Source organism: Oncorhynchus mykiss, chromosome 3 (genome assembly GCF_057628025.1).
Source record: "Oncorhynchus mykiss isolate SJ-2025 chromosome 3, ASM5762802v1, whole genome shotgun sequence".
Lineage (NCBI taxonomy): Eukaryota > Metazoa > Chordata > Actinopteri > Salmoniformes > Salmonidae > Oncorhynchus > Oncorhynchus mykiss.
This window is the reverse complement of record NC_143024.1, coordinates 90788001-91076358: the sequence shown is the minus strand read 5'-3', so window position 1 is coordinate 91076358 and position 288358 is coordinate 90788001. Positions and strand designations below refer to the sequence as shown.

General features: G+C 45.0%; 1 long non-coding RNA gene across 2 annotated transcripts; it reads right to left on the bottom strand.

Annotated features, from left to right (window-relative positions):
- Nucleotides 1-114244: 114244 nt before the first annotated feature.
- LOC149984723 (uncharacterized) lies at nucleotides 114245-273935 on the bottom strand. Of its 2 annotated transcripts, XR_016494884.1 has the most exons (4): nucleotides 273291-273935; nucleotides 272861-272922; nucleotides 129384-129443; nucleotides 114245-115010 (listed from the first exon to the last, which is right to left on the bottom strand). It is a non-coding gene; the product is annotated as an uncharacterized LOC149984723 (long non-coding RNA). The 2 variants fall into 2 exon arrangements; XR_016494885.1 differs by lacking the exon at nucleotides 129384-129443.
- Nucleotides 273936-288358: the final 14423 nt, after the last annotated feature.

Here is a 288358-nt window from a genome sequence, read left to right as displayed (position 1 = left end):
GAGAGACAGAGACAGAGAGACAGACACAGAGAGACAGAGAGACAGACACAGGGAGACAGAGAGACAGACACAGGGAGACAGAGAGACATACACAGGGAGACAGAGAGACAGAGACAGAGAGACAGACACAGGGAGACAGAGAGACAGACACAGAGAGACAGAGAGACAGACACAGAGAGACAGACACAGAGAGACAGAGAGACAGAGAGACAGACACAGAAAGACAGACACAGAGAAACAGAGACAGACAGACACATAGAGACAGAGATACAGAGACAAACAGACAGAGATACAGAGAGACAGACACAGAGAGACAGAGAGACAGAGAGAAAGAGAGACAGAGAGACATAGACAGAGATACAGAGAGACAGACACAGAGAGACAGACAAAGATAGACAGAGAGACAGAGACAGAGACAGACAAAGAGAGACAGAGACAGACAGACACAGAGATACAGAGACAAAGAGACAGAGATACAGAGAGAGAGACACAGAGAGACAGACACAGAGAGACAGACACAGAGAGACAGATGCAGAGAGACAGAGACAGAGAGACAGAGAGAACGAGAGACAGAGAGACATAGACAGAGACACAGAGAGACAGAGAGACAGAGAGACAGAGAGACAGAGAGACATACACAGAGAGACAGACACAGAGAGACAGAGAGACATAGACAGAGACACAGAGAGACAGACACAGAGCGACAGACACAGAGAGACAGACGCAGAGAGACTGAGACAGAGAGACAGAGAGACAGAGAAACAGACACAGAGAGACAGACACAGAGAGACAGACACAGAGAGACAGACACAGAGAGACAGAGACAGAGAGACAGAGAGAACGAGAGACAGAGAGACAGAGACAGAGAGACAGACACAGAGAGACAGAGAGACAGAGAGACAGAGAGACAGAGAGAAAGAGAGACATACACAGAGAGACAGACACAGAGAGACAGACACAGAGAGACAGAGAGACAGAGAAACAGAGAGACAGAGAGACAGACACAGAGCGACAGAGAGACAGAGACAGAGAGACAGACACAGAGAGACAGAGAGACAGACACAGGGAGACAGAGAGACAGACACAGGGAGACAGAGAGACATACACAGGGAGACAGAGAGACAGAGACAGAGAGACAGACACAGGGAGACAGAGAGACAGACACAGAGAGACAGAGAGACAGACACAGAGAGACAGACACAGAGAGACAGAGAGACAGAGAGACAGACACAGAAAGACAGACACAGAGAAACAGAGACAGACAGACACATAGAGACAGAGATACAGAGACAAACAGACAGAGATACAGAGAGACAGACACAGAGAGACAGAGAGACAGAGAGAAAGAGAGACAGAGAGACATAGACAGAGATACAGAGAGACAGACACAGAGAGACAGACAAAGATAGACAGAGAGACAGAGACAGAGACAGACAAAGAGAGACAGAGACAGACAGACACAGAGATACGAGACAAAGAGACAGAGATACAGAGAGACAGACACAGAGAGACGGACACAGAGAGACAGACACAGAAAGACAGACACAGAGAAACAGAGACAGACAGACACAGAGATACAGAGACAAAGAGACAGAGATACAGAGAGACAGACACAGAGAGACAGACACAGAGAGACAGACACAGAGAGACAGAGAGACAGAGAGACAGAGAGACAGAGACAGAGAGACAGGCACAGAGAGACAGAGATACAGACACAGAGAGACAGAGACAGAGAGACAGAGAGACAGAGACAGAGAGACAGAGAGAAAGAGAGACAGAGAGACATAGACAGAGAGACAGAGACAGAGACAGAGAGACAGACACAGAGAGACAGAGAGATAGAGAGACAGAGAGACACAGAGACAGAGAGACAGAGACAGAGAGACAGACACAGAGAAACAGAGAGACAGAGACAGAGAGACAGACACAGAGAGACATAGAGACAGAGACAGAGAGACAGACACAGCGAGACAGAGAGACAGAGAGACAGAGAGACAGAGAGAAAGGCAGTGAGGAAATGTGAATCTAATAAATGTGAATGAAGCCTCCATGCACCTCCCAGTAAACCTTCTCCAGATATTGATGTGTATGGGTCCTGTAGGGGTCCTGTATGGGTCCTGTAGGGGTCCTGTATGGGTCCTGTAGGGGTCCTGTATGGGTCCTGTATGGGTCCTGTAGGGGTCCTGTATGGGTCCTGTAGGGGTCGTGTAGGGGTCCTGTATGGGTCCTGTAGGGGTCCTGTATGGGTCCTGTAGGGGTCCTGTATGGGTCCTGTATGGGTCCTGTATGGGTCCTGTATGGGTCCTGTAGGCGTCCTGTATGGGTCCTCTATAGATCCTGTAAGGGTCCTCTATAGATCCTGTATGGGTCCTCTATAGATCCTGTATGGGTCCTCTATAGATCCTGTATGGGTCCTGTATGGATCCTGTATGTGTCACATATGGATCCTGTATGGGTCCTGTATGGGTCCTGTATGGATCCTGTATGGGTCCTGTATGGGTCACATATGGATCCTGTATGGATCCTGTATGGGTCCTGTGTGGATCACATATGGATCCTGTATGGGTCCTGTATGGATCACATATGGATCCTGAAGGTCCCCTCTGCTCCGTTGGTCATGTAGGGTGGACCCCAGGGCGGTTGAAGGTCCCCTCCTCTCCATTGGTCCAGAGGGTGGACCCCAGGATGGTTGAAGGTCCCCTCCACTCCATTGGTCCCGTAGGGTGGACCCCAGGATGGTTGAAGGTCCCCTCCACTCCATTGGTCCCAAAGGGTGGACCCCAGGGCGGTTGAAGGTCCCCTCCACTCCATTGGTCCCAAAGGGTGGACCCCAGGGCGGTTGAAGGTCCCCTCCACTCCATTGGTCCCAAAGGGTGGACCCCAGGACGGTTGAAGGTCCCCTCCACTCCATTGGTCCCAAAGGGTGGACCCCAGGATGGTTGAAGGTCCCCTCCACTCCATTGGTCCCAAAGGGTGGACCCCAGGACGGTTGAAGGTCCCCTCCACTCCATTGGTCCCAAAGGGTGGACCCCAGGATGGTTGAAGGTCCCCTCCACTCCATTGGTCCCAAAGGGTGGACCCCAGGACGGTTGAAGGTCCCCTCCACTCCATTGGTCCCAAAGGGTGGACCCCAGGACGGTTGAAGGTCCCCTCCACTCCATTGGTCCCAAAGGGTGGACCCCAGGGCGGTTGAAGGTCCCCTCCACTCCATTGGTCCCAAAGGGTGGACCCCAGGATGGTTGAAGGTCCCCTCCACTCCATTGGTCCCAAAGGGTGGACCCCAGGACGGTTGAAGGTCCCCTCCACTCCATTGGTCCCAAAGGGTGGACCCCAGGACGGTTGAAGGACCCCAGGACGGTTGAAGGTCCCCTCCGCTCCGTTGGTCACGTAGGGTGGACCCACTGTTGATTCACTGTGTTGACCAGGGGTGGATCAGTGGGGCACAGAGACACCTCGGCTTGGCTCGGCTCAAGACAAGGAATTCAGTTTGATCAAACTCAGCTTGGCAGTCAATCTCTGCTGTTTGAGATATAGATATGTTACTATCGAGCCTCTCTGACACGTCTTTGTCTTCCAGGGTTAAAAAAAGGCTTCTAAAGTTTGTAGTTTAGACATTTCAGACTTCATTTGTCCTTTTTTGAAAAAAAGTATCAACCGCTAAGAAAAACAATGTCTGTTTATTTTAATCCACAAAGTAACTCACATTTCCTGTTGAATTATTTTCCTGCTGTAGGAGACAAATGAACATCATCCATCTGGACCCACTATTGACATGTTGTTAATTTTACGTTCAGATTATTTTCACTGTTGAGGAGATTCACAAGGAAACATTTCATTGCATCCGTTTACGTTGTATCCTGTGCACCGTGTCAAATTACAACTTTCGAGATTCGAGAAATCTTTTCCACATCTTCGTTAGTTATCTGTTGAGCTGTAGTCGTCCACTGCTCTATGTTCACAGTGTGATTCGTTGTTACACCCTGATATACAGTAGGCCTACTAAACGCCGGAGTAGATTCCACTGCTTCCTGCTTCCTCACACTCACAGTTCAGTTTCCGTTGAAGGGAGAGAATGCTGTTCGATGCTCCCAGAGCATCAGAAATTAATCTCTGACTTCTCTGTTTCTCTGAGTTACACAGGCTCTGCAAACAAACAATGCGGCTATGTGGACAGCGTGTAAATAGGATTCAGCAAACAAACTAATCACATAAGCAAACAGGAACATTCTGATTGAAACACTGACATATTGCAATAGAATACACACACGCGAGCACACACACGCGCACACACACACAGGCATACAGGACACACACACACACACACACACACACACACACACACACACACACACACACACACACACACGCATACAGGACCCACGCACACACGCACACACACACATGCAGGACCCACACACACACACACACACACACACACACACACACACACACACACATACAGGACCCACACACACACACACGCATACAGGACCCATGCACACACGCACACACACACATGCAGGACCCACACACACACACACATACAGGACCCACACACACGCATACAGGACCCCCACACACACACACACCCACCCACAGAGTGATATTAGTGTTCCAACAAAGAGGACAGATGCCTATGAGAAAGGTCATGTATAATGTAGCTGTGGAAACTCTGCAGTCTCATTGAATTAACCAAAACCCCATATGATCGGTGCCCAGCTATCACCTGCATGTCTAAAAATGTCACCTACACCCAACATTGGTGGCTAGCACTCTCTCTCCTACATCCATCAGACATCTCTCTCTCTCCTATGTCCATCAGACATCTCTCTCTCTCTCCTATGTCCATCAGACATCGCTCTCTCTCTCCTATGTCCATCAGACATCTCTCTCTCTCTCTTATGTCCATCAGACATCTCTCTCTTCATAGTTCATCAGACATCTCTCTCTCCTATGTCCATCAGACAACTCTCTCTCCTATGTCCATCAGACGTCTCTCTCTCCTATGTCCATCAGACATCTCTCTCTCTCTCCTATGTCCATCAGACATCTCCCCCTCTCTCCTATGTCCATCAGACATCTCTCTCTCTCTCTCCTATGTCCGTCAGACATCTCTCTCAATTCAATTCAATTCAAGGGCTTTATTGGCATGGGAAACATGTGTTAACATTGCCAAAGCAAGTGAGGTAGACAACATACAAAGTGAAAATATAAAGTGAAAAACAACAAAAATTAACAGTAAACATTACACATACAGAGGTTTCAAAACAGTAAAGACATTACAAATGTCATATTATATATATATACAGTGTTTTAACAATGTACAAATGGTTAAAGGACACAAGATAAAATAAATAAGCATAAATATGGGTTGTATTTACAATGGTGTGTGTTCTTCACTGGTTGCCCTTTTCTCGTGGCAACAGGTCACAAATCTTGCTGCTGTGATGGCACACTGTGGAATTTCACCCAGTAGATATGGGAGTTTTTCAAATTTGGATTTGTTTTCGAATTCTTTGTGGATCTGTGTAATCTGAGGGAAATATGTCTCTCTAATATGGTCATACATTGGGCAGGAGGTTAGGAAGTGCAGCTCAGTTTCCACCTCATTTTGTGGGCAGTGAGCACATAGCCTGTCTTCTCTTGAGAGCCATGTCTGCCTACGGCGGCCTTTCTCAATAGCAAGGCTATGCTCACTGAGTCTGTACATAGTCAAAGCTTTCCTTAATTTTGGGTCAGTCACAGTGGTCAGGTATTCTGCCGCTGTGTACTCTCTGTTTAGGGCCAAATAGCATTCTAGTTTGCTCTGTTTTTTTGTTAATTCTTTCCAATGTGTCAAGTAATTATCGTTTTGTTTTCTCATGATTTGGTTGGGTCTAATTGTGCTGTTGTCCTGGGGCTCTGTAGGGTGTGTTTGTGTTTGTGAACAGAGCCCCAGGACCAGCTTGCTTAGGGGACTCTTCTCCAGGTTCGTCTCTCTGTAGGTGATGGCTTTGTTATGGAAGGTTTGTGAATCACTTCCTTTTAGGTGGTTGTAGAATTTAACGGCTCTTTTCTGGATTTTGATAATTAGTGGGTATCGGCCTAATTCTGCTCTGCATGCATTATTTGGTGTTCTACTTTGTACACGGAGGATATTTTTGCAGAATTCTGCGTGCAGAGTCTCAATTTGGTGTTTGTCCCATTTTCTCTCTCTCTCCTATATCCATCAGACATCTCTCTCTCTCTCCTATATCCATCAGACATCTCTCTCTCTCTCCTATGTCCATCAGACATTCTCTCTCTCCTATGTCCGTCAGACATCTCTCTCTCTCTCCTATATCCATCAGGCATATCTCTCTCTCCTATATCCATCAGACATCTCTCTCTCTCTCTTATGTCCATCAGACATCTCTCTCTTCATAGTTCATCAGACATCTCTCTCTCCTATGTCCATCAGACATCTCTCTCTCTCCTATGTCCATCAGACATCTCTCTCTCTCCTATGTCCATCAGACATCTCTCTCACTCTCCTATGTTCATCAGATATCTCTCTCTCTCCAATGTTCATCAGACTTCTCTCTCTCTCTCTCTCATATGTCCATCAGACATCTCTCTCTTCGTTGTCCGTCAGACATCTCTCTCTCTCTCCTATGTTCATCAGACTTCTCTCTCTGTCTCTCTCATATGTCCATCAGACATCTCTCTCTTCGTTGTCCGTCAGACATCTCTCTCTCTCTCTCCTATGTCCATCAGACATCTCTCTCTTCGTTGTCCGTCAGACATCTCTCTCTCTCTCCTATGTTCATCAGACTTCTCTCTCTGTCTCTCTCATATGTCCATCAGACATCTCTCTCTTCGTTGTCCGTCAGACATCTCTCTCTCTCTCTCCTATGTTCATCAGACTTCTCTCTCTCTCTCTCCTATGTCCATCAGACATCTCTCTCTTCATTGTCCAGCAGACATCTCTCTCACTCTCCTATGTTCATCAGACATCTCTCTCTCTCTCCTATGTCCATCAGACATCTCTCTCTCTCTCTCATATGTCCATCAGATATCTCTCTCTCTCTCTCCTATGTCCATCAGACATCTCCCCCTCTCTCCTATGTCCATCAGACATCTCTCTCTCTCTCTCCTATATCCATCAGACATCTCTCTCTCTCCTATATCCATCAGACATCTCTCTCTCTCTCCTATGTCCATCAGACATCTCTCTCTCTCCTATGTCCGTCAGACATCTCTCTCTCTCTCCTATATCCATCAGGCATATCTCTCTCTCCTATATCCATCAGACATCTCTCTCTCTCTCTTATGTCCATCAGACATCTCTCTCTTCATAGTTCATCAGACATCTCTCTCTACTATGTCCATCAGACATCTCTCTCTCTCCTATGTCCATCAGACATCTCTCTCTCTCTCCTATGTCCATCAGACATCTCTCTCACTCTCCTATGTCCATCAGACATCTCTCTCACTCTCCTATGTCCATCAGACATCTCTCTCTCTCCCATGTCCATCAGACATCTCTCTCTCTCTCCTATGTCCATCAGACATCTCTCTCACTCTCCTATGTCCATCAGACATCTCTCTCACTCTCCTATGTCCATCAGACATCTCTCTCTCGCTCCCATGTCCATCAGACATCGCTCTCTCTCTCCTATGTCCATCAGACATCTCTCTCTCTCCCATGTCCATCAGACATCTCTCTCTCTCCTATGTCCATCAGACATCTCTCTCTCCTATGTCCATCAGACGTCTCTCTCTCTCCTATGTTCATCAGACATCTCTCTCTCTCCTATGTTCATCAGACATCTCTCTCTCTCCTATGTCCATCAGACATCTCTCTCTTCATAGTCCGTCAGACATCTCTCTCTCTCCTATGTCCATCAGTCATCTCTCTCTCTCCTATATCCATCAGACATCTCTCTCTTCATAGTCCATCAGACATCTCTCTCTTCATTGGCCGTCAGGATGAGCCTGGTTGATCTGCCAGGGTTAACAGTTCATCATCATGACCACTACATTCCCCCCTGATCCCAGTTCTCATTCGTGACCACTACATTCCCTCCTGATCGCTGTTTACCAAAACCAACTCACATTCCCAACTGGGCATAGAACCAAAACCAACTCACATTCCCAACTGGGAATAGAACCAAAAACAACTCACATACCCAACTGGGCATAGAACCACAACCAACTCACATTCCCAACTGGGCATAGAACCAAAACCATCTCACATACCCAACTGGGCATAGAACCAAAACCAACTCACATTCCCAACTGGGCATAGAACCAACACCAACTCACATACCCAACTGGGCATAGAACCAAAACCAACTCACATTCCAAATTGGGCATAGAACCAAAACCCACTCACGTTCCCAACTGGGCATAGAACCAAAACCAACTCACATTCCCAACTGGGCATAGAACCAAAGCCCACTTCTAACTGTTTCCGTCTGCAAGGGAGGAGAACTTTCTCCTTGTTGTTGTTCCTATGGCCTTCTTTTCTCTTCAGCTCTCAGTCTGTCAACAAGTCCTGCTATGTGTCTGGAGTATGAAATCATCTGAGGCACCTCCTGGCGTCTAACCTATCTTCCTAGGCCGGTCCTTTGAGTGTTGCCCAGCCGTGGTCTGTATTGTTCAGAGGTGATATTTCCTTGTCTAGCCAGGAAGTTGGCATGTCTGTCCAGGACTCATTATCTTTAGAGCTCTGACAGGACTGACGGGGACCACAGACACCTCTAGCAGACCATTAGCACATAAGACACACACCTGAACACACACACGCACGCACACGCATGCACACACACGCACACACACGCACGCACACACACACACACACACACACACACACACACACACACACACACACACACACACACACACACACACACACACACACACACACACACACACACACACACACACACACACACACACACACACACACACACACACACACACACACCCGCACAGACGGAGAGAGAGACATATTTATGCACCTCACACCTCACACCTTCTGCATTCTTCCAGTCAGGAGAGAACAGACAGGCCTGGCACTTGACCTTTTGCACCGTACAGCTCTGACCCCACAGGCTCCGTCTCCCCTGCTATGCTGTGTGTGTGATAGAGAGAGAGAGAGAGAGAGAGAGAGAGAGAGAGAGAGAGAGAGAGAGAGAGAAGGAGAGAGAGAGAGAGAGAGAGAGAAGGAGAAGGAGAGAGAGAGAGAGAGAGAGAGAGAGAGAGAGAGAGAGAGAGAAGGAGAGAGAGAGAGAGAGAGAGAGAGAGAGAGAGAGAGAGAGAGAGAGAGAGAAGGAGAAGGAGAAGGAGAGAGAGAGAGAGAGAGAGAGAGCAAGAGAGAGAGAGAGAGAGAAAAAGAAAACAGGAACAAATAGATGTGTGTCCAATAACAAGACCCACAGTCAAAAGTAGAAACATTAAAAAATCAAATCGAACTGTATTTGTCACATGCGCCGAATACAACAAGGGTAGACCTTACCGTGAAATGCTTATTTACAAGTACTTAACCAACAGTGTAGACCTTACCGTGAAATGCTTATTTACAAGTACTTAACCAACAGTGTAGACCTTACCGTGAAATGCTTATTTACAAGTACTTAACCAACAGTGCAGTTCAAGAGGAATAACATATTTACCAAACAGACTAAAATAAAAAGCAATAATAAAAGTAACACAATTAGAATAACAATAACGAGGCTATATACAGGGTATTACGGTACAGAGTCAATGTGGAGGCTATATACAGGGAGCAACGGTACAGAGTCAGTGTGGAGGCTATATACAGGGGGGTACCGGTACAGAGTCAATGTGGAGGTTATATACAGGGAGCAACGGTACAGAGTCAATGTGGAGGCTATATACAGGGGGGTACCGGTACAGAGTCAATGTGGAGGCTATATACAGGGAGCAACGGTACAGAGTCAATGTGGAGGCTATATACAGGGAGTACCGGTACAGAGTCAATGTGGAGGCTATATACAGGGAGCAACGGTACAGAGTCAATGTGGAGGTTATATACAGGGGGGTACCGGTACAGAGTCAATGTGGAGGCTATATACAGGGGGGTACCGGTACAGAGTCAATGTGGAGGTTATATACAGGGAGCAACGGTACAGAGTCAATGTGGAGGCTATATACAGGGGGGTACCGGTACAGAGTCAATGTGGAGGCTATATACAGGGAGCAACGGTACAGAGTCAATGTGGAGGCTATATACAGGGAGTACCGGTACATAGTCAGTGTAGAGGCTATATACAGGGGGGTACCGGTACAGAGTCAATGTGGAGGCTATATACAGGGGGGTACCGGTACAGAGTCAATGTGGAGGCTATATACAGGGAGCACCGGTACAGAGTCAATGTGGAGGCTATATACAGGGAGTACCAGTACAGAGTCAATGTGGAGGCTATATACAGGGTGTTACGGTACAGAGTCAATGTGGAGGCTATATACAGGGGGTACCGGTACATAGTCAGTGTAGAGGCTATATACAGGGAGCAACGGTACAGAGTCAATGTGGAGGCTATATACAGGGAGCACCGGTACAGAGTCAATGTGGAGGCTATATACAGGGTGTTACGGTACAGAGTCAATGTGGAGGCTATATACAGGGTGTTACGGTACAGAGTCAATGTGGAGGCTATATACAGGGGGTAACGGTACAGAGTCAATGTGGAGGCTATATACAGGGGGTACCGGTACATAGTCAGTGTAGAGGCTATATACAGGGGGGTACCGGTACAGAGTCAATGTGGAGGCTATATACAGGGGGGTACCGGTACAGAGTCAATGTGGAGGCTATATACAGGGGGTACCGGTACAGAGTCAATGTGGAGGCTATATACAGGGGGGTACCGGTACAGAGTCAATGTGGAGGCTATATACAGGGGGGTACCGGTACATAGTCAATGTGGAGGCTATATACAGGGGGGTACCGGTACAGAGTCAATGTGGAGGCTATATACAGGGGGTACCAGTACAGAGTCAATGTGGAGGCTATATACAGGGAGCACCGGTACAGAGTCAGATTACAGGTTAGTTGAGGTAATGTGAACATGTAGGTGAGGATGAAGTGACATGAGACAAGAGCATAGATAATAAACAAACAACGAGTAGCAGCAGTAAGCAGTGTACAAGAGGGGTGGTGTCAATGTAAATTGTCCCATGGCGATTTTTAGGAATTGTTCAGCAGTCTAATGGCTTGGGGGTTGCAGCTGTTGAGGAGCCTAAGTACACACCCCTGAGGGGCTCCAGAGTTAAGGATCAGCGTGGGAGACATGTTGTTGCCTACGCTTACCTGGGGGCGGCCCGTTAGGAAGTCCAGGTTCCAGTTGCAGAGGGAGGTGTTTAGTCCCAGAGTCCATAGCTTAGTGATTAGCTTTCTTGGGCACTATCGTGTTGAACGCTGAGGTGTAGCCGATGAACAGCATTCTCACAAAGGTGTTCCTTTTGTCCAGGTGGGAAAGGGCAGTGTGGCGTGCGATTGAGATTGTGTCATCTGTGGATATGTTGTGGCTGGTATGCAAACTGGAGTGGGTCTATGGTGTCCCGGAGGACTGCTGCTCATGTGAGCCATGACCAACCTTTCAAAGCACTTCATGGCGACCAACGTGAGTGCCACGGGGTGGTAATCATTTAGATAGGTTACCTTTGCTTCCTCGGGCACAGGGACTATGCTGGTCTGCTTGAAACATGTAGGTATTACAGACTCGGTTAGGGAGAGGTTGAAAATGTCAGTGAAGACACTTGACAGTTGGTCCGCGCATGCTTTTGAGTACACGTCCTGGTAAGGCCCAGCGGCTTTGTGAATGTTGACCTGTTTAAAGGTTTTGTTCACATCAGCACCTGAGAGCGTTATCACACAGTCAGCCAGAACAGCTGGTGCTCTCTTGCATGCTTCAGTGTTGCTTTCCTTGAAGTGAGTTTAAAAGGCATTTAGCTCATCGTGAGGCTCGCATCGCTGGGCAGCTCGCGTGTGGCCACATCCAACAAGCTTCAGTGCCGGTGTATATAGATAGGATTCAATCTTAATCGTGTGACGCTTTGGTTTTTGATGGTTCGTCTGAGGGCATAGCGTGATTTCTTACAGGCGTCAGGATTGGTCTCCCGCTCCTTGAAAGCGGCAGAACTAGCTTTTAGCTCAATGCGGATGTTGCTGTAATCCATGGCTTCTGGTTGGGATATGTACGTACAGTCACTGTGGGGACACTAATTTGTGAAGCCGATGAATAAAAAAAAAAACACGTAATTTTTAACCCAGCCACAACAGACACATTTCTTCTCCTTTCTAGAATCCATTACATACAGTACTTCAATACTATCAGGCAATCTATATAATCCACTTTGTTAGATGTGTTTAGTGTCCGTGGAAATATCTCGTCCCTATAGCACTCTGTTTTTCTCTGATTAGAAGACATCTGCCATTGACGGGGAAAAGCAGACATTGATTTAAACCAAGAATGCAGCACCCACATGTTTTAATGTTGCTTTATTCTTCCAACGGACCCCTGAAAAGCACGACACAAAGGAGGGAACAGTAGTTTACCAGAACCTCGATAAACCAATCAGTGAGCTGGAGTCCATAGAGCTTCAGGAGCTTTTTCCCTAGTGTATGGCGTGCCTACTAACCTTTAGCAGAGACGGGGAAGAAAGAGAGGGAAAATGAAGGACAAAGGAACAGGAAGTGTTCCCTGGTGTTTTTTTTCCCCCACACAGTATAATTACACATCCCTGACTATTCCTCTGGAATGATGATAGCCGTGCTCATGTGTAGCGGTGAAAGTAGCAGAGTGGCCAAGGAAACACAGCCACACGGATGGCATTACAGCTACGTAGCGATAAAGTGGCCTCGCCTCTTTGTGTGCGTGCATGCATGTGTGTGTGTGTGTGTGCGTGCGTGTGTGCGTGCGTGCACGTTTGCATGTGTGCGTTAGGGCATGCCTACAGTAAGTGCGTGTGTGAGTTGGAGTGTGTGTTAGTTTGTGTGTGTGTGTGTGTGTGTGTGTGTGTGAGAGGTTAGCCTGTCATTTGTGAGGACCACAACAACATCAGTGATGGGACATTCTTGTTATATTGAGACAGTATATGTTTGTGTTTGTGAAGTGTCCGAGAGATGGAGATCGCACCATTACTCGCACCATTAGTCTGTATAAGTGGGGTTCTGTGTGTGTACATGTCCTGCAATACATGTGTGCATTGACTATAACCAGCAGCTAATGGGGATCCATTATAAATAAATACCATGACGTGTACCTCAGAAACCCCACAGGTGCAGCAGTCTGAGCCCGAATCAGTCTTACATTCAAAAGGTGAGACAAGAAGCTTAACCAGACCAATAATCTCCAGATATTCGTGATGAGAGATTTTTTTTAAATAATACCTTCTCTCATTAAGATCCTTTTCGCCATATCCTGAAACAACCCGGTCGTGTCTGAAAGGCACAATTACCTTGGTGACGTCTTACCATGGCGACAAGCCTTGCCATCTCTTATTAGGAGAAGCTGAAATTGATTGTATGATTGGATCAAAACAAATGTAATTGTATTGATCACATGCTTCGCAAACAACAGGTGTAGACTAGACAGTGAAATGCTTACTTACAGGTCCTTCCCAACAATGCAGAGAGAAAGAAAATAGAGAAATAATGGAAAAGTAATAACACATAAACCTCGAATCCCTTTTTTTTTTAAATTTTCGCTAAAATTACATACACAAATCTAACTTCCTGTAGCTCAGGCCCTGAAGCAGCGATTTGCATATTCATGGTAACATTTTAATTTTGTGGGAATGTAAAAGGAATGTAGGAGAATATAACATAACACGCTCTGGTAAAAGATAATGCAATAAAATGCAAATTAATTACTCAAAAAATCATACAATGTGATTTTCAAGATTTTTGTTTTAGATTCCGTCTCTCACAGTTGAAATGTACCTATGATAAAAATTACAGACCTCTAGACATGCTTTGTAAGTAGGACAAACTGCGAAAATCGGCAGTGTATCAAGTACTTGTTCTCCGCTGTATTTATGTTTACATTCAACCCGATAAACCGACATTAAATGAGAATTTCAATAAGCATTGTTCTAAGGCTGGCCATGCTTTCCACCTTGCTACCCCAACCCCGGTCAACAGCCCTGCACCCCCCACAGCAACCCGCCCAAGCCCCCAATTTCTCCTTCACCCAAATCCAGATAGCTGATGTTCTGAAAGAGCTGCAATATCTGGATCCCTACAAATCAGCCAGACTAGACAATCTGGACCCTCTCTTTCAAAAATTATATGCTGAAATTGTTGCAACCCCTATTACTAGCCTGTTCAACCTCTCTTTCGAATCGGCTGAGATTCCCAAAGATTGGAAAGCAGCCGAGGTCATCCCCCTCTTCAAAGGGGGAGACACTCTAGACCCAAACTGCTACAGACCTATATCTATCCTACCCTGCCTATCTAAGGTCTTCGAAAGCCAAGATAACAAACAGATTACCGACCATTTTGAATCCCACCGTACCTTCTCCACTATGCAATCTGGTTTCAGAGCTGGTCATGGGTGCACCTCAGCCACGCTCAAGGTCCTAAACAATATCATAACTGTCATCGATAAGAGACAATACTGTGCAGTCGTATTCATCGACTCTGTCACCACATTCTTATCGGCAGACTCAAAAGCCTTGGTTTCTCAAATGATTTCCTTGCCTGGTTCACCACCTACTTCTCTGATAGAGTTCAGTGTGTCAAATCGGAGGTCCTGTTGTCCAGACTGGCAGTCTCTATGGGGGTGCCACAGGGTTCAATTCTCGGGCCGACTCTCTGTATATATCAACTATGTCGCTCTTGATGCTGGTGATTCTCTGATCCATCTCTACGCAGACGACACCATTCTGTATACTTCTGGCCCATCTTTGGACACTGTGTTAACTAAACTCCAGACGAGCTTCAATGCCATACAACTCTCCTTCCGTGGCCACCAACTGCTCTTAAATGCAAGTAAAATGAAATGCATGCTCTTCAACCGATCGCTGCCTTCACCTGCCCGCCCGTCAGCATCACGACTCTGGACGGTTCTAACTTAGAATATGTGGACAACAACAAATACCTAGGAGTCTGTTTAGACTGTAAACTGTAAACTCTCCTTCCAGACTCACATTAAGCATCTCCAATCCAAAATGAAATCTAGAATTGTCTTCCTGTTTCACAGCAAAGCATCCTTCACTCATTCTGCCAAACATACCCCCGTAAAAAGTATTGACTGTATGTTTGTTTTACTCCATGTGTAACTCTGTGTTGTTGTATGTGTCAAACTGCATTGCTTTATCTTGGCCAGGTCGCAGTTGTAAATGGTAACTTGTTCTCAACTTGCCTTCCTGGTTAAATAAAGGTGAAATAAATAAATAAATATGTGTGTGTATTCGGTAATTGTTGAAGAACTGTTAGATTACTTGTTAGATAATACTGCACTGTTGAAACTAGAAGCACACGCATTTCGCTAAACTCGCATTAACATCTGCCAATACAATTTGATTTGATATGATATGAATTGAGGTAGTTATATGCATATAACTAGGAATAAAGTGACTAGGCAACAGGATAGATAATAAACAGTAGCAGCAGAGTGTGTAAGAAGTCACTAAAAGTTAGTGTTTTAGGGGTCAATGCAGATAGTCCGGGTAGCTATTTAACCAACTATTTATAGTATGGCTTGGAGATCGAAGCTGTTCAGCTGTTCGAAGCTGTTGGTTGCAGAATGTATGCATTGGTACCTTTTAACATGTCGTAGAAGAGAGAACAGTCTATGACATTCGTGGCTGGATTCTTTGATCATTTTAGGGCCTTCCTCTGACACTGCCTGGTACAGATGTCCTGGATGGCAGGAGCGCCTTGCTAGCAGTTGTGATAAAAACAGTCAAGAGGCAGCTGCAGAACATTTTCAAGATCAGAGGGCCAATGCCAAATCTTTTCAGCCCCCTGAGTGAGAAGAGACGTTGTCGTGACCTCTTCCCAACTATGTTGGTGTGTTTGTGGACCATGATAGATCCATAGTGACTTGGACACCGAGGAACTTGAAGCTCTCAACACACTCCACTGTAGCCCCATCTATGTGATTGGGGGCGTGCTTGGCCCTCCGTTTCCTGTAGTCCACGATCAGTTCTTTTGCCTTGCAGAAGTTGAGGGAGAGGTTGTTGTCCTGGCAACACACTGCCAGGTCATAGTGAAATCGAGGGATCAGGCGAAGCTTCACGCTGCAAGCTGTTTTCTGACACTCGGTCTCCGGGGTTCTTTGGAACAGTTGTTGGACCGTCTTAACGCTTTATGGGCATAGGTCTGGACTTGGTTCTGAATCATGCATTTTGTCCCAATGGAGGAGGGTTGCATTCCGGGTTCTGTCTGGCACGGTTTCAGCCGGGGCACTCAGTGCCTTCTTTGCTTGTGCCTGTGGTTATTGGGTCTGATGCCGTCTATGATGGCTGTTGTGCCTGTGGTTATTGGGTCTGATGCCGTCTATGATGGCTGTTGTGCCTGTGGTTATTGGGTCTGATGCCGTCTATGATGGCTGTTGTGCCTGTGGTTATTGGGTCTGATGCCATCTATGATGGCTATAATGCGCATTGTTGCCTGTTCTCCTCAATAAAGTATCTGCATACTAAGGTTGGGAATTGATTATTTGCCACATTAGTGGCCTTGGGTTCAGCTTCTACTCCGGTGGTTCACCTTGGAGAGGGTTGTTTTCTAGTGGCCCAGAGATCATCTGCCTGTTAGCCAAGGACCCATTGGACAGCTCCGTGTCTTTGGGATGTGTTGTCTCAGGCACAAAGGTAGGTTTGGCACGAACGGCCACAGATATCAAATTGATGGCTAGGGTTTTACCCTCGAACGTGATTACGACATAGAGTTGGTTCAAGCAACCTCCATGAGAATGGTGTATATGTATAAGTGGTGCAAGTTTGAGGGTTGGTGTCAAGTTAAAGAAGTTTGAGGGTTGGTGTCAGGTTAAATGAGTTTGAGGGTTGGTGTCAGGTTAAATGAGTTTGAGGGTTGATGTCAGGTTAAACGAGTTTGAGGGTTGGTGTCAGGTTAAATGAGTTTGAGGGTTGGTGTCAGGTTAAATGAGTTTGAGGGCTGTTGTCAAGTTAATGAAGTTACTAATTTTCAGAACTTTTTGGTGGACATTAAGGTTATGCCTTTATCCTACAGGTCTCTAGCTTCTGAGATGTTCCCTGTCTCACCTCCTCCGTTTTCTTCCACTGAACAGAGGTTGTTGTTCCACTGAACAGAGGTTGTTGTTCCACTGAACAGAGGTTGTTGTTCCACTGAACAGAGGTCGTTGTTCCACTGAACAGAGGTCGTTGTTCCGCTGAACAGAGGTCGTTGTTCCACTGAACAGAGGTCGTTGTTCCACTGAACAGAGGTCGTTGTTCCACTGAACAGAGGTCGTTGTTCCACTGAACAGAAGTTGTTGTTCCACTGAACAGAAGTTGAAAGACCAGTGTTCTGTTGTTTTGGACTTGCTTTTCCCTGTACGAGTTCTGACATTTCAGGCGCACAAGGTAACTACTGTTTTTGGAACCATGGGGTCTATGGACTTGAGCTGCAGTGGCAGTGTGGATAGCCAAGCTGCTGCCAATTTGGAGCAGGTTCTGGTTCCCTATATGGGGCTCTGACAGTAAAGGCTTCTCAGGTAAGTATTAGTGAAAAAGGTGGCTTATGTCACCCCTATTTGGAGCCTGTAGAACATGTGTGTGCCTGGGCTGCTATGCACCTCCTAGTTTGGTACCCTCTGAGCCAGCTTGGGGTGTGATTGTATGTCCCCATAGTATGTTAAACCAAGTGACCGACTACTGTTCCCTGAAGGAGGGAAGGAGGTATAACATATATTGACCCTGCAACGTCAGGTTGATTGGGCTAGCTAAAGAGAGTTATTGAGGTGAGGACATGAATACGAGCGAATGTGTATTCTGCATTTATTGTCCTTTTGGGCATGTTTTTTGTTTTGTTCAGGTGAATAGTTTTGTTCAGCTCTTAATTGTAATCAGAGCACTGATATAAATACTACGCATGCCAGTCTCTCTTGGCTAAGAGTTGAGGAGAGACTGACAGCATCACTTCTTCTTTTTATAGGAAACATTCATGTGTTGTGTGTTAATTTACTCACAGCTCTGACACACACACTTATTCCATCAGACATGCCACCAGGGGTCTTTTCACATTCCCAAATCCAGAACAATTTCAAGAAAACGTACAGTATTATATAGAGCCCTTATTTCATGGAACTTCCTTCTTTTAGACCATTAGACATTTTAGAGCAGATAAACCCAGCCATTTTTACATTAGCTAATCTGACCAGTTAATAAAACTCAGCTCTCTCTGTCTGAATTCACTCAGGGAAAATGGCCGTTCATAGAAAAAGGGGGAGAAGAGCAGACGAGAGCAGAGAAACACAACAGAGTGACGATGATATCTACAGTATTGGGTGCAGAAACATCGGACTCTCTGCTAGGCCCACCGAGAGAGAGAGAGAGAGAGAGAGAGAGAGAGAGAGAGAGAGAGAGAGAGAGAGAGAGAGAGAGAGAGAGTGTGATAAAAGAGACAATTAACAAACAATAGGAGAGAGAGACCTCAAGGTTATTTGGCTTGCGTTCCACCTGCTGTCCACTTTAGATTTCCATAACCAATGATGGTTCCACTCTCTTAATTAGGGCACCATTAGTTACACAGTAATTATCTGTGCTATCTATTGCTGCATCACTAATGGTGAGGATGAAGCAGTAGATGGAATGTTTACTGTCCTGTTGTGTGTTTGAGTGTTATCATTCCTTATATATGTGTGTGTGTGTGTGTGTGTGTGTGTGTTATCATTCCTTATATATATATATGTGTGTGTGTGTGTGTTATCATTCCTTATATATGTGTGTGTGTGTGTGTGTGTGTTATCATTCCTTATATATGTGTGTGTGTGTATGTTTTGTCTACCTGCCTTTTGTCCCTTTCCACAGGGTGCACTTAGGAAAGAGTGTACTGTACTATGGATCCATATCTGCTGGCTGTCAGCAGGGGGGTGAGATCGAAGCGATCCCCCTTCTAAGACCTCTATGCTGGGAGGGTCTCTCAACTCAAGTCCCCTGTCTGAGACCAGAGTGAATGGCCTAAGACTGCATGAGCTCTGGCTTATCTTTCATCTTCCCTGAACACCTGAGCAACTAAAACATATATATTATACTGCAGCCGTTAGCCCAATGCTGAATTTAAGAGAGAGAGAGAGAGAGAAAAAAAAGAGAGAATATAGGGAAGATAAATAAATGCCACTCTTAAATAATAAAACCCCTTTTTCATTTTGCAAATGAAAATGCTACGCCTGGTGATTATCTGTGTCTCTCTCTCTCTGTGTGGCTTGGGGATTTGTCATGGGCCATGGGGGTATGTTGTCATTTGAGTGAGGCTGAGGTTGAGGGAAAGGCTGAGGTTGAGGGAAAGGCGGAGGTTGAGGGAGAGGTTGAGGCTGAGGCTGTAAGTGAGTCTGTGAGAGAGGTGGAGGTAGAGGCTGATGCTGTGAGCGAGGCTGAGGTAGAGGCTGACACTGAGGGAGATGCTGAGGGAGAGGCTAAGACTGTGAGCGAGGCTGTGAGCGAGGCTGTGAGCGAATCAGAGGGAGAGGCTGAGGGAGAGGCTGAGGAGAGGCTGAGGGAGAGATTGAGGCTGAGGGAGAGGCAGAGGCTGATGTTATGAGCGAGCTGGTGAGTGAGGCTGAGGGAGAGGCTGACACTGTGAGAGATGCTGAGGGAGAAGCTGAGACTGCGAGGCTGTGAGCTGTGAGCGAGTCACAGGGAGAGGCTGAGGTTGAGGGAGAAGCTGATGGGAGAGGCTGAGGCTGTGAGCGAGGTGTATGGAGAGGCTGAGGCTGTGAGCGAGGCTGTGGGGGAGGCTGAGGGAGAGACTGAGGCTGTGAGCAAGGCTGAGGGAAAGGCTGAGGTTGAGGACGAGAGATGTCATGCTGGAAAGTCATGCTGCCGCTGTGGTAATGTGTTTGACACAATTAACCACTGCATTTGGCAGACGACTAAAAACATTAGACCCTTAATACAATCCAACGGGAAAACGGGCCTCTCCATGTGATTTCAGGATCCGTGTGATTTACTGTACGTCTTTCCCGAGGAGACAAACAACACATTTTTACTAACTTTGCTAAAAAAATAAAAATAAAAAAAACATAGCATATGCCATGGTTGAAAGATCCTGGGCCAAAACACAATTAACACGTCTGTTTTAGCATAGCCGGGCCTAGCATTGATTAGCTGTAATCAAAGTGAAACAAACAGCAGTTCTCCCAGAGGAGACAGCCAGCCAAGCTTAGGAACGTTACTCAGAGGGTTTCATGCTGCCGGCATTTTAGTTTGTTTGATGATGATAGGTCTCGTTTGTTTAATGGTGGGGAAAAAAATGTTGTCAACGTCTACACGCACTCTGGAAATGATAAACAATAGAATTCTACACGATACAGGCCCATATGGACCTTCAATTTACTTTAGGCCCTTGTTGAAGACAGCTGTTTTGTTCTAACTAGCATCAGGGCAACATATTCAACGATGTGAGTCAGAGGTTTACTGTGAAGTCATTCCATACGATTCATCCCATTGGTTTTGTCACATGTCAATCACTTCCTATGTGTTAACTTGATATTTTATTAGGATTCTCATTGGCTGTTGTGAAAGCAGCAGCTACTCTTCCTGGGCTCCACACAATACATGAAACATGACATAATAGATAACATTAATGAACAAGAACAGCTCCAGGACAGAACTACATGAATGTAAAAAAAAATGGCACATATAGCTGTACATATTGATAAATACACACAAACTGTCAAGGTCCAATAGGGGAGAGGCGTTGTGCCGTGAGCTGTTTTAAAAATAAAAAAAATGTTGCTGTTCTTTTCAGCAATATGAGATGGAAGGGAGTTCCATGCAGTAACGGCTCTACATAATATTGTACGCTTTCTTTAGTTTGTTCTTGTATTTGTTAATATAACATACATTCAAAACAATTCACAATCCTACACTATCTATAGCCTGATGTACATCAGTCATTTCTCCCTGTGAACACAGCAGTTAAACATCACGTAGAGTCCAGTCAGTGTTCTGATTTGAGATGAGTGGTTGTCAAGACAACTGTTTCTAAATGCTTACAGCCGTTAAAACTAGATACCGTATCGATAACTCGGTCTTAATGCTGACTCCATCATTTTACCATTATCTCATACGGGTGCCATGATTACATTCCAGTCAATGCCTAGTAGCCTAGTAGTTAGAGAGATGGGCCAGTAACCAGCAGGTAGCCTAGTGGTTAAAGAGATGGGCCAGTAACCAGCAGGGTAGCCTAGTGGTTAGAGAGATGGGCCAGTAACCAGCAGGTAGCCTAGTGGTTAAAGAGATGGGCCAGTAACCAACAGGGTAGCCTAGTGGTTAGAGAGATGGGCCAGTAACCAGCAGGTAGCCTAGTGGTTAAAGAGATGGGCCAGTAACCAGCAGGGTAGCCTAGTGGTTAGAGAGATGGGCCAGTAACCAGCAGGTAGCCTAGTGGTTAAAGAGATGGGCCAGTAACCAGCAGGTAGCCTAGTGGTTAGAGCGTTGGGCCAGTGACCAGCAGGTAGCCTAGTGGTTTGAGCGTTGGGCCAGTAACCAGCAGGTAGCCTATTGGTTAGAGCATTGGGCCAGTAACCAGCAGGTAGCCTAGTGGTTAGAGAGATGGGCTAGTAACCAGCAGGTAGCCTAGTGGTTAGAGCGTTGGGCCAGTAACCAGCAGGTAGCCTAGTGGTTAGAGTGTTGGGCCAGTAACCAGCAGGTAGCCTAGTGGTTAGAGAGATGGGCCAGTAACCAGCAGGTAGCCTAGTGGTTAGAGAGATGGGCCAGTAACCAGCAGGTAGGCAAGTGGTTAGAGTGATGGGCCAGTAACCAGCCAGTAGCCTAGTGGTTAGAGCTTTGGACTAGTAACCAGCAGGTAGCCTAGTGGTTAGAGCGTTGGGCCAGTAACCAGCATGTAGCCTAGTGGTTAGAGCTTTGGACTAGTGACCAGTAGGTAGCCTAGTGTTTAGAGTGTTGGTCCAGTAACCAGCAGGTAGCCTAGTGGTTGGAGCGTTGGACTAGTGACCAGCAGGTAGCCTAGTGGTTAGAGCGTTGGACTAGTGACCAGCAGGTAGCCTAGTGGTTAGAGTGTTGGGCCAGTAACCAGCAGGTAGCCTAGTGGTTAGAGCGTTGGACTAGTGACCAGCAGGTAGCCTAGTGGTTAGAGCGTTGGACTAGTGACCAGCAGGTAGCCTAGTGGTTAGAGTGTTGGGCCAGTAACCAGCAGGTAGCCTACTGGTTAGAGCGTTGGACTAGTGACCAGCAGGTAGCCTAGTGGTTAGAGCGTTGGACTAGTGACCAGCAGGTAGCCTAGTGGTTAGAGTGTTGGGCCAGTAACCAGCAGGTAGCCTAGTGGTTAGAGCGTTGCACAAGTGACCAGCAGGTAGCCTAGTGGTTAGAGCGATGTGCCACTATTTTTTTATTTGATTTATTTCACCTTTTTTTTAATTAACCAGGTAGGCAAGTTGAGAACAAGCTCTCATTTACAATTGCGACCTGGCCAAGATAAAGCAAAGCAGTTCGAAACATACAACAACACAGAGTTACACATGGAGTAAAACAAACATACAGTCAAAAATACAGTAGAAAAATAAGTATATATACAATGTGAGCAAGTGAGGTGAGATAAGGGAGGTAAAGGCAAAAAAATGCCATGGTGGCGAAGTAAATACAATATAGCATGTAAAACACTGGAATGGTAGATTTGCAGTGGAAGAATACACAAAGTAGAGATAGAAATAATGGGGTGCAAAGGAGCAAAATAAATAAATAAATACAGTAGGGGAAGAGGTAGTTGTTGGGGTTAAATTATAGATGGGCTATGTACAGGTGCAGTAATCTGTGAGCTGCTCTGACAGCTGGTGCTTAAAGCTAGTGAGAGATAAGTGTTTCTAGTTTCAGAGATTTTTGTAGTTTGTTCCAGTCATTGGCAGCAGAGAACTGGAACGAAAGGCAGACAAAGTAGGAATTGGCTTTGGGGGTGACCAGAGAGATATACAGTGCCTTGCAAAAGTATTCGGCCCCCTTGAACTTTGCGACCTTTTGCCACATTTCAGGCTTCAAACATAAAGATATAAAACTGTATTTTTTTGTGAAGAATCAACAACAAGTGGGACACAATCATGAAGTGGAATGACATTTATTGGATATTTCAAACTTTTTTAACAAATCAAAAACTGAAAAATTGGGCGTGCAAAATGATTCATCCCCTTTACTTTCAGTGCAGCAAACTCTCTCCAGAAGTTCAGTGAGGATCTCTGAATGATCCAATGTTCACCTAAATGACTAATGATGATAAATACAATCCACCTGTGTAATCAAGTCTCCGTATAAATGCACCTGCACTGTGATAGTCTCAGAGGTCCGTCAAAAGCGCAGAGAGCATCATGAAGAACAAGGAACACACCAGGCATACTTTCGCAAGGCACTGTACCTGCTGGAGCGCGTGCTACAGGTGGGTGCTGCTATGGTGACCAGCGAGCTGAGATAATGTGGGACTTTACCTAGCAGCGTCTTGTAGATGACCTGGAGCCAGTTGGTTTGGCGACGAGTAAGAAGCGAGGGCCAGCCAACGAGAGCGTACCGGTCGCAGTGGTGGGTTGTATATGGGGCTTTGGTGACAAAACGGATGGCACTGTGATAGACTGCATCCAATTTATTGAGTAGGGTATTGGAGGCTATTTTGTAAATGACATCGCTGAACTCAAGGATTGGTAGGATGGTCAGTTTTACAAGGGTATGTTTGGTTGCATGAGTGAAGGATGCTTTGTTGCGAAATAGGAAGCCAATTCTAGATTTAACTTTGGATTGGAGATGTTTGATGTGAGTCTGGAAGGAGAGTTTACAGTCTAACCAGACACCTAGGCATTTGTAGTTGTCCACATATTCTAAATTAGAGCTGTCAAGAGTAGTGATGTTGGACAGGCGGGCAGGTGCAGGCAGCGATCGGTTGAAGAGCATGCATTTAGTTTTACTTGTATTCAAGAGCAATTGGAGGCCACTCAAGGACAGTTGTATGGCATTGAAGCTCGCCTGGAGGGTTGTTAACACAGTGTCCAAGGATTGGCCAGAAGTATACAGAATGGTGTCGTCTGTGTAGAGGTGGATCAGAGACTCACCAGCAGCAAGAGCGGCATCATTGATGTACACAGAGAAGAGAGTCGGTCCAATAATTGAACCCTGTGGCACCCCAATAGAGACTACCAGAGGCCCGGACAACAGAACCTCCGATTTGACACACTGAACTCTATCAGAGAAGTAGTTGGTGAACCAGGCGAGGCAATCATTTGAGAAACAAACAAAGGCTCCATTGTAAACTAAAACAATGATAACTAACCTAAACAACAGTATACAAGGCATATTGACATTGGAGAGAGACATACAGCGAGGCACAGTTGTTGATTTGGAGAGCTAGCTAGGCAACAACGGGTGAGACAACAATAGCTAATCAGCTAAAACAACAACAACAGGTAAAATGGCGATGACTGGGTAGAGAGGGTCGGTTAACTACACACAGAGCCTGAGTTCCCAGCAGATAAACAAGAAATAAACAGAATGGAGTACAGTGATTAATGGACAGTCCAGCAGGCATCAGCTATGTAGCCAAGTGATCATATGGTCCGGGAGGTAGCAATAGAATGAACAGGGAAGCCGCTGAGTAGTCGCTACTACGCTAGCACAAGGGCGATACAGTGTGTAAAATTTGTAGCCCAGGGCTAGTAGAAGAGTCTGTTCCAACGTCCGACTGAGGCCAGTTGAAGGCACAGCAGATGGAGTATTTGTCGGCAGACCTGTCGTGGTGGTGCGGCGGGTCGCCATGTTGACAAAGGATCGAAGCCAGATGGCGAAAGAGGTATTGTAGTTGTAGTAATTTAGTCTGCTAGCCGGGAGATGCACCTGGTTTATGGCAGGTGGGCAGGGACGTTCGCCACTGTAGCCACTCGGTAGCAGCGGTGATCCGGTGGCAAGGTCCAGAGCTTACGGCAAGGATCCGGTGGAGTAGTGGGTTCTAGCCGTGTTTGGGTGGTGTCCGGGTGAACAACTGAGTAGGCCAGGAGGTGGGCCTCGGGGATAGCTTCGGTAATAGGTAACTCGGTGGGTGCTAGCTAGCTGTGAAGATCAGGAGTAATGGTCCAGGGATTACGGCAGGAATCCGGAGTTGTAGTGGAGAGACAGTCCGATACTGGTAGGCTGGTGAGTATTATCCAGGCCAAAAAAAAAGGGCTGGTATCTTTGCAGAACGTAAAGGCCGCTAGCAGTGGCTAACAATGACTAAATAGCTTGTAGCTAATTAGCTGATTAGCTTCTGATGTCTAGGTGGTTCTTGCGATAAGGTCTAAAAATTAAAAAATAATAGCGGTTCTGTATCACATTGGGTGAGGCAGGTTGCCTTAAGGTATGGAATTATAATGGAAAAGAGATTGAAAATAACATTTGAATATATACAAAAAGACGAAAAAATACAAAACGAGAGGACGAACAAAACACGTCTGCACTGCTACGCCATCTTGGATCACTAGATCGAATGCCCGAGCTGAAAAGGAAAATAATCTGTTGGCAGTTAACTCACTGCTCCCCGATAGGCCTTCATTGTAATTAAGAATTTTGCTCTTAAACTGATCTGCCTAGTTAAATAAAGGTGAAACAAAATGGAAAAAATAACTAGAGTGAGAAACAGTGAATGTGAAATGTATCCATATTCAAAGAATATAACTACCTTCAGAGGAGAGAAGAACGTTGCGAGTGTGTTCTCCATTTGTCAGCTCTTTTTATAGTATTTAAACTGAACAAAAGTATAACATATAGCATGTACATTGTTGGTTCCATGTTTCATGTGCTGAAATTAAAGATCCCTGAACTTCTATACACAAATGTTCTCCTAATCCATCCACCTGACAGGTGTGGGATATCAAGAAACTGATTCAACATTAGCATTCAACATTAGCACCTTGTGCTGGGGGAAAGCCAATCTAAAATCTGCCGTGTTGTCACTCCACACAATACCACAGACAGATGTCTCAAGTTTTGAGGAAGTGTGCAATTAGCATGCTGACTACAGGAACGTTCACCAGAGCTGTTGCCAGATAATCGAATGTTAATTTCTCAACCATAACCCGCCTCCAACATTGTCTTAGAAAATTTGGCAATACAGCCTCACAACCACAGACCAAGTGTGCGGCATTGTGTGGGTGAGCGGTTTGCTGATGTCAACGTTGTGAACAGAGTGCCCCATGGTGGACGTGGGGTTATGGTATGGGCAGGCATAAACTACGGACAACAAACACAATTGTATTTTATTGATGACAATTTAAATGCTCAGAGATACAATGAAGAGGTCCTGAGGCCCATTGTCGTGCCATTCATCTGCCGTCACCTCATGTTTCAGCATGCCCCATGTTGCAAGGACCTGTACACAATTCCTGGAAGCTGAAAATGTCCCAGTTCTTCCATGGACAACATACTCACCAGACATGTCACCCATTGAGCATGTTTGGGATGCTCTGGGTTTATGTTTTTACGGCAACATGTTCCAGTTCCCGCCAATATCCAGCAACTTCACAGAGACATTGAAGAGGAGTGGGACAACATTCCACAGACCACAGCCTGATTAACTGATTCATTTTTGTTCAGTATAGTATCCTTGACAACTATTGTAGGAATTATAAGTAACGGACATTGACTGTCATAACTACCGATCTGACAAATGATCAGAGATAATTGATCAGAGATCGATGATCAGAGATCATTGTCTGTGGCCTCAAGCTTGAGGTTATAGTGGGATTGTGTGCTGTCATGGTAACTTCTCTACTGTCTGTTATTAAGAGTTGAACAGTGTGTTGCCATGGTAACTTATCTGCTGTTTGTTATTATGAGTTGATCAGCGTTTTGTGTTCACTGCTCTGTCTCTCATGGTATTGGGAACCTCCCTCCCTCTCTCTGTCTCTCCCTCCCTCTCTCTCCCTCTCTCTCTTTCTCCCTCTTTCTGTCTCTCTCTCCCTCTCTCTGTCTCTCATGGTATTGGGAACCTCCCTCCCTCTTGAACCGTCTCTCTCTCTCTCTCTCTCTCTCTCTCTCTCTCTCTCCTCTCTCTCTCTCTCTCTCTCTCTCTCTCTCCTCTCTCTCTCTCTCTCTCTCTCTCTCTCTCTCTCTCTCTCTCTCTCTCCCTCTCTCTCTCTCTCTCTCCCTCTCTCTCTCTCTCTCTCTCTCTCTCTCCCCCTCTCTCGCCCTCTCTCTCTCTCTCCCTCCCTCTCTCTCTCTCTCTCTCTCTCTCCCTCCCTCCCAGAGATGTCCAAAGGGGCACTTTTTAAGGCTAAGGTTTTTTTAAGTCTGTCTCGCTGGCTGTGTGGATTGGATAGCCTACAGCGCTTGGTGATTAGGCTACAGCCATGTTGGTGCTGACGTGGCCGTGCGAGATACTAGCCGTGTCCTCTATCTCCCAGATCTCTCTTCCTCACGACCAGAGAAGGGCTCCATCTACTCACATTTTTATCTCTTTTGAATGTTTTCATGTCCCAGCATTTTGGAAAGAGTTACAGGAGTAAAACTATAAAACCATAAGCAATAAAACTTGATGACAGGCACAACCAGGGAGACAGGGGGAAAATAAACAGGAGAAAGAGAAGATTAACATGCTTGACACAGCAAAATGGCTTTTTAATTAAGGTTCCTGTTATCAGATAAATGTACAAGGGACGTGGTAAATTAAATGAGTTTCAGCAACAATAAAAAAATACATTTTCCTCTCCCAAATTCACAAGCTCAGTACTTATAGCAGTGTTATGGTTGAACATGTCACCCAGAGTGAATGAAAATGGTGGTAGAGAGATTAACAAGGAGCTGTGTGTGTGTGTGTGTGTGTGTGTGTGTGTGTGTGTGTGTGTGTGTGTGTGTGTGTGTGTGTGTGTGTGTGTGTGTGTGTGTGAAATGTGCCTTTGCATATGTTCTGTATATGTTAAAGAGGTGGTTTGGTAAACTATGTAGCAGTAAAAGCCTTCACAATGTGTCAGAAACTCACTCAAACAGACACAACATGTTAACTGCCCTGACCTGGTAGTCCTCTCTCCATATAGGTAGTCTGGGCCAAACCTCTCCGTAGAGGTAGTCTGGTTCAAACCTCTCCATAGAGGTAGACTGGGTCAAACCTCTCCATAGAGGTAGACTGGGCCAAACCTCTCCCTATAGGTAGTCTGGGCCAAACCTCTCCCTGTAGGTAGTCTGGGCCAAACCTCTCCATAGAGGTAGTCTGGGCCAAACCTCTCCCTATAGGTAGTCTGGGCCAAACCTCTCCATAGAGGTAGTCTGGGCCAAACCTCTCCATAGAGGTAGTCTGGGCCAAACCTCTCCATAGAGGTAGTCTGGGCCAAACCTCTCCCTATAGGTAGTCTGGGCCAAACCTCTCCATATAGGTAGTCTGGGCCAAACCTCTCCCTATAGGTAGTCTGGGCCAAACCTCTCCATAGAGGTAGTCTGGGCCAAACCTCTCCCTATAGGTAGTCTGGGCCAAACCTCTCCATATAGGTAGTCTGGGCCAAACCTCTCCATAGAGGTAGTCTGGGCCAAACCTCTCCCTATAGGTAGTCTGGGCCAAACCTCTCCATATAGGTAGTCTGGGCCAAACCTCTCCATAGAGGTAGTCTGGGCCAAATCTCTCCCTATAGGTAGTCTGGGCCAAATCTCTCCCTATAGGTAGTCTGGGCCAAATCTATCCCTATAGGTAGTCTGGGCCAAACCTCTCCATATAGGTAGTCTGGGCCAAACCTCTCCATATAGGTTGGCTGGGCCATACCTCTCCATATTGGACCATAATCAGGACTGGGCCAGACCACCATACCTCTCATATAGGACCATAATCAGGACTGGGCCAGACCACCATACCTCTCCATATAGGACCATCATCAGGACGGTGCCAGACCATCATACCTCTCCATATAGGACCATAATCAGGACTGGGCCAGACCGTCAACGCCAGTTAGGCTAGTGTTTTATACAGGCCATATGAGACCACTGACACCATAGCCACTGAAAATACAGAAATATATTACACTGTCAATGTGTCTGCTTCAATTACGATCCCATATGTCTATATATTCTATGATCTCTCTCTCTCTCCTCTCTCTTCTCCCTTTCTCTCTCGCTCCTCTCTCTCTCTCTCTCTTTCTACCTTTCTCTCTCTCTCTCCTCTCTCTTTATCTCTCTGTCTCTTCTCTCTTTCTCTCTCTCTCTCGCTCTCTCTTTCTCTCTCTCTATCCCCTCACTCTCGCTCTCTTCTCTCTCTCCATTCTCTCTCTCTTTCATTCTCTCTTTATCTATCTATTGTATTCTCTCTTTCTCTCTCACTCCTCTCTCTCTCTCTCTCTGTATCCCTTTCTCTCTCTCTCTCCTCTCTCTTTATCTCTCTGTCTCTTCTGTCTTTCTCTCTCTCTCTTTCTCTCTCTCTATCCCTTCACTCTCGCTCTCTTCTCTATCTCTCTTTCAAACTCTCTTTATCTCTCTATTGTATTCTCTCTTTCTCTCTCTCTCTTTCTCTCTCTCTCTCTTTCTCTCCTCTCTTTCTCTGTCTCTATCTTTCTCTGTCTCTCTCTCTCTCTTTCTCTTCTCTCTGTTTATCTGTCTCTCTGTCTCTCTCTCTCTCTCTCTAACTCTCTTTCTCTTCTCTCTCTTTCTCTCTCTTTCTCTCTCTTTCTCTGTCTCTCTCTGTCGCTCTCTCTCTCTGTCTCTCTCTTTCTCTTCTCTCTCTGTCTCTCTCTTTGTCTCTTTCTCTCTCTGTCTCTCTCTCTCTCTCTGTCTCTCTCTGTCTGTATCTCTGTCTCTTTCTCTTCTCTGTCTCTCTCTCTGTCTCTCTCTCTCTGTCTCTCTCTCTCTCACTGTCTCTCTTTGTCTCTCTCTCTCTCTCTCCTCTCTCTCTGTCTCTCTCTGTCTCTCTCTCTATGTCTCTCTCTCTCTTTCTCTTCTCTGTTTCTCTCTCTCTGTCTCTCTCTCTCTGTCTCTCTCTTTCTCTCACTGTCTCTCTCTTTGTCTCTCTCTCTCTCTCTCTCCTCTCCCTCTGTCTCTCTCTGTCTCTCTCTCTATGTCACTCTCTCTCTGACTCTCTCTCTCTCTCGCTCTCTCTCTCACTCCTTTGAGCCTTCTCTCTTTTATTTTCACTTTCTAATTCTCCTTCTTGGAGGTGAGTGCTCTGGTTCAAGTGCTACATTGCGGTATGTTTGAGCTCCATTCGAACCACACAACGTTCTAAGTAAGAGATGTTCCTCTCTCCTGGGAGGCTGTAATGTTTCAGATAAAGGCCTTAGACGACAGAGACTGGGGAAGATACATGAAGTATAGAAGTTGGTAGATTACCGAAGACCAATCCTTTTGCTGTGAATGTGGAGACACACCTGTGCCCTTGCTAGGTACTCCAGTGTTTGGATGAAAGAAAACAAAAGATAGATATATATATATATATTTTTTTTACCTTTATTTAACTAGGCAAGTCAGTTAAGAATAAATTATTATTTACAAGTACGGCCAAACAACAAATTCTTATTTTCAATGACGGCCTAGGAACAGAGGGTTAATTGCCTTGTTCAGGGGCAGAACGACAGATTTGTACCTTGTCAACTCAGAGATTCGACCTTGCAACCTTTCGGTTACTAGTTCAACGCTCTAACCACAGGTAACCACGGCTACCTGCCGTATAACACTATGTGAATGTGAACATGCTGCTTTTTATTGCGTGGCTGCTAGACCAATCCAGGTGGAGATGAGGTGCCAGATGGGTGTATATCTCATGATCAGCTAGTCCAACATCTCATTGCAAAATCATGGGCATTAATATGGAGTTTGTCCCCACTTTGCTGCTATAACAGCCTCCACTCTTCTGGGAATGCTTTCAACCAGTTGCTGGAACTTTGCTGCAGGGGACTTGCTTTCATTCAGCCACAAAAGTATTATTGAGGTTTGGCACTAAAGTCTGACAATTAGGTCTGGCTCACAGTGCAAATTCATCCCTAATGTGTTCGTTGGGGTTGAGGTCAGGGCTCTGAGCAGGCCAGTCAAGTTCTTCCACACCAATCTCTACAAACCGTTTATGTATGGACCTTGCTTTGGGGGGGAGGGGGGGGGGGGGATTTATACACCTCTCAGCAACGGGTGTGGCTGAAATAGCCAAATCCACTCATTTGAAGGGGTGTCCACATACGTTTGTATATATAGTGTATTATCCAAAGATCAGTGTATTTCATTATATAGGACTGAGAGAGAGAGAGAGAGTTTGTTTACTTTTTTTTTTTTAAATCACTTTTGTTTTTTGTCCATTTCACTTGCTTTGACAGTGTAAATATAGGTTTCCCATGCCAATAAACACCTTTGAATTGAATTGAGAGAGACAGCTGAGGGGTATAGGATTTTCAGGAAATGAAACCAGTGTGTTGATGAGAGTAATCAGCAGGTAGGAAGGGGCTGTCACACTATTCCTCCTCTCTACTCCTCCTCTCTTCATCTCCATTTATCCTCCTCATTTGTTGCCACACACAGTAGAGAACACTCCTACAGGCACAGGGACACTGTCCTTTCTCCCTCTATCATTACACCCCCCCTGTCCCCCTGTCCCCCTGTCCCCCGTCCCCCCCGGTCTCTCTCTGTTATACAGACCACCACACAGGCTCTTTCTCTCACCCAGTCCTGTCAGCTGTGTGACTGTAGATGAAGGGCCCCAGTCCTGGTGAGAGTGAATAGCCAGAGTGTGTGAGCACCTTCAGCAAACAACCACATAACTATCCCAGAACCACTACGCAACTATCACAAGACACCTACACAACTATCACAAGACACCTACACAACTATCACAAGACACCTACACAACTATCGTAAGACACCTACACAACTATCACAAAACACCTACACAACTATCACAAAACACCTACACAACTATCACAAAACCACCATACACCATCTTACACCCACCACACAACCTTCACACTGTCCTAACCTGAAACTGGAATCACAGTGGGGGAGAGATGAATGTAAACAAAGGAGGAATGAGAAGAGGAGATGTGAAGCGGAGATGTGAAGGGGAGATGCGAAGGGGAGATGTGAAGTGGAGATGTGAAGAGGAGATGTGAAGGTGATATGTGAAGTGAAGATGTGAATATGTGAAGAGGAGATGTGAGGTGAAGATGTGAAGTGGAGATGTGAAGAGAAGATGTGAAGGGGATATGTGAAGTGGAGATGTGAAGAGGAGATGTGAAGTGAAGATGAGATGTGAAGGGGAGATGTGAAGGGGAGATGTGAAGAGGAGATGTGAAGGGGAGATTTGAAGTGAAGATGAGATGTGAAGGGGAGATGTGAAGGGGGGATGTGAAGGGGAGATGTGAAGAGGAGATGTGAAGGGGAGATGTGAAGGGGGGATGTGAAGTGGAGATGTGAAGAGGAGATGTGAAGAGGAGATGTGAAGGTGATATGTGAAGTGGAGATGTGAAGATGTGAAGAGGAGATTTGAGGTGAAGATGTGAAGTGGAGATGTGAAGAGAAGATGTGAAGGGTATATGTGAAGTGGAGATGTGAAGTGGAGATGTGAAGTGAAGATGAGATGTGAAGGGGAGATGTGAAGAGGAGATGTGAAGAGGAGATGTGAAGAGGAGATGTGAAGTGGAGATGTGAAGAGGAGATGTGAAGTGGAGATGTGAAGAGAAGATGTGAAGGGGATATGTGAAGTGGAGATGTGAAGAGGAGATGTGAAGTGGAGATGTGAAGAGGATATGTGAAGTGGAGATGTGAAGAGGATATGTGAGAGGTTTCAGGGGATATAAAATAGGAGGAAGAGGAGGAGAGAAAAAGATGAGGACAGAAATAAAATATATATGCGAGTAAATGAGAATAGGGAGGGACTAGCATGTGAAGGGAGAGGAGAGTGGGGAGGGACTAGGAGGTGAAGGGAGAGGAGAGTGGGGAGGGACTAGGAGGTGAAGGGAGAGGAGAGTGGGGAGGGACTAGGAGGTGAAGGGAGAGGAGAGTGGGGAGGGACTAGGAGGTGAAGGGAGAGGAGAGTGGGGAGGGACTAGGAGGTGAAGGGAGAGGAGAGGAGAGTGGGGAGGGAGGGAGGGACTAGGAGCTGAATGGATGGGGGGTGGGGAGGGACTAGGAGCTGAAGGGAGAGGAGAGTGGGGAGGGACTAGGAGGTGAAGGGAGAGGAGACTGGGGAGGGACTAGGAACTGAAGGGAGAGGTGAGTGGGGAGGGACCAGGAGGTGAAGGGAGATGAGAGTGGGGAGGGACTAGGAGGTGAAGTGAGAGGAGAGTGGGGAGGGAGGGACTAGGAGGTGAAAGGAATGGAGAGTAGAGTGGGGAGGGACTATGAGGTGAAGGGAGATGAGAGTGGGGAGGACTAGGAGGTGAAGGGAGAGGAGAGTAGAGTGGGGAGGGACTAGGAGGTGAAGGGAGAGGAGAGTGGGGAGGGAGGGACAAGGAGGTGAAGGGAGAGGAGAGTAGAGTGGGGAGGGACTAGGAGGTGAAGGGAGAGGAGAGTGGGGAGGGAGGGACTAGGAGGTGAAGGGAGATGAGAGTGGGAGGGAGGGACAAGGAGGTGAAGGGAGAGGAGAGTGGGGAGGAATTAGAAGGTGAATGGAGAGGAGAGTGGGGAGGGAGGGACTAGGAGGTGAAGGGAGAGGAGAGTGGGGAGGGAGGGACTAGGAGGTGAAGGGAGAGGAGAGTGGGGAGGGAAGGACTAGGAGGTGAAGGGAGAGGAGAGTGGGGAGGGAGAGAAGAGTGGGGAGGGAGGGACTAGGAGGTGAAGGGAGAGTGGGGAGGGACTAGGAGGTGAAGGGAGAGGAGAGTGGGGAGGGACTAGGAGGTGAAGGGAGAGGAGAGTGGGGAGGGACTAGGAAGTGAAGGGAGAGGAGAGTGGGGAGGGACTAGGAGGTGAAGGGAGAGGAGAGTTGGAGGGAGGGACTAGGAGGTGAAGGGAGAGGAGAGGAGAGTGGGGAGGCAGGGACAAGGAGGTGAAGGGAGAGGAGAGTAGAGTGGGGAGGGAGGGACTAGGAGGTGAAGGGAGAGGAGAGTGGGGAGGGAGTAGGAGGTGAAGGGAAAGCAGATCAGGAAGGGAGTGACTAGGAGCTGAAGGGAGAGGAGAGGTGAAAACTAGAGGAGTCTTAGATGAAAAATGTTTTACTGAAGTAAATATCCCGGGGCGCTTGGGTAATGACAAGCAATGTTTTATTGGAGATGTTATTCAGTGGTGGGAAGTCGTGCGTTAATAAAGGTCTCCTGTCTCTCTGGGCTCAATAAGTCTCCTCTTGTCCACCTGGAAAGATGTGTGACAAACACACAGACAGGAAGCACCTAGAGGCTGGTTGGAGGACCTAAAGGAGGATGGAACGGAGACAAACACACAGACAGGAAGCACCTCGAGGCTGGTTGGAGGACCTAAAGGAGGATGGAACGGAGACAAACACACAGACAGGAAGCACCTCGAGGCTGGTTGGAGGACCTAAAGGAGGATGGAATGGAGACAAACACACAGACAGGAAGCATCTCGAGGCTGGTTGGAGGACCTAAAGGAGGATGGAACGGAGACAAACACACAGACAGGAAGCATCTAGAGGCTGGTTGGAGGACCTAAAGGAGGATGGAACGGAGACAAACACACAGACAGGAAGCACCTAGAGGCTGGTTGGAGGACCTAAAGGAGGATGGAACGGAGACAAACACACAGACAGGAAGCACCTAGAGGCTGGTTGGAGGACCTAAAGGAGGATGGAACGGAGACAAACACACAGACAGGAAGCATCTAGAGGCTGGTTGGAGGACCTAAAGGAGGATGGAACGGAGACAAACACACAGACAGGAAGCACCTAGAGGCTGGTTGGAGGACCTAAAGGAGGATGGAACGGAGACAAACACACAGACAGGAAGCACCTAGAGGCTGGTTGGAGGACCTAGAGGAGGATGGAACGGAGACAAACACACAGACAGGAAGCACCTAGAGGCTGGTTGGAGGACCTAAAGGAGGATGGAACGGAGACAAACACACAGACAGGAAGCACCTAGAGGCTGGTTGGAGGACCTAAAGGAGGATGGAACGGAGACAAACACACAGACAGGAAGCACTTAGAGGCTGGTTGGAGGACCTAAAGGAGGATGGAACGGAGACAAACACACAGACAGGAAGAACCTAGAGGCTGGTTGGAGGACCTAAAGGAGGATGGAACGGAGACAAACACACAGACAGGAAGCACCTAGAGGCTGGTTGGAGGACCTAAAGGAGGATGGAACGGAGACAAACACACAGACAGGAAGCACCTAGAGGCTGGTTGGAGGACCTAAAGGAGGATGGTACGGAGACAAACACACAGACAGGAAGCACCTAGAGGCTGGTTGGAGGACCTAAAGGAGGATGGAACGGAGACAAACACACAGACAGGAAGCACCTAGAGGCTGGTTGGAGGACCTAAAGGAGGATGGAACGGAGACAAACACACAGACAGGAAGCACCTAGAGGCTGGTTGGAGGACCTAAAGGAGGATGGAACGGAGACAAACACACAGACAGGAAGCACCTAGAGGCTGGTTGGAGGACATAAAGGAGGATGGAACGGAGACAAACACACAGACAGGAAGCACCTAGAGGCTGGTTGGAGGACCTAAAGGAGGATGGATTGGAAGAAATGGAACGGAGACAAACACACAGACAGGAAGCACCTAGAGGCTGGTTGGAGGACCTAAAGGAGGATGGAATGGAGACAAACACACAGACAGGAAGCACCTAGAGGCTGGTTGGAGGACCTAAAGGAGGATGGAATGGAGACAAACACACAGACAGGAAGCACCTAGAGGCTGGTTGGAGGACCTAAAGGAGGATGGAACGGAGACAAACACACAGACAGGAAGCACCTAGAGGCTGGTTGGAGGACCTAAAGGAGGATGGAACGGAGACAAACACACAGACAGGAAGCACCTAGAGGCTGGTTGGAGGACCTAAAGGAGGATGGAATGGAGACAAACACACAGACAGGAAGCACCTAGAGGCTGGTTGGAGGACCTAAAGGAGGATGGAATGGAGACAAACACACAGACAGGAAGCACCTAGAGGCTGGTTGGAGGACCTAAAGGAGGATGGAACGGAGACAAACACACAGACAGGAAGCACCTAGAGGCTGGTTGGAGGACCTAAAGGAGGATGGAATGGAGACAAACACACAGACAGGAAGCACCTAGAGGCTGGTTGGAGGACCTAAAGGAGGATGGAATGGAGACAAACACACAGACAGGAAGCACCTAGAGGCTGGTTGGAGGACCTAAAGGAGGATGGAACGGAGACAAACACACAGACAGGAAGCACCTAGAGGCTGGTTGGAGGACCTAAAGGAGGATGGAACGGAGACAAACACACAGACAGGAAGCACCTAGAGGCTGGTTGGAGGACCTAAAGGAGGATGGAATGGAGACAAACACACAGACAGGAAGCACCTAGAGGCTGGTTGGAGGACCTAAAGGAGGATGGAACGGAGACAAACACACAGACAGGAAGCACCTAGAGGCTGGTTGGAGGACCTAAAGGAGGATGGATTGGAACATATGTCTTTCCGGGTTTGACTCCATTCCAGCCACTACAATGAACCCATCCTCCTATAGATCCTCCCACCAGCCACCACTGGTACACACACCTTTACCGGTTTGTTCTTGTAGACTTCTCTAATTTCTGTCTCTCGTCAGTTTCTTATTCAACCGGAAAAAAATGTTATCCCCCCCTCTCATCTCTCCACCCTCCATCCCTCCCTCCCTAACCCTCCAGTATTCCTGGCTTCCCTCCAATATTCCTGGCCTCCCTCCAGTATTCCTGGCTTCCCTCCAGTATTCCTGGCTTCCCTCCAATATTCCTGGCTTCCCTCCAGTATTCCTGGCTTCCCTCCAATATTCCTGGCTTCCCTCCAGTATTCCTGGCTTCCCTCCAGTATTCCTGGCTTCCCTCCAGTATTCCCGGCCTCCCTCCAGTATTCCTGGCTTCCCTCCAATATTCCTGGCCTCCCTCCAGTATTCCTGGCTTCCCTCCAGTATTCCTGGCTTCCCTCCAGTATTCCTGGCTCCCTCCAGTATTCCTGGCTCCCTCCAGTATTCCCGGCCTCCCTCCAGTATTCCTGGCCTCCCTCCAGTATTCCCGGCCTCCCTCCAATATTCCTGGCTTCCCTCCAGTATTCCCGGCCTCCCTCCAGTATTCCTGGCCTCCCTCCAGTATTCCCGGCCTCCCTCCAGTATTCCTGGCTTCCCTCCAGTATTCCTGGCCTCCCTCCAGTATTCCTGCCCCCCCTCCAGTATTCCTACCCCCCCTCCAGTATTCCTGGCCACTCTCCAGTATTCCTGGCCTCCCTCCAGTATTCCTGGCCTCCCTCCAGTATTCCCGGGCCTCCCTCCAGTATTCCTGGCCTCCCTCCAGTATTCCTGGCTCAAATTTAGATGACCGCTGGCGCTCTTAGCCAAACAAACCCTACTAGGGCATATAATGGCCCCATTACTCCACTGTTCCACATGAGAAGGTGTCGTTAACAGTTCACCAGACAAGACGTCTGTTTTAAATTTTCCCCCTGTGTATTTATGATCTGCAAAGACAAGAGAGGTCCCAACGCATCTGAGAGCCTGTAGGCTTTATACAGAGGCTGAGTCTACCAGGTGCTGTGAGTGGAGTGGCATGGAGTCTGATATAGCTGGGTGTCACCTTGCTTACAGAGTTTATGACCGCCACTTTGCGTGCCACAAATCAAGTGGGGTCGGCGGCGACCATGAAAGAGATGAGTGTATTGTCCTGATCACATTTATTTACGTTCCCTTCTTCCCTCTCGCCGCCATGTGTATCGTAAAATAATGTACAGTATAGGATTACATACAGTACATACACATATACACACATTACTTATAAACGTACACACATTACTTATACACATGCACACATTACTTAGAAATATACATGCATTACTAATAAATATACACACATTACTAATAAATATACACACATTACTAATAAATATACACACATTACTAATAAATATACACACATTACTAATAAATATACACACATTACTTAGAAACATACACACATTACTTAGAAATATACCCACGTTACTAATAAATATACACACATTACTTATAAACATACACACATTAGTTATACACCTACAAACATTACTGATACACATACACACATTACTTATAAATATACACAGAACTATGATCCAATACAATGTAAACTGTTGTAGAATTATGATAACATTGCAGTATGTTTGGATTATGAGATCAGTGGGTTACTGAACAGAAGTTGTCTGAGGTTCTCATGGAGTCTGTCCTCTCTCTCTAACATGAACACACACACACTCACGCACACACGAATACACACACAAACGCACACAAACACACACACACAGATAAACACACATATGTTAACTCTACTGATCAGTGATTTACCGAGTCAGAGACACAAAGGCACAGGTGTCCTGCCCCAGGCCTTTTCTCCCTTGTCCTCCCAACCAGAGAGAGAGGGATGAGAGGAGGGATAGAGTGAGAGAGATGAAAGGAGGGAGAGAGAGATGAGAGGAGGGAGAGAGAGAGATGAGAGAGAGAGAGATGAGAGGAGGGAGAGAGAGATGAAAGGAGGGAGAGCGATGAGAGGAGGGAGAGAAAGATGAGAGGAGGGAGAGAAAGAGAGATGAGAGGAGGGAGAGAGAGAGAGAGATGAGAGGAGGGAGAGAGAGAGATGAGAGGAGGTAGAGAGATGAAAGGAGGGAGAGAGATGAGAGAGTGAGAGGGATGAGAGGAGAAAGAGATGAAAGGAGGAAGAGAGATGTGAGAGAGGGATGAGAGGAGGGAGTGAGAGAGAGATGAGAGGAGGGAGAGAGAGAGAGGGATGAGAGGAGGGAGAGAGAATTAACCCTCTAACGTGTGAAAACATAATGGAATTCAAACTCCGTGTGAACGAGGGCTTTACAAAGTGAACTCAGGTTCAGCAACAGCTGGACAATTGTTGGCATACTTACACACACAAACATGCATGCACGTACACACACACACACAGGGGTGAGTGTTTGCGCCACGGGTTTGTTTTTCTACAGGCGTTCTGCCGTTTGGATTGTAATTAGGAGTAGAGGTTTCTCCTCCGTGTGGTACGTTATTTCCCTGTGTGACTTCGGTGGGTGTGTTTCCCCATCCGTTGTTGTTGCGTTGCGACTTTCAATAAACGATTGTGCTACTGGGACTTCCTTGCTCTCCTGATTCTGCCCCCTGCACCTTCCTCTTCTTAGGAGGCACCTAACATTCAGTGATTTCACTAGCAGTGGTTACTGACGTCACCATAGACACATGGGCTTTGTTTACCGCCAGTGGCAGGTCATTGGTTGGAGTAATCTCTCACCGTAGAGGCTGTCACCATCCTATGGTAATGAGCAGCGTTAGCTCCGAGTCTTGGGTTTTCGTCACTGGTTATGCTGACCTATCAGGATGGGGCCATGGCAGTGCTTACACTGTTTCGCTTTGACAGATGATAAACATGTGAAAATATTGGAAGGGTGTGTGTGTGTGTGGGGGGGGGGGGGTGTTGTTGTTGGGGATTATGATGAGGAGGAAGAGGAAGAGAAGGAGGAGGAAGACGAAGGGGGGGGAAGATGAAGAGGAGACGGGGGGGAGAGAGGGAAAGTTGGTGGAAAAACTGAGGCGATAGAACAACTAGGACAGCTACCATTAGAAGGTTGAGAAACCATTAATAATTAATAAACGCTAGGCCATCAGATACAACGTTAAAGTTTCATTAGAATAACATTGTTCACTATGACATCATCTCCCTCAGCCATGTGTGTTTTATGAATCATTAACTTTTTTAGCAAGCATCCTCTCTCTCTCTCTCTCTCTATCTCTCTCTCTGTCACTCTGTCTCTTTCTCTCTCTCTCTCTCTCTCTCTCTCTCTCTCTCTCATGTGTTCATGTAAAGAATACATTTAGTGGGCAGGCTGATTGCTAGTGGAATATTTGTAAGGGTTGTGGTGGTGCCAATTTCTCCTCTTTCGACTCCTTCGACAAGGTTTGTAGTTCCGAATCAGCCTCCGTTTATTACGAATGATCAAACCCGTTAAGATCTGAGTCATTTGGTGAATTTGTTAGCAGTTTTCGTATACTGTCGACAGGTTTTCAGGCAGACTCCGTTAAGAATGTTGTTTCATTCCGGAGTGTTCATGTTCCTGAACAACAATGAGCAACAGTTAAGATGGTGGTGTAGATGAGGCTGGGTCTAGTCATGCTATAGATGGTGGTGTAGATGAGGCTGGGTCTAGTCAGGTTATAGATGGTGGTGTTGATGAGGCTGGGTCTAGTCAGGCTATAGATGGTGGTGTTAATGAGGCTGGGTCAATTTCGGCTATATATGGTGGTGTAGATGAGGCTGGGTCTAGTCATGTTCTGGTTGGTGGTGTAGATGAGATGAGGCTGGGTCTAGTCATGTTCTGGTTGGTGGTGTAGATGAGGCTGGGTATAGTCATGTTGTGGATGGTTCCGTGGGTGAGGCTGGGTCTAGTCATGTTCTGGATGGTGGTGTAGATGAGTCTGGGTATAGTAATGTTGTGGATGGTTCCGTGGATGAGGCTGGGTCTAGTCATTTTCTGGATGGTGGTGTAGATGGGTCTGGGTCTAGTCAGGTAGTGATAGTGGATGAGGAGAGTATAGTGGGGAAGTGGAAGAGACTAGGGGTGAAGGAGGAGGGTTTCAAGCGGAAAAGGATAGAGGAAGGGGAGAGGAAGGGAGGTGGGAGTGGAGAGGCCCCAACTAGGGAGAAAGGGCAGGTGGTCAGAATGGGAGATGGAGATGAGGAGGAGGAAGGTGAGTCTGGGGAAGAGGAGGCTGAGGAGGCTTTCTTTTCAGACTCCTCCTCAATGGGTCCAGAGCTGACAGCCAGTCAGGCAGAGGGGTCAAAGTACACGATGAGGGAACCGTCAAGCTTCCTGAATGAGACTGAAGGGAAAAAGAAGGTTATTCCTGAAGATTTTTTTTTGCGATCCGGGAAAGTTATTAGGATCAGTACAACACGATCAGTACAATGAGGGACCAGGTGTCCTCTCACCCAGGAAACGTTTTATTTTGAAGAAGTGGCTCACAACAGCAAGGGTTGATTAGATTTATCTGTTTTTTTTTCTGACACTTGGGCTTTTTTGAGCTTTGCTATTGGTCTCTTTCTTTGCGAGCTTTTTTCCCACCCCTTGTGGAGACTCCCCGGGTAGGATTGCCTAATATAAATGGCGTCAGAGATGCGGGAGTTGGGTGAATATGTAAAACAAACAACAACAAAAAAGTACAGGTGTTTTTTTTCTGCAGATGCAGAAAGTGATGTGGTGAATGAAGTCGATTGGGGGCTGTGGTGGAAAGGGGCGAGTGTGCTGAGCCATTAAACTAATGTAAGTGGTGGCAGTCCTTTTTGCACCAGGTCTCTTTTCGCATCTGTTCCGGCCCGTAGAAATTAGCTCCTCGAAGGAGTTGTTAGGGGTAAGCTGCTTGTTGTAAAATCAGAAATGAACAACATGGGGATTTGACCTAATAAATGTGTATGTGCCTAACACAGGGTGAGAGAGGGGGCTTCTGTTCGGTGGTTTTATTACATGAACTCTCACTGGAAGCACCCGTGGAGACGCTGATGGTTGGCAGGGACTGTAACTGTACAATGGATTTTTACTTAAAGACAGAAATGGGGAGGAACCTCATTAACCTTTCTGATCTCCCCATCCCGGATCCGGGATCGTGAATACAGACTCAAGCTCATTACCATAACGCAACGTTAACCAGTTAGAGCTCTAGGGGCGCTATTTCATTTTTGGATAAAAAACGTTCCCGTTTTAAGCGCGATATTTTGTCACGAAAAGATGCTCGACTATGCATATTCTTGACAGTTTTGGAAAGAAAACACTCTGAAGTTTCAGAATCTGCAAAGATTTTGTCTGTAAGTGCCAGAACTCATTCTACAGGCGAAACCAAGATGATGCATCACCCAGGAATTAGCAGAATTTCTGAAGCTCTGTTTTCCATTCTCTCCTTATATGGCTGTGATTGCGCAACGAATGAGCCTACACTTTCTGTCGTTCGCCCAAGGTCTTAGCAGCATTGTGACGTATTTGTAGGCATATCATTGGAAGATTGACCATAAGAGACTACATTTTCCAAGTGTCCGCCTGGTGTCCTGCGTCGAATTCGGTGCGCAATTGCCAGCTGCTTCTACTTTACCATTTGATTCAGGGGAGAAAGCATGTGTCCAAGAACGATGTATCAATGAAGAGATATGTGAAAAACACCTTGATGATTGATTCTAAACAACGTTTGCCATGTTTTCAGTCGATATTATGGAGTTAATTTGGAAAAAAGTTTGCGTTTTGAGGACTGAATTTATGGATTTTTTTTGGTAGCCAAATGTGATGTATAAAACGGAGCTATTTCTAATACACAAGGAATCTTTTTGGAAAAACTGAGCATCTGCTATCTAACTGAGAGTATCCTCATTGAAAACATCAGAAGTTCTTCAAAGGTAAATGATTTTATTTGAAGGCTTTTATGTTTTTGTTAATGTTGCGTGCTGGATGCTAACGCTAATGCTAACGCTAAATGCTAACGCGAAATGCTAACTCTAGCTAGCTACTTTTACACAAATTATTGTTTTCCTATGGTTGAGAAGCATATTTTGAAAATCTGAGATGACAGTGTTGTTTACAAAAGGCTAAGCTTGAGAGATGGCATATTTATTTCATTTCATTTGCGATTTTCATGAATAGTTAACGTTGTGTTATGCTAATGAGCTTGCTGATAGATTTACACAATCCTGGATACAGGGGTTTTTTCATAGCTAAACGTGACGCAGAAAACGGAGCGATTTGTCCTAAACAAATAATCTTTCAGGAAAAACTGAACATTTGCTATCTGAGTCTCCTCATTGAAAACATCTGAAGTTCTTCAAAGGTAAATTATTTTTTTGAATGCTTTTCTGTTTTTTTGTGTAAATGTTGCCAGCTGAATACTAATGCTAAATGCTACGTTAGCCATCAATACTGTTACACAAATGCTTGTTTTGCAATGGTTGAGAAGCATATTTTGAAAATCTGAGATGACAGTGTTGTTAACAAAAGGCTAAGCTTGAGAGCTAGCATATTTATTTCATTTCATTTGCGATTTTCATGAATAGTTAACGTTGCGTTATGGTAATGAGAATATGCATAGTCGAGCATCTTTTCGTGACAAAATATCGCGCTTAAAACGGGAACGTTTTTTATCCAAAAATGAAATAGCGCCCCTAGAGATCTAACAGGTTAAGGCTCAGTGGGAGTGTTAAGGGACGTCATTAATCCGTTTGACCTAGTGGATGTTTGGAGAAGTAGACATCCCAACACAAGACAGTATACATGGGTGAAGGTCTTTGGACTATAGGGAGTGCAGCCCGACCCCAGGAATCAGAGCAATAGGCAGTTGGGCCCTACCATTCTCCTGGTTCGTTTTTTCGGATCACCACATAACCATGCATATGCTGTCTATTTCAACAGGAACTCGATAGCATCCTATTGGAAGTTTAATGTAAAGCTCCTACAATATGCCAGCTTTTGCTCAGGCTTCCAGACTTTTTGGGAAAGGTGACGGCAGTCAAAAGAGCAGTATGAGTCTCTAAGTCAATGGTAGGATGTGGGAAAGGTCCAGATTCTGATTTTCTGTCAACAGTATAAAGCTCTGTCATCCTCAGAGGCTAGGAGAGTAATAGGGGTACTAGAGCGTAGTATTAGTGAGATGGAGGTAGAGATGGTGGGGCAAGGCTATGTAGGCCTCCAGACTAATTTAGCTGAATTATGTAGGGACCTGGACAGTTTTTTCCAGGTTAAAGCAAAGGGAGCTTTATGCTCCCAGCTCCTTCTTCTTTGGTTGGGAAAGACAGAGCAGTGAAGCCAAGGGTATGCATTGTCTACGGCTGTCTGATAGGAGGGTGACCTCTGTAGTGGGGGAGATGCGGCTGTCTGATGGGCAGGTGACCTCTGTGGTGGGGGAGATGCGGCTGTCTGATGGGCGGGTGACCTCTGTGGTGGGGGAGATGAGGTTGTCTGATGGGCGGGTGACCTCTGTGGTGGAGGAGATGCGGGAGCGGACTGTGGAGTTTTATACTGAGTTGTACAGGACATAACTGTGTGATCCTATGTGTGCTCAGGTTTGCGGAACTCCCTGAGCTCTCTCTGGCACAGAGGGATGAAATTGACATTCCTCTGTTGTCCCATGCATTGGCAGAGGCCATTACCCAGATGTCCCCTGGCCATGCACCAGGGGTCGATGGACTCCCAGTGGAGTTTCATAACAATTTCTGGGGAATAATTGGACTGGACTTCCTTTGCGTTTTGCGTGAGTGCGTATGGAGTAGGAGAGTTGCTGATGAGCTGTCGTCGGGCAGTTCTGATTTTCCTTGCCAAGAAAGGGGATTTGTGTGAACTTAAGAACTGAAGGCATGTGGTATTGCTCTGTGAGTACTCAATATTTGCCAAGGTCCTCACTAACAGACTGAAGTCCCATCTGGACTCTATAGTACACAAGGACCAGACATATTGTGTACCGGGATCCTCAATCATGGGCAACCTGTTCTTAATCAGGGACATGTTTGACTTGTCAAGAGTTTCTAATGTGAACTTTGGACTGGTCTCTTTTGACTAAGAAAAGGTTTTGATAGAGTGGACCATGAGTGTCTGTTTAAAGTGATGTCTGTGTTTGGGTTCGGGGAAAGGTTTTTTGTGCGAAGATGTTGTATGCTGGAGCGTCATGTATGGTCAAGGTGGGAGGGGAGCTCAGTAGGCCAGTCTGGATGAGATGGGGCATTAGACAAGGATGACCTCTAGTGGGGCAGTTATCTACACTAGCCATTGAGCCTTTTTTGGGCCTACTTGGCAGGAGACAGCGGGGAGTGTGCTGGACAGGTTCGGGTGTGTTGACAGGTATAGCAGTGTCAGCGTATGCAGATGACGTCTCTGTGATGGTCAGGGATAGGATGGACATGCAGGCACTAGAGACTGGTCTGAAGGTGTACGAGGGAGCTCGACAGCTAAGGGGAACTGGGGCAAGAGCAAAGCTCTGTTATGTGGGGCATGAAGAGATAGACCCCCCCCCCCCCTCTGCTTCCAGGGGGTTAGCAGTGGGGTTGTTAAGGGCTTCACATTCTGGGGGTGTACCTGGGCTTGGACAGGTGGGTCTGGAAGTACTGGGAGGGGCTGTCAAAGGCAGTGTTGTCAAGACTGGCCAAGTGCAGGTGGCTCCTGTTCCAAGTGTCAACAATAAACAACATCCTGGTGGAATTTTCCCTGTGGAGGGAGGAGAACAGGGCCTGGCAGATAGGAGAGCAGGACGGCCAACGGTGTTTCCACCACTGTAGGTGACGGCAGAGACTGGGGACTGGCAAGGGGGTCTGGAGGACTTGTTAGATTTGAACACTCCGAGCCTGGGGGAGTTTTGAGCGGGTGAGAGATAAAGCCCTCTACAACATCTGCATTAAGGTAAGGAACATTGGGAGCCTAACAGGAGTGAAGGCACATCAGTGGCAGGGGGAATGTGTAGAGGAGAGTATTGTGGGTTTTAGATGGAGGGGGCTCTACAAACCCCCAGTACCAAAAAGGTCAGGGGACCTCCAGTGGAGGGTTCTACATGGAGCCCTGGCCACTAACAGCTGGTTGGCACAGGTTGAACAGGGAGTCAGACAGGGGTGTCCTTCTGTGTTATGAGAGAAACTGTGATTCATATGTTTTCTGTGTGCTCCAGGTTAATTCCATAAATGTCTCTTTTGGAATGTCTGTGTGAGAGGTTGGTGGTGGGGTTTCCTGTCGGGATGTTTATAATCGGACACAGGAATTTGAATAAGGAAAAGGCCAAATAAACTACCAGTCAAAAGTTTAAGAACACCTACTCATTCAAGAGTTTTTCTCTATTTCTTTGTACTATTTTCTACATTGCAGAATAATAGTGAAGACATCAAAACTGTGTTGTTGAATTTTATGTTTGGCTAACAAGGAGGAACAGGGTGGAGGGAGGGGTGGTAATGTTTTAATGGAAATAATTGAGGATGTATCAATAATTAAAGACAAGTCTTTCACTCACTCACTCTGTCTGTCTGTCTGTCTGTCTGTCTGTCTGTCTGTCTGTCTGTCTGTCTGTCTGTCTGTCTGTCTGTCTGTCTGTCTGTCTCACACTCTCACTCTCACACTCTCACACTTTCTCTCTCTCTCTCTCTCTCTCTCTCTCACACTCTCTCTCTCTCTCTCTCTCTCTCACCACCTGTCTCTTTCTTTCCCTCTCTCGCTCTGTCTCTCTCTCTCCCTCTCCACCTCTCTCCAGCTCTGCCTCTCCCTCTCCACCTGTGTCTCTCTCCTCTTTCTCACATAGCATGTGAGATGCAATATCACCACACATCTGTTTCTATGCTGGATTTCCAGCACTGCGTACGGTGCTTCAGAATTCCACATCATATTGATTTTTAGAATCGACCAAAAGTAAATGCATCCAGCTTTGTAGGAAATGACAGACATGGCTGTCCCACGGCTGTTTTCTGATTTATTTATCCCTTCTCGCTGCTGTGATATACCACACTTACACTAACATACTGTATATAAACACACACAACCACCCTCTCGCCCTCCACAGTCACTCACACTAAATAATCTAACCATAGAATCAAATTGGAAGTAATTTGACCAAACCTTTGGTGCTCACCCACCTCAGAAAACACTGATCCTTTCCCAATAAAGAGTCAAATACACCCTCGAATAATTCTGTGACCCTGGTCATCGATTACTGACCGCTAACAGGCTGCGCAGTGTTTGTCTTATTAAAGCCACTACTAACAGGCGCTTTATCCACAGTATTGATTCATCCACAAATCATTTCTAAACGCTGCTGCTTGATGTGGCTGAAATATCCTCTCTTAATCAAAGCGGTAATTACGACCCAGCCATATCCCCTCACAGGGAGAGAGAGAGAGAGAGATGTGTAATGTTTACTGTTAATTTTTATTGTTTATTTCACTTTTGTATATTATCTACCTCACTTGCTTTGGCAATGTTAACACATGTTTCCCATGCCCTTGAATTGAATTGAATTGAATTGAATTGAGAGAGAGAGAGAGAGAGAGAGAGAGAGAGGTGACTCGGCCTCAGTTCACGACTTGCCGACCAGAGGGCGGCGGACCAGGGAAATAAATCATTAGAAAAAGGGAGAGTGTAAAAACGGATGATGGACGAGGGGGGAAAAGGAGTACTAATTTGACCGTCTGTTTACACCTCTCCAGCAATGCAGGGTCCTGCTGGGCCAAGGGTGTCGGGTTCTGATTACAGCCGTGTTCCAGCTCTGACTCTCTAACTCGTAACACCTGGCAATCCCTCCCTCCCTCCACTCTGACCACCACAAACACCCTGCTGGGTTCACAGGCAGGCAGAAGGGAAGAGAGGAGAGGACAGAGGGAGGAGGGGAAAGAGGGAGGAGGGGACAGAGGGAGGAGAGGACAGAGGGACAGGACAGAGGGAGGAGAGGACAGAGGGAGGAGGGGAAAGAGGGAGACGTAGAGATAATTAGAGATGTCTCAGGTGGTGAATTTAGTTGTTTTGCATTCCTTGACACATCCAACCCTTGATAGGCCACGCACAGATACACCGATACACCGCTCATTAAATATTACACACACAGATAGACACAACAACAACACTGAACCACAAACCATCCCTTCAACCACACAATGAGACACTCCGCAAAACGTTATAGAAATACCAATATGTAGTCATTAACTTAAAATCATGAAGTTATGATAGCAGATTAGTTACCTAGTTTGCTAACACCAGGCTACAACTCAGATTTGCATGTTAATTTGTATCTTAAACAAGTGTATTCTGTATAATCTAGGGCAGAAGTAAATAATGGATGCAACTATGGTGGTAGCTACCTCATATCCGAGTCTGAATATTACAGTATAGTAGGAGCGACCAACCATCACCGGCCTGAATCTAATGCAAAGTGGCGTTTCAGTCATAATTCGAATTAAGGTTTCCACTATTTACCACAGCCACAAAGTAAAATTGTCCTTATCGTAAAAATTCATGAAAACAAAACCTTTTATTTTTGGTCTCATTTTAAGGTTAGGCTTAGGCTTAAGTTTAGCAGTGTGGTTAGGGTTAAGGTTAGGTTTTAAATCACATTTTAAGAAGATTAATTGTAGAATCAGGCAGGGTGATTTACATTGTGATTGTGGAATCTAGTGACTACCTAGAATTAGCGTGACATGATTTACTGCCCTGATGACACAGACGGCTTCATTAACAAGGTATAAAAAAAAATACCCGGTTTGATGAACTAGTAGGTTAATTACCCAGCCAAGCAGATTCAATTAGTATAGTCATGTTGCATTTGAAGTACATGAATAAAAGCTTTGTCCTTTATAACAAAATGCAGTTTACCACTTGGCTATCTATAAAATCATCCGGTTACAGGCCCTCCGAGTCACTACCACCTCAGAGGCCCTCCGAGTCACTACCACCTCACAGGCCCACCAAGTCACCACCTCACAGGCCCTCCCAGTCACCACTTCACAGGCCCTCCCAGTCACCACCTCACAGGCCATCCCAGTCACCACCTCACAGGCCCTCCCAGTCACCACCTCCCAGGCCCTCCAAGTCACTACCACTTCACAGGCCCTCCCAGTCACCACCTCACAGGCCCTCCCAGTCACTACCACCTCACAGGCCCTCCCAGTCACCACCTCACAGGCCCTCCCAGGATACACCACCTCACAGGCCCTCATAGTCACCACCTCAAAGGCCCTCCCAGTCAACACCACCTCACAGGCCCTCCCAGTTAACACCACCTCACAGGCCCTCCCAGTTAACACCACCTCACAGGCCCTCCCAGTTAACACCACCTCACAGGCCCTCCCAGTCACTACCACTTCACAGGCCCTCCAGGTCACACCTCACAGGCCCTCCCAGTCACCACCACCTCACAGACCCTCCCAGTCACTACCACTTCACAGGCCCTCCCAGTCACCACCTCACAGGCCCTCCCAGTCACCACCACCTCACAGGCCCTCCCAGTCACTACCACCTCACAGGCCCTCCCAGTCACCACCTCACAGGCCCTCCCAGGATACACCACCTCACAGGCCCTCATAGTCACCACCTCAAAGGCCCTCCCAGTCAACACCACCTCACAGGCCCTCCCAGTTAACACCACCTCACAGGCCCTCCCAGTTAACACCACCTCACAGGCCCTCCCAGTTAACACCACCTCACAGGCCCTCCCAGTCACTACCACTTCACAGGCCCTCCAGGTCACACCTCACAGGCCCTCCCAGTCACCACCACCTCACAGACCCTCCCAGTCACTACCACTTCACAGGCCCTCTCAGTCACCACCACCTCACAGGGCCTCTCAGTCACTACCACCTCACAGGCCCTACCAGTCAACACCACCTCGTGAGATGAGGAAGGACATTGTTTACGAGGATTGCCTGCTGCAGTTGTTTGAGAGATGTCCAGTTTGCAGCTGAAGACCAGCAAGGGGACCTTGAGCATCACGCAGACATGCCCTCGCTGTGAGCACTCCTAGAAATAGAACAGGGAGGACACTTTGAATCATCTTGGAGACAATTGACTTAGTCAAAGGTCCAAACAGTTTAAGTGTTGTCCAAATTCACCTTCGTAACCTAGTCTGGTGGAACCAGCCCGTTCGCTGGGTTGTCCATTTTATTTCACTCCAGATAAAGTTGAGGCTGGAGGTATCGTGATATCTGCACTGAAATAGAAATGTGAACACAGCGATCAGGTTGGGTTCCACCACGCTAATCTCAACCACCACTGATAATGTAATCAGTGCTCTTTGTGATCGACCGGCATCTTTGATGAGGGGCCCAGGGGCTGATCTACACTGCTATGCCCATCAATGGCGCTCTGGCCAAAGACCTCACCTCCAGCCTCACCTCTTGCTTGCTCACCAACGGTCGTCGATGGGGCAGAACAGAATCAGGTAGGTTTAGTCTGTTGCATTTTATATATTTTTCGGTTCAATATATTATATTAACCAGACTATCCACAACAATCACATTACACCTATACTCAATGAAAAGTGACTAGTGCACATGGTTAAATTACCAGAATTCTTCTTCTATGGTATTATGTAAAGGGTTGGTTGTTCTACATGAACCTGTCACTGCATTGTGAAGGTGACCACAACACTTTGTTTACAATATGTTCAGCTATTGCATTCTTCTCATATGACTCTGCAGGCTACCTACCTCTTCCTCTCCTCTACACACCCCTGAGCCTACTCACAGTTGGCTTCTGTCATTGGCCGCCAGTATTTCACGAGGAGCCACCCAAAACAACCAGGCGAAATTAGAGGGTTCCCCTTTAAGGCAGAATTAGATGTAACTAAGAAAGTGAGCTATCCTCTCAGAGGGAATGGTGTGTGATAACACTACAGGGACCCACATTTTTAATATGCAGTGGAGGTAGCAGAGGCAGTGGAGGTAAACTAGAGAGGGCCAGTGGAGGTAGTGTGTTGTCTACTGAGGACCAGTTTAGGTAGTGGAGGTAGCGGGTTGTCTACTGAGGGCCAGTGGAGGTAGCGGGTTGTCTACTGAGGACCAGTGGAGGTCGTGGGTTGTCTACTGAGGACCAGTGGAGGTCGTGGATTGTCTACTGAGGACCAGTGGAGGTAGTGTGTTGTCTACTGAGGACCAGTGGAGGCCGTGGGTTGTCTACTGAGGACCAGTGGAGGTCGTGGGTTGTCTACTGAGGACCAGTGGAGGTCGTGGGTTTTCTACTGAGGGCCATTGGAGGTAGCGGGTTGTCTACTGAGGACCAGTGGAGGTTGTGGGTTGTCTACTGAGGACCAGTGGAGGTTGTGGGTTGTCTACTGAGGACCAGTGGAGGTCGTGGGTTGTCTACTGAGGGCCAGTGGAGGTCGTTGGTTGTCTACTGAGGACCAGTGGAGGTCGTGGGTTGTCTACTGAGGACCAGTGGAGGTCATGGGTTGTCTACTGACGACCAGTGGAGTTCGTGGGTTGTCTACTAAAGACCAGTGGAGGTCGTGGGTTGTCTACTGAGGACCAGTAGAGGTCGTGGGTTGTCTACTGAGGACCAGTGGAGGTCGTGGGTTGTCTACTGAGGGCCAGTGGAGGTAGCGGGTTGTCTACTGAGGACCAGTGGAGGTCGTGGGTTGTCTACTGAGGACCAGTGGAGGTCGTGGGTTGTCTACTGAGGACCAGTGGAGGTAGTGGAGTTAGTTTGTTGTCTGCTGAGGGCTGTTGCTGTGGATCACTAAGTCCCTATAGGGTTTCTCTGTAACACACACACACACACACACACACACACACACACACACACACACACACACACACACACACACACACACACACACACACACACACACACACACACACACACAAACCAATACATGTACATACATTCCATCATATTTCCTTATTCTGACGTATTGGTGCTGCTCTATTCATGTATGTTACACACTCCACATCCACAGGGCTGCCAGTGTCATGTGACACCCTGGACAGGCCTTCATGTGTTCATAGAGTTCGAATACCCTACATTCAGCTGGTAGAGATGGGGGTGGAAACAGTCGTGTAGAAAAGTGCTAGGTTTCACATTCCAGCCCAATACATTTGTTTACAGGCTCTCTTTACCCTGGTTGGCAGGTTATAGACGCAGGCCAAGCACGTCTATGGTAAACACTACAATACGGTATATGACATTCATGCAGAGAGTTTATTCTGCTACCCCTCCTCCTCTTTCCATGTCTTGCTCTGCATCCAGTCCCTCCTTCGCACCATTGTGTTCTACACTGTATCTATCTAGCCAATCTCACAGGGATTCTTCCTCTCTCCATCTCTTTCCATCTCTCTCCATCTCTATTCTTCCATCCATTTCTCACCTCAGTCCTCTCTCCTTTCCTCTCCTCAGTCCTCTCCTCAGTCCTCTCTCCTTTCCTCTCCTCAGTCCTCTCCTCAGTCCTCTCTCCTTTCCTCTCCTCAGTCCTCTCCTCTGTCCTCTCTCCTTTCCTCTCCTCAGCCCTCTCCTCAGTCCTCTCTCCTTTCCTCTCCTCAGCCCTCTCCCCAGTCCTCTCCTCTGTCCTCTCCTTTCTCCTCTCCTCTGTCCTCTCCTCAGTCCTCTCCCTTTTCCTCTCCTCAGTCCTCTCCTCTTTCCTCTCCTCAGTCCTCTCGTCAGTCCTCTCCTCAGTCCTCTCCTCAGTCCTCTCCTCTCTCCTCAGTAATCTCCTCAGTCCTCTCCTCAGTCCTCTCCTCTGTCCTCTTCTCAGTTCTCTCGTCAGTCCTCTCCTCAGTCCTCTCCTCTGTCCTCTCCTCAGTCCTATCCTCAGTCATCTCTCCTCTCCTCAGTCCTCTCCTCAGTCCTCTCCTCAGTCCTCTCCTCAGTCCTCTCCTCTCTCCTCAGTCCTCTCCTCAGTCCTCTCCTCAGTCCTTTCCTCAGTCCTTTCCTCTCTCCTCAGTCCTTTCTTCTCTCCTCAGTCCTCTCCTCAGTCCTTTCCTCTCTCCTCAGTCCTTTCCTCTCTCCTCAGTCCTATCCTCAGTCCTCTCCTCTGTCCTCTCCTTTGTCCTCTCCTCAGTCCTCTCCTCAGTCCTTTCCTCTCTCCTCTGTCCTCTCCTCTTTCCAGCCCAGTGTCCCAGTATAACTCCCTGGATGTCCCATAGTACCGTAGGACTTGAAAATATTACGATTCCTGTTGAAATTATAAAATAAAAACATTACGTTTCTCCCTCTCTCTCAAATAAACACACACACACACACACACACACACACACACACACACAAAACAATGCCGATGAGCCTTGATGGTATTAATGTTAATTCCATGCGACAACACTAAAACAGATAATGAAAATCAATACCAGAAGTATTTCAAAGCTGCCAATTGTCAGTTTTATAAATCGCTTTGATGGCCAAGCTACATAGACTTAGTTGTGTGCTCAAACACACACACACACACACTCACAGTCACACACATATGCAGACAAGTATTAATTTAATGACTGTATTGCATTTTGTGGAATTCTATTCACCGATACACATATGACTGTTTCCAATGTCTCTGTCCTCTCCTCAGTCCTCTCCTCAGTCCTCTCCTCTGTCCTCTCCTTGGTCCTCTCCTCAGTCCTCTCCTCAGTCTCAGTCTCTGTCTCTCCACGTGTTTGATTGACGGTTCCTCACACTTGTAAATATTATTATTTATAATAAATAAATATTAGCGTTATCTTACTACCTGCTCTTAGATTCTCAGCGCTTTGCTGCTGCTCTCTTCTCCTCCGCTAAGCTTGTATTAGCGTTTATATTCATCGCTCCTTCACAGTCGGAGAACGGCACTGAGATCGATTGTGTTCCCCTAGCCTTGTAAACAGAATCAGTGTTCCGCAGTGAGAAAATTGCATTCGCCTCTCACGAACACTTCTCTTGGTGGAAAAGGAAGGAGAGAGAGTTGAAAAAAAACCGAGAGAAAACAAGGCTGGTGCTGTAATTTTGACGGTGCTCAATATTTGTTTACATCACAGTGAACCTGCAGGAATGAGAGTGTGCGTCAGCGCTGCCCAAGGTTAATTCGTCTGTGATTGTTTGCGATACGGAACAAAGGGAATGGTTTCTCACACAATAAACCCAGATTCAATATACTGGCCACTCGCATACAGTCATACAGCCCAGATTAACGAACTGCCGACCAAGAATTGAACATGCCACTCTTCATCTGTCTCTCTGTCTCTCTGTCTCTTCTCTCTCTCTCTCTCTCTCTCTCTCTCTCTCTCTCTCTCTCTCTCTCTCTCTCTCTCTCTCTCTCTCTCTCTCTCTCTCTCTCTCTCTCTCTCTCTCTCTCTCTCTCTCTCTCTCTCTCTCTCTCTCTCTCTCTCTCTCTCTCTCTTTTTTTCTTAGAGGGCAAAACTCTGTCTGGAGGTTGTGGCTCATATGAGCGAGAAGAAAGATAAGAGGAGAGAGAAAGAGACAAGGAGAGAGAAGAGGATATAAGAGAATAGAGTAGAGAGAGGAGAAGAGAGGAGAGATAAGAGGAGAGAGGGGGATAGAGGAGGAGAGAGAAGAGGAGATACAATTAGATAAAAAGGAGAGAGAAGAGGAGAGAAGAGAAGAGGAGATAAAATGAGATAAAAGGAGAGAGAAGAGGAGAGAGAAGAGGAGAGAAAAGGAGACAACAGCAGATTAGAGAAGAGGAGAGAATGAGTGAGGTGTAGGCTTCCCACAGCGGGCCGGCGATCTTGATTGAAAGTGATTGTAGGCTGTGTTTTAAGAGTTGTTTACTTTGTCCTTGGAAGAAGCTGAGTCAGGGAGGAAACGAGGAAGTGGGTGACAGGAAACAGAGACAACATTTTTTGTGTCCTGCTCCACCGCACAAAGTCAGCTTCTCCTCTGTGTGAGAGAGAGCACAGGGTGTTGCTCAGTGAAGTCTAGACGCTCTGGTATCATTGGGGAGAGTAGCTGGCTCAGTAGAACGATGTCATAGGAAGTATTTCATGTTTCAGTAGAACCATTCCACAGGAAGTATTTCATGTTTCAGTAGAACCATTCCACAGGAAGTATTTCATGTTTCAGTAGAACCATTCCACAGGAAGTATTTCATGTTTCAGTAGAACCATTCCACAGGAAGTATTTCATGTTTCAGTAGAACCATTCCACAGGAAGTATTTCATGTTTCAGTAGAACCATTCCACAGGAAGTATTTCATGTTTCAGTAGAACCATTCCACAGGAAGTATTTCATGTTTCAGTAGAACCATTCCACAGGAAGTATTTCATGTTTCAGTAGAACCATTCCACAGGAAGTATTTCATGTTTCAGTAGAACCATTCCACAGGAAGTATTTCATGTTTCAGTAGAACCATTCCATAGGAAGTATTTAATGTTTCAGTAGAACCATTCCACAGGAAGTATTTCATGTTTCAGTAGAACCATTCCACAGGAAGTATTTCATGTTTCAGTAGAACCATTCCACAGGAAGTATTTCATGTTTCAGTAGAACCATTCCACAGGAAGTATTTCATGTTTCAGTAGAACCATTCCACAGGAAGTATTTCATGTTTCAGTAGAAACATTCCATAGGAAGTATTTCATGTTTCAGTAGAACCATTCCACAGGAAGTATTTCATGTTTCAGTAGAACCATTTCATAGGAAGTATTTCATGTTTCAGTAGAACCATTCCACAGGAAGTATTTCATGTTTCAGTAGAACCATTCAACAGGAAGTATTTCATGTTTCAGTAGAACCATTCCATAGGAAGTATTTCATGTTTCAGTAGAACCATTCCATAGGAAGTATTTCATGTTTCAGTAGAACCATTCCACAGGAATTATTTCATGTTTCAGTAGAACCATTCCACAGGAAGTATTTCATGTTTCAGTAGAACCATTCCACAGGAAGTATTTCATGTTTCAGTAGAACCATTCCATAGGAAGTATTTCATGTTTCAGTAGAACCATTCCACAGGAAGTATTTCATGTTTCAGTAGAACCATTCCATAGGAAGTATTTCATGTTTCAGTAGAACCATTCCATAGGAAGTATTTCATGTTTCAGTAGAACCATTCCACAGGAAGTATTTCATGTTTCAGTAGAACCATTCCACAGGAAGTATTTCATGTTTCAGTAGAACCATTCCACAGGAAGTATTTCATGTTTCAGTAGAACCATTCCACAGGAAGTATTTCATGTTTCAGTAGAACCATTCCATAGGAAGTATTTCATGTTTCAGTAGAACCATTCCACAGGAAGTATTTCATGTTTCAGTAGAACCATTCCATAGGAAGTATTTCATGTTTCAGTAGAACCATTCCACAGGAAGTATTTCATGTTTCAGTAGAACCATTCCATAGGAAGTATTTCAGGTTTCAGTAGAACCATTCCATAGGAAGTATTTCATGTTTCAGTAGAACCATTCCATAGGAAGTATTTCATGTTTCAGTAGAACCATTCCACAGGAAGTATTTCATGTTTCAGTAGAACCATTCCACAGGAAGTATTTCATGTTTCAGTAGAACCATTCCACAGGAAGTATTTCATGTTTCAGTAGAACCATTCCATAGGAAGTATTTCATGTTTCAGTAGAACCATTCCATAGGAAGTATTTCATGTTTCAGTAGAACCATTCCACAGGAAGTATTTCATGTTTCAGTAGAACCATTCCACAGGAAGTATTTCATGTTTCAGTAGAACCATTCCATAGGAAGTATTTCATGTTTCAGTAGAACCATTCCATAGGAAGTATTTCATGTTTCAGTAGAACCATTCCACAGGAAGTATTTCATGTTTCAGTAGAACCATTCCACAGGAAGTATTTCATGTTTCAGTAGAACCATTCCACAGGAAGTATTTCATGTTTCAGTAGAACCATTCCATAGGAAGTATTTCATGTTTCAGTAGAACCATTCCACAGGAAGTATTTCATGTTTCAGTAGAACCATTCCATAGGAAGTATTTCATGTTTCAGTAGAACCATTCCATAGGAAGTATTTCATGTTTCAGTAGAACCATTCCATAGGAAGTATTTCATGTTTCAGTAGAACCATTCCACAGGAAGTATTTCATGTTTCAGTAGAACCATTCCACAGGAAGTATTTCATGTTTCAGTAGAACCATTCCACAGGAAGTATTTCATGTTTCAGTAGAACCATTCCATAGGAAGTATTTCATGTTTCAGTAGAACCATTCCACAGGAAGTATTTCATGTTTCAGTAGAACCATTCCATAGGAAGTATTTCATGTTTCAGTAGAACCATTCCACAGGAAGTATTTCATGTTTCAGTAGAACCATTCCATAGGAAGTATTTCATGTTTCAGTAGAACCATTCCATAGGAAGTATTTCATGTTTCAGTAGAACCATTCCATAGGAAGTATTTCATGTTTCAGTAGAACCATTCCATAGGAAGTATTTCATGTTTCAGTAGAACCATTCCATAGGAAGTATTTCATGTTTCAGTAGAACCATTCCACAGGAAGTATTTCATGTTTCAGTAGAACCATTCCACAGGAAGTATTTCATGTTTCAGTAGAACCATTCCACAGGAAGTATTTCATGTTTCAGTAGAACCATTCCATAGGAAGTATTTCATGTTTCAGTAGAACCATTCCACAGGAAGTATTTCATGTTTCAGTAGAACCATTCCACAGGAAGTATTTCATGTTTCAGTAGAACCATTCCACAGGAAGTATTTCATGTTTCAGTAGAACCATTCCATAGGAAGTATTTCATGTTTCAGTAGAACCATTCCACAGGAAGTATTTCATGTTTCAGTAGAACCATTCCATAGGAAGTATTTCATGTTTCAGTAGAACCATTCCACAGGAAGTATTTCATGTTTCAGTAGAACCATTCCACAGGAAGTATTTCAGGTTTCAGTAGAACCATTCCATAGGAAGTATTTCAGGTTTCAGTAGAACCCATGAAATGTAAGTGGGATATTTAGAGCACAGACGTTATACATTAGATAATAACAACAATGTATTGGATTTGTATAGTACATTTCCATGTATCCGTTACGATTGTGATCATTCAAACTGCTCAGATGGAAAGTTTATAACGAGTGGTGCTCTCCATTTAAACTGAAGTCTTCTCGAAGAAGAGAGTTTAAAGACAGCCTGAAAGCTCCAGGAAATAGACAAATAATCCTACAGGGCTTTACATTCAACATTGCTCGCCCCAGCCAATCCATTTCCCCCCGGTGATCTCACCCAGGCCTCTATCCAGCTCACCCCGCAATAGGCATCTGAGACAGGCCAGCCTCAGTGCTCCAGTCATCGATCAATCTTTATCACATCTCTGCCAGCATCCAGGGACAACCTGGAGAAGAACAGATAAAAACAAGGCAGAAATGGAAAAAAGAGCCGAGCACAGCAACAAAATATATATTTTAGGCAGCGCTTTCAAAAAACTTCAATGGTCCATATCTCTGTCATCCAAATTGCTTGTCAATCACATTTAAGATAGCAGGGAGATCTGATATTTTCTTTGTTATTTTTCTAGACAGTTTTGCTATCTTGTTTTGGTCGGCAACAATGCAGACAGAAGCATGTTTTGATGAAAACGCTATGCAAGCAAATAAAAAATTTGTCATGTAAACTCATTTTGCTGAGAGCCATTTGACTAAGGTGTGTAAAAAAAATGAAATAAAAAATAAAAAATAACTTTAACTGTTTCCTCGTGCCCATTAGACATCGCTGCTCAGACAAAACTTTTAGCGGGATAACTCTACAAGTTATCTTACTCCTGTGTAAAGAAAGATATTACTCCTACTAAACTTATTTCACTAAAGTGTGTTCAGAGAGCTTGTGTATTACAAAGATTGAAAGGTACAAATACTCCACATTATAATGGCTGGACCGGGATGTTTTCTAAGAGATGTAATGATCCTCTCCCTTGTTCCTTATCAAACTAAAAGTTTTCTGAAAATACACATGATTTCAAGATTAGCCCTAGTATCCCTGTGTTGTTGACTGATTGGATGCACCACCTCAGATCCAAAAGCAGGCAGGTGACAGTTTGGAAGACAGTTTTAAAATGTTATTTTTCTAAACAGAGTAAATGTTATTCCAGATATTTTGAGGAAACATAAAAGTTGACTCTATACGCTTTGATGGAGTCATACTTCTAATACCCCATGTTGATGGAGTCATACTTCTAATACCCCATGTTGATGGAATCATACCTTCTAATACCCCATGTTGATGGAATCATACCTTCTAATACCCCATGTTGATGGAATCCTACTTCTAATACCCCATGTTGATGGAATCCTACTTCTAATACCCCATGTTGATGGAATCCTACTTCTAATACCCCATGTTGATGGAATCCTACTTCTAATACCCCATGTTGATGGAATCATACTTCTAATACCCCATGTTGATGGAGTCATACTTCTAATACCCCATGTTGATGGAATCATACCTTTTAATACCCCATGTTGATGGAATCCTACTTCTAATACCCCATGTTGATGGAATCATACCTTCTAATACCCCATGATGATGGAGTCATACTTCTAATACCCCATGTTGATGGAATCATACCTTTTAATACCCCATGTTGATGGAGTCATACTTCTAATACCCCATGTTGATGGAATCCTACTTCTAATACCCCATGTTGATGGAATCCTACTTCTAATACCCCATGTTGATGGAATCCTACTTCTAATACCCCATGTTGATGGAATCATACTTCTAATACCCCATGTTGATGGAGTCATACTTCTAATACCCCATGTTGATGGAATCATACCTTTTAATACCCCATGTTGATGGAATCATACTTCTAATACCCCATGTTGATGGAATCCTACTTCTAATACCCCATGTTGATGGAATCCTACTTCTAATACCCCATGTTGATGGAGTCATACTTCTAATACCCCATGTTGATGGAATCCTACTTCTAATACCCCATGTTGATGGAATCATACCTTCTAATACCCCATGTTGATGGAATCATACTTCTAATACCCCATGTTGATGGAATCATACCTTTTAATACCCCATGTTGATGGAATCATACCTTTTAATACCCCATGTTGATGGAGTCATACTTCTAATACCCCATGTTGATGGAATCATACCTTCTAATACCCCATGATGATGGAATCATACCTTCTAATACCCCATGTTGATGGAATCCTACTTCTAATACCCCATGTTGATGGAGTCATACTTCTAATACCCCATGTTGATGGAATCATACCTTCTAATACCCCATGATGATGGAGTCATACTTCTAATACGCCATGTTGATGGAATCATACCTTCTAATACCCCATGATGATGGAGTCATACTTCTAATACCCCATGTTGATGGAATCATGCCTTTTAATACCCCATGTTGATGGAATCCTACTTCTAATACCCCATGTTGATGGAATCCTACTTCTAATACCCCATGTTGATGGAATCCTACTTCTAATACCCCATGTTGATGGAATCATACTTCTAATACCCCATGTTGATGGAATCATACTTCTAATACCCCATGTTGATGGAATCATACCTTCTAATACCCCATGTTGATGGAATCCTACTTCTAATACCCCATGTTGATGGAATCCTACTTCTAATACCCCATGTTGATGGAATCCTACTTCTAATACCCCATGTTGATGGAATCATGTTCTAAAATGGAATTTTAAAAAACCTCGGAACTCTGCTGCCCGTTTGGCTCATGTAGCCTTTTACAAAGCTGGATTGAACAGAACATGAAAAAATAAATATTGATTAAAAAAAAACTAACAAATAGCATTTGGTTTGAATCAAAAATTCCATTCATGTGGTTGATAGGATGCTAAGCTGGTCATAAATGGGGCCTGTGGCGGCCGTTGGTGGAAGAAGGTGAGGACCAAAGTGCCGTGGTACGTGTTCGTCATTTATTTAAATAGAACTGAACACTAAATACAAAGTTAAAAAAAGAACAACCGAAACAGCACTGTCAGGTGCAAAACACAAAGCAACTACCCACAAAACCCATGTGGGCAAGAGCTACCTAAGTATGGTTCTCAATCAGAGACAACGATAGACAGCTGCCTTTGATTGGGGACCATACCAGGACAAACACATAGAAGACACAGAAAACCAACATAGAATGCCCACCCCAACTCACGCCCCGACCAAACCAAAAATAAGACATAAAAAAGGAACTAAGGTCAGGGCGTGACAGTACCCCCCCCCCCCCCAAAAAAAAAGGTGTGGACTCCGGCCGCAAAACCTAAACCCATAGGGGAGGGTCTGGGTGGGCATCTCTCCGCGATGGCGGCTCTGGCGCGGGACGTAGACCCTACTCCACCTTAGTCTTGGCTCACTTAGGTGGCGCCTCTGGAGCGGCAACCCTTGCTGCCGACCCTGGACCGACCCGCCACCAGAGTCTCCGAGTAGGACGGAGACTCTGGTGGCGCCGGACTGACGGGCGGCTCTGGACTGACGGGCGGTTCTGGCGGCTCCGGACTGACGGGCGGCTCTGGCGGCTCCGGACTGACGGGCGGCTCTGGCGGCTCCAGACTGACGGGTGGCTCTGGCGGCTACAGACAGGAGGGAGACTCTGGAAGGAGAAGACGCAGAGACAGCCTGGTGCGTGGGGCTGCCACAGGGCCCACCAGGTTGGGGAGACCTACAGGAGGCCTGGTGCATAGAGGAGGCACCGGATAAACCGGGCTGTGGTAGGGAACTTGAGCTCTGGTGCGCAGCCTTGGTACCACTCCTCCAGGCTGAATGCCCACTTTAGCCCAGCCCCTCCAGAGTGCAGGCACAGGTCGAACCGGGCTGTGGGGGAGCAATGGAGATCTGGTGCTTACCACTCGCACCTCTCCATTAGGCTCCATTCCCACTTTCGCTCGGCATGGGCGAATTGCAGGCATAGGACGAACAGCACCCTCCCAGCGCCCCGGAGACACGGTACGCAGAGCCCTGCCGAGATACCCTGAGCCGAAACAGCGCACCGGAGACCAAACACGCTGGGCTTTGGTTCTCACCTACTTCCACCAACGGCCGTTACAGAACTACCCACCCAACTCACGCCCCGACCAAACCAAAAATAAGACATAAAAAAGGAACTAAGGTCAGGGCGTGACAGGGCCTTTGACATTGTGACGGATAACCCTGGGTAATGTCCCACCGCAACCAGCCAGCCAGGGCGGCAGTCAGCTACCAGACATAATGTGATAAGGCTCAATAAGGCTCCATCCCCTGAACCTGCCCAGCCAGACAGCCCAGCCCAGCAGAGTGGAGGGATGTGGGGGTGTGTGTTTAAAAACAGACCCTTGCCTCTGTGTTTTCTCTGGAACGGTGACTCAGTGTAGATGGACAACAAGGGCCCTAACTAGTTATCACATCTAACATCCACACTTCCCGCAGGCTGGGAAGCTCGCAAACACACACACACAGACACACACAGACACACACACAGACACACACACAGACACACACACACACACACACACACACACACACACACACACACAAAGTAGACACACATAGTCTTGATATTTTTGTCCTAAAATCCACCTCAATCCAGTCAGGAAAGCTCTTTGTCTTAAAATCCACCTCAATCCAGTTAGGAAAGCTCTTTGTCTTCAAGTTACCTATTCCCTTGATCACCCCATAATCAATGCCAAACACACACATACACACACACACATGAACGCTTGTGCGAACACACACACACACACACACATGCACAAACACATATTCACGCACACACAGAGATAACTAGTTGGTTGCTCTAAAGCAGGAGTACTCAACTCTTACCCTACGAGGTCCAGAGCCTGTTGGTTTTCTGTTCTTCCTGAAAATTAATTGCACATATCCTCTCCTTTGTCCTCTCCTCTGTCCTCTCCTTTTTCCTCTCCTCAGTCCTCTCCCCTTTCCTCTCCTCAGTCCTCTCCTCAGTCCTCTCCTCTTTCCTCAGTCCTCTCCTCAGTCCTCTCCTCAGTCCTCTCCTCAGTCTTCTCCTCAGTCCTCTCTTCAGTCCTCTCCTCAGTCCTCTCCTCAGTTCTCTCCTCTTTCCTCAGTCCTCTCCTCAGTCCTCTCCTCAGTCCTCTCGTCAATCCTCTCCTCAGTTCTCTCCTCTTTCCTCAGTTCTCTCCTCAGTCCTCTCCTCAGTCCTCTCGTCAATCCTCTCCTCAGTCCTCTCGTCAATCCTCTCCTCAGTTCTCTCCTCTTTCCTCAGTCCTCTCCTCAGTCCTCTCCCCTTTCCTCATCTCAGTCCTCTCGTCAATCCTCTCCTCAGTTCTCTCCTCTTCCCTCAGTCCTCTCCTCTCTCCTTTCTGTAATTTCATCTGGTGTCCTTGTTCTAAGTCAGTCCCTGAAGGGAACAATGAAAAACACATTGGAACTCGCTTTGATGTCCAGAGTTGAGTTTGAGGGCCCTAATGAAACTGGACTGGTCGTTTCCTCCGGTAGTATCTGAAGAAACTGGACAGGTCGTTTCCTCCGGTAGTATCTGAATAAACTGGACAGGTCATTTCCTCCGGTAGTATCTGAAGGAACTGGACAGGTCGTTTCCTCTGGTAGTATGTGAATAAACTGGACAGGTCGTTTCCTCCGGTAGTATCTGAAGAAACTGGACAGGTCGTTTCCTCCGGTAGTATCTGAAGGAACTGGACAGGTCGTTTCCTCTGGTAGTATCTGAAAGAACTGGACAGGTCGTTTCCTACGGTAGTATCTGAATAAACTGGATAGGTCGTTTCCTACGGTAGTATCTGAATAAACTGGACAGGTCGTTCCCTCCGGCATTATCTAAAGGAACTGGACAGGTAATTTCCTCCGGTAGTATCTGAAGAAACTGGACAGGTCGTTTCTTCCGGCAGAATCTGAAGAAACTGGACAGGTCATTTCCTCCGGCAGAATTGTCAAGAATGTTAGGTTAAGGCCTAGTTTTCTGTGATATTTTAGTGGCATAAAGCATGAATAGGAAGAACCCACTCACACACCCACAGCACAAAGAAGAATGAACATTGAGAGAAAATTTATCCCTGGAAAAAAAAGAAAAAAAGAACAAGAAATGATTTGGAACTGGAATTTATAAAATAAAAATGAATTAAAGGTTAAGTATGTTAAATGTTAAAGATTGAACACATTGTGAAATGTTAAAGGGTATTTAAAGTGATATAGAAAAATATAAAAACGGATAAAGATTAGATATGTTTGTTTTATGGTATAATGCATTAAGACTATGTTAATTCGGTTTTGAGTATTAGGCCTTAGGACTTCGATAATGAAATGTTATAGGAACCTGCTGAAAGAACCTGTAATCTGCTGAAGGAACCTGTCGTTTGCTGAAGGAACCTTACGTCTGCTGTAGGAAGGAACCTGTCGTTTGCTGAAGGAACCTTACGTCTGCTGTAGGAAGGAACCTGCTGAAAGAACCTGTCATCAGCTGAAGGAACCTGTCGTTTGCTGAAGGAACCTTACGTCTGCTGAATGAAGGAACCTGTTCTATGCTGAAGGAAGAAACCTGTCGTCTGCTGAATGATCCTGTCGTCTGCTGAAGGAAGGAACCTGTTTTATGCTGAAGGAAGGAACCTGACGTCTGCTGTAGGAAGGAACCTGACGTTTACTGAAGGTAGGAACCTGTTCTATGCTGAAGGAGCCTGTTGTTTGCTGAAGGAAGGAACCTGTCGTTTACTGAAGGAACCTGTTGTTTGCTGAAGGAGCCTGTTGTTTGCTGAAGGAACCTGTTGTTTGCCGAAGGAAGGACCTATTCATTTTTTTGTGTTAAAGTAAAGTTTTCGAAGGAAACATTACGGTTACCTTATTGATCAATGTTTTAAAGTGGTTGTTAGAGATTTTAGATACCGATTGAGGGACTGAACATCCTGAGGGGGGTGAACAAAATCTATTTATAAGATGTAGAAGGTAACACAGCATTTTTCTTGTTATTAAATACAGTGTCTCTCAAAACTGTAATTGACAACAACTATTTTATTGGCACACCAATAAGGGTTTAGTTAAGAGTGCTGAATGTATCTATCTATCTTATCCATGCTTATCGTTGATTTGTGATATTGATCACAACAAAAATATTTTGTTTGCCTTTTCTGGAATGTTTTCATACATCTGCTTTATTGTCCTCAAAGAGTCAATCAAGTGCGTGACGTTTCACATTTGGTTTCTGAAATTGACTTGATTCATTTTTGTGCTCTTTTTGGCCTGTGAAGGAACCTGAAGGAACCCCCTTGAAGGGTTGCTGACTACAAATGATCTATTATTGGGCTAATAACTCACTAACTAGCAAAGGATATAAACAAAATGTGGACAGGTGGATACATTCAGTTCTCGCTTTGATCTCCAAACAACAACATCTACTCGCGACCACAGCTGTAAACAGTCCAGTTCAAAGTAAATGGCACAGACCCATATATGGCATGGTCGATTTCGATATAGGCCTACGGCAGCTCTGATTGGTTATGCTGCACTGGTATGTATTGAGTACAGCCTGAGTTCTGCGTGTCAATGCAATGGAATCCTACTCCGATGCGTTCTGTCTACAACAACGTCTCCTGCATAGGTTGTTTTGTTTTGAGGACTTTTAGCATCTGGTTTTATTAGTCCATCAGGATACCCGAGTTGCTAGTATAAAGGAACCCGAGACCAAACTATACGTACTGACTGCATTGGTAGAAGTCGTAGGAGGGGTGTTTCTGGGCTAAGCGAACCCAGGGGAGTGCGGTCTCTCATAGTGTTCTGTGTTGGAAACTCTGGTCTGGACGATCCTGAGGAGGCGTCAGATTTATAAGAGAATGAGCGAGGAAGCATAGGCACTAGGCTCTGAGGATAGCCCACTTTACTGTAAAGCCCTTACTATTGATTCTGAGGAACAGTTCCTAGCTGTAAACTAGTTCAGTGGTAAGGCCACTGAAGAGTGTCATCTATCAGATCTGTAGGGATTCATGAGGAAGAATGACTGAAGTGCCATTGGGTAGGCAGGGTCGAGTTAAATTGTTAATCTTGCAGACGTGGTATTTTAGCTTTGACAGTATCTAAAGGAAATCAACAAGTCATTTAATCCGGCAGTACCGAAAGCAGAGGTCTCCAACCCTCTTCCTAGAGAGCTACCGACCTGTAGGTTTTCCCGCCAATCCGAGTTGTAACTGAACTAACACATTTTTTTGGGAATAAGGTGCTCTAGATTAGGGTTTTGCGTGAAACCCTTCAGGCCGGTAAGTCTCCAGGAACAGGGTAGGACTTAAACCCTACAGGCCGGTAGCTCCCCAGGAACAGGGTTGGAGTTAAACCCATCAGTTCAGTAGTTCTCCAGGAACAGGGTTGGAGTTAAACTCATCAGTCCAGTAGCTCTCCAGGAACAGGGTTGGAGTTAAACCCATCAGTCCAGTAGCTCTCCAGGAACAGGGTTGGAGTTAAACCCATCAGTCCAGTAGCTCTCCAGGAACAGGGTTGGAGTTAAACCCATCAGTCCGGTAGCTCTCCAGGAACAGGGTTGGAGTTAAACCCATCAGTCCACTAGCTCTCCGGGAACAGGGTTGGAGTTAAACCCATCAGTCCGGTAGCTCTCCAGGAACAAGTTTGCAGGGCCCTGATCTAAAGTGTCCGGTGACAAAGGAACTGGACAGGTCGTTTCATTAATTTTACACTGAAAATTCCCCCCAAAAGTATTTTTTTCCCGCTGATAAAGGTGGAAAGGTAATTTCTGCAGGCCCAGATCATGGACAAGGACTGGTAATTTCTGCAGGCCCAGATCATGGACAAGGACTGGTCATTTCTGCAGGCCCAGATCATGGACAAGGACTGGTAATTTGTGCAGGCCCAGATCATGGACAAGGACTGGTCATTTCTGCAGGCCCAGATCATGGACAAGGACTGGTCATTTCTGCAGGCCCAGGTCATGGACAAGGACTGGTAATTTCTGCAGGCCCAGATCATGGACAAGGACTGGTCATTTCTGCAGGCCCAGATCATGGACAAGGACTGGTAATTTCTGCAGGCCCAGATCATGGACAAGGATTGGTCATTTCTGCAGGCCCAGATCATGGACAAGGACTGGTAATTTCTGCAGGCCCAGATCATGGACAACGACTGGTCATTTCTGCAGGCCCAGATCATGGACAAGGACTGGTCATTTCTGCAGGCCCAGATCATGGACAAGGACTGGTCATTTCTGCAGGCCCAGATCATGGACAAGGACTGGTCATTTCTGCAGGCCCAAATCATGGACAAGGACTGGTAATTTCTGCAGGCCCAGATCATGGACAAGGACTGGTAATTTGTGCAGGCCCAGATCATGGACAAGGACTGGTCATTTCTGCAGGCCCAGATCTTGGACAAGGACTGGTAATTTGCAATCATCTGCACCAGCTAAAACACTATGACAGGCACATTGGAACAGACACTGTCAGACTTCACGAAACACAAAAACACAAAAAACAACTTAGGAATTTCTTGACCGCTATGTCGCCTTGTGACTACTGAATTGTAGGCTATGACCATAAACATTAAACTTTAACCCTGCTACAGTTCCTTGACAGTTATGATTTTAGAGTGCTTTATTGGGTAGAATGATGAGAGTGCAGATATAAAGGAATAACACGTGGTTTTCCTTTGGGAAATCCCTCTGTAGCTGGTGCCGTTCTCTCCTTATTCTCTCTCTTTCTACTTAGTAGACCACCTCTACTTCACTTAGTCTTTATTACTCTCTCAATGTCTCTCTCTCTCTCTGTCTCTCTCTCTCTCTCTGTCTCTGTCTCTGTCTCTCTTACTCTCTGTCTGTCTGTCTGTCTGTCTGTCTGTCTGTCTGTCTGTCTGTCTGTCTGTCTGTCTGTCTGTCTGTCTGTCTGTCTGTCTGTCTGTCTGTCTCTCTCTCTCTCTCTCTGTCTGTCTGTCTCTCGCTCTCTCTCTCTCTCTCTCTCTCTCTGTCTCTCTCTCTCTGTCTCTCTCTCTCTCTCTCTCTTACTGTCTCTCTCTCTCTCTCTCTCTGTCTGTCTGTCTCTCTCTCTCTCTCTGTCTCTCTCTCTCTCTCTCTGTCTCTCTCTCTCTCTTTCTGTCTGTCTGTCTGTCTCTCGCTCTCTCTCTCTCAATTCAATTAATTTCAATTCAAGGGCTTTATTGGCATGGGAAACATGTGTTAACATTGCCAAAGCAAGTGAGGTAGATAATATACAAAAGTGAAATAAACAATAAAAATTAAACATACAGAAGTTTCAAAACAATAAAGACATTACAAATGTCATATTATATATATACAGTCTTTTAACAATGTACAAATGGTTAAAGGACACAAGATAAAATAAATAAGCATAAATATGGGTTGTATTTACAATGGTGTTTGTTCTTCACTGGTTGCCCTTTTCTCGTGGCAACAGGTCACAAATCTTGCTGCTGTGATGGCACACTGTGGAATTTCACTCAGTAGATATGGGATTTTATCAAAATTGGATTTGTTTTCGGATTCTTTGTGGATCTGTGTAATCTGTGGGAAATATATCTCTCTAATATGGTCATACATTGGGCAGGAGGTTAGGAAGTGCAGCTCAGTTTCCACCTCATTTTGTGGGCATTGAGCACATAGCCTGTCTTCTCTTGAGGGCCATGTCTGCCTACGGCGGCCTTTCTCAATAGCAAGGCTATGCTCACTGAGTCTGTACATAGTCAAAGCTTTCCTTAATTTTGGGTCAGTCACAGTGGTCAGGTATTCTGCCGCTGTGTACTCTCTGTTTAGGGCCAAATAGCATTCTAGTTTGCTCTGTTTTATTTGTTAATTCTTTACAATGTGTTAAGTAATTATCTTTTTGTTTTCTCATGATTTGGTTGGGTCTAATTGTGCTGCTGTCCTGGGCTCTGTAGGGTGTGTTTGTGTTTGTGAACAGAGCCCCAGGACCAGCTTGCTTAGGGGACTCTTCTCCAGGTTCATCTCTCTGTAGGTGATGGCTTTGTTATGGAAGGTTTGGGAATCGCTTCCTTTTAGGTGGTTATAGAATTTAACAGCTCTTTTCTGGATTTTGATAATTAGTGGGTATCGGCCTAATTCTGCTCTGCATGCATTATTTGGTGTTCTACGTTGTACACAGAGGATATTTTTGCAGAATTCTGCATGCAGAGTCTCAATTTGGTGTTTGTCCCATTTTGTGAAGTCTTGGTTGGTGAGCGGACCCCAGACCTCACAACCATAAAGGGCAATGGGCTCTATGACTGATTCAAGTATTTTTAGCCAGATCCTAATTGGTATGTTGAAATTTATGTTCCTTTTGATGGCATAGAATGCCCTTCTTGCCTTGTCTCTCGGATCGTTCACAGCTTTGTGGAAGTTACCTGTGGCGCTGATGTTTAGGCCAAGGTATGTATATTTTTTTGTGTGCTCTAGGTTAACAGTGTCTACATGGAATTTGTATTTGGTGGGCAGTGAGCACATCGTCTGATTTTGTGGGCAGTGAGCACATTGTCTGATTTCTCTCTCTCTCTCTCTCTCTCTCTCTCTCTCTCTCTCTCTCTCTCTCTCCCTCTCTCTCTCTCAGCAGGCACATCTGAAGAACCACAGAAGGTTCTATGATGAGGGTCTACCTCTGATACAGGCCACGTACCCTGAGAAAACCTTTTCATACCAGACCCCTTTAACTCTCCCACCCCTTAATCAGCACACACCCACTCTCTCCCCCAAAACACCCCTGACATGGAGTCTGCTTTTCAGGCTGTGGTCGACCACAGGGGGGTGGGTCGGACTTGGTGACCTGTGACTCTCTGTATCACCTGTAGAGCTAAGTAGATGCAGACTAGCCCTGTGATGGATGTCTCTGTATCCGTCTAGTGTCAAAATGAATGTTCCCTCAACATGTTTTGAGCAAAGTTCCTGAAAATGTCGAGGGAACGTTGGACTTATGTTACATTTTCTCAATTTTCATTTTGACAACAAATGTTGTGAACATTCTGTGCATGTAGCAGCGCACACGGAGGTTGACCCACTTTAAGTTACAGTTTTAACAGTAGCCAAGTATGCTACTGTGCCTTTTTGATCATAACGTAGGCCTACCACAGTGGCCCTCGGTCAAAAACAATGGAGAAGATGCATCCAATGTAGGCCTACATTGAACATGGGACTTTTGTAAAAAGTTGGACGTAACCTGTTTGTCCACTTGTCCTTCAGACGAAGAGGAAAATGTTGTTCTGTTGTTTGATGCAAGAAAAGGTTGTTGTGTTTGATACATATTTACAAAATAAAATGCATTATTATTCCTATACCATTATTACAGAGAATCAGATTAATTATGCAGCCATATTGGCTAATTAGCTTATTCAAGCCTGTCTCAAAATACAACATTGCCCCTTTGGCTGACTCACTTTTCTGAAGATGTACACGTTTTTGTGCTATTTTTTGCAATTTTTGGTCTGTGTAGAGTACAGGCTGAGTTCTGCGTGTCAATGCAATGGAATCCTACTCGGATGCGTTCTGTCTACAACAAAGTCTCCTGCATAGTTTGTTTTGTTTCGGTATTTGCCTTGAAAGTGGCTAATATTGTGTTGATTGGATCACAATTGACACAGTAAAGGGAAACGTTGATAGTGTTAACTTCTTCGGGACTGGGGGGCTGTATTGAGTAGCTTGGATGAAAAGCGTGCCCAGAGTAAACTGCCTGATACTCAGGCCCATTTGCTAATATATGCATATTATGAGTAGATTTGGATAGAAAACACTCTGACGTTTCTAAAACTGTTTGAATGATGTCTGTGAGTATAACAGAACTCATATGGCAGGCAAAAACCTGAGAAGAAATCCAAGCATGAAGTGGAAAATCTGAGGCTTGTAGTGTTTCAACTCATGCCCTATCGAATATACAGTGGGATATTGGTCATATTGCACGTCCTAAGGCTTCCACTAGATGTCAACAGTCTTTAGAACCTTGTTTGAGGATTCTACTGTGAAGTGGGGGCTCATAAGGGCTGTTTGAGCCAGGGGTCTGGCAGATTGCCACAGGCACGTGACGCGCGGACACAAGAGAGTTAGTTCTCGTTCCATTGCTTTTCTACAGACAAAGGAATTCTCCGGTTGGAACATTATTGGAGATTTATGATAAAAACACTCTACAGATTGATTCTATACTTCGTCTGACATGTTTCTATGAAATGTAATATAACTTTTCATCTACATTTTCTAATGGACTTGCCTGCACGTTGCGATATTGGATTGTGTACTAAACGCGCAAACAAAAATGAGGTTTTTGGACATAAATGAGGGACTTTATCGAACAAATCAAAAATGTATTGTGGAACTGGGATTCCTCGGAGTGCATTCTGATGAAGATCATCAAAGGTAAGTGAATATTTATAATGCTATTTCTGACTTCTGTTGACTGCAAAACATGGCGGATATATGTTTGGCTGTTTTGTTGTCTGAGCGCTGTACTCAGATTATTGCCTGGTGTGCTTTTGCGGGTAAAGCTTTTTTGAAATCTGACACACCGGTTGCATTAAGGAGAAGTTTATCTGAAGTTTCATACATAACACTTGTATTTTCATTAACATTTATGATGAGTATTTCTGTAAATTGATGTGGCTCTCTGCAAAATCACTGGATGTTTTGGAACTACTGAACGTAAGGCGCCAATGTAAACTCAGATTTTTTTAAATATGAACTTAATCAAACAAAACATATATGTGTTGTGTAACATGAAGTCCCATGAGTGTTAGGTTAGTGATTCATGTTATCTCTATTTCTGCTTTTTGTGACTCCTCTCTTTGGCTGGAAAAATGGCTGTGTTTTTCTGTGATTTGGCTCTAATCTTACATAATCGTTTGGTGTGCTTTCGCTGTAAAGCCTTTTTGAAATCGGACACTGTGGCTGGATTAACAAGTTTATCTTTAAAATGGTGTAAAATAGTTGTTTGCTTGAGGAATTTTAATTATGAGATTTATGCGCCCTGCACTTTCACTTGCTGTTGTTGAAGTGGGACGCTACTGTCCCGAATATCCCAGAGTTAACTAACAGGGAACACTCTAGAAAGTTTAGTGAAGTTCAATTTTTCTTTTACCTTTATTTAACTAGGCAAATCAGTTAAGAACAAATTCTTATTTTCAATGACGGCCTAGCTACCATCCCGAATATCCCAGAGTGGGTTAACTGCCTGTTCAGGGGCAGAATGACAGATTTGTACCTTGTCAGCTCGGGGATTTGAACTTGCAACCTTCCGGTTACTAGTCCAACAGCTCTAACCGCCAGGCTACCCTGCCACCATCAAATGTATTTATAAAACCCTTTTACATCATCAGATGTCACAAAATGCTATACAGAAACCCAGCCTAAAACCCCAAACAGAAAGCATTGCAGATGTTTGTCTCCATGGGCTGATATTTCTTCAGCGCCCTGCTCGACAGTCCTGGGCAGCCGCGCGACAGTCCCAGTCTACTGCATATCAGTTTAGAGGGAACATTGCAGAGTCTCATTTGAATATGGCTGTACCTGAGTGGAGGGAGGCTAAGCTATCCCCCCCCCCCCCACCCCCACCTCGTGCTATCAACTTGATATTAATTATATTGCATGATAGATATAGTAATAAAGCCAAACTATGTTTTCCTGTGGTTTCCTGGGCGTTTTCCTGTGTGTTTTCCTGGGCGTTTTCCTGTGTGTGTTCCTGTGTGTTCCTGTGTGTTTTCCTGTGTGTTCCTGTGTGTGTTCCTGTGTGTGTTCCTGTGTGTGTTCCTGTGTGTTTTCCTGGGAGTTTTCCTGGGAGTTTTCCTGGGCATGGTGCATAATATTCAGTAGCTGTAGCAGAAGACCAGGCAGTAGCGATCCTCTCACTCTGACAGCTGCTTGCTGTAATAACACATCCCCTCTGGCCATCCATCACAGACGCACACACAGTCCAAACCTGTTTCTGTTGCTGTACGATTCGATGGGGAATCAACAACAGCCCCTTTCTCACCGTCTGTCAAAACACACGCAAGATAAATGTGGGTGTCCGCGGCCGACACACAAACTAGGAGGAGAAGGAGAAGGGAGAGGTAGGAGGAGAGGAGGAGAAGAAGAGGGGAGAGGAGGAGGAGATGAGGTGGAGAAGGAGAGGAGGAAGAGAGGAGGAGAACAAAGGAGAGGTGGGATGAGAGGAGGAGAAGAAAGGAGAGGTGGGAAGAGAGGAGGAGAAGAAGGGAGAAATGGGAAGGGAGGAGGAAAGAAGAAGGGAGATGTAGGAGGAGAGGAGGAGAAGAAGAGGAGGTGGAGAAGGGAGAGGTGGGAGGATAGGAGGAGAAGAAAGGAGAGGTGGGAAGAGAGGAGGAGAAGAAAGGAGAGGTGGGAAGAGAGGAGGAGAAGAAGGGAGAGGTGGGAGGAGAGGAGGAGAAGAAAGGAGAGGTGGGAAGAGAGGAGGAGGAGAAGGGGGAGGTGGGAAGAGAGGAGGAGAAGAAAGGAGAGGTGGGAAGAGAGGAGGAGGAGAAGGGAGAGGTGGGAGGATAGGAGGAGAAGAAAGGAGAGGTGGGAAGAGAGGAGGAGAAGAAGGGGGAGGTGGGAAGAGAGGAGGAGAAGAAGGGAGAGGTGGGAAGAGAGGAGGAAATAAGAAGGGAGAGGTAGGAGGAGAGGAGGAGAAGAAGGGAAGAGGTAGGAGGAGAGGAGGAGAAGAAGAAGGGAAGAGGTAGGGGGAGAGGAGGAGAAGAAGAGGAGGTGGAGAAGGGAGAGGTGGGAGGAGAGGAGGAGAAGAAAGGAGAAATGGGAAGGGAGGAAAGAAGAAGGGAGAGGTGGGAAGAGAGGAGGAGAAGAAGGGAGAGGTGGGAGGAGAGGAGGAGAAGAAAGGAGAGGTGGGAAGAGATGAGGAGAAGAAAGGAGAGGTGGGAAGAGAGGAGGAGAAGAAAGGAGAGGTGGGAAGAGATGAGGAGAAGAAAGGAGAGGTGGGAAGAGAGGAGGAGAAGAAGGGAGAGGTGGGAGGAGAGGAGGAGAAGAAAGGAGAAATGGAAAGGGAGGAGGAAAGAAGAAGGGAGATGTAGGAGGAGAGGAGGAGAAGAAGAGGAGGTGGAGAAGGGAGAGGTGGGAGGATAGGAGGAGAAGAAAGGAGAGGTGGGAAGAGATGAGGAGAAGAAAGGAGAGGTGGGAAGAGAGGAGGAGAAGAAGGGAGAGGTGGGAGGAGAGGAGGAGAAGAAAGGAGAGGTGGGAAGAGATGAGGAGAAGAAAGGAGAGGTGGGAAGAGAGGAGGAGAAGAAAGGAGAGGTGGGAAGAGATGAGGAGAAGAAAGGAGAGGTGGGAAGAGAGGAGGAGAAGAAGGGAGAGGTGGGAGGAGAGGAGGAGAAGAAAGGAGAGGTGGGAAGAGATGAGGAGAAGAAAGGAGAGGTGGGAAGAGAGGAGGAGAAGAAGGGAGAGGTGGGAGGAGAGGAGGAGAAGAAAGGAGAGGTGGGAGGAGAAGAGGAGAAGAAGAAGGGAAGAGGTAGGGGGAGAGGAGGAGAAGAAGAGGGGAGAGGAGGAGGAGAGGAGGAGAAGAAGAGGTGAGAGGAGGAGGAGAGGAGGTGGGGAAGGGAGAGGTGGGAAGAGAGGAGGAGAAGAAAGGAGAGGTGGGAGGAGAGGAGGAGAAGAAAGGGAGAGGTAGGAGAAGAGGAGGAGAAGAAGAGGGGAGAGGAGGAGGAGAGGTGGAGAAGGGAGAGGTAGGAGGATAGGAGGAGAAGAAGGAGAGGTAGGAAGAGAGGAGGAGAAGAAAGGAGAGGTGGGAGGAGAGGAGGAGAAGAAGAGGGGAGAGGAGGAGGAGAGGTGGAGAAGGGAGAGGTAGGAGGAGAGGAGGAGAAGAAGGGAGAGGTGGGAAAAGAGGAGGTAGTGAAGAAAGGAAAGATGGGAGGAGAGGCGGTATTGAAGAAATGAGAGGTGGGAGGAGAGTAGGAGAAGAGGAAGGGAAGAGGTAGGAGGAGAGGAGGAGAAGAAGGGGGGAGAGGAGGAGGAGATGAGGTGGAGAAGGGAGAGGTGGGATGAGATGAGGAGAAGAAGAAGGGAGAGGTGGGAGGAGAGTAGGAGAAGAGGAAGGGAAGAGGTAGGAGGAGAGGACGAGAAGAAGAGGGGAGAGGAGGAGGAGATGAGATGGAGAAGGGAGAGGTGGGAGGAGAGGAGGAGAAGAAGAAGGGAGAGGTGGGAGGAGAGGTGTAAAAGAAAGGAGAGGAGGAGGAGATTAGGAGAAGAAGAAGGGAGAGGTGGGAGGAGATGAGGAGAAGAAGAAGGGAGAGGTGGGAGGAGAGGTGTAGAAGAAAGGAGAGGAGGAGGAGAGGAGGAGGAGAAGGGAAGAGGTAGGAGGACATCATGGAGCAAGGATAGGTGGGAGGAGAGGAGGAGAAGAAGAGGGGAGAGGAGGAGGAGATGAGGTGGAGAAGGGAGAGGTGGGAGGAGATGAGGAGAAGAAGAAGGGAGAGGTGGGAGGACAACATGGAGAAGGGAAGAGGTAGGAGGACAACATGGAGCACGGAGAGGTGGGAGGAGAGGTGGGATGAGAGGAGGAGAAGAAAGGAGAGGTGGGAGGAGAGGAGGAAAGAAGAAGGGAGAGGTAGGAGTAGAGGAGGAGAAGAAGGGAGAGGTGGGAGGAGAGGAGGAGAAGAAGAATGGAAGAGGTAGGAGGACAACATGGAGCACGGAGAGGTGGGAGGAGAGGTGGGATGAGAGGAGGAGAAGAAGAGGAGGTGGAGAAGGGAGCGGTGGGAGGAGAGGAGGAGAAGAAAGGAGAGGTGGGAGGAGAGGAAGTAGCAAAGAAAGGAGAGGTGGGAGGAGAGGAGGAGAAGAAAGGAGAGGTGGGAGGAGAGGAAGTAGCAAAGAAAGGAGAGGTGGGAGGAGAGAAGGTATAGAAGAAAGGAGAGGTGGGAGGAGAGGAGGATAAGAAAGGAGAGGTGGGAGGAGAGTAGGAGAAGAGGAAGGGAAGAGGTAGGAGGAGAGGAGGAGAAGAAGAGGGGAGAGGAGGAGGAGATGAGGTGGAGAAGGGAGAGGTGGGAGGAGATGAGGAGAAGAAGAAGGGAAGAGGTGGGAGGAGATGAGGAGAAGAAAGGAGAGGTGGGAGGAGAGGAGGAGAAGAAGAGGGGAGAGGAGGAGGAGAAGAAGAGGGGAGAGGAGGAGGAGAGGTGGAGAAGGGAGAGGTAGGAGGAGAGGAGGAGAAGAAGGAGAGGTAGGAAGAGAGGAGGAGAAGAAAGGAGAGGTGGGAGGAGAGGAGGAGAAGAAGAGGGGAGAGGAGGAGGAGAGGTGGAGAAGGGAGAGGTAGGAGAGGAGGAGAAGAAGGAGAGGTAGGAAGAGAGGAGGAGAAGAAAGGAGAGGTGGGAGGAGAGGAGGAGAAGAAGAGGGGAGAGGAGGAGGAGAGGTGGAGAAGGGAGAGGTAGGAGGAGAGGAGGAGAGGAAGGGAGAGGTGGGAAGAGAGGAGGTAGTGAAGAAAGGAAAGATGGGAGGAGAGGCGGTATTGAAGAAATGAGAGGTGGGAGGAGAGGAGGACAAGAAAGGAGAGGTGGGAGGAGAGTAGGAGAAGAGGAAGGGAAGAGGTTGGAGGAGAGGAGGAGAAGAAGAGGGGAGAGGAGGAGATGAGGTGGAGAAGGGAGAGGTGGGAGGAGATGAGGAGAAGAAGAAGGGAGAGGTGGGAGGACAACATGGAGAAGGGAAGAGTTAGGAGGACAACATGGAGCAAGGAGAGGTGGGAGGAGAGGTGGGAGGAGAGGAGGAGAAGAAAGGAGAGGTGGGAGGAGAGGAGGAAAGAAGAAGGGAGAGGTAGGAGTAGAGGAGGAGAAGAAGGGAGAGGTGGGAGGAGAGGAGGAGAAGAAGAATGGAAGAGGTAGGAGGACAACATGGAGAAGGGAAGAGGTAGGAGGACAACAAGGGTGTTCGACTCCTTGACAGGTTGAACAACCGACTGGATGTGTAATGTGTAGAACTCCCAGTTTTCTAAAACACCCGTTGAACGTTTAGCATTAATAAACACTAATGTTTTCAATCTGACCCTGCAACAAACAGATTGTCTAGAGTCGTGTTAAACACTAACGCTGCTTTCCAGTCCATCATAGGTTCAGATTGAAGAGGAAAGGAATTCACCGAATAGGGCTGCAGTGCTGGCTCTCTCTACTAGCCCCCCGTCCCCCGTCCCCCGCCCAGGGCCGCCAACCCTGCATGCAAAGGGCTGTGAGGACTGTGAGGACATGCAGCCTGTCACAGACCAGCCAGCTGGTGGAAGTGATTGGCCGTGCTTCTGTGTGTGTGTAATGCAGTTCATTTCCTAGGCTACTATGTCCCTGATGTTTTGTTCCCTCCTCTCAGCTCTATAGAGAAACAGAGTAACTGTGATGTTCTGTTCTGATGTTCTGGGAGGGGAGATGGGGTGAGACAGTTAAGGCAGGGGGAGGGAGGTGATATTTGGTGAGATGAGAGCAGGGGGAGGGAGGTGAGATGGGCTGAGATGAGAGCAGGGGATATGGAGGAAGGGGGGTGAAACTCATTAGAAAAATCCATCAGATTTTCGCAGAAAGCCGATGGTCACAGACACAACAATCACAGTATGAATATGGCTACTCAGCATGACTAGTAACCAAAAACAAGTCAGATAAATAGTACAATATATATTTGTTTTTAACGACAAAAAACTAAACAAATGCTAATGTGATCAAATCAAATGGTATTTGTCACATACACATGATTAGCAGATGTTAATGTGAGTGTAGCGAAATGCTTGTGCTTCTAGTTCCCGACAGTGCAGTAATATCTAACAAGTAATCTAACAATTCCATAAAAACTACTTAATATACACAGGTCTAAGTTAAAAATCTAATCAAATCGAACTTTACCTGTCACATGCTTTGAATACAACAAGTGTAGACCTTACCGTGAAATGCTTATTTACAAGTACTTAACCAACAGTGCAGTTCAAGAGGAATAACATATTTACCAAACAGACTAAAATAAAAAGCAATAATAAAAGTAACACAATTAGAATAACAATGTGGAGGCTATATACAGGGTATTACGGTACAGAGTCAATGTGGAGGCTATATACAGGGTGTTACGGTACAGAGTCAATGTGGAGGCTATATACAGGGTATTACGGTACAGAGTCAATGTGGAGGCTATATACAGGGTGTTACGGTACAGAGTCAATGTGGAGGCTATATACAGGGTATTACGGTACAGAGTCAATGTGGAGGCTACATACAGGGTATTACGGTACAGAGTCAATGTGGAGGCTATATACAGGGAGGTACCGGTACAGAGTCAGTGTGGAGGCTATATACAGGGTATTACGGTACAGAGTCAATGTGGAGGCTATATACAGGGTGTTACGGTACAGAGTCAATGTGGAGGCTATATACAGGGAGTACCGGTACAGAGTCAATGTGGAGGCTATATACAGGGTGTTACGGTACAGAGTCAATGTGGAGGTTATATACAGGGAGTACCGGTACAGAGTCAGTGTGGAGGCTATATACAGGGTATTACGGTACAGAGTCAATGTGGAGGCTATATACAGGGTATTACGGTACAGAGTCAATGTGGAGGCTATATACAGGGAGTACCGGTACAGAGTCAATGTGGAGGTTATATACAGGGAGGTACCGGTACAGAGTCAATGTGGAGGCTATATACAGGGGGTACCGGTACAGAGTCAATGTGGAGGCTATATACAGGGGGTACCGGTACAGAGTCAATGTGGAGGTTATATACAGGGAGGTACCGGTACAGAGTCAATGTGGAGGCTATATACAGGAGGTACCAGTACAGAGTCAATGTGGAGGCTATATACAGGGAGGTACCGGTACAGAGTCAATGTGGAGGCTATATACAGGGTATTACGGTACAGAGTCAATGTGGAGGCTATATACAGGGTATTACGGTACAGAGTCAATGTGGAGGCTATATACAGGGAGTACCGGTACAGAGTCAATGTGGAGGTTATATACAGGGAGGTACCGGTACAGAGTCAATGTGGAGGCTATATACAGGGGGTACCGGTACAGAGTCAATGTGGAGGCTATATACAGGGGGTACCGGTACAGAGTCAATGTGGAGGTTATATACAGGGAGGTACCGGTACAGAGTCAATGTGGAGGCTATATACAGGGGGTACCGGTACAGAGTCAATGTGGAGGCTATATAACAAGGAGCAACGGTACAGAGTCAATGTGGAGGCTATATACAGGGAGCACCGGTACAGAGTCAATGTGGAGGTTATATACAGGGTGTTACGGTACAGAGTCAATGTGGAGGTTATATACAGGGAGCACCGGTACAGAGTCAATGTGGAGGTTATATACAGGGAGCACCGGTACAGAGTCAATGTGGAGGTTATATACAGGGAGCACCGGTACAGAGTCAATGTGGAGGCTATATACAGAGGGTACCGGTACAGAGTCAATGTGGAGGCTATATACAGGGAGGTACCGGTACAGAGTCAATGTGGAGGCTATATACAGGGAGTACCGGTACAGAGTCAATGTGGAGGCTATATACAGGGAGCACCGGTACAGAGTCAATGTGGAGGCTATATACAGGGAGTTACGGTACAGAGTCAATGTGGAGGTTATATACAGGGAGCACCGGTACAGAGTCAATGTGGAGGCTATATACAGGGAGGTACCGGTACAGAGTCAATGTGGAGGTTATATACAGGGGGGTACCGGTACAGAGTCAATGTGGAGGCTATATACAGGGAGCACCGGTACAGAGTCAGTGTGGAGGCTATATACAGGGAGTTACGGTACAGAGTCAATGTGGAGGCTATATACAGGGAGTACCGGTACAGAGTCAATGTGGAGGCTATATACAGGGAGCACCGGTACAGAGTCAATGTGGAGGCTATATACAGGGAGTTACGGTACAGAGTCAATGTGGAGGTTATATACAGGGAGCACCGGTACAGAGTCAATGTGGAGGCTATATACAGGGGGTACCGGTACAGAGTCAATGTGGAGGCTATATAACAAGGAGCAACGGTACAGAGTCAATGTGGAGGCTATATACAGGGAGCACCGGTACAGAGTCAATGTGGAGGTTATATACAGGGTGTTACGGTACAGAGTCAATGTGGAGGTTATATACAGGGAGCACCGGTACAGAGTCAATGTGGAGGTTATATACAGGGAGCACCGGTACAGAGTCAATGTGGAGGTTATATACAGGGAGCACCGGTACAGAGTCAATGTGGAGGCTATATACAGAGGGTACCGGTACAGAGTCAATGTGGAGGCTATATACAGGGAGGTACCGGTACAGAGTCAATGTGGAGGCTATATACAGGGAGTACCGGTACAGAGTCAATGTGGAGGCTATATACAGGGAGCACCGGTACAGAGTCAATGTGGAGGCTATATACAGGGAGTTACGGTACAGAGTCAATGTGGAGGTTATATACAGGGAGCACCGGTACAGAGTCAATGTGGAGGCTATATACAGGGAGGTACCGGTACAGAGTCAATGTGGAGGTTATATACAGGGGGGTACCGGTACAGAGTCAATGTGGAGGCTATATACAGGGAGCACCGGTACAGAGTCAGTGTGGAGGCTATATACAGGGAGTTACGGTACAGAGTCAATGTGGAGGCTATATACAGGGAGTTACGGTACAGAGTCAATGTGGAGGTTATATACAGGGAGCACCGGTACAGAGTCAATGTGGAGGCTATATACAGGGAGGTACCGGTACAGAGTCAATGTGGAGGTTATATACAGGGGGGTACCGGTACAGAGTCAATGTGGAGGCTATATACAGGGAGCACCGGTACAGAGTCAGTGTGGAGGCTATATACAGGGAGCAACGGTACAGAGTCAATGTGGAGGCTATATACAGGGAGCACCGGTACAGAGTCAATGTGGAGGCTATATACAGGGAGCAACGGTACAGAGTCAATGTGGAGGCTATATACAGGGAGCACCGGTACAGAGTCAATGTGGAGGCTATATACAGGGAGGTACCGGTACAGAGTCAATGTGGAGGCTATATACAGGGAGCACCGGTACAGAGTCAATGTGGAGGCTATATACAGGGGGTACCGGTACAGAGTCAATGTGGAGGCTATATACAGGGAGCAACGGTACAGAGTCAATGTGGAGGCTATATACAGGGAGCAACGGTACAGAGTCAATGTGGAGGCTATATACAGGGGGGTACCGGTACAGAGTCAATGTGGAGGCTATATACAGGGAGCACCGGTACAGAGTCAGTGTGGAGGCTATATACAGGGAGCAACGGTACAGAGTCAATGTGGAGGCTATATACAGGGAGCACCAGTACAGAGTCAATGTGGAGGCTATATACAGGGAGCAACGGTACAGAGTCAATGTGGAGGCTATATACAGGGAGCACCGGTACAGAGTCAATGTGGAGGCTATATACAGGGAGGTACCGGTACAGAGTCAATGTGGAGGCTATATACAGGGAGCACCGGTACAGAGTCAATGTGGAGGCTATATACAGGGGGTACCGGTACAGAGTCAATGTGGAGGCTATATACAGGGAGCAACGGTACAGAGTCAATGTGGAGGCTAGATACAGGGAGCAACGGTACAGAGTCAATGTGGAGGCTATATACAGGGGGTACCGGTACAGAGTCAATGTGGAGGCTATATACAGGGGGTACCGGTACAGAGTCAATGTGGAGGCTATATACAGGGAGCAACGGTACAGAGTCAATGTGGAGGCTATATACAGGGAGCAACGGTACAGAGTCAATGTGGAGGCTATATACAGGGGGTACCGGTACAGAGTCAATGTGGAGGCTATATACAGGGGGTACCGGTACAGAGTCAGTGTGGAGGCTACATACAGGGAGTACCGGTACAGAGTCAATGTGGAGGCTATATAACAAGGAGCAACGGTACAGAGTCAACGTGGAGGCTATATACAGGGGGTACCGGTACATAGTCAATGTGGAGGCTATATACAGGGGGTACCGGTACAGAGTCAATGTGGAGGCTATATACAGGGGGTACCGGTACAGAGTCAATGTGGAGGCTATATACAGGGGGTACCGGTACAGAGTCAGTGTGGAGGCTATATACAGGGGGTACCGGTACAGAGTCAATGTGGAGGCTATATACAGGGAGCACCAGTACAGAGTCAATGTGGAGGCTATATACAGGGGGTACCGGTACAGAGTCAATGTGGAGGCTATATACAGGGGGTACCGGTACAGAGTCAATGTGGAGGCTATATACAGGGAGCACCGGTACAGAGTCAATGTGGAGGCTATATACAGGGAGCAACGGTACAGAGTCAGTGTGGAGGCTATATACAGGGTGTTACGGTACAGAGTCAGTGTGGAGGCTATATACAGGGAGCAACGGTACAGAGTCAATGTGGAGGCTATATACAGGGAGCAACGGTACAGAGTCAGTGTGGAGGCTATATACAGGGGGTACCGGTACAGAGTCAGTGTGGAGGCTATATACAGGGTGTTATGGTACAGAGTCAATGTGGAGGCTATATACAGGGTGTTATGGTACAGAATCAGTGTGGAGGCTATATACAGGGTGTTACGGTACAGAGTCAGTGTGGAGGCTATATACAGGGGGTACCAGTACAGAGTCAATGTGGAGGCTATATACTGGGTATTACGGTACAGAGTCAATGTGGAGGCTATATACAGGGTGTTAGGGTACAGAGTCAGTGTGGAGGCTATATACAGGGTGTTATGGTACAGAGTCAGTGTGGAGGATATATACAGGGTGTTACGGTACAGAGTCAGTGTGGAGGCTATATACAGGGTGTTACGGTACAGAGTCAGTGTGGAGGTTATATACAGGGGGTATCGGTACAGAGTCAATGTGGGGGCTATATACAGGGGTACCGGTACAGAGTCAATGTGGAGGTTATATACAGGGGGGTACCGGTACAGAGTCAATGTGGAGGCTATATACAGGGTGTTACGGTACAGAGTCAATGTGGAGGTTATATACAGGGGACACCAGTACCGAGTCAGTGTGTAGGGGTACAGGCTAGTTGAGGTAATCTGTAGGTGGGGGTGAAATGACTATGCATCGGTAACAAACAAACAGCGAGTAGCAGCAGTGTACAAAAGGGGGGGGAGGCAATGTCTTGTGACTGGAGTCTCTGACAATTTGATGGGCTTTCCTCTGACACGCCTATTATATAGGACCTGGATGGCAAGAATCTTGGCCCCAGTGATGTACTGGGTCATTCGCACTACCCTCTGTAGCGCCTTGCGGTCAGATGCCATAAGATGAGGGACAGTGTCTGACACACCAATCAACCTGCACATGTCCTCTAGTGTATGCCTGTTGTTATTGTTCAATGTGTTGGTTATTTTGACACTTGGTTAATGTTGTTACTTTTGTCCCGTTGACAATTTCGATTATTATTATTTTTATATTGTAAATATCCAAAGTAAGCCTTGGCAAAATGTACGTTCTTGCATCATGCCAATAAAGCAAATTGAATTTAATTGAAATTGAGAGAGAGATGTAGTGCTGTCTGTCTGTCTCTCTCTCTCTCTCTCTCTCTCTCTCCCACCAGAGAAACTTGAAGTGAGTCTGCCCCATCTAGAGAACCATCATATGGACTGAGTGCCCCAACTAGAGAACCATCATATGGACTGAGTCTGCCCCAACTAGAGAACCATCATATGGACTGAGTCTGCCCCAACTAGAGAACCATCATATGGACTGAGTCTGCCCCAACTAGAGAACCATCATATGGACTGAGTCTGCCTCAACTAGAGAACCATCATATGGACTGAGTCTGCCCCAACTAGAGAACCATCATATGGACTGAGTCTGCCTCAACTAGAGAACCATCATATAGACTGAGTCTGCCCCAACTAGAGAACCATCATATGGACTGAGTCTGCCCCAACTAGAGAACCATCATATGGACTGAGTCTGCCCCAACTAGAGAACCATAATATGGACTGAGTCTGCCCCAACAGGAGAACCATCATATGGACTGAGTCTGCCCCAACTAGAGAACCATCATATGGACTGAGTCTGCCCCAACTAGAGAACCATCATATAGACTGAGTCTGCCCCAACTAGAGAACCATCATATGGACTGAGTCTGTCCCAACTAGAGAACCATCATATGGACTGGAGAACCAAACTCCACATTACAGTTGGATTGATCTGATGTACAGTTGAAGTCGAAAGTTTACATACATTTAGGTTGGAGTCATTAAAACTTGTTTTCAACCACTCCACAAATGTCTTGTTAACAAACTATAGTTTTGGCAAGTCGGTTAGGACATCTACTTTGTGCATGACACAAGTAATTTTTCCAACAATTGTTTACGTACAGATTATTTAACTTATAATTCACTGTATCACAATTCCAGTGGGTCAGAAGTTTACATACGTTAAGTTGACTGTGCCTTCAAAACAGCTCGGAAAATTCCAGAAAATGTTGTCATGGCTTTAGAAGCTTCTGATAGGAAATTGACATCATTTGAGTCAATTAGGTATACCTGTGGTTGTATTTCAAGGCCTACCTTCAAACTCAGTGCCTCTTTGCTTGGCATCATGGGAAAATCTGTCTGGTTCCTCCTTGGGAGCAATTTCCGAATGCCTGAAGGTACCACGTTCATCTGTACAAACAATAGTATGCAAGTATAAACACCATGGGACCACGCAGCCGTCATACCTCTCAGGAAGGAGAAGCGTTCTGTCTCCTAGAGATGATCTTACTTTGGTGCGAAAAGTGCAAATCAATCCCAGAACAACAGCAAAGGACATTGTGAAGATGCTGGAGGAAACAGTGAAACGAGTCCTATATCGACATAACCTGAAAGGCCACTCAGCAAGGAAGAAGCCACTGCTCCAAAACCACCATAAAAAAGCCAGACTACGGTTTGCAACTGCACATGGGGACAAAGATCATACTTTTTGAAGAAATGTCCTCTTGTCTGATGAAACAAAAATAGAGCTGTTTGGCCATAATGACCATCGTTATGTTTGGAGGAAAAAGGGGGAAGCTCGCAAGCCGAAGAACACCATCCCAATCGTGAAGCACGGGGGTGGCAGCATCATGTTGTGGGGGTGATTGGCTGCAGAAGGGACTGGTGCACTTCACAAAATAGATGGCTTCATGAGGTAGGAAAATTACGTGGATATATTGAAGCAACATCTCAAGACATCAGTCAGGAAGTTAACGCTTGGTCGAAAATGGATCTTCCAAATGGACAATGACCCAAAGCATACTTCCAAAGTTGTGGCAATATGGCTTAAGGACAACCAAGTCAACGTAGTGGAGTGACCATCACAAAGCCCTGACCTCATTCCTATAGAGCAAGGAGGCCTACAACCCTGACTCCCTTACACCAGCTCTGTCAGGAGGAGTGGGCCAAAATTCACCCAACTTATTGTGGGAAGCTTGTGGAAGGCTACCTGAAACGTTTGACCCAAGTTAAACAATTTAAAAGCAATGCTACCAAATACTAATTGAGTGTATGTAAACTTCTGACCCACTGGGATAGTGATGTAAGCTGAAATAAAAGCTGAAATAAATAATTCTCTCTACTATTATTCTGACCTTTCACATTCTTAAAATGATGTGGTGATCCTAACTGACCTAAAACAGAATATTTTTTACCAGGATTATTAAATGTCAGGAATTGTAAAAACTGAGTTTAAAATGTATTTGGCTAAGGTCTATGTAAACTTCCGACTTCAACTGGGAAAACAGAGCATAGATACATTGTAGTGTGGAAGCTGCAGTGATGGTTATACGTCATAAGTTCGTTATTTGGCTTTTAACAAAAGGACAGATCCTCTGAAGCTCAGACTCCCACCAATCAGTATTCTGTGAAGTGAGTCTAAATGTATGTTTCTTTATCTGTCTCTCTCTCTCTGTGTGTGTGTGTGTGTGTGTGTGTGTGTGTGTGTGTGTGTGTGTGTGTGTGTGTGTGTGTGTGTGTGTGTGTGTGTGTGTGTGAGGTTCGCCAGCCAGGAGCAGCAGGGCCCACAGCAGGTCTGACCTTTCACGAGCCTCCCACAGGCATCTGACACTGGGCTGACTCCAAACCCATCTGGGGTCTACCGCTGCATCACACACACACACACACACACACACACACACACACACACACACACACACACACACACACACACACACACACACACACACACACACACACACACAGACACCTGCACAAACACATCTGCACAAACACACACACACCTGCACAAACACACACACACAGACCCCTGCACAAACACACAAACACACACACACCAACCCCTGCACACACACACACACACTCAAGTACCTACACACACGCACATACCTACGCACACCAGCAAACACATCCACACACACACCTGCACAAACACACACACACAGACCCCTGCACAAACACACAAACAAACCCCTGCACACACACACACTCAAGTACCTGCACACACGCACATACCTACGCACACCAGCAAGCACATCCACACACACACACACACACACACACACACACACACCCAGACAGGGCATATTTACCTGGCCTTTACCTCCTTCCTCGCTACAGGTGACTCTGACAATCTCACTGAACCAGCCGACATCTATGAAAACCAAGAAAAATAACCTTAACAAATACAGCAGGTCCATTCCCCCTGGGGGGGGGGGTCATAAATGACTCCTGTAATGGGGGGGGGGGGGGGGTCATAAATGACTCCTGTAATGGGGGTGTCATAAATTACTCCTGTAATGGGGCGGTCATAAATTACTCCTGTAATGGGGGGGGTCATAAATGACTCCTGTAATGGGGGGGGGGTCATAAATGACTCCTGTAATGGGGGGGGGGGGGTCATAAATGACTCCTGTAATGGGGGGGGGGTCATAAATGACTCCTGTAATGGGGGAGGGTCATAAATGACTCCTGTAATGGGGGAGGGTCATAAATGACTCCTGTAATGGGGGGGTCATAAATGACTCCTGTAATGGGGGGGGGTCATAAATGACTCCTGTAATGGGGGGGTCATAAATGACTCCTGTAATGGGGGGGTCATAAATGACTCCTGTAATGGGGGGTTCATAAATGACTCCTGTAATGGGGGAGGGTCTTAAATGACTCCTGTAATGGGGGGGGGGTCATAAATGACTCCTGTAATGGGGCGGTCATAAATGACTACTGTAATGGGGGGGGGGGGGGTCATAAATGACCGTCTGAATCTCTACTCCACACCAATACAGGAGAAAGTGAGCCACGGGCTGCAAGCTGTCATCTTGAGGAGGGACGTATTTTGTTTTAGAGCTAATCTGGAGAAAATATAAATGAAAACATGTATCCAACTGTTCGTGTTAAGTAACTAGAGTTTCCTGAAATAGCTCGGTAGCTTCGAGATAAGAGGGGAGAATTTGAAACAAGAAAAAAAAAAAAAGAATATTGGGGGATTATTTTCCTGTTATCTGTTATTTTCCTGTTAACTGTTATCATCCCATCAGGGTTACAGTTTAAGGTGGAGACCTGTGCTGTGAGCGGAATAGGCACACAGGATTACAGTTACCATTAACAAGGATCAGAAGCATTGCAGCTTCTTGGACAGCTGTAGATGGGTTATACAAAAAGAAGCCCTGAAATCCTCGAGACTTTGATCTCATTTTAGTACATGTGGGTTTTGACAGTGACTCTGCTGTGGCAGTGTGTTGTGTTTCATCCTGTTGTATCCTACACCCTGTCATATCCTACATCCTGTTATATTCTACATCCTGTCATTTCCTACATCCTGTCATATCCTACATCCTGTCATTTCCTACATCCTGTCATTTCCTACATCCTGTCATTTCCTACATCCTGTCATTTCCTACATCCTGTCATTTCCTACATCCTGTCATTTCCTACATCCTGTCATATCCTACATCCTGTTATATCCTACATCCTGTCATATACTACATCCTGTCATTTCCTATATCCTGTCATATCCTACATCCTGTCATATCCTACATCCTGTCATATCCTATATCCTGTCATATCCTACATCCTGTCACATCCTACATCCTGTCACATCCTACATCCTGTCATATCCTACATCCTGTCATATCCTACATCCTGTCATATCCTACATCCTGTCATATCCTACATCCTGTCATATCCTACATCCTGTCATATCCTACATCCTGTCATAGAGATGGTTATCTGTCCGTCAGACTGCTCGCTCTCTGTTTGATCTGAAATATCTAGTGCCGCCCTCATCCTTCCACATACCACACCCGTTCTGCCAGTCACATTCTGTTAAAGGTCCCCGAAGCACACACATCACAGGGTCGCTCCTCTTTTCAGTTCGCTGCAGCTAGCGACTGGAACGAGCTACAACAAACACTCAAACTGAACAGTTCTATCTCAATCTCTTCATTGAAAGACTTAATCATGGACACTCTGACAGACAGTTGTTGCTGCTTTGTGTGATGTATTGTTGTCTCTACCTTCTTGCCCTTTGTGCTGTTGTCTGTGCCCAATAACATTTGTACCCTGTTTTGTGCTGCTACCATGTTGTGCTGCTACCATGTTGTATTGTTGTCATGTTGTGTTGCCTTGATATGTTGTTGTCTTCGGTCTCTCTATATGTAGTGTTGTGTAATCTCTCTTGTCGTTATGTGTGTTTTGTCCTATATTTATATTTAATTGTACTATCATTTTTAATCCCAGCACCCGTCCCTGCAGGAGGCATTTTGCCTTTTGGTAGGCCTTCATTGTAAATAATAAATTGTTTTTAACTGACTTGCTTGTTAAATAAAGGTTAAATTAAAACATGTAAAAAGCATGAAGGGGCCTCGGAGCGTTAGTGCAGCCCAGACTCTGGTAGTCTAGCAGAGCCAGAACCCTGAGGCCAGAACCCTGAGAACCCTGAGACTGCAGCATAAGATAAGACACTGACTCTTCAGAGGTCAGAAGTCAGACTGCATCTGCTCTACATAGAACATCATATCCAGGCCCCCGGCAAAGAAAAAGCACCAGAGGCCGCCGTTTTAAGGTCTACTAACCAATTGTGCTGTGATGTGTTTTTTTCACGATATTTGTAAATTATTTTGTAAATAATGTTTCTGCAACTGTTTCTTACGGAAGAAAAGAGCTTCTGGATATCAGGACAACGATCGCTCACCTCGGTTTAGACAAAGATTTCTTCAACAACAACAACAACAACAGCAGCAAGCATGACTCACACGATATTCTCCAAACACCCCACAGGGCAGACATCCCAATTATTCGCAAAAGGAAGCAAAGTCCGCACCTGCAGAAGACAACTAGGAAAGCTGCCGTTTACCGTCAATATTACTCGCCAACGTGCAATCATTGGACAATAAACTAGACGAGGTAAGATCACGAATATCCTACCAACGGGACATCAAAAACTGTAATATCCTATGCTTCACGGAATCGTGGCTGAATGACGACATGGATATTCAGCTAGCGGGATACATGCTGCCCCGCAGGATAGAACAGCACACTCTGGTAAGACGAGGAGGGGCGGTCTGTGCATATTTGTAAACAACTGCTGGTGCACGAAATCAAAGGAAGTCTCCAGATTTTGCTCACCTGAAGTTGAGTATATTGTGATAAACTGCAGTCCACACTACTTGCCTAGAGAGTTCTCATTTATACTTTTCATGGCTGTTAATTTACCACCACAGGCAGATGCTGGCACTAAGACCGCACTCAGTCAGCTGTATAAGGAAATAAGCAAACAGGAAACCACTCATGCAGAGGCGGCGCTCCTAGTGGCCGGAGACTTTAATGCAGGGAAGATTGAAGATTGAATCATACTACAACGGCTCCGACGCTCGTCGGATGTGGCAGGGCTTGCAAATTATTACAGACTACAAAGGGAAGCACAGCCACGAGCTGCCCAGTGACACGAGCCTACCAGAAGAGCTAAATCACTTCTATGTTCGCTTCGAGGCAAGCAACACTGAGGAATGCATGAGAGCATCAGCTGTTCCGGAAGACTGTATGATCACATTCTCCTTAGCTGACGTGAGTAAGACCTTTAAACAGGTCAACATACACAAGGCTGCGGGGCCAGACGGATTGAAATCAAATCAAATGTATTTATATAGCCCTTATCAGCTGATATCTCAAAGTGCTGTACAGAAACCCAGCCTAAAACCCCAAACAGCAAGCAATGCAGGTGGCTAGGAAAAACTCCCTAGAAAGAAACACCTCAGAAGAAACCTAGAGAGGAACCAGGCTATGTGGGGTGGCCAGTCCTCTTCTGGCTGTGCCGGGTGGAGATTATAACAGAACATGGCCAAGATGTTCAAATGTTCATAAATGACCAGCATGGTCCAACAATAATAAGGCAGAACAGTTGAAACTGGAGCAGCAGCACGGCCAGGAGGACTGGGGACAGCAAGGAGTCATTATGTCAGGTAGTCCTGAGGCATGGTCCTAGGGCTCAGGTCCTCCGAGAGAGAGAAAGAAAGAGAGAAAGAGAGAATTAGAGAGCACACTTAAATTCACACAGGACACCGAATAGGACAGGAGAAGTACTCCAGATATAACAAACTGACCCTAGCCCCCCGACACATAAATTACTGGAGTATAAATACTGGAGGCTGAGACAGGAGGGGTCAGGAGACACTGCGGCCCCATCCGAGGACACCCCCGGACAGGGCCAAACAGGAAGGATATAACCCCACCCACTTTGCCAAAGCACAGCCCCCACACCACTAGAGAGATATCTTCAACCACCAACTTACCATCCTGAGACAAGGCCGAGTATAGCCCACAAAGATCTCCGCCACGGCACAACCCAAGGGGGGAGCGCCAACCCAGACAGGAAGATCACATCAGTGACTCAACCCACTTAAGTGACGCACCTCTCCCAGGGACGGTATGAAAGAGGCCCAGTAAGCCAGTGACTCAGCCCCTGTAATAAGGTTAGAGGCAGAGAATCCCAGTGGACAGAGGGGAACCGGCCAGGCAGAGACAGCAAGGGCGTTTCGTTGCTCCAGAGCCTTTCCGTTCACCTTCCCACTCCTGGGCCAGACTACACTCAATCATATGACCCACTGAAGAGATGAGTCTTCAGTAAAGACTTAAAGGTTGAGACCGAGTTTGCGTCTGGTAGGCAGACCATTCCATAAAAATGGAGCTCTATAGGAGAAAGCCCTGCCTCCAGCTGTTTGCTTAGAAATTCTAGGGACAATTAGGAGGCCTGCGTCTTGTGTACGTGTAGGTATGTACGGCAGGACCAAATCAGAGAGATAGGTAGGAGCAAGCCCATGTAATGCTTTGTAGGTTAGCAGTAAAACCTTGATATCAGCCCTTGCCTTGCCTTGACAGGAAGCCAGTGTAGGGAGGCTAGCACTCGAGTAATATGCTGAAATATTATTTAGCACTAACTGAAGTTTATTTAGTGCTTTATCCGGGTAGCCGGAAAGTAGAGCATTGCAGTAGTCTAACCTAGAAGTGACAAAAGCATGGATGGATTACCAGGACGTGTGCTCCGGCATGTCCCTGATTGAGTCTGTAATACCAACATGGTTCAAGCAGACCACCATAGTCCCCGTGCCCAAGAACACAAAGGCAACCTGCCTAATTGACTACAGACCTGTAGCACTCACGTCCGTAGCCATGAAGTGCTTTGAAAGGCTGGTAATCCACAGATGATGCAATCTCTATTGCACTCCGCACTGCCCTTTCCCACCTGGACAAAAGGAACACCTATGTGAGAATACTGTTCATTGACTACAGCTCAGCATTCAACACCATATAGTGTCCTCAAAGCTCATCACCAAGCTAAGGATCATGGGACTAAACACCTCCCTCTGCAACTGGATCCTGGACTTCCTGACAGGCCACCCCCAGGTGGTGAGGGTAGGTAGCAACACAACACATCTGCCACGCTGATCCTCAACACTGGAGCTCCCCAGGGGTGCATGCTAAGTCCCCTCCTGTACTCCTGGTTTACCCACGACTGTTCACCCACGGTCCTCAGATCCTCAAAAGGTTCTACAGCTGCAATATCGAGAGCATCACTGCCTGGTACGGCAATTGCTCGGCCTCCGACCGCAAGGCACTTCAGAGGGTAGTGCATACGGCCCAGTACGTCACTGGGGCAGAGCTGCCATCCAGGACCTCTACACCAGGCGGTGTCAGAGGAAGGCCCTAAAAATTGTTAAAGACCCCAGCCACCCCAGTCATAGACTGTTCTCTCTAGTACCGCATGGCAAGCGGTACCGGAGTGCAAAGTCTAGGACAAAAAAGGCTACTCAACAGTTTTTACCCCCAAACCATAAGACTCCGGAACAGTTGACCAAATGGTTACCCGGACTATTTGCATTGTGTCCCACCACCCGCCAACCCCTCTTTTACGCTGCTGCTACTTTCTGTTCATCATATATGCACAGTCACTTTAACGATACCTACATGTACATACTACCTCAATAAGCCTGACTAACCGGTGTCTGTATAGAGCCTTGCTACTCTTTTTTCAAATGTCTTTTTACTGTTGTTTGATTTCTTTACTTACCTACACACACACACACACACACACACACACACACACACATACGTTTTTTAAGCACTGTTGGTTAGAGCCTGTAAGTAAGCATTTCACTGTAAGGTTTACACCTGTTGTATTCGGCGCATGTGACAAATAAACTTTGATTTGATTTGATATATAAATATATATATATATACAGTCAACAGTTTGTGGTCACTTAGAAATGTCCTTGTATTTTAAAGAAAAGCACATTTTCCCCCATTAAAATAACATCAAATAGATCAGAAATACAGTGTTAATGTTGTAAATTATTATAGTAGCTGGGAATGGCAGATTTTTAAAGAAATATCTACATAGGCGTACAGAGGCCCATTATTAGCAACCATCACTCATGTGTTCCATTGGCACGTTGTGTTAGCTAATCCAAGTTGACCATTTTATAAGGCTAATTGATCATTAGAAAACCATTTGCAATTATGTTAGCACAGCTGAAAACTGTTGTTCTGATTAAAGAAGCAATAAAACTGTCCTTCTTTAGACTAGTTGAGTATCTGGAGCATCAGCATTTGTGGGTTCGATTCAAAATGGCTATTCTATGCAAGAAATTGCCAAGAAACTTAAGATCTCGTACAACGCTGTGTTTTACTCCCTTCACAGAACAGCGCAAACTGGCTTTCACCAGAATAGAAAGAGGAGTGGGAGGCCCCGGTGCACAGCTGAGCAAGAGGACAAGTACATTGGAGTGTCTAGTTTGAGAAACAGGCACCTCACAAGTCTTCAACTGGCAGCTTCATTAAATAGTACCCGCAAATCACAAGTCTCAACTAGAGGTCGACCGATTAATTGGAATGGCAGATTAATTAGGGACGATTTCAAGTTTATCATAACAATCGGAAATCGGTATTTTTGGTCGCCGATTTTGCAGATTTATTTTTATTTTTCACACCTTTATTTTAAAAAGTCAGTTTAGAACACATTCTTATTTTCAATGACGGCCAAGGAACGGGGCAGAACGACAGATTTTTACCTTGACAGCTCGGGGGATCCAATCTTGCAACCTTACAGTTTACTAGTCCAACGCTCTAACCACCTAATTACAGTCCACTCCACAAGGAGCCTGCCTGTTACGCGTATGCAGTAAGCCAATGTAAGTTGCTAGCTAGCATTAAACTTATCTTATAAAAAACTATCAATCGACTGTCTTTGCTCTCAATCGACTGTCTTTGCTCTCAATCGACTGTCTTTGCTCTCAATCGACTGTCTTTGCTCTCAATCGACTGTCTTTGCTCTCAATCGACTGTCTTTGCTCTCAATCGACTGTCTTTGCTCTCAATCGACTGTCTTTGCTCTCAATCGACTGTCTTTGCTCTCAATCGACTGTCTTTGCTCCAATGTGTACTTAACCATAAACCATAAACATCATTGCCTTTCTTTAGCTAAAATAAATCCAGGTTAGCAGGCAATATTAACCAGGTGACATTTTGTCACTTCTCTTGCGTTCATTGCTCGCAGAGTCAGGGTATATGCAATAGTTTGGGCCGCCTGGCTCTTTGCGAACAAATTTGCCAGAATTTTACGTAATTATGACATGACATTGAAGGTTGTGCAATGTACCAGGCATATTTAGACTCATGGATGCCACCCGTTAGATAAAATACGGAACGGATTAAATGTTTTGTTTTTTCGAGGTGATAGTTTCCGGATTTGACCTAAGGCTCGTAGTTCTTTGTGTTTATTATAGGTGGTAGGCAGCAGCAGCCTCGTAATAGCCAAAGGTATATGGTTTAGAGAGAAATAGTCGACGCGTTATAATTCCTGTAATAACTTGCGGCTGAACTTGAAAGGGGTTCCTTCGTTATTTTACCGTTCATGTCTTCCATAGAGAATGTCTTGATCTACTTCAGATAAGGTCTGTGTTTCGTGCAGGTTAGGGTGCAGGTTTAAACCATCTCTGTTCATGCCTTCCATAGATAATGTCTTGATCTACTTCAAATAAGGTCTTTTGTTTCGTTCAGGCTTAAACCACCTCGGCGTTTTGGTACCCGTATAAATCTCAGTATGATAAGGTAACGTTTGTCAAAATATTTTCAAAAATCCACTCTACAAATGTTTTTCTCTTTGCTTATATTTAGCCAATATTGATCAGAATTACCTTGTCCTATGGATATCTACACAGTTATAAAATTGGCAAGGTGGTATAAGCCTACACGAAACACAGACCTTATTTTAAGTGAATCTAAAAATATCCTATGGAATAAATTAATGTAGGAACCACTTTTCAGATTTTGCTAGAAGGTGTCATGGGAATTATGACTCTCACTTTGGTAGTCAATTCTTACCATGCCGTTAGTAAAATAGGATTTCCTGCATATAGAAATTACGGTTTTTGTTTTCATCATTCATGTTATTTGAGACTAAATAGATTTTATTTATGTATTATATTAAGTTAAAACAAAAGTGTTCATCGTTCATTCAGTATTGTTGCAATTATCATTTTACAAAAATGTGTGTGTGTGTACATGTATATATATATATATACATTTTTTTTTTTTTTTTTTTTTTTTTAATCGGCCGATAAATCAGATTTTTTTTGTCCTCCAATAATCGGTATCGGGATCGGCGTTGAAAAATCATAATCGGTCGACCTCCACTCTCAACGTCAACAGTGAAGAGGCGATTCCGGGATGCTGGCCTTCTAGGCAGGGTTGCAAAGAAAAAAGCCATATCTCAGACTGGCCAATAAAAAGAAAAGATTAAGACAAAGACACGGGACAGAGGAACTCCTTCCTAGAAGGACAGGGACATCCTGGGAGTCACTGTCGATATTGGCAGGTCCAAGTGGCCAAAGATACTCTTTATTTTTACTCTTCTGTCTGCGAGGAACTAGAGCACACTTGTAGTTGTTTCGTTCGGGAACACAGCCCTACATCCCCCTCAATCGCACAATTACTGTTGTTGTTTACGTAATCCAAAAAAAACAGCCAATTATAAATCTCAATCTGGGTCAAGTGGTCATCGTTGTGAAAAGTTTGTTCTGGTGCCAACTTCACAAGTTATACAATACAGAACCAGAGAAACAGATGGGCATGTCGGTATAGAAAGAAGTAATGTATTCAGGTGTGTCTTCCGAAGCGAATTGTCTTCGCAGTAGACAAAGATTCTGTTCAGAACAACGATGACGTCATGTACATCAAACACGTGAACAGAATGAGCCTAACAACCCAGGATTTGACGTCATGTATATGTACATCAAACACAGAGATCGTAAACATTGACGCTGTATATGAGTTTCATGAGATGGGAAATGTGAACTGTTTGGTTTGATTGTGTGACATCAAAGTCGTACGTATTATAATCCTCAATGTCTCATTTTTGAAAATACATAGTGTTCTCTTCGTTTACAGCATTTCCCTCACGCAGACAACAACACAACATTTGATGGGCTGTCAGTCAAAACCCAGGCAGCGCTGTGAAGCACAGAGCCTGAGCTCTGATGTCATGTACTTTATGTTACTGTAGAGCCACAGCGTTCCAATTCTGCCATTTTCTACAGAACAAGTATAAAAGGGTTAAAATGATAGAGATTAAACCTTTTCCTCGCCAGCAGACCGAGCGACCAGCAATTTCATTAAGGGTCACTGCTCTGTACACCCACCAAGCAACAATAACAGCTGACCCAAGAGGCTAGTAATCCAGTATACGTCTCCCTAGGAAAATTCATATGTGGTTTTAAAAAAAATGCCTAACGGTAATTCATATGATATCACCACAGTGGTAACACCCAACATGGGCTCAGGGAGAGTTTTGTAAGTTTGAGATCCTAATGCATTGTGACATGGCCAAGACTCTCGAGCCGAGCTGCCCAGTAAAATGGTGGCCTAAAAGTAATAGAGCAGGGTTTCTTGGAGACTGTTGGAAATCATTATGCTGTTATAATGTTTTCCTCCATCTCTCTCTCTCCCTTGAAACACACTCACATATTTCCTCTCACTGGCATTCCCTCTTCCTCTTTCTCTTTTTGTCATATTCTCTGTCTATCTCTCTCTAAACTCCAACAAGCCTCCCCCTCACACTCACTCTCTACTCCCCCCTCTCTACCCCCCCATCTCTCTCTCTCTTTACTCCTCCCCTCTCTACTCAAGCACTCTCTACCCCCCTTTCTCGCTCTACTCCCCCCTCTCTCTACTCCCCCCCATCGCTCCCTCTCTACTTCCTCCCTCTCTCTCACTTTCTACTCCCCCCTCGCTCTCCCTCTCTCTACCCCTTCTCTCTCTACTCCCCCCTCTCTACCCTCTCCCCCTCTCTACTCCCCCCCTCTCTACTCCCCCCTCTCTCTCTCTACTCCCCCACTCTCTCTCTCTCTACTCCCCCCCTCTCTCTCTCTACTCCTTCCTCTCTCTCTACCCCCCCTCTCTCTCTACTCCCCCCTCTCTACCCCCTCCTCTCTATCTTTACCCCCCCTCTCTAATCCCCCCTCTCTACTCCCCTCTCTCTCTCTCTCTCTCTCTCTACTCCCCCCTCTCTCTCTCTCTCTCTCTACTCCCCCCTCTCTCTCTACTCCCCCCATCGCTCCCTCTCTACTTCCCCTCTCTCTCACTTTCTACTCCCCCCTCTCTCTCTCTACTCCCCTCTCTCTCTCTCTACTCCCCCTATCTCTATCTCTACTCCCCCCCTCTCTACCCCCTCCTCTCTCTCTCTCTCTCTCTCTCTCTCTCTCTCTCCCTCTCTCTTTACTCCCCCCTCTCTACTCCCCCCTCTCTACTCCCCCCTCTCTCTCTCTCTCTCTACTCCCCCCTCTCTCTCTCTCTCTCTACTCCCCCCTATCTCTCTCTACTCCCCACCTCTCTACCCCCTCCTCTCTCTCTCTCTCTCTCTCTCTTTACACCCCACCTCTCTAATCCCCCCTCTCTACTCCCCTCTCTCTCTCTCTCTCTCTACTCCCCCCTCTCTCTCTACTCCCCCCATCGCTCCCTCTCTACTTCCCCCCTCTCTCTCACTTTCTACTCCCCCTCGCTCTCCCTCTCTCTCTACCCCCTCTCTCTCTCTTCTCCCCCCTATCTCTCTCTCTACTCCCCCCCTCTCTACCCCCTCCTCTCTCTCTCTTTACTCCCCCCCTCTACTCCCCCCTCACTACTCCCCCCTCTCTCTGTCTCTTTACTCCCCCCCTCTACTCCCCCCTCACTACTCCCCCCTCTCTCTGTCTCTTTACTCCCCCCCCTCTAATCCCCCTCTCTACTCCCCCCTCTCTCTCTCTGTCTCTCTACTCGCTCACTCTCTACTTCCCCCCTCTCTCTCACTTTTACTCCCCCCTCGCTCTCCCTCTCTCTCTACCCCCTCTCTCTCTCTCTCTCTCTACTCCCCCCCTCTCTACCCCCTCCTCTCTCTCTTTACCCCCCCCCTCTCTACTCCCCCCCTCACTACTCCCCCCAACTACTCCCCCTCTCTCTCTCTCTCTACTCCCCCCCTCTCTACTCCTCTCTCTCTCTCTCTCTCTCTCTCTCTCTCTCTCTCTCTCTCTCTCTCTCTCTCTCTTTACTCCCCCCTCTCTACTCCCCCCCTCACTACTCCCCTCTCTCTCACCCCCTCTCTCTCACCCCCTCTCTCTCTCACCATCTCTCTCCACTTCTCCCCTTCTCTCAACTCCAATGTATCTCTCTTCTCCCCCCTCTCTCTACGCCCCCATTCTCTCCCTCTCCACTCCCCCCTCACTATCTCCCTCACTACTCCCGCTCTATCTCTATTCCCTTTCTCTGACTCTCTACTGCTCCCCTATCTCCACCCTGCATAGCCAGTCCTCTTCTGGCTATGCCGGGTGGAGATTATAAGAGAATATGGCCAAGATGTTCAAATGTTCATAGATTACCATAATAATCCGAATGGTTGTAGAGGGTGTAACAGGTGTCGTGTCTTTGGCATCATCAAACTGAAGACGTATTTGTAGTTTATGAAATCAATTCTCTGTAATTATTATTACGTGATTAACTAATCAGGTAGATGTAATTAACTAGGGAAGTCGGGGCACCAAGGAAAATATTCAGATTACAAAGTTATAATTTTCTTACTAGAACTTTCAGATATTTTAATATCTGATCAATTAGTCTTCTCATTAAAGTTGCATCTCTAGGGTGCTATTTCATTTTTGGATAAAAAACGTTCCCGTTTTAAGTGCGATATTTTGTCACGAAAAGATGCTTGACTATGCATATTCTAGTTTTGGAGTAGTTTTGGAAAGAAAACACTCTGAAGTTTCAGAATCTGCAAAGATTTTGTCTGTAAGTGCCCCAGAACTCATTCTACAGGCGAAACCAAGATGATACGTTAAACAGGAAATGAGCAGAATTTCTGAAGCTCTGTTTTCTAATGTCTCCTTATATGGCTGTGAATGCGACAGGAATAAGCTTAGACCTTCTGCCGTTTCCCCAAGATGTCGGCAGCATTGTGACGTATTTGTAGGCATATCATTGGAAGATTGACCATAAGAGACTACATTTTCCAAGTGTCCGCCTGGTGTCCTGCGTCGAAACTGGTGCGTAAAGCCAGTGCAAGTATTTTTCCATTTGATTGAGAGGGGAAACCATGCTTCCACGAACGATATATCATCGAAGAGATATGTGAAAAACACCTTGAGGATTGATTCTAAACAACGTTTGCCATGTTTTCAGTCGATATTATGGAGTTAATTTGGAAAAAAGTTCGCGTTTTGAGGACTGAATTTTCGGGTTTTTTTGGTAGCCAAATGTGTTGTACAAAACGGAGCTATTTCTAATACACAAAGAATCTTTTTGGAAAAACTGAGCATCTGCTATCTAACTGAGAGTCTCCTCATTGAAAACATCTGAAGTTCTTCAAAGGTAAATTATTTTATTTGAAGGCTTTTATGTTTTTGTTGAAATGTTGCGTGCTGGATGTTAACGCTAATGCTAACGCTAAATGCTACGCTAGCTAGCTACTTTAACAAAAAATGATTGTTTTCCTATGGTTGAGAAGCATATTTTGAAAATCTGAGATGACAGTGTTGTTTACAAAAGGCTAAGCTTGAGAGATGGCATATTTATTTCATTTGCGATTTTCATGAATAGTTAACGTTGTGTTATGCTAATGAGCTTGCTGATAGATTTACACAATCCTGGATACAGGGGTTTTTTCATAGCTAAACGTGATGCAGAAAACGTAGCGATTTGTCCTAAACAAATAATCTTTCAGGAAAAACTGAACATTTGCTATCTGAGAGTCTCCTCATTGAAAACATCTGAAGTTCTTCAAAGGTAAATTATTTTATTTGAATGCTTTTCTGTTTTTTTGTGTAAATGTTGCCAGCTGAATGCTAATGCTAAATGCTACGCTAAATGCTACATTAGCCATCAATACTGTTACACAAATGCTTGTTTTGCAATGGTTGAGAAGCATATTTTGAAAATCTGAGATGACAGTGTTGTTAACAAAAGGCTAAGCTTGAGAGCTAGCATATTTATTTCATTTAATTTGCGATTTTCATGAATAGTTAACGTTGCGTTATGGTAATGAGCTTGAGTCTGTATTCACGATCCCGGATCCGGGATGGGGAGATCAGAAAGGTTAACTTGTTATGGCTGCAATCTCAATATCGGGATAAGTGTCATCAACAACCGCTGAATAGCATAGCGCTACATACAATAAATATTACTATAAATATTTAAATTCATGAAATCACAAGTGCAATATAGGAAAACACAGTTTAGCCTTTTGTTAATCCACCTGTCGTGTCAGATTTTGAAATTATGCTTTACAGCGAAAGCAATCCCAGCGTTTGTGTCAGTTTATCGATCGCACGACAAAACATTAAGTACACTTAGCATCAGGTAGCTTGGTCAGGAAAATCAGAAAAGCAATCAAATTAATCGTTTACCTTTGATGATCTTCGGATGTTTTCACTCACGAGACTCCCAGTTACACAACAAATGTTCCGTTTGTTCCATAAAGATTATTTTTATATCCAAAATACCTCAGTTTGTTTGTCGCGTTATGTTCAGAAATCCACAGAAAAGAGCAGACGAAGATTCCAAATAGTTTCCATAATGTCCACAGAAACATGTCAAACGTTTTTTATAATCACTCCTCAGGTTGTTTTTAAAATATATAATCGATAATATATCAACAGCAAATGTCTTTCACAGTAGGAGAGGGAAAAACAATAGCTGTCCAAATTCTGTTGAGCGAGCAAAACTCACGTGACCACTTGACACGATGTTATCGTTCTGGCTCATTTTTCAAAATAAAAGCCTGAAACTATGTCTGAAAACTGTTGACACCTTGAGGAAGCGATAGGAAAAGGAATCTGGTTCATATCCCTTTAAATGGAGCAAAGGGAGGCTATGGAACAAAATAGAAGCCACTTCCTGCTTTGATTTTCCTCATGGTTTCGCCTGCAATATCAGTTCTGTTATATTCACAGACAACATTTTGACAGTTTTGGAAACTTTAGAGTGTTTTCTATCCAATACTAATAATAATATGCATATATTAGCAGATGAAACTGAGGAGCTGGCCGTTTACAATGGGCACCTTTTCATCCAAGCTACTCAATACTGCCCCTGCAGCCATAAAAAGTGAATGTGTTTGAGACAATCAGTTGTGCTGTGACAAGGTAAGGGGGTACACAGAAGATATCCCTATTTGGTAAAATACCTAGTCCATATTATGGCAAGAACAGCTCAAATAATTAAAGAGAAACGACCGTCCACCATTACTTTAAGACATAAAGGTCAGTCAACCTGAAAAAATGTCAAAAACTTTGAAAGTCTCTTCAAATGCAGTTGCAAAAACCATCAAGCGCTATGCTGAAACTGTCTGTCATGAGGACCGCCACAGGAATGGAAGACCCAGAGTTACTTCTGCTGCAGAGGGTAAGTTCATTAGAATTACCAGCCTCAGAAATTGCAGCCCAAATAAATGCTTCACAGAGTTCAAGTAACAGACGCATCTAAACATATACTGTTCAGAGGAGACTGTGTGAATCAGGCCTTCATGGTTGAATTGCTGCAAAGAAACCACTACTAAAGGACACCAATAATAAGAAGAGACTTGCTTGGGCCAAGAAACACTAGCAATGGACATTAGACCGGTAGAAATCTGTCATTTGTTCTGGAGTCCAAATTAGAGACTTTAGTTCCATCCGCCGTGTCTTTGTGGGTGAATGGATGATCTCCGCATGTGTATTTCCCACCGTGAAGCATGGAGGAGGAGGTTTTGTGGTGTGGGGGTGCTTTGCTGGTGACACTGTCTGTGATTTATTTAGAATTCAAGGAGCACTTAACCAGCATGGCTACCATAGCATTCTGCAGCAATTCGCCGTCCAATCTGGTTTGGGCTTAGCGGGACTGTTACTTATTTTTCGACAGGACAATGATCCAACTCACATCCAGGCTGTGTAAGGCCTATTTGACCAAGAAGGAGAGTGGTGGAGTGCTGAATCAGATGACCTGGCCTCCACAATCACCAGACCTCAACCCAGTTGAGATGGTTTGAGATGAGTCGAAAAAGCAGCCAACAAGTGATCAGAATATGTGGGAACACAGTCAAGACTGTTGGAAAAGTATTCCAGGTGAATCTGGTTGAGAGAATGCCAAGAGTGTGCAAAGCTGTCATCAAGGCAAAGGGTGGCTATTTGAAGAATCTCAAATATAACATATTTTGATTTGTTTTACACTTTTTAGGTTACTACATGATTCCATATGTGTTATTTCATAGTTTTGATGTCTTCACTATTATTTTACAATGTAGAAAATTGTAAAATAAAGAGAAACCCTGGAATGAGTAGGCGTTCTAAAACATTCTCTGTGTGACAGAAGGTTTATTAGACAGACAGACTTTTGAGATGAAGTTTGAAGAGCTGAACACTCCTCACCTAAGCTGTACACATCGCAGATACATCACACCAACCCTTCCCCGACACAAACACACACACACACACACACACACACGCACGCACACACACACACACACACACACGCACACACGCTGTCAGAGCAAAATCTGTGACTTTAATTATCACCTTGTCACAGTCTAAATAAGGGAGTAGAGCTCCTCTCCATAAACAGTGAGTGTGTTTGTGCCTGCGTGTGTGAGAGGGAAGCTACTTTGTGTTTGCATGTGTCTGTGATAAGAAAAACAGAGAGAAGAACAAAAGCCTCAGTGAAACCATTTCAAAATTGTCTCCCCCCACCCTCTTCATCTATATTACAGTTTGGTCATGCCCCCCCCCCACCCTCATCATCTATATTACAGTTTGGCCACGCCCCCCCCCCCCCCCCCCCCCACCCTCATCATCTATATTACAGTTTGGTCACGTCCCCCCCCCCGCCCTCATCATCTATATTACAGTTTGGTCACGTCCCCCCCCCCCTCCTCATCTATATTACAGTTTGGTCACGTCCCCCCCCCCGCCCCCACCCTCCTCATCTCTATTACAGTTTGGTCACGTCCCCCCCCCCCCCCACCCTCCTCATCTATATTACAGTTTGGTCACGTCCCCCCCCACCCTCCTCATCTATATTACAGTTTGGTCACGTCCTCTCCCCCACCCTCATCATCTATATTCCAGTTTGGTCATGTCCCCCCCCCCCACCCTCCTCATCTATATTACAGTTTGGTCACGTCCCCCCCCCCCCCACCCTCCTCATCTATATTCCAGTTTGGTCACGTCCCCCCCCACCCTCCTCATCTATATTACAGTTGGGTCATGTCCTCTCCCCCACCCTCATCATCTATATTACAGTTTGGTCATGTCCCCCCCCCCCACCCTCCTCATCTATATTCCAGTTTGGTCACGTCCCCCCCCCCCCCCCCCCCCCCCCCCCCCACCCTCCTCATCTATATTACAGTTTGGTCACGTCCCCCCCCCCCCCCCCCACCCTCCTCATCTACACTACAGTTTGGTCACGCCCCCCCCCCCCATCCTCCTCATCTATATTACAGTTTGGTCATGTCCCCCCCCCCCACCCTCCTCATCTATATTCCAGTTTGGTCACGTCCCCCCCCCACCCTCCTCATCTATATTACAGTTTGGTCACGTCCCCCCCCCCCCCCCTTCTCATCTATATTACAGTTTGGTCACGTCCCCCCCCCCCCCACCCTCCTCATCTATATTACAGTTTGGTCACGTCCCCCCCTCCCCCCCCCACCCTCCTCATCTACACTACAGTTTGGTCACGCCCCCCCCCCCATCCTCCTCATCTATATTCCAGTTTGGTCACGTCCCCCCCCACCCTCCTCATCTATATTACAGTTTGGTCACGTCCCCCCCCCCACCCTCCTTATCTATATTCCAGTTTGGTCACGTCCTCCCCCCCCACCCTCCTCATCTATATTCCAGTTTGGTCACGTCCCCCCCCCACCCTCCTCATCTATATTACAGTTTGGTCACGTCCTCCCCCCCCACCCTCCTCATCTATATTCCAGTTTGGTCACGTCCCCCCCCCACCCTTCTCATCTATATTCCAGTTTGGTCACGTCCCCCCCACCCTTCTCATCTATATTCCAGTTTGGTCACGTCCCCCCCCCCACCCTCCTCATCTATATTCCAGTTTGGTCACGTCCCCCCCCCACCCTTCTCATCTATATTCCAGTTTGGTCACGTCCCCCCCACCCTTCTCATCTATATTCCAGTTTGGTCACGTCCCCCCCACCCTTCTCATCTATATTCCAGTTTGGTCACGTCCCCCCCACCCTTCTCATCTATATTCCAGTTTGGTCACGTCCCCCCCCCCCCCCCCACCCTCCTCATCTACACTACAGTTTGGTCATGTGCCACCCCCCCACCCTCCTCATCTACACTACAGTTTGGTCATGTGCCACCCCCCCACCCTCCTCATCTACACTACAGTTTGGTCATGTGTCCCCCCCCACCCTTCTCATCTACACTACAGTTTGGTCCCCCCCCCCCACCCTCCTCATCTATATTCCAGTTTGGTCACGTCCCCCCCCCCCCACCCTCATCATCTATATTACAGTTTGGCCACGTCCCCCCCCCCCACCCTCCTCATCTATATTACAGTTTGGTCACGCCCCCCCCCCCACCCTCCTCATCTATATTCCAGTTTGGTCACGTCCCCCCCCCCCCCCCCACCCTCCTCATCTATATTACAGTTTGGTCACGTCCCCCCCCCCCCCCCCCCCCCCACCCTCCTCATCTACACTACAGTTTGGTCACGCCCCCCCCCCCCATCCTCCTCATCTATATTCCAGTTTGGTCACGTCCCCCCCCCACCCTCCTCATCTATATTACAGTTTGGTCACGTCCCCCCCCCACCCTCCTTATCTATATTCCAGTTTGGTCACGTCCTCCCCCCCCACCCTCCTCATCTATATTCCAGTTTGGTCACGTCCCCCCCCCCACCCTCCTCATCTATATTACAGTTTGGTCACGTCCTCCCCCCCCACCCTCCTCATCTATATTCCAGTTTGGTCACGTCCCCCCCCCACCCTCCTCATCTATATTACAGTTTGGTCACGTCCCCCCCCCCCACCCTCCTTATCTATATTCCAGTTTGGTCACGTCCTCCCCCCCCACCCTCCTCATCTATATTCCAGTTTGGTCACGTCCCCCCCCCACCCTCCTCATCTATATTACAGTTTGGTCACGTCCTCCCCCCCCACCCTCATCATCTATATTACAGTTTGGTCACGTCCTCCCCCCCCACCCTTCTCATCTATATTCCAGTTTGGTCACGTCCCCCCCACCCTTCTCATCTATATTCCAGTTTGGTCACGTCCCCCCCACCCTTCTCATCTATATTCCAGTTTGGTCACGTCCCCCCCCCACCCTTCTCATCTATATTACAGTTTGGTCACGTCCCCCCCCCCCCCCCACCCTCCTCATCTACACTACAGTTTGGTCATGTGCCACCCCCCCACCCTCCTCATCTACACTACAGTTTGGTCATGTGCCACCCCCCCACCCTCCTCATCGACACTACAGTTTGGTCATGTGTCCCCCCCCACCCTTCTCATCTACACTACAGTTTGGTCCCCCCCCCCCCACCCTCCTCATCTATATTCCAGTTTGGTCACGTCCCCCCCCCCCCCCACCCTCATCATCTATATTACAGTTTGGCCACGTCCCCCCCCCCCCCCCTCCTCATCTATATTACAGTTTGGTCACGTCCCCCCCCCCACCCTCCTCATCTATATTCCAGTTTGGTCACGTCCCCCCCCCCCCACCCTCCTCATCTATATTCCAGTTTGGTCACGTCCCCCCTCCCCACCCTCCTCATCTACACTACAGTTTGGTCATGTGCCCCCCCCACCCTCCTCATCTACACTACAGTTTTGTCACGTCCCCCCCCCACCCTCCTCATCTACACTACAGTTTGGTCATGTGCCCCCACCCCACCCTCCTCATCTACACTACAGTTTGGTCACGTCCCTCCCCACCCTCCTCATCTACACTACAGTTTGGTCACGTCCCTCCCCACCCTCCTCATCTACACTACAGTTTGGTCACGTCCCTCCCCCACCCTCCTCATCTTCACTACAGTTTGGTCACGTCCCTCCCCCACCCTCCTCATCTTGCACTACAGTTTGGTCACGTCCCTCCCCACCCTCCTCATCTACACTACAGTTTGTTCAAAAAATGTATCTTTGTGAAGTATGACTTAATTGCTCTCATGTGTCTTCAGAAGGTATTTAAACACTTTGACTAATTCCACATTTTGTTTTGTTATAGTCCGAAATCCTAATTGGATTAAATATTTATTTTTCTCACCCATCTATCTACACAATGGAACATAATGAAAAAGTGAAAACATGTTTTTTGAAATTTCAACAAATGTATGAAATTGAAATATAGAAATATATAATTGACATAAGTGTTCATACCCCTGAGTCAAAACTTCGCAAGAAGCGTCTTTGGCAGTGATTGCAGCTGTGAGTCTTCATGGGGCTTGACAGGGCCTTGCAAAACTATTCACCCTCCTTGGCATTTTTGCTATTTTGTTGCATTACAACCTGTCATTTAAATGGATTTTTATTTGGATTTCATGTAATGGACATAAACACAAAATTGTCCAAATTGGTGAAGTGAAATTTGTTTTTAAGTTTTTAAGAATATGTAAAAGTGGTGCGTGCATGTGTGTTCACCCCCTCTGCTACGACGCCCCAAAATAAGATCTGGTGATAAACAGAAACAGCTGTCTCTGATTGGGAACCAATTTAGGGCCACCATAGACCTACATATATCTAGACAATACCAAAACCCCATTGATATACAAAAAACCCTAGACAAGACAAAAACACACATACCACCCTCGTCACACCCGGACCTAACCAAAATAATAAAGAAAACAAAGATAACTAAGGTCAGGGCGTGACAGTGTGTATATGTATTATGTATTCACCCCCTCTGCTACGACGCCCCAAAATAAGATCTGGTGCAACCAATTACATTCAGAAGTCTCATAATTAGTTAAATGAAGTCCACCTGTGAGCAATGTTAGTGTCCCATGATCTGTCACATGATCTCAGTATATATACACACCTGTTCTGAAAGGCCCCAGAGTCTGCAACACCACTAAGCAAGTGGCAACGTGAAGACCAAGGCGCTCTCTAAACAGGTCCGGGGAAAAGTTGTGGAGAAGTACAGACCAGGGTTGGGTTGTAAAAAAAATATAAGAAACTTTGAACATCCCACAGAGCACCATTAAATCCATTATTAAAAAATGGAAATAATGTGGCACCACAACAAACCTCCAGAGAGTTGGCCGCCCACCAAAACTCACGGACCAGCCAAGGAGGGCATTAATCGGAGAGGCAACAAAGAGACCAAAGATAACTCTGAAGGAGCAGCAAAGCACCACTGTGGAGATTGTAGTATCTGTCCATGGGACCATTTTAAGCTGCACACTCTACAGCGCTGGGCTTTACGGAACAGTGGTCAGAAAAAAAAAGCCATTGCTTAACAAGTCCAGTACATCAAATGAAAGAAACTTCTTGTTAATAAATCCTCTTAGGGATAGGGAGCATTTCAAAGACTGGTGACATCCTGTGGAAGTCGTAGGAACTGTAAAATGGGCGCTATCTAATTTCCCTTGGCAAAGACAACTGAGGGAACTGTCAGAGGAAAATAATGTTTTATTCTGAACAGTTTTTCCTTGGGGTTTTGCCTGCTCCATAAGTTATGTTATAGTCACAGACATGATTGAACCAGTTTTAGAAACTTCAGAGTGTTTTCTATCCACACCTACTAATCATATACATATAATATATTCCTGGCATGAGTAGCAGGAAGTTGAAATTGTGCACACTATTTATCCAAAAGTCAAAATGCTGCCCCCTATCTCTAAGAAGTTTTAATCTACCCATCGTGTCCGATTTCAAAAATGCTTTACAGCGAAAGCACAACATATGATTATGTTAGGTCATAGCCAAAAAAAAAAAAACACAGACATTTTTCAAGCCAAAGATAGGTGTCAAAAAAGCAGAAATATAGATAAAATTGATCACTAACCTTTGATGATCTTCATCACATGACACTCATAGGACATCATGTTACACAATACATGTATGTTTTGTTCGATAATGTGCATATTTCTATCCAAAAATCTGTGGCATGAGGAAAGCACTTTTAACCTCTCTGGGATATGTGGGACGCTAGCGTCCAAAAGCAAAATGGAAAATGCAGTGCGCCAAATTCAAATAATTACTATCAAAATCTGACTTTCATTTAAATAGCAAATTAAAGCTACACTTGTTGTGAATCCAGCCAACATGTCAGATTTCAAAAAGGCTTTTCGGCGAAAGCAAAAGATGCTATTATCTGAGGACAGCACCCCAGTAACAAAAGAGAGAGAAGCATTTTTCAACCCTGCAGGCGAAACACAAAACAAAATGTAATTCATGCCTTTTTGACAAGCTTCTTTTGTTGGCACTCCAATATGTCCCATAACCATCACAAATGGTCATTTTGCTTGATTAATTCCGTTGATATATATCCAAAATGTCAATTTATTTGGTGCGTTTGATCCAGAAAAACACCGCTTCCAATTTGCGCAATGTGACTACAAAATATCCCAAAACTTAACTGTAAACTTTGCCAAAACATCTCAAACTACTTCTGTAATACAACTTTAGGTATTTTTTTACGTAAATAATCGATCAAATTGAAGACGGGATGATTTGTGTTCACGCACCTCTATCTAACAGTACACTTCAAGTTACCCTCGTTCAAGATGGCGGAACATCTTCATTATGGGAAAAACCTCAACCAATTTCTGACTGTTGACATCCAGTGGAAATCTGGATTCCCATTGAAAAGAGAGTGACCTCAAAAACAATTCATCTTAATGGTTTGTCCTCTGGGTTTCACCTGCTAAGTAAGTTATGTTATACTCACAGACATTATTAAAACAGTTTTAGAAATGCCAGAGTGTTTTCTATCCAAATCTACTAATACTGTGCATATCGTATCTTCCGGGGATCAGTAGCAGGCAGTTGAATTTGGGCATGTGTTTCATCTGGATGTGAAAATACTGTCCCCTGTCACCAAGAAGTTAGAGTTTTAGTATAGCCAATTGGATTTCGTTGTCTGTATATGTTATCATTTCATTGAGCATACCATCAACACCACAGGCCTTTTTGGGTTGGAGGGTTTTAATTTTGTCCTCTAGTTCATTCAAGGTAATTGGATAATCCAGTGGGTTCTGGTAGTCTTTAATAGTTGATTCTAAGATTTGTATTTGATCATGTATATGTTTTAGCTGTTTGTTCTTTGATATAGAGCCAAAAAGATTGGAGAAGTGGTTTACCCCATACATCTCCATTTTGGAGGATAATTCATTGTGTTGTTGTTTGTTTAGTTTTTTTCAATTTCCCGAGAAGTGGTTAGAGTCTATGGATTTTTCCATTACATTGAGCTGATTTCTGAAGTGCTGTTCCTTCTTTTTCCATAGTGTATTTCTGTATTGTTTTAGTGATTCACTATAGTGAAGGCGTAGACTCAGGTTTTCTGGGTCTCTATGTTTTTGAGTGGACAGGTATCTCAATTTCTTTCTTAGGTTTTTGCATTCTTCATCAATACATTTGTCATTGTTGATCATTTTCTTCAGTTCTCTGTTGGAAATTTTTAGATTTGATAGGGAAGCTGAGAGGTCAAATATACTGTTAACACCACTAACAAATATTCGTAACAAATGTGTTGTGAGTATCTTCAAACCATGTAGCAAAAACAAACAAAAATAGCCATGCCAGTTCCCTTTACTGCGTCCCGTACGGCCCGACTCACTTTCATCAGCGGAATAAAAACATGGACATCTATCCAGTAGTCTATCCAAAAAAACACTAATAACTAATAACATATGTCCATTCAAATTATTGTCTTCATTTCAGTCTTCCCAAATAATATTACTCTATATAATTAATTACAACCTCTGTTTCACACTTATTAAATGTCCATGACTTTGAAATTAACATGTAATGCCAAATAAAATCCATCCATCAATTCATAAAGGTGAAAAAAGACATCAAGATGGTGTAAGGATTGTCGTCGGGAGAAAGAGAGGAGGACCAAGGTGCAGAGGACCAAGGTGCAGAGGACCAAAGTGCAGAGGACCAAGGTGCAGAGGACCAAGGTGCAGAGGAGCAAGGTGCAGAGGAGCAAAGTGCAGAGGACCAAGGTGCAGAGGACCAAGGTGCAGAGGACCAAGGTACAGCGTGGTAAGTGTTCATATTGAAACGGTTTTAATGAACCCTGAAACAAAACAATACACGACAAACGAACAGTCCTGAACGGTGTGACAAAACACAGAACAGAAATAAACACCCACGAAATCCAGGTGGAAAAAGGCTACCTAAGTATGTACAATACTAGGCCAAACACCAAAACCAACATAGTAAAAGAAACATAGACTGCCCACCCCAACTCACGCCCTGACCATACTAAAACAAAGACAAAACAAAGGAACTAAGGTCAGAACGTGACAGTATCCCCCCCCCCCCCTCCCCCGAAGGTGCGGACTCCGGCCGTAAAACCTGAACCTATAGGGAACGGTCTGGGTGGGCGTCTGTCCGCGGTGGTGGCTCTGGCACGGGACGTGGACACCACTTCACCATAGTTCTTGTCCACCCCCTCAACTGCCCCCGTGGCCTCTTATGAGTGGCGACCCTCGCCGCCGACCTCGGACTGGGGACCCTCGCCACGGGTCCCGAATGGACGGGAGACTCCGGCAGCGACGGACAGGCGGGAGGCTCTGTCAGCGCTGGAGTGAAGGGCGATTCTGGCATCGCCGGCGTGACAGGCGGCTCTTGCAGCTCCTGGCTGAATGACGGCTCTGGCAGCTCAAGACAGACTGGCGGCTCTGGCGGCTCTGGCAGCTCTGGCGGCTCAGGACAGATGGGAGACTCTGGCGGCTCAGGACAGACGGAGACTCTGGCGGCTCAGGACAGACGGGAGACTCTGGCGGCTCAGGACAGACGGGAGACTCTGGCGGCTCAGGACAGACGGGAGACTCTGGCGGCTCAGGACAGACGGGAGACTCTGGCGGCTCAGGACAGACGGGAGACTCTGGCGGCTCAGGACAGACGGGAGACTCTGGCGGCTCAGGACAGACGGGAGACTCTGGCGGCTCAGGACAGACGGGAGACTCTGGCGGCTCAGGACAGACGGGAGACTCTGGCGGCTCAGGACAGACGGGAGACTCTGGCGGCTCAGGACAGACGGGAGACTCTGGCGGCTCAGGACAGACGGGAGACTCTGGCGGCTCAGGACAGACGGGAGACTCTGGCGGCTCAGGACAGACGGGAGACTCTGGCGGCTCAGGACAGACGGGAGACTCTGGCGGCTCAGGACAGACGGGAGACTCTGGCGGCTCAGGACAGACGGGAGACTCTGGCGGCTCAGGACAGACGGGAGACTCTGGCGGCTCAGGACAGACGGGAGACTCTGGCGGCTCAGGACAGACGGGAGACTCTGGCGGCTCTGGACAGACGGGAGACACTGGCGGCTCTGGACAGACGGGAGACTCTGGCGGCTCTGGACAGACGGGAGACTCTGGCGGCTCTGGACAGACGGGAGACTCTGGCGGCTCTGGACAGACGGGAGACTCTGGCGGCTCTGGACAGACGGGAGACTCTGGCGGCTCAGGACAGACGGGAGACTCTGACAGCGCTGGGCAGGAGGAAGGCTCTGGCAGCGTTGGACAGGCGGGAGCACCTGTAGGGAGAAGACGGAGAGACAGGCTGGTATGGGGGGCTGCCACCGGAGGGCTGGTGCGTGGAGGTGGCACCGGAATGCCTGGACGTCTAGGCGCGATGGAGCTCTTGATCACCGAGCCTGCCCAACCCTACCTGGTTGAATGCTCCCCGTAGCCAGGCCAGTGCGGCGAGGTGGAATAGCCCGCACTGGGCTGTGCTGGCGAACTCGGGACACCATGCGTTGGGCTGGTGCCATGTACGCCGGCCCGAGGAGACGCACTGGATGGCTCGATGCCCACTCTAGCCCTGCCGATACGAAGAGATGGAATGTCCCACACCGGGCTATGCACACGCACCGGGGACACCGTGTGCTCCACCGCATAACACGGTGCCTGCCCGGTCCCTCTCGCTATCCGGTAAGAGCAGGGAGTTGACTCAGGTCTCCTACCTGACTTAGTCACACTCCCGTGTGCCTCCCCCCCAAGGAAATTTTGGGGCTGCCTCTCGGGCTTCCAGCCGCGCTGCAAGGCTGCCTCCTCATACCGGCGCCTCTCCGCTTTCGCAGCCTCGATCTCTGCTTTAGGGCGGCGATATTCCCCTGCTTGTGCCCAGGCTCCCTTGCCATCCAAAATCTCCTCCCAAGTCCAGGAGTCTTGTGTTTTCGGCCGCTGCTGCTGCTGCCCGTTACCACGCTGCTTGGTCCTCTTATGTGTTTCTGTATGACTGTTTGGGCCACACGGTACTGCTTCGGTTTTGTAAATTCACGTTGTTATTTTCTGTTTAGTGTTCTGAGTTTGAATTAAAAATCATCATGAACACTTACCACGCTGCGCTTTGGTCCGATCCTTACTCCTCCTCAGACGAAGAGGAGGAAATCTGTTACAGATGGGAGCTAATAGTTCACAATGATAGAGCTTCTTTCTGTTCACATCATCGATCCATTAGTGTTGTAGCCTTGTTGTCATGCAATAATTAATACCCATACTTAGTTATCAACTATGATCATGGTCACAGATCCATCGCAATTTCCTATCCGCTATTATTAAAATTACTTAAATGTAGGTACTGTCCCTACTGATTAGGCTACAGGTAATAAAACAAACAATTACAAACAAATATTAACAAGGATATATTCAGTTCATATCCACATCATTCATATTTAATTGAGTGATTTAAATTATGACATCATTCCTAGTAGCTTATTCTGTCAAGGCGATTAAAGAGTCATTCAAAATCGAACTATGCAACCTGTAACATCGTCCAGTTTATATCTTAAAACAAAACACTGACTGCTATAACTTTCTAAACAAAAGAAATACATGGCAATGCTTGAAATCACAATCAGAAACAGTCAGTAACACAGACCCAATGCTATTGAAATGACGAACAAATCCCACAAGTAACGCAATTATAACAGTTTGCAGTCATAACATCTGACACATAGACACAATTTACCAGAAAATAGCCTTACAGTTCAGTCAATTGTTTCTCCACAGAGATTTCCACATGCACAAAAGGGATCTATCATAGCAGTCAAACAAATTCAATCAACATCCATTAACACAAAACCAGATCTTGCGCCTTGTAATAAAATACATTTATATTTTCTCATGCAACATTTTACTATGAGTCAAGTTATACATGCATGGAAAACAGGAGTCAGTAAGAACAGCCAACAGTAAAAGTGGAGGGACCACCCAGATGCCTTGCACCACCCAGATGCCGTGCACCACCCAGATACATTGCACCACCCAGATACATTGCACCACCCAGATGCCGTGCACCACCCAGATGCCTCGCACCACCCAGATGCCGTGCACCACCCAGATGCCGTGCACCACCCAGATGCCTTGCACCACCGAGCGTGAATTTCCAGGAAGCCTTCTCCTTGGGAGGAGCAGACTTCTGTGAAAGAGAAATATCAGTTTGACAGAAAGGGTTATTCAGCTCCTTCGGCATCTGTAGAAAAGGAGGAAAAAAGTGACACAGCAGTGGCTTTTTTTCTGCAGCATTTCCTACAAAAATATCATCAGTGTCATTAGTGTGAACTGGACATTTCATCGCAGACAGTTGAGAGGGCAGACAAATAGACAGCAAGAGATTATTCACAGCAAGAGATTATCCACCAACACATGGGATGCAATGTGTTTCCCAGTAGCTGTAAAAAAATAAAAAAAAACACACAAAAAAAAAACTGTTTCAACAGCGTGCCAACATCATGCAGAACGACTATCAGTATAGATATGAACTGATTTATCTTTAGCCAGAATGCTCTAGTTAACACAAACAATTCAGCCGCCTGGGAAGATAGATGTGATGGTAGTCTAGCAGATTCAACAACAGAAAAAAATGAAGTAACCACTGAAGAACGCCACAAATGTTTCCCTTTTCGAGTGTCGTTAAGCAGAGCCATCAACAAAGAATATCAAGTCCCGATTAAACAGACAGGACATCAGACAAGTCAGGGCGAACCCGGCAAATTACATCTACAAGTTTCCCCTCATTGCAACAATATCAGCACAAGCCAACACAACCTAAGTTTCCACAGCAACCGCTCTAAGACGACAAACCATCCCCATCTACTGGATACAAATGCTTAGTCTGAGTCTAAGACCTACTGGTCTTTGCTGAGCTCCATGTTCTTGAATAAGAACAGCAGACATATAACCCCCTTTCTCGCCCACAATGAAATGTAAAAGTTTGGAACGGTCTGGCAAACCCAGACATGGTTAAACAGTCAACCTTTGCTTTAGAGCAACCATGAATGATTCTGCATCCTCATTCCAAATAACAGGATCCTGTGCAGTCAGTTGGTGACCATAAATACAAGCTTGAAGGGGAACGACTATTCCAGCATAGTCAGGCAGCCGGGTCCTAGGGTAGCCAGCCATCCCCAGTAATAACATCATGTGCTGTTTGGTAAGAGGTTTTAGGTACCCAATTTTCTCCCTTCAGGAGTGACATCATTACCCAAATAGATTACTGATTATCTACCACACCGTATTTTTGATTTAGACACCTTATCAATACCCCAGTCTATTTCAAACCCCTCATCTCGGCAGTGTTTTGAATAATATGCGGTACAATGCAAATCATCAGGTTCTTTCACCCCCCCCCCCCCCCCCCCCCCCAGTTACCCACCAATGTTCAGCCAAATACACAATATCTTTGGTCATCTCCCCATCAACTAAGTTGTCAGGGTTTAACTACCAACTGTTCACAACTCGGAGGAGTAGAAATGCTTCCTCCACTAGTATCACAGGAGGAGAGGAGAGCAGTTTCACCAACTCTTCTGTCTCAACGTCCTCTTCTCCATCGTCCCGTCAGAACCCTGGGGTTTGTACACCACTGTGTGTGGAGGAGGGGCATTCAGCCAGGGTCCACGATCTGCTGGTTTTGGGTTGCCCAGAGCGTTTGGGCATTCTCTCTGAAAATGACCAGGTTGGCCACATACAAAGCAGTTTTTTCTGTGGACATGAAGGGGAATTGTGTCCAGGTTGAATGCAAGTATAACAGATGAACGTTTTTGAATTTCCTCTGCCACGGCCTCTTCCCCCCCAAGCTCGTTCTCCACCTTCGGCATGTTTCATTTGTTCCCAGACCTCATTTGGCTCTTTATACTCCCATCCCGCACAGTTCCTACACACAGCACTGTGCACTTCCCATTTTCTAAATAGCCCCCAGTTCCCTCCTGGATTTTCCCCTTTTCTTCAGTCTTTCATAGTCCTCAATTCTCGGTACTATTTCTTTATGCTTACTTTCCCTCCTAGTGGAAAACCACCTTCCTTGTGCCACAGTGGGATCTCACTTGTTCTTCTCCCCACAGTCTCGTCATGGATCGGTACAGGTCCGGTGTCCTCAGGAAACACCGCTTTTCATTTTTTGGGTTCTCCATTTTCCTCTATAACATATACAGAAAAACAATGTGGATCAGTATAACGAATAAATCTTTACAGTATAACAAGTTACAGTACAAACAAGAACTCATTTGACATATTCTTACAAATTGAGAAAAAAAAACAGATTTTAAGCCTTTATAATAATAACCCCAAGCTCTTTTTCCCTCAAATGGGAAAGAACTCCAAAGTATATCTTCTCCCAAATGCACGTCTCTCACTTTCCCAGTATTGTAGTTTGTAACATCCCCTTTTACACCGGGATGCTGTCACAATCTTCCAAACCACTACTTTCAACCCACTATCTCCCAATAAGTTTTCTAATCGGCTAATGCTGTCACGTTCTGACCTTTATTTCCTTTGTTTTGTCATTATTTAGTATGGTCAGGGCGTGAGTTGGGGTGGGCAGTCTATGTTTGTTTTTCTATGATTTGGGTATTTCTATGTTTCGGCCTAGTATGGTTCTCAATCAGAGGCAGGTGTCATTAGTTGTCTCTGATTGAGAATCATACTTAGGTAGCCTGGGTTTCATTGTGTGTTTGTGGGTGATTGTTCCTGTCTCTGTGTTTGCACCAGATAGGGCTGTTTAGGTTGTCACACGTTTATTGTTTTGTTAGTTTATTCAAGTATAGTGTCTTTATACATTAAACATGAATAACCACCACGCTGCATTTTGGTCCGCCTCTCCTTCACCTCAAGAAAACCGTTACAAATGCTCAATGTTACAGTTTGTAATTTAACATTACATCCTCGCTGACACCTTATTTTATACATTTATACATTTCCTTCTTCTCAGAAACTATCTATCCTTCTCTCAGATGAATCTAACCCCTATAATTCTCTCATCGGAATCTAACCCCTATAATTCTCTCAGTGGAATCTAACCCCTATAATAGCGAAAGGACTCTTCTTCCAAGAGGACTCTGACCCCTATAAACCATTCTTAAAACTGGGCTTGTTAACACCTCCACTGAGCCTGAATGAGGCTCCTCCCCATTTCTGGCATTCGTAAGATCCATCGTATAGTTCCAGTCCCGGCCGAACACCAGCGTCTCCTCAGGCGCTCCTTTTGAGAGTTCCTGTCTATGACACCCAAACAAAAGCCCCCTCCTCCCTCCCTGTGTTAGGCACATACACATTTATTAGGTCAAAACCCCTGTTATTAATTTCCGCTTTTTCTACAAGCAGTCTAGCCCTACACACATCCTTCGAGGAGCTAATAATTTTCCCGGATGGCAAAAAAAATCTTCAGGTACAACCTTTTTCCCTTCAGTCTCATTCAGGAATATTGACGGTTCCCTCATCGTGTACTTTGAACCCTCTGAGTCGGAAAAGAAAGCCTCCTCAGCATCCTCTTCCTCAGACTCACCTTCCTCCTCATCGCCATCTCCCATTCTGACCACCTGCCCTTTCTCCCTAGTTGGGGCCTCTCCCCTCCCACCTCCCTTCCTCTCCCCCTTTATCCTTTTCTGCTTGAAACCCTCCTCCTTCACCCCTAGTCTCTTACACTTCCCCACTATACTCTCCTCATCCACTATCACTACCTGACTAGACCCAGACCCATCTACACCACCATCTGTAACATGACTAGACACAGCCTCATCCACGGAACCATCTATAACATGACTAGACCCAGCCTCATCCACGGAACCATCCACAACATGACTAGACCCAGCCTCATCTACACCACGATCCAGAACATGACTAGACCCAGCCTCATCTACACCACCATCCTTAACATGACTAGACCCAGCCTCCTCTACACCACCATCTATAGCATGACTAGACCAAGCCTCCTCTACACCACCATCTATAGCCTGACTAGACCCAGCCTCATCTACACCCCCATCTATAACATGCCTAGACCCAGCCTCATCTACAACACCATCTATAGCATGACTAGACCCTGCCTCATCAACACCACCATCTGTAACCTGACTAGACCCAGCCTCATCTACACCCCCATCTATAGCCTGACTAGACCCAGCCTCATCTACACCCCCATCTATAACATGCCTAGACCCAGCCTCATCTACAACACCATCTATAGCATGACTAGACCCAGTCTCATCTACACCATCTATAGCCTGACTAGACCGAGTCTCATCTACACCACCATCTATAGCCTGACTAGACCCAGCCTCATCTTCACCATCTATAGCCTGACTAGACCCAGTCTCATCTACACCACCATCTGCTTTATAATATGCACAAGAGCACCAGCTGTTTTGGATGACTCTGTGATAACACTCTCGGTAGCCAATGTGAACAAAACCTTTAAACAGGTCAACATTCACAAAGCCGCTGGGCCAGACAGATTATCAGGACGTGTACTCAGAGCATGCTCGGACCAACTGGCAAGCGTCTTCACTGACATTTTCAACCTCTCCCTGACCGAGTCTGTAGTACCTACATGTTTCAATCACCAAAGTGCCTCTACCAAAGGAAGTGAAGGTAACCTTACTAAACGATTCCCGCCCCGTGGCACTCACGTCGGTAGCCGTGAAGTGCTTTGAAATGCGGGTCATGGCTCACATCAATAGCATCCTCCCGGAAACCCTAGACCCACTCCAATTCGCATAGCGCCCCAACAGATCCACAGATGATTCAGTCTCTATTGCACTCCACACTGCCCTTTTCCCACTTGGACAAATGGAACACCTATGTGAGAATGCTGTTCATTGACAACAGCCCAGGGTTCAACACCATAGTGTCCACAAAGCTCCTTACTAAGCTAAGGACTCTGGGACTAAACACCTCCCTCTGCAACTGGATCCTGGACTTTCTGACGGACCGCCCCCTGCTGGTAAGGGTAAGTAACAACGCATCCGCCACGCTGATACTTAACACTTGGGCACCTCAGGGGTGTGTACTTAGTCCCTTCCTGTATTCCCTGTTCACCTACGACTGCATGGCCAAACACGACTCCAACACCATCATTAAGTTTGCTGACGACACACCGGTGGTAGGCCTGATCACCAACAAAGATGAGACGGCCTATAAGGAGGAGGTCAGAGAACTGTCAGTGTGGTGCCAGGACAACAACCTCTCCCTCAATGTCATCAAGACAAAGGAGCTGATTGTGGACTACAGGAAAATCCGGGCCGAACAGGCCCCCAATAACATCAACTGACTAGACCCAGCCTCCACTATACCACCATCCATAGCCTGACTAGACCCAGCCTCATCAACACCACCATCTATAACATGACTAGACCCAGCCTCATCAACACCACAATAACATGACTAGACCCAGCCTCCACTATACCACCATCCATAGCCTGACTAGACCCAGCCTCATCAACACCACCATAACATGACTAGACCCAGCCTCCACTATACCACCATCCATAGCCTGACTAGACCCAGCCTCATCAACACCACCATAACATGACTAGACCCAGCCTCCACTATACCACCATCCATAGCCTGACTAGACCCAGCCTCATCAACACCACCATAACATGACTAGACCCAGCCTCCACTATACCACCATCCATAGCCTGACTAGACCCAGCCTCATCAACACCACCATAACATGACTAGACCCAGCCTCCACTATACCACCATCCATAGCCTGACTAGACCCAGCCTCATCAACACCACCATAACATGACTAGACCCAGCCTCATCAACACCACCATAACATGACTAGACCCAGCCTCCACTATACCACCATCCATAACCTGACTAGACCCAGCCTCATCAACACCACCATAACATGACTAGACCCAGCCTCCACTATACCACCATCCATAGCCTGACTAGACCCAGCCTCATCAACACCACCACCATAACATGACTAGACCCAGCCTCATCAACACCACCATCCATAGCCTGACTAGACCCAGCCTCCACTATACCACCATCCATAGCCTGACTAGACCCAGCCTCATCAACACCACCACCATAGCCTGACTAGACCCAGCCTCATCAATACCACCATCCATAGCCTGACTAGACCCAGCCTCCACTATACCACCATCCATAGCCTGACTAGACCCAGCCTCATCAACACCACCACCATAGCCTGACTAGACCCAGCCTCCACTATACCACCATCCATAGCCTGACTAGACCCAGCCTCATCAACACCACCACCATAGCCTGACTAGACCCAGCCTCCACTATACCACCATCCATAGCCTGACTAGACCCAGCCTCCACTATACCACCATCCATAGCCTGACTAGACCCAGCCTCATCAATACCACCATCTATAACATGACAAGACCCAGCTTCAGCAATTGTTATAGTTGTATTATTTTAAACTTACCCGTATGAATAGGGGTATTTAGAGGACTACGTAGGTAGAGAACATTGAACAGAACAAGTCAATAACTACATTTGGACAGCAATTATGATTGAACCCTAATTTAAGGTCTTAAGATCTTGAAATGTCAAATATATACAATACATAGTACATATTGATTACTGTATTGATTGATTAATTGTTCAGTTCTTTATAAAAAAATTACAAAAATTCCCAAAAGTAACCCCACAGTGTACAGCCCTCTGTCTCTGTTAATCCAGTAACTGAAAGGACGCTGGTTCGAATACCAGAGCCGACAAGGTGAAAAATCTGCTGATGTGCTCTTGAGCAAGGCACTTAACCCTCATTTACGCCAGGGATACTCTGTACTTCTATGGCTGACCCTGTAAAATAACACATTTCACTGCACCTGTCTGGTGTACGTAACAAAAAAACATGCACCGTATCGATCTCTGTCTCTCTCTCACACACACACACATACACACATACACACACACACACACCAAAAATAAACAACAAAATCTGAACAAAAAACAGGGGTTCCTGGTTGCATGGAGCATTGTGTGTGCAGAGCACGGGGATTGGTCAGGAAAGGTCAGGTGTAATTAGTTCTCTGACATACTAACAAGCTGCTATGTGTCTTTGTGTCGGCCTAGAGGTCATGTGGTAAGAGGGCCACAGAGAGAGCACAGTCTGCCACACAGGCCTAAACACACACACCATGGTATGGCACACACTGTTTAAACACACACCGTGGTATGGAACACACTGATTAAACACACCACAGGACAGGTGACTCAGGGCAGAGTGCTAAACAAACTCTCCACAATGTGGTATGGGACATGCACAGACATACCTTGAACTGTTCTGGGTTTGACCCGGAAACGAAAAGGGTTTTAACTGGAATCAGAAAGGATTCTCCCATGGGGACACGCCAAATAACCCTTTTTTTAAACCATTATGTTCTACACTGAGAGCTTCCTGTTGGCATGGACTCTGATAAGACTGCTGCATAAGACTGTATCACTCTGACTAAAAGGTTTCAGGCTCAGGGGTGTTGGTATGACTCTGGCTAATTAGAACACAAAACAATTCCCCTCCTGATGAAATATCTGCAGTAGGCCACATCTCTCTCTCTCTCTCTCTCTCTCTCTCTCTCTCCATGTCATTTACCATATGTCCCTCTCTTGACCTCCTTCCTTCTCCATCCATCCCTACCTCCACCTCCACCTCCACCTTCTCCCTCCCTCCCTCCCTCCCTCCCTCCCTCCCTCCCTCCCTCCCTCCCTCCCTCCCTCCCTCCCTCCCTCCCTCTCTCCAGCCATCCATCCCTCCCCACACCCCCTCCCTCCCTCTCGCTCTTCATCCCTCCCTCAACCCCCTCTCTCCACCCCTCCCTCCCTCCACCCCCTCCCTCTATCTCTCCACCCCTCCCTCCACCCCCTCCCTCTATCTCTTCATCTCTTCATCCCTCCCTCCACCCCCTCTCTATCTCCATCCCTCCCTCCACCCCTCCACCCCCTCCCTCTATCTCTTCATCCATCCCTCCATCTCTAGACCCAATGACTAGCCCTCTATCTGATGAATCCCGGTGCCCGCTGCCAACCCCTCATTCCCTACGGTCTTCATTTCATCCCCTCTGTCTCCTCTCCGGGGCCCTGCAGCACTGGCCTGGCTGGCATCTACCCAGCATTCTTCCATTTCCTCTAAAGTGATGTGATCAGGAAAGAAAAGAGATGAGAACATTCTTTTCCCATGATTCTTAAGTGGCACCAGCGGCTCTCTGGTATGGCTGGCTAGCTAGATGGATAGCTGGCTGGCTGGATGACTGGCTAGCTGGCTGGATAGATGGATAGCTGGCTGGCTGGATGACTGGCTAGCTGGCTAGCTAGCTCGATGGATGGCTGGCTGGCTAGATGGACGGCTGGCAAGATTGATAGCTGACTGGTTGGCTGGACAGCTGGCTAGTTGGCTGGCTAGCTGGCTGGCTGGCTGGCTGGCTGACTAGCTGGCTGGCTGGCAGGAGGTTTGGATATTTGCATAACTTAGGAGGATTAGAGACAAGACCCCCTGTTCCCTTACGCCAAAACACTTATCTGATCACGACTCACATATGCGATATAGAGTGGGACAATTAAAATGCAACATTATAGAAGGAGTTAACCGAGTCAACTATAGATATACTGTTTGTTCATCTCTAGAGGATGTCTTAGGTATTGTACCCCCCCTTCTATGTCTGTGTGGTGTGGTGTGCTGCAGTGAAATTTGTTGTATATTAGCCCTCTCCCTCCTCGGTCTGTGTGGTAGTCTGTTGTTGTATATCAGCCGCTCTCTCTCCTCTCTCTGTGTGGTGTGCTGCAGTGTAGTCTGTTGTATATCCTCTCTCTCTCTCTCTCTCTCTCTCTCTCTCTCTCTCTCTCTCTCTCTCTCTCTCTCTCTCTGGCAGTCGTCTGACAGTTTTGTCTTACTCAGGGAGATTCGAGTGTGAGGCGGAATTATCAGCTAGCTCCGTTCCCATGACAACTAGAGACTGTTAGCGTCTCCCATGACAACAACATACTGTTAGCGTCGACCAGAATCAAAATCTAAATTAAACCCTCGATCTGGAGACTGATCTAAATGGCCCTTCTGTTAGCACCTGTACATACTCTCTCTCTCTCTCTCAGTCTCTCTCTCTCTCTGTCTATCTCTCTCTCTCTCTCTCTCTCTCTCTGTCTCTCTCTCTTTCTCTCCTTCTCTCACTCTCTCTCTCCCCTGATGACAGAACCTGTTCACAGAGGGTATTTCTGCATTTTCCTTCTGTCCCTCCCCACTCCTCCTTTCGTCACTCCCTCCATCTCTTCTCATCCCTGTATATCTAGGCTCAGACTTAACCTCCCCCCCACACAGTGTGGTCACATGACACAATCAAGGAAGCATAACAGGGGAGGGGTGAAATGTTATAGAGGCGGAAGTAGACGGCACAGCTCTCGGTTAAGTGTAGCGTTTGAGCCATCGTGCGAGAGAGACAGAGACAGGAAGGAGAGACAGAGACAGGAAGGAGAGACGGGAGGAAGGACAGGAGGTTGAGGGACTGGGACAGGAGGTTGAGGGACTGGGACAGGAGGTTGAGGGACTGGGACAGGAGGTTGAGGGACTGGGAAAGGAGGTTGAGGGACTGGGACAGGAGGTTGGGGGACTGGGTTAGGAGGTTGAGGGACTGGGACAGGAGGTTGAGGGACTGGGACAGGAGGTTGAGGGACTGGGACAGGAAGTTGAGGGACTGGGACAGGAGGGTGAGGGACTGGGACAGGAGGTTGAGGGACTGGGACAGGAGGTTGAGGGACTGGGTTAGGGTGGAACGGGACCAAAACGTCAGGCTCAGTGACAGCAGGGACAGCAGAGGTGCCAGGCCGTGCCAGACGCGGTGAATGGCAGTATCCTGGGCCCCACTCAGAATTCACTGCATGGGGCTGCATGGAGGTGCAGGTTGGGGAGGCAGGGATCTGGAGGAGTGGAGGAGGGGGAGGGATGGAGCTGAGGCACTGACTTCATGGGCTCCAGTCCAGATCTACTCCACTCAGCTCTGCTCCATTCAGCTCAGCTCAGCTCAGCTCAGCTCTTCTCCATTCAGCTCAGCTCTCCTCTGCTCCATTCAGCTCTGCTCTGCTCCATTCAGCTCTGCTCCATTCAGCTCTGCGCTGCTCCATTCAGCTCTGCTCTGCTCTATTCAGCTCTGCTCTAATCAATTCAGCTCAGCTCTGCTCCATTCAGCTCCGTAAAGCTCAGCTCAGCTCAGCTCTATTCAGCTCAGCTCTGCTCCATTCAGCTCTGCTCTGCTCCATTCAGCTCAGCTCTGCTCTGTTCCATTCAGCTCCATAAAGCTCAGCTCAGCTCGGCTCAGCTCTTCTCTGCTCCATACAGTTCTGCTCTGCTCCATTCAGCTCTGCTCTGCTCCATTCAGGTCTGCTCAGCTCCGCTCTAATCCATTCAGCTCAGCTCTGCTCTAATCCATTAAGCTCAGCTCAGCTCTGCTCCATACACCTCTGTTCTGCTCTGCTCCATTCAGCTCTGTAAAGCTCAGCTCAGCTCTATTCCGCTCCATTCTGCTCTGCTCCATACAGTTCTGCTCTGCTCCATTCAGCTCTGCTCTGCTCCATTCAGCTCTGCTCTGCTCCATTCAGCTCTGCTCTGCTCCATTCAGCTCAGCTCTGCTCCATTCAGGTCAGCTCAGCTCTGCTCCATTCAGCTCAGCTCAGCTCTGTTCCATTCAGCTCTGCTCCATTCAGCACTGCTCCATTCAGCACTGCTCTGCTCCATTCAGCTCTGCTCTGCTCCATTCAGCTCTGCTCTGCTCCATTCAGGTCAGCTCTGCTCTGCTCCATTCAGCTCTGCTCTGCTCCATTCAGCTCTGCTCTGCTCCATTCAGCACAGCTCTGCTCCACTCAGCTCAGCCCAGCTCTGCTCCATTCAGCTCAGCTCAGCTCTGTTCCATTCAGCTCTGCTCCATACAGTTCTGCTCTGCTCCATTCAGCTCAGCTCTGCTCCATTCAGTTCTGCTCTGCTCCATTCAGCTCAGCTCTGCTCCATTCAGCTCAGCTCTGCTCCATTCAGCTCAGCTCTGCTCCATTCAGCTCTGCTCTGCTCCATTCAGCTCAGCTCTGCTCCATTCAGCTCTGCTCTGCTCCATTCAGCTCAGCTCTGCTCCATTCAGCTCTGCTCCATTCAGCTCAGCTCTGCTCCATTCAGCTCTGCTCTGCTCCATTCAGCTCTGCTCTGCTCCATTCAGCTCTGCTCTGTGCCATTCAGCTCTGCTCTGCTCCATTCAGCTCAGCTGTACAGTTCAGTTCAGCTCTACTTCATACTCCTCTGCACTTTACATCTCAGCTCAGCTCTACATACATTACTGCAGAGATGGATGGGATAATGGATATTATTTATATTTCCAACATATTCAGCAAAGGTTGTGTAAGCAACTATAATTTATTTCCATCTATATTTCATCTAACACTGAACATGCACAGTGAAGAACAGAATAGATTTGTACCAGAGTTAGTTACAAAGCTAATTTCCAGTAGACAAAAACAGTGTCAACAATATTACAATGTATAACTAACTACCCACTTGATCTCCTGTACAGTCCTGTGATTAACTTTTGGACAGACAAAATGCTGTTTTGACGAGGTTGAATATCTTGAGTATATTCTTCATTTGGTACAGAGGAAGTACCAAAGGTCCAAGTCAGGGAAAAAGCAGTTTCAAGGTCTATGTATCAGTACCAGGTTAATGAGAAATGTAAAAACACAGTACGACATCTCTAGGCATGGAGCCAACAACAGAAGCCTTTTCGCCACATCAACCAACAACACTCCTGTTCTTCCTGTTGTTCTTCCTGTTGTTCTTCCTGTTGTTCTAGTTCTTCATGTTGTTGTTGTTCTTCCTGTTGTTCTTCCTGTTGTTCTTCCCGTTGTTGTTCTTCCTATTGTTGTTCATCCTGTTGTTATTGTTCATCCTGTTGTTGTTGTTGTTATTCTTCCTGTCGTTGTTGTGTTTAATTCTAGATCAAAATAAAGCTAGACACCAACGGCCTGAGAATTTCCATATCCTTCCATCCATCACATTAGTGAAGCGGCTCACTACCCGAAGTGGGAAAGTGATCACTCACTCGGTGTGTTTAAAACATCAACAGCTAGCATCCTAGCTACCGTTCCATGCTGAGAAGACATTTGCATGAGGCACATCCTCCTCCGTGGGCCTGATAGATGATCTCCGTCCCTGGCTGGTCGCAGGAGAGACCATTTGTTCTTATCCTTTCAAACACAGAAATGGAAAAGGGGTGGAGGGGGGGGATACCTATTGCAATCATCCCAAAACACGTTTTCCATATTTAACCCAACCCCTCTGAATCAGAGAGGTGCAGGGGGGGGGGGGGGGGGGCTGCCTTAATTAACATCCACGTCACTTGCCTTACTAGGAGAGAGAAGATACATTTAGATATGGTCCTAAAGAAGCAATGGGAGGGGAAGGTCCAGACTCACTGGCTCCAATCCAATTCCAAGGCCATTTTGGAGACTGTTAGATTCACACGCCAATTTAGAGGTAACACTGGAACCTGTTTTTATTGCGGGAACGGGAGATGTAGGAAGCAATGATGGAATACAGGAAAGGATTTGTATGTTTTATTTTACTTTTATTTAACTAGGCAAGTCAGTGAAGAAATAATTATTATTTCCAATGACGGCCTACCGGGGAACAGTGTGTTAACTGCCTTGTTCATTGGGCAGAACAACAGATTTTTACCTTATCAGCTCAGGGATTCAATCTTGCATCCTTTCAGTTACTAGTCCAACGATCTAACCGCTAGGCTACCCTGCCACCCCATATTGTAGATGGAGAGAGAGAAGGGAGCTGGAGAGAGATGGGGTTTGGAGAGAGAGAGAGATGGGAGCTGGAGAGAGAGACGGGAGCTAGAGAGAGAGATGGGAGCTGGAGAGAGAGATAGGGGTTTGAGAGAGAGATGGGGGTTGGAGAGAGAGATGGGAGCTGGAGATGGGGGTTGGAGATAGAGATGGGGGTTGGATATAGAGATGGGGGGTTGGAGATAGAGATGGGGGTTGGAGAGAGAGAAGGGAGCTGGAGAGAGAGATGGGGGTTGGAGTGAGAGAAGGGAGCTGGAGAGAGAGAAGGGAGCTGGAGAGAGATGGGAACTGGAGAGAGAATTGGGAGCTGGAGAGAGAACTGGGAGCTGGAGAGAGAACTGGGAGCTGGAGAGAGAGAAGGGAGCTGGAGCTGGAGAGAGAGAAGGGAGCTGGATAGAGAGATGGGAGCTGGAGAGAGAGCTGGGGATAGAGCTGGGGAGAGAGCTGGGAGCTGGAGAGAGAGATGTGGGCTGGAGAGAGAGAAGGGGGTTGGGAGCTGGAGAGAGAGATGGGGGTTGGAGAGAGAGATGGGGGTTGGAGAGAGAGATGGGAGCTGGGGAGAGATGGGGGTTGGAGAGAGAGATGGGGGTTGGAGAGAGAGATGGGGGCTGGAGAGAGAGATGGGGTGGGAGACAACTGGGAGCTGGAGAGAGAGCTGGGTAGAGAAACGGGAGCTGGAGAGAAAGATGGGGGTTGGAGAGAGAGATGGGGGCTGGAGAGAGAGATGGGGGCTGGAGAGAACTGGGAGCTGGAATGAGAGATGGGAGCTGGAGAAAGAGATGGGAGCTGGAGAGAGAGATGGGGGTTGGAGAGAGAGATAGGAGCTGGAGAGAGAGATGGGAGCTGGAGAGAGAGATAGGAGCTGGAGAGAGAGATGGGAGCCGGAAAGAGAGATGGTGGCTGGAGAGAACTGGGAACTGGAAAGAGAGATGGGAGCTGGAGAGAACTGGGAGCTGGAGAGAGAGCTGGGTAGAGAAACGGGAGCTGGAGAGAAAGATGGGGGTTGAAGAGAGAGATGGGGCCTGGAGAGAGAGATGGGGGCTGGAGAGAACTGTGAGCTGGAGAGAGAGATGGGGAGAGAAACGGGAGCAGGAGAGAAAGATGGGGGTTGAGAGAGAGATGGGCGCTGGAGAGAACTGGGAGCTGGAGAGAGAGCTGGGGAGAGAAACGGGAGCTTGATAGAAAGATGGGGGTTTGAGAGAGAGATGGGGCTGGAGAGAGAGATGGGGGCTGGAGAAAGAGATAGGAGCTGGAGAGAGAGCTGGGGAGAGAAAAGGGAGCAGGAGAGAAAGATGGGGGTTGAGAGAGAGATGAGCTGGAAAGAGAGAAGGGAGCTGGAGAGAAAAATGGGAGCTGGAGAGAGATGGGAGCTGGAAATATGGGAGGTGGAGAGAGAGTATTGAGCTGGAAAGAGAGAGAAGGGAGCTGGAGAGAGAAGGGAGCTGGAGAGAGAGATGGGGGCTGGAGCTAGAGAGAGAGAACTGAGCTGGAGAGAGAGATGGGAGCTGAAGATAAATATGGGAGGTGGAGAGAGAGAAGGGAGCTGGAAAGAGATATGGGAGCTGGAGAGAGATATGGGAGCTGGAGAGAGGGTAGGGAGCTGGAGAGAGGGTAGGGAGTTGGAGAGAGGTAGGGAGTTGGAGAGAGGGTATGGAGTTGGAGAGAGGGTAGGGAGTTGGAGAGAGGGTATGGAGTTGGAGAGAGGGTAGGGAGTTGGAGAGAGGGTAGGGAGTTGGAGAGAGGGTATGGAGTTGGAGAGAGGGTAGGGAGTTGGAGAGAGGGTAGGGAGTTGGAGAGAGGGTATGGAGTTGGAGAGAGGGTAGGGAGTTGGAGAGAGGGTATGGAGTTGGAGAGAGGGTAGGGAGTTGGAGAGAGGGTAGGGAGTTGGAGAGAGGGTATGGAGTTGGAGAGAGGGTAGGGAGTTGGAGAGAGGGTAGGGAGTTGGAGAGAGGGTATGGAGTTGGAGAGAGGGTAGGGAGTTGGAGAGAGAGATGGTTAATGGGGAGAGAAATATAGAGGGAATAAAATAAAGTCTTAGACTTCGCATTCTTAAACGTACATTTTTTTATCTATAAAAAATATTCAGTGAACTGCAGAGTTTTAAACAACAATTTGTGTTCTAAAAAGGGCTCAACATTCACCCTCCTACACAGAATGCCACTCGTTGACATATGAAATGAAGGATTGCTTAACTAGCAGAATATGTGCACCTTAATAACCCACGTCAGCACATCTGCGATGCAATTTCCTTCAGCAACCTGCGTACTAAAGTTTCAAAAGGAAATGATGGCTAAGCTTTCTATATTGAACAAAATATGAAGTATGAAGTGTTGGTCCCATGTTCATGAGCTGAAATTAAAGATCCCAGAAATGTTCCATACGCACAAAAAGCTTATTTCTCTGAAATGTTGTCCACAAATGTGTTTACATTCCTGTTACTGAGCATTTCTCCTTTGCCAAGATAATCCATTCACCTGACAGGTGTGGCATATCAAGAAGCTGATGAAACAGCACGATCATTAGACAGGTGCACCTTGTGCTGGGGACAATAAAAGGACCCCAACGTGCAGTTTTGTCATACAAAACAATGCCAAATATTTTTTAAGTTTTGAAGGAGCGTGCAATTGACATGATGACTGCAGGTATGTCCGCCAGAGCTGTTCCCAGATAATGGAATGTTTATTTCTCTACCATAAGCCACCTCTTGTGGAAAAATCCATAATTCATCCTGCAATCCCCCTTGTTCTAGTGATTAAAGAATAGTCTCTTGTCATAGGCTAGTGTTATTGAATAAACTCTATATCTGACATGGTACAGGTGTATTGTACATAATTAGTCATGCTATTCCCCTTTGTTCTAGTGATCAAAGAATAGTCTCTTGTCATATGCTAGTGTTATTTCTAACCTGATACAATCTTGTCTTTGTGGGACTTAGTCATCAGACTGGGTGTCTAGCTGAGGTCCGCGTGGGTTTGACCGCAGCATGTAACATCCCCTGGGTTTACTATCTACAGGAAGTCAGCTGTGTGGAATCTTGCAGGAAGGAGCACATTATAGTGTGAACTGTGACAAAACACAGTTTTACGATTGAACTCTCGTGCTATCAACATCTTAATCTACACAGACAAGCTAAATCAGCTTTTACACACCATGTTCCGCCCATGTTTCCACACATCTGCTAAACTGTCACGTAGACAAAAGAGGTTGTACTTTTTCTATAAAAGCAGAAACCCGACTACGCTTTTTTTTAAGCTGTCAACTCTGAACCAATCTTTGATAATGGCTTCATTTTTTTGCAAATCTTATAATAAAATTGTTTTTTTTGAAGTATCTACAGTCTCTCACAATTTCCTGTCAGAAGTGAGAAGCTAACTCCGCTTGTTGATCGTTCCCGAGGTGACCGATGTTCACCGATGTTCACGCAGGGACTACAGTAGACGTGGCTCATGTTGCCCACACTCTGATGAAGCGGTGCAGAAAGGGACCCGACTCAGACTGGCAGGGAGCGTCAGTGAATGGATTCCCCATCCTGAACATGCAGAGTTAAGGGTGATATTGATTTTCTTTACACGTAACTTCCAATTGGGGAAAGTTCTGGTAACTTTTAAAATCCTGTTCTAAGAACATTTTTAAAAATCCTGTTCTAGGAATAGGTCACGTGTCAGAGATACCAGGACAGAGTCCTGATGAAATATGACATGGCTTACCATCGTGATGAGCTATGTGATTCCAGGATGGGGTCCTGAGGTACAAGGCAAAACATATTCCTGCAAACATGCGGGTTAGAAAAAGTTTGTAAATTTAAATGTATTAAATTAGTGGACTGGAAAGACAGTTGGAAAGGATTGGGAAACCAGCTATACATTTAAACCTACATGGGACATTCGCTAAACTACCATGTGGGTATAACATTTTAAATGGCATAGAGTAATACATTAAATATACATTTAAAACAACCTCTAATTTGATTTATAAGGAAGGAAGATGTTCCTAATTAACTTATTGGTGACAGGGGGGCAGTGTTGAGTAGCTTGGATGAAAAAGGTGCCCAGAGGAAACTGACTGCTACTCTGTCCCAGATGCTAATATATGCATATTTTTAGTAGTATTGAATAGGAAACACCCTGAAGTTTTTAAAACTGTTTGAATGATGTCTGTGAGTATAACATAACTCATATGCCAGGCGAAAACCTGAGAACAAATCCAAACAGGAAGTGGGAAATCTGAGGCTTGTAGTTTTTTAGCTCAGCCCCTATTGGAGATAAAGTGGGATATTGGTTATGTTGCACTTCCTAAGGCTTCCACTAGATGTCAACCGTCTTTAGAAACTGGTTTGAGGCTTCTACTGTGAAGTGGGACTGAATGAGAGCTGAATGAGTCAGGTGTCTGGCAGAGAGTCACGCGCTGGTCACTAGCATTTCACATGAGAGGTAGCTCCGTTCCATTGCTTTTCTACAGACATAGGAATTCTCCTATGGCTGACCGAATACACATTGAGATATGGATAAAGTTGCACTTCCTACGGCTTCCACTAGATGTCAACCGCCTTTAGAAACTTGAATGAGGAATCTGCTATAAAGGAGGGGGAATGAGACCTGTTTGAGTCAGTGGTCTGGCAGAGTTCCTTGGTCTCATGACGCGCGCTCCCAACCGAGTTACCTCACGTTCCATTGCTTTTCTACAGTCAAAGGAATTCTCCGGTTGGAACATTATTGATGTTTTATCTTTAAAAAATCCTAAAGATTGATTCCATACATCGTTTGACATGTTTCTAAAGGACTGTTATGTAACTTTTTTTTGTCTGGGCGAAGTGCCTGCGCCTCATGAAGATGGATTACTGGGCTGAACACGCTAACAACAAGTCGCTATTTGGACATAAATTATGGAACTTTATGGAACAAATCAGTCGTTTATTGTCGAACTGGGATTCCTGGGAGTGCCTTCTGATAAAGATCATCAAAGGTAAGGGAATATTTATGGTGTCATTTGTAACTTTGTTGACTCCAAAATGGCGGCTATTGCTCTGGCTGTTTTGGTTTCTGAGCGCCGTTCTCAGATTATGCTTTTTCCGTAAAGTTAAAAAAAAATCTGACACAGCGGTTGCATTAAGGAAAAGTCTATCTTTAATTCTGTGAATAACAGTTGTATCTTTTATCAATGTTTATTATGAGTATTTCTGCAAAATCACCAGATGTTTTGGAATCAGAATATTACTGCACATAACGCGCCAATGTAAACTGAGATTTTTGGTTGGTCCCTGGTTCGAGCCCAGGTAGGGGCGAGGAGAGGAACGGAAGCAAAACTGTTACACGGGCTTACATTTTCATCAGGAGAATCTCCTCTTTGTAATTATGTAAGTCTGGGCAGCTAGCTCATTTGTCATCGACCGCTAGACCAGAAATAGTCTGAAGTTTGTATTTTTTCCATAATTTTTCATTACGCAGACTTAAGCACAGGTGACCCCATTGAGGTGCGGATGTTCAGTTTCTACACAAGTAGTCTTTTTTACAGTTTTGACCGACGTGGTAAAATCAAAAAGAGATACATTGTTTTATGGAATTCTAAGCATCACTCCAGTCAAAACAGGCTCTTCCATCAATTTGATATGGGCTCGCACCAGTGGTCCAGTTTAGCCTAGTTCTTTAAGCCATTTCTCAGCCTTGGGTGAATTTTGACTAGTTCTATTGTCCAGCCTATATATATATAGCCAAAGCGAATTTCACGAAAGCACTCGCATGTCCATTGAAAAAGCACTACGACTATTTAGCTAAGCTAAGAATGACGAGGGTAATCAAGTCAAAAAACGTAGCCTATAGTTAATACACTCGTAAGTTTGATGCATAACTACTAACGTTAGGTAGCTAGATAACATACCGGTACATACTGCTGTAATGATCTGCTATGTGGTTCGTAAGGATAGCGTAGCTAACAAATTGTCAGCCAACATAACGTGTAAGGTAACTTATTTGAAAGTCATTACTTTATTACATCGAGTAGCAAGCTACCCCTTGGTCGTGGACTGTGATAGGAGGGGGGATTTTCACACCTAGCTTGGCTATTAGACTATCCTTTAGTAAAGGTTGAACAGTCTTTTGTTCAGCTATTAATCCTCCTCTCCAACTTGCAACAAATTGCTGTTCCCATGTCATTCTTTCCCTCTTCCACGTGTCATCATTCTGCTCCTGAGTGGCTTGCTTGTTGTGGTGCTGGCAGGATATGGCAGCATCTTCGGTTGTGCGTCAAGAATTCTGCATACAGTAGCAAGTTTGTATGAAGATGTGCTTATTCACAGGCAAATTGTTATCTGCTATGGAGGTACATTTTTGTATTTTTGTCGAGAGCAAAATCTTTTTTTATTTTCAATCAAAAATAATTGTTTTGAAAGCAACTTTTTTCCGACACAAAGGAAGTCAAAGTGGACACCTATGAAGACGACATCTCAGGTAAGCAGCACTGGGCTGTATTGATGATGTAATCTCAGGTAAGCAGCACTGGGCTGTATTGATGATGTCATCTCAGGTAAGCAGCACTGGGCTGTATTGATGATGTCATCTCAGGTAAGCAGCACTGGGCTGTATTGATGATGTCATCTCAGGTAAGCAGCACTGGGCTGTATTGATGATGTCATCTCAGGTAAGCAGCACTGGGCTGTATTGATGATGACATCTCAGGTAAGCAGCACTGGGCTGTATTGATGATGTCATCTCAGGTAAGCAGCACTGGGCTGTATTGATGATGTCATCTCAGGTAAGCAGCACTGGGCTGTATTGATGATGTCATCTCAGGTAAGCAGCACTGGGCTGTATTGACGATGTCATCTCAGGTAAGCAGCACTGGGCTGTATTGATGATGTCATCTCAGGTAAGCAGCACTGGGCTGTATTGATGATGTCATCTCAGGTAAGCAGCACTGGGCTGTATTGATGATGACATCTCAGGTAAGCAGCACTGGGCTGTATTGATGATGTCATCTCAGGTTAGCAGCACTGGGCTGTATTGATGATGACATCTCAGGTTAGCAGCACTGGGCTGTATTGATGATGACATCTCAGGTAAGCAGCACTGGGCTGTATTGATGATGACATCTCAGGTAAGCAGCACTGGGCTGTATTGATGATGGCATCTCAGGTAAGCAGCACTGGGCTGTATTGATGATGGCATCTCAGGTAAGCAGCACTGGGCTGTATTGATGATGTCATCTCAGGTAAGCAGCACTGGGCTGTTTTGATGATGTCATCTCAGGTAAGCAGCACTGGGCTGTATTGATGATGTCATCTCAGGTAAGCCGCACTGGGCTGTATTGATGATGTCATCTCAGGTAAGCAGCACTGGGCTGTATTGATGATGGCATCTCAGGTAAGCAGCACTGGGCTGTATTGATGATGTCATCTCAGGTAAGCAGCACTGGGCTGTATTGATGATGGCATCTCAGGTAAGCAGCACTGGGCTGTATTGATGATGTCATCTCAGGTAAGCAGCACTGGGCTGTATTGATGATGACATCTCAGGTAAGCAGCACTGGGCTGTATTGATGATGTCATCTCAGGTTAGCAGCACTGGGCTGTATTGATGATGACATCTCAGGTTAGCAGCACTGGGCTGTATTGATGATGACATCTCAGGTAAGCAGCACTGGGCTGTATTGATGATGACATCTCAGGTAAGCAGCACTGGGCTGTATTGATGATGGCATCTCAGGTAAGCAGCACTGGGCTGTATTGATGATGGCATCTCAGGTAAGCAGCACTGGGCTGTATTGATGATGTCATCTCAGGTAAGCAGCACTGGGCTGTTTTGATGATGTCATCTCAGGTAAGCAGCACTGGGCTGTATTGATGATGTCATCTCAGGTAAGCCGCACTGGGCTGTATTGATGATGTCATCTCAGGTAAGCAGCACTGGGCTGTATTGATGATGGCATCTCAGGTAAGCAGCACTGGGCTGTATTGATGATGGCATCTCAGGTAAGCAGCACTGGGCTGTATTGATGATGTCATCTCAGGTAAGCAGCACTGGGCTGTATTGATGATGTCATCTCAGGTAAGCAGCACTGGGCTGTATCCTAAAAATGACATCTGCTGCTTTATACTGAACGGTCATATCTCAGTTATTGTTTTCACATCTATAAAAAATAAGCTGTTTTCTTTACTTTCAGAGAGCGAGCTAATCAAGCGGTCGAAAATGTAGATATTGCCAGTTGTTCACTGTCTGAGGAACAGGCTGTGAAAGCTTTATTGCTTGCACAAGTGTCCATAACAAAGGTAATTAAACTGTTCTGTGTTCCTTTTCTCCATCTCTGCCTGTCTTGTTGTACACTGAACCTGTCTTACAAGCATTAATTAAAAAACCTTAAGATGTCAGCTGCTAATTTTCAGATTTACACCATATAAACACAGCCATTTTCATTGGACTATCTGTTGCTGCCAAGTCATGATTTCCCTGGGGGTTAGCCTTGCAAAAACCAAGTGGTGAGACACATAGCCCTCTATATTTAAATGTTTCATGTACACAGTATCTTCTATTGACATTATCTTATTTTGTTTGTCCTCATGTGTCTGTTTTTCAGCATAAAGTACTGTATAGACACTTAGTGTGAACACCTAGGTGAGACGACACACACACACAATAAGTCTCTTCTTCACTTCTTCCCTCTTCCCCTTCTCCCTAAATCCTCTAGGTTATATCAACTGATTTGGTGAACCCCTCCCGCATCTGAACTGGCTGACACAGAGGGCACAGCATGATCAGAGGTGAGAGGTCACTTGGTCGGGTCAACAGGAAGGATTATTAAAGAGATGCTTTACATTGAAATACAGACATAGATGTATTAGTCTCAGAGTTAATGATCCCAGGTCAGTTTATATTATACAGGAAGTATTATTAAAGAGATGTATTAGTCTCAGAGTTAATGATCCCAGGTCAGTTTATATTATACAGGAAGTATTATTAAAGAGATGTAGTAGTCTCAGAGTTAATGATCCCAGGTCAGTTTATATTATACAGGAAGTATTATTAAAGAGATGTAGTAGTCTCAGAGTTAATGATCCCAGGTCAGTTTTGCATTTCACCTCCTGATGATTATGATGACTGGCCGTGTTAGAACATAAAAAAACAGGGCTTAAAACTTCAACGGTCCGTTATCGGGATGATATGACAACAGCCAGTGAAAGTGCTGGGCGCCAAATTCAAAACAACAGAAAACTCATAATTAACATTCCTCAAGCATACATGTGTTTTATACCGTTTTAAAGATAATCTTGTTGTTAATTGCACCACAGTGTCCGATTTCAAATAGGCTTTACAGTAAAAGCACCACAAACGATTATGTTAGGTGACCACCAACTCACAGAAAAACCCAGCCATTTTTCCAGCCAAAGAGAGGAGCCACAAAAAGCACAAATAGAGAGAAAATGAATCACTAACCTTTGATGATTTTCATCAGATGATACTCATAAGACTTCATGTTACACAATACATGTATGTTTTGTTCGATAAAGTGCATGTTTATATAAAAACATCTCAGTATACTTTGGCGCGTTACGTTCACTAGTTCCAAAAACATCCGGTGATATTGCAGAGAGCCACATCAATTTACAGGAATACTCATCATAAATGTGATGATAATACAAGTTATACACATGGAATTATAGATATACCGCTCCTTAATGCAATCGCTGTGTCAGATTTTTAAAAAACTTTACGGAAAAAGCAAACCATGCAATAATCTGAGTAAGGAGCTCAGACAATAAATACAATTATCTGCCATGTTGGAGTCAACAGAAACCAGAAATCACATTGTAAATATTCCCTTACCTTTGATGATCTTCATCAGAATGCACTCCCAGGAATCCTAGTTCCACAATAAATGCTTGATTTGTTCGATAATGTCAATTATTAATGTCCAAATAGTTACTTTTGTTAGGGCTTAGGTATACAAACCCAAACGCTCGTGCAGGTCCAACCGAACGTCGGACGAAAACTTAAAAAAGTTGTATTACAGGTCGAAGAAACTTGTCCAACTAAGTATAGAATCAATCTTTAGGGTGTTGTTATCATAAATCTTCAATAAAGTTCCAACCGGAGAATTCCTTTGTGTGTAGAAAAGCAATGGAACGCATGTCACTATCATGTGAATTGTGCTTGACCAGGACCTAGCTCTCTGCCAGTAACCTGACTCATTCAGCCTTTATTCAGGCCCACAACACAGTAGAATCCTCATTCAAGTTTCTAAAGACGACTTCATCCATATCCCACTGTGAATTCAATAGGGGCTGGGTTGAAAATCGACCAACCTCAGATTTCTCACTTCCTGTTTGGATTTCTTCTCAGGTTTTTGCCTGCCATATGAGTTCTGTTATACTCACAGACATCATTCAAACAGTTTTAGAAATGTCAGAATGTTTTCTATCCAATACTAACAATAATATGCATATATTACCAACTGGGACTGAGGAGCAGGCCGTTTACTCTGGGCAACTTTCATCCAAGCTATTCAATACTGCCCCTGCAGCCATAAGATGTTTAATCATGCTCTCTCTCTATCCGTCTGTCTCTCATCTGCAGGTATGTTTTGATGTGAGAGAGGAAGCCAGAATCGTTATCGCCACCTCACCCACTCTTAAGATAACCTTTGGGCCAACTGGGGGCCCAAGGCTGGTTAGGAGACACCACAATTGTGATGAACTGAGAGAATATTAGGGTATCATTGTAATTCATGAATCATTTGCTGTCTACCGCTGTTCTTACCTCTTTCCCTTTTCTGTCTTCTACACCTCTCTCCCCACCTCGTCTTTCTGTCTTCTACACCTCTCTCCCCACCTCGTCTTTCTGTCTTCTACACCTCTCTCCCCACCTCGTCTTTCTGTCTTCTACACCTCTCTCCCCACCTCGTCTTTCTGTCTTCTACACCTCTCTCCCCACCTCGTCTTTCTTCCTCGTTTTCTAAGGCAGATGTCCTTTGAAGTACAGATTGAACTTCTATTTATAATATTATAATCAACATAATTATAATGTATTTATGCATTTATAACACCTGGATAATGAACTTCTTTCAATAAAGCGTTTCACATACTCCACTTGTTGAAATGAACATTGTCTCATTGAAATACTATCCTGGGTCCTCAGATTAATGCAGATGAAGGGAGTTTGATATGCATAGTTTTTCTTTTCTTCTGTATATATGCATTACAAAATCAGTCATGTTTCTAGTCTATTGCATAGTCACAATGTGTAATCATTGATGTCCCAGGAGCAGGACTGGTAAACACTGCTGAAGTGTCTGATTGTAATACATAGTACACGCAGACACAGCATCATTCAAATAATGGAGTTTGATATTACTGAAAAATGTCAGAGATTTATACCTGAACCACACCTTTATTTGCCAAGGAAGAGTACATGATCAGTGAATACTGTATATTTAATGTACAGGCTACAATGTGGGAATCTCATGCGTGGTAATAACAACAATATATGTGTATATAGGACTTGCATTCTTGACACAATAAAGTTATTATATTCTACTCTATCCATAGGCTTCATTATTAACCAAAATGGAGATTGTGGGGGTCAACATTTTTCATTGGGATGAAATAGTAAAGGAGGTTTTGAGAATCCACTTCTGCTCACTTTGCTGGTTAATACGGTCACAGAGAAAATCACCCTGTTTTAGTTGTGGGGCACGTTGGTCATTGGAAAAGTGACAGTAGGGGCAATAGAGCTCCGAATTGGTTAAAATTACAACAGGAATGGTATTGTATTTAGTGGAAAAACGGGCAGAATTGAAAGCGATACGACTACTGTCCATGTCTTTGAACATAGGATCAGTAACAATGGCGATGGAAGTGGAGGCGATTTTGGGGTTGGACAATCCTCGTGAGAATCAAAGACAGTGAATATTACGGTAAAATGTTACAATTGGTTTTGGGGTTGGATAATCCTCGTGGGAATCAAAGACAGTGAATATTACGGTAAAATGTTACAATTGGTTTTGGGGTTGGATAATCCTCGTGGGAATCAAAGACAGTGAATATTAAGGTAACATGTTAAAATTAGCAGTATATATGGACGAGAGCACAAACAACGTTTACAAAGTAGTTCAACTTTCTATCACGCCGCATTGAAACAATTGCTAAAAGAGTGTACATTTGAGGGTTCTGTATCTGTACAGTATGTAGTTCATTTGCTATTGGTTAACATCAGTAAACAATTTGGCATAGCAGGGTCACAAGACATCACATGGGAAAGCACAACCAGCGAAACCAGAGATTCGATTTCGGAAATGCCGTGGAAATCAGGTACTGAGAGAGATTTGGTCATTTCTTCAAACGGTCATCTTTATTAAATATTGATTAATTATTGCAATAACGAGGCTGGTCAACTCCCCACCCTCAGTCATGGTTGGTTCAACCACCCCCCCCATGCAGATCAAGGAGCATCATGATCCACTCTGCAAGTGGGTTGTTGTCTTAACCCCGCCCTGGCTTAGTTTACCAGATGCAAGGATGATTTTGAGACAATGAGGGATTATTCTATCTCTAGTAAAACACCTTGTTGTCTCTGTAATGCTAAATAAATAAATCTTTAACCCATTTGTCAGCTCAAGCCATCTCCAGTCACCATATGCCTAGATTAGTTGCAAGGAACTAGATTGGAGCCCAGCTACAATAGTCATTTAAAAACATTAACAATATCTACACTGTATTTCTGATCAATTTGATGTTATTTTAATGGACGAAAAAAATATGTTTTCTTTCAAATACAAGGACATTTCTAAGTGACACCACACTTTTGAATGGTAGTGTATGTATAACCGACTCAATTCTGTCTTGTTTTTTTACATTGGATAAAAGTAGAGACTCCAAGATACAAAATGGTATATCATGTACTGCATTTGAGGAACAATGGGAAGGTAATTTTTGCTTTGAAAGTTGATCAACTTGTAAACTCACTTTTGAGAAAATGGCTTTTGAATGTTAAGGAACCTACTGGAGAGTTCTTCTTTGTTCACACCTTCTTAAGCTTTAGCTGCACCCATCTCTTTAAATCAAATAAAAACCAATTTTATTGGTCACATACAAATGGTTAGCAGATGTTAATGCGAGTGTAGCAAAATGCTTCTGCATCAAGTTCCGACGTGCAGTAATAACCAACGAATAATCTAACAATTTCACAACAACTACCTTATACACACACAAGTGTAAAGGAATGAATAAGAATATGTACATCTAAATATATATATAAGCGATGGCCGTGCGGTATAGGCAAGATGCAGTAGATGGTATAGAATACAGTATATACATATGAGATGAGTAATATAGGATATGTAAACATTATATAAAGTGGTTTAATCTTGACGCTACCCATCCCTTAAGCGGGATAATTGTCATCAGAAACCGCTGAATAGGATAGAGCTTCAGTCAAATAATATTACTAAAAATATTCATATTCATGAAATCACAAGTGCAATATTGCAAAACACAGCTTAGCCTTTTGTTAATCAACCTGTCGTCTCAGATTTTGAAATGATGCTTTACAGCCAAAGCAATCCAAGCGTTTGTAAGTTTATCGATCGCATGACAAAACATTACGTACACTTAGCATCAGGTAGCTTGGTCAGGAAAATCAGAAAAGCAATCAAATTAATCGTTTACCTTTGATGATCTTCGGATGTTTTCACTCACGAGACCCTCAGTTACACAACAAATGTTCCTTTTGTTCCATAAAGATTATTTTAATATCCACAATACCTCTGTTTGTTTGGCGCATTATGTTCAGAAATCCACAGGAAAGAGCGGTCACGACAACGCAGACAAATTCCAAATAATATCCGTAATGTCCACAGAAACATGTCAATCGTTTTTTTATAATCAACCCTCAGGTTGTTTTTAAAATATATAATCGATAATATATCAACAGCAAATGTCTTTCACAGTAGAAGAGGGAAAAGCAATACCTATCCAAACTCTGTTGCGTGAGCAAAACTCATGTGACCACTTGACGCGATATTATTGTTCTGGCTCATTTTTCAATATAAAAGCCTGAAACTATGTCTGAAGACTGTTGACACATTGAGGAAGCAATAGGAAAGGGAATCTGGTTGATATCCCTTTAAAATCCCTTTAAAGTGACTTGTGATACATTTATTACATCCAATTTCTAATTATTAAAGTGGCTAGAGATTTGAGTCAGTATGTTCGCAGCAGCCACTTAATGTTACTGATGGCTGATTAACAGTCTGATGGCCTTGAGATAGAATCTGTTGTTCTGTCTCTCGGTCACAGCTTTGATGCACCTGTACTGATCTCGCCTTCTGAATGATAGTGGGTCGGTAAGTGATGATACTAACAAATACTGACCAGCTCAAATAGACAAATATACGTTTGAACGGTTCCTCTGTGAAGTAGTGACCTGCGACATACGCCTTGTTTCCTGAAAAGGGTCACGTGGTATCTAGATGCATGGAAGAAATAATTTGACTAAGAACAGTGTGAACCTCAACTCCCCCCACACCCCAACCAGCTGAAATAATGGCAACAGTGGTTTTCAGCATGGTCCTGCACCACTTCTATTGTGAGAGCTGAGTCCGAGCCAGCAACCTGTAGACAGGTTTCAACTGCCTTTTCTCTCAGGAGTGTGACATGATTCCATGTGGAGAGAGCATGTAGAGAAATCACGTCCAAACTTCTCTCATGTTGCTGGTGTACCGGTAGGAAAATGGATGAGACACAAGGGCCATCCATTTTGAACATGTTTCAGTTTGTCTAGCCAATGGCACACTATCTGAAACAGAACATGAAGAAACGGCAGAAGAAGAATGCCGGGAAAGAGGACGTACCCGTAATTGATTTAGTTTTATCCAAAATGGTTTAGTTGATTGTGGAGGTCCGCACACGGTGAAATGTATAGTAACTTAGACTAAGAATGTATTGAGATACCAATCTGTCATCACCACAAGTGATGAGAACAGTCAACCCTCTGTTGTGTTCATTTCATGTTAATTAATTCTGTGTTCCCGGTCCAAAATGCCCGCCCATTAAAGCTGATTATAAGTCCATAATAATACATATATTATCACCTAAAGTTGTGTTAGATATTTTTATCAACGTATGTTCTTGTGAACATTACAAGTTTTGATCTTCTATTTGCTATTTATGGCCTCTAGGCCTCATTGACCTGAGCTCATACAACTCGTTTTTAAGTTTAAAAAGCATAATGTATGGATTATTTTGACTATAACCAATACTAAGATGAAACACATTCTGCTATTTATCACAAACTACTTTGTGTCAAAGTTTAACAAGGACTCTCTTCTCCTCACCAGTGTCATGATCAAAGATATGATCAAGATCCTCACATACAGTATATCATTAGGTCATTGTGCTGCCACAGAATGAATTGTGAGCAAGGCCTCGAACATGCTTTATATACCAGAGCTGCAAGAAAAGTTGTATATATTATTGAAAGAAAGTTACAATTTTTTGTGAGAATGTCAACAGGTGTGGTTCCTGTGGGGGGTAAATTATATTGGGGAAAGGTTCCCGTGGGGGTTGCCATGGAAGCCAAGAAGGGAATTTAGGTGTGTGTGCTCAAACACACATGCATTTGGGGGTCTGGGAGAGGAAGTGTGTCTATCTGATGAATAGGCATTTGGGGGTCTGGGAGAGGAAGTGTGTCTATCTGATGAATGAGGCATTTGGGGGTCTGGGAGAGGAAGTGTGTCTATCTGATGAATAGGCATTTGGTGGGTCTGGGAGAGGAAGTGTGTCTATCTGATGAATAGGCATTTGCGTGAACTCTATTGTTATACACTAGTTGTAGTCTCACCCATTCATTTCTAATGACCGGTCATTTTTTGACCGGGAACACCGCACGTTTACAAAAATTAAATAAAACACCCAAAATGTAATGAAAATCATCAACATGTATTTTTCTGTGTTCAGATGCCCTGTGTGGACAAAGTCATGGAACCTTATGACGGTCAGATTAAATTAATTCTATTTTTTCAGAGAAAAATTGTAAATTCGGTCCAATTCGACCAAAAACAAACACGGCAGGAGAGTTAATGTGGGATATATGCTGTTTGTAAATGTACATTCTAACTGTATCCATGTGTGCTAAATTGAGGGTCTTGAAATTGAGTGATAGACTCAACGTGGAGCATTGAAGACTTGAGCATGTTTTTTTTAATGTTTAAGTAAGTGTAACTATGTAAGTGGACTAGCAGTAGTGACTAACTTGTTAATGGGTTAGATAAATCATTCTTTCTATGTGCAAATGTATTTGTAACCGGAGGCTCAATACATACGGGGGGGGGGGGGGGGTATGTGTTTTAGACAGAATGTATATGAGTGTGCCAAATGATAGGTTGCTGTACATTCGTACCCCAAAGTGAGGGCAACTTGACTATGACATCTGAAAGAGCTCAGCGATGATCTCGCAAACGACCAGGCAACGCTATGCAATCCCTTTTGGATGGGTTCAGTCAATATTTGGTGTTGTGGGAGCTACAATATTTTAATTGGTTGATTTGTAGCTTATTGTTATAAAGTTGTGTTTGGTGATGAAGTATGTACTGATGTTTAATTCATATGTTTATTTCCCCCTTCTGTGATTGAATTGCACTATTGTGAAGGCTTGAAACTCAAAGACAACAGATGTCATTTACAATTGTAATGCACAAAGTGTAAGACAGTCTTCATTTTTCCTTCATGATAATGTTTGTTTAATGAAAATGCGTGTAAGTAATTTTCTATTAGATTGAGACTCAGTCTCAAAAGGGAAGAAGTGTTGTGAAAAATTACATAATAAAATTAAAAATCAAATGTTCTTGATCACGTACAAATAGTTTGCAGATGTTAATGCGAGTGTAGCGAAATGCTTGTACTGCATAGTTTCCTAAGGACTCGAAGTGAGACGACCATCTCTGTCGACGCCATTTTAGTTATGCTATCTTGTGTTTTGCTGCTTAATTTAAAAGAATAGTCTCTTGTTATATGCTAGGAGTTTTTCTTACCTGATAAAAACTTGTCTTTGTTTGACTTAGTCAATAGACTGGGCATATAGCTAAGATCAGTTTAGGTTTGACTTTACTATCTACAGGAAGTCAGCTGTGTGGAAACTTGCAGGAAGGAGCACATTATAGTGTGAACTGTGGAAAAACAGTTATATGGTTGAACTCTCGTGCTATCAACCTCGGGCTATCTCAATCTGCACAGACAAACCACTCGCCTTTTACACTATGTTCTGCCCATGTTTCCACACATCTGCCAAACTGTCATGTAGACAAAAGAGGTTGCACTTTTTCTATAAAAGCAAAAACTACATTATACTTGGTGCTCAGTACGATACAATGAAAACACATTATACATCCTGCTTGGTGCTCAGTACGAGACAATGACAGCACATTACACATGCTGCTTTGGGAATGCCACTAACAGCAGGATGAAATTATATAACAGTGACAATAACCTTTGATCCAAGTGTATGAAGTATAAATCTACAATCTCTTTTTCACTGAATGTCTTCAGAACAACAGGAGGGTTCTCACAGGAAACTCTTCATCATGCAAATTATGACCTCTACGGATTATATAAATTAATAGAACTCAAATTAAACATGTTCAAATCCAGGGGTCACCAACAGGTCTTAAATAATGTATAGTAATGGTGCCGGATCAGTAACCTGGTTTTCATATTTATATATTTTTTACATTTATATTTTGGATGATACATAACACTTGATGCAATGTTTCCCCTTTCTAAAAAAACATTTGCATGTACAACGAACTTTTGAAATCAGAGCTCATCAGTTATTAATGTAGTAATTTATATTTATGACGAGCGTTGCTTTCATAGTGTTACCCTTGTCACTATGCTCAATATAAGCTCTGACATTTGGATGGAAGTTTGACAGTAGTGGGGGTTCGGGTAGCTCTCACTGGCTCACAGGTGGAGTCTTGGAAGAGGAACTGTCAGATCTCAGGCACAGGGGTAGCTCCACATGGGGGTAACCAATACCCTCTTGCAACAGAACATCATAGAGGAGCTTTGTATTTCTTCAGACAATCTGTAAAAACAGGCTTTAAGATGCTCTCTGAAGCTATGGGGAAGTCTCCATATGAAAGGGAGCTGCCAGTGTATGGCAATATGTGAATCTTCGATGTCTACAAACTACACTATACTGCTTAACTTTTTCCTAATCTTCAGAGTTTGAGATGACTTAAATCCCATTATATGCAAGTAAAACAATACAAATAATAATAATATTCAGTTGTCCTAAACTGCAGATTTTCCTACTTATCTCAGCCCATGGCCTACCACCCCTGGACATAAGCCAGAGAGAAAATGGAACAAGATACATATTTAGTGTGGCTTGTGAAGAATAGGGCTGTTACGGTGACCGTATTATTGCCACACCGGCGGTCACGAGTCATGACTGTAGTCATTTTCCACGTGACCGCTTAGTCCCGGTAACTAGGCGTCTCCATGCTCTGTTGCTGCTGATGGTCATTAGTAGACTACCAAACTTACTAACTGCCTGCTACTCAAAACTCTATTGTCCCTCTAATCACTCTGACATCAATGCAAATGTAATCAAAAATCTAATCAAACACTTCATGAGAGCCCATGAGCTCATGTTGCGTACCATTTCTATAGGCTATGCAACTGCGTGAGAAAACAAAGTGACAGCCACTAATAAAATAGTCTGATGGGTGACCATATTAGCCTATCACTCGTGAATTATACAGTATCTCTTGTGAATTATACAGTATCACTCGTGAATTATACAGTATCACTCGTGAATTATATAGTATCACTTGTGAATTATACAGTATCACTCGTGAATTATACAGTATCACTTGTGAATTATACAGTATCACTTGTGAATTATATAGTATCACTTGTGAATTATACAGTATCACTTGTGAATTATACAGTATCACTTGTGAATTATACAGTATCACTCGTGAATTATACAGTATCACTCGTGAATTATACAGTATCACTTGTGAATTATACAGTATCACTTGTGAATTATACAGTATCACTCGTGAATTATACAGTATCACTCGTGAATTATACAGTATCACTTGTGAATTATACAGTATCACTTGTGAATTATACAGTATCACTCGTGAATTATACAGTATCACTCGTGAATTATACAGTATCACTCGTGAATTATACAGTATCACTTGTGAACATATAGTATCACTTGCGAATGATGGCCAACTTGTGTACAATAAGGCAAGAAACTAATGCCTTTTTTCATGAGTTATTTTTCAAATCACACCTCATGTAGCCTAGCCCAGGCCTATGCAGTGGGGTTAAGTTCTTGTTTGCCTGCCTCTGAAACCATTGTTTGAGCATTCATTCATTTCAGTTTTCTTTCTCATGGTACAGAGCATTCAGAAAGCATTCAGACCATTTCCCTTTTTCCATGTTGTTATTTTACAGCCTTATTCTAAAATGGATTCAATTATTTTTCCCCCTCATCAATCTACACACAATACCTCATACTGACGAAACAAAACCAGAAATATTTTATTTACATAATCATTCAGACTCTTGGCTATGAGACTTGAAACTGAGCTCAAGTGCATCCTGGTTCCATTTATCATCCTTGAGATGTTTCTACAACTTGATTGGAGTCCACCTGTGGTATATTCAACTGATTGGACATGTTTTGGAAAGGCACACACCTGTCTATATAAGGTCCCACAGTTGACAGTGCATGTCAGAGCAAAAACCAAGCCATGAGGTCGAAGGAATTGTTTATAGAGCTCAATGACAGGATTGTCGAGGCACAGAGCTGGGGAAGGGTAACCAAAAACGTTCTGCAGCATTGAAAGTCCCCAAGAACAAAATGGCCTCCATCATTCTAAAATGGAAGACGTTTAGAACCACCTATTGCTGGCCAAGTAACACAGACATGTGACTTACACAAATGGAACAATGTGTCCCTGAACAAAGCGGTGTCAAAATCAAAAGTTACATTCAGTGTCCTGGTGTGGCCACCAGCTGCATTTAAGTACTGTAGTGCATCTCCTCCTCATGGACTGCAACAGATTTGCCAGTTCTTGCTGTGAGATGTTACCCCACTCTTCCACCAAGGCACCTGCAAGTTCCCGGACATTTCTGGGGGGAATGGCCATAGCCCTAAGGTCTCTTTTTCAAGCTTAAAAGGATAAAGGTTAAAATGTAATAAAAAAATTTAAAGACTGTTGACATCTAGTGGATGTAGGAACTGCAATCTGGATCCTAATACAAATGTTTTCCCATAGAAAGTCGAAAGACCTCAAAAAATATTTCCTCAATGGATTGTCCTCGGGGTTTCGCCTGTCAAATCAGTTCTGTTATACGCACATGTTATACTCACAGACACTTACTTTAACAGTTTTAGAAACTTTAGAGCGCTTTCAATCCAATTCTACCACGCATATTTCACATGCACATCCTAGCTTCTGGGCATGAGTAACAGGCAGTTTACTTTGGGCACCTCAGTCATTCAAAACTTCTGAATGCTGCCCCCTATCCCTAAAAATTAAAAGCTAGAGACACCAATCAAAAAATTCACATGTTCAGGCTATCCTGTCCAATTTTAAAGAGATTAAGAAAAACTCACAATTTTCTACATGGAAAAGTATCATCTAGTTAGTTTTATCAATTTTTTCTGGCATTCTCTTTCCTGTCTTTTTCACAACAGACTAGAGCTATACACCCATATATATATATATATATATATATAAATACTCATACAAAACCATAGTTACACATCAATTAAAAACACAACTCCAATTCCTCCTCCACAGTAACTAAACACAACAGCCTCTGAATACCCCATATACTCATAAACAGATCAATATTGTTGACAAGTTTATAATATGCAAACTCAACCTTCAGTCTCGCTGCCAACATTCCCTCCAGCATTCCCACCACATCCACAGACCCCTGTCTCCGAATACTGTTCTTTCCGGTCTTCCATATTGCAAATTTTGCTACCCCTAACACAAAATTAAGCAACACAACTACACCCTTTTGACTGAACCTGTACTTTGTCCCGAATATGTACAGTTGGGAAGAGAAAACCTCTCCCAACGCTGAGAACCGAATGGTGATCAGGTCAATCATCGCGACCAGCCTGGGAAACTGTAAAAACAGATGTGCCAGAGTTTCAGACTTAGCACAGAAGGGACACCCTTCCCCAACAGTAGGATCCAGGTGTACCATATGCATGTTGGTGGCTATGGCTCCATGTATTATCCTCCATTGGAGGTCAGCTGTCCTCTTATCAATAAGCAGTTTGTATAATGATCGCCAACAGCCTTTTGGAGAGGCACCTGGACCAAGCACAGCCACCCACCTTGTCTATTTTACCCCTTCCAGGGAAGAGGCATGGGACACCTTTACACATATTCTGTACATGGCCTTCTTTCCCACCTTCTTGAACTCCCCCAGCTCCGGGGTATGGAAGGAAAGCAGCATCCCCACGTCCTCCTCGAATTCCCACACCGCAGCACTAACAATCAGTGCAGGGAACATATAATCCAGACCCTCCTTCCACCGATCAGATTTACACCCTCCCAGTTATTTTTCTGAAAGACATCGGAGCCTAGAAAAAAAAGATATATTCATCCCGTCGCTGCCCCACTGAAGCCCCCCTGGTAACTGTGGAGCGGACCCCATCTGAAGCCCCCCTGGTAACTGTGGAGCGGACCCCATCTGAAGCCCCCCTGGTAACTGTGGAGCGGACCCCATCTGAAGCCCCCCTGGTAACTGTGGAGCGGACCCCATCTGAAGCCCCCCTGGTAACTGTGGAGCGGACCCCATCTGAAGCCCCCCTGGTAACTGTGGAGTGGACCCCATCTGAAGCCCCCCTAGTAACTGTGGAGCGGACCCCATCTGAAGCCCCCCTGGTAACTGTGGAGTGGACCCCATCTGAAGCCCCCCTGGTAACTGTGGAGCGGACCCCATCTGAAGCCCCGCTGGTAACCGTGGAGTGGTCCCCATCTGAACCTGACCTACCCACGGCGCTTCACTCCTTCCCCAATTGACTCTAGCTGAGGAGGCCCCCTCATACACATTTAGAGTGTTTGAGAGAACCTTAACATCCTCACCCCCTGTAATAAAAACGGCCACATCATCTGCATTCGCAGACAGTGCTATCGTGGGACCCTTCATTACACCTGGCACAGAGAAACCAGTAAGCTTCGCTCTTAAAAAACAAAGCATTGGTTCAATCGCCCGACTATATAACTGCCATGAAATTGGGCATCCCTGCCTGATGGGGCAACTCACACCACCCCCTCACCTTCACCATACAGTAAATTCATCCAAGACAGAAAAACATCCCCAAACCCAAAGTCTTTCATTGTTTTAAACAAGTACTTGTGGTCCACAAGATCAAAAGCCTTCTCCTGATCCAAAGAAAGTAAACTCACATTTATATCAGACAGTTTACAAATGTCTAAAACATCTCTTATCAGAAACAAGTTATCAATGATAGAGCGATCAGGTGAACAGTAGGACTGGTCCTTGTGAATCAACAATCCCAGATACTCTTTCAACCTGTTTGAGAGACATTTAGAAACAATTTTGTATTCTGCGCATAGCAAAGCAACAGGTCTCCAATTTTTTATGAGAGCCAAATCCCCCTTTTTTGGCAACAGTGAAAGCACCGCACGTTGACAGGATACTGGAAGAGAACCCTCATGAAAGGATTCACACACCACTTCATAAAAATCCTCCCCAATAGACCCCCAAAAGTGCTTATAAAACTCAGATGGTAAACCATCAATGCCAGGGGCTCGGCCTGTTGAGAGAGGCATAACTGCTGTGGACAGCTCTTGCAGTGTAATGTCAGAGTCCAATGTGAATCTCTGCTCAGGTCCCAATTGAGGAAGACCATGTAACAACTGTTCAGTACACAGAGAGTCACAATCCTCTGCCTTATAGAGGGCCGAGTAGAAATCCATGGCATGTTGACGCATTTCACTGTCATCCGTGGTCACCTTCCCATCAGGGAGACGAAGGCAGACCATCTGTTTACGTTGCAATGTCGACTGTCCTAGTTTTTTTTTACGCGCTAGGAGCATCCATATTCTTGAGGGAAGCGAAACGAGACCTAATCAAGGCACCCTTCATTATTTCATGCCGAAACAACCTCAGTTCATGTCTCTTGTCCTGTAAGCTCATGACTAGTCCAGGGTCGTTCTGAGTGAGCAGCTTCAATTCAATAGACTTGATGTCCTGTTCAAGGGCCTTGATAGTCCCTTTAACTTCAGTTTGAGACAGAGCAGTATACTGTTGACAAAATATTTGTATTTGGGCCTTCCCAACATCCCACCATTGTCTCAAGGACTCAAAATTCGCTTTTGTAACCCTCCATTTTTCCCAAAACAACAAAAACCTTTCACAAAACATGACATCATGTAACAATTTAACATTGAAATACCAGTAAGGTAGGTTGTGGACAGGACAAATGAATATCAACAGTAACAATATGATGATCAGAGAAACCCACAGGAGTAATGGCACACTTTCCAACCCTACTACAGTATTGCTCAGATACATACAACCTGTCTAACCTTGCTGCACTGACACGACCTTCATTAATTTTTTGCCATGTGTACTGCCTATCTTTTGCATTCCTTACTCTCCACACATCAGAAAGCTCAAACTCAGTTAACAGGCCAGACAGGCAAGTGGCTGACCGCAGGTGAGGTTCTTCAGCGGTGCGATCAACAGTAAAACACACTGTACAGTTCCAGTCACCCCCTAAAACCATACACCCCTCTTGGTCACACTGTCTTAAGGTTTCCTTTATTTGATCAAATGCAGCAATACGCTCTGTACCCTCATTAGGAGCATAAACATTAAAAAAACTAAAAAACAAACATAACATCCACCTTGACCAATAAAACCAGTTGTAGACTGTAGATACCACAGTCACCCCTAAGCCTGAGGAAAACAAGATTGCCACCCCAGCACATTTCCTCAAGCGAAACCGCTTCTTCTCACTCAACTGATCTAACCCCACCGTCTTCTGTAACATCACAGCTGACCTCACAAACTTATCAACATCAAAATAATCTGCCAATTTGACAGATTTCCCAAAAGGCTGATCCAGAAACCCATTTACCTCCTCTAGATCGTAAATTGAGTCCTCACCAGCTGCTGTCATATCAAAAGAGATATCCATATCCTTCTCCTGATCCTCCTCAGCTGAGGCCACAGACAACTGACTCCCTTCTAACACATCCCTTTCAACACTCCCTACTTGAACCTCATCACTCGTAGTGGGCATCTCCTCCACTACCTGGGAACCTAGCTCCACATGAACCCCCTCCTGTACCCCATTAATCGTAGTGGGCATCTCCTCCACTCCCTGGAAGCCTAGCTCCACATGAACCCCCTCCTGTACCCCGTTACTCGTAGTGGGCATCTCCTCCACTACTTTGGAGCATAGCTCCACATGAACCCCCTCCTTTACCCCAGCACTCGTACTGGGCACCTCCTCTACTACCTGGGAGCCTAGCTCCACATGAACCCCCTCCTTTACCCCAGCACTCGTTCTGGGCACCTCCTCCACTACCTGGGAGCCTAGCTCCACATGAACCCACTCCTTTACCCCAGCACTTGTACTGGGCACCTCCTCCACTACCTGGGAGCCTAGCTCCACACGAACCCCCTCCTTTACCCCAGCACTCGTACTGGGCACCTCCTCACCAGTCTGAGGAACTGGATCTTCAGATACATCCTTACCTTCTACAACAATACTTTTCTGCTGCATAACATTTCCCTCTAATACACGTTGCAACTCCGTGCCCTCAACACTGATAACTTCTTCCTCAGCAACAGGTGCTCGTGGCTGCTCTACCGCTGTCGGTCCACCTCTCCTTAGATCAGTGGGCCCAGGCGTTACAATGACCACCTGCGCCCCTCCCTCTGCCTTCTCCCTTTTCGGGCAAGCATGTCGCTTATGACCAACATCCCCACACTCAAAACACCGTTGACTACCCGTACCAGCATAAGCCATATACAGTCTATTGTCATACTTGATTTTAAACGGTAACTCTAAAGTCTGTTCCGGTGAGTCCAGAAACATAAACACTTGTCGCCGAAATGACAAACCTGTTTCAACGCCAGGTGTTTCCAACCCAACGGGACAACCTCAATTGAACTGGCGAACTTCCCAAAGCGCAATAACTCGCGCTCCAATAGCTCATTGGGAATAAACGGTGGTACATTTGAAATCGTTACCCTTGTTGACGGAGAAAAAAAAAGTTGTAACTTGAATAAACATTCCTTTAAGAAGTAGACCATGCTCAACCATACTATCTACAAGACACTCTTCTTTAAGAAGTACACCATGCTCAACCATACGATCTACAAGACACTCTTCTTTAAGAAGTACGCCATGTTCAACCATACTATCAACAAGACACTCTTCTTTAAGAAGTACACCATGCTCAACCATCCGATCAACCAGACACTCTTCTTTAAGAAAAACCACCACCGCTTTATTCATCCGTGACGCATAAGCAATATTCTCATAGCCTACCTTCTCTCCTACGGCAACCAGAATCTCCTCCACCGTGACAGTAGCTTCAGTAACACACCTAAAGCCGTGCCGAAGTGACAGGGACGGCATCCCCATTCGGGCTGCGATCCCCGCCAAAATCAGGGTAATTTCCATAGGAAAAACACAATACTTAATTCTACCACAACAACAATAATAACCTTAATATTGCACAGAAAACCAAAAAATGCCACCAGGAAGTAGAAAACTGAAAGAAACTTCTGAATATATCTCTACACAACACACGCACTCCTTCGCTCATACAATTCCCAGCATGCACCAAACACTCCCAGCATATATATATAGAGAGAGAGAGCCCCAGGGCAGCACAATTAGACCCAACCAAATCATGAGAAAACAAAAAGATAATTACTTGACACATTGGAAAGAATTAACAAAAAAACAGAGCAAACTAGAATGCTATTTGGCCCTACACAGAGAGTACACATCCAATTTTGAAAAACTCCCATATCTACTGGGTGAAATTCCACAGTGTGCCATCACAGCAGCCAGATTTGTGACCTGTTGTCACCTGTGTGCTTTAACAATTTGTGCATTGTTACAATACTTTATATATATATATATATATTATATGACATTTGTAATGTCTTTATTGTTTTGAAACTTCTGTACGTGTAATGTTTTTATTATTTATTTCACTTTCGTATATAGTTCATTTTTATTGTTTATTTCACTTTATATATTATCTACCTCACTTGCTTTGGCAATGTTAACACATGTTTCCCATGCCAATAAAGCCCCTTGAATTGAGAGAGAGAGAGAGAGAGAGAGAGAGAGAGAGAGAGAGAGAGAGAAAGAGAAAGAGAGAAAGAGAAAGAGAGAGAGAAAGAGAGAAAGAGAGAGAGAGAGAGAGAAAGAGAGAGAGAGAGAGAGAAAGAGAGAGAGAGAGAGAGAAAGAGAGAGAGAGAGAGAGAGAGAGAGAGAGAGAGAGAGAGAGAGAGAGAGAGAGAGAGAGAGAGAAAGAGAGAAAGAGAGAAAGAGAGAAAGAGAGAGCGAGAGAGAGAGAGAGAGAGAGAGAGTGTCAGTCAGTCAAGACAGATTTAGCATGAAGAAAGTCCTAGCCTCCGGTGGTGTGCTTAGTGCTTTCTGAATCCCAGAGATCCGCAGCTTCCAGGACCCAGATGTACTCACACCATGATAGTATAGTGTAGATGATCTGGTTATAGTTAGTGTATGGTGGAATTTCCAACCCCCTGGGTAGAACAGAGGGAATTAACAGAAGTAAAGAAACTGATATCAGGAGCCAGTAGAATCATCTGTCACCTCCAAACAGAATAACGTCGTTACAAATCAGCTGAGGCGTATCTAAAGGACAACTCACAGCTAAATAAATATTCACTTTCTAGGTTTTATTAGTTATCAGCAGCTCGTTAAGATCACGTTTCAGAGCTACTTAGTAACTAGGGAATGTGAGATCGTATCAAAATCTTCTCACTGTGGACGTAAAGTCGTACACTTGACAAACAGGATTACTGTAGACTATTGTGAGACCCCCAGTTGCACAAAATGCAATAGGTTACTAAACTCATAACACAACAAAATAAATGGTATGTATCTCTTAGTAGGATTTGTGTTGTTTTCTAAGATATTAAATAACATTCTGGGCAAGAGATGGAGGTACACTAGAATCAACAGTGTGTGGACACCCATTCAGAATTAGTGGATTAGGCTATTTCAGACACATCAATGCTGTCAGGTGTTTACAATTGAGCAAACAGCCATGCAATACCCATAGACAAACATTAGCAGAAGAATGTCCCGTACTGAAGAGCTCATTGATTTTCAACGTGGCATCATCATAGGATGCCACCTTTCCAACAAGTTCGTCAAATTTCTGCCCTGCTAGAGCTTCCCTGGTCTACTGTAAGTGCTGTTATTGTGAAATGGAAACGTCAAGGAGCAACAATGGCTCAGCAGCGAATTGGTAGGTCACACAAGCTCACAGAACGGGACCGCTGAGAGCTGCATTGCGCCATGCGTAAAAATTGTCTGTCCTCGGTTGCAACACTCACTGCTGAGTTCAAAACTGCCTCTGGAAGCAATGTTAGCACAACAACTTTTCTTTGGGAGCTTCACAAAATGCGTTTCATGAAATGGGTTGCTCGACCTCACTAATGCTCTTGTGGCTGAATGGAAGCAAGTCCCCACAGCAATGTTCCAACATCTAGTGGAAAGCCTTCCCAGAAGAGTGGAGGCTGTTATAGCAGTAAAGGGGGGAACCAACTCCATATTAATACCCATGATTTTGAAATTAGATGTTCGACAGGCACCACATACTTTTGGCAAGCAGTATATTTGAGTAAGTCTTGCAAAAATACATTTGCAAAAAGGCTTGGGTCTTACAAGGGCAAGAGCACATCAAGTTGGGACTTGAACATGGGGGCGGCAGGGGCGGCAGGGTAGCCTAGTGGTTAGAGCGTTGGACTAGTAACCGGAAGGTTGCGAGTTCAAACCCCCGAGCTGACAAGGTACAAATCTGTCGTTCTGCCCCTGAACAGGCAGTTAACCCACTGTTCCCAGGCCGTCATTGAAAATAAGAATTTGTTCTTAACTGACTTGCCTGGTTAAATAAAGGTAAAAAAAAAAAAAAAAAAAAAAAAAACCATGGGAAGTATGGTTTCATATCTAAAATGATTTATTAATTATCAAACACTTGAGTATATGGATAACTCTGAGATCAGAGGAAAAAGGCAGTGCAGGATTAGCGTTAGGGGACTTGGTCAAGACAGAGAGAGAGTGCTAGAGAGAGTCAAAGAGACCGAGAGAAGGCAGTCTAAGGGAACTGAGTGTGAATATGAGTGGGATGTGTGACAGAGCGCTGGTAATGCAGCCCGCAGCCAAGTAGTTGGTTTTCATGGCAACAGTAAGAACAGCCTGCATGGTCTCCAATAGCCATGCCTTCCTCAGGTCTACAATGGCCATTTCTTCCTCATGTCTACAATGGCCATGTCTTCCTCAGGTCTACAATGGCCATGTCTTCCTCAGGTCTACAATGGCCATGTCTTCCTCAGGTCTACAATGGCCATGTCTTCCTCAGGTCTACAATGGCCATGTCTTCCTCAGGTCTACAATGGCCATGTCTTCCTCAGGTCTACAATGGCCATGTCTTCCTCAGGTCTACAATGGCCATGTCTTCCTCAGGTCTACAATGGCCATGTCTTCCTCAGGTCTACAATAGCCATGTCTTCCTCAGGTCTACAATGACCATGTCTTCCTCATGTCTACAATGGCCATGTCTTCCTCAGGTCTACAATAGCCATGTCTTCCTCAGGTCTCCAATGACCATGTCTTCCTCAGGTCTACAATGGCCATGTCTTCCTCAGGTCTACAATGGCCATGTCTTCCTCAGGTCTACAATAGCCATGTCTTCCTCAGGTCTACAATGACCATGTCTTCCTCATGTCTACAATGGCCATGTCTTCCTCAGGTCTACAATGGCCATGTCTTCCTCAGGTCTACAATAGCCATGTCTTCCTCAGGTCTACAATGACCATGTCTTCCTCATGTCTACAATGGCCATGTCTTCCTCAGGTCTACAATGGCCATGTCTTCCTCAGGTCTACAATGGCCATGTCTTCCTCATGTCTACAATGGCCATGTCTTCCTCAGGTCTACAATAGCCATGTCTTCCTCAGGTCTCCAATGACCATGTCTTCCTCAGGTCTACAATGGCCATGTCTTCCCCAGGTTTACGAAGCTTATTTGTAATGGCATCACTCTTTCATATCATCTGAGATCCCCCAAAGATTGGAAACCTGCCGCGATAATCCCCCTCTTCAAAGGGGGAGACGCTCTAGACCCAAACTGTTACAGACCTACAACCATCCTGCACTGCCTTATCGAAAGTCTTCGAAAGCCACTGTGCTAAAAAAAACTCCAAACGAGCTTCAATGCCATCAACACTCCTTCCGTGGCCTCCAACTGCTCTTAAATGCAAGTAAAACTAAGTGCGTGCTCTTCAACCGATTGCTCATCGCACCCTCCAACCCAACTAGCAACACTACTCCAGATGTTTCTGATTTAGAATATGTGGACAACTACAAATACCTAGGTGTCTGGTTACACTGTAAACTCTCCTTCCAGAGTCACATTAAACATCTCCAATCCTAAAAAAAAATCTAGAATCAGCTTCCTATTTCACAACAAAGCCTTCACTCATGCTACCAAACATACCCTCGTAAAACTGACTTCCCTACCGATCCTTGACTTCGGTCATTTACAAAATAGCCTCCAACACTCTACTCAGCAAATTGGATGTAGTCTATCACAGTGCCATCCATTTTGTTACTAAAGCCCCATATACTACCCACCACTGCGACCTGTATTTTCTCGTTGGCTGGCTCTTATTACATATTCGGCGCCAAACCCACTTGTACCAGGTCATCTATAAGTCCATGCTAGGTAATGGCCCGCCTTATCTCATCTCATTAGTCACCATAGCAGCACCCACTCGTAGCATGCACTCCAGCAGGTATGTTTCACTGGTCATCCCCAAAGTCAAAACTACCTTTGGCCATCTTTCCTTCCAGTTCTCTGCTGCCAATGACTGGAACGAATTGCAAACATCACTGAAACTGGAGTCTTATATCTCCCTCTCTAACTTTAATCATCAGCTGTCAGAGCAGTTACCGATCACTGTACCTGTACACAGCCCATCTGTAAATAGCCACACCCAACTACCTCATCCCCATATTATTACAGACACTTTTGGTCTTTTGCACCCCAGTATCTCTACTTCCACATCATCATCTGTGCATCTATCACTCCAGTGTTTAATTGCTAAATTGTAATTATTTCGCCTCTGGCCTATGGCCTATTTATTTCCTTACCTCCTTAATCTTCTACATTTGCACACACTATACATAGATTTTTTTCTATTGTGTTATTGACTGTACGTTTGTTTATGTGTAACTCTGTGTTGTTTGATTTTGTTGCACTGCTTTGCTTTATCTTGGCCAGGTCGCAGTTGTAAATGAGAAACTGTTCTCGACTAGCCTACCTGGTTAAATAAAGGTGAAATAAAAAATAATTTAAAAAAAGTTTCTCTTTGATTCTCACGAGAAATTGAGGAAGATTGAGATATGCAGTACAGTATGTTATGTTTACTCACTCTGAGCTCAGTATCTGCTCTTTTCTGAGGTACAACGGTATTAAAAGTGGACTCACTGTGCTATGCTCCAGAGTGTTTTCAACTTCAGCGTTAGGTTTATTTCAGAACACTGAGTCAGAGACCCAGAGTGCATCACACAGACAACCAATCAGCCAATGAGATCACAGCAACAGATGGCATGCGCCCCCCCCCCCCCCCCCTTTCTGCCTACATGGAATATATATTTATAATGTGTCTCAGAGAGAACTCACACGGAACGTGTAAAAAACAAACCTATCCAGGAAAGAGGAGAGAAACAGGGTGGGAAGAGCTGTGAAAAAAAAAAATGGTGGCATGTCAAAATGTGTCATCGAAGCAAATGTTATATTTGGTATTTGTGTGGAATAGTAAAGTTACAGGTTCTAAAATAAACTTTCTCAGAGGGAAAAAGAGGCGGTGGGACCTTGGAGAAAGCCGAGCAGATTCTCTGCCATCTGCTTGTCCTTTTGACGGGGATATGAGACGATAGTTTACCATAGAATAGGAAAACGGACAGGAAGATGATATTTAAATGAACACAGTGCTACCAAGTCGATTCAGATACAAGGAGAAGTTCAGTTTTAATGTGTGTGTGTGTGTGTGTGTGTGTGTGTGTGTGTGTGTGTGTGTGTGTGTGTGTGTATGTATATATATATATATATATATCAAACATAAAGATATAAAACTGTATTTTTTGTGAAGAATCAACAACAGAGACTGGGACGGAGATTTGTCTTCCAACAAGACAATGATCCAAAACATAAAGCAAAATCTACAATGGAATGGTTCAAAAATAAACATATCCAGGTGTTAGAATGGCCAAGTCAAAGTCCAGACCTGAATCCAATCGAGAATCTGTGGAAAGAACTGAAAACTGCTGTTGACAAATGCTCTCCATCCAACCTCACTGAGCTCGAGCTGTTTTGCAAGGAGGAATGGAAAAAAATGTCAGTCTCTCGATGTGCAAAACTGATAGAGACATACCCCAAGCGACTTACAGCTGTAATCGCAGCAAAAGGTGGCGCTAAAAAGTATTAACTTAAGGGGGCTGAATAATTTTGCACGCCCAATTCTTCAGTTTTTGATTCGTTAAAAAAGTTTGAAATATCCAATAAATGTCGTTCCACTTCATGATTGTGTCCCACTTGTTGTTGATTCTTCACAAAAAAATACAGTTTTATATCTTTATGTTTAATGCCTGAAATGTGGCAAAAGGTCGCAAAGTTCAAGGGGGACGTATACTTTCGCAAGGCACTGTGTATATATATATATATATATATATATATATATATATATATATATATATATATATATATATATATATATATATATATATATATATATACATACATATACATATACATACATACATACATACATACATACATACATACGTGTGTAAAAGGAAGCACCAGGCCTGTGGGAATGAAAGACAAGGGGAAGTCATATACCACAGTAGAAAGACAAATATCCTCACAGCGAGAGAAGTGTTCAATCTCCAATGGAGAACCTGACTCATCAAACACACACCAACCTAATGCCAGTCTCAGCCTCTCCAACTACCCATCAACTACATCAATTAGGAAACATCTTCCCAGGAAAATAGTGAAGAGTTGAGAGGAAATGTAACTCTATGTCCTACATCACGTTTTACCAGAACCGCTACACTGGGCACTGCACTACACTGGATTAACCTGGGTACTGCGCTACACTGGACTACACTGGGCACTGCGCTACACTGGACTACACTGGGCACTGCGCTACACTGGACTACACTGGATACTGCACTAAACTGGGCACTGCACTACACTGGATTAACCTGGGTACTGCGCTACACTGGACTACACTGGGTACTGCACTAAACTGGGCACTGCACTACACTGGATTAACCTGGGCACTGCACTACACTGGACTACACTGGGCACTGCACTACACTGGATTAACCTGGGCACTGCACTACACTGGATTAACCTGGGCACTGCACTACACTGGACTACACTGGGCACTGCACTACACTGGACTACACTGGGCACTGCACTACACTGGACTACACTGGGCACTGCACTACACTGGACTACACTGGGCACTGCACTACACTGGACTACACTGGGCACTGCACTACACTGGATTAACCTGGGCACTGCACTACACTGGACTACACTGGGCACTGTACTACACTGGATTAACCTGGGCACTGCACTACACTGGACTACACTGGGCACTGCACTACACTGGATTAACCTGGGCACTGCACTACACTGGACTACACTGGGCACTGCACTACACTGGATTAACCTGGGTACTGCACTACACTGGACTACACTGGGTACTGCACTACACTGGATTAACCTGGGCACTGCACTACACTGGACTACACTGGGCACTGCACTACACTGGATTAACCTGGGCACTGCACTACACTGGACTACACTGGGCACTGCACTACACTGGATTAACCTGGGTACTGCGCTACACTGGACTACACTGGGTACTGCACTACACTGGACTACACTGGGCACTGCACTACACTGGATTAACCTGGGTACTGCGCTACACTGGACTACACTGGGTACTGCGCTACACTGGGCACTGCACTACACTGGACTACACTGGGTACTGCACTAAACTGGGCACTGCACTACACTGGGCACTGCACTGGACACTGCACTGTGTGATCGCCGGATACGGACATTAAATAATAATAATATCGCCTTTGTATCGCAAAATCATTGTAATATGTTTAACTTTAAATATCTAAATGAAAATAGTTTAAATCAATTTTTTAAAATTCAACCAGAGACTGCCCTTAGATTAGAAAAGGCCGCACCTGACCACTGCACGCTATGAAACCACACACTATTGCAGTTACTGATATTACCCTGCTGCAATTGATATGATGAAAACATTGTGTGAGGAGGCAGAAGCACTGAAACTCACATCAACACTTTCGTCAGATAACAGTGGTAAACTAAGAATGTATGCTATAGCTGGCAATCAAATGGAAACTGACGGAACGACTCAAACTCCCCAGCTTATGCTCTCTCAGAAGGACGTTAGCTGTGATGGCCGAGATGCCCCACACATTAACTTTTGTTCATTACACATGTCTGGGGGGGGGGGGGGATTCTATTCACAAATAAAATATTTTTTCTTTCTTTCATGATTCTGGAGCATGCTAAGGAAACAGGGGATGTTTTGCCGAAAAACAGATTCCATGTGATCGATGGGGCTCCTTCTATTGCGGGACGATGGGACTCTAGTTATGGAAGTTTCTCATTCTGATATATGGTTCCATTGTGCCGCCTCCCTCGTTAAAACTCATCGTACCCTTCACAAGCTCCTATCTTCGTGAAGCTGAATTCTGCATTAAAACCAAATATATCGATCCAGGTTGGAAGTGACATCTCTGCTGAGGTGTCGTGTCCCCCCCCTCCGTCGACCACAAACCCCTGACTTTGAGAAGCTCTGAAGCGACAAGCATCAAACACACCCATCTCATTAGTGGTGGTGAGATAAGAGATTTCATGTAAGACGAATGTTCAATTGACTGTCAAAGCCCTACATTTAAGGGTATGTGATGGTGAGTTGAGAAGATAAATCAGAAATACTCATGTTTTTATAGCCCCCCCCCCCCCCCCCCCCGAAAAAGTTAATTACACATTTTCTTTCACATGGTTCGAGTCGTGAGATCTTTCAGATATAGTGGGACAAAAAAAAAAGTTTGGAAAGCTCGGACACGTTAGAGACTCAGCAGGAGAACGTTGATTAATGTGGGGACGTGTTTCTTCTGTACTGTACCCAGTTAGTGAGATCTTGTTTAGTGGTTTCTTTCATCGTAACAGACCGCCACGGCACTCAACACAAGTTTTAAAAAAAAAAATACCATCTCCGCCAAATGAAAATGCCTTTTTAATTCCAATTATCCGCTCATTGAACACTCAAATGAAAAAAATTAAGACGTTTTAACTTGGCTAATTGGCCCCAAGGGTGAGTGTGAGAGAGAGAGTGAGAGAGAGAGGGGGGGGGGGGGGTGAGAGAGAGAGAGAGAGAGAGAGAGAGAGAGAGAGAGAGAAAAGAGGCACATTTAAGTGTTTAAAAGAGGATGTGTTCAATCTTTTTTTACGGTAGCAAATATTACCCTCACTACACTCCTACCATCTATCTCTCTCTCCAGCCCCAACTTCTCTCTCCACCCCCTCTCTCTCTCTCTCTTCTCCTCCCCCCTCTCTCTACCCTCCTCCCTCTCTCCATACCCTTCTCTCTCCCACCCCCCCTCTTCTCCACCCCCCTCTCTCCATACCCCTCCTCTCTCCATACCCCTCTCTCTCTCTCCATACCCCTCTCTCTCTCCAGCCCCACTCTCTCTCTCCACCCCCTCTCTCTCTCTTTCTCCATTCCCCCCTCTCTACCCTCCCCCTCTCTCCATACCCTTCTCTCTCCATACTCCCCTCTCTCCACCCCCTCTCTCCATACCCCTCTCTCTCTCCATACCCTCTCTCACTCCACCCCCTCTCTCTCTCCAACCCCCTCTCTCTCCCCATCCCCCCTCTCTCTCCCCATCCCCCCTGCCCCTCTCTCTACCCTACCCCCCTCTCTCCATACCCCCTCTCTCATACCCCCCTCTCTCTCCATACCCCTCTCTCTCTCCACCCCTCTCTCTCCCCATCCCCCCTGCCCCTCTCTCTACCCTCCCCCCTCTCTCCATACCCTCTCTCTCCATACCCCTCTCTCTCCATATCCCCTCTCTCTCCATATCCCTCTCTCACCATACCCCTCTCTCTTCCACCCCCCCTCTCTCCCATACCCCTCTCTCCACCCCCCCTCTCTCTCCATATCCCTCGCTCTCTCCACCCCCCCTCTCTCCATACTACCTCTCTCCACCCCCCTCTCTCCATACCCCTCTCCCTCTCCACCCCCTGTCTCTCCACCCCCTGTATCTCCACCCCCCTCTCTCCATACCCCTCTCTCTCTCCACCCCCTGTCTCTCCACCCCCCTCTCTCCACCCCCCCTCTCTCCATACCCCTCTCTCTCCATATCCCTCTCTCTCTCCATATCCCTCTCTCTCACCATACCCCTCTCTCTCTCCACCCCCCCTCTCTCCATACCCCTCTCTCCACCCCCCTCTCTCTCCATATCCCTCGCTCTCTCCACCCCTCTCTCTCCCACCCCCCCTCTCTCCATACCACCTCTCTCCACCCCCCCCTCTCTCCATACCCTCTCTCTCTCCACCCCCTGTCTCTCCACCCCGCCTCTCTCCATACCCCTTCTCTCTCCCACCCCCCCTCTCTCCATATCCCTCTCTCTCTCCACCCCCCCCTCTCTCCATATCCCTCTCTCTCTCCTCTCTCCATATCCTTCTCTCTCCACCCCCCTCTCTCCATATCCCCTCTCTCTCCACCCCCCTCTCTCCCATATCCCTCTCTCTCCACCTCCCCTCTCTCCATCCCCCCCTCTCTCCAACCCCCCCTATCCATACCCCCCCTCTCCCCACCCCCCCTCTCTCCATACCCACTCTCCATACCCCTCGCTCTCTCCACCCCTCTCTCTCCACCCCCCTCTCTCCATACCATCTCTCTCCACCCCCCCTCTCTCCATACCCCTCTCTCTCTCCACCCCCTGTCTCTCCACCCCCCCTCTCTCCACCCCCCCTCTCTCCATACCCCTCTCTCCACCCCCCTCTCTCCATATCCCTCTCTCTCTCCACCCCCCTCTCTCCATATCCCTCACTCTCTCCTCTCTCCATCTCCCTCTCTCTCTCCACCCCCCCTCTCTCCATATCCCTCTCTCTCTCCACCCCCCTCTCTCCATATCCCTCTCTCTCCACCCCCCCTCTCTCCATATCCCTCTCTCTTCACCCCCCCTCTCTCCATACGTTCTCTTCACCCCCCTCTCTCCACCCCCCCTCTCTCCATACCCCTCTCTCCATACCCCTCGCTCTCTCCACCCCTCTCTCTCTCCACCCCCCCTCTCTCCATACCCCTCTCTCTCTCCACCCCCCTCTCTCCATACCCCTCTCTCCACCCCCCCTCTCTCCATATCCCTCTCTCTCCATATCCCTCTCTCTCTCCACCCCCCCTCTCCATACCCCCCCCCTCTCTCCATACCCCTCTCTCTCTCTCCACCCCCCTCTCTCCACCCCCCCTCTCTCCATACCCCCCTCTCTCCCATACCCCTCTCTCTCTCCATCCCCCCTCTCTCCACCCCCCCTCTCTCCACCCCCCCTCCCTCTCCATACCCCTCTCTCTCTCTCCACCCCCTCTCCCACCCCCCTCTCTCTCTCCATACCCCCCCTCTCTCCACCCCCCCCTCTCTCTCTCCACCCCCCCTCTCTCCATATCCCTCTCTCTCTCCACCCCCCTCTCCACCCCCTCTCTCCACCCCCCTCTCTCTCTCCATACCCCCCCCTCTCTCTCCATACCCTCTCTCTCTCCACCCCCCCTCTCTCCATACCCCCCCTCTCTCTCTCCATACCCCCCCTCTCTCCATACCCCTCTCTCTCTCCATACCCCTCTCTCTCTCCACCCCCCCTCTCTCCATACCCCCCATCTCTCCACCCCCTCTCTCTGTCTCCACCCCCCCTCTCTCCACCCCCCTCTCTCCATATCTCTCGCTCTCTTTTCTTTCTCTCTATCTCACCATTCCTTATTAAATGGTGATGTAATGGATTGCTTGTTCTGTGCATATCTAACAGACATCTGGTTGAGACGGAGCGCTAATGCCATGCTGGCTGAAAACCAGGCCACTGGAACCAGAACGCTCTCGCCTCAGGAGTCAGACTCAGTTCAGTACAATAAACATTTGACTGCATTACAGAACCATATAACAGCTCCCTGATTTTGGACTCTGATATAATTTGAACATGAACAAGACCATATTTCTCAAGAACATTCTCACAAAGAGGCGGTGCTCCTAGTGGCAGGAGAAATCTGTTTACCTAATTTCTACAAGCATGTCACTGGATCATCTTCACTCCACAATCAGAGACGCATATAAAGCTCTCCCTCACCTTCCATTTGACAAATCTGACCATAACTCTATCATCCTGATTCATGTTTACAGGCAAAAACTCAAACAGGAAGTACCAGTTATGAGCCCTATATAAGGAAGTGGTCTGATAAACAGTCAACATAGGACGAAGATCTAATCACAATACATCGGCTCTGATGCATTGTGATGTCCCAACGCTCTGATGTCCCAAAGCTTGCAAACTATTACAGATTACAAAGGGAAATCCAGCCACGAGCTGTCCAGTGAATTGAGCCTGCTCAATTCCTTCTATGTGCGCTTCGAGGCTAGCAACACTGAACTATGCATGAGTGCACCAGCTGTTCCGGTTGACTGTGTGATCAAACACTCCATAGTCTATGTGAGTAAGAACTTTAAACAGGTTTAACATTCAGGCATTCTCTCTCTCTCTCTCACTGAATCTCTCTACCCAAGAGAGCACTTCAGTGGACCTACTGCAGACATCTACAGTTGAGTCACCTCTCCTCTCACTCAGACTCCAAGTGGACCTCAGAATGGCCTTTCTGGGTTGTGGGAGCCTCCTGGAGTTGGGACAGTAGACACTGCTTCGCAACAGCCTCTCCTATCAGTGTCTCCGATCAGGGCTAAGCTTGGCTGCAGAGGGGCCGCACAGTGAGACACCACAGAACACTTATTCACTCAGCTCCCAGAGAGAAGAAAAGCAGCCACTCAGTGGGAAAAAGAGATTGGGAGAGACAGTGAGACAGAGTGATAGAGAGAGAGGGAGAGGGAGAGGGGGGCGAGAGAGAGACAGGGAGAGAGAGTGAGAGAGAGAAGGGGAGAGAGAGATAGAGAGAGAAGGGGAGAGAGAGAGAGAGAAGGGGAGAGAGAGAGAGAGAAGGGGAGAGAGAGAGAGAGAGAGAGAAGGGAGAGAGAGAGAAAGAGAGAGAGAGAGACACAGAGAGAGAGAAAGATAGAGAGTGAGAGACAGAGAGATAGACAGAGAGAGGGAGGAAGCAAGAGAGAGAGAGACAACAATGTACTGAGCAAATGTCAAATAGGCTTTTTACCAAATTACCGTACAACAGACCATGTATTCACCCTGCACAACCTAATTGACAACCAAACAAACCAAAACATAGTCAAAGTCTTCTCATGCTTTGTTGATTTCAAAAAAGCCTTCAACTCAATTTGGCATGAGGGTCGTGCTATACAAATTGATGGAAAGTGGTGTTGGGGGTAAAACATACAACATAAAATCAATTCACACAAACAGCAAGTGTGCTGTTAAAATTGGCAAAAAACACACACATTTCTTCACACAGGGTCGTGGGGTGAGACAGGGATGCAGCTTAAGCCCCACCCTCTTCAACATATATATCAACGAATTGGCGCGGGCAATAGAAAAGTCTGCAGCACCCGGCCTCACCCTACTAGAATCTGAAGTCAAATGTCTACTGTTTGCTGATGATCTGGTGCCTCTGTCACCAACCAAGGAGGGCCTACAGCAGCACCTAGAATATCTGCACAGATTCTGTCAGACCTGGGCCCTGACAGGAAATCTCAGTAAGACCAAAATAATGGTGTTCCAAAAAAGGTCCAGTCACCAGGACCACAAATACAAATTTCATCTAGACACTGTTGCCCAAGAGCACACAAAAAAAACTATACATACCTTGGCCTTAACATCAGCGCCACAGGTAACTTCCACAAAGCTGTGAACGATCTGAGAGACAAGGCAAGAAGGGCATTCTATGCCATCAAAAGGAACATAAATTTCAACATACCAATTAGGATTTGGCTAAAAATACTTGAATCAGTCATAGAGCCCATTGCCCTTTATGGTTGTGAGGTCTGGGGTCCGCTCACCAACCAAGACTTCACAAAATGGGACAAACACCAAATTGAGACTCTGCACGCAGAATTCTGCAAAAATATCCTCTCTGTACAACGTAGAACACCAAATAATGCATGCAGAGCAGAATTAGGCCGATACCCACTAATTATCAAAATCCAGAAAAGAGCCGTTTAAATTCTATAACCACTTAAAAGGAAACGATTCCCAAACCTTCCACAACAAAGCCATCACCTACAGAGAGATGAACCTGGAGAAGAGTCCCTAAGCAAGCTGGTCCTGGGCTCTGTTCACAAACACAAACACACCCTACAGAGCCCCAGGACAGCAGCACAATTAGACCCAACCAAATCATGAGAAAACAAAAAGATAATTACTTGACACATTGGAAAGAATTAACAAAAAAACAGAGCAAACAAACTAGAATGCTATTTGGCCCTACACAGAGAGTACACAGCGGCAGAATACCTGACCACTGTGACTGACCCAAAATTAAGGAAAGCTTTGACTATGTACAGACTCAGTGAGCATAGCCTTGCTTTTGAGAAAGGCCTCCGTAGTTAGACATGGCTCTCAAGAGAAGAGAGAGAAGGAGAGAGAGATAGAAGGGGAGAGAGAAGGAGAGAGAGAGAGAAGGGGAGAGAGAAGGAGAGAGAGAGAGAGAGAGAAGGGGGGAGAGAGAGAAGGAGAGAGAGAGAGAGAGAAGGGAGAGAGAGAGAGCGAAGGAGGAGAGTCACAGTGTAAGGGTGTGTATTTACTTTTTTTTGGCGCTCTGACAGCTTTGATGGCCTCTTCTCCAAATCTATATTTTGGAGATTAACAGTAAATAGTAAACTTTGGTCCATGTTATGTCTCTGTTAAGTGTCATCACAATGAGCAAGTCCAAACTGTGTGACAGACAGCGACTGTTAGTATCATCAGCATCACCGTTATCATTATGATGTCTGTTTTCCATAACACATCATCTTAAACTTCAAACGTGGGTGAGGGGAGAGTGGTTATGGGTTTTCATCACACATCTACATCGCATAGAGAGAGATGGAGACAGAAAGAGAGAGAGAGAGAGAGAGAGAGAGAGAGAGAGAGAGAGAGAGACAGAAAGAGAGAGAGACAGAGACAGAGACAGATGGAGACAGAATGAGAGAGAGAGACAGAGAGAGAGAGAGAGAGAGAGACAGAGACAGAGAGAGAATTGAATTGAGAGAGAGAGAGAGAGAGACAGAGAGAGAGTGACAGAAAAAGAGAGAGAGAGAGAGACAGAGAGAGGGAGAGGCAGAGGGAGGGAGAGAGAGAAAGAGAGATAAAAAAGACAGACAGAGAGAAAAGAGAAAAGCTGTAAGGAGAAGAGAGAGCAGTAATCCACTTGTCAGATGCAGAGATGTAACCAAAGTGACTTCCACACAGAGCTCAGGCTAAATCCATTTATTCATGTAATAGCTGCTCTTATCTGTGCCTGATGCACTGTAAAGTACAATGTGATTTCTCCCTAACAACTGTACATGTCTAACACTTCAGGGTGGAAGAGTGCTGGTCATTTCACATAATTACAGTCATGGCCTTCCACCACGGAACCATAAAGGTGAATTAGATTTAGCTCATTCATCTTAAACTAGCTAGGTGAGACATCCACGTAGTAAATCAATTAAACATGTCTGACATTTCCAACTAGGAGATTAACAAAATAATCTGAAATCCATTCTCTCTCATTCAACACTAACCACATAGAGACAACACTGCAATGTTAGCCTTGGTCGGTAGGAGAGCAGACTAACCCTTAACTGTAATCTCTCTCTCTCTCTCTCTCTCTCTCTCTCTCTCTCTCTCTCTCTCTCTCTCTCTCTCTCTCTCTCTCTCTCTCTCTCTCTCTCTCTCTCTCTCTCTCTCTCTCTCTCTCTCTCTCTCTCTCTCTCTCTCTCTCTCTCTCTCTCTCTCTCTCTCTCTCTCTCTCTCTCTCTCTCTCTCTCTCTCTCTCTCTCTCTCTCTCTCTCAGTGAGGTAGATAAAGTGAAATAAACAATACAAATTAACAGTAAACATTACACATACAGAAGTTTCAAAACAACACAGACATTATAAATTATATATATACAGTGTTTTAACAATGTACAAATGGTTAAAGGCCACAAGATAAAATAAATAAGCATAAATATGGGTTGTATTTACAATGGTGTGTGTTCTTCACTGGTTGCCCTTTTCTCGTGGCAACAGGTCACAAATCTTGCTGCTGTGATGGCACACTGTGGAATTTCACCCAGTAGATATGGGAGTTTATCAAAATTGGATTTGTTTTCAAATTCTTTGTGGATATGTGTAATCTGAGGGAAATATGTCTCTCTAATATGGTCATACATTGGGCAGGAGGTTAGGAAGTGCAGCTCAGTTTCCACCTCATTTTGTGGGCAGTGAGCACATAGCCTGTCTTCTCTTGAGAGCCATGTCTGCCTACGGCGGCGTTTCTCAAAAGCAAGGCTATGCTCACTGAGTCTACATAGTCAAAGCTTTCCTTAATTTTGGGTCAGTCACAGTAGTCAGGTATTCTGCCGCTGTGTATGTAACAGTACTCGTCTTGCGTTGTGTACAATCAGTCATCGACACGGAACTCCAACATGTAGCACCAGTCATGTAGCTTTATTCGCTGGTTTGGTGCTTGTTCACTGGGACAGTTACCAAAATAATACAATTACAATATAATATATTTAACAATGTACCTGATAAGAACGACACAAAATTGCACGTCATGCAATGCACGTCTCACCATCCAACTCTGCACTCACGCACTGTACAAAATATATGAACCCCCCCACCAGACACAGTAAGTTGCTAGCTAATACTGGCGGGAATTCTCTACAACAAAATGCACAACAAATATTCTCCAAAAACCGCTGCATCTTATCGAATAACATTTACAAACAATTTGATATAAATTGTACATTTAAATTATCACTTGAGAGTATAAAAATCACTTTTGATGTACAGTGCTTTGCAACCAACAACTTACCGCTGGTTTGGTGCTTGTTCACTGGGACGATTCTAACTGGAACATCCCCTCGTAAGCAAGCTACGCAAACCAGCCAATAAGATGCCATGTTGAGTAGGTGAAGGCAAAACAAACTCAAACCAAAAACCCATTGGCTTAACAATAAAGTGGCAAGTGGAATCACCAATATAACCCTGTTACATGTACTCTCTGTGTAGGGCCAAATAGCATTCTAGTTTGCTCTGTTTTTTTGTTAATTCTTTCCAAAGTGTCAAGTAATTATCTTTTTGTTTTCTCATGATTTGCTTGGGTCTAATTGTGCTGCTGTCCTGGGGCTCTGTAGGGTGTGTTTGTGAACAGAGCCCCAAGACCAGCTTGCTTAGGGGACTCTTCTCCAGGTTCATCTCTCTGTAGGTGATGGCTTTGTTATGGAAGGTTTGGGAATAGCTTCCTTTTAGGTGGTTAAAGAATTTAACGTCTCTTTTCTGGATTTTGATAATTAGTGGGTATCGGCCTAATTCTGCTCTGCATGCATTATTTGGTGTTCTACGTTGTACACTAAGGATATTTTTGCAGAATTCTGCATGCAGAGTCTCAATTTGGTGTTTGTCCCATTTTGTGAAGTCTTGGTTGGTGAGCGGACCCCAGACCTCACAACCATAAAGGGCAATGGGCTCTATGACTGATTCAAGTATTTTTAGCCAAATCCTAATTGGTATGTTGAAATTTATGTTCCTTTTGATGGCATAGAATGCCCTTCTTGCCTTGTCTCTCAGATCGTTCACAGCTTTGTGGAAGTTACCTGTGGCGCTGATGTTTAGGCCAAGGTATGTATAGTCTTTGGTGTGCTCTAGGGCAACAGTGTCTAGATGGAATTTGTATTTGTGGTCCTGGTGACTGGACCTTTTTTGGAACACCATTATTTTGGTCTTACTGAGATTTACTGTCAGGGCCCAGGTCTGACAGAATCTGTGCATAAGATCTAGGTGCTGCTGTAGGCCCTCCTTGGTTGGTGACAGAAGCACCAGATCATCAGCAAACAGCAGACATTTGACTTCGGATTCTAGTAGGGTGAGGCCGGGTGCTGCAGACTTTTCTAGTGCCCGCGCCAATTCGTTGATGTATTATGTTGAAGAGGGTGGGGCTTAAGCTGCATCCCTGTCTAACCCCACGACCCTGTGTGAAGAAATGTGTGTGTTTTTTGCCAATTTTAACCGCACACTTCTTTTTGTATGTGGATTTTAAATTGTCGTATGTTTTACCCCCAACACCACTTTCCATCAGTTTGTATAGCAGACCCTCATGCCAGATTGAGTCGAAGGCTTTTTTGAAATCAACAAAGCATGAGAAGACTTTGCCTTTGTTTTGGTTTGTTTGGTTGTCAATTAGGGTGTGCAGGGTGACTACACGGTCTGTTGTACGGTAATTTGGTAAAAAGCCAATTTGACATTTGCTCAGTACATTGTTTTCATTGAGGAAATGTACGAGTCTGCTGTTAATGATAATGCAGAGGATTTTCCCAAGGTTACTGTTGACACATATTCCACGGTAGTTATTGGGGTAGTAGTGGATTGGGGTAAGCAGTCCTTGGTTCCATTTATTGGGGAAGATGCCAGAGCTATGGATGATGCTTAAGAGTTTTAGTATAGCCATATTGGAATTTGTCGTCTGTATATTTGATCATTTCATTGAGGATACCATCAACACCACAGGTCTTTTTGGGTTGGAGGGTTTTTATTTTGTCCTGTAACTCATTCAATGTAATTGGAGAATCCAGTGGGTTCTGGTAGTCTTTAATAGTTGATTCTAAGATCTGTATTTGATCATGTATATGTTTTTGCTCTTTATTCTTTGTTATAGAGCACAAAAGATTGGAGAAGTGGTTTACCCATACATCTCCATTTTGGATAGATAATTCTTCGTGTTGTTGTTTGTTTAGTGTTTTCCAATTTTCCCAGAAGTGGTTAGAGTCTATGGATTCTTCAATTACATTGAGCTGATTTCTGACGAGCTGTTCCTTCTTTTTCCGTAGTGTATTTCTGTATTGTTTTAGTGATTCACCATAGTGAAGGCGTAGACTCAGGTTTTCCGGGTCTCTATGTTTTTGGTTGGACAGGTTTCTCAATTTCTTGCTTAGATTTTTGCATTCTTCATCAAACCATTTAACATTATTGTTAATTTTCTTCAGTTTTCTATGAGAGATTTTTAGATTTGGTAGGGAAGCTGAGAGGTCAAATATAATGTTAAGATTTTCTACTGCCAAGTTTACACCTTCACTATTACAGTGGAACGTTTTACCCAGGAAACTGTCTAAAAGAGATTGAATGTGTTGTTGCCTAATTGTTTTTTGGTAGGTTTCCAAACTGCATTCCTTCCATCTATAGCATTTCTTAATGTTACTCAGTTCCTTTGGATTTGATGCCTCATGATTGAATATTGCTCTGTTTAAGTAGACTGTGATTTTGCTGTGGTCTGATAGGGGTGTCAGTGGGCTGACTGTGAACGCTCCGAGAGACTGGATTGAGGTCTCTCTCTCTCTCTCTCTGAAAGATGAGAGGGCCTGGTTTATCAAGCGTACTGGAGAAAGCAGCGTTACCATAGCTCTCTCGCTCTGAGCCGATGGGCACAATAGGGTTCCCACACACACGAGGCATCGGGTTAGAGGCTCTGCCTCACCTTCTCTCCTTTCACCATTCATCAGCAGCACAGATAAGGGAGGGAGGGAAAAAAGAAAAGTATGAGAGTCATAGGGAAGAGAGAGGGGCAGAAGGGATGTCAAACTGGGGACAAATGCTCAGTGCATCTGTCAGCACCCCTGTGACCGTGTGTCCAGACAAGAATCAATGTGAAACAAAAAAACAGGAAAACACTCAGGCTAGGGCAGACCTTTTAACATGCCTGGGAAACACACACACACAAACACTCAGAGATCCCACCACTCCCACCCAACAATACATCACACATCCCTAGTCCCTGAATCCATTTTAAGAGTGGATTAAGATTCACAATGGCTTCCTTTCTTCCCAGTGGAATGTGACTTTGTTTTCCAGAGAGAGGATCCCCAGTTTAAAAACATATCATCAATCATGCCAGGCAGGTGGCTGTCAGGTCTGGAGTACCCCACTTACCTATCACATGCGTGTGATTATTGTGTTCATCACAGGGAGATTGCAGGTTATGACAAAGAGAGAGAGAGAGAGAGAAAGAGAGATAGAGAAAGAGAGATAAAGAGAGAGAGAGAGAGAGAGAGAGAGAGAGAGAGAGGGAGAAAGAGAGAGAGAGAGAGAGAGAGAGAAAAGGAGAGAGAGAGAGGGAGAAAGAGAGAGAGGGAGAAAGAGAGAGAGGGAGAAAGAGAGAGAGGGAGAAAGAGAGAGAGGGAGAGAGAGAGAGAGAGAGAGAGAGAGAGAGAGAGAGAGAGAGAGAGAGAGAGAGAGGGAGAAACAACACTCCCCATAATGTCTCTGGCCTAGCAAACTGCTATTGATTAAACAATCAAGGAAACGAGAGGCCGTACAGGTTCACCTTCTCCACCTTATTGGCGTTCTAATTAAAATCATATTACTAGAAACGTGTTGGACATGAATATAAGTGGATGGATGATGAGAAATAAAGAGATTGAAAATTATAATGTTAATCGATTATGGAACCTCATCTAGAGAAGGAATGTTAATGGGCAAATGTCTGATGGTAGCCTTGAGGGCGTGGGACTGAGAATGTTATGATCGTAAAAACAACGTTTTTCAAAGTATGTTTTACTTGCTCTATAATTTTAAAAAAATGAACGGTGTGTTCAAAACTGAAGTGTATTAGAATTTTATTCAAATTACCCGCGGACAAATCACAGACGAACAAACCAAGATTAATAACCTTCCTTTTACTTCTCTCTCCTCCTCATATATTATCTCAGTCCTTTTTGAATGTGTCATCTGGAATAACAGAATACCCTCACTTAAAGGACAACCAGATGTTTCCTCTGGGTCACAGTGATAACACAACGATAACACAATGATAGCACAATGATAACAGAGTGATAACAACGATAACACAACGATAACACAGCGATAACAGAGTGATAACAACGATAACACAACGATAACAGAGTGATAACTCAATGATAACAGAGTGATAACAGCGATAACACAACGATAACACAATGATAACAGAGTGATAACAACGATAACACAACAAGAACAAAATGATAACAGAGTGATAACAACGATAACACAACGATAACCAAATGATAACAGAGTGATAACAATGATAACACAATGATAAGAGTGATAACAACGATAACACAACGATAACACAACGATAACAGAGCGATAACAACGATAACAGAGTGATAACAGAGTGATAACAACGATAACAGAGTGATAACAACGATAACACAATGATAACAGAGTGATAGCAACGATAACACAATGATAACACAACGATAACATAGCGATAACACAGCTGTTCACCGTCTGGTATCTCTATAACTAGGTTTGGTTGGATTGCTCTACAGCATGGGCTCCAATACGATCAATCAGTTTTTGGCAATAGGTTGCAATTTGGGTTGCACACCTAGGCAGCTGTTGTGCAACCCACGTTCCATCAGTCTCTCTTCCCTCTCGTTCTACCCACAGGCCATCAGTCTCTCTTCCCTCTCTTTCTACAGATGGTCCATCAGTCTCTCTTCCCTCTCTTTCTACAGATGGGCCATCAGTCTCTCTTCCCTCTCTTTCTACAGACGGGCCATCAGTCTCGCTTCCCTCTCTTTCTACAGATGGTCCATCAGTCTCTCTTCCCTCTGTTTCTACAGATGGGCCATCAGTCTCTCTTCCCTCTGTTTCTACAGATGGGTCATCAGTCTCTCTTCCCTCTCTTTCTACCCACGTTCCATCAGTCTCTCTTCCCTCTCTTTCTACAGATGGGCAATCAATCTCTCTTCCTTCTCTTTCTACAGATGGGCCATCAGTCTCTCTTCCCTCTCTTTCTACAGATGGTCCATCAGTCTCTCTCCCCTCTCTTTCTACCCACGGGCCAACAGTCTCTCTTTCCTCTCCTTCTACCCACGGGCCAACAGTCTCTCTTTCCTCTCCTTCTACCCACAGCAATCAGTCTCTCCCACTTCCCCACCTTTCTACCCACGGCCATCAGTCACTCTTCCCTCTCTTTCTACCCACAGGTCATCAGTCTCTCCCACATTCCTCCTCTCTTTCTACCCACAGGTCATCAGTCTATCCCACATTCCTCCTCTCTTTCTACCCACAGGTCATCAGTCTCTCCCACATTCCTCCTCTCTTTCTACCGACGGGCCATCAGTCTCTCCCACATTCCTCCTCTCTTTCTACCCACAGGTCATCAGTCTCTCCCACATTCGTCCTCTCTTTCTACCCACAGGTCATCAGTCTCTCCCACATTCCTCCTCTCTTTCTACCCACAGGTCATCAGTCTCTCCCACATTCCTCCTCTCTTTCTACCCACAGGTCATCAGTCTCTCCCACATTCGTCCTCTCTTTCTACCCACAGGTCATCAGTCTCTCCCACATTCCTCCTCTCTTTCTACCCACAGGTCATCAGTCTCTCCCACAGTTCTCCTCTCTTTCTACCGACGGGCCATCAGTCTCTCCCACAGTCCTCCTCTCTTTCTACCCACAGGTCATCAGTCTCTCCCACATTCCTCCTCTCTTTCTACCCACAGGTCATCAGTCTCTCCCACATTCGTCCTCTCTTTCTACCCACAGGTCATCAGTCTCTCCCACATTCCTCCTCTCTTTCTACCCACAGGTCATCAGTCTCTCCCACAGTTCTCCTCTCTTTCTACCGACGGGCCATCAGTCTCTCCCACAGTCCTCCTCTCTTTCTACCCACAGGTCATCAGTCTCTCCCACATTCCTCCTCTCTTTCTACCCACGGGCCATCAGTCTCTCCCACATTCCTCCTCTCTTTCTACAGACGGGCCATCAGTCTCTCCCACAGTCCTCCTCTCTTTCTACCCACGGGCCATCAGTCTCTCCCACATTCCTCCTCTCGTTCTACCCACGGGCCATCAGTCTCTCCCACTTCATCCAATTTACTTCCAAATTATGAGTGACAAAATTGTTTTATCAGACAACAGGCCTGTTCTGGCCTACAGGATGACAGGAGGGCTGTTCTGGCCTACAGGATGACAGGAGGGCTGTTCTGGCCTACAGGATGACAGAAGGGCTGTTCTGGCCTACAGGATGACAGGAGGGATGTTCTGGCCTACAGGATGACAGGAGGGCTGTTCTGGCCTACAGGATGACAGGAGGGCTGTTCTGGCCTACATGATGACAGGAGGGCTGTTCTGGCCTACAGGATGACAGACAACAGGGCTGTTCTGGCCTACAGGATGACAGACAACAGGGCTGTTCTGGCCCACAGGATGACAGACAACAGGCCTGTTCTGGCCTATAGGATGACAGACAACAGGCCTGTTCTGGCCTACATGATGACAGAAGGGATTTTCTGGCCTACAGGATGACAGACAACAGGCCTGTTCTGGCATACAGGATGAAAGACAACAGGGCTGTTCTGGCCTACAGGATGACAGACAACAGGCCTGTTCTGGCCAACAGGATGACAGACAACTGGGCTGTTCTAGCCTACAGGATGACTGAAGTGATGTTCTGGCCTACAGGATGACAGGAGTGCTCTTCTGGCCTACAGGATTACAGGAGGGTTGTTCTGTCCTACATGATGACAGAAGGGCTGTTCTGGCCTACAGGATTACAGGAGGGTTGTTCTGGCCTACAGGATGACCGAAGGGATGTTCTGGCCTACAGGATTACAGGAGGGTTGTTCTGGCCTACAGGATTACAGGAGGGCTGTTCTGGCCCACAGGATGACAGAAAACAGGCCTGTTCTGGCCTACAGGATGACAGACAACAGGCCTGTTCCAGCCTACAGGATGACAGACAACAGGCCTGTTCTGGCCTACAGGATGACAGACAACAGGCCTGTTCTGGCCTACAGGAAGACAGGAGGGCTGTTCTGGCCTACAGGATGACAGGAGGGCTGTTCTGGCCTACAGGATGACAGACAACAGGGCTGTTCTGGCCTGCAGGATGACAGGATAGAGTGCTGTTCTGGCCTATAGGATTACAGGAAAGAAGGCTGTTCTGGCCTATAAATCAAATCAAATCCAATTTTATTTGTCACATACACATGGTTAGCAGATGTTAATGCGAGTGTAGCGAAATGCTTGTGCTTCTAGTTCCGACAATGCAGTAATAACCAACAAGTAATCTAACCTAACAATTCCAAAACTACTGTCTTATACACAGTGTAAGGGGATAAAGAATATGTACATAAGGATATCTGAATGAGTGATGGTACAGAGCAGCATAGGCAGGATACAGTAGATGGTATCGAGTACAGTATATACATGAGGTGAGTATGTAAACAAAGTGGCATAGTTAAAGTGGCTAGTGATACATGTATTACATAAGGATGTAGTCGATGATATAGAGTACAGTATATACGTATGCATATGAGATGAATAATGTAGGGTAAGTAACATCATATAAGGTAGCATTGTTTAAAGTGGCTAGTGATATATTTACATAATTTCCCATCAATTCCCATTATTAAAGTGGCTGGGGTTGAGTCAGTGTCAGTGTCAGTGTGTTGGCAGCAGCCACTCAATGTTAGTGGTGGCTGTTTAACAGTCTGATGGCCTTGAGCTAGAAGCTGTTTTTCAGTCTCTCGGTCCCAGCTTTGATGCACCTGTACTGACCTCGCCATCTGGATGATAGCGGGGTGAACAGGCAGTGGCTCGGGTGGTTGATGTCCTTGATGATCTTAATGGCCTTCCTGTAACATCGGGTGGTGTAGGTGTCCTGGAGGGCAGGTAGTTTGCCCCCGGTGATGCGTTGTGCACACCTCACTACCCTCTGGAGAGCCTTACGGTTGTGGGCGGAGCAGTTGCCGTACCAGGCGGTGATACAGCCCGCCAGGATGCTCTCGATTGTGCATCTGTAGAAGTTTGTGAGTGCTTTTGGTGACAAACCGAATTTCCTGAGGTTGAAGAGGCGCTGCTGCGCCTTCTTCACGATGCTATCTGTGTGAGTGGACCAATTCAGTTTGTCTGTGATGTGTATGCCGAGGAACTTAAAACTTGCTACCCTCTCCACTACTGTTCCATCGATGTGGATAGGGGGGTGTTCCCTCTGCTGTTTCCTGAAGTCCACAATCATCTCCTTAGTTTTGTTGACGTTGAGTGTGAGGTTATTTTCCTGACACCACACTCCGAGGGCCCTCACCTCCTCCCTGTAGGCCGTCTCGTCGTTGTTGGTAATCAAGGGGCCCCAGTGTTGAGGATCAGCGGGGTGTAGATGTTGTTGCCTACCCTCACCACCTGGGGGCGGCCCGTCAGGAAGTCCAGTACCCAGTTGCACAGGGCGGGGTCGAGACCCTGGGTCTCGAGCTTGATGACGAGCATGAAGGGTACTATGGTGTTGAATGCCGAGCTGTAGTCGATGAACAGCATTCTCACATAGGTATTCCTCTTGTCCAGATGGGTTCGGGCAGTGTGCAGTGTGGTTGAGATTGCATCGTCTGTGGACCTATTTGGGCGGTAAGCAAATTGGAGTGGGTCTAGGGTGTCGGGTAGGGTGGAGGTGATATGGTCCTTGACTAGTCTCTCAAAGCACTTCATGATGACGGAAGTGAGTGCTACGGGGCGGTAGTCGTTTAGCTCAGTTACCTTAGCTTTCTTGGGAACAGGAACAATGGTGGCCCTCTTGAAGCATGTGGGAACAGCAGACTGGTATAGGGATTGATTGAATATGTCCGTAAACACACCGGCCAGCTGGTCTGCGCATGCTCTGAGGGCCCGGCTGGGGATGCCGTCTGGGCCTGCAGCCTTGCGAGGGTTAACACGTTTAAATGTCTTACTCACCTCGGCTGCAGTGAAGGAGAGTCCGCATGTTTTCGTTGCAGGCCGTGTCAGTGGCACTGTATTGTCCTCAAAGCGGGCAAAAAAGTTATTTAGTCTGCCTGGGAGCAGGACATCCTGGTCCGTGACTGGGCTGGATTTCTTCTTGTAGTCCGTGATTGACTGTAGACCCTGCCACATGCCTCTTGTGTCTGAGCCGTTGAATTGAGATTCTACTTTGTCTCTGTACTGACGCTTAGCTTGTTTGATAGCCTTGCGGAGGGAATAGCTGCACTGTTTGTATTCGGTCATGTTACCAGTCACCTTGCCCTGATTAAAAGCAGTGGTTCGCGCTTTCAGTTTCACGCAAATGCTGCCATCAATCCACGGTTTCTGGTTAGGGAATGTTTTAATCGTTGCTATGGGAAAGACATCTTCAACGCACTTTCTAATGAACTCGCACACCGAATCAGCGTATTCAATAGTCAATTTTGTTATCTGACGCAATACGAAACATGTCCCAGTCCACGTGATGGAAGCAGTCTTGGAGTGTGGAGTCAGCTTGGTCGGACCAGCGTTGGACAGACCTCAGCGTGGGAGCCTCTTGTTTTAGTTTCTGTCTGTAGGCAGGGATCAACAAAATGGAGTCGTGGTCAGCTTTTCTGAAAGGAGGGCGGGGCAGGGCCTTATATGCGTCGCGGAAGTTAGAGTAACAATGATCCAAGGTTTTTCCACCCCTGGTTGCGCAATCGATATGCTGATAAAATTTAGGGAGTCTTGTTTTCAGATTAGCTTTGTTAAAATCCCCAGCTACAATGAATGCAGCCTCCGGATAAATGGATTCCAGTTTGCAAAGAGTCAAATAAAGTTCGTTCAGAGCCATCGATGTGTCTGCTTGGGGGGGGGATATATACGGCTGTGATTATAATCGAAGAGAATTCTCTTGGTAGATAATGCGGTCTACATTTGATTGTGAGGTATTCTAAATCAGGTGAACAGAAGGATTTGATTTCCTGTATGTTTCTTTCATCACACCATGTCTCGTTAGCCATAAGGCATACGCCCCCGCCCCTCTTCTTACCAGAAATATGTTTGTTTCTGTTGGCGCGATGCGATGAGAAACCCGCTGGCTGCACCGCCTCCGATAGCGTCTCTCCAGTGAGCCATGTTTCCGTGAAGCAAAGAACGTTACAGTCTCTGATGTCCCTCTGGAATGCTACCCTTGCTCAGATTTCATCAACCTTGTTGTCAAGAGACTGGACATTGGCGAGAAGAATGCTAGGGAATGGTGCACGATGTGCCCGTCTCCGGAGTCTGACCAGAAGACCGCCTCGTTTCCCTCTTTTTTGGAGTCATTTTTTTGGGTCGCTGCATGGGATCCATTCCGTTGTCCTGGGTGAAAGGCAGAACACAGGATCCGCGTCGCGAAAAACATATTCTTGGTCGTACTGATGGTGAGTTGACGCTGATCTTATATTCAGTAGTTCTTCTGGACTGTATGTAATGAAACCTAAGATGACCTGGTGTACTAATGTAAGAAATAACACGTAAAAAAACAAAACACTGCATAGTTTCCTAGGAACGCGAAGCGAGGTGGCCATCTCTGTCGGCGCCGGAAGGATGATAGGCAACGGGGGTGTTCTGGTCTACAGGATGACAGACAACAGGGCTGTTCTGGCCTACAGGATGACAGGAAAGAGGGCTGTTCTGACCTAAAGGATGACAGGCAACAGGTCTGTTCTGGCCTAAAGGATGCCAGACAACAGGGCTGTTCTGGCCTAAAGGGTGAAAGACAACAGGGCTGTTCTGGCCTAAAGGATGCCAGACAACAGGGCTGTTCTGACCAGCAGGATGACAGACAACATGGCTGTTCTGGTCAGCAGGATGACAGACAACATGGCTGTTCTGGTCAGCAGGATGACAGACAACAGGGCTGTTCTGTCAACAGGATGACAGACAACAAGGCTGTTCTGGCCCATAGGACGACAGACAACAAGGCTGTTCTGGCCTACAGGACGACAGACAACATTGCTGTTTTGGCCAGCCGGATGACAGACAACAGGGATGTTCTGGCCCATAGGATTACAGAAAACAGGGCTGTTCTGGCCAGCAGTGTGACAGACAACAGGGCTGTTCTGGACAATATGATGACTGACGACAGGGCTGTTCTGGGCCATAGGATGACTGACGACAGGGCTGTTCTGACCAGCAGTGTGACAGACAACAGGCTTTTCTGTCCCACAGGATGACAGAGAACAGGGCTTTTCTGACCAGCAGTGTGACAGACAACAGAATGTTCTGTCCTACAGGATCACAGACAACAGGGCTGTTCTGGCCCACAGGATCACAGACAACAGGGCTGTTCTGGCCCAAGGATGACAGACAACAGGGCTGTTCTGACCCATAGTATGACATACAATATGGCTGTCCTGGCCTACTTGATGACAGACACCAGGGCTTTTCTGGACCATAGGATGACAGACACCAGGGCTGTTCTGGACCATAGGATGACAGACACCAGGGCTGTTCTGACCCATTTGATGACATCCAACATGGCTATGTTCTGCACATAGGATGACAGACAACAGGCCTGTCCTGGCCTGCTTGATGACAGACACCAGGGCTGTCCTGGCCTACTTGATGACAGACACCAGGGCTGTTCTGGCACACAGGATGACAGACAACAGGGCTGTGTTTTCCTACAGGATGAAAGACAACAATTCTGTTCTGACCAGCATGATGACAGACAACAGGGCAATTATCACCAGCAGTGTGACAGACAACAGGGCTGTTCTGACCAGCAGGATAACAGACAATAGGGCTGTTCTGACCTACAGGATAACAGACAACAGGGCTGTTCTGTTCAGCAGGATAACTGACAACAGGGCTGTTCTGACCAGCAGGATAACTGACAACAGGGCTGTTCTGACCAGCAGGATAACAGACAACAGGGCTGTTCTGACCTATAGGATAACAGACACCAGGGTTGTTCTGTTCAGCAGGATAACAGACAACAGGGCTGTTCTGACCTATAGGATAACAGACAGCAGGGTTGCTCTGTTCAGCAGGATAACAGACTGTTACGTACGCCTCTATGAAGAGGGAACGCAACACCCTGCTACAACTCAACTCTCCGTGAAGTGAAAGAGGTATGGACTGTAGGCGTGATCAGGGATGACAACAGGCAGAATGTGGTACCGTTTACAAGGACTTTATTCCTTTACACGGTAATATGGGGAAAAGGGGCTGGACGGAACCAAAGGAAAGAAAGTAAATCTCAAAGCCCCCCCTCTCCTATCTTACCTGCCTAACCACTTTTACCTAATTTAGCACCACCTGGTGCCCTAACCAAAATACAAGGGGTGGTCTGCCCAGGTCTTACCTAGTGTACCTAGACAGTGAATATACTACGGGTATATGTATGCCCGCGGGCCTCTTGCCTAAGCACTCCCTAGGTGCCTTCCCCTTCCCCCCTGGGAACAAATGAAACAGGAGAACAAATAATTTCTCAAACAAACTAAGAAACAAAGGACATCAAATAAGCTCTACCTGAGCAACAAACTCACAGAACATACCAACTGCTACCAACAACTAACATAGTAAATTATCCACAGCCATCAGCCTCCTCTCTCAGCAATGACCTCCCTCACATTCAATCTCTCTGCAATGACCTCCCAGCAATGACTCTCTCCTGACCAGAACACTGGCTTTTATATAGCTTCAGAATGAATGTGTAACTGGAGACAGCTGCGTCTTGACGAGGGGGCGGCGTCAGCTCTCCAATTAGCCATGGAGTCGACCAATCAGCTGCTAGAGCACTAACACACACACATGAACGAACACACACGCACACACGAACTCGCTCGCATGCACGAAAACAAACACATGAACGAACACACACACACATGCAAATGCACGAAGACACACACACACACAACCACACAAAGACTGTCCCTCACATACTACCCAACTTCTTCAAAATAAAAAGTGAGCTAAGTGGTGATAAATGAGTTCTCAGGGGAACGCTGAAGCACATTGGCCTTGTCTTGGGTGTGTACGTGTGTGTGTGTTTATGTTTATGTGTGTGTGTGTGTGTGTGTGTGTGTGTGTGTGTGTGCGTGTGTGTGTGTGTGTGTATGTGTGTGTACATATGTGCGTGCATGTGTGTGTGTGTGTGTGTGTGTACATATGTGTGTGCGTGTCTGTGTGTGTACACATGTGTGTGTGTGTGTGCGTGTCTGTGTGTGTACACATGTGTGTGTGTGTGCGTGTGTGTGCGTGTGTACACGTGTGTGTGTGTGAGTGTGTGCACATGTGTGTGTGTGTGTACACATGTGTGTGTGTGTGTGTGTGTGTGCGTGTGTACACGTGTGTGTGTGTGAGTGTGTGCACATGTGTGTGTGTGTGTACACATGTATGTGTGTGTGTGTGTGTGTACACGTGCGTGTGTGTGTGTGCATATATGTGTGTGTGTGTGTGTGTGCGTGTGTGTGTGTGTGCATATGTGCATATATGTGTGTGTGTGTGTGTGTGTGTGTGTGTACATGTATGTGTGTGTGTGTACGTGTGTGTGTGTGTGTGTGTGTGTGTGTGTGTGTGTGTGTGTGTGTGTGTGTGTGTGTGTACGTGTACGTGTGAGTGTGTACATATGTGTGTGTGTGTGTGTGTGTGTGTGTGTGTACATATGTGTGTGTGTGTGTGTGTTTACATATGTGTGTGTGTGTGTGTGTGTGCACGTGTTTGTGTGCACGTGTGTGTGTGTGTGTGTGTGTGTGTGTGTGTGTAACAGTAGGTCAGTGAAGCTGAAAATGTCGTTTGATGGAAGAGTTTATTTTTAAACACCACATCACTTTCTCATCAGATATGATGATTATGGATATCTTCATGCGTGTGTGTAAAGTAGCACTGTTCTCAAATTTTAAATTAATATATTTCACATATGTGTTGGCTAGAATGTGTTATTTATTTTTTGCTAAATATATCCCTTGTTTAGCTGGATTGGAATGTTTCATTGAATCAAATCTTAATGTCTTTGTCACGTATACCGAAAACAACAGGTGTAAACTGAACAGTGAAATGTTTACTTACAAGCCCTTAACCAACAGTTACATTTTTTAAGTAAAAAAAGAGGAACTAGGTAAACAATAGTAAAAAATAGAAAATAAAAGAAAAAAGTGAAATGACAGTGAAAATAACAGTACTGGTACAGAGTCAATGTGGAGGCTATATACAGGGTATTACGGTATAGAGTCAATGTGGAGGCTATATACAGGGTGTTACGGTACAGAGTCAATGTGGAGGCTATATACAGGGTATTACGGTATAGAGTCAATGTGGAGGCTATATACAGGGTGTTACAGGTACAGAGTCAATGTGGAGGCTATATACAGGGGGTACCGGTACAGAGTCAATGTGGAGGCTATATACAGGGGGTACCAGTACAGAGTCAATGTGGAGGCTATATACAGGGGGTACTGGTACAGAGTCAATGTGGAGGCTGTATACAGGTGGTACCGGTACAGAGTCAATGTGGAGGCTATATACAGGGGGTACCAGTACAGAGTCAATGTGGAGGCAATATACAGGGTATTACGGTATAGAGTCAATGTGGAGGCTATATACAGGGTATTACGGTATAGAGTCAATGTGGAGGCTATATACAGGGAGTACTGGTACAGAGTCAATGTGGAGGTTATATACTGGTGGTACTGGTACAGAGTCAATGTGGAGGCTATATACAGGGTGTACTGGTACAGAGTCAATGTGGAGGCTATATACAGGGGGTTCACGGTACAGAGTCAATGTGGAGGCTATATACAGGGGGTACCGGTACAGAGTCAATGTGGAGGTTATATACAGGGGGTACTGGTACAGAGTCAATGTGGAGGCTATATACAGGGGGTACTGGTACAGAGTCAATGTGGAGGCTATATACAGGGGGTTCACGGTACAGAGTCAATGTGGAGGCTATATACAGGGGGTACCGGTACAGAGTCAGTGTGGAGGCTATATACTGGTGGTACCGGTACAGAGTCAATGTGTAGGTTATCTACATGGTGTACCGGTACAGAGTCAATGTGGTGGCTATACACAGGGGGTACCGGTACAGAGTCAATGTGTAGGTTATATACATGGGGTACCGGTAGAGAGTCAATGTGGAGGCTATATACAGGGGGTACCGGTACAGAGTCAATGTGGAGGCTATATACAGGGGGTACTGGTACAGAGTCAATGTGGAGGCTATATACAGGGGGTACCGGTACAGAGTCAATGTGGAGGCTATATACAGGGGGTACCGGTACAGAGTCAGTGTGGAGGCTATATACTGGTGGTACCGGTACAGAGTCAATGTGTAGGCTATATACATGGGGTACCGGTACAGAGTCAATGTGGAGGCTATACACAGGGGGTACCGGTACAGAGTCAATGTGTAGGTTATATACATGGGGTACCGGTACAGAGTCAATGTGGAGGCTATATACAGGGTGTTACGGTACAGAGTCAATGTGGAGGCTATATACAGGGGGTACCGGTACAGAGTCAGTGTGGAGGTTATATACATGGGGTACCGGTACAGAGTCAATGTGGAGGCTATATACAGGGGGTACCGGTACAGAGTCAATGTGGAGGCTATATACAGGGGGTACCGGTACAGAGTCAATGTGGAGGCTATATACAGGGGGTACCGGTACAGAGTCAATGTGGAGGCTATATACAGGGTGTACTGGTACAGAGTCAATGTGGAGGCTATATACAGGGGGTTCACGGTACAGAGTCAATGTGGAGGCTATATACAGGGGGTACCGGTACAGAGTCAATGTGGAGGTTATATACAGGGGGTACTGGTACAGAGTCAATGTGGAGGCTATATACAGGGGGTACTGGTACAGAGTCAATGTGGAGGCTATATACAGGGGGTTCACGGTACAGAGTCAATGTGGAGGCTATATACAGGGGGTACTGGTACAGAGTCAATGTGGAGGCTATATACAGGGGGTACCGGTACAGAGTCAATGTGGAGGCTATATACAGGGGGTACCGGTACAGAGTCAGTGTGGAGGCTATATACTGGTGGTACCGGTACAGAGTCAATGTGTAGGTTATCTACATGGTGTACCGGTACAGAGTCAATGTGGTGGCTATACACAGGGGGTACCGGTACAGAGTCAATGTGTACGTTATATACATGGGGTACCGGTACAGAGTCAATGTGGAGGCTATATACAGGGGGTACCGGTACAGAGTCAATGTGGAGGCTATATACAGGGGGTACTGGTACAGAGTCAATGTGGAGGCTATATACAGGGGGTACCGGTACAGAGTCAATGTGGAGGCTATATACAGGGGGTACCGGTACAGAGTCAGTGTGGAGGCTATATACTGGTGGTACCGGTACAGAGTCAATGTGTAGGCTATATACATGGGGTACCGGTACAGAGTCAATGTGGAGGCTATACACAGGGGGTACCGGTACAGAGTCAATGTGTAGGTTATATACATGGGGTACCGGTACAGAGTCAATGTGGAGGCTATATACAGGGTGTTACGGTACAGAGTCAATGTGGAGGCTATATACAGGGGGTACCGGTACAGAGTCAGTGTGGAGGTTATATACATGGGGTACCGGTACAGAGTCAATGTGGAGGCTATATACAGGGGGTACCGGTACAGAGTCAATGTGGAGGCTATATACAGGGGGTACCGGTACAGAGTCAATGTGGAGGCTATATACAGGGGGTACCGGTACAGAGTCAATGTGGAGGCTATATACAAGGGGTACCGGTACAGAGTCAGTGTGGAGGCTATATACTGGTGGTACCGGTACAGAGTCAATGTGTAGGTTATATACATGGGGTACCGGTACAGAGTCAATGTGGAGGCTATATACAGGGGGTACCGATACAGAGTCAATGTGGAGGCTATATACAGGGGGTACCGGTACAGAGTCAATGTGGAGGCTATATACAGGGTGTTACGGTACAGAGTCAATGTGGAGGCTATATACAGGGGATACCGGTACAGAGTCAATGTGTAGGTTATATACATGGGGTACCGGTACAGAGTCAATGTGGAGGCTATATACATGGGCTACCGGTACAGAGTCAATGTGTAGGTTATATACATGGGGTACCGGTACAGAGTCAATGTTGAGGCTATATACAGGGTGTTACGGTACAGAGTCAATGTGGAGGCTATATACAGGGGGTACTGGTACAGAGTCAATGTGTAGGTTGTATACATGGGGTACTGGTACAGAGTCAATGTGGAGGCTATATACAGGGGGTACCGGTACAGAGTCAATGTGGAGGCTATATACAGGGTGTTACGGTACAGAGTCAATGTGGAGGCTATATACAGGGGGTACCGGTACAGAGTCAATGTGGAGGCTATATACAGGGTGTACCGGTACAGAGTCATGTGGAGGCTATATACAGGGGGTACCAGTACAGAGTCAATGTGTAGGTTATGTACAGGGGGTACCGGTACAGAGTCAATGTGGAGGCTGTATACTGGTGGTACCGGTACAGAGTCAATGTGTAGGCTATATACTGGTGGTACCGGTACAGAGTCAATGTGGAGGCTATATACAGGGGGTACCGGTACAGAGTCAGTGTGGAGGCTATATACAGGGGGTACCGGTACAGAGTCAATGTGGAGGCTATATACAGGGGGTACCGGTACAGAGTCAATGTGGAGGCTATATACAGGGGGTACCGTTACAGAGTCAGTGTGGAGGCTATATACAGGGGGTACCGGTACAGAGTCAATGTGGAGGCTATATACAGGGGGTACCGGTACAGAGTCAATGTGGAGGCTATATACAGGGGGTACTGGTACAGAGTCAATGTGGAGGCTATATACAGGGGGTACCGGTACAGAGTCAATGTGGAGGCTATCTACAGGGGGTACCGGTACAGAGTCAGTGTGGAGGCTATATACTGGTGGTACCGGTACAGAGTCAATGTGTAGGTTATATACATGGGATACCGGTACAGAGTCAATGTGGAGGCTATATACAGGGGGTACCGGTACAGAGTCAATGTGGAGGCTATATACAGGGGGTACCGGTACAGATTCAATGTGTAGGTTATATACATGGGGTACCGGTACAGAGTCAATGTGGAGGCTATATACATGGGGTACCGGTACAGAGTCAATGTGTAGGTTATATACTGGGTGTTACGGTACAGAGTCAATGTGGAGGCTATATACATGGGGTACCGGTACAGAGTCAATGTGGAGGCTATATACAGGGTGTTACGGTACAGAGTCAATGTGGAGGCTATATACAGGGGGTACCGGTACAGAGTCAGTGTGGAGGTTATATACATGGGGTACCGGTACAGAGTCAATGTGGAGGCTATATACAGGGGGTACCGGTACAGAGTCAATGTGGAGGTTATATACAGGGGGTACCGGTACAGAGTCAATGTGGAGGCTATATACAGGGGGTACCGGTACAGAGTCAATGTGGAGGCTATATACATGGGGTACCGGTACAGAGTCAATGTGTAGGTTATATACAGGGTGTTACGGTACAGAGTCAATGTGGAGGCTATATACATGGGGTACCGGTACAGAGTCAATGTGGAGGCTATATACAGGGTGTTACGGTACAGAGTCAATGTGGAGGCTATATACAGGGGGTACCGGTACAGAGTCAGTGTGGAGGTTATATACATGGGGTACCGGTACAGAGTCAATGTGGAGGCTATATACAGGGGGTACCGGTACAGAGTCAATGTGGAGGCTATATACAGGGGGTACCGGTACAGAGTCAATGTGGAGGCTATATACAGGGGGTACCGGTACAGAGTCAATGTGGAGGCTATATACAAGGGGTACCGGTACAGAGTCAGTGTGGAGGCTATATACTGGTGGTACCGGTACAGAGTCAATGTGTAGGTTATATACATGGGGTACCGGTACAGAGTCAATGTGGAGGCTATATACAGGGGGTACCGATACAGAGTCAATGTGGAGGCTATATACAGGGGGTACCGGTACAGAGTCAATGTGGAGGCTATATACAGGGTGTTACGGTACAGAGTCAATGTGGAGGCTATATACAGGGGATACCGGTACAGAGTCAATGTGTAGGTTATATACATGGGGTACCGGTACAGAGTCAATGTGGAGGCTATATACATGGGCTACCGGTACAGAGTCAATGTGTAGGTTATATACATGGGGTACCGGTACAGAGTCAATGTGGAGGCTATATACAGGGTGTTACGGTACAGAGTCAATGTGGAGGCTATATACAGGGGGTACCGGTACAGAGTCAGTTTGGAGGTTATATACATGGGGTACCGGTACAGAGTCAATGTGGAGGCTATATACAGGGGGTACCGGTACAGAGTCAATGTGTAGGTTATATACAGGGTGTTACGGTACAGAGTCAATGTGGAGGCTATATACATGGGGTACCGGTACAGAGTCAATGTGGAGGCTATATACAGGGTGTTACGGTACAGAGTCAATGTGGAGGCTATATACAGGGGGTACCGGTACAGAGTCAGTGTGGAGGTTATATACATGGGGTACCGGTACAGAGTCAATGTGGAGGCTATATACAGGGGGTACCGGTACAGAGTCAATGTGGAGGCTATATACAGGGGGTACCGGTACAGAGTCAATGTGGAGGCTATATACAGGGGGTACCGGTACAGAGTCAATGTGGAGGCTATATACAAGGGGTACCGGTACAGAGTCAGTGTGGAGGCTATATACTGGTGGTACCGGTACAGAGTCAATGTGTAGGTTATATACATGGGGTACCGGTACAGAGTCAATGTGGAGGCTATATACAGGGGGTACCGATACAGAGTCAATGTGGAGGCCATATACAGGGGGTACCGGTACAGAGTCAATGTGGAGGCTATATACAGGGTGTTACGGTACAGAGTCAATGTGGAGGCTATATACAGGGGATACCGGTACAGAGTCAATGTGTAGGTTATATACATGGGGTACCGGTACAGAGTCAATGTGGAGGCTATATACATGGGCTACCGGTACAGAGTCAATGTGTAGGTTATATACATGGGGTACCGGTACAGAGTCAATGTTGAGGCTATATACAGGGTGTTACGGTACAGAGTCAATGTGGAGGCTATATACAGGGGGTACTGGTACAGAGTCAATGTGTAGGTTGTATACATGGGGTACCAGTACAGAGTCAATATGGAGGCTATATACATGGGGTACCGGTACAGAGTCAATGTGGAGGCTATATACAGGGTGTTACGGTACAGAGTCAATGTGGAGGCTATATACAGGGGGTACCGGTACAGAGTCAATGTGGAGGCTATATACAGGGTGTACCGGTACAGAGTCATGTGGAGGCTATATACAGGGGGTACCAGTACAGAGTCAATGTGTAGGTTATATACAGGGGGTACCGGTACAGAGTCAATGTGGAGGCTGTATACTGGTGGTACCGGTACAGAGTCAATGTGTAGGCTATATACTGGTGGTACCGGTACAGAGTCAATGTGGAGGCTATATACAGGGGGTACCGGTACAGAGTCAGTGTGGAGGCTATATACAGGGGGTACCGGTACAGAGTCAATGTGGAGGCTATATACAGGGGGTACCGGTACAGAGTCAATGTGGAGGCTATATACAGGGGGTACCGGTACAGAGTCAGTGTGGAGGCTATATACAGGGGGTACCGGTACAGAGTCAATGTGGAGGCTATATACAGGGGGTACCGGTACAGAGTCAATGTGGAGGCTATATACAGGGGGTACTGGTACAGAGTCAATGTGGAGGCTATATACAGGGGGTACCGGTACAGAGTCAATGTGGAGGCTATCTACAGGGGGTACCGGTACAGAGTCAGTGTGGAGGCTATATACTGGTGGTACCGGTACAGAGTCAATGTGTAGGTTATATACATGGGATACCGGTACAGAGTCAATGTGGAGGCTATATACAGGGGGTACCGGTACAGAGTCAATGTGGAGGCTATATACAGGGGGTACCGGTACAGAGTCAATGTGTAGGTTATATACATGGGGTACCGGTACAGAGTCAATGTGGAGGCTATATACATGGGGTACCGGTACAGAGTCAATGTGTAGGTTATATACTGGGTGTTACGGTACAGAGTCAATGTGGAGGCTATATACATGGGGTACCGGTACAGAGTCAATGTGGAGGCTATATACAGGGTGTTACGGTACAGAGTCAATGTGGAGGCTATATACAGGGGGTACCGGTACAGAGTCAGTGTGGAGGTTATATACATGGGGTACCGGTACAGAGTCAATGTGGAGGCTATATACAGGGGGTACCGGTACAGAGTCAATGTGGAGGCTATATACAGGGGGTACCGGTACAGAGTCAATGTGGAGGCTATATACAGGGGGTACCGGTACAGAGTCAATTTGGAGGCTATATACAGGGGGTACCGGTACAGAGTCAATGTGGAGGCTATATACATGGGGTACCGGTACAGAGTCAATGTGTAGGTTATATACAGGGTGTTACGGTACAGAGTCAATGTGGAGGCTATATACATGGGGTACCGGTACAGAGTCAATGTGGAGGCTATATACAGGGTGTTACGGTACAGAGTCAATGTGGAGGCTATATACAGGGGGTACCGGTACAGAGTCAATGTGTAGGTTATATACATGGGGTACCGGTACAGAGTCAATGTGGAGGCTATATACATGGGGTACCGGTACAGAGTCAATGTGGAGGCTATATACAGGGTGTTACGGTACAGAGTCAATGTGGAGGCTATATACAGGGGGTACTGGTACAGAGTCAATGTGTAGGTTATATACATGGGGTACCGGTACAGAGTCAATGTGGAGGCTATATACATGGGGTACCGGTACAGAGTCAATGTGGAGGCTATATACAGGGGGTACCGGTACAGAGTCAATGTGGAGGCTATATACAGGGTGTACCGGTACAGAGTCAATGTGGAGGCTGTATACTGGTGGTACCGGTACAGAGTCAATGTGGAGGCTGTATACTGGTGGTACCGGTACAGAGTCAATGTGGAGGCTATATACAGGGGGTACTGGTACAGAGTCAATGTGGAGGCTATATACAGGGGGTACCGGTACAGAGTCAATGTGGAGGCTATATACAGGGTATTACGGTACAGAGTCAATGTGGAGGCTATATACAGGGGCTACCGGTACAGAGTCAATGTACTCTACTTCAGGCCAGAAAAATTAAGAGACTTCCTTAGATTTTGTGCACAAGCTGTTGTTTACAAATATGCACAGACCGCCACCCTGTTCTATCTAGCCGCGCATATCCCGCTTATCCATGTCATCATTCAGCCACAATTCAGGGAAACATGAGATGTTACATTCGGATGTCCCATTGGTAGGATATTCGTGGTCGTAACTCGTCTAATTCATTGTCCAATGATTTAACGTTGGCAAGTAATATTGATGGTAAGGGCAGATTTCCCACTCGTCGGTGGATCCTTACGAGGCACCCCACCCTATGTCCTTTATACCTGCGCCTTTTTCTCTTGCCAATGATGTGGACTTTGGACTTGTCAGGTGTCTGAAGTACATCCTGTGCGTCCTGCTTGTTGAAGAAATCCCCGTGGTGAGTGATGTCCTGATATCCAGAAGCTGTTTTTTTTTGCAGAGGGATACAGAGGCAGAAACATTATGTACAAAATAAGCAACAAATAAAGCAAAAACAGCACAATTGGCTAGTTGCCGGTAAATTGGCTGCCATTTCTTCCAGTGTAATGGACTGTTAAATGTGATTGTCTCAAAAAGCGATCTTAAGATGAATGCTATTACTGTAAGTCACTCCGGATAAGAGCGTCTGCTAAATGACTAAAATATAAAATGTAAATGATTTACTGTCACAATCATCGTAACGATTAGACCAAGGCACAGCATGGTATGCGTACATTCTCTTTTAACATGTGTAAATATTTGTATGAACATAACAAGATTCAACAACTGAGACAAAAACTGAACAAGTTCCACAGACAAGGATGTCTTCCCTGCAACGCACAGCTTTGGCATTGCCTGCAATGACAAAAAAGCTCAGTCCGATGATGCTGTGACACAACGTCTCAGACCATGATGGTCCCTCCACCTCCAAATCGATCCATCTCCAGAGTACAGGCCTCGATGTAACACTCGTTCCTTCAACAATAAACGTGAATCTGACCATCACCCCCGGTGAGACAAAACCGCGACCCGTCAGTGAAGAGTACTTCTTGCCAGTCCGGTCTGGTCCAGCGACATTTGTACCCATAGGCGACCGGTGATGTCTGGTGAGGACCTGCCTTACAAACAGACCTACAAGTCCTCAGTCCACCCTCTCTCAGCCTATTGCGGACAGTCTGAGCACTGATGGAGGGATTGTACGTTCCTGGTGTAACTCGGGCAGTTGTTGCCATCCTGTACCTTTCCTCGGGTGTGATGTACGGATGTACCAATTCAGGTGTAGTTACACGTGCTCTGCCACTGTGAGGACGATCAGCTGTCCGCCCTGTCTCCCTGTAGCGCTGTCTTAGGCGTTTCACAGTACATACATTACAATGTATTGCCCTGGCCACATCTGCAGTCATCATGCCTCCTTACAGCATGCCTAAGGCACATTCATGTAGATGAGCAGGGAAACTGGGCATCTTTCTTTTGGTGTTTTTCAGAGTCAGTAGAAAGGCCTCTGTAGTGTACTAGGTTTTCATAACTGTGACCTTAATTGTCTACCATCTGTAAGCTGTTAAGTGTCTTAACCACCGTTCCACAGGTGCATGTTCATTAATTGTTTATGGTTCATTGAACAAGCATGGGAAACAGTGTTTATACCCTTTACAATGAAGATCTGAGAAGATATTTGGATTTTTACTAAATATCTTTGAAAGACAGGGTTCAGAAAAATGGATGTTTCTTTTTTTTTAGTTTATATTTGAGCGAATGTCTTGAAAGAATGAGAGTAATAATAACCATAGTTGTTGTTGTTGATCCAACCCCCTTAAGGGGTGGTAGCGCCGGAGGCTAGGTAGGATGTGTGAGACATCATAATGTAGAGTGTGTGTGAAATGGCAGGCGGGTACATTACAAACCAGCAGCTTTCTATTAGAAGGGTAATGGAGTAGCACTATCGCCATGGTGATGCAGGAAAACACTCTCTGGCGGTAATTAGCCGGTAGAGCTGACGAGGAGAAGAGCACGACCGGAAATAGTGTCGGCGATGGATGGGAGGTAGCAGATGGTTTGGAAATAGTCAGACTCAACATTACCAACCATTCTTTCAGTTCCTCTCTTTTGCTCTTTCTCCCTCTCCTCTCTCTCGTTCTTTTCTCCCTTTCTCTTTCTCATCCTGCACTATCATCTCTAACAAAAAATAACATGAGCATGTCTACTTCCGCTAAGCTTCCATGTAGAGGAATAAAAACATTCCCAGAAAAGTGATCAAAATTGCATATGTACCTTAAGAAACAAGGTTCATAAAATCATTAACTTGCTAGTAACAAATGTCATTCATATTCTGAATGAATCTCTGCAACATAATACATTTCGTGATACAGTGTTAGCAACACATACTACTTTTACAGAAAATAGAGAATCTCTGCAACATAATACATTTCGTGATACAGTGTTAGCAACACATACTACTTTTACAGAAAATAGAGAAATTACAATAGTGGAGGTGTTGATGTTTTTTTTTTATTCAGAACCACATTCCTGTAAATCAGATAGGATCTCATGTTAATTATTAGGGCTAGGCCCCATTTTTCTCAATTTTCACCTGACAGACGTGCCCAAAGTAAACTGCCTGTTGCTCAGGCCCTGAAGCCAGGATATGAATACAATTGGTACCATTGGAAAGAAAACACTTTGAAGTTTGTGGAAATGTTAAAATAATGTAGGAGACTATAACACAATATATATGACCGGATTTTGCCCTTGCTCTTACCATGGAAATATAGGGGCATACTGAAGTCTAGCTCCCAGGATGCAATTCATATGGCTTCCACAGGGTGTCAGCAGTCTGTGTTCAAGGTTTCAGGCTTGTATCCTCCAAAACAAATAAGAAATATCAGTTTTAGTGCAGGGACACAGTCTTGGAAATTTTTGTTTGGGCGAGCGATGAAGACAAGACGCACTTACTGAAATCGAACACTGAAAAAAAAATCGAACAGTTTTGAACCTACTTATTTTTGTAAGAAATATTATAGTTTGATTAAGTTTTAGGGTATCGTGTTTTCACTTTTTGATTTTCGGATTTCTTTCACTGCAAGTTGAACGAGAGGATTACTCAAATCGATGGCGCCAACTAAACTAACTTTTTGGGATATAAAGGAGTTTATCTAACAAAATGACACTTCATGTTATAGCTGGGACCCTTTGGATGACAAATCAGAGAAAGATTTTCAAAAAGTAAGTGCATTTTTAAACGCTATTTGTGAATTTATGAAACCTGTGCCGGTGGAATAATATTTTGATGTGGGGCGCCATCCTCAAACAATCACATGGCATGCTTTCGCTGTAATGGCTACTGTAAATCGGACAGTGCAGTTAGATTTACAAGAATTGAAGCTTTCAATCGATATAAGACACTTGTACGTACCTAAATCTTTAATAACTGTTGAAGTAATATGACTACAGGTTCATCTGCTTCACCTAAAGCCAATTATTTTGGGAAGATGCTATAGACCACCAAGTGTTGATATAACACCAAGTGCTAACAATCAGTATCTTGATAAAATGTGTGAAATGCTTGATAATGTATGTGATATCAACAGAGAGGTCTATTTTCTGGGTGATTAAAATATTGACTGGCTTTCATCAAGCTGCCCACTCAATAAAAAGCTTCAAAACGGTAACCAGTACCTGAAACCTGGTTCAGGTTATTAGTCAACCTACCAGGGTATTTACAAACAGCACAGGAAATAAATTATCAACATCTATTGATCAAATTTTTACTAATGCTGCAGAAATGTGCTTAACTTATGGTATAGGGGACGGTTGCATACCACTTGGGCAAAAAAAACAGGGAAAGTGCAGCGCGGCAAATAAATCTTGATGATAGCAGAATAGTAAACAAAGAGGGTAGCATATTTCAACCCTGCAGGCGCTACACAAAACGCAGACATAAAATATGAAACATGCATTACCTTTGACAAGCTTCTTTTGTTGGCACTCCAATATGTCCAATAAACATCACAATTGGTCCTTTTGTTCGATTAATTCCATCCATATATATCCAAAATGTCCATTTATTTGACGCGTTTGATCCAGAAAAAAAACAGCTTCCAAAAAACGCAACGTCACTACAAAATATTTCAAAAGTTGCCTATGAACTTTGCCAAAATATTTCTAACTACTTTTGTAATACAACTTTAGGTATTTTTAAACGTTAATAATCGATCAAAATGTAGACGGGTCTATCTGTGTTCAATACAGGAAGACAACAAACCAACGCTACTTTTCACATCTTGCGCACTCTCAACAGTGTTCCCCAGTTCCTATATGGTCTACTTTTTCATTCCACAAATTAATAACCGTAACCAAATTCCAAAGACTGGTGACATCCAGTGGAAGCGGTAGGAACTGAAAACAGGTTCCTAAGAAATATCATTTTCCAATGAGAACCCACTGAACAGACCAAAAAAATAAAGTATTCTAAACGGTTAGTCCTCGGGTTTTGCTACATAAGTTCTGTTATACTCACAGACATGATTCAAACAGTTTTAGAAACTTCAGCGTGTTTTCTATCCAAATATCCAAATAATATGCATATCTTATATTCCTGGCATGAGTAGCAGGAAGTTGAAATTGGGCACGTTATTTATCCAAAAGTGAAAATGCTGCCCCCTATACCTTAAGAAGTTAAAGCATTAGCCCAATCCATCAGATGTAGTGATCACAATATACTATCCATATCTTGGAAAACTAAAGTTCCAAAGGCAGGGCCTAATATAGTGTATAAGAGGTCAAGACGTTTTGTAGTGATTCACATGTTGATGTTGTAAAGAATATTTGCGAGTCTGTGGTGTGTAATTAAGAGCAACACTGCACTTGACAAATTTATACAGTTACTAATAAGCAAATTAATAACCAAATTGCTGTGGAAACATTTAACTCCCCATGGATTGATGAGGAATTGAAACATTTTATGGTTCAGTCCTTACAGATTGCTGACACCACTATTTGAAGCATCAGGGAGTTCATGTTTTTTGTTTTTGGTGCTGACGTCGTGTCCGGGTGCTACCGCTGATGGAACCTGGGGGAGTCACAGCTGGCTCGTCGGGCTTCCACACCTTAGCTGGCTTGAGACGTTTCTTTGCCTCGGTTGGCTTGGCAGGCTCCCATCCCACGTCATGCCTCAGCTGGCTCGTCTTGCTCCTACGCCTCAGCCAGCTAGTCAGGCTTCTACGCCTCAGCAGGCCGGTCTGGCGCCCTTGCCTCGACCAGCCTGTCAGGCCCAGGTGGGATGCCGGGTGGCGCCACTAGAGGAGGGGGTTACCATCAAGCTTCCGCTCTCTGGTGCTCAAGGGCACCAGGCTGCCCTTCATTACACCCACCTGTCACCATTATTACGCGCATCAGCGCTCATTGGAATCACCTGAACTCCTTCACGTTGTTTATTGCCCCTTCTATATCTGTTTGTTCCTAATTTTTGTTCCCCGTGTCAGCATTAGTGTCGTCATGTAATTTTGTTCCCCCATCCTGTTGTTGTTTTGTCTTCCTTTAAAATGTTCACTCCCTCTTCTCGTCTCGCGTCGGCCGTTACATGGACGGGATAATAGCGGATGATATTGCCACTCCTATTTGCCATATCTTCAATCTAAGCCTACTAGAGAGCGTGTGCCCTCAGGGAAGGAAAAGTGATTTCGCTAGCCAAGAATGGTACAGCCCCCTTTTCTGGCTCAAATAGCCGGCCAATCAGCCTGTTACCAATCCTAAGTAAACTTTTAGAAACATTTTTGTTTGACCAGATACAATGCTATTTTACTGTAAACAAATTGACAACAGACTTTCAGCACACTTTACAAGGAAGGACATTCAACAACCACGGCATTCACACAAATGCCTGATGCTTGGCTGAGAGAACTTGATGATAAACAGTTTGTGGGACCTGTGTTGTTACACTTCAGTGGGGCTTTTGACATTATCGATCAAAGTCTACTCCCAGAAAAATGTGTGTGTTTTGGCTTTACCCCCTTGCTATATTGTGCAAAAATAGTTACTTGTCTAACAGAACACAAACATTGTTCTTTATTGAAAGCTCAACATAATCCAGGTAAAATCAGGAATTCCCCAGAGCAGCTGTCTAGGTCTCTATTTCAATCTTGGCTAACGACATGCAACCGGCTTTGTGTCTATGTATGCGGATGGCTCAACATCATATGTACACGTCGGCTACTACAGCGAGTGAAATCACTGCAACACTAACAAAGGCCTGAAGGCCTGAAGTTAGTTTCAGAGTGTGTGCCAATGAATAAGTTAGTCCTAAATATTTCAAAAACTAAAAGCATTGTATTTGGGACAAATCATTAACTAAACCCTAAACCTCAACTAAATATTGTAATGATTATTGTGGAAATTTAGCAAGTTGAGGTAACTCTCATAGTCAAAACATATTGATACAACAGTAACTAAGATGGGGAGATGTCTGTCTATAATAAAGCACTGCTCCACCTTCTTAACACCATGAACAAGGCAGGTCCTACAGGCCCTAGTTTTGTCGCACCTTGACTACTGTTCATTCATGTGGTCAGGTGCTACAAAGAGAGACCTCGGAAAATTACAATTGTCTCAGAACAGGGCAGCACAGCTGGCCCTTAAATATACACAGAGAGCAAACTTAAATAATTATCATGTAAATCTCGCATGGCTCAAAGTGGAGGAGAGATTGATTTCATCACTACTTATTTTTGTAAGAAGTGGAGACATGCTGACTACTAGTACACAGCTCAGACACCCATGCAAACCCCACAAGACATTGCACCAGAGGTCTCTTCACGGTCTTCAAGTCAAGTCGAGAACAGACTATGGGAGGCACACAGTACTACTTAGAGCCATGACGACATGGAACTCTGTTCCACTTCAGGTAACTAATGCAAGCAGTAGAATCATATAAAACAAATTAAAGATACAGGCACAAATTATGGAATAGAGGGGACTTTGAAGAGATACACACTCACAGGAACAGATATACGCACACACACGTTAGCACAAGCACTCTATGTACACAGTGGTGTAAAGTACTTAATAATTAAGTAGTACAAAAAAATGTATTTTTATTTTATAGTTTGTTGGGGTATCTGTACTTTAACATTTCTATTTTGACAACTTTTCCTTTTATTACTTTTCAAAAAAAAAAAATGTACTTTTTTACTCCATACATTTGACCTGACACCCAAAAGTACAAGAAAATGGTCCAATCAATCTAGAGAACATCTCTGGTCCTCCAGCCTGGTTTTGATCACTAAACACAAATGCTTCCTTAATAATAATAATAATAATAATAATAATAATAACATCAATAATAATGTTGGAGTGTTCCCCTGACTACCCGTAAATTAAAAATTAAAAATATTTAAAAATTGTGCTTTCTTGTTTGCTTAATAAAAGGAATTTGAAGAGATTCATACATTTCCTTTTGATACTTTAAAACCACTTGTGTAGGGGGCAGTATTTTGATGTTTGGATGAAAAACGTACCCAAATTAAACTGCCTATTTCTAAGGCTCGAAATCTAGAATATGCTTGTAAATTGTCAGGTTAGGCTAGAAAACACTCTAAAGTTTCCAAAACTGTCAAAATATTGTCTGTGAGTATAGCAGAACTGATATTGCAGGCGAAAGCCTGAGGAAAATCTAACCAGGAAGTGGCTTCTATTTTGAAAGGTCCATGTTCCATAGCTTGGCTTCGCTCCATTTAAAGGGATATCAACCAGATTCCTTTTCCCATGGCTTCCCCATGGTATAAACAGTCTTTAGATATAGTTTCAGGATTTTATTTTGAAAAATGAGCGAGAAAGATCACAACGCGTCATTGTATGGCTGGGTGCCAGCAGCGTTTGGTATGCGCAACAGCTTGGTGCAGCCATTTTCTCTCGCTCTGCTATTGAAAAAGCTACATTCCCGGTTGTCGATTATATACAGTGGGGAGAACAATTATTTGATACACTGCCGATTTTGCAGGTTTTCCTACTTACAAAGCATGTAGAGGTCTGTACTTACAAAGCATGTAGAGGTCTGTAATTTTTAACATCATACAATGTGATTTTCTGAATTTTGGGATTTGCAAATAAATGAGTGTACACTTCAACTGTGAGAGAGAATCTAAAGCAAAAATCCAGAAAATCACATTGTATGATTTTTAAATAATTCATTTGCATGGCATGAGTATTTGATACATCAGAAAAGCAGAACTTAATATTTGGTACAGAAACCTTTGTTTGCAATTATAGAGATCATACGTTTCCTGTAGTTCTTGACCAGGTTTGCACACACTGCAGCAGTGTGAAAACCATTAGTAACACACTACGCAATTAAAATCCTGCAGCGCATGCAAGGTCCCCCTGCTCAAGCTAGCGCATGTCGAGGCCTTTCTGGGAGGGAGCTGAAAGTCTGTATTGCCCAGTGACAGCCCTGGAACCTGAAGGATCGGGAGAAGGTCTGTATGGAGGAGTGGGCCAAAATCCCTGCTGCAGTGTGTGCAAACCTGGTCAAGAACTACAGGAAACGTGTGATCGCTGTAATTGCAAACAAAGGTTTCTGTACCAAATATCAGGTTCTGCTGCTAAGTTCTGGTGCAAATATGTATACTTAGACATGGACTTTGCTTTTCCTGATGTATTTACCATGATGTCTTCAATGAAATCGTTGAAAAAATATTTTCAAAATACTACTTTCTAAAGTACTGCTGTGCGTAACAAGCGTCACTGCAACTACTCTGATGGTCAAGGCGAGAATGGAGTTTGTTACACGTGCATTTACAAACAAGGAATGGTGGTCCAACCCATAACCATCACATACTGGCGTTTACCTCAGCTCATTGGCTATCTACCCAGCTAGATTTCAAGAAAATCAGTGGTCATTGGGCAGAAATTCAGTCAATCAACAAAGCCTCGCTAAATTGATTGGTGCGCAATGAAGTCATTGTTCGTTGTCTTCAAATCAGTTTCACTTCGGTCAATACTCCCTGCAAACAAAACAATCAAGTTTGGCTGTGTTGCAAACATCCAGAGGTTTGCACTGAAACCAACCATTACTAGATAAACGATTGTTTACTGTGTGTAATTACGTCGAATGCTCTGAAAAAAGTTGATAAGAGATGGAATTCACGGCACACACGGTTTACAAATGTTTCGATTTAGATTTTTTCAAAGAAAACGGCACTTCATTTGATCACTGGTACCCTCAGGAAGAGAAATAAGAGCAAGATATCAGAATGTAATTCATAATTTTACCTTCAGATGTGAATGTGCAAAAACTGTCATGGCGGAAAATGTTTTATTGTTGTTGATCGCTCTTCTCAAACGAAAGCATGGTATTTGTTCTCTGGCTATTTTAAATCAGATTACCAAGATTCTAATCTTTTGAAGGGTGTAAGACACTTGCATTTTCAAGAATGTTTAATGTTACGACGTTGTATTTTTATTTGTCACTCTAAAATGTCCCCTGATGTTTGTCCCTGTACGAGGATCGCAGCCATAAGAGGATTGTTAATGTGTTTGGACCGACAGAAGAGTAGCTGCCGCCTTGGCAGTAGCTAATAGGGATCCATAATAAACCCCAGGAAGAGTAGCTGCTGCCTTGGCAGGAACTAATGGGGATCCATAATAAACACAAAATTCTCTGTCTCTCTCTCGTACTCAATGGAAACCCATCAACCAGTGATAAGGATGTGATAGATGCTTGAACGATCAGGAATATCATCTGAGCTTCCATGTTTTCACGTAGAAATATAAACCGCCTCTATTAGCCATGATATCATGAATAGGTCTTTACCACCTCTATTAGTCATTATCCTTCACCCAAATCCAGACAGCTGATGTTCTGAAAAGAACTGCAAAATCTGGATCCCTACAAATCATTCGGGCTAGACAATCTAGACACTCTCTAAAATGATCCGCCGAAATTGTTGCAACCCCTATAACTAGCCTCTTCAACCTCTCTTTCGCATCATCCGTGATCACCAAAGATTGCAAAGCTGCCGAGGTCATCCCCTTCTTCAAAAGGCGGTGACACTCTAGACCCAAACTGTTATAGACCTATTTCCATGCTGCCCTGCCTTTCTAAAATCTTCGAAAGCCAAGTTGATAAACATTTCACCAACCATTTCGAAATCTAGAATCAGCTTCCAATTTGGCAAAAAAGCCTCCTTCCCTCATACCGACAAACTTACCCTCGTAAAACTTACTATCCTACCAATCCTTGACTTCAACGATGTCAGTTACAAAATAGCCTCCAACACACTACTCAGCAAGGTGGATGCAGTCTATCACAGTGCCATCTGTTTTGTCACCAAAAGCCCCATATACTACCTACCACTGCTACCTGTATGCTCTCGTTGGCTGGCGCTCACTACATATCCTTCGCCAAACCCATTGGCTCCAGGTCATCTATAAGTATTTGCTAGGTAAAGCCCCGCCTTATCTCAGCTCACTGGTCACCATAGCAACACCAACGCGTAGCACGTGCTCCAGCAGGTATATTTCACTCCTCCTCCCCAAAGCCAATACTTCCTTTGGCCACCATTCCTTCCAGTTCTCTGCTGCCAATGACTGGAACTAACTGAAAAAAATCACTGAAGCTGGTGACTCATATCTCCCTCACTAGCTTTAAGCACCAACTGTCAGAGCAGCTAACAGATCACTGCACCTGTACATAGCCCATCTGTAAATATCCCATCCAACTACCTCATCCCCATACTGTATTTATTTATTTATCTTGCTCCTTTACAGCCCAGTATCTCTACTTGCACATTTATCATCTGCACACCCTACCATTCCAGTGTTTAATTGCTATATTGTAATTACTTCGCCACCATGGCCTATTTATTGCCTTACCTCCCTTATCCTACCTCATTTGCACACACTGTATATAGACTTTTTCTACTGTGTTTGTTTATTCCATGTGTAACTCTGTGTTGTTGTGTGTGTCGAACTGTTTTGCTTTATCTTGGCCAGGTCGTAGTTGTAAATGAGAACTTGTTCTCAAAAGGCCTACCTGGTTAAATTAAGGTGAAATAAAAAAAACAATATATATATATATATATATTTCAATAAAATGTCTTTACCACCTCCAATAGCCATGATATCATTAAAGGTCTTTACCACCTCTATTAGCCATGATATCATTAAAAGGTCTTTACCACCTCTATTAGTTGTTCTTGAACATGTTATTTTCCTTCTGCCCTTCAGAGATAGTTGTGTTGAGATGTAAATGCATTGTTTACCACCATCACAGCTCAAGTACTCGCTTATACAAGACACAAAACCACAGTAACCTGTGTGTGTGTGTGTGTGTCTGCCTCACTTTGACCAGATAAGCATTTGATTAATTCCTCCCTTGATATTAAACATTTACAAGGCTGACACGATGGACAGCTAATGTTAGCGAGGTCGGACAGTTCAGAGTGTTTTATGGATTTAATTATGATTGTTTATTTTTTTCCCCCCAGCGCTCAAATCAAGCTCACCTCTGACATTCAGTCTTTTTTTTTTTCTTCCTCTGATCCAGAAGAAATTTGTGCATTTTCTTAAAAGCGGCAGTAACAACTATTATTAACATGACAGACCAATTGTCGGTTATTTGGGTACAATTGCCATGGCAACTGAATCCGCTAAGCCGGTTGAAGTAGGCAGTTCTCTAGACCTCTAAGCAGCTCCACTTTAAACGGAGAGGAAGGAAGGAGAGGTCCTGACGGAGTGAGGGGGAGAGAGGGAGAGGAATATGGAGAAAGACAAAAGGATGAAAAGAAAAGGTTGAGGTTTAAATGCATCAGCATAACCATCCTACAGTGGTAGCCACGACCACGACCAAGGCATAGGACCAGGGTCTACGTCTAAGAAATGACCAGGGAAAGAAGCCACAAACCCCAGGGTAAACAGACCAGAGAAGGAGCACCAACCTACTATACCAGCATACACACACACACACACACACACACACACACACACAGAAAAACACACACAGAAAACACACGCACACACACAGAAACACAGAAAACACACACACAGAAAACACACACACAGAAACACAGGCACGCATGCACTTCGCGCACACACACACACACACACACACCTCACTCAAGACTCGCTCCTGCGGATAATGGCCATGACACCCCTGGAGTATTCACACACTCCGCCACCACTTCTTTCCCTCCTTCTCACATCCCCCTCTCTCGCTCTCTTCCACTGCAGTGTTACATTTACACCCCAACATCGATTTAGCTGGTCTGAGCACAGAAAAGGGGAAAAGAGAAGAGAGAGAGAGAAAGACAGAGAGACAGCGTGTGTGAGAGAGAGACCGATTGAGATAGAGGGAGAGAGAGAACAGCCATTTTGATGACTTTTTGATGATTTTGTTGCGGTTGCCAAAGCAAGTTGTCTTAGAAGGAAGGAAGGCAGGCAGGCAGGATCATCTCTCCTTTTATTCTATCTGCTCTCTCCTGCTGTGCTCACGGTGCCCTTTACAGGCTCAGGACAGCTGCACGGCCCTGCTGCACTTCAGTCACACAAACACATATTGTGGATTCCTAAATTCAACACTACATTTGTTCTATTTTCCATGTCTTCCAATTGCAATCTTAATGAAAAGATCAAACATGCTATGATAAATAAATCATAAACACAGACTACTGAAGAGTTGCTCATCACATTCTTACCATGCTGAAAAAGGTTAGTTATCGAGGGCTCAGGTTGTGTGTTGATTTTAAGCCAGCACCCTTCTCCATCATTCCACAAGGTGCACACTGTTAGAAACTGAGTATAAACCTGATCAGGAGGAGGGAATAGCTATTATACCATGTAGCACCAGTGGAAGGCAGCGAAAGGCATTGAAAGGCTGCAGGCAGTGGAAGGCAATGAAAGGCAATGAATTGCAGTGAAGGCAGGGAAAGGCAATGAAAGGCTGTGAAATGCTGTGAAATGCAGGGAAAGGCAATGAAATGCTGTGAAAGGCAGTGAAAGGCTGTGCAATGCAGTGAAATGCTGTGGAAGGCAGTGAAAGGCTGTGAAATGCAGTGAAAGGCTGTGGAAGGCAGTGAAAGGCTGTGCAATGCAGTGAAAGGCTGTGGAAGGCAGTGAAAGGCTGTGCAATGCAGTGAAAGGCAATGAAATGCAGTGAAAGGCTGTGAAATGCAGTGGAAGGCAGTGGAAGGCAATGAAATGCAGTGAAAGGCTGTGAAATGCAGTGGAAGGCAGTGGAAGGCAGTGAAAGGCAATGAAATGCAGTGGAAGGCAGGGAAAGGCTGTGAAGGGCAGTGAAACGATGTGCCAGGCAGTGCAATGCAGAGAAAGGCTGTGAAAGGTGGTGAAAGATCGTGAAAGGGAGTGAAATGCTGTGAAAACGCAATGTAAGGTGAATTAAGTTTAGATCTAATGTGTGTGTGTGTGTGTGTGTGTGTGTGTGTGTGCGCACATCCATGTGTTTGTGTGTATGTGTTGATGCTAGGGAGTGAGATTGGGCCACAGGATGTAGTGAATAAATGATGAGATTTTCAAGTAGAGTATTTATTCAGCAACAGAAGAACTAGCAGAAATCTCTCTCTTTCTGTAATGTTCTCTCACAGAATCACTTTAATCTTATCCTGATGGACCCAGTCTAAATCCACCTTTCTGTTTGGAATTAGCTGGTAATGTAGTAGATGCCAGCCACAGACAGTTGGAGTTGAATTTCAAAAGGGAGATTGGCTGTTGTACTAGTCCTTCTCTTCAAACCAAGAACTAAGGAAACTGTATGAGATATGGTTGTGTGCTAGCAGTAGCCACTGTTGGTTGTCCAGCCTTATAGCTGTATAGCCTACTGGTGTGGGCTCTGCTGAACCTCATTGAGCCAGCACACTGGTACAATCAAATTTCAAATCAATCAAATATATTTAGAAAGCCCTTCTTACATCAGCTGACGTTCAGCTCTTAGAGACAGAACGCTTCTCCTTCCTGAGCGGTATGACGGATGCGTGGTCCCATGGTGTTTATACTTGCGTACTATTGTTTGTACAGATGAACGTGGTACCTTCAGGCATTTGGAAATTGCTCCCAAGGATAAACCAGACTTGGCTGATTTCTTTTGATTTGCCCATGATGTCAAGCAAAGAGGCACGGAGTGTGAAGGTAAGCCTTGAAATACATCCACAGGTACACCTACAATTAACTCAAAGGATGTCGATTAGCCTATCAGAAGCTTCTAAAGCCATGACGTCCTCTTCTGGAATTTTCCAAGCTGTTTAAAGACACAGTCAACTTAGTGTATGTAAACTTCTGACCCACTGGAATGGAATGTGGATGGAATGTGATACAGTACATTTTTGTCACGTTCTGACCATAGTTATTTTGTGTTTTCCTTGTTTTAGTGTTGGTCAGGACGTGAGCTGAGTGGGCATTCTATGTTGTGTGTCTAGTTTTCCCGTTTCTATGTTTGGCCTGATATGGTTCTCAATCAGAGGCAGGTGTTAGTCATTGTCTCTGATTGGGAACCATATTTAGGTAGCCTGTTTTGTGTTGGGTTGTCTTCTGTCTTCGTGTGTCTGCACCAGACAGAACTGTTTAGATTTTTTTCCCCCCACATTTGTTGTTTTGTATTTTGTAGTGTTCACGTTTATGGTCTTTATTAAACATGATGAACACTAACCACGCTGCGCTTTGGTCCTCTCCTTCGCCCACAGAAGAAAGCCGTTACAATTTTAAGTGAAATAATCTGTTTGTGAAAAATTACTAGTGTCATGCACAAAGTAGATGTCCTAATCGACTTGACAAAACGATAGTTTGTTAACAAGAAATGTGTGGAGTGGTTGAAAAACTAGTTTTAATGACTCCAACCTAAGTGTATGTAAACTATTGACTTCAACAGTATATTTCCTTTCAATCTTTAACCCATGATTACTTAAAAAATAATATTAATAAACACCATTCAGAATACAGACAGCTGAAGAGATATGCTGATATGAAGAAAAATAAACACTGTTTGAAAAATGCTAAATTCTCCAACAGTCATACTCACATATTCGCAATCACTCAGATTTATTTTTTTTTTTTGGGGGGGGGGGGGGGGTTCATAACGCCCCTGTTTATTAAATCCACATTGCTATGCAAGGAAGTAGGAGAAGCCCGTAAGTAACAGGTCTCACCACCTCTGGTATGCCGTGTGTAATAGATATCTTTGCTAATGTAGCATTGAGCTAGCATAGATCAACACTGTTTAAACAGAAGCATTTGTATATATTTATATATTCTGTTTCATGTTGTAAAAAGGCAACAAACTGTTGTTCTAGTCCTTTGCAACTGTTACGGTAATCAGAGGGGGCAATGAAGCCGGTTTAGTCTCTCTGTGATACTGTAGCTTCCCGAACGCTACCCAACTCAATGTAATTAATGCCCATGTTTCGTCTTCTCATGTTTAAACAACAGCCCATTTTAAAACGTGAAACTGACAGCACAAATACTTTTTCACATTTACAAGGAATAAGGGCACATGAATAATTTGCTTGCGCTGAGCAATTAGATGTAACACAAGGCTAATTATAATGGACTATGAGGGGAGCGGCGCTGCACTACAAAGCTGGGTTACAGAGCTGGGTTATAGAGCTGGGTTATAGAGCTGGGTTACAGAGCTGGGTTACAGAGCTGGGTTATAGAGCTGGGTTATAGAGCTGGGTTATAGAGCTGGGTTATAGAGCTGGGTTATAGAGCTGGGTTACAGAGCTGGGTTATAGAGCTGGGTTACAGAGCTGGGTTATAGAGCTGGGTTATAGAGCTGGGTTATACAGCTGGGTTATACAGCTGGGTTACAGAGCTGGGTTATAGAGCTGGGTTATAGAGCTGGGTTACAGAGCTGGGTTATAGAGCTGGGTTACAGAGCTGGGTTATAGAGCTGGGTTATAGATCTGGGTTATAGAGCTGGGTTACAGAGCTGGGTTATACAGCTGGGTTACAGAGCTGGGTTACAGAGCTGGGTTATAGAGCTGGGTTACAGAGCTGGGTTATAGAGCTGGGTTATAGAGCTGGGTTATAGAGCTGGGTTACAGAGCTGGGTTATACAGCTGGGTTACAGAGCTGGGTTATAGAGCTGGGTTATACAGCTGGGTTACAGAGCTGGGTTACAGAGCTGGGTTACAGAGCTGGGTTATACAGCTGGGTTACAGAGCTGGGTTATACAGCTGGGTTATAGATCTGGGTTCTAGAGCTGGGTTACAGAGCTGGGTTATACAGCTGGGTTATAGAGCTGGGTTATAGAGCTGGATTACAGAGCTGGGTTATACAGCTGGGTTATAGAGCTGGGTTACAGAGCTGGGTTACAGAGCTGGGTTACAGAGCTGGGTTATACAGCTGGGTTACAGAGCTGGGTTACAGAGCTGGGATATACAGCTGGGTTACAGAGCTGGGTTATACAGCTGGGTTATACAGCTGGGTAATAGAGCTGGGTTACAGAGCTGGGTTATACAGCTGGGTTACAGAGCTGGGTTATACAGCTGGGTTATAGAGCTGGGTTATAGAGCTGGGTTACAGAGCTGGGTTACAGAGCTGGGTTATACAGCTGGGTAACAGAGCTGGGTTACAGAGCTGGGTTATACAGCGGGGTTATAGAGCTGGGTTATACAGGTGGGTTATAGAGCTGGGTTACAGAGCTGGGTTATACAGCTGGGTTACAGAGCTGGGTTATAGAGCTGGGTTATAGAGCTGGGTTATACAGCTGGGTTACAGAGCTGGGTTATAGAGCTGGGTTATAGAGCTGGGTTATACAGCTGGGTTATACAGCTGGGTTACAGAGCTGGGTTATACAGCTGGGTTATAGAGCTGGGTTACAGAGCTGGGTTACAGAGCTGGGTTATACAGCTGGGTTACAGAGCTGGGTTACAGAGCTGGGTTATACAGCTGGGTTATACAGCTGGGTTATAGAGCTGGGTTATACAGCTGGGTTACAGAGCTGGGTTACAGAGCTGGGTTATACAGCTGGGTTATACAGCTGGGTTATAGAGCTGGGTTATACAGCTAGGTTATAGAGCTGGGTTATACAGCTGGGTTACAAAGCTAGGTTACAGAGCTGGGTTATACAGCTGGGTTATAGAGCTGGGTTACAGAGCTGGGTTATAGAGCTGGGTTATACAGAGGTGTGTTAATTAATGTGTTAATTATACAGAGATATGTTAAACAGAGATATGTTATACAGAGATATGTTATACAGAGATACCTATTAGCTCTCGTTGGTTGGCCCTCGCTTCATATTCGTCGCCAAACCCACTGGCTCAAGGTCATCTATAAGTCTTTGCTAGGTAAAGCCCCACCTTATCTCAGCTCACTGGTCACCATAGCAGCACCCACTCGTAGCACGTGCTTCAGCAGGTATATTTCACTGGTCAACCCCAAAACCAACTCCCCCTTTGGGCGCCTTTCCTTCCAGTTCTCTGCTGCCAATGACTGGAATGAATTGCAAAAAAAATCACTGAAGCTGGAGTCTTATATCTCACTCACTAACTTTAAGCACCAGCTGTCAGAGCAGCTTACCGATCATTACACCTGTTCACAGCCCATCTGTAAATAGCCCACCCAACTACCTCATCCCCAAATTGTTATTTATTTTTGCTCTTTTACACCCCATTATCTCTACTTGCACATCATCTTCTGCACATCTATCACTCCAGTGTTTAATTGCTAAATTGTAATTTGTAAATTGCCTCTATGGCCTATGTATTGCCTTACCTCCCTAATCTTACTACATTTGCACACACAGTATATAGATTTTTCTATTGTGTTATTGACTGTACATTTGTTTATTCCATGTGTGTAACTCTGTGTTGTTGTTTGTGTCGTACTGCTTTACTTTATCTCGGCCAGGTCGCAGTTGTAAATGAGAACTTGTTCTCAACTGGCCTACCTGGTTAAATAAAGGTGAATTAAATCAAATATATACAGTGCCTTGCGAAAGTATTCGGCCCCCTTGAACTTTTTGACCTTTTGCCACATTTCAGGCTTCAAACATAAAGATATAAAACTGTATTTTTTTGTGAAGAATCAACAACAAGTGGGACACAATCATGAAGTGGAACGACATTTATTGGATATTTCAAACTTTTTTAACAAATCAAAAACTGAAAAATTGGGCGTGCAAAATTATTCAGCCCCTTTACTTTCAGTGCAGCAAACTCTCTCCAGAAGTTCAGTGAGGATCTCTGAATGATCCAATGTTGACCTAAATGACTAATGATGATAAATACAATCCACCTGTGTGTAATCAAGTCTCCGTATAAATACACCTGCACTGTGATAGTCTCAGAGGTCCGTTAAAAGCGCAGAGAGCATCATGAAGAACAAGGAACACACCAGGCAGGTCCGAGATACTGTTGTGAAGAAGTTTAAAGCCGGATTTGGATACAAAAAGATTTCCCAAGCTTTAAACATCCCAAGGAGCACTGTGCAAGCGATAATATTGAAATGGAAGGAGTATCAGACCACTGCAAATCTACCAAGACCTGGCCGTCCCTCTAAACTTTCAGCTCATACAAGGAGAAGACTGATCAGAGATGCAGCCAAGAGGCCCATGATCACTCTGGATGAACTGCAGAGATCTACAGCTGAGGTGGGAGACTCTGTCCATAGGACAACAATCAGTTGTATATTGCACAAATCTGGCCTTTATGGAAGAGTGGCAAGAAGAAAGCCATTTCTTAAAGATATCCATAAAAAGTGTCGTTTAAAGTTTGCCACAAGCCACCTGGGAGACACACCAAACATGTGGAAGAAGGTGCTCTGGTCAGATGAAACCAAAATTGAATGAAATGCAGTGAAAGGCTGTGAAATGCAGTGGAAGGCAGTGGAAGGCAGTGAAAGGCAATGAAATGCAGTGGAAGGCAGGGAAAGGCTGTGAAGGGCAGTGAAACGATGTGCCAGGCAGTGCAATGCAGAGAAAGGCTGTGAAAGGTGGTGAAAGATCGTGAAAGGGAGTGAAATGCTGTGAAAACGCAATGTAAGGTGAATTAAGTTTAGATCTAATGTGTGTGTGTGTGTGTGTGTGTGTGTGTGTGTGTGTGTGTGTGTGTGTGCGCACATCCATGTGTTTGTGTGTATGTGTTGATGCTAGGGAGTGAGATTGGGCCACAGGATGTAGTGAATAAATGATGAGATTTTCAAGTAGAGTATTTATTCAGCAACAGAAGAACTAGCAGAAATCTCTCTCTTTCTGTAATGTTCTCTCACAGAATCACTTTAATCTTATCCTGATGGACCCAGTCTAAATCCACCTTTCTGTTTGGAATTAGCTGGTAATGTAGTAGATGCCAGCCACAGACAGTTGGAGTTGAATTTCAAAAGGGAGATTGGCTGTTGTACTAGTCCTTCTCTTCAAACCAAGAACTAAGGAAACTGTATGAGATATGGTTGTGTGCTAGCAGTAGCCACTGTTGGTTGTCCAGCCTTATAGCTGTATAGCCTACTGGTGTGGGCTCTGCTGAACCTCATTGAGCCAGCACACTGGTACAATCAAATTTCAAATCAATCAAATATATTTAGAAAGCCCTTCTTACATCAGCTGACGTTCAGCTCTTAGAGACAGAACGCTTCTCCTTCCTGAGCGGTATGACGGATGCGTGGTCCCATGGTGTTTATACTTGCGTACTATTGTTTGTACAGATGAACGTGGTACCTTCAGGCATTTGGAAATTGCTCCCAAGGATAAACCAGACTTGGCTGATTTCTTTTGATTTGCCCATGATGTCAAGCAAAGAGGCACGGAGTGTGAAGGTAAGCCTTGAAATACATCCACAGGTACACCTACAATTAACTCAAAGGATGTCGATTAGCCTATCAGAAGCTTCTAAAGCCATGACGTCCTCTTCTGGAATTTTCCAAGCTGTTTAAAGACACAGTCAACTTAGTGTATGTAAACTTCTGACCCACTGGAATTGTGATACAGTACATTTTTGTCACGTTCTGACCATAGTTATTTTGTGTTTTCCTTGTTTTAGTGTTGGTCAGGACGTGAGCTGAGTGGGCATTCTATGTTGTGTGTCTAGTTTTCCCGTTTCTATGTTTGGCCTGATATGGTTCTCAATCAGAGGCAGGTGTTAGTCATTGTCTCTGATTGGGAACCATATTTAGGTAGCCTGTTTTGTGTTGGGTTGTCTTCTGTCTTCGTGTGTCTGCACCAGACAGAACTGTTTAGATTTTTTTCCCCCCACATTTGTTGTTTTGTATTTTGTAGTGTTCACGTTTATGGTCTTTATTAAACATGATGAACACTAACCACGCTGCGCTTTGGTCCTCTCCTTCGCCCACAGAAGAAAGCCGTTACAATTTTAAGTGAAATAATCTGTTTGTGAAAAATTACTAGTGTCATGCACAAAGTAGATGTCCTAATCGACTTGACAAAACGATAGTTTGTTAACAAGAAATGTGTGGAGTGGTTGAAAAACTAGTTTTAATGACTCCAACCTAAGTGTATGTAAACTATTGACTTCAACAGTATATTTCCTTTCAATCTTTAACCCATGATTACTTAAAAAATAATATTAATAAACACCATTCAGAATACAGACAGCTGAAGAGATATGCTGATATGAAGAAAAATAAACACTGTTTGAAAAATGCTAAATTCTCCAACAGTCATACTCACATATTCGCAATCACTCAGATTTTTTTTTTTTTTGGGGGGGGGGGGGGGGGGGGTTCATAACGCCCCTGTTTATTAAATCCACATTGCTATGCAAGGAAGTAGGAGAAGCCCGTAAGTAACAGGTCTCACCACCTCTGGTATGCCGTGTGTAATAGATATCTTTGCTAATGTAGCATTGAGCTAGCATAGATCAACACTGTTTAAACAGAAGCATTTGTATATATTTATATATTCTGTTTCATGTTGTAAAAAGGCAACAAACTGTTGTTCTAGTCCTTTGCAACTGTTACGGTAATCAGAGGGGGCAATGAAGCCGGTTTAGTCTCTCTGTGATACTGTAGCTTCCCGAACGCTACCCAACTCAATGTAATTAATGCCCATGTTTCGTCTTCTCATGTTTAAACAACAGCCCATTTTAAAACGTGAAACTGACAGCACAAATACTTTTTCACATTTACAAGGAATAAGGGCACATGAATAATTTGCTTGCGCTGAGCAATTAGATGTAACACAAGGCTAATTATAATGGACTATGAGGGGAGCGGCGCTGCACTACAAAGCTGGGTTACAGAGCTGGGTTATGGGTTAAGAACTAGCAGAAATCTCTCTCTTTCTGTAATGTTCTCTCACAGAATCACTTTAATCTTATCCTGATGGACCCAGTCTAAATCCACCTTTCTGTTTGGAATTAGCTGGTAATGTAGTAGATGCCAGCCACAGACAGTTGGAGTTGAATTTCAAAAGGGAGATTGGCTGTTGTACTAGTCCTTCTCTTCAAACCAAGAACTAAGGAAACTGTATGAGATATGGTTGTGTGCTAGCAGTAGCCACTGTTGGTTGTCCAGCCTTATAGCTGTATAGCCTACTGGTGTGGGCTCTGCTGAACCTCATTGAGCCAGCACACTGGTACAATCAAATTTCAAATCAATCAAATATATTTAGAAAGCCCTTCTTACATCAGCTGACGTTCAGCTCTTAGAGACAGAACGCTTCTCCTTCCTGAGCGGTATGACGGATGCGTGGTCCCATGGTGTTTATACTTGCGTACTATTGTTTGTACAGATGAACGTGGTACCTTCAGGCATTTGGAAATTGCTCCCAAGGATAAACCAGACTTGGCTGATTTCTTTTGATTTGCCCATGATGTCAAGCAAAGAGGCACGGAGTGTGAAGGTAAGCCTTGAAATACATCCACAGGTACACCTACAATTAACTCAAAGGATGTCGATTAGCCTATCAGAAGCTTCTAAAGCCATGACGTCCTCTTCTGGAATTTTCCAAGCTGTTTAAAGACACAGTCAACTTAGTGTATGTAAACTTCTGACCCACTGGAATTGTGATACAGTACATTTTTGTCACGTTCTGACCATAGTTATTTTGTGTTTTCCTTGTTTTAGTGTTGGTCAGGACGTGAGCTGAGTGGGCATTCTATGTTGTGTGTCTAGTTTTCCCGTTTCTATGTTTGGCCTGATATGGTTCTCAATCAGAGGCAGGTGTTAGTCATTGTCTCTGATTGGGAACCATATTTAGGTAGCCTGTTTTGTGTTGGGTTGTCTTCTGTCTTCGTGTGTCTGCACCAGACAGAACTGTTTAGATTTTTTTCCCCCCACATTTGTTGTTTTGTATTTTGTAGTGTTCACGTTTATGGTCTTTATTAAACATGATGAACACTAACCACGCTGCGCTTTGGTCCTCTCCTTCGCCCACAGAAGAAAGCCGTTACAATTTTAAGTGAAATAATCTGTTTGTGAAAAATTACTAGTGTCATGCACAAAGTAGATGTCCTAATCGACTTGACAAAACGATAGTTTGTTAACAAGAAATGTGTGGAGTGGTTGAAAAACTAGTTTTAATGACTCCAACCTAAGTGTATGTAAACTATTGACTTCAACAGTATATTTCCTTTCAATCTTTAACCCATGATTACTTAAAAAATAATATTAATAAACACCATTCAGAATACAGACAGCTGAAGAGATATGCTGATATGAAGAAAAATAAACACTGTTTGAAAAATGCTAAATTCTCCAACAGTCATACTCACATATTCGCAATCACTCAGATTTTTTTTTTTTTTTGGGGGGGGGGGGGGGGGGTTCATAACGCCCCTGTTTATTAAATCCACATTGCTATGCAAGGAAGTAGGAGAAGCCCGTAAGTAACAGGTCTCACCACCTCTGGTATGCCGTGTGTAATAGATATCTTTGCTAATGTAGCATTGAGCTAGCATAGATCAACACTGTTTAAACAGAAGCATTTGTATATATTTATATATTCTGTTTCATGTTGTAAAAAGGCAACAAACTGTTGTTCTAGTCCTTTGCAACTGTTACGGTAATCAGAGGGGGCAATGAAGCCGGTTTAGTCTCTCTGTGATACTGTAGCTTCCCGAACGCTACCCAACTCAATGTAATTAATGCCCATGTTTCGTCTTCTCATGTTTAAACAACAGCCCATTTTAAAACGTGAAACTGACAGCACAAATACTTTTTCACATTTACAAGGAATAAGGGCACATGAATAATTTGCTTGCGCTGAGCAATTAGATGTAACACAAGGCTAATTATAATGGACTATGAGGGGAGCGGCGCTGCACTACAAAGCTGGGTTACAGAGCTGGGTTATAGAGCTGGGTTATAGAGCTGGGTTACAGAGCTGGGTTACAGAGCTGGGTTATAGAGCTGGGTTATAGAGCTGGGTTATAGAGCTGGGTTATAGAGCTGGGTTATAGAGCTGGGTTACAGAGCTGGGTTACAGAGCTGGGTTATAGAGCTGGGTTATAGAGCTGGGTTATAGAGCTGGGTTATACATCTGGGTTATACAGCTGGGTTACAGAGCTGGGTTATAGAGCTGGGTTATAGAGCTGGGTTACAGAGCTGGGTTATAGAGCTGGGTTACAGAGCTGGGTTATAGAGCTGGGTTATAGATCTGGGTTATAGAGCTGGGTTACAGAGCTGGGTTATACAGCTGGGTTACAGAGCTGGGTTACAGAGCTGGGTTATAGAGCTGGGTTACAGAGCTGGGTTATAGAGCTGGGTTATAGAGCTGGGTTATAGAGCTGGGTTACAGAGCTGGGTTATACAGCTGGGTTACAGAGCTGGGTTATAGAGCTGGGTTATACAGCTGGGTTACAGAGCTGGGTTACAGAGCTGGGTTATACAGCTGGGTTACAGAGCTGGGTTATACAGCTGGGTTATAGATCTGGGTTCTAGAGCTGGGTTACAGAGCTGGGTTATACAGCTGGGTTATAGAGCTGGGTTATAGAGCTGGGTTACAGAGCTGGGTTATACAGCTGGGTTATAGAGCTGGGTTACAGAGCTGGGTTACAGAGCTGGGTTACAGAGCTGGGTTATACAGCTGGGTTACAGAGCTGGGTTACAGAGCTGGGATATACAGCTGGGTTACAGAGCTGGGTTATACAGCTGGGTTATATAGCTGGGTTATAGAGCTGGGTTACAGAGCTGGGTTATACAGCTGGGTTACAGAGCTGGGTTATACAGCTGGGTTATAGAGCTGGGTTATAGAGCTGGGTTACAGAGCTGGGTTACAGAGCTGGGTTATACAGCTGGGTAACAGAGCTGGGTTACAGAGCTGGGTTATACAGCGGGGTTATAGAGCTGGGTTATACAGGTGGGTTATAGAGCTGGGTTACAGAGCTGGGTTGTACAGCTGGGTTACAGAGCTGGGTTATAGAGCTGGGTTATAGAGCTGGGTTATACAGCTGGGTTACAGAGCTGGGTTATAGAGCTGGGTTATAGAGCTGGGTTATAGAGCTGGGTTATAGAGCTGGGTTATACAGCTGGGTTATACAGCTGGGTTATAGAGCTGGGTTATACAGCTGGGTTATACAGCTGGGTTATACAGCTGGGTTACAGAGCTGGGTTACAGAGCTGGGTTACAGAGCTGGGTTATACAGCTGGGTTATACAGCTGGGTTATACAGCTGGGTTATACAGCTGGGTTATACAGCTGGGTTACAGAGCTGGGTTACAGAGCTGGGTTATACAGCTGGGTTATAGAGCTGGGTTATACAGCTAGGTTATAGAGCTGGGTTATACAGCTGGGTTACAAAGCTAGGTTACAGAGCTGGGTTATACAGCTGGGTTATAGAGCTGGGTTACAGAGCTGGGTTATAGAGCTGGGTTATACAGAGGTGTGTTAATTAATGTGTTAATTATACAGAGATATGTTAAACAGAGATATGTTATACAGAGATATGTTATACAGAGATACCTATTAGCTCTCGTTGGTTGGCCCTCGCTTCATATTCGTCGCCAAACCCACTGGCTCAAGGTCATCTATAAGTCTTTGCTAGGTAAAGCCCCACCTTATCTCAGCTCACTGGTCACCATAGCAGCACCCACTCGTAGCACGTGCTTCAGCAGGTATATTTCACTGGTCAACCCCAAAACCAACTCCCCCTTTGGGCGCCTTTCCTTCCAGTTCTCTGCTGCCAATGACTGGAATGAATTGCAAAAAAAATCACTGAAGCTGGAGTCTTATATCTCACTCACTAACTTTAAGCACCAGCTGTCAGAGCAGCTTACCGATCATTACACCTGTTCACAGCCCATCTGTAAATAGCCCACCCAACTACCTCATCCCCAAATTGTTATTTATTTTTGCTCTTTTACACCCCATTATCTCTACTTGCACATCATCTTCTGCACATCTATCACTCCAGTGTTTAATTGCTAAATTGTAATTTGTAAATTGCCTCTATGGCCTATGTATTGCCTTACCTCCCTAATCTTACTACATTTGCACACACAGTATATAGATTTTTCTATTGTGTTATTGACTGTACATTTGTTTATTCCATGTGTGTAACTCTGTGTTGTTGTTTGTGTCGTACTGATTTACTTTATCTCGGCCAGGTCGCAGTTGTAAATGAGAACTTGTTCTCAACTGGCCTACCTGGTTAAATAAAGGTGAATTAAATCAAATATATACAGTGCCTTGCGAAAGTATTCGGCCCCCTTGAACTTTTCGACCTTTTGCCACATTTCAGGCTTCAAACATAAAGATATAAAACTGTATTTTTTTGTGAAGAATCAACAACAAGTGGGACACAATCATGAAGTGGAACGACATTTATTGGATATTTCAAACTTTTTTAACAAATCAAAAACTGAAAAATTGGGCGTGCAAAATTATTCAGCCCCTTTACTTTCAGTGCAGCAAACTCTCTCCAGAAGTTCAGTGAGGATCTCTGAATGATCCAATGTTGACCTAAATGACTAATGATGATAAATACAATCCACCTGTGTGTAATCAAGTCTCCGTATAAATACACCTGCACTGTGATAGTCTCAGAGGTCCGTTAAAAGCGCAGAGAGCATCATGAAGAACAAGGAACACACCAGGCAGGTCCGAGATACTGTTGTGAAGAAGTTTAAAGCCGGATTTGGATACAAAAAGATTTCCCAAGCTTTAAACATCCCAAGGAGCACTGTGCAAGCGATAATATTGAAATGGAAGGAGTATCAGACCACTGCAAATCTACCAAGACCTGGCCGTCCCTCTAAACTTTCAGCTCATACAAGGAGAAGACTGATCAGAGATGCAGCCAAGAGGCCCATGATCACTCTGGATGAACTGCAGAGATCTACAGCTGAGGTGGGAGACTCTGTCCATAGGACAACAATCAGTTGTATATTGCACAAATCTGGCCTTTATGGAAGAGTGGCAAGAAGAAAGCCATTTCTTAAAGATATCCATAAAAAGTGTCGTTTAAAGTTTGCCACAAGCCACCTGGGAGACACACCAAACATGTGGAAGAAGGTGCTCTGGTCAGATGAAACCAAAATTGAACTTTTTGGCAACAATGCAAAACGTTATGTTTGGCGTAAAAGCAACACAGCTCATCACCCTGAACACACCATGCCCACTGTCAAACATGGTGGTGGCAGCATCATGGTTTGGGCCTGCTTTTCTTCAGCAGGGCCAGGGAAGATGGTTAAAATTGATGGGAAGATGGATGGAGCCAAATACAGGACCATTCTGGAAGAAAACCTGATGAAGTCTGCAAAAGACCTGAGACTGGGACGGAGATTTGTCTTCCAACAAGACAATGATCGAAAACATAAAGCAAAATCTACAATGGAATGGTTCAAAATAAACATATCCAGGTGTTAGAATGGCCAAGTCAAAGTCCAGACCTGAATCCAATCGAGAATCTGTGGAAAGAACTGAAAACTGCTGTTCACAAATGCTCTCCATCCAACCTCACTGAGCTCGAGCTGTTTTGCAAGGAGGAATGGGAAAAAATGTCAGTCTCTCGATGTGCAAAACTGATAGAGACATACCCCAAGCAACTTACAGCTGTAATCGCAGCAAACTAACTTAAGGGGGTTGAATAATTTTGCACGCCCAATTTTTCAGTTTTTGATTTGTTAAAAAAGTTTGAAATATCCAATAAATGTCGTTCCACTTCATGATTGTGTCCCACTTGTTGTTGATTCTTCACAAAAAATACAGTTTTATATCTTTATGTTTGAAGCCTGAAATGTGGCACAAGGTCGCAAAGTTCAAGGGGGCCGAATACTTTCGCAAGGCACTGTATGTTACACAGCTAGGTGGTAGGGGGTTAGTGGTGGTGATGATAGGGGTTAGTGGTGGTGATGATAGGGGTAAGTGGTGGTGGTGGTAGGGGGTTAGTGGTGGTGATGATAGGGGTTAGTGGTGGTGATGATAGGTGTTAGTGGTGGTGGTGGTAGGGGGTTAGTGGTGGTGATGATAGGGGTTAGTGGTGATGATAGGGGTTAGTGGTGGTGATGGTAGGGGGTTAGTGGTGGTGATGATAGGGGTTAGTGGTGATGATAGGGGTTAGTGGTGGTGATGATAGGGGTTAGTGGTGGTGGTGGTAGGGGGTTAGTGGTGGTGGTAGGGAGTTAGTAGTGGTGGTAGGGAGTTAGTAGTGGTGGTAGGGAGTTAGTAGTGGTGGTAGGGGGTTAGTAGTGGTGGTGATGATAGGGGTTAGTCATGGTGGTGGTAGGGGGTTAGTGGTAGTGGTGGTAGGGGGTTAGTGGTGGTGATGGTGGTAGGGGGTTAGTGGTGGTGGTGGTGGTGGTAGTAGGGGGTTAGTGGTGGTGGTAATGGTGGTGGTGGTGGTAGGGGGTTAGTGGTGGTGGGGGTTAGTGGTGGTGGTGGTGGTGGTAGGGGGTTAGTGGTGGTGGTGGGGGTTAGTGGTGGTGGTGGTGGTAGGGGGTTAGTGGTGGTGGTAATGGTGGTGGTAGTGTGTTAGTGGTGGTGGTGGTAGTGGGTTAGTGGTGGTGGTGGTAGGGGGTTAGAGGTGATAGGCAGTTAGTGGTGGTGGTGGTAGGGGGTTAGTGGTGGTGGTGGTGGTAGAGGGTTAGTGGTGGTAGGGGGTTAGTGGTGGTGGTAGGGGGTTAGTGGTGGTGGTGGTAGGGAGTTTATGGTTAGGGTAGGTGGGGGTGGTGGTTGGGGGTAGGTGGGGGTGGTGGTTGGGGGTTAGTGGTGGGGGGGTAGCAGGGGTTAGTGGTGAGGGTAGGGGTGGTGGTGGTAGGTTGTTAGTGGTGGTGGTAGGTGGGGGTAGTGGTAGGGGGTTAGTGGTGGGGTGGGGGAGTATCAGGGGTTAGTGGTGAGGGTAGGTGGGGGTGGTGGTAGGGGGTAGGTGGGGGTTAGAGGGGCTCACCAGGAGAGAATAATGAGAGGCATCATGTAGTTAGACAGATGAGTAATACAAAACAAACCCAGCCAGGGGTTGGAGATGATGACATTTCGACCCTGTGGATTAGTCCCTAGAGCCTGGGGATCGACTAGGCCACTAAGTAGCCTACGTAGTCTGACCCGCTCAACGAGTTCTAGGAAAAGTGTTTATGACAAAACAGATGTTCGTCAAGAGGCGACTTAGTTGTAAACACCGACGTATTTACAAACACCTGGTGTGGAGCGCTGAGATCTAATGAACTTCCTGCAGGTAAACAGTAGCATTGCTTTAGCATGCTACTCTTTACCAGTCACTGACATGGTAAGCGCTAACATGCATCACTTAAGGCTTTGTTAGTTGGTTGCAGTCACGGATGACAAGCACCAAAAAATGTGTTGAAATATAACAACACATTTTTTGTGTTGTGTCTGGATGACTCTTCTGCTGAGAACTTAATGTTATTTTTAGAAGAACCAGGCACCGTCTGGTAATCAGTAGAAACTAGCCAGGTTTTGACTGAAGATTGAGACAAACACTCCAGGGACAGGCTCACCACAGGCCCAGAGAGGGAATAGTGGGGTCCTACAGGCATCTAGGAAGCCTTCTCCTAATGGAAAAAAGGGCCAACATCAAAGAGAGTCTAATATAGACCCCTTCTGTTGGCAGAGCAAAGACAGAGAATGAGAGAGAGAGAGACACTCACACACAAATGCAATTACACACAGTGCATCTCCTCCTGATTAGAAATCGATCAGTGCGTGGTGCTTAAACGTATTACCTTCTGGGCTCTTGGTGGTGTTCGTTCGCAGGAATCTCCTCAGACCTAATATCCTGTTTATATGCACTTGGCTCTCATCGATTTCCCCTTTACTTACCCCTTTTGGTGCCAACCCATTGCAGTAGAGCACCACGCCAGCAGTTAGCAGCTTCTGAAGGAACGCTACACTAAAAGCCTGTTTGAAACGTAGAAACCGGAGCAAATCTCTGCTCAGATCAATTTTCACTGTGTTCTTGCATGTTTGGTGATGGAAATGCTGCTATTTTTCTCTCTTTCCTCCCCCTGACTACTGAGCTGTAGCAGAGAACCAGGAGTGATCATACAAGGCAGATACTTTTAACTAAACATCTTTGAGAGATACCTGTATGGAGGGAAATTGGGTTCAGAGCAAAGGGAAAATAATACAAGGAATAAATCAATTCACTTTTATTATTTTTTATTAACTAAGTCTGAAAAAATTTGCTAAAATTAAATACAAAAATAATAATATCGAGGCTATATACAGGGGTTGCCGGTACCGAGTCAATGTCTAGGTGTACAGGTTATTGGAGGTAATTGAGGCAATATCGACATGCAGGTAGGGATAACGTGAATATGCATAGATAATAAACAGCGAGTAGTAGAAAGTAAAAATACTGTTAACCTTTCTAGCGCAGTGGAACCCCTCGACAACATTCTGCTGAAAAGGCAGCGCACGAAATTCAAAAATATTTTTGGGAAATATGTAACTTTCACACATGAACAAGTCCAATACATCAAATGAAAGACAAACATCTTGTTAATCTACCCATCGTGTCTGATTTCAAAAATGCTTTACAGCTAAAGCACAACATATGATGATTATGTTAGGTCATAGCCAAGTCGAAAAAACACAGAAATTTTTCCAGCCAAAGTCACAAAAAAGCAGAAATATAGATTAAATGAATCGCTAACCTTTGATAATCTTCATCAAATGACACTCATAGGACATCATGTTACACAATTCATGTATGTTTTATTTGATAATGTGCATATTTATATCCAAAAATCTCAGTTTACATTGACGCCTTATGTGCAGTAATGTTTTGATTCCAAAACATCCGGTGATTTTGCAGAAATACTCATAATAAACATTGATAAAGTGTTATTCTCAAGTGTTATTCACAGAATTAAAGATAGACTTCTCCTTAATGCAACCGCTGTCTCAGATTTCAAAAAACTTTACAGAAAAAGCATAATCTGAGAATGGTGCTCAGAACCCAAAGCAGCCAGAGGAATATTCGCCATTTTGGAATCAACAAAGATAGAAACAACACTATAAATATTCACTTACCTTTGATGATCTTCATCAGAAGGCACTCCCATGAATCCCAGTTCGACAATGATGACTGATTTGTTCCATAAAGTTCCATAAAGTCCATAATTTATGTCCAAATAGCCACTTGTTGTTAGCGTGTTCAGCCCAGTAATCCATCTTCATGAGATCCGACGAGCATCAGAGCCGGTGTAGTAGGATTTAATCTTAGTCCTGTATTGATGCTTTGCCTGTTTGATTGTTCGTCTGAGGGCTTACTGGGTTGTTATATAAATGTATGGATTAGTGTCCCGCTCCTTGAAAGCAGCAGCTTTAGCTCAGTGCTGACGTTGCCTGTAATCCATGGCTTCTGGTTGGAATATGTACGTACCGTCACTGTGTGGATGACGTCATCAATGCACTTATTAATGAAGCTGGTGACTGATGTGGTAAAGTCCTCAATGCCATCAGATGAATCCCAGAACATAATCCCAGTCTGTGCTAGTAAAACAATCCCGTAGCTTAGAGTACGCATCATCTGAACACTTCCGTATTGAGCGAGTCACTGATACTTCCTACGTGAGTTTTTGCTTGTAAGCAAGAATCAGGAGGATATAATTGTGGTCAGATTTGCCCAATGGAAGGCTAGGAACAGCTTTGTACACGTCTCCCGTGTGTGAAGTAAAGGTGGTCTAGACTGTTTGTTTTCTTTTTTCCTGGTTGCATATGCAACATGCTGGTAGAAATTTGATAAAACGGATTCATGTTTTCCTGCAATAATTTATAATAATAATATAATTAATCTAATTCATTAATAATCATTTCCCGGCCACTAGGAGATCTTCTTCTACGTGTGCATTTTCTTGCTTGCTTATGGCCTTATGTAGCGTGTTGAGTCAGGCCTTGGTGTCTGCGTCGGTTTGAGGTTGAAACATAGACAGCTCGAAAAAAAATATAGATGAAAACTCTCTCGTGTAAATAGTCTACAGCTTATCATGAGGTACTCTACCTCAGGCGGGGGAAAACTCAAGACTTCTATAATGTTAGATATCGCTCACCAGCTGTTACTGAGAAATAGACACAGACCGCCACCCCTCGTTTTACCAGTAGTTACTGTTTTGTCTTGCGGAAAACCCAGTCAACTGTATATTATCCATGTCCTGGTTTAGGTTTTTTTCAGGCACGACTCGGTGAAACACAAGATATTACAGTTTGTAATGTCCCATTGGAAGGATGGTCTCGAACGGAGCCAGCAGGATGGATGGTAGAGACGGATAATACACTCGCTGATGAGTTTTCACCTCGGATCTGTGGCCACTTTACCTGCATTTCCCCTTCGTCTTTCACCTATGATTCAGTAAAGGAAAAAAAAAGGAAAAAAAAGCCATCCAGTCCAAGTTGAGTGATCACTGTTCTGATGTCCAGAAGATATTACCCCAAAAAAGTTACAAACAATGTGGGGGGAAAAAAAACACACAGAATAACATAATTCGGTAGGAGCCCGTAAAATGGCAGCCTTCCCCTCCGGCACCATGGGGTGTGTAGAGATGGAACATCTAGTTTTCCCAGACTTTTTCAGTTCTCCAATGTCCACATCACTACAGTAAATGTTCACCCTGCTCCTGTCCACATCACTATGGCAGTTCAAACTGCTCCTGTCCACATCAATATGGCAGTTCACCCTGCTCCTGTCCACAACACTATGGCATTTCACCCTGCTCCTGTCTACATCACTACAGTAACATTTCACCCTGCTCCTGTCCACAACACTATGGCAGTTCACCCTGCTCCTGTCCATATCACTATGGCAGTTCACCCTGCTCCTGTCCACAACACTATGACAGTTCACCCTGCTCCTGTCCACAACACTATGGCAGTTCACCCTGCTCCTGTCTACATCACTATGGCAGTTCACCCTGCTCCTGTCCACATCACTACAGTAACAGTTCACCCTGCTCCTGTCCACATCACTACAGTAACAGTTCACCCTGCTCCTGTCCACAACACTACAGTAACAGTTCACCCTGCTCCTGTCTACATCACTATGGCAGTTCACCCTGCTCCTGTCCACATCACTATGGCAGTTCACCCTGCTCCTGTCCACAACACTATGGCAGTTCACCCTGCTCCTGTCCACAACACTATGGCAGTTTACCCTGCTCCTGTCTACATCACTACAGTAACAGTTCACCCTGCTCCTGTCCACAACACTATGGCAGTTCACCCTGCTCCTGTCCACAACACTATGGCAGTTCACCCTGCTCCTGTCCACATCATTATGGCAGTTCACCCTGCTCCTGTCCACAACACTACAGTAACAGTTTACCCTGCTCCTGTCTACATCACTATGGCAGTTCACCCTGCTTCTGTCCACAACACTATGGCAGTTCACCCTGCTCCTGTCTACATCACTATGGCAGTTCACCCTGCTCCTGTCCACAACACTATGGCAGTTTACCCTGCTCCTGTCCACATCACTACAGTAACAGTTCACCCTGCTCCTGTCCACATCACTATGGCAGTTCACCCTGCTCCTGCCTACATCACTATGGCAGTTCACCCTGCTCCTGTCTACATCACTATGGCAGTTCACCCTGCTCCTGTCCACAACACTATGGCAGTTCACCCTGCTCCTGTCTACAACACTATGACAGTTCACCCTGCTCCTGTCTACATCACTATGGCAGTTCACCCTGCTCCTGTCCACAACACTATGGCAGTTCACCCTGCTCCTGTCCACATCACTATGGCAGTTCACCCTGCTCCTGTCCACAACACTACAGTAACAGTTCACCCTGCTCCTGTCCACAACACTATGGCAGTTCACCCTGCTCCTGTCCACAACACTATGGCAGTTCACCCTGCTCCTGTCCACAACACTATGGCAGTTCACCCTGCTCCTGTCCACATCACTATGGCAGTTCACCCTGCTCCTGTCCACAACACTACAGTAACATTTCACCCTGCTCCTGTCCACATCACTATGGCAGTTCACCCTGCTCCTGTCCACAACACTATGGCAGTTCACCCTGCTCCTGTCCACAACACTATGGCAGTTCACCCTGCTCCTGTCCACATCACTATGGCAGTTCACCCTGCTCCTGTCCACATCACTATGGCAGTTCACCCTGCTCCTGTCTACATCACTATGGCAGTTCACCCTGCTCCTGTCTACATCACTATGGCAGTTCACCCTGTTCCTGTCTACATCACTATGGCAGTTCACCCTGCTCCTGTCCACATCACTATGGCAGTTCACCCTGCTCCTGTCCACAACACTATGGCAGTTCACCCTGTTCCTGTCCACAACACTATGACAGGTCACCCTGCTCCTGTCTACATCACTATGGCAGTTCACCCTGCTCCTGTCCACAACACTATGGCAGTTCACCCTGCTCCTGTCCACAACACTATGGCAGTTCACCCTGCTCCTGTCCACAACACTATGGCAGTTCACCCTGCTCCTGTCCACAACACTATGGCAGTTCACCCTGCTCCTGTCCACAACACTATGGCAGTTCACCCTGCTCCTGTCCACATCACTATGGCAGTTCACCCTGCTCCTGTCCACAACACTATGGCAGTTCACCCTGCTCCTGTCCACAACACTATGGCAGTTCACCCTGCTCCTGTCCACAACACTACAGTAACAGTTCACCCTGCTCCTGTCCACAACACTATGGCAGTTCACCCTGCTCCTGTCCACAACACTATGGCAGTTCACCCTGCTCCTGTCCACAACACTATGGCATTTCACCCTGCTCCTGTTCACAACACTATGGCAGTTCACCCTGCTCCTGTCCACAACACTACAGTAACATTTCACCCTGCTCCTGTCCACATCACTATGACAGTTCACCCTGCTCCTGTCCACAACACTATGGCAGTTCACCCTGCTCCTGTCCACAACACTATGGCAGTTCACCCTGCTCCTGTCCACATCACTATGGCAGTTCACCCTGCTCCTGTCCACATCACTATGGCAGTTCACCCTGCTCCTGTCTACATCACTATGGCAGTTCACCCTGCTCCTGTCTACATCACTATGGCAGTTCACCCTGCTCCTGTCCACAACACTATGGCAGTTCACCCTGTTCCTGTCCACAACACTATGACAGTTCACCCTGTTCCTGTCTACATCACTATGGCAGTTCACCCTGCTCCTGTCCACATCACTATGGCAGTTCACCCTGCTCCTGTCCACAACACTATGGCAGTTCACCCTGTTCCTGTCCACAACACTATGACAGGTCACCCTGCTCCTGTCTACATCACTATGGCAGTTCACCCTGCTCCTGTCCACAACACTATGGCAGTTCACCCTGCTCCTGTCCACAACACTATGGCAGTTCACCCTGCTCCTGTCCACAACACTATGGCAGTTCACCCTGCTCCTGTCCACAACACTATGGCAGTTCACCCTGCTCCTGTCCACAACACTATGGCAGTTCACCCTGCTCCTGTCCACATCACTATGGCAGTTCACCCTGCTCCTGTCCACAACACTATGGCAGTTCACCCTGCTCCTGTCCACAACACTATGGCAGTTCACCCTGCTCCTGTCCACAACACTACAGTAACAGTTCACCCTGCTCCTGTCCACAACACTATGGCAGTTCACCCTGCTCCTGTCCACAACACTATGGCAGTTCACCCTGCTCCTGTCCACAACACTATGGCATTTCACCCTGCTCCTGTTCACAACACTATGGCAGTTCACCCTGCTCCTGTCCACAACACTACAGTAACAGTTCACCCTGCTCCTGTCCACATCACTATGGCAGTTCACCCTGCTCCTGTCTACATCACTATGGCAGTTCACCCTGCTCCTGCCTACATCACTATGGCAGTTCACCCTGCTCCTGTCCACATCACTACAGTAACAGTTCACCCTGCTCCTGTCCACATCACTACAGTAACAGTTCACCCTGCTCCTGTCCACATCACTACAGTAACAGTTCACCCTGCTCCTGTCCACAACACTATGGCAGTTCACCCTGCTCCTGTCCACAACACTACAGTAACAGTTCACCCTTCTCCTGTCCACAACACTATGGCAGTTCACCCTGCTCCTGTCCACAACACTATGGCAGTTCACCCTGCTCCTGTCTACATCACTATGGTAGTTTACCCTGCTCCTGTCCACAACACTATGCCAGTTCACCCTGCTCCTGTCCACAACATTACAGTAACAGTTCACCCTGCTCCTGTCCACAACACTATGCCAGTTCACCCTGCTCCTGTCCACAACACTATGGCAGTTCACCCTGCTCCTGTCCACAACACTATGGCAGTTCACCCTGCTCCTGTCCACAACACTACAGTAACAGTTCACCCTGCTCCTGTCCACATCACTATGGCAGTTCACCCTGCTCCTGTCCACAACACTATGGCAGTTCACCCTGCTCCTGTCCACAACACTATGGCAGTTCACCCTGCTCCTGTCCACAACACTATGGCAGTTCACCCTGCTCCTGTCCACAACACTATGGCAGTTCACCCTGCTCCTGTCTACATCACTATGGTAGTTTACACTGCTCCTGTCCACATCACTATGGCAGTTCACCCTGCTCCTGTCTACATCACTATGGCAGTTCACCCTGCTCCTGTCCACAACACTATGACAGTTCACCCTGCTCCTGTCCACAACACTATGGCATTTCACCCTGCTCCTGTCTACATCACTATGACAGTTCACCCTGCTCCTGTCCACAACACTATGGCATTTCACCCTGCTCCTGTCTACATCACTACAGTAAAAGTTCACCCTGCTCCTGTCCACAACACTATGACAGTTCACCCTGCTCCTGTCTACATCACTACAGTAACAGTTCACCCTGCTCCTGTCCACAACACTATGGCAGTTCACCCTGCTCCTGTCTACATCACTACAGTAACATTTCACCCTGCTCCTGTCCACAACACTATGGCAGTTCACCCTGCTCCTGTCCACAACACTATGGCAGTTCACCCTGCTCCTGTCCACATCACTACAGTAACAGTTCACCCTGATCCTGTCCACAACACTACAGTAACAGTTCACCCTGCTCCTGTCCACAACACTACAGTAACAGTTCACCCTGCTCCTGTCCACATCACTATGGCAGTTCACCCTGCTCCTGTCCACATCACTATGGCAGTTTACCCTGCTCCTGTCCACATCACTATGGCAGTTCACCCTGCTCCTGTCCACAACACTATGGCAGTTCACCCTGCTCCTGCCTACATCACTATGGCAGTTCACCCTGCTCCTGTACACAACACTACAGTAACAGTTCACCCTGCTCCTGTCCACAACACTATGGCAGTTCACCCTGCTCCTGTCCACAACACTATGGCAGTTCACCCTGCTCCTGTCCACAACACTATGGCAGTTCACCCTGCTCCTGTCCACAACACTATGGCAGTTCACCCTGCTCCTGTCCACATCACTATGGCAGTTCACCCTGCTCCTGTCCACAACACTATGGCAGTTCACCCTGCTCCTGTCCACAACACTACAGTAACATTTCACCCTGCTCCTGTCTACATCACTACAGTAACAGTTCACCCTGCTCCTGTCTACATCACTACAGTAACAGTTCACCCTGCTCCTGTCCACAACACTATGGCAGTTCACCCTGCTCCTGTCCACAACACTACAGTAACAGTTCACCCTGCTCCTGTCCACATCACTATGGCAGTTCACCCTGCTCCTGTCCACAACACTATGGCAGTTTACCCTGCTCCTGTCCACAACACTATGGCAGTTTAACCTGCTCCTGTCCACAACACTATGGCAGTTCACCCTGCTCCTGTCCACAACACTATGGCAGTTTACCCTGCTCCTGTCCACAACACTATGGCAGTTTACCCTGCTCCTGTCCACAACACTACAGTAACAGTTTACCCTGCCCCTGTCTACATCACTACAGTAACAGTTCACCCTGCTCCTGTCCACAACACTATGGCAGTTCACCCTGCTCCTGTCCACAACACTATGGCAGTTCACCCTGCTCCTGTCCACAACACTATGGCAGTTTACCCTGCTCCTGTCCACAACACTACAGTAACAGTTCACCCTGCTCCTGTCCACAACACTATGGCAGTTCACCCTGCTCCTGTCCACAACACTATGGCAGTTCACCCTGCTCCTGTCCACAACACTATGGCAGTTCACCCTGCTCCTGTCCACATCACTATGGCAGTTCACCCTGCTCCTGTCCACAACACTATGGCAGTTCACCCTGCTCCTGTCCACATCACTATGGCAGTTCACCCTGCTCCTGTCCACAACACTATGGCAGTTCACCCTGCTCCTGTCCACAACACTACAGTAACAGTTCACCCTGCTCCTGTCCACAACACTATGACAGTTCACCCTGCTCCTGTCCACAACACTATTGCAGTTCACCCTGCTCCTGTCCACAACACTATGGCAGTTCACCCTGCTCCTGTCCACATCACTATGGCAGTTCACCCTGCTCCTGTCTACATCACTATGGCAGTTCACCCTGCTCCTGTCCACAACACTATGGCAGTTCACCCTGCTCCTGTCCACATCACTATGACAGTTCACCCTGCTCCTGTCTACATCACTATGGCAGTTCACCCTGCTCCTGTCCACAACACTATGGCAGTTCACCCTGCTCCTGTCCACATCACTATGGCAGTTCACCCTGCTCCTGTCCACAACACTATGGCAGTTCACCCTGCTCCTGTCCACAACACTATGGCAGTTTACCCTGCTCCTGTCCACATCACTACAGTAACAGTTCACCCTGCTCCTGTCCACATCACTATGGCAGTTCACCCTGCTCCTGTCTACATCACTACAGTAACAGTTCACCCTGTTCCTGTCCACAACACTATGGCAGTTCACCCTGCTCCTGTCCACAACACTATGGCAGTTCACCCTGCTCCTGTCCACAACACTATGGCAGTTCACCCTGCTCCTGTCCACAACACTATGGCAGTTCACCCTGCTCCTGTCCACAACACTATGGCAGTTCACCCTGCTCCTGTCCACATCACTATGGCAGTTCACCCTGCTCCTGTCCACAACACTACAGTAACATTTCACCCTGCTCCTGTCCACATCACTACAGTAACAGTTCACCCTGCTCCTGTCCACATCACTACAGTAACATTTCACCCTGCTCCTGTCCACATCACTATGGCATTTCACCCTGCTCCTGTCCACATCACTACAGTAACAGTTCACCCTGCTCCTGTCCACAACACTACAGTAACAGTTCACCCTGCTCCTGTCCACAACACTACAGTAACATTTCACCCTGCTCCTGTCCACAACACTATGGCATTTCACCCTGCTCCTGTCCACATCACTACAGTAACAGTTCACCCTGCTCCTGTCCACAACACTACAGTAACAGTTCACCCTGCTCCTGTCCACATCACTATGACAGTTCACCCTGCTCCTGTCCACAACACTATGGCAGTTCACCCTGCTCCTGTCCACATCACTATGGCAGTTCACCCTGCTCCTGTCCACAACACTATGGCAGTTCACCCTGCTCCTGTCCACAACACTATGGCAGTTCACCCTGCTCCTGTCCACATCACTATGGCAGTTCACCCTGCTCCTGTCCACAACACTATGACAGTTCACCCTGCTCCTGTCCACAACACTACAGTAACAGTTCACCCTGCTCCTGTCCACAACACTATGACAGTTCACCCTGCTCCTGTCCACAACACTATTGCAGTTCACCCTGCTCCTGTCCACAACACTATGGCAGTTCACCCTGCTCCTGTCCACATCACTATGGCAGTTCACCCTGCTCCTGTCTACATCACTATGGCAGTTCACCCTGCTCCTGTCCACAACACTATGGCAGTTCACCCTGCTCCTGTCCACATCACTATGACAGTTCACCCTGCTCCTGTCTACATCACTATGGCAGTTCACCCTGCTCCTGTCCACAACACTATGGCAGTTCACCCTGCTCCTGTCCACATCACTATGGCAGTTCACCCTGCTCCTGTCCACATCACTATGGCAGTTCACCCTGCTCCTGTCCACATCACTATGGCAGTTCACCCTGCTCCTGTCCACAACACTATGGCAGTTCACCCTGCTCCTGTCCACAACACTACGGCAGTTTACCCTGCTCCTGTCCACATTGCTACAGTAACAGTTCACCCTGCTCCTGTCCACATCACTATGGCAGTTCACCCTGCTCCTGTCTACATCACTACAGTAACAGTTCACCCTGTTCCTGTCCACAACACTATGGCAGTTCACCCTGCTCCTGTCCACAACACTATGGCAGTTCACCCTGCTCCTGTCCACAACACTATGGCAGTTCACCCTGCTCCTGTCCACAACACTATGGCAGTTCACCCTGCTCCTGTCCACAACACTATGGCAGTTCACCCTGCTCCTGTCCACATCACTATGGCAGTTCACCCTGCTCCTGTCCACAACACTACAGTAACATTTCACCCTGCTCCTGTCCACATCACTACAGTAACAGTTCACCCTGCTCCTGTCCACATCACTACAGTAACATTTCACCCTGCTCCTGTCCACATCACTATGGCATTTCACCCTGCTCCTGTCCACATCACTACAGTAACAGTTCACCCTGCTCCTGTCCACAACACTACAGTAACAGTTCACCCTGCTCCTGTCCACAACACTACAGTAACATTTCACCCTGCTCCTGTCCACAACACTATGGCATTTCACCCTGCTCCTGTCCACATCACTACAGTAACAGTTCACCCTGCTCCTGTCCACAACACTACAGTAACAGTTCACCCTGCTCCTGTCCACATCACTATGACAGTTCACCCTGCTCCTGTCCACAACACTATGGCAGTTCACCCTGCTCCTGTCCACATCACTATGGCAGTTCACCCTGCTCCTGTCTACATCACTATGGCAGTTCACCCTGCTCCTGTCCACAACACTATGGCATTTCACCCTGCTCCTGTCCACATCACTATGGCAGTTCACCCTGCTCCTGTCCACAACACTATGGCAGTTCACCCTGCTCCTGTCCACAACACTATGGCAGTTCACCCTGCTCCTGTCTACATCACTACAGTAACAGTTCACCCTGCTCCTGTCCACAACACTACAGTAACAGTTCACCCTGCTCCTGTCCACATCACTACAGTAACAGTTCACCCTGCTCCTGTCCACAACACTATGGCAGTTCACCCTGCTCCTGTCCACATCACTATGGCAGTTCACCCTGCTCCTGTCTACATCACTACAGTAACAGTTCACCCTGCTCCTGTCCACAACACTACAGTAACAGTTCACCCTGCTCCTGTCCACATCACTACAGTAACAGTTCACCCTGCTCCTGTCCACAACACTATGGCAGTTCACCCTGCTCCTGTCCACAACACTATGGCAGTTCACCCTGCTCCTGTCTACAACACTATGACAGTTCACCATGCTCCTGTCTACATCACTATGGCAGTTCACCCTGCTCCTGTCCACAACACTATGGCAGTTCACCCTGCTCCTGTCCACAACACTATGGCAGTTCACCCTGCTCCTGTCCACATCACTATGGCAGTTCACCCTTCTCCTGTCCACATCACTATGACAGTTCACCCTGCTCCTGTCCACATCACTATGGTAGTTCACCCTGCTCCTGTCCACAACACTATGGCAGTTCACCCTGCTCCTGTCCACAACACTATGGCAGTTCACCCTGCTCCTGTCCACATCACTACAGTAACAGTTCACCCTGCTCCTGTCCACATCACTATGGCAGTTCACCCTGCTCCTGTCCACAACACTATGGCAGTTCACCCTGCTCCTGTCCACATCACTATGGCAGTTTATATATATACAGCCTTTTTCAGTTCTCCAATGTCCATAATAGCACAGTAACAGTTTTCCAATGTCCACATCACTACAGTAACAATTGACCCTGCTCCTGTCTACATCACTATGGCAGTTCACCCTGCTCCTGTCTACATCACTATGGCAGTTCATATTTTCTCCTACACAAACAAGAGTTTGTTCATAAAGACCTGAATATGACCGGTGATTTTTTATGTTTTCTTCTCATTTATTCACAAAAACATTCCACTGTCAACAGTATTTTCACAGTGCTCAACATGTGTGTTTGCACAGAGGCCAATCCAGCCACTGAAACACAGTGTTTACTGACTATAGAGTTCAGTTAGGACACGGGACATTACAGAGTTTCCTATCATAAAAGCTGCAAACCGTTGCTGAAAGAAGGGCACATCGTGACCTTTTACCAAGGTTTAAAAGATAAAAGAAATGCATCGTCACTTCAAAACTCAATTAATAACAGAGGAAGTGAATCAAACTCAATTTGTACTCGTAAAAAAAAGATCCCTCTAAATCAGGAACCAAGGGTCTTGATGGTGTCACAGTTTTGCCCCAGCTAACACACCTGACTCCGATAATCAACTAATCATGATCTTCAGTTTAGAATGCAATTAGAATGCAATTAGTTTAATCAGCTGTGTTTGCTAAGGATGTGGAAAAAGTGGAACACCACTCCAGCCCCATATCCCTGCTCTATGTAATCATAGGCATTACCATCTTAATAATATAATGGAAGTGTCACTGTTTTGGCAAAGTGACTCTTGTTGACTGCAGTGTACCTCTCCTGAAAGTAATTTCCAAAATCTATTGATGTAGGAATTTGGATGGCAAGTCTTGGATACTACCTACCCCAGTAGCAGGAAGTGTTAGGAGACTTTTAAAGAGAAGAGAGTGAGAGAGCGACATTGACAAAACAATGTAAACACTTTTCCCATGCCAATAAAGCCCTTTGAATTTAATTGAATTGAGAATAAGTGAGGAAGCTACAGGGAAGGAGAGAGAGACAGAGACAGAGACAGAGACAGAGACAGACAGACAGACAGACAGACAGACAGACAGAGGTAGCCGGATGGAAGGTGAGAGGGAGAGAGATAGAATGAGGGATAGAAGGAGGGCAAATCCTGTTTCATTTTATCTCATCTCCCATGTAATCCCTCCAGAAAAACCAGTAGCAAAAAAAGCTATCTCATCTCTTCTCAGGAAATGACAAGAGATAAACAGGGCCAGCCACAGCAGCCATTACCCATCATTACACTGCAGAGCGACCGTGGGAGAAGACACCACGCTGATCTACCCAGGATAAGAGAGGCAGAAAGTATTACAGACATCTTATGTCCGATGTCCCATACCGTTCTAATCATTGTCCCGGGCCTTAGAGTGCAGGAGCCAAATGACCCGTTTCTGGGAGTTTGTAGCCAAATTGCTCGTCTCTGGGAGTTTGTAGCCAAATGACCCGTCTCTGGGAGTTTGTAGCCAAATGACCCGTCTCTGGGAGTTTGTAGCCAAATGACCCATCTCTGGGAGTTTGTAGCCAAATTGCTCGTCTCTGGGAGTTTGTAGCCAAATGACCCGTCTCTGGGAGTTTGTAGCCAAATGACCCGTCTCTGGGAGTTTGTTGCCAAATTGCTCATCTTTTGGAGTTTGTAGCTAAATTGCCCATCTCTGGGAGTTTGTAGCTAAATTGCCTGTTTCTGGGAGTTTGTAGCTAAATTGTCTGTTTCTGGGAGTTTGTAGCTAAATTGCCTGTTTCTGGGAGTTTGTAGCTAAATTGCCTGTCTCTTGGAGTTTGTAGCTAAATTGCCTGTCTCTTGGAGTTTGTAGCTAAATTGCCTGTCTTTGGGAGTTTGTAGCCAAATGACCAATCTCTGAGAGTTTGTAGCCACATTTGATTTTTTTTAATCAAAGCTTATGGTTTATTCTAATTTAAATATTAATTATAAAGACAGAAAATTACAATAAGTACCTATTTCAGTTACATGGTGCAATTAATGAAGACATATCATTTTGAAATCCCAGATGGTCATTTAGGCCTAACAGTTCCAAACGATTCAACGGTCAGTCCAGCAAACATACTGTAGTGTTAATAAACCTTCTACGGAATTATTGAATACTTGTTTCTGATTGGCTAGAAGGGCATTAAAGAATGGACATTAAAACCAGATAAAGGAACAGTTGGAAAAGACACCTGCAAATCATGAAGCAACAAGCACCTACAAATTCAGACTGTACATGCTACAATAAGCACCCACACATTCAGGCTGTACATGCTACAAAGTTACAGAAGGGTAAACTAGCACACAAGCCAAATTGGATAGATTGTAAACGCAGGTCCAGTGAAGAAAAAACATCTAGCTAGCTAGCATTAATTTGTTCTTGCAGAGCCATATATTTTTTTAAGCATCTGATGACCTAAGGTGGTGAGTGAACATGAATTTCTCCAGTCCCTAATGTGTGGTCATTACATTTCTAGTTTGAATGTTTGTATTTGAATGTCAATACATCCATAAGAGGTTGTGACTGTTAGCCGTAGCTAGTTGGCTAGCTAGCAAGCAAGGGATAAGAACGTTGCCAGCGAGCATGGCAACAGAAAGTAAATAAGCAAGACAGGGAAATAAGTAAGTAAGTAAGACAGGGAAATGACTACACATTGTTTGCTGTAGCATTTTGTTTGGGAGAGCAGTTATTTATCGTCTCAGAAGAGTTCCTTGGTGTCCACATCACTAACAAACTATCATGTTCCAAACACACCAAGACAGTCGTGAAGAAGAAAAATCACAACACAGAGAACAACGTCTGCTGAAAATTGACAGGGAGAGATAGAGGGGGAGGAGGAGAGAGAGAGAGAGACTTTTGACTTTCTTTAAAGAAACATTCTCATTTAATTTAAAACCTCACCAACACCCACCACCCCCTTAAAATAAAACACCAAAATATGTCCTGTACGGCATACATGTACCCTACTCTCCTTTCCCTCTACCACATGATACAAAAACACAACACACATCTCAATAACCTAAATCTCCCCACTTCTACAACCGTATATCCAAAACATCTTCCCTAACTATACAGACAGCCCCCCAACACACCATATCTCCTGAAACATCTCCATACTTTTTAGAACTTTATAGAACTCAAATTCCACCCTAAGGCGCACAGAGACAATCCCTTTCAATAATAGTAAAGGGTCTGTTATCCCCCCACCTTTGACCCTGTTCCTCCTTATAGACAACTTTGCCTGAGCAAACAGAAAATTCAACAAAACACATTTGGCCATCTCCTTATTTGAATGCCTGTTTACGTTCCCCAGTTGTTGTGTTGTGGGTTTGTATATGTGTGTATTTCAGGAAAAGGCTTCCTGGAATCCTAAAGCAGCTGATTGGTCAGCCCCATTTCTGATTGGAGCTCTGATCCCTCCCTTTCGTCAGGGGATACAGCTGTCTCTGCAATTACCAACTCCTTCTCCAGCTTGATAAAAGCCAGTGTTCCTGCCCCAGGGGGTAAAGAGCTTATTTTTTATGTCCTGTGTTGGTTGCTGTGGCAGGCAGTAAAAGTTGTGTTGATATTATTTTGTAGCTGCTCCTTCAGAGGAATCTGTATGCCGTTAGGACTTAGTGTTTTTGATTATTGAAATTGTTCACTTGAAGTATTAGTAATTATTCTGTTTAATTTGTTCCCAGGGGGGGAAGGGGAACGCAGCTTGGGAGTGTTTAGGCAAGAGGCCTGCGGGCATACATAACCTGTAACATTTAATCTGTCTATGCACACTAGGTAAGACCTGGGCAGACCACGCCCTGTCTTTTGGTTGGTGCGCCAGGTGGTGCTGAAGGCTAGGTAAGACCTGGGCAGACCACGCCCTGTATTTTGGTTAGTGCACCAGGTGGTGCTGAAGGCTAGGTAAGACCTGGGCAGACCACGCACTGTATTGGTTGGTGCGCCAGGTGGTGCTAAAGGCTAGGTAAGACCTGGGTGGACCACGCCCTGTATTTTGGTTAGCACGCCAGGTTGTGCTAAAGGCTAGGTAAAACCTGGGCAGACCACGCCCTGTATTTTGGTTAACGCACCAGGGGGTGCTGAAGGCTAGGTAAGACCTGGGCGGACCACGCCCTGTATTTTGGTTAGTGCACCAGGTGGTGCTGAAGGCTAGGTAAGACCTGGGCAGACCACGCACTGTATTGGTTGGTGCGCCAGGTGGTGCTAAAGGCTAGGTAAGACCTGGGTGGACCACGCCCTGTATTTTGGTTAGCACGCCAGGTTGTGCTAAAGGCTAGGTAAAACCTGGGCAGACCACGCCCTGTATTTTGGTTAACGCACCAGGGGGTGCTGAAGGCTAGGTAAGACCTGGGCGGACCACGCCCTGTATTTTGGTTAGTGCACCAGGTGGTGCTGAAGGCTAGGTAAGACCTGGGCAGACCACGCACTGTATTGGTTGGTGCGCCAGGTGGTGCTAAAGGCTAGGTAAGACCTGGGTGGACCACGCCCTGTATTTTGGTTAGCACGCCAGGTTGTGCTAAAGGCTAGGTAAGACCTGGGCAGACCACGCCCTGTATTTTGGTTAACGCACCAGGGGGTGTTGAAGGCTAGGTAAGACCTGGGCGGACCACGCCCTGTATTTTGGTTAACGCACCAGGGGGTGCTGAAGGCTAGGTAAGACCTGGGCGGACCACGCCCTGTATTTTGATTAGTGCACCAGGTGGTGCTAAAAGTTAAGGAAGTAGTGGGAAGGTAGGAGAGGGGACTCTAACGTTTACTTTCTTTGCTTTGGTTCTGTCCAGCCCCTTTACCCGACTTTACCTTGTTTGGGAATAATACATTCCCTGTAAACTGTATTGTTCTCTGCCTCTGTCGTCCTTTCCCGCACCCACGATCACATGCTTTTTTTACTCCATGGGGAGTTGAGATGGGGCGGCAGGGTAGCCTAATGGTTAGAGCGTTGGACTAGTAACCGGAAGGTTGCAAGTTCAAATACCCGAGCTGACAAGGTACAAATCTGTTGTTCTGCCCCTGTTCCTAGGCCTTCATTGAACATAAGAATTTGTTCTTAACTGACTTGCCTAGTTAAATGAAGGTTTTAAAGTGTTTTAGCTGGGTGTTGCATTCCCTCAAAAGGTTTACATAACAATACCTGTATAAACATCACAACAGTGAAAACCACACCCCAACCTCTCACACAGACATTCCAACAGAGACACTAATGGCATTAACCTGGCGCACACAGAAAACACATGAATCACAGTTTCTCTCATAACACAGAAAGGACACCCCTGTCCCTGTTCAACCTGTGCCAACCAGCTGTTAGTGGCCAGGGCTCCTTGTAGAACCCTCCACTGGAGGTCCCCTGACCTCTCTCCCTGTGTTAGGTGCATAGAAATTAATAAAGACAACCTATGTTAGCGGGATTAAATTCGACAACATACATTGATCGCTACATAAATAGTCACATTAAACATTCATGAAAGTACAAGTGTCTCACATGGTTCGAAAGCGTAGAATCTTGCTAATCCAACTGCGTTGTCAGATTAAAAAAAGGATTTACTGCGAAATAATACGATGCGATTATCTGAGGATAGAGCCCCATAAAACATATATATTTCAACCAGCACAGGCGAAACAAAATCACAAATTGCAATAAAATAAATTGTTTACCTTTGACGATCTTCCTCTGTTTGCAATCCCAATGCTCATTCTTACACAATGAATGGTCTTTTGTTTGATAAAATCCATTTTTATAGCCTAACACGAAACATTTTGTGAACCGCTTGTGTCGTGAATTCCGTCTCATTCAATTTTCAACGACACATTCGATGTAAATAAACACACTAAACGTGACTTTATCCAGTCACATTTGGTTTCATTGCAATCAACTGGTTGTTTGTAACACAACCAAACTTGATGGGTCATTTCGCGGGACATATTGACTGAAAGAAACCGATTTGAAGACAACAAGTAATGACATCATTGTCCACCAATGATATGACCGCTGTTTCATTGATTGACTGTATTTTAACCCAATGACCACTGATTGCCTTGAAATCTAGCTTGGTCGATAGCCAATGAGCTGAGGTAAACGGCAATATGTAATGGTTATGTGTTGGAAGACCAACCCATGTAGTAAACTCCGGCGTAAAGAGGGTCATTCGCCATTGAAGATTCATACTGGAAGGAGCCACGCATGTTATGCACAGTAGTATTTTGGTAAAGCGCATCTTCAGCTGTTTATATATCAATCAGTATGGCGACTAATATATTATATATATATATATATAATATATTATACTAGAGATAGTAGATCTAGCTGGTCTGTCATATTATAATAGAGACAGTAGATCTAGCTGAAATGTCATAAAATGGGAGCCCCCAGTGCCAAGGTGTCCATCCCCCAATGAAGCTGGTTCATCCAGCCGACACCTGTTGTCTCAGCGCTACTGGGGCATGGACCACCAAATATGTCCCCATTCCAACTGCAATAAAGGACTACAACAAGAGCATGGGAGGTGTGGACCTGTCAGATGCGCTGATAGGCTATTACAATGTTCTCCATAAGACGATGAAATGGTACAAGACCTTCTTCTATCATTTCATCGACTTTGCTGTGGTGAATGCATTCATCCTTCACAAGGAAATGGCTAAGAGCTGTGGAAAGCCCCCCATCTCACAGCTAGCCTTCAGAGAGCTGCTCATCAAGGAGCTTGCAGGCTACAGCAACACAGCACCACGTTCTGGCCCCTCTACCTCTGTCCCTTCTGCTCCTGCCTCAAGTGGTGTTCATCTGCCCAAATGTATTTCTGCAGGCATGGATGTGTATCAGGGCCAAAAGGGCACAGCATGGAAGTATCGCTGTGTTGTTTGCAAAATGAAGTCCCCCATTACCTGCACCACATGCTTGGTGACCCTCGGCTTTACAGCAGAAAGAGACTGCTATGGCACCTGGCATCAGCAGCACAATATTGTGTAGAGGACTGAGGGTCTTCCAAATATTGATAGTGTTATTTTGTAAATGTATATATTTTTAATGTTTTTTCTCCCCCATTTTTTGGGGGGTGTTAGAATACCATTTTGTATATAGATATTCCATTCAAAATGTATAACTTCACCAATTTGACCACTTGGGTACATTTGGGCTACTTGTGTGGGACACCTGGGTGACTTCATGATAAATGTCATGTAGTACACTCATTTTGGAAGTTATCATTCTGAAACGTTGCACAAGTACTGCTGCCCTCTTATGTTTTTCACTGGAATTGTCCCCATCATCCTATCTGAATGTTTGTTTTGTCTTGTTCATTTTAAAGATGACGATACAACAATAAAAAACATATGTTTTTTTCATTGTAATATCTAAACCAGATCTATTGTGTTATATTCTCCTACATTCAGTTCACATTTACACAAACTTCAGAGTGTTTTCTTTCAAACGAAACCAAGAATATGCATATCCTTGGTTCTGGGCCTGAGCTACAGGCAGTTAGATTTGGGCATGTCTTCAGGCGGAAATTGAAAAAAGTAGGGGGGTAGCTGTAAGAGATTTTAAGCAAGCCTACCTGGAGTGTCTCCATAAGAAGTTGGAGAAAAGCCAGCAAAGAAAGAAAACCAATACCAAACGTCAAAAAGTCACAGTGCCAGACAAAACTTATTCATCTAAAACAGTGTCTGAAGGTAGACTTTTATGCACTCTTGTGACCCACTTCCTCAACCTAAACTGTTTCCTGGCTGAGAGGACACCATGGGTGACAGGACACCCTGAACAAAGGGAGGGTCAAAATCAAAAGTAACAGCAGGTATCAGGTGTGGCCACCAGCTGCATTATGCACTGCATTGTATCTCCTCCTCATGGACCAGATTTGCCAGTTCTTGCAGTGAGATGTTACCCCACTCTTCCACCAAGGCACCTGCATGTTCCCGGCCATTTCTGGAGGGAATGGCCCTAGCCCTCACCCTCCGATCCAACAGGTCCTAGACGTGCTCAAAGGGATTGAGATCCAGTCTCTTCGCTGGCCATGGCAGAACACTGACAATCCTTTCTTGCAGGAAATCATGCCCAGAACAAGCATTATGGCTATCATGTTGGAGGGTCATGTCAGGATGAGCCTGCAGGAAGGGTACCACATGAGGGAGGAGGATGTCTTCCCTGTAGCAGACAGCATTCACATTGCCTGCAATGACAACAAGCTCAGTCCGATGATGTCATGACACACCGCCCAGACCATGATGGACACTCCACCTCCAAATCGATCCCACTCCAGAGTACAGGCCTTAGACCTATATCTGTCCTTCCCTGTTTTTCTAAGGTCTTTAAAAACCAAGTTTAAAACAGATTAACAAACAGATTACCGACCATTATGAATCACACCGTATCTTCTCCACTATGCAATCTGGTTTCAGAGCCTGTCATGGGTGCACCTCAGCCACGCTCAAGGTTATAAACGACATCATAACCGCCATCAATAAGAGACATTACTGTGCAGCCGTTTTCATCGACCTGACCAAGGCTTTTGACTCTGTCAAAACACCACATTCTTATTGGCAGATTCGAAAGCCTTGGTTTCTCAAATGATTGCCTGGGATGGTTTACCAACTACTTCTCTGATAGAGTTCAGTGTTTCAAATCGGAGGGCCTGTTGTCCGGACCTCTGGCAGTCTCTATGGGGGTGCCACAGGGTTCAATCCTCGGGCCGACTTTCTTCTCTGTATATATCAACGATGTCGCTCTTGCTGCTGGTGATTCTCTGATACACCTCTACGCAGACAACACCATTCTGTATACTTCTGGCCCTTCTTTGGACAATGTGTTAACCTCCAGACGAGCTTCAATGCCTACAACTCTCCTTCCGTGGCCTCCAACTGCTCTTAAAGCAAGTACAACTAAATGCATGCTATTCAACCGATCACTGCCCGCACCTGCGCGCCCGTCTAGCATCAATACTCTGGACGGCTCTGACTTAGAATACGTGGACAACTATAAATACTTAGGTTTCTGGTTAGATTGTAAACTCTCCTTCCACTCACATTAAGTATCTCCAATCCAAAATTACATCTAGATTTGGCTTCTTCCTATTTCGCAACAAAGCATCCTTCACTCATGCTGCCAAACATACCCTCATAAAACTGACCATCCTACCAATCCTTGACTTCGGTGATGGTATCTATAAAATAGCCTCCAACACTCTACTCAACAAACTGGATTCAGTCTATCACAGTACCATCCGTTTTGTCACCAAAGGCCCATACACTACCCATCATTGCGACCTGTACGCTCTCGTTGGTTGACCCTCGCTTCATATTCGTCGCCAAACCCACTGGCTACAGGTTATCTACAAGTCTCTGCTAGGTAAAGCCCCGCTTTATCTCAGCTCACTGGTCACCATACCAGCACCCACTCGTAGCATGTGCTCCAGCAGGTATATCTCACTGGTCACCCCCAAAGCCAATTCCTCCTTTGGTCGTCTTTCCTTCCAGTTCTCTGCTACCAATGACTGGAACGAACTGCAAAAATCTCTGAAGCTGGAGACTCATATCTCCCTCACTAGCTTTAAGCACCAGCTGTTAGAGCAGCTCACAGATCACTGCACCTGTACATAGTCCATCTGTAAACAACCCATCTATCTACCTACCTCATTCCCATAATGTATTTATTTATTTATTTATCGTTCTCCTTTGCACCCCAGTATCTCTACTTGCACATTCATCTTCTGAACATCTACCATTCCAGTGTTTAATTGCCATATTGTAATTACTTCGGCACCATGGCCTATTTATTGCCTTAACTCCCTTATCTTACCTCATTTGCACTCACTGTATATAGACTTTTTGTTTTATTTTGTTCTACTGTATTATTGACTATGTTTTGTTTATTCCATGTGTAACTCTGTGTTGTTGTTTGTGTCGAATTGCTACGCTTTATCTTGGCCAGGTCGCAGTTGTAAATGAGAACTTGTTTTCAACTGGCCTACCTGGTTAAATAAAGGTGAAACAAATACAATTACAAATACATGTCTGGTGAGGACCAGCCTAAAAGCCCTCAGTCCTGCCTCTCTCAGGCTTTTGCGGACAGTCTGAGCGGACACAGATGGAGGGATTGTGCGTTCCTGGTGTAACTGGGGCAGTTGATGTTGCCACCCTGTACCTGTCCCGCAGGTGTGATGTTCAGATGTACCGATCCTGTGCTGGTGTTGTTATATGTGGTCTGCCACTGCGAGGATGTTCAGTTGTCCATCCTGTCTCCTTGTAGTGCTGTCTTAGTCATCTCACAGTACGGACATTGCAATTTATTGCCCTGGCCACATCTGCAGTCCTCCTGCCTCCTTGGAGCAAGCCTAAGGCACGTTCACACAGATGAGCAGGGGCCCTGGGCATCTTTCTGTTGGTGTTTTTCAGAGTAAGTTGAAAGGCCTCTTTAGTGTCCTAAGTTTTCATAACTTAGACCTTAATTGCCTACCGTCTGTAAGCTTTTAGTTTCTCAACAACCGGTCCACAGGTGCGTGTTCATTAATTGTTTATGGTTCATTGAACAAACATGGGAAACAGCGTTTACACCCTTTACAATGACGATCTGTGAAGTTATTTGGATTTTTAAGAATTATCTTTGAAAGACAAGGTCCTGAAAAAGGGACTTTACAACACCAATCATAACCTGACTAGACCCAGCCTCATCTACATCACCATTCATAGCATGACTAGACCCAGCCTCATCTACACCACCATCTCTAGCATGACTAGGCCAAGCCTCATCTACACCATCATCCCTGGCATGACTAGGCCCAGCCTCATCTACACCACCATCTCTAGCATGACTAGGCCAAGCCTCATCTACACCATCATCCCTGGCATGACTAGGCCCAGCCTCATCTACATCACCATTCATAGCATGACTAGGCTCAGCCTCATCGACACCACCATCTATAGCCTGACTAGACCCAGCCTCTGATACCTGTCTCTCATGGCCCCCTCACGTTGACCTCGATTTCCCCCACTGGTGCTTGTACCCTCACCTTGTCTACTACGTCCTTTATGTGGGCACGCAAGGCTCTTAGTGCCCAAATCCCCACACTCAAAACACTGTAGACTATCTGTGCAAACCCTGCGTAGAGCCCGTGCCGCACTTTAAAATGCACATTTAGCTGTTGCTCATTGTTATTCAGAAACATTAACGCCTCCTGAACGAAACATGCTTAATGGCATGTAAACCTGCCGACAGTACACGAAAACCTCTTTCAAAATGACCAAAATGAGTCAGCCCTTTCCCGTTTTGATCCTTTTTAATAAACGGAGGCAAATTTGCATCTACCGCCCTGGTCGCAGGGTAGAAAGAGGCAAAATTGGCACCAACACACCCCTTACAAACATTCCACTAGCAATATTGGCCTACCAACCAAATTAGCCCTTTTCATGAACACGACCACAGCTTTGTTCATTTTGGAAGCGGAATGCATATATTCATCGCCTACCTGTTCACCCGACAGCGAGCAGAACCTCCTCCACTTTAGCTCCCTTCTCAGAAACACACCTGAATCCATGCCAGTACTTCAGGGTCTCCTCTGTGATAGGCTGAGAATCCATCGCACACACCACACCTTCCATACCCCAGGAAACTAAAACTCTGTCCACTTCCACCCTACACTTTGAAAAAAAAAAAAACCTGTGGAAACCGCTAAAACAAATTAAGTGCATTAACCCTCCACCATAGAAAATACAAAGTAGAGAAAAGACCAAGGACAGAATCAAGAACGTTAGTTAGGAAAGAGCCCACCACACCAAACACTCAAACTCCAAAATCCTCCCAGCATGCACTGCAAGAGAGAAAGAGACAGAATGTGTGTGTGTGAGACAGAGAGAGAGAGAGAGAGAGAGAGAGAGAGAGAGAGAGAGAGAGGGAGCAGATTTAGCTTAGTTGGAGATTGATGACAAGAAATTCCACCTTTTGGTTTCTGCCTTTCCCCTCCTGGAGAATCTGATTCAGGGAAGAGCTTACACATATTCCCACTTCAGTCTTTTCTTTGTCTAATTGTTTAAGTGCAAAATCAAGACAGGCTCATATATAAACTAATCATTCACGAAATTAACTTTTTAACATTTTGATGGTCCATATATAATACATTTACATGAATTATTGCAATTAAAGCAAACCTATCTGAGTGATACATCTCATTAGCATTTAAATGTTTTATCTTTCAATGGCAAATCAACTTTCATTTACACTGAGTGATGCCTCACTGCAGTTTTTTACCATACTTCTCTAATCACCACCCACAGCGCCACAGAGCCTGATGGAACTTTTACCACCTTCGTTTTTGCATAATTTAGCATTCCCCTAGAAATGTAAAAGAATAGAATCTGACAGCCGGAACATCACTAATTCAGGTGAGTGTTTTTTCTCTGTGCAGAGACATATCGGAGACACAGAGAGAGAGAGAGAGAGAGAGAGAGGGCGGAGGGCCCTTTAACAGCAGCTATAAAAGGAGAGTGATGCATATGTCGATAAAGCAGTGGGTAGAGGGGGGGAAGAACTACAACAACAACAAACTGGAAGTGACACAAATCACTGGGTGCACAGACACACAAACACACACACACACACACACACACACACACACACACACACACACACACACACACACACACACACACACACACACACAGTCACAGAATCCTCGAGGAGTGAGATTGCCATCTGTCACAGGAGAGCTAAGGTTAGCTCTGGTGTGTGACATGTTTGGCTGTGTGTACGTGTGTGTGTGTGTGTGTGTGTGTGTGTGGTGACACGGTGATGCGTTTGTCTGACACACAAGATGTGAGTTATGGGTCAGGTCAGTTGGGGTCACAGTTGATAGATAATGAGAAAAAAAAGAGCAGGACAGAGGACACCTCGACCTGCTGATGGGGGCAACACGCTATAGCTTCATATGCATTTCTCACCCACTGTCTCTCTCTTTATCTATTTTCATGTTCTTGTTTCATACATCTCCTCTTTCAGATCCTTTCATGGTTTATTCAATCTACTAGTTTTATTACCCACATCTATCAAAATTGGTTCTCAGTATTCCTTCCGTGGTCAATCCCATCCCTTCCATCCCCTATCATCCATCAAGATTGGTTCCCTTATTTCCTCTCTCTCTCTCTCTCTCTCTCTCTCTCTCTCTCTCACACACACACACACTCTCACTCTCACTTTCTCTCTGACTCTCTCAATCGCTCACTCTCTCTCGCACTGTCACTCTCTCTCTCTCTGACACTCTCACTCTCTCGCACTGTCACTCTCTCTCACTCTCTCTCTCTCGCACTGTCACTCTCACTCTCTCTCTCTCTCTTTCTCCCTCTCTCGCACTCTCTCTCTCTCTTTCTCTACCTCTCTCTACCTCTCTCTCACACTCTCTCAATCTCTCTCTGACTCTCTCTCAATCTCTCACTCTCTCTCGCAATCTCATACACTCTCTCTCACACTCACACTCTCTCTCTAAAACTCTCACTCTCTCGCACTGTCACTCTCTCACTCTCTCTCACAGTCTCACTCTCTCTTAGTGTCACTCTCTCACTCTCTCTCTCTCTCTCACTCTCTCTCTCTCTGTCATTCTCTCACTATCTCTCACTCTCTCTCCCTCTCTCGCTCTCTCTCGCAATCTCATACACTTTCTCTCTCACACTCTCTCTCACTCTCTCTCACACTCTCACACTCTCGCACTCTCACTCTCTCTCTCACTCTCTCTCTCTCACACTCTCTCTCTCACTCTGTCTCTCACACTCACACTCTCTCTCTCTCTCTCTCTCTGGTCTAGTAATGTGTCAGATGGATTTAGAGGATGTCAAATTCCAGTCAGGCAGGTTGTAGTTGGACAAACAGTATTCCTTCCATCCCTTGGTCCATCCCCTCGCTCCCACCCCTATCATCCATAGTATCCCCTATTCTCTCATTTCCTATTCCCTCATCCCCTATTCCCCCCTTATGCCCTTATCCCTCCTCACCTTTCTCTTTCCTCTCCTCGTCCTCCTCTCCTCATCGTCATATTCAAACTATCCCTCACAGTAGGATTGTCTTAGGATTTGTTTTACTAGATGTATGACATAGGATTGATACATAAGCCTTCCGTTTTGTGTTCAAATTGTAAAACATTTCTACCTGGAGTGTCCAGATTGCTTTGTACTACTGCATACGTTCCTATTATTTGTAATCTCCTTCCTCATTCTCCCTCAATCTGACTCCTCCTTCTCTCCCCCTTCTCTCCTCCTGTCACGTTCTGACCTTAGTTCCTTTGTTTTTGTCTTTGTTTTAGTATTGGTCAGGGCGTGAGTTGGGGTGGGCAGTCTATGTTGGTTTTTCTATGTTGGTTTTTCTATGTTGGTTTTTGAGTTCGGCCTAGTATGGTTCTCAATCAGAGGCAGCTGTCAATTGTTGTCCCTGATTGAGAATCATACTTAGGTAGCCTGTGTTTCACTTTTGGTTTGTGGGTGTTTGTTTCCGTGTAAGTGTTTGGGCCACACGGTACTGTTTTGGTTTGGTAAATTCATGTTGTCATTTATGGTTTAGTGTTCTGAGTTTTAATTAAAAAACATTATGGACACTTACCACGCTACTCCTTGGTCCTCCTCTCTTTCTCCCGAAGAATGTCGTTACACCTCCCTTCTCTCCCCCCTTCTCTCCCCCTTCTCTCCACCCTTCTGCTCTGCTCCTCCCTCAATCTCCCCCTTTCTCTCCACCCATCTCCCTTCGCGACCCTATACCCTTCCAACTTCACACCCAGGCTCATGTCACCCTGACTCCCGTGCTCTGCCTGTGTTAGCAACAGGACAGCCCCTCGTCAGCTAAGCTGTAGCCAATAGCTCACTCATTCAATCACCCCTGATGTGGATCTGTCGGTCGGGCTTTAGATCCACGCGGAGTAGAGTAGGAGGAGGAGCCGACAAGACGTTCTCTGTGATCTAGGAGTAGAGTAGGAGGAGGAGCTGACAAGACGTTCTCTTTGATCTAGGAGTGGAGTAGGAGGAGGAGCTGACAAGACGTTCTCTGTGATCTAGGAGTAGAGTAGGAGGAGGGGCTGACAAGACGTTCTCTGTGATCTAGGAGTAGAGTAGGAGGAGGGGCTGACAAGACGTTCTCTGTGATCTAGGAGTAGAGTAGGAGGAGGAGCTGACAAGACGTTCTCTGTGATCTAGGAGTGGAGTAGGAGGAGGAGCTGACAAAACGTTCTCTGTGATCTAGGAGTAGAGTAGGAGGAGGGGCTGACAAGACGTTCTCTGTGATCTAGGAGTAGAGTAGGAGGAGGAGCTGAAAAGACGTTCTCTGTGATCTAGGAGTAGAGTAGGAGGAGGGGCTGACAAGACGTTCTCTGTGATCTAGGAGTAGAGTAGGAGGAGGGGCTGACAAGACGTTCTCTGTGATCTAGGAGTAGAGTAGGAGGAGGAGCTGACAAGACGTTCTCTGTGATCTAGGAGTAGAGTAGGAGGAGGAGCTGAGAAAACGTTCTCTGTGAGTAGAGAAATGCACCCGAGGATTGTTATCTAGTGTTCAGCAACAAGTTTATCATTATTATATATAGAAAATAAATTACAATTAGAAAATAAAAACGTTTGTGGGATTTAGTTTTTAGTTTTACCAGCCTAAAAAAAAAATTATAATAAATAAAATCCTTGGGAAGGAAAATAAGTATTTTTGTTAGAGTGGACATTGTTCTACACATCTACACAATCTACACACGACAAAGTGTTTTTTTAAGTTTGCAAATGTATTAAAAACAGAAATATCTCTTTTTACAGAAGTATTCAGACCCTTTGCTATGTGACTAGAAAATTAGTCCAGTTACATCCTGTTTCCATTGATCATCCTTGAGATGTTTCTACAACTTGATTGGAGTCGTCCACCGGCGGTAAATTCAAATGATTGGACATGATTTAGAAAGGCACACATCAGTCTAAGGTCCCACAGTTGACAGTGCATGTCAGAGCAAAAACCAAGCCATGAGGTCGAAGGAATTGTCCGTAGAGCTCCGAAACAGGATTGTATCAAGGCACAGATTTGGGGAAGGGTACCAAAACATTCCTGCAGCATTGAAGGTTCCCAAGTACACAGTGGCCTCCATCATTCTTAAATGGAAGAAGTTTGGAACCACCAAGACTCTTCCCAGGGCCTTGGCCAGGGAGGTGACCAAGAACCCGATGGTCACTCTGACAGAGCTCCAGAGTTCCTCTGTGGATATGGGAGAACCTTCCAGACGGAAAATCATCTTTGCAGCACTCCACCAATCAGGCCTTCATGGTAGAGTGTGCAGACGGAAGCCACTCCTCTATAAAAGCCACATGACAGCCACAGGTCTTCTTGGAGTTTGTTAAAAAAAAAACACCTAAAGGACTCTAAGACCATGAGAAACAAGATTCACTGGTCTGGTGAAACCAAGATTGACCTCTTTGGCATGAATGCCAAGCGTCCCGTCTGGAGGAAACCTGCCACCATCGGGTAAGTAGTGGGCACAACAGTGTTGACCAGATTAAGCTGTATAGAAGTAATACCAAAGGAGAGACAATTTTTGTTGTCGTTGATTTCACGTTTAATTCACGTTTGCTGAAAACACGCCCAGTGCGATGTGCCCAGTGGGATGTGCCCAGTGGGATGGGGAATGAGACTTTTTTGAGGACAGGGAGATGTTTATTATTTATTTTTATTCATGTATTTTCACACATAGAGCACATCACATCCTACAGAGATATAATGTTTTACCTAACGAGAAAAGATGAACAATAGGAACGCATGTGGGGAATAACAGACACATACACATGTAGGATCTTAATTTGAGACTGTTTGCTGTATAAATCCTGCAGCAAACAGGACATATAATTTATTATGTGGATTGTAATGAATGGAGATTTTGTTTTAGTGGGGGTTGATACATCATTTTCATAAAGGGAAGATCATGTCTGAATTTTTTAAAAGTGTAAATTACAAACTTCAGAAAGCGTTTTTAAGACCTCAAATACACTGCTCGTTTTAAGTTTTCTGTCATCGCAGGAAAATTCTCCTGCGACAGAGTGAACAGATTAAGATACTACATCTGTATTCATCAACACGAGCATCACACATATGCAAATGTATATACACACGTACACACTTGAAAACACACACACTACAAAGGAAATATACAATCAGAAATTATTCTCTCTCCTCAGAAGGATATTTGGTATTTAAGTGACTGGCCTTCAGTCTGCTACTTGTGTCTCAATGGCCTGGCACAGAGCACTCATCTCTCTGGTACTTACATAAAAACCCTTCTAAAGGGCTGCCCATCATGAAGGTTTTTACAGACGCTTTCAGCCCTCCCATACATAATATTAGCCTTGGCCTTGGTTTCATAATGAGACTGTGTGTGTGTGTGTGTTTGTGTGTGTGTGTGTGGCACAAGTGGTGAATGTGTGTGTTTTATGCTTGTGCGCATGCGCCACATCTACCTGAGGTCAAGGTTCAGTCTGCCACCCCTCAGCCCCTCCCCCATGCTACCCTAATCACTACTCCTCTCACCCCCTGACTCCCCTCAGCACATCTCCCCTGCTACCCTAATCACTACTCCTCTCTCCCCTCAGCCCATCTCCCCTGCTACCCTAATCACTACTCCTCTCTCCCCTCAGCCCATCTCCCCTGCTACCCTAATCACTACTCCTCTCTCCCCTCAGCCCATCTCCCCTGCTACACTAATCACTACTCCTCTCTCCCCTCAGCCCATCTCCCCTGCTACCCTAATCACTACTCCTCTCTCCCCCAAGCCCATCTCCCCTGCTACCCTAATCACTACTCCTCTCTCCCCTCAGCCCATCTCCCCTGCTACCCTAATCACTACTCCTCTCTCCCCTCAGCCCATCTCCCCTGCTACACTAATCACTACTCCTCTCTCCCCTCAGCCCATCTCCCCTGCTACCCTAATCACTACTCCTCTCTCCCCTCAGCCCATCTCCCCTGCTACCCTAATCACTACTCCTCTCTCCCCTCAGCCCATCTCCCCTGCTAACCTAATCACTACTCCTCTCTCCCCTCTGCCCCTTTCCTCTGCCTCCCCACTCAAGGGAGGTAATGTCTTTCTGTTGACTCAGATTTAAATGATTGGGTTTTTCTGTCCATTCTTGGATGTACAGTACCAGTCAAAAGTTTGGACACACCTATTCATTTAAGGGTTTATCTGTATTTGTACTATTGTCTACATTTCAGAATAATAGCAAAGACATCAAAACTATTAAAATAACACATATGGGAATCATGTATTAACCAAAAAAGTGTTAAACAAATCCAAATACATTTTAGATTTTAGATTCTTCAAAGTAGCCACTCGTTGCCTTGATGACAGCTTTGCACACTATTGGCATTCTCTCAACCAGTTTCACCTGGAATGCTTTTCCAACAGCATTGAAGGAGTTCCCACATATGCTGATCACTTGTTGATTGCTTTTCCTTCACTCTGCGGTCCAACTCATCCAAAACAATCTCTATTGGGTTGTGGAGGCCAGGTCATCTGATGCAGCACTCCATAACTCTCGTTCTCGGTCAAATAGCCCTTACACAGCCTGGAGGTGTGTTGGGTCATTGTTCTGTTAATAAATTATAGTCCCACGAAGCACAAACCAGATGGGATGGCTTAATTCTGCAGAATGCTGTTGTAGCCATGTTGGTTAAGTGTTCCTTGAATTCTAAAATAAATCACTGACAGTGTCACCAGAAAATCTCCCCCACAACATCACACCTCCTCCTCCATGCTTCACGATGGGAACTACATATGCGGAGATCATCCATTAAAGTAATGATGGACTGTCATTACTTTGCTTATTTGAGCTGGACATAATATGGACTTGGTCTTTTACCAAATAAGGCTATCGTCTGTATACCAGCCCTACCTTGTCACAACACAACTGATTGGCTCAAATGCATTAATAAGGGAAAAAAAAATCCACAAATCAACATTTCACAAGGCACACCTGTTAGACGAAATTATTTCCAGGTCACTACCTCATGAAGCCGTTTGAGAGAATGACAAGAGTGCCAAGCTGTCATCAAGGCAAAGGGTGGCTCCACTTGTTTTTGTTTACTTCAAAATTCCATATGTGTTATTTCATAGTTTTGATGTCATCAATATTTTTCTACAATATAGAAAAAAGTAAAAAATTAAGAAAAACCTTGGTATGAGTAGGTGTGTCCAAACTTTTGACTGGTGCTGTACGTACCTAAGCTAAGGTGTTGGTCTTCCATCATGTGTTTAGCTGGAAAATCCAACGGTGATTCACATGCAACATGTTAGGCATCCTGATCAGCTGACTGTAGCTAGAAGTAGAACAAAATATAACCGGCCAACACACGACAGATGACGTGTGACTTCCTGCTTACCCAATTACCGACACGCATCGTTGTTATTATTATTTGAGTTCAATGGAAATGAAAGGGACATTTTGACACATGAAAAGCAGCGAAGCTGTGATTGTGTCCCTGCCTGTCGTTCAGCGTCCATTTAGCTAGCAGTATAATGTAGAAACACACATAAATCATGTCAATGACTTGCATTGAGTTTGGGGGAAGAGAAAGGAACAAGGCGATTCTGTCTTTCCCATGGCCTACTTTGGCATCGTGCGACAGGTCAACGCAAATTTGGTATTTAAAAATAATATTTTATCACGCCGAAAAATCATGAAGAAAAAATGAGAACCAAAATTGCGTGCCCCATGCACGCTATCGTGCATAAATGGCTTTGTGGTATATGGCAAATTTATCACGGCTGTTTTCAGGCACTCCGTGATGCGTTGTGTGTTACAACAGCCCTTACACGGAACCCAAACCAGCTGCCCGCATGCGCCATCGTGCGCTATCGTGCATAAATGTATTTTGTCCCCATCCACCAAACGCGATCACGACACACAGGTTAAAATATCAAAACAAACTCTGAACGATTTATATTAATTTGGGGACAGGTCGAAAAGCATTAAGCATTTATGGCAATTTAGCTAGTTAGCTTGAACTTGCTAGCTAATTTGTCCTATTTAGCTAGCTTGCTGTTGCTAGCTAATTTGTCCTGGGATATAAACATTGAGTTGTTATTTTATCTGAAATGCACAAGGTCCTCTACTCTGCCAAATAATCCACACATAAAACGGTCAACCGAATCTTTTCTAGTCATCTCTCCTCCTTCCAGGATTTTTCTTCTCTTGACCTTATATTGTGATTGGCAACTTTCAAAAATCGGGTGCATTACCGCCACTGACCTCATTCGTCTTTCAGTCACCCACGTGGGTATAACCAATGAGGAGATGGCACGTGGTTACCTGCTTCTATAAACCAACAAGGAGATGGGAGAGGCAGGAATTGCAGCGCGATCTGCGTCACAAATAGAAGTGACTTCTATTTTAGCCCTTGGCAACGTAGACGCTCGTTGGCGCGCGAGCAGTGTGGGTGCAATAATTGAATAATATATATTTCTAAATGTATTTCGCGCACGTGCTGTAGCCAGCCTGTCATGATAAATGTATAAATGTATAATTAATAATTAAATGTATATTTAACAATTTTTCAATAGTTTTTTAAAACTATTTTTCCTCCAGTCATCCCTCCTCCAACCATCCCTCCTCCAGCCATCTCACCTCCATTCAACAGTCCATTATAGAGTTTTTACTGATTGGCATGGGACAGACCCCTAAGCAATGATGGATCACTGGATTGCTCAAATATCCCAAAATACATGATTAAATTCAGTCTTCTGAGGACAGAAGCGGAGAGATAGGATATAGGAGAGGAAAGGAGAGGTGGACTGCAGTAATAGAGGGATACATAAAACATTAAAATCACACGCCACAGACTACAGGGGTTATTAAGGTTGTAATGCTTCTAGAAGATTCTGCATTTTCTTTTCTCTTTCCCATAATTGTTTCCCCAATAGACGCCTAGCATGCCCAGACGCTTACAAAGTATTTTGTGAATCAGTTTGTGGTAGTGGGGGGGTAAAAAACAAAAGATTGTGTAAAAAAGCTGTGGCAGAGGAAGGCAATATGATATGATTATCTAATGTGTTCCACCACATGGGGAGAGAGAAAGATTTGCTTAGAGAGACAAATCAGAAAGAGTGAGGAGGAGAGAGAGAGAGAGTGAGAGAGGAGGAGAGAGTGAGTGAGAGCGAGAGTGAGGAGGAGAGTGAGGGGGAGAGAGTGGATGAGAGAGTGAGGGGGAGAGAGAGAGAGAGTGAGGAGGAGAGAGAGAGAGTGTGGAGGAGAGAGAGAGAGTGAGGAGGAGAGAGAAGGAGTGAGGAGGAGAGAGTGAGGAGGAGAGAGAGAGAGTGAGGAGGAGAGAGAGTGAGGAGGAGGGAGGGTGAGGAGGAGGGAGAGAGAGAGAGAGAGAGGAGGAGAGAGTGAGTGAGAGCGAGAGTGAGGAGGAGAGTGAGGGGGAGAGAGTGGATGAGAGAGTGAGGGGGAGAGAGAGAGAGAGTGAGGAGGCGAGAGAGAGAGTGTGGAGGAGAGAGAGAGAGTGAGGAGGAGAGAGAAGGAGTGAGGAGGAGAGAGTGAGGAGGAGAGAGCGAGAGTGAGGAGGAGAGAGAGTGAGGAGGAGGGAGGGTGAGGAGGAGGGAGGGTGAGGAGGAGGGAGAGTGAGGAGGAGGGAGAGAGAGTGAGGAGAAGAGAGAGAGAGTCAGGAGGAGAGAGAGAGAGTGAGGAGGAGAGAAAGAGTGAGGAGGAGAGAGTGAGGAGGAGAGAGCGAGAGAGAACTGTTGGGAGTCCAAGTTTCAGGGAATGCAAGAAGACAGAGAGGTGGAGAGAAGGAGATAGAGAAAAGGAGAGAGAGCGGTGAGAGAGAGAGAGAAGAGGAAGACATGGAGGGAGGGGAGGAAGTGGGAGAAGGGGAAAGGGAAAGATGCCACACTTTGGCCACCTCCACAGGGGAAAGTATCATTATGCAAAAGCAAGTGGTGCTTTCCAAGAAGCTGTCAGAATGCCACGGCCATTCACAATGATAAAACAGCAGCTGTTACACACTGAGGACCCCTCTCTTCCTGTGTCACCCACATGCCTCTCAAACTGTAGCAGGTGTGATATGTCCCTGAATTACTGGTGTATGCTTCAGTCCGCGTGCTCCTATATTTAGTGCTAATTGATTGATTCATTGAGAACTGTGACACTGTTTTTCTTCTTCTTCTTCCCCAGCCTCTTTTGTTTTCTTTAGTTTGTTAGTTTCAGCGATGTTTTTGATTGAAGTGGTGGCCAGGTTTTTAAGAGAAGTATGTTTTGATAAATCATGTCCCGAGTTAAATGTATTTAAGTTGTAATAAAGAATCTCTCCACCTGCACTGAAACCAGTTTATTTATTTTTTTGTTTTTTGTTTAGTTGGATCCATGGTACTGAACCGAGTTCAGTCACAGCCCCTCTCGGCCTCTCGGCTTCTCGGCCGGGGTGTAACTGCTACAGTAGGCCTGAGAAGGCCAACGTGGAATTCTATGGAAATATGTGCTACTGTGAGCACTGTATTAGAGAATTGTGTGTGTGTGTGTGAGCATGTGAGTGCGTGCGTGTGAGAGAGAGAGATTGAACTCCCAAAGTGATCAGAAGGCACCCACAGGGAGACCTGGGTCTCTCAGCTGGAATGCTGGGAGTTCTATCTCTGTCTCTCTGGGCTCCCATTAAATATGGTCACGAGGCGCGCACCTCTCCAATAATCCTGTTACACTGATTATCACGCTTGACTTCCATATCACACAGGCTATTCTGCTCAGACCAGTGGGTCAGAGCAGAAAAGCATGCTCCGCTCTCCTCCTCTCTCCTCTACTCCTTTCTCACCTGCTCTCCTCCTCTCTCCTCTACTCCTTTCTCATCCTCTCTCCTCTGCTCTCCTCCTCTCTCCTCCTCTCTCCTCTACTCCGCTCTCCTCCGTTCTCCTCGTCTCTCATTCTACTCCTTTCTCATCCGCTCTCCTCCTCTCTCCTCCTCTCTCCTCTACTCCTTTCTCATCTGCTCTCCTCCTCTCTCCTCTACTCCTTTCTCATCCTCTCTCCTCTGCTCTTCTCCTCCTCTCTCCTCTACTCCACTCTCCTCCGCTCTCCTCGTCTCTCCTCTACTCCTTTCTCCTCCTCTATCCTCTAATCCTTTCTCATCCGCTCTCCTCCGCTGTCCTCCTCTCTCCTCTGCTCCTCTCTCCTCCTCTCTCCTCCGATCTCCTCTCCTCTACTCTTCTCTCCTCTACTCCTTTCTTCTCCTCTCTCCTCCTCTCCTCCTCTACTCCTTTCTCCTCCGCTCTACTCTACTCCTTTCTCCTCCGTTCTCCTCTTCTCTCCTCTACTCCTTTCTCCTCCACTCTCCTCCTCTCTCCTCTACTACTTTCTCCTCCTCTCTCCTCCTCTCTCCTCTACTCCTTTCTCCTCCACTCTCCTCCTCTCTTCTCCTCTCTACTCCTTTCTCCTCCACTCTCCTCCTCTCTCCTCCTCTACTCCTTTCTCCACCGCTCTCCTCCTCTCTCCTCTACTCCGCTCGCCTCCTCTCACCTCTGCTCCTTTGACCTCCTCTCTCCTCCGCTCTCCTCCTCTCTCCTCCACTCCTTTCTCATCCTCTCTCCTCTGCTCTCCTCCTCTCTCCTCCTCTCTCCTCTACTCCGCTCTCCTCCGCTCTCCTCCTCTCTCCTCTACTCCTCTCTCCTCCGATCTCCTCTACTCGTCTCTCCTCTACTCCTTTCTTGTCCCCTCTCCTCCTCTCCTCCTCTAATCCTTTCTCCTCTGCTCTCCTCCACTCTCCTCTACTCCTTTCTCCTCCGCTTTCCTCATCTCTCCTCTACTCCTTTCTCCTCCTCTCTCCTCTACTCCGCTTGCCTCCTCTCACCTCTGCTCCTTTGTCCTCCTCTCTCCTCCGCTCTCCTCCTCTCTCCTCTACTCCTTTCTCATCCTCTCTCCTCTGCTCTCCTCCTCTCTCCTCCTCTCTCCTCTACTCCGCTCTCCTCCTCTCTCCTCCTCTCTCCTCTACTCCTTTCTCCTCCGCTCTCCTCCGCTCTCCTCCTCTCTCCTCTACTCCGCTCTCCTCCTCTCTCCTCCTCTCTCCTCTACTCCTTTCTCCTCCACTCTCCTCCTCTCTCATCCTCTCTCCTCTACTCCTTTCTCCTCCGCTCTCCTCCGCTCTCCTCCTCTCTCATCTACTCCTTTCTCCTCCGCTCTCCTCCTCTCTCCTCTACTCCTTTCTCCTCTCCTCCTTTCTCCTCCTTTCTGCTCCTCTCTACTCTCCTCTTCTCTCCTCTACTCCTTTCTCTTCCTCTCTCCTCCGCTCTCCTCCTCTCTCCTCTACTCCTTTCTCCTCTCCTCTACTCCTTTGTCCTCCTCTCTCCTCCTCTCTCCTCCGCTCTCCTCCTCTCTCCTCTACTCCTTTCTCCTCCGCTCTCCTCCGCTCTCCTCTACTACTTTCTCCTCCTCTCTCTTCCGCTCTCCTCCTCTCTCCTCTACTCCTTTCTCCTCCGCTCTCCTCCTCTCTCCTCTCCTCCTTTCTCCTCCTCTCTCCTCCGCTCTCCTCTACTCCTTTCTCCTCCTCTCTCCTCCTCTCTTCTCTCTCCTCCTCTCTCCTCCTCTCTCCTCCTCTCTCCTCTCCTCCTTTCTCCTCCACTCGGGGCATGGACTCTACAAGGTGTCAAGCGTTCCACAGGGATGCTGGCCCACGTTGACTCCATTGCCTCCCACAGTTGGCTGCATGTCCTTTGATTGGTGGACCATTCTCCATATGGGAAACTGTTGAGCGTGAAAAACCCAGAACCATTGCGGCTCTTGACACAAACCAGTAAGCCTGTAATCTACTACCATGACCATTAAAAGGCACTTAAATCTTTTGTCTTGTCCATTCACCCACTGAATGGCACACATACACAACCCATGTCTCAATTGTCTCAAGGTTTAAAAGTTATTCTTTAACCCGAAGTGAAGTGGTTTTAATCTTTCACCTGGTCAGCCTATGTCAATGAAAGAGGGTTCTTAATGTTTTTGTAAACTCAGTGAGTCACAATGCAAAAAAAATGTAGGGGGTGCTCCTGCCATGACTCTCTCTCTCTCTCTCTCTCTGTGTTTCTCTCTCTCTCTCTCTCTCTCTCTCTCTCTGTGTTTCTCTCTCTCTCTCTCTCTGTGTTTCTCTCCCTGTGTGTCTCTCTCTCCCTGTGTGTCTCTCTCTCTCTCTCTCTCTGTGTTTCTCTCTCTCCCTGTGTGTCTCTTTCTCTCTCTCTCTCTCTCTCTGTGTTTCTCTCTCTCTCTTTCTCTGTGTGTTTCTCTCTCTCTCTCTCTCTTTTTCTCTCTCTCTCTTTCTCTTTATCTTGCTCTCTCTCATTATCTCGTCCTCTCTATCTCTCTCTCTCTCTCTCTCTCTCTCTCTCTCAATTCAAATCAATTCAAGGGGCTTTATTGGCATGGTAAACATGTGTTAACATTGCCAAAGCAAGTGAGGTAGATATTATACAAAGTGAAATAAACAATAAAAATGAACAGTAAACATTACACATACAGAAGTTTCAAAACAATAAAGACATTACAAATGTCATATTACATATATTTACAGTGTTGTAACAATGTACATATAGTTAAAGTACACAAGGGAAAATAAATAAGCATAATTTTGGGTTGTATTTACAATGGTGTGTGTTCTTCACTCGTTGCCCTTTTCTTGTGGCAACAGGTCACAAATCTTGCTGCTGTGATGGCACACTGTGGAATTTCACCCAGTAGATATGGGAGTTTATCAAGATCGAATGTATTTTCAAATTCTTTGTGGATCTGTGTAATCTGAGGGTAAAATGTCTCTCTAATATGGTCATACATTGGGCAGGAGGTTAGGAAGTGCAGCTCAGTTTCCACCTCATTTTGTGGATATTGATAATATAGCCTGTCTTCTCTTGAGAGCCATGTCTGCCTACGGCGGCCTTTCTCAATAGCAAGGCTATGCTCACTAAGTCTGTACATAGTCAAAGCTTTCCTTAAGTTTGGGTCAGTCACAGTGGACAGGTATTCTGCCACTGTGTACTCTCTGTTTAGGGCCAAATAGCATTCTAGCTTGCTCTGTTTTTTGTTAATTCTTTCCACTTTTTCAAGTAATTATCTTTTTGTTTTCTCATGATTTGGTTGGGTCTAATTGTGCTGTTGTCCTGGAGCTCTGTGGGGTGTGTTTGTGTTTGTGAACAGAGCCCCAGGACAAGCTTGCATAGGGGACTCTTCTCCAGGGTCATCTCTCTGCAGGTGATAGCTTTGTTATGGAAGGTTTGGGAATCGCTTCCTGTTAGGTGGTTGTAGAATTTAACGTCTCTTTTCTGGATTTTGATAAGTAGTGGGTATCGGCTTAATTCTGCTCTGCATGCATTATTTGGGGTTCTACGTTGTACACGGAGGATATTTTTGCAGAATTCTGCATGCAGAGTCTCAATTTGGTGTTTGTCCCATTTTGTGAAGTCTTGGTTGGTGAGCGGACCCCAGACCTCACAACCATAAAGGGCAATGGGCTCTATGACTGATTCAAGTATTTTTAGCCATATCCTAATTGGTATGTTGAAATTTATGTTCCTTTTGATGGCATAGAATGCCCTTCTTTCTCAGATCGTTCACAGCTTTGTGGAAGTTACCTGTGGCTCTCTCTCTCTTTCTCTTTATCTCGTCCTCTCTCTCTCTCTCTCTCTTTCTCTTTATCTCGTCCTCTCTCTCTCTCTTTCTCTTTATCTCATCCTCTTTCTCTCTCTCTCTCTCTCTCTCTCTCTCTCGCTTTATCTCGTCCTCTCTCTCACTCTCTCTCTTTATCTCGTCCTCTCTCTCTCTCTCTCTCTCTCTCTCTCTCTCTCTCTCGCTCTCTCTCTCTCTCTCTCTCGCTCTCTCTCTCTCTCTCTCTTTCTCTTTCTCTTTCTCTTTCTTTATGTGTATGTTTATGTGTGTCTCTGTGCGTCTCACTCTCTAATTTTGCGCCCTCACTCTCCATTTCTCTCCCCCTCTCGCTTTCTCACTCTCTCGTCTTCTCTCTCTCTCTCGCCTCCCTTGCCTTCTCTCTCTCTCTCTCACCCGCTCTCTCACCCGCTCTCTCTCACCTTCTCTTTCTTTCTTTCTTTCTTTCTTTCTTTCTTTCTTTCTTTCTTTCTTTCTTTCTCTCTCTCTCTCTCGCCCTCTCTTTCTCGCCTTCCCTCTCTCTCGTCCTTCTCTCTCTCTCTCTCGCCCTCTCTTTCTCGCCTTCTCTCTCTCGCCTTCTCTCTCTCTCGCTTTCTCTCTCTCTCGCCTTCTCTCTCTCGCTTTCTCTCTCTCTGTGTGTCTCTGTCTCTCTGTGTCTCTGTGTCTCTCTCGCTCGCTCTCTCTCTCTCTCTCTCGCTCTCTCTCTCTCTCTCTCTATTTCTCTCTCTATTTTTCTCTCTATTTCTCTCTCTATTTCTCTCTCTCTCTCTCTCTCTTTCTCTTTCTCTCTATACATGCCTCTTTCTTTATGTGTATGTTTATGTGTGTCTCTGTGTGTCTCACTCTCTCATTTCGCGCTCTCACTCTCCATTTCTCTCCCCCTCTCGCTTTCTCACTCTCTCGTCTTCTCTCTCTCTCTCGACTCCCTTGCCTTCTCTCTCTCTCTCTTGCCCGCTCTCTCACCCGCTCTCTCTCACCTTCACTTTCTTTCTTTCTTTCTCTTTCTTTCTTTCTTTCTTTCTTTCTTTTTTCTTTCTTTCTTTCTTTCTTTCTCTCTCTCTCTCTCTCGCCCTCTCTTTCTCGCCTTCCCTCTCTCTCGTCCTTCTCTCCCTCTCTCTCGCCCTCTCTCTCTTGCCTTCTGTCTCTCTCGCCTTCTGTCTCTCTCGCCTTCTCTCTCTCTCGCTTTCTCTCTCTCTCGCTTTCTCTCTCTCTCGCCTTCTCTCTCTCTTGCCTTCTCTCTCCCTCTCCTCTCTCTCTCTCCTCTCTCTTGTCGTAGATAAACAGTCTTCAGCACATCTTCTGCAAGTGCCAATCACTCCGAATTAAAAGTGCAAATTAAAATCAGCCTCAAATGCTTAATTACGGCCCTGACTTGACTGCGAAGCGTGAAGGATTGCGGGTTGAGAGACATGAGTGCAATCACTTACACACACAGTCATGTTTGAGGCTGTGCGCACACCCATATAGTTTGTGCTTCCCATACATTTTTCTGATTTCGTATAACGATACCACATTCACACAAACAATTAAACACATTGCATCTGTGCGTTTCGGACTCCCCCAGTCTATATCTAAACACATTTCTCAATAAACATTTTCAGCTCATGTCTGGGTAACTTTCATACAGTATCTTCACACCTCCCGTGTGTCCCTGACAAACAGTCCTCTGCTGTTTGTCTGAAACGCACAACGTTTTAGAGTATGAACACCTACTGTTGGATTGGAAAGGAAAAACGCAAACAAATATCACACTAACACGACTCACATAAACAAAGCCAATCATAAATATGACACATTTACAGAAATGTTAACGGATGTGTCTAATAAATAATAAACACATATAATGAAGACTACAATTAGCATATGCTACACAGCAAACGTGTCATATATTATACAATTCTATCTATCTATCTATCTATCTATCTATCTATCTATCTATCTGTCTGTCTGTCTGTCTGTCTGTCTGTCTATCTATCTATCTATCTATCTATCTATCTATCTATCTATCTATCTATCTATCTATCTATCTATCTATCTATCTGTCTGTCTGTCTGTCTGTCTGTCTGTCTGTCTGTCTGTCGTCTGTCTGTCTGTCTGTCTGTCTGTCTGTCTGTCTGTCTGTCTGTCTGTCTGTCTGTCTGTCTGTCTGTCTGTCTGTCTGTCTGTCTGTCTATCTATCTATCTGTATATCTGTCTGTCTGTCTGTCTGTCTGTCTGTCTGTCTGTCTGTCTGTCTGTCTGAACCATGAGACACTAACCTGAGAATGTCTTGCTACAGTGCTGCCTTGGAAACAGAACTGATCCGAGAGAGACAAGACCGATTGTACATATTCAACTCCAACCACACCTGTGTGTTGACGTGGCCCTCACCTAAAGGGCTCTACACATCAACCCTGTGAACCAGCCCGACTACAGTCTATAAACCCACGTTATTATTACTAACCAAACATATTTAAACAGTGAGACCGGCCCGAATGGTGATGGATTTGAAAATCCATTTGAAAAACCACAAGCTCACAACGCATGCACTGCACATGTGGCCAACTTGCAGTTACTGTATTTCACTCAAACAAACACACACACACACACACACACACACACAACACACACACACCCAAACATTGGAGGGAGGCTGTGCGGTGGATGGTGAGTGGGTTTAAGGGATTGGACAGTGTTGACTTTGCCTTGAACCAGCAAAGCCTCCCAGCTGCCTCACTCATCATACTGAGAATACTTCCTATCACTGTGGAAAATCAGCCAGCGCATGGCAGAACATATATCACCTCTCTCCTCCGTCCTCCATCCCTCCTCCTCCCTCTTCTATCCTCCTCTCTCCTCCCTCCTCCCTCCATTCTCCTGCCTCCTCCATCCCTCCTCCTCCCTCTTCTATCCTCCTCCCTCTATCTCTCTGTAATTGCTCCTTTCCCCAAGTAGGGAGGTTTTTATTGGGTCTTTGTGAAGGATGTTTTCAGAATTTTTTGGGGGGGATATTGTTTTTTTTATATGTTATCCAATTGTACAGCTGCATATTTGACGACCACAATTCATTTTTAAGTGCTCTCTTCAAGGACACCAGAGTAGTGTACTAGAGCATTGTCCTCACTTATGGTTCTAACCAGCATTGTATTCGCACTTAAATCCATCTCCAGAACTGCACCACAACAACAAACAAAACATATAAAAATGCTATGTACATTTGCTTTATTTGATGTGCTTGGACAGAGAGAGAGAGAGAGAGACAGAGAGAGAGAGAGAGACAGAGAGAGAGACAGAGAGACAGAGAGAGAGAGAGGACAGAGAGAGAGAGAGAGACAGAGAGAGAGAGAGAGACAGAGAGAGAGAGAGAGAGACAGAGAGAGAGAGAGACAGAGAGAGAGAGAGAGAGAGACAGAGAGAGAGACAGAGAGAGAGAGAGAGAGACAGAGAGAGAGAGACAGAGAGAGAGAGAGAGAGAGACAGAGAGAGAGACAGAGAGAGAGAGAGAGAGAGAGAGAGAGAGAGAGAGAGAGAGAGAGAGAGAGAGACAGAGAGAGAGAGAGAGAGACAGAGAGAGAGAGAGACAGAGAGAGAGACAGAGACAGAGAGAGAGACAGAGACAGAGAGAGAGAAGACAGAGACAGAGAGAGAGAGAGAGAGAGAGAGAGAGAGAGACAGAGAGAGAGAGAGAGAGAGAGAGAGAGAGAGAGAGAGAGAGAGAGAGAAAAAAAGCTATAGCAGCATTACTGGATGTTGGAGCCTTTAGGTGTGAAAGGAGCCACACACTGACTATAGTCGCAGTCGGATGGAAGAAGTCAAGGAGAAACTGGGGCCCAACAATTCCCAGTCAAGACTCCCAAACACAATTCCCAGTCAAGACTCCCAAACACAATGCCCAGTCAAGACTCCCAAACACAATGCCCAGTCAAGACTCCCAAACACACTGCACAGTCCAGATTCCCAAAGACAATCTGCCCAGTCAAGACTACCAAACACAATGCCCAGTCAAGACTCCCAAACACAATGCCCAGTCAAGACTCTCAAAGACAATCTGCCCAGTCAAGATTCTCAAAGAGAATCTGCCCAGTCAAGACTCTCAAAGACAATCTGCCCAGGCAAGACTCCCAAACACAATGCCTAGGCAAGACTCTCAAAGACAATCTGCCCAGGCAAGACTCCCAAACACAATGCCCAGTCAAGACTCTCAAAGACAATCTGCCCAGTCAAGACTCTCAAAGACAATCTGTCCAGTCAAGACTCTAAAAAGACCATCTGCCCAGGCAGGCCTCTCAAAGACCATCTGCCCTGGCTCATGTAGAACATCTACTAATGGATGTTTTGGGATAAACAACACAACCCTGTTCTAACCTGATCACATTCAACGTGGATTAGATGAGGCTCCATTGTTTTCCTCAAAACATTCCACACTTCCACACATTCCACTTCTCTCTCCAGCTAGATCTCATGGCTTAACACATAACCTGACCTGAACTGAGAGCTAGAAGCACAGACATGGGCCTCCCGAGTGGCGGAGCGGTCTGAGGCACTACTGCCTTGGGTTTGATCTCAGGCTGTGTCACAGCCAGCCGTGACCCGGGAGTCCCATAGGGCGACGCACAATTGACCAAGTGTCATCCAGGTTAGGGGAGGGTTTGGCTGTGGGGCTTCATTGGCTCATAGCGCTCTAGCGACTCCTTGTGGTGGGCAGGGCGCCTGCAAGCTGACTACAGTCAAATCAAATCAAATCAAATGTATTTATAATGCCCTTTTTACATCAGCTGATATCTCAAAGTGCTGTACAGAAACCCAGCCTAAAACCCCAAACAGCAAGCAATGCAGGTGTAGAAGCACGATGGCTAGGAAAAACTCCCTAGAAAGGCCAAAACCTAGGAAGAAACCTAGAGAGGAACCAGGCTATGTGGGGTGGCCAGTCCTCTTCTGGCTGTGCCGGGTGGAGATTATAACAGAACATGGCCAAGACGTTCAAATGTTCATAAATGACCAGCATGTCGTCAGTTGAATGATGTTTCCTCTGTCACATTGGCAAGGCTGGCTTCCGGGTTATGCGAGCAGTGTGTTAAGAAGCAGTGCGGAATGGCAGGTCATGTTTCGGAGGACAAAATTGTAACTACCAATCAGGGAGATAAAAGGGTTTTACACTCTTTCCTCAGCCAAATTCCATAGCTTTTCTTTTGATTGATTGAGGGTCAGTTACGCTAGCAAGCAATGAAGTTGTTGTTTTAACTGGGTGCATGTGTGCACTTGCACAAACTGCTACTCATGTGGATGGCAAATTCAGATTTTTAGGAACACACTGAAAAGTAACTTGACACTGGATTATAATGACAAGAACCAAGTCACATTGAGCGAGAAGGGGACGTACTGAAGGCAAAAGGTCTATAACCGTTAGCTAACGTTAGCTGTGGATGGTGAACAATCAACATGTCTTGTGTGCTAGCTAAAGCTAGCATTAGCTTTGGATGGTGAAAAATCAACATGTCTTGTGTGCTAGCTAGCTAACTGTTTCTTATTTTTATTAGCTACAGTTTGTGTTGTGATTCACACAGCCTGTCAGCCCACTCTGTGGTGTACACAGGTACGCATGGTCCTAAATCCAGCCGGATAAACACTCCAAACAGCCTACCTGACCACTTGGAGGTGTCCACAAGGTCCTAAAGCACACTGTTGTCCTGTTTTGTATCACATTACAATGATAAAACTGGGGGGAGACAAAAAGATAATTTCAGAATGTGGGGGACATGCCCCCCCCCCATCCCCAGTGAATGTTTCGCCCCTGAGCACAACTGTAAGTGCTCATACACAACAATACATGACTAGACTGTCTACAAGTCCAGCCCTCCTCAAACCTTTCATATTTTTGCTAACAGCATCTCAATATCCCATTAGTGACTCTTGAGTGTAACAAAACATTTACCAGTCTACTGTACCCTTCTTTGTTTACAGATGAACATGGTGTATTGTATGGTTACACATCCTCATGATCAGTCTTCATGTCTTTCCAGGAGACTTGCAGTACAAACAAATCTTATGCAAGAGTTCGAAGCAGTGGGTGGTGAAGAAAGTGTACGAGAGGCTTGTCCATCTGGCGGTGGAGTACAGAAAGGACCAGACGGTTGTCTACAAGGAGCCAGAGTCACAGGCCCCCCCCCCCCCCCCCCCCAAATCCAACGTCCCTGCCAACATCACCACAGCTTGTTAAATCAGCTGCCATTACCCAACACAAGAAGAAGTTCACCAGCTGAAGAACATTCTGGAACATTCAACTAACACAACATCCATATTCACTTAGACTGATGTTGTTGTATAATAGTTTAATCCCTAGTATACTGTCCACTGAATTATGGTATAGACATTGCTAGCTGTTGTACATACAGTGTATAAAATTGTGTTTTTACATCATATTATTGACAAGTGTCTAAATGATTCCTGCCACATCAGAAACCAGTAAAGCGTTGACTGCAACGTCTTCATCAATTCATTGAGATATTCATTACATGTATTCAGATAAACCAGCTTCAATCTTACTGCTAAAACAAATGATGCACAGAGTTGATGTATCATTTAAACTAATTTGTTGGCAAGTAAACATGTTTTATTAAAACAGTAGATTACTCTGTCAATATAGCAAATAAGTAGAGATGGCTTGTTATTCAAGACAAAGTTTATTTGCTCCGGAGACCGAGGTGAATTTACACAGCAGTTTACGGGAACAGTTATTGCGGCGTATGACATAGTATATACAGTCGAAGAAAAATATACTACTAACGTCTGTAATAAATACTACAGTACGACAAAGGGAATACTTGCATGTGGTGTGTTTGGGTGATGCAGTGAGGTGTTCTGTGTCACTTCGATTCAAAGGGGAGTTTGTTGCTAAGGAACCTTTCACATCTCTTGAGAGTCGCCAACATCTTTGTATCCAAGCATTATTGTCTGTGAGAGAAAGACGGAAACGCCATTACACATTCATGGGCAATCATCGTGTACGTTAGCTAGCTAGCTACAACGCAGAAGGTATTCCAAGACTAATAAGTCAGTGAAGCCAAAGTCATTCACCATCATTGTCAAAACATTTATACAGTTTTGTGCACTAGCAGGTAGCAGGTTAGCCTAGCTGTTAGAGCGTTGGACTTGTAACTGAAAGGTTGCAAAATCGAATCCCCGAGCTGACAAGGTAAAACATCTGTCGTTCTGCCCCTCAACAAGGCAGTTAACCCACTGTTCCTAGGCCGTCATTGATCTTAACTGACTTGCCTAGTTAAATAAAGGTAAAATAAAATAAAATAATGAGAGGCATTGAGGCTAGCTAGCTAGCTATAATGTTAGACTACAGTACATTATATGTATAGCAAACAACAAAGCTAGTGAGCTATACTTGGCTAGCTTGGCTTGGAGTGGTTATAGCAAGCCCCGCTATGACCAAATTGTACTGTATTGAAAAACACTGCCTCTGTTTAAAGATAGCTAAAACAGTTAAACACGTTACTCATTTGTCATTTACCTTCCTGAGTCCTGTTCCAGCTGGTCTGGGCTGCAACAACCTATCTACAATACAACACATTATTACACCACTTCTCTACCACTATATATCTACAATACAATACATTATTACACCACTACTCTACCACTATATATCTACAATACAACACATTATTACACCACTACTCTACCACTACATATCTACAATACATTATTACACCACTACTCTACCACCATATATCTACAATACAACACATTATTACACCACTTCTCTACCACTATATATCTACAATACAATACATTATTACACCACTACTCTACCACTATATATCTACAATACATTATTACACCACTACTCTACCACTACATATCTACAATACATTATTACACCACTACTCTACCACTACATATCTACAATACAATACATTATTACACCACTACTCTACTACTATATATCTACAATACAACACATTATTACACCACTACTCTACCACTATATATCTACAATACAACACATTATTACACCACTACTCTACCACTATATATCTACAATACAACACATTATTACACCACTACTCTACCACTATATATCTACAATACATTATTACACCACTTCTCTACCACTATATATCTACAATACAACACATTATTACACCACTATATATCTACAATACAACACATTATTACACCACTACTCTACTACTATATATCTACAATACAACACATTATTATACCACTACTCTACCACTATATATCTACAATACAACACATTATTACACCACTACTCTACCACTATATATCTACAATACATGACATTATTACACCACTACTCTACCACTATATATCTACAATACATTATTACACCACTTCTCTACCACTATATATCTACAATACAACACATTATTACACCACTACTCTACCACTACATATCTACAATACAACACATTATTACACCACTACTCTACCACTATATATCTACAATACATTATTACACCACTTCTCTACCACTATATATCTACAATACAACACATTATTACACCACTACTCTACCACTACATATCTACAATACAACACATTATTACACCACTACTCTACCACTATATATCTACAATACAACACATTATTACACCACTACTCTACAACTATATATCTACAATACATTATTACACCACTACTCTTCCACTATATATCTACAATACATTATTACACCACTACTCTACCACTATATATCTACAATACATTATTACACCACTACTCTACCACTATATATCTACAATACATTATTACACCACTACTCTACCACTATATATCTACAATACAACACATTATTACACCACTACTCTACCACTATATATCTACAATACATCACATTATTACACCACTACTCTACCACTATATATCTACAATACATTATTACACCACTTCTCTACCACTATATATCTACAATACAACACATTATTACACCACTACTCTACCAATATATATCTACAATACATTATTACACCACTTCTCTACCACTATATATCTACAATACAACACATTATTACACCACTACTCTACTACTATATATCTACAATACAACACATTATTATACCACTACTCTACCACTACATATCTACAATACATTATTACACCACTACTCTACCACTATATATCTACAATACAACACATTATTACACCACTACTCTACTACTATATATCTACAATACAACACATTATTACACCACTACTCTACCAATATATATCTACAATACATTATTACACCACTTCTCTACCACTATATATCTACAATACAACACATTATTACACCACTACTCTACCAATATATATCTACAATACATTATTACACCACTTCTCTACCACTATATATCTACAATACAACACATTATTACACCACTACTCTACCAATATATATCTACAATACATTATTACACCACTACTCTACCACTATATATCTACAATACAACACATTATTACACCACTACTCTACCAATATATATCTACAATACATTATTACACCACTACTCTACCACTATATATCTACAATACAACACATTATTACACCACTATATATCTACAATACAACACATTATTACACCACTACTCTACTACTATATATCTACAATACAACACATTATTATACCACTACTCTACCACTATATATCTACAATACAACACATTATTACACCACTACTCTACCACTATATATCTACAATACATCACATTATTACACCACTACTCTACCACTATATATCTACAATACATTATTACACCACTTCTCTACCACTATATATCTACAATACAACACATTATTACACCACTACTCTACTACTATATATCTACAATACAACACATTATTATACCACTACTCTACCACTATATATCTATAATACATTATTACACCACTACTCTACCACTACATATCTACAATACAACACATTATTACACCACTACTCTACCATTATATATCTACAATACAACACATTATTACACCACTACTCTACCACTACATATCTACAATACAACACATTATTACACCACTACTCTACCACTATATATCTACAATACAACACATTATTACACCACTACTCTACCACTATATATCTACAATACATTATTACACCACTATATATCTACAACACATTATCACGCCACTATATATCTACAACACATTATTACACCACTACTCTACCACTATATATCTACAATACAACACATTATTACACCACCACTCTACCACCATATATCTACAATACAATATTACACACTACTCTACCACTATATATCTACAATACATTATAACACCACTAATCTACCACTATATATCTACAATACAATACATTATTACACCACTACTCTACCACTATATATCTACAATACAATACATTATAACACCACTAATCTACCACTATATATATATAATACAACACATTATTACACCACTACTCTACCACTATATATCTACAATACATTATTACACCACTACTCTACCACTATATATCTACAATACATTATTACACCACTACTCTACCACTATATATCTACAATACAATACATTATTACACCACTACTCTACCACTATATATCTACAATACAACACATTATTACACCACTATATATCTACAATACAACACATTATTACACCACTACTCTACCACTATATATCTACAATACAACACATTATTACACCACTACTCTACCACTATATATATAATACAACACATTATTACACCACTACTCTACCACTATATATCTACAATACAACACATTATTACACCACTTCTCTACCACTATATATCTACAATACAACACATTATTACACCACTACTCTACCATTATATATCTACAATACAACACATTATTACACCACTACTCTACCACTATATATCTACAATACAACACATTATTACACCACTACTCTACTACTATATATCTACAATACATTATTACACCACTACTCTACCACTATATATCTACAATACAACACATTATTACACCACTACTCTACCACTATATATCTACAATACATTATTACACCACTACTCTACCACTATATATCTACAATACATTATTACACCACTTCTCTACCACTATATATCTACAATACAACACATTATTACACCACTACTCTACCATTATATATCTACAATACAACACATTATTACACCACTACTCTACCATTATATATCTACAATACAACACATTATTACACCACTACTCTACCACTATATATCTACAATACATTATTACACCACTATATATCTACAACACATTATCACGCCACTATATATCTACAACACATTATTACACCACTACTCTACCACTATATATCTACAATACAACACATTATTACACCACCACTCTACCACCATATATCTACAATACAATATTACACACTACTCTACCACTATATATCTACAATACATTATAACACCACTAATCTACCACTATATATCTACAATACAATACATTATTACACCACTACTCTACCACTATATATCTACAATACAATACATTATAACACCACTAATCTACCACTATATATATATAATACAATACATTATTACACCACTACTCTACCACTACATATCTACAATACAACACATTATAACACCACTAATCTACCACTATATATATATAATACAATACATTATTACACCACTACTCTACCACTACATATCTACAATACAACACATTATAACACCACTAATCTACCACTATATATATATAATACATCACATTATTACACCACTACTCTACCACTATATATCTACAATACATTATTACACCACTACTCTACCATTATATATCTACAATACAACACATTATTACACCACTACTCTACCACTATATATCTACAATACAACACATTATTACACCACTACTCTACCACTATATATCTACAATACATTATTACACCACTACTCTACCACTATATATCTACAATACATTATTACACCACTACTCTACCATTATATATCTACAATACAACACATTATTACACCACTACTCTACCATTATATATCTACAATACAACACATTATTACACCACTACTCTACCATTATATATCTACAATACAACACATTATTACACCACTACTCTACCACTATATATCTACAATACAACACATTATTACACCACTACTCTACCACTATATATCTACAATACATTATTACACCACTACTCTACCACTATATATCTACAATACAACACATTATTACACCACTACTCTACCACTATATATCTACAATACAACACATTATTACACCACTACTCTACCACTATATATCTACAATACATTATTACACCACTACTCTACCACTATATATCTACAATACAACACATTATTACACCACTACTCTACCACTATATATCTACAATACAACACATTATTACACCACTACTCTACCACTATATATCTACAATACAACACATTATTACACCACTACTCTACCACTATATATCTACAATACAACACATTATTACACCACTACTCTACCACTATATATCTGCAATACAATACATTATTACACCACTACTCTACCACTATATATCTACAATACAACACATTATTACACCACTACTCTACCACTATATATCTGCAATACAATACATTATTACACCACTATATATCTACAATACAACACATTATTACACCACTACTCTACCACTATATATCTACAATACAATACATTATAACACCACTACTCTACCACTATATATCTACAATACAAAATATATAATACCACAATACAGCAGTTTGAGAACAGTATGTGTGTGTGTAGAGTGTGTGTGTGGTAATGTGTGTGTGTATCTCTTCAGAGTCTGTGTTTTTGTATAAAGTATATTTGTAACATCTATTTGAAATCAGATTTTTGTGGTTAAATCTCAACATTCAATTGGCTGCCATCCCAAAGGTAATGAGACCAATAACATGTTCAACTCCAGTTTCCCCTTTTCCCCTCCGTTGCATGTTTGTTCATTCCTCTGGGAGATACTCAGAAGATTTTCTGCTATCTTCTACCATGCTTTTTTGAGTCTGTGACTTTATTCTTAGAGTGACATCCTGGAGCTGTGTCGGTGTTTTCGAGGTATTCTAGTGTCTAGTTGTCTGTCTGTTGGAATACCTCACACACAAAAAAAGATAACTTGTGTACTCTGGGGTCAAAGCTGTCTACACATGTTCATCGACGTGCAGTAGTTATGTTTGGTTTGTTTTGTAAAATTGTTTAATTAAAAAAAAAAAATGTAAGGTTTGGATTTTTGGAGTGGATTTTACATACCTTTGCTGTGAGTGGTGTACACTAGAAGGACTCAGTTTTTGATGAGAATGTTGTTAACAGGGTGATATGTCAAGGTACATTAGAGAAGAGAAGTAGAAGGTCGGTCCAGACAGGTTTATCAGGCTACTCTCTGAATATTATTTGCATTATATTGCTACAAACCTTGTCCGTATGTCAAGCATCAGAGCCAATGCTGGTCCGTAAAACAAATACACAGGCGTCTTGTTTCATGGTCTAGTTTCAGCGTCTTGTTTCATGGTCTAGTTTTCAGCGTCTTGTTTCATGGTCTAGTTTTCAGCGTCTTGTTTCATGGTCTAGTTTCCAGCGTCTTGTTTCATGGTCTAGTTTCCAGCGTCTTGTTTCATGGTCTAGTTTTCAGCGTCTTGTTTCATGGTCTAGTTTCCAGCGTCTTGTTTCATGGTCTAGTTTTCAGCGTCTTGTTTCATGGTCTAGTTTTCAGCGTCTTGTTTCATGGTCTAGTTTTCAGCGTCTTGTTTCATGGTCTAGTTTCAGCATCTTGTTTCATGGTCTAGTTTTCAGCGTCTTGTTTCATGGTTTAGTTTCAGCGTCTTGTTTCATGGTCTAGTTTTCAGTGTCTTATTTCATGGTCTAGTTTTCAGCGTCTTGTTTCATGGTCTAGTTTCCAGCGTCTTGTTTCATGGTCTAGGTTTCAGCGTCTTGTTTCATGATCTAGTTTCATGGTCTATACAAGGGAGAAGCACTGTTTTTAATGACCAGAGGAACATTTGACCCCCAAACGTTGGTAAAGCTGTACATGTACATGTCATTATATTATGAACAATGAAACACAGTCTGGGTTCTAAAAGGAAACAGCTTCTCATTAATTCATTACCTGAAGTATACAGACTTTGTAATGTTGGTGACTGTCAGATACAGTGTTGTCTGTGTGTTTGTGTGTGTGTGTGTGTGTGTGTGTGTGTTTTGTTTTACTTTGGTTTTACGATCCTTGTGGGGACGAGACGTTTATGATTAGGGTTAGGAGTTAGGTTTAGGATTATGATTAGGGTTAGGAGTTATGTTTAGGTTTAGGTTTAGGATTAAGATTAAGGTTAGGAGTTAGGTTTAGGATTAGGTTTAGGATTAAGATTAGGGTTAGGAGTTAGGTTCAGGTTTAGGATTAAGATTAGGGTTCGGTGTAGGATTAGGATTTAGGTTTAGGGATAGGAATTTGGGGTCAGTGTTAGTTGTTGGGGAAAATATAATTTAAATCAGTTGTTTTGTCCCCACAAGGATTTATTAAAAATCTATATATATTTGACCTTTATTTAACCTTTCTGATCTCCCCATCCCGGATCCGGGATCGTGAATACAGACTCAAGCTCATTACCATAACGCAACGTTAACTATTCATGAAAATCGCAAATGAAATGAAATAAATATGCTAGCTCTCAAGCTTAGCCTTTTGTTAACAACACTGTCATCTCAGATTTTCAAAATATGCTTCTCAACCATTGCAAAACAAGCATTTGTGTAACAGTATTGATGGCTAACGTAGCATTTAGCATTAGCATTCAGCTGGCAACATTTACACAAAAAAACAGAAAAGCATTCAAATAAAATAATTTACCTTTGAAGAACTTCAGATGTTTTCAATGAGGAGACTCTCAGATAGCAAATGTTCAGTTTTTCCTGAAAGATTATTTGTTTAGGACAAATCGCTCCGTTTTCTGCGTCACGTTTAGCTATGAAAAAACCCCTGTATCCAGGATTGTGTAAATCTATCAGCAAGCTCATTAGCATAACACAACGTTAACTATTTATGAAAATCGCAAATGAAATGAAATAAATATGCCATCTCTCAAGCTTAGCCTTTTGTAAACAACACTGTCATCTCAGATTTTCAAAATATGCTTCTCAACCATAGGAAAACAATAATTTGTGTAAAAGTAGCTAGCTAGCGTTAGCATTTCGCGTTAGCATTTAGCGTTAGCATTAGCGTTAGCATTCAGCATGCAACATTAACAAAAACATAAAAGCCTTCAAATAAAATCATTTACCTTTGAAGAACTTCTGATGTTTTCAATGAGGATACTCTCAGTTAGATAGCAGATGCTCAGTTTTTCCAAAAAGATTCCTTGTGTATTAGAAATAGCTCCGTTTCATACATCACATTTGGCTACCAAAAAAAATCCGAAAATTCAGTCCTCAAAACGCGAACTTTTTTCCAAATTAACTCCATAATATTGACTGAAAACATGGCAAACGTTGTTTAGAATCAATCATCAAGGTGTTTTTCACACATCTCTTCATTGATACATCGTTCTTGGACACATGCTTTCTCCCCTGAATCAAATGGTAAAGTAGAAGCAGCTGGCAATTGCGCACCGAATTCGACGCAGGACACCAGGCGGACACTTGGAAAATGTAGTCTCTTATGGTCAATCTTCCAATGATATGCCTACAAATACGTCACAATGCTGCTAAGACCTTGGGCGAACGACAGAAAGTGTAGGCTCATTCGTTGCGCAATCACAGCCATATAAGGAGAGAATGGAAAACAGAGCTTCAGAAATTCTGCTAATTCCTGGGTGATGCATCATCTTGGTTTCGCCTGTAGAATGAGTTCTGGGGCACTTACAGACAAAATCTTTGCAGATTCTGAAACTTCAGATTGTTTTCTTTCCAAAACTGTATATGCATAGTCGAGCATCTTTTCGTGACAAAATATCGCGCTTAAAACGGGAACGTTTTTTATCCAAAAATGAAATAGCGCCCCTAGAGCTCTAACTGGTTAACTAGGCAAGTCAAGAACAAATTATTATTTTCAATGACAGCCTAGGAACGATGGGTTAACTGCCTTTGTCAGAACAACAGATTTTTACCTTGTCAACTCAGGGATTCAATCTTGCAACATTTATGGTTACTAGTTCAACGCTCCAACCACTAGGCTACCTGCCACCCCAAGGATAATTAAACAAATGTGTGTATGAGTGTGTGCCAGTGGTGGTCTGATCCTTTTCACATGAGGGAGGACAATTACATTTATATGAGCATGGCCTTATTTCTATTACAGCATATTGGATGACTGTTATTCATATTCCAATCACCCAGTTCAATGTAGCAGTGATAGGTTTAGGCTACTACGTCATACTCAAATTTTGCCTAAACCCATCATGATGTAACTACAACCTAGCCTATGAATGAAAGTTTACAACGTAGGTGAACAGGTCAAAATAATGGTTTTCTTCCTGGGAAGGAGAGGAGGACTAAAATGCAGCGTAGGTCGTGTTCAACATGTTTAATAAAGACGATAACGTGAACACTACACAAATACAAAATAACAACCGTGGCAAAACCTGAAACAGTCCTATCAGGTGCAGAGAACACAAAGACAGGAAACAACCACCCACAAACCACAACACAAAACAGTCCTATCAGGTGCAGAGAACACAAAGACAGGAAACAACCACCCACAAAACCCAACACAAAACAGTCCTATCAGGTGCAGAGAACACAAAGACAGGAAACAACCACCCACAAAACCCAACACAAAACAGTCCTATCTGGTGCAGAGAACACAACGACAGGAAACAACCACCCACAAACCCCAACACAAAACAGTCCTATCAGGTGCAGAGAACACAAATACAGGAAACAACCACCCACAAACCCCCCAACACAAAACAGTCCTATCTGGTGCAGAGAACACAAAGACAGGAAACAACCACCCACAAACCCCCAACACAAAACAGTCCTATCTGGTGCAGAGAACACAAAGACAGGAAACAACCACCCACAAACCCCCAACACAAAACAGTCCTATCAGGTGCAGAGAACACAAAGACAGGAAACAACCACCCACAAACCCCCAACACAAAACAGTCCTATCTGGTGCAGAGAACACAAAGACAGGAAACAACCACCCACAAACCCCAACACAAAACAGTCCTATCTGGTGCAGAGAACACAAATACAGGAAACAACCACCCACAAACCCCAACACAAAACAGTCCTATCTGGTGCAGAGAACACAAAGACAGGAAACAACCACCCACAAACCCCCAACACAAAACAGTCCTATCTGGTGCAGAGAACACAAAGACAGGAAACAACCACCCACAAACCCCAACACAAAACAGTCCTATCTGGTGCAGAGAACACAAAGACAGGAAACAACCACCCACAAACCCCAACACAAAACAGTCCTATCTGGTGCAGAGAACACAAATACAGGAAACAACCACCCACAAAACCCAACACAAAACAGTCCTATCTGGTGCAGAGAACACAAAGACAGGAAACAACCACCCACAAACCCCCCAACACAAAACAAGCTACCTAAATATAGTTCCCCCATCAGAGACAATGACTAACACCTGCCTCTGATTGAGAACCATATAAGGCCATACATAGAAACGGACAAACTATACACACAACAGAGAATGCCCACTCAGCTCACGTCCTGACCAACACTAAAATAAGGAAAACACAAAAGAACTAGGGTCAGACAATTTGGATTAATTAAGGTGTCAGACAGTGACACATCCAATACCGCCTTGCACACTCTTGCCTGCCTCTATCTGATCTAGGGTGCAATCATTAGTCTAAGAGTTGCAAACAAGACTGGACAAATTCAGGTACGTTTATCCCTGTTTCGTTGTCTGCTTCCGTTCAAGAAAAGTTTTTCAACAGAATCGTCAGAATGAATACTCCACTGTTCACTGCAATTACACAGTTAGTTCACTTTCGTAGCAGCCATGTACAAACAGCATGATCACTTTACACGTTGTATAATTAATATGCATCTTCGCGTGCTCCTCCTCTCACCTTTTCCCTTCGTTTGTGGACTTCTGTCCACAACACATCAGCTGGTTGTGACCAAGCGACAAAACCTTTCCATTCCAAACCTTCATAACATTGCCATTACACACAGCTTATGTCATTGTCACCATATTAGCTAACCTTAAAGTCAACATAGTTACTAGAACTAACACGGCTGTAAACCGATACAATCATTCCGGACTGTGCACAGTCAGCAAGCAGTTTAGCAGTTGTACCGCAGGTCCCAGTGGTGAGAAATTAATAAAACCAAAAGCTTACTTTGATATGGAAGAGTTTCAGTGTTTTTTACAGCCAGCTAGGTAACATAGCATACCTCTCTATTTGAGCCAGTTGTTTGAGTAGTACTGTTAGCTGCCTTCGCTAGCTAAGTAAGTTACTCTCACAAACACAATGGTGTTCTCCGTTTTGCTCTACGATCCCCACAAGTGTCCCAGGAACAAATTGAAGTCTTGTTATGTGTTAATGTTATGTGCCGTATGAGATCCCCATACTTCATTTTCTTAACAGTGTTGTTAGCTATTGAGTTTTAAAAGTATTTTTGGTGCCTACTTAGATCAAAACGAGACTATAGCGTCCATAAAGTGACCCCTGGACTTAAAATATTCCAGATTGACTATGTTTATAGGTGAGATAGTTTTGTATTGCTCTCTCGTGCTCATTTCTGTCCACCAGCAAAGCGCTAACTCTTTGTAGCAGTTTTGCTAATGCTGACATATATTTTTTGCCAATTCTCAGTTCTAAAACTAGGCCAGAAACAAAACACCACAAGCCAGCCAGTCACCATAAGAAGTGTTGAGAACAAACCTAGACTACTATAAATAGCTAGCTATGCGTTGGAACTAAACCAGAGGTTAACTTTTTTATGGCTGCAGGGGCAGTATTGAGTAGCTTGGATGAAAAGGTGCCCGTTGTAAACGGCCAGCTCCTCAGTCTCAGTTACTAATATTTGCATATTATTATTAGTATTGGATAGAAAACACTCTGATGTTTCTAAAACTGTTTGAATTATGTATGTGAGTATAACAGAATTCATAAAGCAGGCAAAAACCTGAGAAATGTCACTTCCTGTTTTTTTTCTGAGGTGGCAGATTTTCAAGCAAGCTCTCATTGAAATTACAGCGAGATATGGATGAGTTTTCACTTCCTACGCCTTCCACTAGATGTCAACCATCAATATAACTTTGTCTGATGACTCGAATGTGAAGGGGGGGTTGAATGACACAAGAAATAGTCACCACTGCCACGAGTTGACCATGCGTTCACTATGCGCGTTCACAGGGGAAGGACTTGCGTTCCACCGGTCATCTGAAGTCATTCTAATTCTCCGGTTGGAACGTTCAAGATATATGTAAACTACATTCTAAAGATTGATTCAGTACATCGTTTGACATGTTTCTACTGACTGTTACGGAACTTTTGGACATTTCGTCATGTTATAGTATAGTTATAGTCACATGCTTTGTGACTTTGGAATTGTTTACCGAACGCGCTAACCAAAGTAGCTAATTGCATTAAGGAGAGGTATATCTAGAATTCCATATGTATAACTAGAATACAGTCAGATGAGAGATAACGTTGGGAAAAAAAGTGAGGAAATGTTTGTCAAGAAAAGTTTTTAAAAAATATATAATTCCGAAGTCATCCGTGTAAACAAACAAAAAAGTGAATGTCCTTTGCCTTCTATAGCCAGTTAGCTAGCCAACTAGCTAGCCAGTAACAACTCAATGTTGACAATAACATATATCCCACATTCTTCCAAAAAAGCATAAGTACGATCACTAAACCTTAGTCAACACCAAACCTTGGGAAACTGCTACACTATCAAATTATAATACATAATTCAATGGACATTGCTCATTTAACGTTAGTTACTCCGTACAGTCAAGTTGGCTTGCTTGCTAACGTTACGTGTGCATCCAGATTTCGGACTGTAACAGCTGCTAGTCTCGACCAAGATTAGCCAAGCCTCGGCAACGCTTTTGGAAGGCTGGTTGGACCAGCACGGGAAAGTTGAGCATAGTTCAGTGTGTACATGTTGTGCTCTTTCACAAAGTTGTAAAAGGAAAAGAAACTGGCTACTCTTTCGCTGACTGATGTAGCTGGCAAGGTAACTGCTGTATAACTTCTTCATTCACCTCAGTGGAGAGGGGCTGGATCATTAGCTAACGTTACATGTCAGTTACAATAGGTGGATTAACTTCTTATGGCTGCCATCCCGTTAACGGGATAATTGTCATCAACAACCGCTGAATTGCATAGCACCATAGACTAGATTTCATGAATATAAATATTTTTAGTAATATTATTTGAATGTGGCGCTATGCAATTCAATGGTTGTTGATGACAACTAAATGTTACAGCCCCTCTCCACTGGGGGGCTGTAACATTTAGTTGTCATCAACAACCGCTGAATTGCATAGCGCCACATTCAAATAATATTACTAAAAATATTCATATTCATGAAATCTAGTCTATGGTGCTATGCAATTCAGCGTAACGTTAGCTAATGTTACAGCCCCTCTCCACTGAGGTGAATGGAGAAGCTATGCTAGCTAGTAGCTACAACAACCAGGTCAGCTCTAGCCTACAGTTATCTGTCAGATAGCGATATGAGGTGGCTATTATTACTATATAACAGTTGATTGTATGGACATGTTTTGCAGTCTTTGTATTGACACATTTCAGAAGTACATTAACTTCACAACTTTTGCCAGTTGATGTACCATTAGAGAGAGTTCTGAAAGTTGGCTTCTATTAGCTATTATTATTTTTTGCCTCAATCAAACTAGACCTGAATCAAACAAATTAAAACATCGGCTAAACAATGCAAGATTGATTTTCTGAAATTTTTTTCAGTGCAATGTGAGTTGTATTAGTCAGTATGTCAATGTAACGTTATTGATCTGTCAAATTTCCTCGCTTACTTCCCTACTTTTCACACTGACACAGTATTAAACTTCCCTAACTTTACAGGCTTCACTGTCATGGTGCGTAGAGGTCTGCGTGGGACCGATGTCTCCCGTCTGTACCCGTTAGCTTTCTGCCTGACTCCCACCTTCTACCACGAGAACTGGTCCAAAACCCACATTTTTGTATTTTATTTTTATTTATTTCACCTTTATTTAACCAGGTAGGCAAGTTGAGAACAAGTTCTCATTTACAATTGCGACCTGGCCAAGATAAAGCAAAGCAGTTCGACACATACAACGACACAGAGTTACACATGGAGTAAAACAAACATACAGTCAATAATACAGTATAAACAAGTCTATATACGATGTGAGCAAATGAGGTGAGATAAGGGAGGTAAAGGCAAAAAAAGGCCATGGTGGCAAAGTAAATACAATATAGCAAGTAAAACACTGGAATGGTAGATTTGCAATGGAAGAATGTGCAAAGTAGAAATACAAATAATGGGGTGCAAAGGAGCAAAATAAATAAATTAATTAAATACAGTAGGGAAAGAGGTAGTTGTTTCTCAGTCCTGCAAATGTTATTTTCTCTCTCTCGGAGGACCTGAGCCCTAGGACCATGCCTCAGGACTACTTGGCATGATGACTCCTTGCTGTCCCCAGTTCACCTGGCCATGTTGCTGCTCCAGTTTCAACTGTTCTGCCTGCGGCTATGGAACCCTGACCTGTTCACCGGACGTGCTACCTGTCCCAGACCTGCTGTTTTCAACTCTCTAGAGACTCTCTGGCACCGCAATAAATAAACACTTTCTCACCACTGATTTTCAAATTGCAAGAAGTGTGTCGTAAAATGTCTTGGAACATGCTAGAAGAAAAAAAGTCTTGGTTCATTGATCATAGTTTGAAATGGACAAAAATGAAATCCATTAAAGCTTAGGGGAGAGAATTTCAGAACAAAAAACCTAGCTTTCAAGGTCAAGATAATGTGCTGAGGAAAAAGACGTGACATTCTTCACAGCAGGAAGGGAAGAAGATAGTAGCTGTCTGTGTCAAGGATTTTAATGATCACGTATTTTTAGTTTAAGGCCTGTGAGAGTTGGTCAAACCACAGGCAGAAAGGGATGTGTTCAGACTGAAGTGTGTGTGTGTGTGTGTGAGAGTGAGTGTGTGTGTGTGTCTGTGTGTCTGAAGATAGAGGCGGGAAGAGAGATGTGTGTATGCTAATTACAGCAGGAACCTGCCAGTACAGGTCCGTCCCAGAACCAGCCTTACAACAGTCTTCTTTAACGACACCAGCTAGCGTAAATCACCACATAAAAATATCCCTTAGTTTTCACAGCTTGATCTTAGGAGACCAATGCCCCAAAAAATCAGCGCACAACAGACAAACAAGCTGCTGAGACAGGGACATAAGAACAGAATCAGGGTTGGGTTGCGTTTAATAGTTTATTTGCATAATTAAAACGTTGATGTTGACAGTCTGCATGTTACGGTGAAAGGAGGAGAGGACACAAATGGCTTGTTAAAAGCTGACACACATTCCCGCCTTAAGACATTAAACTGGGTGTAAAAACACAATGTGCAAATTACAAAGCAATTTTATTGACATGAAGAATATATAAAAGTGGAGGCGTGAATAAATGTTGTCTCTGAATGTCTGTGTGTCTCTGAATGTCTGTGTGTCTCTGAATGTTGTTGTGTCTCTGAATGTTGTTGTGTCTCTGACTATTGTTGAGTCTCTGAATGTCTGTGTGTCTCTGAATGTCTGTGTGTCTCTGAATGTTGTTGTGTCTCTGAATGTTGTTGTGTCTATACATATTGTTGTGTCTCTGAATGTTGTTGTGTCTCTGAGTGTTGTTGTGTCTCTGAATGTTGTTGTGTCTATACATATTGTTGTGTCTCTGAATGTTGTTGTGTCTCTGAATGTTGTTGTGTCTCTGAGTGTTGTTGTGTCTATACATATTGTTGCGTCTCTGAATGTTGTTGTGTCTCAATGTTGTTGTGTCTCTGACTGTTGTTGTGTCTCTGAATGTTGGTGTGTCTCTGACTGTTGTTGTGTCTCTGAATGCTGTTGTGTCTCTGAATGGTGTTGTGTCTCTGACTATTGTTGAGTCTCTGAATGTTGTTTTGTCTCTGAATGTTGTTGTGTCTCTGAATGTTGTTGTGTCTATACATATTGTTGTGTCTCTGAATGTTGTTGTGTCTCTGAATGTTGTTGTGTCTCTGAATGTTGTTTTGTCTCTGAATGTTGTTGTGTCTATACATATTGTTGTGTCTCTGAATGTTGTTGTGTCTCTGAATGTTGTTGTGTCTCTGAATGTTGTTGTGTCTCTGAATGTTGTTGTGTCTATACATATTGTTGTGTCTCTGAATGTTGTTGTGTCTCTGAATGTTGTTGTGTCTCTGAATGGTGTTGTGTCTCTGAATGGTGTTGTATCTCTGACTGTTTTTGTGTCTCTGAATGTTGTTGTGTCTCTGACTGTTGTTGAGTCTCTGAATGTTGTTGTGTCTCTGACTGTTGTTGTGTCTATACATATTGTTGTGTCTCTGAATGTTGTTGTGTCTCAATGTTGTTGTGTCTCTGAATGTTGTTGTGTCTCTGAATGGTGTTTTGTCTCTGACTGTTTTTGTGTCTCTGAATGTTGTTGTGTCTCTGACTATTGTTGAGTCTCTGAATGTTGTTGTGTCTCTGAATGTTGTTGTGTCTCTGAATGTTGTTGTGTCTCTGAATGTTGTTGTGTCTCTGAATGGTGTTGTATCTCTGACTGTTGTTGAGTCTCTGCTGAATGTTGTTGTGTCTATACATATTGTTGTGTCTCTGAATGTTGTTGTGTCTCTGAATGTTGTTGTGTCTCTGAATGTTGTTGTGTCTCTGAGTGTTGTTGTTTCTATACATATTGTTGTGTCTCTGAATGTTGTTGTGTCTCTGAATGTTGTTGTGTCTCTGAATGTTGTTGTGTCTCTGAATGTTGTTGTGTCTCTGATTGTTGTTGTGTCTGTGAATGGTGTTCTATCTCTGACTGTTGTTGAGTCTCTGAATGTTGTTGTGTCTATACATATTGTTGTGTCTCTGAATGTTGTTGTGTCTCTGAATGTTGTTGTGTCTCTGAATGGTGTTGTGTCTCTGAATGTTGTTGTGTCTATACATATTGTTGTGTCTCTGAATGTTGTTGTGTCTCTGAATGTTGTTGTGTCTCTGAGTGTTGTTGTGTCTCTGAATGTTGTTGTGTCTCTGAATGTTGTTGTGTCTCTGAATGGTGTTGTGTCTCTGAATGGTGTTGTATCTCTGACTGTTTTTGTGTCTCTGAATGTTGTTGTGTCTCTGAATGTTGTTGTGTCTCTGAATGTTGTTGTGTCTCTGAATATTGTTGTGTCTCTGAATGTTGTTGTGTCTCTGAATGTTGTTGTGTCTCTGAATGTTGTTGTGTCTCTGAGTGTTGTTGTGTCTATACATATTGTTGTGTCTCTGAATGTTGTTGTGTCTCTGAATGTTGTTGTGTCTCTGAATGGTGTTGTGTCTCTGAATGTTGTTGTGTCTATACATATTGTTGTGTCTCTGAATGTTGTTGTGTCTCTGAATGTTGTTGTGTCTCTGAATGGTGTTGTGTCTCTGAATGGTGTTGTATCTCTGACTGTTTTTGTGTCTCTGAATGTTGTTGTGTCTCTGAATGTTGTTGTGTCTCTGAATGTTGTTGTGTCTCTGAATGTTGTTGTGTCTCTGAGTGTTGTTGTTTCTATACATATTGTTGTGTCTCTGAATGTTGTTGTGTCTCTGAATGTTGTTGTGTCTCTGAATGTTGTTGTGTCTCTGAATGTTGTTGTGTCTCTGAATGTTGTTGTGTCTCTGATTGTTGTTGTGTCTGTGAATGGTGTTCTATCTCTGACTGTTGTTGAGTCTCTGAATGTTGTTGTGTCTATACATATTGTTGTGTCTCTGAATGTTGTTGTGTCTCTGAATGTTGTTGTGTCTCTGAATGTTGTTGTGTCTCTGAGTGTTGTTGTGTCTATACATATTGTTGTGTCTCTGAATGTTGTTGTGTCTCTGAATGGTGTTGTGTCTCTGAATGTTGTTGTGTCTATACATATTGTTGTGTCTCTGAATGTTGTTGTGTCTCTGAATGTTGTTGTGTCTCTGAATGGTGTTGTGTCTCTGAATGGTGTTGTATCTCTGACTGTTTTTGTGTCTCTGAATGTTGTTGTGTCTCTGACTGTTGTTGAGTCTCTGAATGTTGTTGTGTCTCTGACTGTTGTTGTGTCTATACATATTGTTGTGTCTCTGAATGTTGTTGTGTCTCAATGTTGTTGTGTCTCTGAATGTTGTTGTGTCTCTGAATGGTGTTTTGTCTCTGACTGTTTTTGTGTCTCTGAATGTTGTTGTGTCTCTGACTATTGTTGAGTCTCTGAATGTTGTTGTGTCTCTGAATGTTGTTGTGTCTCTGAATGTTGTTGAGTCTCTGAATGTTGTTGTGTCTATACATATTGTTGTGTCTCTGAATGTTGTTGTGTCTCTGAATGTTGTTGTGTCTCTGAATGTTGTTGTGTCTCTGAGTGTTGTTGTTTCTATACATATTGTTGTGTCTCTGAATGTTGTTGTGTCTCTGAATGTTGTTGTGTCTCTGAATGTTGTTGTGTCTCTGAATGTTGTTGTGTCTCTGAATGTTGTTGTGTCTCTGATTGTTGTTGTGTCTGTGAATGGTGTTCTATCTCTGACTGTTGTTGAGTCTCTGAATGTTGTTGTGTCTATACATATTGTTGTGTCTCTGAATGTTGTTGTGTCTCTGAATGTTGTTGTGTCTCTGAATGTTGTTGTGTCTCTGAGTGTTGTTGTGTCTATACATATTGTTGTGTCTCTGAATGTTGTTGTGCCTATGAATGTTGTTGTGTCTCTGAATGGTGTGCATGGAAAAACAATGATCCTTTATTGATGTCACTTGTTAAATCCACTTCAATCAGTATAGATAAAGGGGAGGAGACAGGTTAATAATAAAGGATTTTTAAGTCTTGAGACAATTGAGACATGGATTGTGTACGTGTGCCATTCAGAGGGTGAATGGGCAGGAAAAAAAATAGTTAAGTGCCTTTTGAACGGGGTACAGTTGTAGGTGACAGACGCACCGGTTTTACAGTATCGTTTCCTTTGTGTATAAAGAATGGTCCACCACCCAAAGGACATCAAACCGAACTTGACACAACTGTGGGAAGCATTGGAGTCAACGTGGGCCACCATCCCTGTGGAACACTTTCGTCCATGCCCAGACAAATTGAGGCTGTTCTTAGGGGTTCAACTCAACATCAGGAAGATGTTCTTCATTTTTTTTTTTTTTTTTTGTACACTCATTGTAAGTGTTTGGTAAACTACATTAAAAAGGCAGTCAGTCTGGGTGACACACATCAGCTCCTAAACACAAAGTGTTCTCAGAGCTACGAGAGGATAAAGGAAATATATTTGTATGTGAGTTGCTAGGAAGGGATTCTCGTTTATACTCCCTTATCACTAAATACTGTTAGTGGCATTCAATGCTATAAGTGGCCAGCTGTACGCGGCACACACACTCACCCACACATCAGACACAGGCAGAGAGCAAGCAGTTGGCACTAGGAATGTATTTGCATTGTTATATACACACACACACACCCTCCTGTGTGTGTGTGCGTGTGCGTGCGTGCGTGTGTGTGTGTGTGTGTGCGTGCGTGCGTGCGTGCGTGTGGGCGTGCGTGCGTGCGTGTGTGTGTGTGCGTGTGTGTGTGTGTGTGTGTGTGTGTGTGTGTGTGCGCGTGTGTGTGTGTGTGTGGCGCTCTGGGATACATCTGTGTGGTCCCTTTACTCTCTATATGAAATGTGTTTATCTTCCATTGGCAGCTTCATGGTGTATAATTCTATAATTGTATATAATAAAGAATGCAGTTTTTTTTGTTGGGGAGGTAGCAAAAATACATTATTGTATTCTCTGAATGATAGATTGATAAACACAATGAAAGTAGTTATATTCTGGATTTGGCATTCACTTCTATAATGAGTTGTAATTACACCTACTGTGCATGTTTTGGGGAAATGATCGTTTTAGACAGAAAAGTCCATGAAAGAGCTGAACAAATATAAATGCCTGTGACTGGAAAGGGAAAGAGGGGATACCTAGTCAGTTGTCCAACTGAATGTGTTCAACTGAAATGTGTCTTCCGCATTTAACCCAACTTTTCTCTGAATGCAAAGCATCTGTATGATATGAAGTTCATGAACGACACCTTTATTTAATGTCGTACTCTAATGACATTTTCTTTACCAGAAGTCACTAAACAGATGGTGGAATGCCTTTGAAAAACCCAAATCACATTAAATCATATCTGATCTCACTTGAGTTATGCATATAGAAAGAAATGCCATTTGGGGTACTGTCAGACTACGTACAGGCAGCAGCATACACCTACATTTGACCATTTACAGAGACCATCTCAGTAGCTGTTTTTTCAATTTCAGGAATCGAACAAAAACAATCACGAGTTCAGCTCAGTAATTGGTATTGTTCTTTTACGGCGCTCCTTTTCCACAGAAAATAATGGAACCAGTTGATTGACATAAATTAAATCATTGCTTATACAACGGGTGGGTTTATCCTGGATGCTAATTGGTTAAAACCACATTCCAGCCGGTGTGTAACGGTTTTCTTGGTGAGAAGGATAGTCGGACCAAAATGCAGCGTGTAGATTGCGATCCATGTTTTAATGAACAAACGTTAAACACGAATCAGTACAAAAACAATAAACGTAACGAAAACCTAAACAGCCTATCTGGTGAAAACACATAGACAGGAACAATCACCCACAAACACACAGTGAAACCCAGGCTACCTAAATATGGTTCCCAATCAGAGACAATGACGAACACCTGCCTCTGATTGAGAACCATATCAGGCCGAACATAGAACTAGACAAACTAGACATGTAACATAGAATGCCCACTCAGATCACACCCTGACCAATCAAAACATAGAAAATACAAAGTAAACTATGGTCAGGGCGTGACAGTACCCCCCCCCCCCAAGGTGCGGACTCCGGCCGCAAAACCTGAACCTATAGGGGAGGGTCTGGGTGGGCATCTGTCCGCGGTGGCGGCTCTGGCGCTGGACGTGGACCCCACTCCATGACAGTTTTAATCCCCCTCCTAAACGTCCCTAAATAGGTTACCCACCACAATGATAACATGGGACAGAGGGACAGCTCGGGACAGAGGTAACTCGGGACAGATGGGTAGCTCAGCCCTGAGAGGAAGCTCAGCACTGAGAAGAAGCTCAGCACTGAGAAGAAGCTCAGGCAGGTGGTTAGATCCGGCAGATCCTGGCTGGCTGGCGGTTCTGGAAGATCCTGGCTGACTGGCGGATCTGGGAGAATCTGGACGACTGGCAGATCTGGGAGAATCTGGACGACTGGCAGATCTGGGAGAATCTGGACGACTGGCAGATCTGGGAGAATCTGGACGACTGGCAGATCTGGGAGAATCTGGACGACTGGCAGATCTGAGAGAGTCTGGACGACTGGCAGATCTGGAAGAGTCTGGTCGACTGGCAGATCTGGAAGAGTCTGGTCGACTGGCAGATCTGGAAGAGTCTGGTCGACTGGCAGATCTGGAAGAGTCTGGTCGACTGGCAGATCTGGAAGAGTCTGGTCGACTGGCAGATCTGGAAGAGTCTGGTCGACTGGCAGATCTGGAAGAGTCTGGTCGACTGGCAGATCTGGAAGAGTCTGGACGACGGGCAGATCTGGAAGAGTCTGGACGACGGGCAGATCTGGAAGAGTCTGGACGACGGGCAGATCTGGAAGAGTCTGGACGACGGGCAGATCTGGAAGAGTCTGGTCGACTGGCAGATCTGGAAGAGTCTGGACGACTGGCAGATCTGGAAGAGTCTGGACGACTGGCAGATCTGGAAGAGACTGGTCGACACAGACTGGCTGCTCTGGCTGCTCCATGCTGACTGACAGCTCTGGCTGCTCCATGCTGGCAGACTGCTCTGGCTGCTCCATGATGACTGGTAGCTCTGGCTGCTCCATGCTGACTGGCTGCTCCATGCTGACTGGCAGCTCTGGCTGCTCCATGCTGACTGGCTGCTCTGGCTGCTCCATGCTGACTGGCTGCTCCATGCTGACTGGCGGCCCTGGCTGCTCCATGCTGACTGGCGGCCCTGGCTGCTCCATGCTAACTGGCAGCTCTGGCGGCTCCTTGCAGACTGGCAGCTCTGGCGGCTCCTTGCTGACTGGCAGCTTTGGCGGCATCCTGCAGACTGGCAGCTCTGGCGGCTCCTTGCAGACTGGCAGCTCCATGCAGACTGGCAGCTCTATGCAGACTGGCAGCTCCTTGCAGACTGGCAGCTCCTTGCTAACTGGCAGCTCTAAGCTAACTGGCAGCTCTATGCTAACTGGCAGCTCTATGCTAACTGGCAGCTCTATGCTAACTGGCAGCTCTATGCTAACTGGCAGCTCTATGCTAACTGGCAGTTCTGAACAGGCGGGAGACTCCGGCAGCGCTGTAGAGAAGGCAGGCTCTAACAGCGCTAAACAGGCAGGAGACTCCGACAGCGCTGAAGAGAAGGGAGGCTCTGGCAGCGCTGGACAGGCGAGGCGCACTGTAGGCCTGATGCGTGGTGCTGGCACTGGTGGTACTGGGCCGAGGACACGCACAGGAAGCCTGGTGCGGGGAGCTGCTACCGGAGGGCTGGGGTGTGGAGGTGGTACTGGAAAAACCGGACCGTGCAGGCGCACTGGAGCTCTTGAGCACCGAGCCTGCCCAACCTTACCTGGTTGAATGCTCACGGTCGCCCTGCCAGTGCGGCGAGGTGGAATAGCCCGCACTGGACTATGCAGGCGAACCGGAGAAACCGAGCGCAAGGCTGGTGCCATGTAAACCGGCCCAAGGAGACGCACTGGGGACCAGCTGCGTAGAGCCGGCTTCATGGCATTAGGCTCGACGCTCAATCTAGCCCGGCAGACACGCGGAGCTGGAATATACCGCACCGGGCTATGCACCCGCACTGGAGACACCGTGCGCACCACTGCATAACACGGTGCCTGTCCGGTCTCTCTAGCCCCCCGGTAAGCACAGGGAGTCTGCCCAGGTCTCCTACCTGGCGTAGCCATACTCCCTGTTAGCCCCCCCCCAAGAAATTTTTGGGGCTGCCTCTCAGGCTTCCATCCGCTACGTCGTGCTGCCTCCTCATATCTGCGCCTCTCAGCTTTCGCCGCCTCCAGTTCCTCCTTGGGGCGGCGATATTCTCCAGGCTGAGCCCAGGGTCCTTTACCGTCCAGTTCTTCCTCCCATGTCCATTTCTCCAGGTGGTGCAGCCTCTCCCACTGCAGCTGCTCCTGCTGCTTCTTCTCCTGCT